The 239,836-nt window shown below is 33.6% G+C and overlaps 5 protein-coding genes across 12 annotated transcripts; 2 read left to right on the top strand and 3 right to left on the bottom strand.

Moving 5' to 3' along the window:
• Positions 1-7,308: 7,308 nt before the first annotated feature.
• Positions 7,309-24,400, top strand: LOC124359792. 4 transcript variants are annotated; one of them, XM_046812825.1, is made up of 5 exons: positions 7,309-7,838; positions 18,412-18,613; positions 19,172-19,265; positions 23,283-23,455; positions 24,228-24,400. In XM_046812825.1, the coding sequence occupies exons 2-5, from the start codon at positions 18,413-18,415 to the stop codon at positions 24,324-24,326; spliced, it is 567 nt and encodes a 188-aa protein (XP_046668781.1). In that variant the 5' UTR covers positions 7,309-7,838; position 18,412; the 3' UTR covers positions 24,327-24,400. The 4 variants fall into 4 exon arrangements, with proteins under 4 accessions (XP_046668781.1, XP_046668778.1, XP_046668779.1 ...); XM_046812822.1 differs by lacking the exon at positions 7,309-7,838 and adding an exon at positions 11,000-11,151; XM_046812823.1 differs by lacking the exon at positions 7,309-7,838 and adding an exon at positions 13,136-13,433.
• A 5,184-nt stretch (positions 24,401-29,584) lies between these two features.
• On the bottom strand, positions 29,585-59,013 carry LOC124359791 (60S ribosomal protein L24). The gene is made up of 6 exons (XM_046812821.1): positions 58,872-59,013; positions 48,665-48,740; positions 44,687-44,772; positions 40,396-40,557; positions 30,795-30,855; positions 29,585-29,690 (listed from the first exon to the last, which is right to left on the bottom strand). The coding sequence occupies exons 1-6, from the start codon at positions 58,874-58,876 to the stop codon at positions 29,616-29,618; spliced, it is 465 nt and encodes a 154-aa protein (XP_046668777.1). The 5' UTR covers positions 58,877-59,013; the 3' UTR covers positions 29,585-29,615.
• A 5,750-nt stretch (positions 59,014-64,763) lies between these two features.
• LOC124359789 (cadherin-87A) lies at positions 64,764-162,448 on the top strand. The gene is made up of 36 exons (XM_046812819.1): positions 64,764-65,284; positions 114,899-114,972; positions 116,584-116,792; positions 120,133-120,273; positions 124,382-124,507; positions 125,854-125,988; positions 126,569-126,761; positions 127,749-127,861; positions 128,687-128,884; positions 129,008-129,163; positions 130,601-130,839; positions 131,591-131,702; positions 132,967-133,122; positions 134,206-134,370; positions 134,512-134,635; positions 135,177-135,368; positions 136,466-136,563; positions 137,905-138,060; positions 138,174-138,306; positions 144,567-144,782; positions 146,014-146,171; positions 146,887-147,159; positions 150,393-150,573; positions 151,938-152,146; positions 152,927-153,121; positions 153,341-153,512; positions 154,922-155,124; positions 155,848-155,953; positions 156,048-156,337; positions 157,016-157,191; positions 157,280-157,415; positions 157,511-157,635; positions 158,056-158,157; positions 158,454-158,559; positions 158,640-158,774; positions 159,955-162,448. The coding sequence occupies exons 1-36, from the start codon at positions 65,280-65,282 to the stop codon at positions 160,084-160,086; spliced, it is 5,640 nt and encodes a 1,879-aa protein (XP_046668775.1). The 5' UTR covers positions 64,764-65,279; the 3' UTR covers positions 160,087-162,448.
• Positions 139,356-143,521, bottom strand: LOC124359790 (E3 ubiquitin-protein ligase DIS1-like). Its single transcript, XM_046812820.1, has 2 exons — positions 143,407-143,521; positions 139,356-140,494 (listed from the first exon to the last, which is right to left on the bottom strand). The coding sequence occupies exons 1-2, from the start codon at positions 143,407-143,409 to the stop codon at positions 139,712-139,714; spliced, it is 786 nt and encodes a 261-aa protein (XP_046668776.1). The 5' UTR covers positions 143,410-143,521; the 3' UTR covers positions 139,356-139,711.
• A 5,107-nt stretch (positions 162,449-167,555) lies between the features above and the next one.
• LOC124359788 lies at positions 167,556-239,490 on the bottom strand. Of its 5 annotated transcripts, XM_046812812.1 has the most exons (7): positions 239,382-239,490; positions 224,818-224,942; positions 192,961-193,055; positions 191,601-191,642; positions 182,562-182,702; positions 171,757-171,836; positions 167,556-168,717 (listed from the first exon to the last, which is right to left on the bottom strand). In XM_046812812.1, exons 2-7 carry the CDS (start codon positions 224,937-224,939, stop codon positions 168,304-168,306), a joined length of 894 nt encoding a protein of 297 aa, XP_046668768.1. In that variant the 5' UTR covers positions 224,940-224,942; positions 239,382-239,490; the 3' UTR covers positions 167,556-168,303. The 5 variants fall into 5 exon arrangements, with proteins under 5 accessions (XP_046668768.1, XP_046668769.1, XP_046668771.1 ...); XM_046812813.1 differs by lacking the exon at positions 191,601-191,642; XM_046812815.1 differs by lacking the exons at positions 224,818-224,942; positions 239,382-239,490 and adding an exon at positions 201,566-201,585.
• Between the last annotated feature and the right edge of the window lie 346 nt (positions 239,491-239,836).

The raw sequence follows: 239,836 nt of genomic DNA, 5'->3' as shown, positions 1-239,836 counted from the left end.
ATGGTTAAACAAATCTCATTACATGAGCAGCTATTACCCAATACAAAATAAAGGAATTAAAATTTTAACATTTTAATTTAAAATTCCACTTTTAACTTTTTACTACAAATGCATATTGCCAGAACTAGTTGACCCAAGATACCCTCGAGGGCTTCCTGTGAGAGACAGACTAGATGTTTTATAACTACAATTTTATGTTAGTACAATGCAATAGACGTGACAAGAGCAGCTGATATAGTAATTCATTTAATTCACATATATACCTATATTATCCCTTACAGTCATGGAGACTAGTGGTAGCCTACCTGTTAAAAAACAAACTACGCAATTAAATATGACAGATAGGTCCGTATGTGTTATTAGTTTCAATGCAACATTAATATTTTTGCGTAATAAGGGTAATAGAAATTGTATTTTTATAACTAAAATGAGTTGTTTCCAAAATTTGAAGAAAGATGTTAGAGACATTTAATACATTTTGCATTTAATCCAGTATACAGGGTGAGTGGCTCTTGGTGTGACAAAAATTTTTGGGTTATAATGCAATGTAAATGTGATACAATGGTGGTTATAAAAAAGTCTAACTCCAAAAATTAGGTCTGAAATGAATTATTTTCAGTTTTTCTAAAAAACCCGTGTTTTTGTACGTAAATCTGATATTTCTCAGCAAAATATGTGAGCAAACTACGTCATTTTTAGATTCTCCGTTAAATTTTCAATTTGAAAAAGTTATCGGTTCAAACGGTAAGAAAAGAAAATCAGGTCAGGTTTTTGCTTCAGGTCGATTCAAATGGCAAAGTTGCTAAGTTTAAGAAAAACTGAAATATCATTGAACCCCATCTTTTTACCACACCCCAAAAACTTTGCCATTTAATAGGCTTTAAAATGGTATGCCATATGACCATAGTTAAGTATTCTGTTATTTACTTTTATCGGTTTGAATATTAAAAACACGCAAGCTACAAAAAGATTAAAACAATTTAATAACAACTGTACTTATTTTTTTTTTTTATAAAATGCCTCATAAAACAAGGAATTGAAGATTACAATAAAGTAAAGCAGTTTAAAATAATTTTGTGGATGCTAGTTACAGATTAATGGTCACATCCTTTATCAATGTTTTAATTCCTTATCATATCACTTTCACCAGTATTGTACATTCATTCCTTATCTTGTGTTGTAAGAACAGTGTCCACATGAATTACTTATATCTCCAATAAACTATTTTTCTGCTCAATTTAGTCAAGTGTAGGCTGCCATGGAGTTCACTACTGATATACGCTGATATGCACTTTATTTACGGGTTTTGTGATGGAAATGCGCATTGAACTCCATGACAGATTTACGTAGAAAAACACGGTTTTTTTAGAAAAACTGAAAATAATTCATTTTAGACCTAATTTTTGGAGTTAAACTTTTTTACAACCACCATTGTATCACATTTACATTGCATTATAACCCAAAAAATTTTGTCACACCAAGAGCCTCTCACCCTCTATATATTCAGTGTAATATACTCAGGTCAATTTTTATCCTATACAATTTGCTAAGTAAAAACTGTAATTTCTCTCATGTTGGTCTTGTGATATTTTGCTTGATTGTAATTTTAATGTCTTGTTGTGACTTTATTTTTTGTTGCTGAATTTTGTTATGTTACTATTGTTCAATTCTGTAAAGTTTATTGTTGTTACAAAGTTATAATTACATTCTAATTTGGCAGACGCACAGAGAGAGTGACATGTAGCTGTGTGTATTAAGTCGTAAATATATGAACTGAGCTCATAAACTATGCAATTTTTTAATATACTGTTGCTGGTAGCGTGGTTAGTTAGTCTTAAAAATCTTATATGATCTGATATTTCTAAAAAAATGAAAGAATGATTATATTTACAAGAAAATATGTGGGTTTACATTATGTATCAAAGAATGAATAAAATTATGTTAGTTTTGTTGATAACATTAAAATTATTTAAATTTTCTATGGTTTTCATAACAATTCCTGCCTTGCCCAGTTTTCCACGTATTCCAGATCGGTAGACACTCTGGCCTGACAATCGCACTGGAATGATTACGTTTCTGTTCGTTTTCAAATATTTCAGTAGACCGAATTTAAATTAACAAAAATAAAATATATTTTACTAAAACGTTTTATTGCACAATAATAAAAGTATGTTGTACCAACGAGTAAGGTAGGAAAAGTACCGGTTACAGTTTCACACTGATTTAGCCGATCTCCACACTACGTGGCGCGAGTGCGTTGTTACGAGCCGTACGTCACCCAACACATTTTCTTTCGGCAAATAACTGAGATGCTCAGTAGTCCCGATACTGCGATCTCTGGCCTGTGGTACATCGCAGTCTTAACAAATCTAAAACATGTACTGTAATAAAAGTGAAAGTGTCATGTAATTTATTTACATGTAATATTTGAAGGAAGCCACTTCCAGTCTGAGTTTTTCTATAATATTTTACGTATCATGTTTTGCCTAAATTATACTACAATATTTTATATATGTTTAGCGATAGTTTTCATGTGTATCTTTGTGTCCATTTACTGTCAGTATATAGGGGCAGACTAATGTGAATAAAGCATAGTCTGCTTTATTCGCATGTGGCGTGGGTAAAGTGGCTGAAGAGTGAAAGGCCTACTAGCCCATCCCTGTTAAAAACGAAGCTGTGAGCTCCAGCGCATGTGTGAGTCGGACGTCTAACACCTGGCTCGGGTCCTCCGCTCGGCAAATGTCGGAGGCGCTCGGTACTCTAGGGAAGTTATAGCATGACCGGTGGGATGCGCGTGAGGAGTGGAGGAGTTGAGCGCGTGGGGGCACAATCTAAAGTAGGGGAGTGAATACGGTGCTACTAACCCTACTGAGAGTTTTCGGCTCCCGGCTCATAGTGGTGGCGGGAGCCGAATATTGTAGTGTTTGCCAACATTTCTAGACCCTTATGTTCTTACCACGGTGGTCTTTTATGATGAGCAATTTAGTATAGGAGACCTTGAGAATATTTGAACATTTCTAGACTCTTTTGAAGTTACGGCGACGGACTTTTATGATGGGGAATTCAATACAGGTAATCTTGGAAATATTGGGACCGGATGTACGTAATCTTAACAATGACTATGTTCTGCCGAAATTGTGTTCATAGCTCACCCTTCTTAATGAGTTCGCAGTAGAGATACCTGGTGGTAAGAAAGGGTTCTCATAAATTGGGAAAGGGTAGGAATTTATATTATTTTTGATCTCCAACGACGACAACAGTTCAGAATTGTAATTGTTACGCTTTGTTAGCCATTAAAATTCAATTTATCGTATACTAACCGTGTAAGCTTCAGGATTTACGATAGTAGATACAATTATACACTACAAAATTTTCAACTGACATAGCCTAGCTGCTAAATTAAAAATTAATATAAAACTGGTTAAACTAATTTGTCAATATACACAGTAGAATAAGAAAAAACTCAGTTTTATCTACCAACTTGTATCAAGTTAATTTAATGATGTATACTTAAAATAACAATAACGCCAACGATCCACACGCAATAGTTAACATAACAATAACCCCGTTGTCGATGAAAATTATTTATTTATCTTCGTACTACACCCAAATCAAAATTGTCCAGATTACTTTTAGTATGTTTGCGTTTTCTTACTTTGTTGGGCGTACTAAAAGAATTGCCAATTGGACTTATTTTTTCCTCCTTCAAAATTCGTCTCAGCGTACTTTCAGAAATTCCAGTTGCCTCTACGACACGCTGTTGAACTTTCTTCAAATTTATAAGTGTGTTGGTTTCTGCTTCCCGTTTCATAAAATGGGAAGCACTTCTCTTGCTTGGCCGTGTATAACCTTTCTACCTCCAATTTTACTTTTTACATTATGATCCATCTCAAACTCTTTACTTAAAACGTAATGAGCATAACGCAATTAATTCACAAATTGTATTACAACTCGTGAATTGGCACAAGCGAATGTTTTTTGGGCGGCACGTATAGAAGACTGGAGACCGAAGTTTACAAGGCTAAATACGGGAACAGACTGAGCCGCTCCACCCCCCACCACTTTAGTTCCGTCTTTGCCTACGGCGCATCTCGAAGTCACCGGTCATGCTATAAATTCTCTACTATAAGTTCCGATCCCTTCCACAGCAACTACTCATTGCCTTCCCTACAACCGATTTTGCCAGCGCTCCAAGCGGATGTTTGATACATCGTACTGCGATTTCTGGCCTGTGGTAGAGCGCACCCTTAAGTGTTTCAAAATAGTTTAGCATATTCTACCTTGTATTACAGATTTTACCACAGTGAGAGTGTGAAGAGAAAAATGATTTTACATAATAGTTTAAACCCCTATGACTTTTTAAACGTTCCTTTAAAAATAATTTTATTGTCAAGTATGTTACTAAACTAATAAATAAATGGCATTGCTTGTCCATCAAATCTGGTCAAACAATTCACCATCTTAATATGTTGTCTACAGTTGTAGAAGCTTTTATACATTTACTATTTTACTAGCATTTATCCGCTACTTTGCATGCAATTTATTAGGCATTGCTTGCGTTTGACCGCTGCTGGTACAATTATTTATTTATAAGGTTTACAGGAAAAAGCCATAACCATTTAAATTATTATTAAGAAAGAATTATCCAATCAATATTTTGATCTGAAACCATCATGCGATGCACAGTTCACAGGTATGGATGTTTTTAGTGCACTGAAAACAAGGACATAAATGTTGTATCCTGTCCTAAAAGGGAGCCAGTTCCATTAAGATGACAGTGATTGGTAGGAATTCTGACATTGAAACCAGTGGCATAACTAAAGGAGGGAATAAGGGTAATAGAACCTCTCCAAAAGTACTAAACACTTAAAAAAAATATTTATAAAGGCAATAAAAATTGTTAGAAATACTCAATGATAATCAGCTGAGGTGAGCTCTTCAACAGATTCATCCCTCAAGCAGAGTCTCAGTAACGCCACTGATTGATACTACCAAAGTAATTGACTCTATGCAACAATGATTGTATCTCTGTTGCCTCGAATGACAATAAGGCGTGTTTAATTTGACGATCACGCTATGAGGACTAAAAATATCAGGAACACATTGCTCTTGGACAGGAAAATCCCACATTATAGATTCATTGTTATCATCCTTTAGGATCAGGTATTCTTGGAGTAACCCTTGGGGAAAAAAGGGAACATATCCTGTCCCACTTGTGGTACTTTTTGAACCCTATTACTTTTGATTATTACTCTATAATTTTCTGTCATTGTCTTTTGTTTCTTTATTACTATTATTCTCGTTCATGTTTCATTAATAATAGCCTTAAGTAGAAGTTATTCAGTTTTTAATTTTATTACACGGCTAAAGAATAACAAAATAATCTTTCATAAATCACATGGTATTATACTTAGGTACTTTTCAACTTTTAACATTCAAATTTATATAATTGATTAAACTTTATTTTTGACGGCATCTTTAAAATTTGAGTTGCTAAATTTGTTATTATACAAAAAGGTGAGCATGTGGCACCTCTAAAGAATAACAGATCTAATGGTGAAGTCAATAATATTGGCTCTGAATATAAGACAGTTGTGAATTTCTAGTGTGGAGGGACAATTTTGATATAAGTGGTGATTAGAAATTGTTTTTTTCAAACCGGTTACTGTGTCAAAAATAATTTAAATCCTCTTACGAGATTTTTGTATCCACCATTAATCCAAATTGTAGGTCTACTGTAAAAATACTTCGAAAAAGATGAAAATTAAATAATCAAATAGCTATGTGAATGCACAGTAGCTCATTAACATTGCATTTCTTAAGAGTGGCTGTAATGAAATAATCTATTCCATAAGAGCAATGTTAACCTTAAACACCTTTATGTCCTTAATTTGGAATGTAGGATTACGGAGGTATCTAATTTTAAAGATGTAATTAATACACATCAAACACTGAAGTTTTTTTTTATTGTAGAGTATAATTTTTTTAATATTTAGTCAAGAAACACAAAAAAGTATGACATTTTTCTAAAGAACATACCTTGGATACTAAGAAACGTTTCGATATGTATTAAGTATATATCTTTAAAACGAGATACAAAAATAAAGATGTAAAACTATTTAAGGTTTAAAATTGTTCTTATGGGGCTAAAATCAAGATTCAGCCAGCTCTTAAAACTCATCTTTAATAAAGAGAACGGCCAGCCTGTGAGTCGGTGGTATTACTTTTTGCTTCAATAGTTTTTATACTATATTTTAATGTAATGTATTAGGTACAATAATTGATGTTTGTGTGTCAAATTGATGAGTTATTCAGTGCAAGGTATATAGAAAACAGTTTAGATATGTCTGGAACCCAGAAAGCATTTTAATTTATGATATATATTTTCAGTATAAGAAGGTTAAAATTGAGACATTAAAAATTACTTGGTGACCTATTACCATTGATAGTTTGTATTAATTATTCATCACATTCACTCCTCTTTGATAGGAAATAGTCTTCTTAGTATTTTGGAAGATGTCTATTTCTTGGTTCGTCTTTGTGATATCTGTGGTATATAGTGCAGGACTATATCGATTCTTACAGTGTATGTAATATGTTGGCAATGGATATCGTATGAATAAATCCTATTGGCCAAGGGATGACGCTCCCCCCTCCTTGACCTACCCCCACCTCTAAATACCTCAGTCGCTCAGTCATCAACCGTCACCTCGATGCTCCGGTCCAGCGTTACGCCCGCGGCCGTTATTGTATGCCAAAAAGTAGTTTCACTCACCCAGTTCCCGTTGAGTAGTACAAGATAGTACAAAGTGGCGACGAGACAATCGGAGTGTTTAGTGGTCAGTTCGGCAGTTATTGTACAATTGCGATCTGCACCGTGTAAGCGTCGGTCGGGTCAGCGACCGCATGCATCTCGAAGGCGTCAGTAAACAAAGTGAGTGTTTCAGCCTAGGAGGAAGGGAAGTGAATGTACGAATTCGATATTAGTTCGTTATTCAGTAACATTGCACCAAGAAAAATGACGGGAATTATTGGTAGCGTGGGTGAGTTCGACTCCAATGAAGAAACGTGGGACTCGTACATAGAGAGGTTTGAACTATTTTTAAGTTGTAATGATATCGATCATTCTAAGAAAGTGAGTACTTTGCTGACAGTGGTAGGAGTAAAAACGTTCAAGCTATTACGGGATTTGTGTACACCCGATAAGCCTTCTACAAAATCGTACGATGATTTAGTGAAGCTAATTAAGGACCATTTATATCCGACTCCATCTTTTATATGTGAAAGATATAAGTTCAGTTTACGTAACCAACATGACGGTGAAAGTGTAGCTTAGTACATTGCTCAATTAAAAAACTTATCTAAATACTGTGAGTTCGGTGCTAGTCTAAATGACTATTTGAAAGATCGTCTTATTTGTGGAATCCGTTCAGAATCTACTAAACAAAGACTTTTGTCAGAAGCTAATTTGACCTTCGACAAGGCTTTTCAACTGACATCGCAGATTGAGATGGCAGAGAAAAGCGCGGCAACGTTGGTGTCAGGCAGCCATGACACCAGCTCCGTTCGCAGTGTCCATCGGCTAAGCAACGTCTTCGGCTATAAGCGTCACTATAGCGGACGTGAGTCAGCGCCGAGCGGGAGAGACAACGCTTCGCGTCACCACGCCACGCCGAGTACCACACACGCACATCAGTCCAGCAGCACTAGTGTAGTGAAGTGTAACTGTTGTTGCGCCGAAGGTCACTTCAGTAAGCAGTGTAAATATTACGGTTGTGTTTGCCATAAATGCGGCAAAACAAATCATTTAAAGAAGGTATGCCGATCTCAGGCTAGGGGTAAGTCAGGCAACAATTATTCTCATTACAGCAATAAGGGTAATTTCAATAAGGGTAAACATCATTTTGTCGAAAGTGTACTAGGCAATAATGACGATGAAACAGATGTAGTAGAGTGTATTGGTAATTTGTTTGAATTAGCCAAAGTCTCTAGTAGGGTTGATCCCTTGAAAACTAAAGTAACTGTTGAAAATAAAGTAGTATCTTTTGAAATTGACACAGGTGCTTCTGTAAGCGTAGTCAGTGAATCCTTTTATCACGAGAATCTAAAGTTCCTTAACTTGTTACCTACTGATGTAAAGCTTAGTTCTTACACTAATGTACCCATACTTTCATTAGGTAGGTTAGAAGTAAATGTTAAGTATGAAAGTCAAAATAAAGTCCTGAGTTTATTTGTAATTAAAAATGGTGCACATCCATTCATGGGAAGAGATTGGATCAAGGAGTTAGGGGTTGTAATTTCTTTCAAGAATAAAGAAGAGTTATTTATAGCTAAAAATGACGATGATGTAAAATATAATAACTTAGTAAAGAAGTTAGTTTCAGAGTATCCAGAAGTGTTCTCTAAAGAGTTAGGTCAGTGTAATCGTGATCCTATCAGACTGGTGCTGAAGAAAAATAGTAAACCCAAGTATACTAGTCCTAGACCATTGCCTTTCACATTAAAAGCTAAGGTAGAGCAAGAGTTAGAGCGTCTAGTAAACGCTGATGTTTTGATGCCTGTAAGTAGTTCAGAGTATGGATCTCCTATAGTTCCAGTACCAAAGAAAGATGGCAGCATTAGAATTTGTGGCGACTTTCGTTATTTAAATTCTCAGCTAGAGATAGATCTTTATCCAATACCTAGAGTAGAGGATCTTTTCGCAGAAATGTAAAAGGGTGAATTGTTCAGCAAAATCGATTTGAGTCAAGCATATATGCATATATGCTAGATGAGTTTTCACAGAAATTATTTACAATTTCAACTCACAAGGGGTTGTTTGCCTATAAAAGACTTCCTTATGGAATAGCTAGTGCAGTAGGAATTTTTGAAAAAGTAATAGAGCAAACTTTACAAGGCTTACAAGGTGTGAAGTGTTTTTGGACGATATCATCATTTCCGGTCCAAATGATGAGACTCATTTTAGTAGACTAAGAGAAGTTTGTGAACGACTTCGAAGGGTCGGTTTTACAGTAAAACAAGACAAGTCTAAATTCTTTGCTTCTAAAATAGAGTTCCTCGGATTTACAATTGACAAAACCGGACTGCACACCTCGGAAGCCAAAATAAAAGCTATTGTAGAGGCTCCACAACCTAAGAATGTAACAGAAGTAAAATCCTTTGTAGGATTAGTCAACTACTATGGCAAGTTTGTACCAAATATATCAACAGTTCTAAGACCATTGTACAATCTGTTAAGAAAATATGTAGAGTTTTCCTTTGATAAAGAATGTGTAAAATCCTTTAAGCAAATCAAAGAGCTATTGTGTACAGCTCCAGTGTTAGCACACTATGATCCGCAAGCTCCAGTAATACTAACGACCGATGCTAGTGCATACGCTATAGGTGCTGTATTAAGTATTGTAGATAGCAATGGACAGGAAAGACCGGTAAGCTATGCTTCACGTACGTTAAATCAAGCAGAACGTAACTACTCTCAGATTGACAAAGAGGCATTGTCATGCGTCTTTGGTGTCAAACGTTTTCACCAGTATTTGTATGGACGACACTTTACGTTAAGGAGTGATCATAAACCATTAGTCAGTATTTTTGGACCTAAAAAGAGTTTGCCAGTGTTCGCAGCAAGTAGACTTCAACGTTACTCTTTGTACCTCAGTGGTTATAACTTTGACATAAAATATGTTAAATCAGATGACAACAGCGCAGATGCTTTGAGTAGATTACCATTGAAAGTGTCAAAATCAGAAGACAGTTCTGAATTACTATGGTTAGGGACCAATTTAAATTTTGTAAAAGAGAGTTCTTTGCCAGTATCATGTGAACAAGTAAAACTTGAAACCCAGAAAGACCCAATACTAAGAAAAGTGTTAGGCTATGCTATGTATGGATGGCCAAGCCATATTCCTAAAGACAATATAGAATTGTACCCGTTCTTTGTAAGGAGAGAGGAAATAGCTGTTGAGCAGGGTATCTTGATGTGGGGTTACAAAGTAATAATTCCAAATAGTTTACGTAACTATGTTTTAAACGAGCTCCATGCTTCTCATCTCGGTATAACAAAAATGAAAGCAGTAGCTAGAGCTTATCTGTGGTATCCAAATCTGGATAAAGATATTGAAAATCTTGCTAATAGCTGTTCGTCCTGTCTTCTTGAAAGACCGAATCCAAGTAAAAGTGAGTTACACCATTGGCACTATCCTAGTAAACCATTCGAGAGAATACACGCAGACCATTTCTATTATAAGAATAAATTGTATTTAATTGTCATAGATGCGTACACAAAATGGTTGGAAGTTTTTGAGACAAGTTCAACTTCCGCTAGTCAGACTATTAGTCATTTTCGTGAGTTGTTTTCAAGGTTCGGAATACCAGTCACTTTGCATAGTGACAACGGTCCACCGTACAGTTCAATTGAGTTTAACAATTTCCTCAAACACAATGGTATCACACATACAACTAGTGCCCCGTTTTACCCTAGAAGTAACGGCCAAGCAGAAAACTCAGTGGCTTATGCCAAGTCTAAACTGAAATGTGCTTTCAGAGAAAATGTAAATATTCAAGTAGCTTTAAGTAGGATATTATTTGACTATAGAAATTCAATTCATATGACTACAAATGAATCACCAGCAACGTTAATGTTTGGTAGACCACTTAGAACCCGATTAGACATTTTAAGACCTAATTTATCTAAGGTTGTTGAAGAAAAACAAGGTAAACAAAAGTTCTATGCTAGAAGTAGTAAAACACGTATTTTACCAATTAACCAAACTGTGTTAGTAAGAGATTACAGTAGATCTCAAGAGCGATGGGTAGAAGGATGTGTAGTAAAACAACTAGGTGCAACAATGTATTTAGTGAGATTAGCGTCTGGTATTGTTTACAAGCGTCATGCTGATAGCAGTCGACACTGCTCCAGTGACAGATCAAACAGCTGAGGTAATAACAGCTGAGAGCCAGCAGACAGCGCGCTCTGACTGTGCCGACGACAATCCAGTAGGCAGTAACCGCACAGCTGATGCGCCGCGGCATTCTATTTCTGTACGCCCCAGTACAGCTATGTCACCCCACGCTTCTGATACTCACACTACCTAGTACCTACACCAGTCCTATTACTCAACGTTCACCACTTGCTCGTTCCACTCCTGTTCACAGGTATCCTCAACGAGAGCGAAAGCCAATTACAAGGCTAGATTTGAAATAGTAGTTTAACAAGTGTATTACGGATAATGAATTTATAATGTGTTTTATTCCAATATTTTATTATTATAATTATTCCAATAATTATTATTTGTGGAACAAAGGGCTGCAATCCTATTTCGCCATTCAAGTATATAAAAGCCTAATAAGATCAAAATTAGATTATTGTTGTGCATTGTTTGGTCATGCATCAAAAAGTAATTTGGGTAAACTAGATTTAATTCAAAATCAGGCACTCAGACTTGCCTTAGGCTCCTTTTGCTCCACACCAGTTATAGCCCTACAAGCTGAAGCCGCTGTGATGCCATTGGGAATCAGAAGAAGTATTCTTACAGATAACTTAGTATATAAGATACTCTTAGAAAACAGTCATCCAGCATTTAAAAATATGTGTTACTTAAATATGTTAAGTCAAAATAATGATTATTGGCAAAAGAAAAAGTTACCCTTATTTATAGTCATTTAATAATGTAACTGAAATGATGCCTAACATCATGGAAACTGAAGGATTTAAAAATGACTGGGATTTTGAATTACCTTTATTTATGGAAGAAAATAGTATAAAAGGCGATACTAGATTAACAAATTTAGAAGTAAGTAAAAAGAATACGAGTAAAGAAACTCTAAAACAATTGTGGTTAGAAAAAATGTCACTATCATATTTAGGTTATGTTTATGTTTATACTGATGGATCCAAAACTGACGATGGTTGTGGCGCTGCCTTCCTGATTCCTCAGACCAATACCACTGCGTTGTATTCTCTTAGCAAATATATGTCTAGTTATAGTTCCGAATTAATAGCTATATATAAAGCAGTGCAATTTATCAATAAAACCCAATATGATAACGTAGTTATATGTACAGATTCTCAAGCTGCTTTTACAGCAATATCTAATTATAGCAAAGATAAGAGTAAAAACCAATTAATTACAAGCATAGTATATGAGTTGAAAGCCTTGAATAAAAATATAGTATTCGTATGGACTCCAGGACATGTCTCACTGGACTTTAATGAAAGAGTAGACAATTTAGCCAGGGATGCAATAATGACAGGTGTAAAAATTCCAGAAATTAATGTCCCTTTGGAGGACTTTAACGTAGCAAGAAAAAGAAAGGGGATGGAACGCTATCAGGTAATCTTTGAATTAACTCCAAAAGCTCACTGGTATAAAAATATTGTAAAAAAGGTAAGTTATGTTCCTTGGTTTAAAATAGTAAACTATTAAGAAAGGAAATCGTCACAATATCTTGTTTGAGACTGGGCCATGCCAGAGTTAACAGTAAGTTGTTTGCAATAAAAAAATACTTTACTCCATTATGCTTAAACTGTTCTTTAGGTGTAGAAGAAACAATAAACCATGTAGTACTATAATGTCCACATTATGAATATGCCAGAAAAGAATGTTTGAAACTAATATCAGGTAAGTTTAAACATGTAAACTATGACATAAAGGATGTTCTTAAAACCAATGATTTGAATATATATATATATATATATATATATATATATATATATATATATATATATATATATATATATATATATAAGGAACTAGCAACATTTTTTGTTAAAATTAAAAAAGACATTTAAACATAAAAACAATCATCTCTTCCATTCTGTCACATAATTGTTACAATACCTGGGAGTTTTAACAAAATAAAAAAACCGAGGTCCAAATCTTTTCGGATTAGGAAGCTGGCCTGATGGACCCCTGGCCATGAAGATTCCAAAAGAAGCCCTGTCCTTTAAATTCACTCCCTTAATTATCACATTCCTCTTTTAAAACTAACAAATACACAACATTAATGCAATTCCCACTCCATTAACATTGAATACTTAACATATATTATGGAACTACGAGGCTTGATGTTTTTTACGAAGCCTGCTCTTTTGAGCAAACCAGAAGAAAAAAAAATTAGAACTACAAAACAATTATTACAAAGTAGAGAATAAAGAAGATACATGATACAAAACTGAAGCCTGTTAATTGATTGCTGATAATACATCTAATTTATAACCTTCAAATTTGATTTTGTTGTTTTGGCTTATAAGTGATTATTGAGAACGCAATTGTCAGATTTGTAACTACATTTTAGTTGTTTTGTTCTTTAACCGTGCTGTATGAACTAATTTTAAAACAAACTAACCAAAACTTTGTTCAAAGGAAAATTATGGATGCATATCATATTGTCCTAAGGTTATGGTAAATTGGCCTGGCTGTTAGTGTAAAAGAAATGTAAGCACACACATATACATAATAATTATCTATTATTTAATATAGGTGAGTTATTCAATGTATTAAACTGTTAATAATTGATTTAATATCAACCAACCTTATAACTGCGATTTAAGTTTCCATAAAATACCCTATTTTTACTGGTAGACTTCCTGGGGGACTATTGCAACATTAAATTTATCATTCTAATGTTCGACACCTTATTCGGTTGTATTCATAATTAGCTGAAAATGAATGTTATTGAAATAAGGCTGCAGTATAATAAGCGCCCAACACTCCAATGATCTATAATATCAAATTATCGATATTCATGAGTAAAGATTTCGGTATCAATTTACAATATCGTGACCATGGAAAGGTATGTTCATTTTTTTTCCTGAAAACTACAATTTTTCCTGAAAACAATAGTGAAAAAAAATTCGTTGGCAACGAAAATCAAAGGAGTTACGATTTTTTGAAATTATCTTAAAACTCTGGGTACTTTGGGATTATACCGACCACACCCAGACATGAATCGTTATTTGACATTTTGCTTCTACTGATTACTAGACTAGCGTAGAACAATATTTCGTCAATATAAAACAAGAATTGTCTTATCGCAAACCCCTCCCCATCCTCAGACAGAGGTCAAAGTCGAGCGGTCTAGTAGATAACGTGATTGCAGAGTCTCGCTGCCCGTTCAGCTGGTTCGTCGCTTTGTTGTACTTCCGTGTTTTACCTCTACATTTCTCCAAACACAAAAATTCAACAAAAACAAACATTACCAATTAAAAACTAAACTCTTTATTGAAAAAACACTCAAAACTTGTTTTTATTCTTGATCACATTCCGCCACCCAAAATGCGAGTGCCTTCGGCCATCAGCGCGGGCTTCGGCAGCACCAAAGGTGCTGCTGAAGCCCGTGCTGATGTCAAGGAAAGAAAAACATCCCTCGAGATAGTACCTATCAGTAAAATATCAAATTCTAGAGGGGCTAATCAGAAATATAAATTGAATTGTAATAGAAAGGCAATTATGTACAGTGCAAATCATGTGATGCCGCGCGGCCTGCCGTAATCGGGATTCTCGAGAAAGATAAGATAACAGCGACAAAAATACCGATCACAATACCTGGAAATGCTTGTAAGTTTGTAATTTTGCAATTAAAGAGTTGTTTTTTTTCGTTCTATCATGTCTATTTCTATAAATTTATATTTTTGTGTTCTTCATACTGGTGTGGTCGGTATAATCCCAAAGTACCAAACTCTGTTTTTGACAGTACCTCTGGCAACACTATCCATATTTGACAGTTTGGTATTACTCTGCGGCTCTCTCAAATAAAGAAGGGACGCCATTTTGAACTATTTTGTTCCTCTGTGTCTATTCTTAACCTCCTAGTTCAGTAGTGGTAATGGCACACCTTTGTGTTGGATGTTCGTTATCTTACGTGGAAGCAATTCCCCACCTGAACATTAAGGTAAGTGATAAGTTACTGAAATGATAGCGACTAGTACGTTAATCCTGTCAACGATGCCTGCCCGCTGCTTGCTCTTTTAGAAAAAAAATTAACTCGAGCTTGCAAAAGTCGAATCCTAGATCACGTTATGCCCCTGCTCCTTAACGCAATAATGCCCGAAAGGCATCAATATAATACAATAATATTCTTTCCCCCCAGTTTATATGCACCTGTGATAATAATACTAGGCTATAAATGCCCAACCCATGAAAAAAAGTCCATTTTCCATGGTCACTGTATTGTAAATAAATACAAAGATTTCAATTTTTAAACCAGGTCAACATGTTACTGTCGGTGGTTGACCCAGGTCAACATGTTACTGTTCGTTGTTGACCCAGGTCAACAAAATAGTCTAACTCACTAGCCTAGTACCTTTGAGACTTAAGTGCATGACAATAGGTCACCCCATAGAAGAAGAAGTGAAATATAATCTTTACAAGGACTCACCTGATCTTAGCTTGAATGTTGTTACTATCTCGAGAAATGTTTTCTTTATTTCACCATAAGTATGGGGACCGAAGCCCGTACTAATGGTCAGGGGCATTTCTGATCGGTATTTTCCCGACCTTAAAACACGTTCTAGATCATACAACATGATCTGATGTCAGAGATGTTAAATCATATTTTTTCAGTGAGTGTATGAGTATGTCGTGTAATTATAAAAATGAGTCAAGATATTTTTATTTGATCGGATGTTACCAGTTAGTTAGTACTTGAGTTACAAAATTAGTAAGTTATAGTTACATTAGTTTTGCTTATTTGCTAAAACTTATGTTTATTTTTTACACTATTCAGTTTATTTGTTTGTAGAAAATTTGGTTAAATTTCCATTATTTTTGAAATTTTTTCACGCTAGTAACAAGATTCACGTTATTAACGTATTGCAATTGCCCTCCTGAACGAAACAATATAAGTATATTAAATAATAACATTTAAATGCTAACTAATTGTATTTTCTGCCATATAAAAAGACTCTTCGATAACAAAATTATTTTGTTGCTTCTAAGAGAAAACCAATTGGTGTGATCACATTTTGTTAATTGAGCTGATAGTGCCTAAATACTTTTATGTTCTTAGCTTCAATTTGGGATGTTATTTACAAGGCAATTTGAATGCTTTGTTTTATGCCCCACTAGAGTACTTATGCTGTTTACAAAGACAGTGAAGAGCTCAGGCAATTTATTCTTCTAATTTTATAAATACTGCTTAGGGATTTAGATGTGCAAAAGGTGTCTTAGATTTGGAAAAGGCAGCCCTTTCAGTAGCTTTCTTTACAGGAAACACTAAATTATTGTTATTGATTTCTTGTTACATTTTAGCAATAACAATGGCAATAAAATTATGTGCTTCACTAAGTATTGTTTTTTCCCTCTTGCAACTACTCGTATTGTCCATCGTTTATAAACTCAAATCGACAATATATAATGACTGTTACAATTTTGTTTTGAAAAGTTAATAGTTCATATTATTTTATGATAGTTTATAAAAGATTAATAAATAACTTAGGAGTTTATACCACATAAGTACACACACACACACACACAGGAATCCATACAAGTGAAGAAGAACATACACCCATGCAATTTTGATAACTTACAATAAACATCTATAAATCAATAGATTTTAAAATTAAGAAAAACTAGCAACCTATTTTAGAGTTAAAATTAATATAAAACAAATTATTATACATATAAGATAGAAATACATAAACTACTGTAAAATTGAATCATCAGATAAAAAAAAAATAATTTCTTTAGACCAAATACTACAGAATACATTAAATCTTAATATCAAGGAGATTGTTATGCAAAGTAAGTTTACAACACCTGGAGTTATAAAGTGAATTTAGATCAGCTGGTGACTTTACAATAATGGAATTTTATTCTTTTGAATGAGACTGAGAAGAAGCATTTCTCATCAAAAGTTAATAAACATTTGAGTTATTTGTATTTTTTTATTATTTGTATTAAATTGGTGAATCTCGATTTTTGAATCCAAGAACAGAAAAGACATTTACTAGATGATGAACACTTGAATATTGGATGACAACCAGAACTCTCAGATCTGCAAAGATTACTACTACCAGTATTAAATCTACACTAAGCCGACAAGGATGATTGGAAGATGAATAAGTGTCAATTGAACATACAAAGTAAAACTGGATTTGAACTCAAGTAAGATCTACCCAATTTATGATTCCAAATTCTTCAAAATTTAAACCTATTGTATAAATTCAAATTTAACATGTACCTCAATTTTTCCTATTTTGGATATAATTTTATTTATGTGCCCATGGCAGTATAATCCACGAAACCCTGTATGTGACAAATAAACTCAATAGCAATTATTGTAAATCAAATGTTTATTTATTTATATCAATAGCTAGTTAAGCAAGGGCAAAGTACGGGTTAAATAAATAAATAAAGCAAAAAGAAAAATTTAACATGACGTAAGCAAAATTATTTCAACGAACGAACTTCTTATGAAATTAAAATTCAAAACTCATGACTAATGATTTTAGAAAGATCACTAATGAAAGTGCGAGGAGGGAGAGAAGGAGAAGGATTGAGAGGGGGAAGAAGACAGCTGGACCCTGGAGGCCTCACATTGAAAACTTGTTAGTTTACACTATGAAATGTGAGGGTTACCAAACTTACTGACTTAGGTGGTCACACTTCCAAACTAAATTTCCCCTAGTAATGTATTTTTGTGATTTATGAGATAACACTAATTTGTGGATACTTCAATATGACTAAAAGTTGACTAACAAATTACCACTTTGAGATTGATGATATGTGGATGTAATCAATTGCTAGTCAGTGTACTTTTTCAAACGCACACTGTAATCTATCACGAAACCAAAAGGAAGTAATTTATAGCATTTTGTAGTATTAATTAAATACAAATTTAATTAATATATGTGTATGAGTAATTTCTAGGCTAGATTAAAAATGTTGACAAGTGGTTTCAAAGTATTAAACATGAAGATTATTTGGTTGATTAATTAATATGAATACTGTATAGTGATTACAGGGTAGAAAGGAGATGGTACATATCTTATAATAGTATCAGAAGAAAATTCAGTTTTCAAAAATTTTGCATGGGTTAAAGTGCAATAAATTTGTTTGAGTATGTAGTAATAACATAATAAATTAATAAAACATTGCTTAAGTTGGTACTACTTCTGGTTCCCTCAAGTTACGTAGGTACCATAAATAAAATCTTGATTTTTTTTGCAATTAAGTAAATGATAGATAGGTCAGCTAGTAAAATAAATATAACGTAGTATAAACAAGTTTATTAATGTATAATTTTGAAAGATTTCAGTCTGAGTGTCTGTTATAGTTCAAAGATAGTTTCTGCTAATAGGATCTTGATAGTCATCCATTCCCATTGACTAATGGAGGGCCACAACTATTGCGATATAGTAAATGATAGTGATCTTCAGTTTTATTCTAACACAATTTGTATGTTTTCTTTCAGAATGTTCCCATTTTACTACACAGGAAAACACACTGACTTTACGAGGAAAGAAGCTATTTTAACATTATTTTGTGCTCTATTTTGTCTTCTAAATCACATTCACATAAGTCCTGTCCATTTCACAGTCCAGTGCTCCTCAGTGTTTGACACAGACCATAAAAGCCTCTTTGAGTTTGTGAACCATGCTGCCACAGTAGAAAGAGTGAGTACTCATGCCTTAGTAGTACATTTTCTGCTAAATTTAGCAGGTACTTTTCCTCTTAATTTACATTAAAGATGTTTTGTTAAGGTGAGAGACCAGTCTTCTTTTAACTTCGTTCTGTCAGTAACTGCATACACTAGAATGTAAATATGTTATCAAACAATGAAGATGCAGATAGTAAAGTACTGCACAGATGATGACAAATTACCATGGCCAAGACAGGTTTTTGAACAAATAAACATGTAGTTTATATTCAAAGTGTTATGCCTAAAATTTTGTCATTCTAGTTCTCTAATCATGGATAAAGTCATCCAATAGTCAATAAATGGAAGATTTTAATTAAAAACAACTTTTTAATAGATAAAAATACATTATTACAATATACAGCTTTTCATGCATGTTTATTCTACAGTATTTAAACAAATAGCCTAATATTGTATTGAGAGTAATTTGAATGTGATGTTTATGTTGAGTGAGAATTTTAATTATGCCAATTATATCAGTGAAACTACTACAAGACACCTTATTGTGATTATTATACTAAAATTATTTTTTTAGTGGTTCCAGTGGGTGACACATTACCATACCATTGATAGACGACCTCCAGGAGTGGGGAAACAGTATCGAGCATATTTTTACATACCTTATCTTGGTAAGACTTAAATGGATGCCTTCCAATCAACTTACCCTTAACCCTACAACTGGATTTCTGCTAAGTAATGCTGATTTCAGATTTATTATATTGCATAAGTGTACACCTTCATACCCCTGAAATCAGTCACTATTTTAGTGGTGTATTTCATTTGGCTATATGTTAACAACGTAATGAAAATGGAATATTGTTAAACACAGACGCTACGAGTTAGCGTCTGTGTTTAACAGTTAGTTATATATTAGCTATCCAACTTCATTCGAAATTCCAGTTTAAAGGAATAATTACGTAAATTGTTTCTTCATTATTAGTGACTTCAACTTGTTTATTAGCACATCGTTTTTTATAACCAGTAAGTTCTGACAAATCCAGTCTAGTGTGGTGTCATGTTGGTTTTTGTTAGCAATAAAATCGGTTTTATGTCTTTGTTATGATTACTTATATTGTAAAAACTAAACAATAAAAAAAAAACAGAACTCGGAATTTAAAACACTTGTTACATATGATAACAGTTGTAGTCTTTTTTGTAGTCTACTATTTGAGATCATGAAATAATATTAACCTTTCCAGCGTTATTGACGCGGATCCGCGGAGGGCCACTACAAGCTCAAAACGTTATTGCCGTGGATCCGCGTTTTTGCATTCTTTATTTTCTTACTGCTATGTTAGTTGAATATTTTGCTGCTAGATGGTTCTAGTAGTCATGCGACATACAGAGGGTTGCCCCGCCTCGAATTCTATTACAATGGGAGTGGCAGAGGCTTCTAATTGGCCAAACACTGTCTAGTGGGCGTGGCCCGCGGCATCCACAAAGTCATTGACGGGAGCTCCCGTCAAGGCATCTAGCCAGTTAGTTAGCGAGAAGCGTCCGGTACTCGCACATGTACAGGATTTCGGTTATCGCTAATTTTCTGTTGTTTTCTTAATCTTTTTAAAGTAAATTATTAGTATTATATACAGCAGTGTCCAGTGTTTATTTAGTGTTTTTTACCATTATTCGTGTACAATGGTGAATCCAGACGATTCAGAATTTGAAGATTTTGTTACCAGTATTATGGACAAGACATTGGTAAGTGAATACGGAGACCGGATGGAAAGTGACAATGGAGACATTTTGCTTAATAATATAACTGATAGTGAACAAAGTGATGATGATGAACATCCATCAAGTGGTATGGAGGAGGCGGAGGATCTTGCTCTTAGTCCTATTCAGCTGCCCGAGCAAGAGTTGGCGCCTGAGCCAACCACATCTGCAATGCTCACACTCACTCCAACCACCCCCAGACCCACCCCCTTGCCGCCTTCACCGTCTACACTCACACACCCGGGACCCGCACTTTCGACACACACTCCACCCACACCTGTACCGATCACGCTGCCTAGATATGTACTAGCTAGACCTGCGCCTACCACATCCACACCATGTAAACGGCGTAGACATACCCAACCTATACAACCAAGACCTGGGCCTGCACCTAAACGCGCACGTCAATATAAGAAAAAAGGGAAGAAGAAACCAGAAGATGATGGCTACAAGGATGTCACTCACAACAACCCAGGTCCAAAGACATCTATACCGATTTTCAACTTGAATAAAGGTATAAATTTACCCGAATCTTTCAACTCTGATACATCTCCAATTGATTATTTTTCTTTGTTTGTTAAAGAAGAGATCAGGCAGTACATTTGCGACGAAACAAACCATTTTGCTACCAAGCGAATAAATGGACCTTTGTCTCGATGGAAACATTGGACCCCAATTACCGACACTGAACTAAAAGCATTTTTAGGTACAATCTTGAACATGGGCATTATTTCCCTTCCAAACATTGATTCCTATTTCTCCAAAAGCTGGGAGGCAAGGATTCCGTTCTTCGGTGATGTCTTTTCGCAACGTGAGTTTTTGAATATATTTTGGATGGTTCACTTCAACCACAGTCAAGAGCGAAATAGACCCAAAAGTTACCTTATACAACCAATAGTAAGTCATATGAAAGATGTCTGCAAGTTGTTTTACACGCCTGGGGATTTCGTCGCCGTGGATGAATCTACAATATCCTTCAAAGGTAAAATCAGTTTCAGGGTCTATAATGCCCAAAAACCTGTTAAGTTTGGCATCAAATTGTTTGTTTTGTCAGATTCAAATAATGGGTACATATATGATTTCATTCCATACTTTGGAAAAGAAGACTTGATTGCCAACAGTCCACTGCTCAAAACCACACAAATAGTAAAACTCCTAACTCAATCTGTTATTATGAAGGATCCAGCACAACCAATTACAGGCCTTCATGTATATACAGATCGTTATTACACCAGTCCTGAGATAGCAAAGGAGCTGTTAGCTATGAAGTGCTACACAACTGGAACGGTTATGACAAATCGTCTAGGACTACCAAACAACATGAAAGAAAAAGGAAAGCACCTAGAAAAAGGACAAATTTTATCGGAAAGGAAAGACAATTTACTTATCTTATCTTGGCGAGACAAAAAAAGTAGTGAACATGTTGAGCACTAAAGGAAAAGGAAGCGCAAATGAAATGACTGATGTGCCAAGCCAGTGGCCTAACAAACCCCCGACAAAGAAACCAGATGTAGTGTTAGACTACATAAAACATATGGGAGGGGTCGATCGAAGAGACCATTTTATTTCCTCGTACCAATTCATGAGGCGTACTAGGAAATGGTACAGAAAAGTATTCTTCTGGCTATTGGAGGTATCAGTTGTGAATTCGTATATAATGTACACAAAAGTTCAAAAAAAAGAAGACTTGAAGCCGATGTCACATGTGGAGTTTAGACGCAGCCTTGTGCGTGACCTTGTATCCGAGCAAATGGCTCACAGACCAAATAAAAGGCGGTCCGGGCGCCCTGCAAAAAGACCTGAAGAGGAACGGCTAACCGGGAGGCATTTTCTCAGACAAAGGGACAAGAAATGGAACAGGTGTGTTTGTTGTTTATAAGAAGAAGGGTCTTCGTCGAGAAACAACCTACGTCTGCAAGACCTGTCCTAATGAACCTGCTCACCACCCAGATGAGTGTTTTGAACATTATCATACTAAACAAAACTTTTATTAAAAATAAACACTCTTTGTCTAATTTGTATTTTTCTAATTTTATTAGTTTGTAATATAGGCTAGTATATGTTTATCTGTAAAACTGTGTTTCATTCCCCTACATCTTGAATACATGATAAAAAATTAGTGACAAATATACTGCTATTCTACGATATTCTCAAAAGTTAAAAATTAGCCTAGCAAAGCCAAAAAGGGCTAACAAAAATTTTATTTGCCGTTAAATAACTCTATTTTGACATACAAAAACAAAACAAAATTTAACTTTACACATTGGAAATAAAAAAAAAATGTAACGTAATCAAAGATCAGGTCCAATTTTTCATGACGCTTAAAGGGTTAACCTTTTAATGTATGATAAGTGCAATGTTATAACTTTTGTAATAATAGACAACATTTAGTATACTAGGGCTATCTTAAATTTTGAATAATGTTACATTATCATTCTTTGACATATGCAATCTCACCACTTGAAAAGTATATTTCGTCTGGGAAAATCTTTTTATAACATGCAAGGTTTAATTACACCATAATTATTTAAAGATTATCCTGAAAAAAGATGTACAATATATAGGTTTATTAGTACATTGTAATAATATTTTTTAAGTATGTATGCAATATTTTACACCCAAATATGGCTTGCCCTTGAAGTTTGAACTGCCAGTTGGAAGTGCACATTGCATTTTAATTGCAACATTCAGTTGATGTACAATAAATATTTTATTGGTAATTTCAACAATACAAAATGTTTAGCTTAGATACTTCTAGAGTTACTGGTTTTACATCCGTCCTCATTGCCACATGCCTGCATAATTTAATTTCTCCAACATTTCATGTCTAGCTGTGTTGAATGAAATAAAGAATAGAAACATTGGTTAACATTATCACCGGAATTTATATATTAAATTCATTGAATCGTTAGTTTGTTATCAGTTTTTTGCAGGTTACGAAAAAATGGATTTCAAGGTGGTTAAGTTCTCAGCAGACTCTCATCTTATATTACAATCAACTCATGTTCTACAGCCTGAAGTGGAAGTGACAGTATTAGCACTGGGCGCGGACAAGGCCTTGTTAACAATGAACATTACGTTCAAACAGGGCTCACTTCTCTACCAGGCAAGTCTTACAAGAAAACTGTATGTTTCTATTAAATGTAGAAAGATATTCTCATATCTAGTTTTTATTTGACTTCTTTAGTTCAGAGTTTTGTCAATTTTGCGAAACATGGTATATTTATGTTTATTAAGATATGTTTACCCAGTATTGAAATTTGATACATAGCTCAGGACTGGAATACAGTGCTACAATATTTCAGTTACTACTTAACATAGTAAACACTCATAAGAGACCCAAGTGAACTTAATTGTGTCAACTTGTGTTGAGATTTACAATGAAATGTATTGTAACTGTGCCCTTGAAACGTGTAATATATTTCAAATTAGCTACTGACTGTTAAATTTAATGGGCTAAACATTTATCAAAATTCCTCCCAACAGCTGGTCACTAAAGCGAAAGCAAATCTGTCTTTGTGTGAGTCTATTTGTATTTGTAAAAAAAACTTTTGAATACATTTACTTAGTGGGTTTAAATTGTTTTGAAACCATATCTATATTGATACATGAATATGAATGGTGGAATTGTTTGAATGGTGAACATCAATCTATTGGCAGTTACTCTTCAAGCCAGGATGTGTCCGCTATGGGGCAAACATCAATCCTCTCTTGCTGACCTGAACACTGGGGCGTTTGACCTTTTGTTATTTTATCCTGAGCACTATCACTGATTGAATTATTTGCAAGATAGTATTCTTCCCTTTAGCTTTATAAAAATAAAGTGTATGATATACTAAGCATAACTTATTAGAGTTCATAAATTATTTTTATTTCAGTTGACTATCGGAACATACCTGAGGTATATGGCAAAAAAGCATATGGAAGATGCATTAATGATATTGAGTTCTATTAAGCAAAATTTAAAGTTTACATAAGACTGACTTGAATCTTAAATCTCAAAATCTGTGATCTTTTTTAAGTGAATTAAACTATTTCATACGGGACTCGATCTGGTTGTATTTTTAATATCCTTTTCCCCTTTGTATTTTTCAGTTTCCAGTTAATTCATAGAAAAAGTTAATTAACTGGGGATACCACTTTCCTCAATGCCCACATCATCAAGTCAAATATTTAACCCTCTCCAGGTAATACACTTAAGAGGTGTGCGGTTCAATACCACTGCTAATAAATCTGTTCAAATTGACTTGATCTACTTTACCGAATTGAGGTAATAAGTTCTGGCCTCTAATAGTAATATCTTACAGACTGATTACTGTGGATATTCTGTTATTAGAATTTTGCACCAGCTTGTATACCATTTTAACGTTTACTTTTAGATTATGTAGTCTTTGTTGGCATTAAAACAGGATTGGATACAGTTGTTTGCTTCACAGTTGCGATGTTAACATAAACTAGTTGTGGTAAAAAGAGGTATCTAGGTTAATATTATACTAATTCATTCTTAGCTGTAAGCAAACACAATGGAAGGGAGTCTGACAACAATGAATGTGCAATACATGCTTGCATACTTACAGCTCTACAATTTTAAAATAAAATAAACAATCTTGAATTTATGAGATTGTGAGGCAGAAATGTTATATGCTACTGTGTCTTTATTATTTCCTAATCTATCTTACTTGAAGATTTGAATTTCAGCAATACATCAGTAGTTGAGACTAATAGTTGATCGAAAAACCGTTGGGATTTTCACCAGCAATGGTTCAGCCAATGCCACTATGAAGAGAAAACTGATGTGGGGTATTCGGCCAACAAGCTAGCTGTCTACAGACTGGCGACAAAATTAGTTTAGTGGAGGTTTGGATGTGACCATGGTAATAAACCCTAAACTCACATTCTTGTTTTAACATGTAATCTGAAGACCAATTGGGATGCGTGTGATGCTGTTGATCAATTCAGTTCAAATTAAACTTTGTTAAAATTTGTATATAACAAATATATATACAGGGTGTTTCCTAAAGGTGTTCCAATATTGTGATATTTTGTTCTAGACGTGAAAATGAGCAAAAAACTTCATATGGAGGTATGTCCTAAAACTGTTAGTTTTCCGTCTACCTGTCTGTATGTTATTTTTACCAAAAAAGTTATATCTTTTATACCAGTAAAGATAAAGTTATAAAACTTTGCAGTTGTGTTGACCTTTTGTATGCCCATTTGAGAAAAAAATATGAACTAATTAATTATCTTTACCCGTTTCAAAATGGCAGCCAATCATAAATTTTGATGTTAAATTCCGCAAAATCGATACCCTGTATGAAAATTTTACAAGAATATTAAAATGTTGTATACTTTATTCTAAATCTAACAGTGGTTGTTTCATTAAAATCGAATAAAAAACAACTGATTAGTACTACCAAACATAATACCATGTTTTACACATTACACACACAACAGGAAGTATAGTTTTCTAAACTGTTTTACTCTGAACAGCTGATTTAAAGTCAATGAGCTGATTAATGTGAACAGCTGTTTATTTAAGGGAGTCGCCCTCCTATTCTTCTCAATGTTAACTTAGGTACACTTTACACAAAACCCTGCAGAGATACAAGGCTGAAACTTTGTATACTTATTTTACGGTATTATATAGTATGTATATAGAAGGAAAACTTAACAGTTTTAGGACATACCTACATATGAAATTTTTTGCTCATTTTCATGTCTAGAACAACATACCACAATATTGGAACACATTTAGGAAACACCCTGTATATATACATACGAACATGAAATGGTGTCAGTAAACATAATAACCTAACTTAAATAGTTACAGTGACTTGTACTATTTAGCCATTGTCGAGTATTAAATTAAATATAGTTTAAAATAATACATTTTAAGTATTAAGGCTGTTGGAAAAATTCATCAAAAGAATACAACGACCTGGAAATTAACTACTGTTTAAGCTTCTTTTTAAAATTCATAAAGCTGTTTGTTGATAAAATATTTATAGGTAAGTTATTATTATAAAATCTAATAACCTGAAACTGTTGAATTCTAGTTTAATCTGTGGGGTTGCCAACTGATTCTGGTTTCTTGTTGAATAGTTGTAGAAATTGCCTAATTTAGTTAAAGTATCTTGCTAGCCTTACTGCTAAGACCCATTATATATAGCCCATAAATGATTTGAATACCTAAATCTGCAAAAAATATGTGTTTTACTGAGTCCTGTCTTAGTAAATTAGGCATAATTTATATAGCTTTCTTTTGCAATATTAATATACATTGCAAATTTATATCACTAGTTGCTCCATATAATACAACACCAAAAGAAATATGAAATAGCTTACATTGAAAGCTTACAAAATTTTGAAATAGATTTTAGTGCATACAAAGCAGAAGATATTTTCTTTTGAATGTGCACATCCCATGTTAAGCTTTCATCTAGTATTAACCCTAAAAATTTAGTTTGATTAACTTTTTGAATTTGAGTATTATGTACTTTAAGAATCATTGGCTGTTGTTTTTTAGTACAAAATGTCATAAAGTTAGTTTTATCAGGGTTAAGTAAAAGGTTTTTTCTGATAAAGTAATTATAAATTGAAAATAAATTTTGGTTTGATAGATTTTATATTTCATTTAAAGATTTATGAGATATGACAAGGTTGGAGTCATCAGCATATATACACATTTTACTGTTTAAATGTGTTACACTATTTGGAAATCCCCTAATATAGCAAAGAAATAATACAGGTCCAAGAGTGGAGCCTTGAGGTACTCTGTATTTTATTGTTAATTTAGCATAACTTAGTTGGCTAGTGATTATATGGGCTAGTTCTACATACTGTTTTCTATTTTTTTAGGTATGATTTAAACCAGTCCACAGTGAAATTCCTTCAGTCCCTAAAATTTTTAATTTTCTATTAAGGGTACTATGACAGACACAAACGTCTTACTGAGGTCCATAAAGATACCCACAGCATGGTCACCCTGGTGTATGGTATCTAAAATTGACTAAAAACCCAATTCCTGCAGTAATGACAGATTTCTGATCTAAACCCATGGTACTCATTAAATAAACTATTGGTTTCCAGAAATCAATCGTTCACAAACTAAACTAAGATGATTGGTCAGCTGAATTTGAATGCACTGCCCTTGCACTCTAATTTGGTGACTGTATTATGTCGATCTTCATTCAGTTCCACTGGACAAAGCTTCAGTACAGACGTTAAGAATCAACTTAAAGCTACATAAATTGAATAATTCATGGTGAGAAAGGGCGAATGTTTATTGTAAAATATAGTACCTTGTATCACAATTATCCCAACAAGAATGGGGAAAGAGTACACAATAAATCGAGCCTGTCTGGCACTGCAATCCCTTGTAGAAAGAAGGGCAGAACAAGAATCTAGAAGCTAAGACGCTGAATTCGTTATTTCAAAATTCGTTAAGTCCAACATCTACGGAAGCCGTACCAAGACCTCATTGAGACAAAACAACATAAACTAATAGTACCAAGGGAGAGAGCAAAAACAATTAATTATGGTAATTTAACCCCTTTTAGTGCCATAATTTAAAAAATTTCAAATTATCTGAATGCCACTAATTTTTTCGGGAATACTACACAGTATTGGAAAGACAGTCCTTCCATTGTGATACACCTACGTCTCTAGCAAGTTGTCTACTACTAACTTCTGGATGATTCCGGACTGAATTTAGAACTACTTCATCCAATCCTACATCATGAACAATGTGTCCTACTTCGTTAGGTCTTTTGTGAACTGTACCTCCCTCCACAAGACGTTGATGGAGTCTTGAGAACACAGAATGACTGGGAATTCTTGTGTACAGGGTGTGGTAAAAAGATGGGGTTCAATGATATTTCAGTCTGAAACTTAGCAACTTTGCCATTTGGATCGACCTGAAACTTAATTTTCTTTTCTTACTGTTTGAACCGATAACTTTCAAATTGAAAATTTAACAGAGAATCTAAAAATGATGTAGTTTGCTCACATATGTCTATACGTTGCTGAGAAATATCAGATTTACGTACAAAAAACACGGGTTTTTTAGAAAAACTGAAAATAATTTATTTCAAACCTAATTTTTGGAGTTTTATAACCGCCATTGTTATCACATTTACATTGCATTATAACCCAAAAGATTTTGTCACACCAAGAGCCATTCACCCTGTATATCTCAAACTAAGATTTTGCTACTTGTACAATAAACAGCTTTTTATATTAAATTGTAACTTAAAATACTAAACATCCATTAATCACGTCACATGAAATGTGAAATTTGGGTTTATCAAATCTTGATTCAGGAAGCTGTCAAATTACTTCTTGATTCAAATAAGTTCTTACAGAGAGACATTTGTTTTTGAGGATTTCCCAGTTATAAAAGGAGATTCCCGGCAGGGAGGCCACCCTTGGTAAAAGTAAAGATAATTTATTAAAAGTTCATATTTCAAGTAATAGGGAAGAAATAGTCTTATTTGATGAGTACACTAAAACTAAAGGTTTACATACACAAAAGATATGGCTGCCATTTTGAACACTTGAAATGAAATTATTCTGAAACTTTTTTGGAAACAAACAAACCTTAATATTAGACAAATAATTTTTGCAAAGTTTGGTTGTTATATATTATTTAGTTTAAAGATTTGTTATGCACGGATAGACAGAACAAGGTTTACTGTCTAAGTACATACTTTATGTAATATTTCTTACTTATTTTACCTGACAAATCTAATAGTGATTTGACAGTAATTTATGAACAATCTGCATATTACGAGTCAAAAATGCTTAGCATGTGCCATTATAAAAAAGGGTATGATAGTCCATGTAAGACTGACCAATGTACATTAATACCTTTTATTTAATTGGAAGAATTTCCCACAAATAAAAAATTGGTTGTAGCAAGTAGGACTAAGAGATCAAAATTGGATGGTAGCAAAACAGTTAAAAATACAAATAAACCTTTTCACTGATCATACTTTATATTTCTAACTTGCTAGATACAAAATCAAAAAGAAAAGACACTGTAAATGGTGTGAAGGTAACACACTAAATTACATCATACACATTATTGGACACTACAAGTATTGTGCACAAAGAATATTATGATTTTGTGATAATTCATAACTATACATTTACAATTTCCATTTTTGTGGAAGGGGATGGGTAATGAAGTCTTCATAGAATTAGTTTAGAAGGAAAGTAGTAAAATAACAATGAACTTATTTAATATTGTTTATTCATAAATAACATTAACGTTTTCCTCCAACACGAGGTGCAGCCTTTTGTGTAATCTTGGTTGCCTTCTGCTTGGGAGCAGTCTTGCCCTGGAACACGCACACATCTGGTTAGCTATACAAATATACTGTAAGGTAAGACCTTATAAACATATGTAAGAAGATACAACACTGTTCATACAAACAGATTTATAGTAAGAATTCACAAAGTAGGGATTTTGTAAAAAAAAGTTTGAGTAAAGTTGAACTACTCTTTTGCCAATCTAGAACTCTTTCATAAATGTGGGGGTTGTTAAATAAAGACAGCCTATCTGGAGTGGGTTAACAGATAAACTGACAGATTCCGGCAACCTTTGAACACTTGTTTATCACCAGACAATAAAAATTTCTACCTCAGTCAGTATCATTAGTCATTGAGTAATTTACTTAAAGAGTAGTTGCGTAAGGATCTATCATGGCAAGATTATACGAACAATGATATACAAATAAAAATTTTAGGTTTGGACTAAAAAACGGTTACTAAAAAACAAGATGATTTGATAATAACCCATGCTACACGCTTTCACTCTTCTAAGGACTTCAAAGAAGGTACAGAAGACCCAGATTACAGGGAGGAGATCTGCGACTGTTTCTGTCCTTACCGAGAAAATCATCAACACAGGAGCCGTTATGGTAGGAACTGATCCACATCTTACTATCCAGACTTTTCCAATATCTTGAGGTGTCAGTGGGAAGTACTCAAACTATTTTGAAAGATATACTTAACATATCTAGAGTTTGTGCTGGACACTCCTGCCTGATTACTTCTTAACAAAAACACTTGAGTCAACACCTGCCTTGAGTGGAAGCAAATTGTTACAGAGGATGAGTATCATTATTCAGATTTAGCCCTTAGAGTGTGTCGGTCATTTCCAAAGTCATATATACAAAGTGCCAGCCTGTCTTCTGTAAATATTTTAAAGTGTTTGCGAAAAAGAAAACAATAATCCAGCAGATTTTGTTGTTATTCATTAATAAAGTGAAGAATATAATACATAATCCACTATGTTGAAAAAAATAGTAAAATAATCATTTAAAACAGTTTTTTGGTGAAAACTGAATTACTTTTCTTAAAATATTATGTATTGCACATGATTATGACAAATAAATGTATGATTTTAACAATAACAGAATGTTTAGTAGTTTCACTCTTACCTTGGGTGCTGGTGGAGGTTTCTTGGCAGCTTTTGTAGCCTTCTTGGCTTCTTTGGCAGCCCTAAACATACAAAACTATTTGTTTCATCCAATAATACAAAAACATTTACAACAGAAGGTTTAAATGATATTCAACAACTGCTCCTTATCTATGGTACCTACTGTTATCAGATTCAGCATGCACTTTTGTACCCTCCTGCTTGCACCAAGGATAGCTCTCATACCTTTAATAAGGCAGTTGTCAGTTAGTGTTCAATACATGTAAAGGGTGCGGCAAAATAACCTCCCTATTTTCATTGCTTTATTGTGAGTAGAGGGAGGCACTCAGAATGGTGGGGATAACCGCAATCGACGCAGGAGAGGGGGAAATTTAAGTGACACTCCGCCCGTAGGCACCAGTCGTCAGTCGCCATCATGGTGTGGACGAGTGCACAGAGAGCGTTTGCGGTCGAAGCGTTCATTCGTAACAATGAATCAGTTATCATGGCTCAACGCGAATTCCGAATGCGGTTTCAAATTCCTCCTCGTGGTTTCAGTACCGGACCGCAAGTCTATTTTGCTGTGGGTGAAAAACTTCAAAGAAACTGGTTCTGTTGTGAAAAAACGAGGTGGAAGACCTCGTACACCAGAAAACATAATGCGGTTAGGCAATCAGTTTTGCAGTCTCCTCAACGATCAGCTCACAAACATGCAGCCGCCCTTCAAATGTCCGAATGTCCTTACAAGATGGTTGTTGTCCAAGAGCTGTCTCAATGTGATTGGCAGAGTCGTATGGAAGTGTGTCAAAAAATCTTGGATTGTCTCCCACTAGACGCTGTTGTTTTTTTCAGTGATGAAGCGCATTTCCATCTGTCTGGAAGTATGAATAAACAGAAATTTCGCTATTGGAGTGAAAACAACCCGAAGGAAATCCATGAGAGGCCTCTTCATAGGGAACGTGTAACTGTTTGGTGCGCGTTATCACGATGTGGAATCATTGGCCCTCATTTTTTTGAAGAGGATGGCAATGTTGTTACTGTGAACTCAAACAGGTATGCCAACATGCTAGCAGAACTTTTTGAACCTGCCCTGCAACAGAGGGCTTTCGAGAATGTGTGGTTCCAGCAGGACGGTGCCACAGCACATACTGCCCGAATAGCAATGAACATTTTGAGGCAAATGTTTCCTGGCCAGCTGATTTCTCGGGGAGGGGACATTGTGTGGCCAGCGCGATCACCCGATTTAACCCCATGTGACTTTTTTCTGTGGGCTTACTTAAAGGCCGAGGTGTTCAAACATCGCCCCAGAAACCTGCAAGATCTGAAGCAAGCTATACGGGAGGAAGTTCTGTGCATACCTCAAGCCATGCTCGAGAGAGTCCACGACAGTTTCAGAATTCGCTTGCAACAATGTATTGATAACCACGGCCACCACTTATCTGATATTCTGTTTAAAAGAAAGTAGAAAAAACTTCCCATGTCATAGAATAAGTTAAAATGAATAAATTTGTTTTTTGGAAAAAAACTGTGGTTTTTATTAGTATTTAAAAATAGGGAGGTTATTTTGCCGCACCCTGTATCTTAAGCCTTTGTAGGATTCCCCCTAAAAAAAAAAAAAAAAAAAAGCAACATCAAGATAAGTGAATTTCCATCAAGTTCAGTTCGAAATTCCAAGAAACGTGTGCGGAGACAACTGATCCAAGAAGTCTTTCAGGAGGAAGCCATTACTCCGAATTCCATGAATTTGTGGTTCAAAAAATTTAACTATGTTGAAATTCCCTGTACTGTACGACCTTCATCAACATGAACCCCTGAAAACATCAGGTATGTGCGGAAAGAGATCAAAGCAGATAGTTGCTTAACAGTGCCTGATTTGGATTTCAAACAAGATGTTACAAAATTTGTCCCAAATTGCTCTAAAGATCACGAGAAACAATGTTTTAAACCACTGACTCCAAATCATCACTGATCACTGTGATGAGACATGGATTTATAGCTACAATCACACAAAAAATCCAATCATCAGTATGGATCAAATCTTTAAAATAACACAAAAAAGTCTGCAATTTAGGAGCAAAATCAAAGATCATGATGATGGTGTTTTGTTAACACAAAGGTATAGTGCACCACAAATACATGTACCAGAGAGCCACACACCAAGGAGTACTATCTGAAAGTTTTGAGATGTTTAATGGATATTGTACAGCAAAAATGTCTTGAATTATAGGTCAACGGAGACCGGATGATTTACGTATGATAATACACCGGCTCATACCCCTAACATGATGCAACAACTTTTGGCCAAGTGCCATATCTTTCATGCAGTCCTAACTCCTGATAAGGCACCATGTGACTTCTGGCTGTTCCTGAAATTGAATATACCTCGCTCAAAGGAACCAAATTTCAAACATTTGAAGAAATCCAACAGAATGTGATGACAGATATAATGGTGATCCCAAAGGAGGAATTTGTGATTTGTTTGTCAAGATGGGAAAATCATTTTGAAGAACAGTATCATGTCTAATGGGGGGGGGGGGGGGTAATTTAAAGCAGACTAAGTTTGGTTGTTATCGGTAAATTAGTTTTTCAGTTATATTGGGTACTTTCCTAACAGCCCTTATCACTCTTTACACAAAGTCAATCCACAAAACACTTTTGTAATTTACAAAGACTGTATAAACATAGCTCATAGCATAATTTTGTTGCTGAAAAAGGTTTTTATCATGAGGCTTTATTGGTATAGCTGGGCTAAATAAAGAACTCAGGTCTTTAATATACAAGAAGAAAATCTTTTACAAATGTGGTAAGAATCAGACAGAAAGATATAGTCTGTTTGTAGAGACAAACAGTGAAATTTTTCACTGCATACTAGCTTTCAGGCTTCAGTAAACTCAGCCAGGGAGGTCAATAGTACAGAGAGCTATTATTTTCTCAGGATACTGAGCTGTAAATGAATGACCCTTCTCTAGTGCAATAGAACTACATCAACCCATTGCGGATCACTGTAGAAATATCTCGTCATACAGTAACTGGGCCTTGCAGTACGGTGACAAGCTCAGGTCACTTAATGTCTGGTAGACTGTGTAAGCATCATTAAATGTTTTTTCAACAACAGTTTTATTTAACTTTCTCAACACGTTTGTTATAGATTGTAGTTGTGTACAGAATGTGAAGAATCAGCTGAATTTACATTCCAGCTATGTTGTGCTACTGATCGATCTGTAATAACTAGTTTTGCATTTTACGGTATTGGTTGTGTGGATTCTTATATATGTGAAGTTAATAATAATATAAACACCGGGTAGTTACTTTTCTACTGCAAACGCACAAATTAATTTGTACCCACTGGGACGTGTGAACGCACTGGGTTAACAAGACATCCACATTCATTCCATACATCACTCTCTTATGCATTACTCCTCAAAAATATTGTTTCCAATTGGCTACATGATGGCATCATAAAAGGCTTTGGCCCTAATTTATTAGAACTGAAAATTCGTTTAACCCTTTGACCGCTGTGAGCCACTATAGTGGCTCGAGATGTACGGTACCTTGACCACCATGGGCCACTATAGTGGCTCGCCGTATGTGGTACCTTGAGCGCCACGGGCCACTATAGTGGCTCTGTGAACTTTACGCCTTTGTCCTTATAGTTTAAACATAATATATATAAAATACATATTGAATTACTCCAAAACAAACCCTTTTAAATGTCGTTTGTATATAATTATTGTAATATGCAATATTGAACATTATTAGTCTATGGAAATGTAGTGATTTGTAGGGCTGTGGAATCAGCTGTTTCTCATTGGTTCCAATATTACAGGTTATTAGTACAAACGTAATGTTTATACTGTGGTTGTTGTTACTAATGATTGTTTCTTTGGTGTATAATACAGTGTGTATTATTGTGAAATAGTATTTCGACTGACATTATTTGAAATGAAGAGATAATGTCCAAAATCACCAGTTAGTGAAAACACACTTGTCAATCTTGTTACTTGCAGCAGTGCAGTGGAGGTTATTGACAATGTAATTGATGAAAGTGATAGTTTTTTTGACAGTTCATCACAATCCGAGTTATTTGATTCTGACATTATTGATGACAGTGACAATGACCCGACATTTGATCCAAACCAGCCAAGCACATCTGCTACACAGAATCGGCATAGGCCTACTCTGCCACTTCCAAGGCATAGGCCTAATTTTATGAATGAAGATTTGTTATCCTCATCTGATGAGGAAGGTAATGATTCAGCCATCCCTACCCCACGTCCTACAATTTATAGACGTGGCTTAGGGGCTGGAAGAAGAGGAGCTATACGTAGTGGTCGTGCTTCAGCCAGGCCTAACCAAGATGACAGCAGTAGTTGGGATAAAGTTGAAGATGATAATGATCCTGGGTATGAACATAACTTCACACAGATCTTCATGGACCTAAACACTGCCCTCCTGTGAATTCTCATCCTATAAACTATTTTAATTTATTCTTCACTGTAAACATTTTGACTACGTTTGTCACAGAGACGAATCGTTATACAACACAATACATATCTTCTCTTGAAGAGAATATTTCTCCTCATAGCAGGCTGCAAGAATGGGCAAACACGACAGTGAATGAAATGAAGGCTTTTATAGCTATAGTTACAAATATGGGCCTCATTCGCAAGCCAAATATTGAGAGCTATTGGTCTACATCCTCATCGCAGACAACAGAATGGTTTAGGAAAATTATGAGCCGAAACAGGTTAGCGATGCTTTTAAAATTTTTCCACATTACTGATGTTTCAAAATTAAAAACGCGAGGTGAAGAGGGTTATGACCCGTGCGCTCGTTTACAGCCAATCATAGACCACGCAAATAGACTTTTCCGTCACTATTACTTTCCTGGACAAGGTCTATCCATAGATTTGGATTGTCTCTTGTGGGAACAAAAAAGAGAAAATCAACCTCACCCAATACATCCCTAAGAAGAAGCACCATCATTGGGGGATAAAGCTATGGGTGTTATGTGAGACAGCTACTCACTGTTGCCTTGCATTTTATTGTTATAAAGATGCTAAGTACAGAGACGATGCTGCAGAAGTAACACATATACAGTAGTTGACAGGCTGATGAAAATGAGAAACTACCTAAATAAAGGTTTTAATTTATATCTAGACAATTTTTTTACATTTAAAAATCTAACCAGGTAACTGTATGATCAACAAACTTTACTGACAGGCACAATAAGAAGCGACAGAGTAGGAATCCCAAAACAATTGAAGGGGAAATTTCCTGTTGAGAAAAAAGTATATGTTCGGAAAGGGCCCATCTTATTTATGGCCCCCATAGGGAAAAACCTACGAATAAAAATCAATTTCTTTTAATTTCCAGTGATTCCAAAGCTTGTAATGTTCAGTATACAAGGAAGAGGGGTAGGAGTATATTGATGAAAAGAAAACCCAAAATTGTACACCAATACAACATGAATATGGGTGGCATTGATTCGACAGACCAGATGTATACTTACCTCGACGAGAGGAAAACTATAAAACACTGGAAAAAAGTAATTTTTAATGTTTTTGGGCGCATGATTTTGAATTCATATATTTTATACACCCTGAATACTACTTAACACAAACTGAGTAGATATGATTTCATGATTTCTATTATTGAGGCTCTCGAAAAAGACTGGTTAGCTGAGAAAACCCTTCCAGCAAATTTGAGAGGCGGTGGAGACAACAGGCCTGCAAGAGGGGGTTTCGGACTTGAAAAGCTGTGTGGTGCAAAAATAAAGAATTGTGTTGTTTGTATGTAGTGGGAAAAACAACCCTGATGGAAAGAGGAGGAGATCAAAGACTGTGTGCATGAGATGCAAATTAGGTGTCCATGCCGAATGTTTCACCAAACATGTTTGTTAGAAGTATTGTGTATAAAAAAGTTGTGTATATAGTTAACTTTGTTTTAGTATAGCTGTGTTATATGTTTTTATTATTTTGTGCGAAAGTACTCACAACTCACCCAAATAATATGTTCTTTATCCCCACAAATATTAATGAAAGACTCCGTGCATGAGATGCAAGTTAAGCATCCATGCTAAATTTTCTGCAAATTATGTAATAAAAGCATTGTATACAAAAACTGTAAAAAGTAAAATTTGTTTTATTTTAAGTGTTATTAGTGTAAAATAATAACAGAAGAGGCTAAAATGTGCTTCTAATCTCCATAACAACATTTTCAGCCTACTATAAAGCTTCTGCAAAGTATGTAAATTTTATCCTAAATATATATATATATACAGTGTCGCTAGAAAGTTTAGGGACACCTGTCTGAAAGAGAAATGTTACAGTTGGCCCTAAACTAACTAATTTCTCAATGCTATTGATTGTTGGCTGTTTTAAGGACATCAATTCAAGTTTTTATTCAAAATTTCAATATTTTATCTCCAAAAATGTGGAAGAAGCATGCATTAATGTATTTTAAGGAACTGCCAAAAAAACCTTGTTTTTTAGATATTTTATTTTTATAACTTCTTAACGGCTTGCCATATTGTAATGAAACTTGCACAGTACTTTTATTATAATATGATGATCATTTAAAAAAATATGTCATGTTACAAATAAATTTTGTACTCAACTGGTCAGGGTACAAATAAAATTTTATTTTCGAACATTTTATAACAAAAAATGTGAGTTTTAATTTCGCTTCTACAAGTAGACGCCTTCATTTACAGACATGCGGTCTGCACGTCATTGTTCCTCTGGCGGTTGTTTTGTGAAACAAGCCTGCGCGCGCATTCCACACTGCCATTGTGACAGTTGTACTGCAATCTTCTTTGTGATTTGTTTATTTCGCTGTTTTGTGAAAGTTAAAGCTGTGATTATGGGCCGCTCATCTGTGTCCGAGGACATTAAATGGCAAGTTATCGGTATGTATAAAACCGGTAGTTCATACCGAACAATTGCATCCAAGTTACATGTGTCTAAAACATGTGTTGAAAATACAGTGCGACGTTTTAACCTAGCCGGTACCGTGATTGATGCCCCGCGGAGTGGTAGGCCACGTAAAACCACGCCTCGGCAGGATCGTAAGCTACTCGTGATGAGCAAAAAGGACCGAAATGCAAGTGCACCTGATTTACTAAGCAGCATGAAACAAGATGATGATCGTTACAATGTGAGTGTAGCAACTGTGAGTTCCAGACTTAGAGATGCAGGTATGAAATCATTTTACGCTATCCGCAAACCTTTGTTAAATGACAAGGCCAAAAAGACACGCCAAGTTTGGTGCAAGGCTCGATTAGGGTGGACAAAAGAAGCTTGGCGGCGTGTTTTGTTTTCTGATGAAAGCCGTTTTGAACTATTTCCAAGGCGCAGAGTTAGGGTACGACGTACCAATACTGAAAAATTTCTACCAGCATGTGTAGCGCCTGCAGTTCAGGCCGGTGGCGAAGCAGTAATGATATGGGGTTGCATTTCAAGTGAGGGTCCTGGGGAGCTTCAGTTCGTTGAAGGCACAATGAACAGTATTAAATATTGTCAAACTCTAGAAGAATTCATGTTACCATCTGCCAATAAATTGCTTGGTGAAAATTACATCTTTCAACAAGACAATGCACCGTGCCACAAATCAAGACACACACAAGAATGGTTCAGTAATCATGATGTTGAGGTTCTGAAGTGGCCACCACGAAGCCCGGATCTTAATCCGATAGAAAATTTATGGAATACCATGGCCAGTCGTCTAGCGAAGAACAAACCCAAGAACAAAGCTGAACTGAAGTTCATGTTGGCACAGATATGGCGGAGTATCAAGAAGGAAGACTGTCTGACACTCATTGATTCGATGCCAAAACGGATCAAAGAATGTTATAAAGCTAATGGAGGACCTATTGATTACTGATTTGTATGTATTCATGTCCATTTTACTATTTTGTATAATTTAAATATTTGTTTCCATTAAAAACAAACTTTTGTCAGAAATTTGTGTTTTTTTTAAGCCTGTCCCTAAACTTTTTAGCGACACTGTATATATATATATATATATATATATACAGGGTGATTCGGTTAGTGTTACCGGCACTTTCTGAGCTGATTGTACTATAAAAAATAAAGAAAAAAGTTCATATAAACATGGGTCCGGAAATGCTTCCTTACTGGGTTATGGCCAATTGAAGATTTCACCAAAAATTGTGTGCAGGAGGTCAAATGATGATTTGCCGCGTGTTTATGAAGAGATATTTATAGGCGAATGCAACTTTTTCTAACGGATTTTTAGATGAGAAATTGAATAAAGTTCATCTCATAGCTGTATCTCATTTAGTTTTTTTGTTATACTACAAAAAACAGAAATAAAATAATTTTGAAAACACTTTTTTAAGGTTTAACGGACAATTATTTTGTTAAATAGGCATTGAAGACCCACATTTTTACAAAGAAACTTGCAGAAAATTTAATTCTGAATAAAATTATGTGCCACACGGCTATTAACAGCGAAGTACTTAAGATTTTAAGTAACTTAAGATTTTTTTTTAATTACGACAGGTAAACATACTACTAAACAATGTAAAAAAAAAAAAAAACTGTTATTTATTACATCAACTGAAAGTACATCTCTTCCCCTAAAAAAAAAACCAAAACTAAAAGACTAGCTCAAAATTTACGAAAGTTATGTAATTTAATATGTGACCATGCAAAAACGGGTGATTTTGCCGTGGCGGTATTGGATCCGTGTGGTGCTCAAACGTTTGGCGGTCTAGCGAACGACGGCGCACGGGAGCGGCGGCGCACTAAGGGTTAACACGTTCACGACAACTGCTTTTCAATAATAATGGCAAAATAACTGTAATCAGGTTTTTTTACGTCAAATATTTAAGTATAACGAGAAAGTTATGCAGGCTTTGCTATTCTGCACAAAAACAATTATTTCATTATGTATTTTCAATTTTTCTCCATGTACCCCAAGGGGTACTTAGGAAAATTAATTTACCTTAAAAATTAAGTAATCGTGAGCCTGACTGAGGTAAACGATAGTCTGAAGTATTTATTTAAACACTGGATCAAATTTAACAAACAACCAAGACAGGCAACGTATACTCCATCAGGTGCACAACACACTTTATGAAAGCCAGGTGTGTACCTGATGAGGGACACGTCATCATGAACATGTTAACCAATTGGTTACTAACGGCGTATATTGCCCGTCATCAGTTAGAATTGACTAATCACACTGAGTGAAAGTGGTAATGAAGAAATAGCTGTTTAAACTTCAAACTTGGGAGTGTCCAATGCAAGCTAATAAACCACAAAATTTTATTTTTAGTGGTAGATCTGGCATAAATCTAATTGTAGCTAGTCAAATAAATGCTTTAAACATAATAAAATACAATCTGATCCTTTTTATAAGGCCAATTAATATTATTAATTGACTCTAAGCACCCACACAATGATTTTCATTCAAAAATAAAACCCATTGACTAGCAAAGTGTTGACATACAATTTAGACTCTATAATCAAATTCATGTTATAATCATATCTTAGTCAATTTTTCTTTTCATACTCGGTTCTTTATGTTTAGACAAGGACATATATACAATAGGTCAGTAATGGTAAGTATTACTATCTGTCTTGAAGCCTTCATACCTGATAGCCTGCTCTCTCTGAGCTTTCCTCACTTCAGGCTTCATGTTCCTCTTGGCCATGATATCTGTGAGGGAAGCACCCACGATTGCACGTTGAAATTTTTGTGTTCTCCTTGTGCGCTTCTTGGTCTGCTCCTCCTCTTGACCTTTCTTATGTTTACGCCTTGAACAAAAAACCATCTCGTTACTAAATAATACTAAAGCTTTTATATGCAACCTAATAGATTCACTATAATTTAGAAACTCTGAATAATTGTTGCATCTAGAAAAATGTTTTAAGAAAAGATTAAAAACATACTTATTATTCAAATGGTCCAAGATTTCCATTATACTTTTTACTTTAGGTGAACAAAGTCGTTAAAATATACATTTACCTACCAAGTATTTGAATGGCACTTAAATGAGATGTGAAAAAAGGCAAGTTGTAACGAATAATATTACAAATATTAGAGAATTTATCTATTTTTTTTTTTTTTTTTTTTTTTTTTTTTTTTTTTTTCCTTCTATAAATTGAGAAATTTAGACTTAGAAATCTCACCAACGGTCTCAACACCTTAATATTAAAAAAAAACATGTCTTACAAAAATGGGGTGGAGTCTATCTCCTTTGAAGTCTATTGAAACGTTATACTTAAATACAGCTGTTAAAAATATGTGCTGAGTATTTGAACATACTTACATAGATGAATAAGGGAAAACTAAGATTTAATTTATTGTGTTTGCTGCATGTGTTGAGGACAGACTTGCCTAGATCATTCATATATGACTATTTTCCGATACAACTTGGTGTTGAGTTAAATTAGTAAATGACTGATCAGATTGAACTTGTCTTAAGATCAGTTACTATTTTTGTCTTGTCAATTTAGACAGTAGACAAACGACTTTATTGACATATTCATAGAGAACAGTACATTGCATTAAATTTAAGAGTGAACAGATGACATTTTAGTTTAGTTTACATATTCATTTTCTGTGTTGAAGGGTTTATCTTGTAATCACTGAGTTAGTTTTTAAGTACTATGGTGGTTCCTTCTTGAGTCTCTCCGAATGTTCTAAAAGTAGAGTGCAACTTTATAGGTTAGCCTTTTCTTGAATAAGCTACAGTGATGAGGTGGGAGAGTGGACTTTCAGCATTCTGCATGTTGTAATAATGCATGCCTTGTCTTGGTGGAGTTGCAGTGACTGTATATAGAATTACCTCTTGAATGTTGATAGATGCCACCATGAGCATTTTTCTTTAAAGACACACCTGCAGCTTTCCTTGGAAACTAAGACCAGATAGGCATCTTATGGCTCTTTTTTGTTGTTTGAAGAGAGTTGTTGACTGAGAGCCCAGGTTAGTGTTGTTCTTCGCCATGCCACTACACCATATCTGAGATGAGACTCGAATAGGGTGAATTAGAGTATTAGCTGTTTTCCAGATCACTTATTGGCTTTATTTTTCTTATTAGAATACATGACACAAGCTTCTTGCATAGCTTTCTCTGTGTTAGTAGTCCACGCTAAGTTCCAACTATTATTCCAAGGTATCTAGTACTGGTTTTTGATATTGCCAAGGGCTGGCATGTTTAATGGTTTTGTACTTTTAAGTAATGAAATTTAGTTTAACCGTTTTCTTTTTATTTAAAACTAGTTCATTAGTTGCACAGTGCTGCTTAGTCGAGTTTAAGGTGTTGGTTAGTGCTATGGTTGATCTGTTCCCTAGTGTAATGACTATTATCGGTGTAAATTACTGTGTGACCCTTTCTCTGCAACAAGTTTTGCAAGGAAGTGAGAAGGTATAGAACAGCTCCCAGAACCGACCCTTGTGCAACTCCTCTTTGTACATTGACAAACTCTGATTTGGTTTTTTGCCTGGTGTAAATCTTGCTGTAATGTATTTCTACTAGTTGTTTTCTATAGTTTAGGTAGCTTTAAACCCAGATTGCTGCAGCGTTTGTCACAATTAGGGCTCTTAGCTTTACAAGTAATTCATTTAGGCAGTCAAAAGCCTTAAAAACTCTACAAATAAGCTGGTTACTATCTTGCTCTATTGTAGCCTTCTATTATAATATAGAAATCTTCTATTATAATAATATATAATATGAAACATATTATGTTCCACGAGTAAAATTAATGTAGTGGATGTTGATACCTTTGAAGAAGCATGCTGCTAGCTGTAAGGACATTGTTTTCCTCCTAATAGGAAATTAGTATGTCAACAACACCCTTTTTTATTATTTTTGAAAAAGTCACAATTAAGAAAATGGTCTCCAACTTCCTGTTCCCATCGTATTTCTATTTTTGTAACTAGCGTAAACTTTTGCAGTTTTCGACAGAGTTGGAAGAATCCCTTGGTGGAGGGACTTAAATGTAATGTCTGTAAAGGAAGAGGTCAATTATTCTTTCCAAAGATTAGTTCATTTAGCAGAAATTTCATATATGCCAGAGGATATTTTGGGTTTAAGAGTTTATGTGTCTTTTTATATCAGTATGAATTATTTAATAGAGTTCATAGTTTGATGTTGGTGGGTTGGCTGTATGTGAGGAATTTGAGTTAATGTTGCTGGCGTGGAGACTTCTTTCAGTTACTGTGGCACTAGTTATTGAAACTGTTTGCTACTTCTGATGGCTTTTTAACTCTCTTGTTTATTTGTAAATGCCACTCAACATCTATGGGTAGCTTGACTTTCTTTCATTATTGATAATCTTCCATAGTGTCCTGGGTTTATTATCGGCCTATTCAATGTGAGTAGCAGTTTGTCCTTGTTTGAGTTTCACTCTTAGGTTATATGACTTTTTCCTCACTGCAGTTTTCTTTATGTTCTCAGCTTTACCTGAGCATACATTTTTTTCCAGTACTTGGATGTATGCATCTTTTAACTATATGCACTTTTTTTTGTGAGATTCTCTCCTGGTTGTAGTGGGCAGATTTGGTCTAATGTTAATTTCAGGATCACGTGGAAGTTGCTATAACAGGGTTGCTATAGGAGTCCAATAATGAACTTCCCTGACTTTTCCCTGATTTCCAGACCAAATTTTTCATTTTTCCCTGACTTTTTTCGACGCAATCCCCAGGGATTTTGGCAATTAATGGGTGGAAAAAAGCGGTGTTGAGGCTAACAGGGTGGCAAATATAAAAAAGCAAAAAATAAAGTGAACACAGTTTAATAGCCGGCCGAGCCGCCTCGGCTGCCTGCTTCATGCGCCGCGCCGTCTGCAAGCTTGGACTCAGCGCGGCGGCAGTAAGTTTATTTGTGTAAAGGGATTTTATATTTTTCCCTGACCAACGTCGAAATTCCCTGACTTGAGACAGGATTCCCTGACTTTTCCGTGATTTCCAATCCTGTTTTTTTTTTTTCCCTGACTTCCCTGACCTGTAGCATCCCTGTATAAGCTTGGTTAACATCCACTGCAGAAATTACTGTGTTCCAGTTTTGGTTCTTCAAACTCGTTTTGAATAGACTTGTAGTTTTAAGACTCAAAATTCTTGTCCTCTCATTTATGTTTGTTAGTTTAATTTTCTGTAATTTTAGGGTAATAATCTGAAAGTCCTGATAGTTGTAAATGTGTATGAAAAAAACTGGGGGTTGATGTGTGCACAGTCTACTGATGTATCAGTGTCGACAGTGATTCGTTTAATTAGCCAGGATTCTCCTTCAATGTCAAAAGAAGAAAGGAGTTCTGTCAACTTGTTATCGTCACTACTAGCTCGAGATTGTCAATATTTATGTCACCCATGAAAAACATCTTCTTTGTTCACAATACATTTTAGTTAGTCTGATAAAATTTCAATTGCCTGGTTCATGTTTGCATTTGGTGTCTGTACACTCTCAGTACTTGCACTATTTCCTTCTTTAGTCTTATTTCATATAGTGCTGTTTCACATACTAGTTCAGATTCACTCTCACTTGTGCTTGCTAGTTTTGAGAGAATACTCTTCTACGAACATATTAATCTAGATTTTCTTTAGCAGGACCATGTTCTATTATATTATAAAATCTGGTGAGTGGCAGCTTAAATAATAATTATGTAAACAGCCAGTCTGTACGATTTGTTGGGTAGCCAATTTATATTTTGATGCGCTATGATAATTGCGATTGGTTGTGTTTATGGGTTGTTTGAGAGTTTCTTACTTTTTTGAGATATGAGTTAAGAAAGATTAGAGTAGAATTGTTTAACTTTATAATATGAAATGCCATAATTCTGTTATATACTAACTACAACAGTCCTAACTTAATCTAAAAATGTATTGGATTGTAACTAAACTAGAATACTGTGACTCTATAGCAATAAAATTAGAATATAAATTACCTGTATAACACGGTCCATGTCACTTTACGAGGGTTTCTCTTCATCAGATGAGAAGACTCGCACTTAGCATTCAGGAATGTGAATGTCTAAACAATTTCAAAATGATGTCAAACAAAACAGTTTATTGTTGATTCAAACACTAATATCAATTTAATTTAATTTATGAAAGACATAACAACAATTAAAAAGAATATCAGGAAAAGAATTGATCATTTAAGTTTCTCTCAGATAACTACAGTCCTTAAATATTGAATGTCATAGTTAAAAAGATAATAATAACATAATGGTTATATTGTTGAATAAAATGCAACACACACACACACGCACGCACGCACGCACACACACACACACACACACACACACACACACACAGAGCACAGCACAGCGTAGCATTATTGCAGATACAACTTATTTTAGATAAGGAAACGAATACCTTAACAACTTGATTATTATTAAAAATTTAACCCTCTAAAAGCGGTATGTATCGCTGATTGTTATTTTTCTATAATGCAGGATACCTCGCTGTACACACATTTTATTAATTTTAGTTTCTTGAAATTCCGTCAGAATGTGGTTATGTCCATATTGTGATACGTATGAAATCCGTCAGTGAAAGCAATAAACAATAATTCCATTTAATTTAGAATATTATATAGTTGTCTTCTCTGGTATGTTGGGTTTTCATGATTAAAAAAGTAACAAAGACCAGGTTTTCACAAAAGAGTTCCGATAGGATCTGAAAAGCAAGCTTACCTTTACTGGATTGCAGTCTTTAAAATAAAATGGGACTATACTTATACAACTAAAAATCTGATCAACCAAATAACTGTGTGGTAACATTACCTGCTCAGTTCAAAGGCCATACCTCCAATAGCCTACGCACCCACCACCAAAAAATACATAGAAAACAAAAACAAATAAACCTGTTTCTCAATACTATCACCTGCTACTCACAATATCACTACCTTAGAACTGAGAAGATGAAAGCTAGCATAACAACGGATAATCCAGAGAGCTACCCCACATAAATATAAGAACACATATGTTCAATGTCCTTCTTCCCTTGCAGGCTTACTGAGACTGGTAACATGAACTATACAGGCTGAGGATTTAGTATTGTGTAATATAGTATAGTGTAAAATAAAATCTATAAGAAGAGGAGAAACAACCTTCCAATTTGTAAAGGTAACACTACTCTTCCTGATCCTAATTACTTAACTGCACCATTGAATACGCCAAGAACTCATCATAACCTTATAATATACAATGTTTATAGTTTCCATATCTGCATAAAATATAATGTTTTCTTAATACACTACCTCAGTTAGATTGTTTGTCCATAGAAAAAGATACAGATCATCTGTAAATCTATTTGAGAAAAACTGCTAGTGACAGTAAAGTAGGTAAACTTAAACAAAGATGGTTTTTTTTACTTAGTGATGATTATCTCAAGAAACCCTAAAACGTACTAAACAGATTTTTGATGATAAAAACAAGTATGTGATTAGACTATGGCCATGACCAGTATGACGAATTCTAATAAACTTTTACAGTTAGACCTATGCTCCATTACATCCAATTCAAAAGGAATATGAAGGCGTGGATTTAAAATTTTACAAGTTCAGCTTTTTGGCTAGCTTACAGGATTCATACCCAACAAAGATTTTTTTCATTAAGAAGTTTAGGTAGATTACGAGCCCTAGTATTTTTTGGTGGTGGGTGCGTAGGCTATTGGAGGTATGGCCTTTGAACTGAGCAGGTAATGTTACCACACAGTTATTTGGTTGATCAGATTTTTAGTTGTATAAGTATAGTCCCATTTTATAGTCCAGAACGACTGATTACAAGCCCTATCTGGATAAAAAAAAACAAGGATTGTATATGTCATTAAGTAGAAGATGAAATGGAGCTGAACTAAACATTCGTACTGAATGAACTTTTTCCACTATTGCTACATTATGTGTAGAAAATGCAGCTGCATGATTTCGGAACATCGTAGTGCACTCAGTTGTGCACCTGGTGAGACAGTGAAAATACCTCATCTAGTTTACACTTGATTTGGTAGTCTAGATGTCTCGATGTCAAAACGATGATAAGAGTTTGATAAAGCTTCTTGGTTCTTCTCCGGCTGTTTTAAATCTATTGAGACAGACAAGGACTCCAGATCCAGGAGTTAAGTCTGTTACAATGGCAGGCTCAGTGAAAGGTGAAATGGAGCTGAACTAAATATTCACATATTGACATGTAGAAGAACAATTGCTACATTTACAAGAACATCAATTTTTAAGACTTCAGGGTTTTAACTCCAAAATGGTGTAAATTTGTAAACAATGCTCAGAAAAGCAATTATAAGTTTAAAAGTGGTTCTAATCTAAACTCCAGAAAATACTATAGAACTTTATCATATCAGGTTGATACACAGTGTATTTTCAGCTTTCTGTTTAAATAAAAAGCTTTATTCCACTCAGTACGATAAAACTTTTGACAATGATATAATACAGGGAGCGGCAAAATGATCTGACGGTTTTATAATGTAAACAACTCAAACGTTTAAAGTGGTACAAAGTGTTTTATTGCAGATTTCAGATTGGTATTTATGAACATTTATAAAAAAAACCAAAAAAGGGCGAGTTGATCCGTTTAAGATTTGAATATAACGTATTTCAAATGATGTCCGTCTTTGGCGATGCATTCTTCCAATCTTGCACTGAAATTGTCAAACACTTTCCCTAACATTTCAGGAGAGAGGTTGGCTATTTCTTAGCGTATGGTTTCCTTCAGTTCATCCAATGTACGGGGTTTGTTTGTGTATACTCTAGATTTCAGCAGTCCCCACAAGAAGAAGTCACAGATGCTGAGATCCGGAGAGCGAGGTGGTGGCAACGCAATGTCCTCGAAACGCGAGATGTCTCGGCCACGAAACTTGCTTCTTAAGAAGTTTATTACCACATTGGCTGTGTGGGCAGTTGCCCCATCCTGCTGGAACCAAATTCTGTGGCGGTTGAAGCGATTTATGCGTATTTCGGGGATCAGGAAGTTTTTCAACATAGTCACGTATCGTTGTGAATTGACGGTTACATTTAGACCGTTCTCTTCAAAAAAATATGGGCCTATAACACAATTTTTTGTTACGCCACACCACACAGTGACTTTGGGACTGTGAAGAGGACGTTCATGCAGTTCTTCTGGATTGTTTTCTGACCAATATCGGAAATTCTGTTTGTTAACATAACCATTCAAATGAAAATGAGCTTCGTCGCTCATAATGAGAATTTATTCATCTGTAAGCAAATCAATCATTTGCTCTGAAAATTCAATGCGTTTTGCATAATCACTGGGCTTCAACTGTTGCACGATAGCCATTTTGTACGGATGAAAGTGCAGGTCGTACCTTAATATTCTTCTTACCGAGCGGTCAGACATCTGCAGAGCTGCAGCTTGTTTACGTGCAGGCCGCCGAGGACTGGCTTCCACAGCTCCTCTCACTCTCTCCACGTTCTCTGGCGTCCGGGCTGACCTTGGATGGCCTGTTGATTTTCGTTTTAAAGCTGAACCGGTAGCTCTAAAGTTACCCACCCACAGCAAAATGGTGTTTCGAGTTGGCACTTTCCCTCTTGGAGCCACATTAAAACGTCTCTGCGGAACTGCCGTTGAACAGCATCAACACTATCGCCACTTTAAAAAAATGCTTCCACAACGAACGCACGGTGCTCAGCTGTCCACCGCTCCATGGCTAATAAAAATGTCCGCACGTAGGCTCTGCCACGCCCCTATCCCCACCACCCCCCACCAGTCACTCGCTTGACAGCGCGGCAGCGAAAACCGTCAGATCATTTTGCCGCTCCCTACGAGCATTGATATAAAATGTTAATATTGACATGATAATGAAATCTTGATATTAATTTATTAGTAGTTACAAAAACCTAAAAAAATATGAATATCAAGTAAAACAATATTTTAGAAAATGTTAAAACTTACTTTGCCATCAGCTTTCACCATGGTTTTTCCATGGCCTGGGTAAATTTTATACCCACTATAGGCACACAAGCCGATCCTGAAAGAAAAAACAAAAAATACAAATACAAGAATATTTTACATTTACCAAATATAAAATTTTTAAAAGACTGTTTTATAATTTAGAAGAAATCTCATATTTTACCAACAGAAATTATTTTGGAAATAGTAAACTTCCACATACTACCACAATAAACCTTGTATTCTTAAAGCTAATACACTATACACTGCTAACTTGCCAGTTAAAGTTAAAGATCACAGACTCATAAACTCACTGCTGCTTTAAATACCATATTTTCTACATATTAATTATCCGAATCTAACACAACATCCTTTGTTTGAAGTTTGCTTCTGACGATGGACACATTTTAAAAGATACAGGATTTTTCCGGACATTTGCCATTGTTCAGTGATGTATTAAGTTAGTTAATTTACCTAAGAAATACATCACATTGCAGATCTGGAAACGTTACTGATATTTTTTTATTACTGAATAACACAACATAAATATTAGAACTTGTTGATTATTTATCTTATAAATAAAAATGAATGGTGAAATGTGTTGGTAAGCGCTAATCTCGATAACGGCTGAACCAATTCGTTTAATTCTTTTTGTAAAATGTCCATTGAAATCCAAGGAAGGTTTTAATGAAGAAAAAGATAAGAAAAGTTATCAGGAATATTTTGGAATTCAGAAAAAATTGTAGTTTTTACGTTTAATAATTCAAATTAAACTGGCACTAAACAGCTGTTGACAGCTATAGTTCGACAAACTTTCTGAAACATCTGTTTACATTTAAATTTTATCAATAATAAGAAAACAGTGCTTGATCGGTAGTGTAATGCAGATAGTAAATAAAATATTAATATATAAATTTTACTCTAGATTGCGCCAGTGACGAATTAAAATCATCTAATGCATTAAATACTGTTACAAAACTAACCTTAATGAACAAAGTTATGAATGTTTTCACGTAAATTACTTTAAACTGGTGGGCTTCCTTGACATTATATTACATTTTAACAATGGCTTATGGAAAAACAGAGAAATGAATACTAACATGCCTCAACGATTCATTCTTTCCCTGGCTACAGTCCAAAAAACAAGTGTAAACTTTAATAACGATTATTTTGGAATGTTGCATAACCTTAATAAGGAATTTCCTCTTATACCTAAAGCAATTTTCATCTCTTTAAATCTTTCCTTTAAACTATTGGTAGTATGTACGCTAATAAATTTCAATACCGTATTATGTAAATACGGTTTTTTTGGCATATGTGTGTGTGTGTTGATGTTAAATGATAATTTATCACCAGATTCAATTCGTCCAAAATCTCCAGGGAAGCAACTCGAGCCTACGCACAGGCTTTCTGCCCATGTATGCTCATTTCCTAGGCCACTTTAAATTGATATGTATAATATTTTCAATCATGTATAATGTTTTAATGTAAACATTTAACTAGTAAAGTAACAAGATAATATAAATTTGATAGTAAATTTGCACCCATGTAAATATTTTTTGGAAATAAATTATGATTCAATTCAATACATTAGAAGTAGGTAGGACTTCCCCCTAGGTTTTAATAGGCTTTCAGTCCTACTTATGTGTGTATTTTCTTCATCAGGACAAGGAAAACACAACTACGTCAACACGTTTTTGACCAAATGGATTTCCGAGAACTAGATAATTGAACGTATATAGTATTTTGATCGAGGCAATATGGCAAGCTAAACTGTGACATAGTAGGTAAGTGAAATTAAACGGTCTTAAGTAGAAACCTTTTAACCGAAGTAGGCATCTCAATCCTACGTAAGTATATATATTTTTTCTTTGTCAAAACAACAAGGCAAACTCTACTATGGTACTGGAAATATCTTAGACCTGAAATATATGACAAGGACTGGTAATATACGCTTTTTAACGGAAATAAGTTTCTGAGACCTGTGTGATCCGAGATTTGTGTTTTCATGATCAGGGTGACAAGGCGTATTCAGCTGTGATGTTATGTATATAAACTCGCCTTCGGCTCGCTGGGGGCTACGCCCCCAGGCCCCCAAAGTAAACGCTTGCAAATTCGGGGATAAGCGGGGAATTCGGTGACTGGTTAAGTACCGGACATTAAGTAAATGACAAGGGATTTAAAAATTGACCTTTTTCATAGATTTTTTTCCGGATTCGTAAAAACTTTTGACTTTGAGGGCATTTTGCGGTTTTTAAACCGTTAGAGATACGACAAAAAGTGACTGGACCTTTCTTGTTGGAAATTTAATTTTGTCTTTCGATTGTGCCCTCAGATCTGATCTACGACCTATGGTTTAGCCAGAAAATGAGCTCGGGAGGAAAAGTCTGCACGGGTCAGCTATCTTGAATTGTTTAGTATAAACATAATAAAAAAAAAACCGACCTCAAGGCAGTATTTTAAGTCGAACTGGGGGTTTAATATCACCAGGAGACTATCTAGTCAAGGCGAGAAATTCCCTGGGTGGGTGATTAATGTTAAGGAGGTTAAGACAAGAGGGGGTTTTAATTTCGTCAGGATATTGTCTGGTCATATGAACAAATTCCCAGGGGGGGTTAACGTTACCGGGGGATAAGTCTCCAGGGGGTTATCTGGTCATACCAGGATCTTCCCAGGGGGGGGGGGGGGGGTTAAGAGATTTGGTGACTGGTAAATTCGGACATGAGGTCATGGCAGGAAATTCCCTGGGGGGGTTTAATGTTTACCAGGGGGGTTAACACATCAGGGGGTTGAATGTACAGGAGGTTATCAGGTCATACCAGGAAATCCCCGGGGGGAGGGGGTTAATATTACCGGGGGTTAATGACACACTTGGGCCTTTTTTAGAGGGTATTGTGTCTGTGAACATAATAAATATTCCTCTGTCCCTATTCTACTATTGGACGCTTAGCTAACGCTCAGCCAACTCCCGAAGTCACTGAACCTTTTCTGTAGATCACGTGATTTCCTAAATCCCGTTTAAAATTTGTTTTGAGTTACGACCAACCGTTTAGCCGCTATCAAGCCCGGAAATGTAAATTTTTAGGCGAAAAAATGTCCAATATTTTCACTTAATCGCGTTTTGCGGTCAAACTAAGGGAAATATAGTAAAAAGTCACTGGGACCTTTTTTGTAGGTCATCTTATTTCCTAAATAAAACGTTAGTCTTATTTTGACCTCCGACCAATGGTTTCGCCGCTATCGACCCCAAAAAAAACAAAAGTTTCGCGTTTAAAAGTTACAACAAAATTGTAAATAATCACGTTTTTCGGCCAAACCAATCGAGATAGGGCAAAAGATTACTGGACCTTTTCTGTAGATCGCGCAATTTGCTAATTTGATGGGTCAATCAGATTTGAGCTACGACCAACGGTTCGGCCGCTATCGGGCTTGAAACATTATTTTTATCGAAAAAATCTCTGGAATTTCAAATGTTCGAGCGTTTTTGTCGCTTAACCATGGAAGATAGAGCAAAAAGTCATTAGACCTTTTTTGTAGTTCACTTCATTCCTGACCATGAATTTTCCGTCAGATCCGAGCTAGCTCCAACGGTTCGCCCGCTATCGGGCTTACAAAAAATGCCTGCAGGGGTGAAGAATGCGCGATTTTTTGGGAATTTTTTGAGGGGTTGAAAATGAAAAATTCTCACTTTTCGGGATTTTCTGGTGGTTACACGTGGAAAGCTATCTGTTGTACCAAATTTCAAGTCTCTAAACTCATCTGGAAGTAGGTTAGAATTAGTATACGTGAGTGAGTGAGTCAGTCAGTTACACATGCGGTTGTATATATATTAGACTCGCCTTCGGCTCGCTGGGGGCTACGCCCCAGGCCCCCAAAGTAAACGCTTGCAAATTCGGGGATAAGCGGAATTCGGTGACTGGTTAAGTCCGGACATTAAGTAAATGACAAGGGATTTAAAAATTGACCTTTTTCATAGATTTTTTTCCGGATTCGTAAAAAACTTTTGACTTTGAGGGCATCATTTTGCGGTTAAACCGTTAGAGATACGACAAAAAGTGACTGGAACCTTTCTTGTTGGAAATTTAATTTTGTCTTTCGATTGTGCCCTCAGAGATCTGATCTACGACCTATGGTTTAGCCAGAAATGAGCTCGGGAGAAAGAAAGTCTGCACGGGTCAGCTATCTTGAATTGTTTAGTATAAACATAATAAAAACCGACCTCAAGGCAGTATTTTAAGTCGAACAGGGGGTTTAATATCACCAGGAGACTATCTAGTCAAGGCGGAGAAATTCCCTGGGTGGGTGATTAATGTTAAGGAGGTTAAGACAAGAGGGGGTTTAATTTCGTCAGGATATTGTCTGGTCATATGAACAAATTCCCAGGGGGGGGTTAACGTTACCGGGGGATAAGTCTCCAGGGGGTTAACTGGTCATACCAGGATCTTCCCAGGGGGGGGGGGGTTAAGAGATTTGGTGACTGGTAAAATTCGGACATGAGGTCATGGCAGGAAATTCCCTGGGGGGGTTTAATGTTACCAGGGGGGTTAACACATCAGGGGGTTGAATGTACAGGAGGTTATCAGGTCCATACCAGGAAATCCCGGGGGGGGGGGGGGGTTAATATTACCGGGGGTTAATGACACACTTGGGCCTTTTTTAGAGGGTATTGTGTCTGTGAACATAATAAATATTCCTCTGTCCCTATCTACTATTGACGCTTAGCTAACGCTCAGCCAACTCCCGAAGTCACTGAACCTTTTCTGTAGATCAAGTGATTTCCTTAAATCCCGTTTAAAATTTGTTTTGAGTTACGACCAACCGTTTAGCCGCTATCAAGCCCGGAATGTAAAATTTTTAGGCGGAAAATGTCCAATATTTTCACTTAATCGCGTTTTTTGCGGGTCAAACTAAGGGAAATTATAGTAAAAAGTCACTGGTCCTTTTTTGTAGGTCATCTTATTTCCTAAATAAAACGTTAGTCTTTTTTTTGACCTACTGCGACCAATGGTTTCGCCGCTAATCGACCCCAAAAACAAAAAGTTTCGCGTAAAAGTTACAACAAAATTGTACATAATCACGTTTTTCGGCCAAACCAATCGAGATAGGGCAAAAGATTACTGGACCTTTTCTGTAGATCGCGCAATTTGCTAAATTTGATGGGTCAATCAGATTTGAGCTACGACCAACGGTTCGGCCGCTATCGGGCTTGAAACATTATTTTTATCGAAAAAATCTCTGGAATTTCAAATGTTCGAGCGTTTTGTCGCTTAACCATGGAAGATAGAGCAAAAAAGTCATTAGACCTTTTTTGTAGTTCACTTCATTCCTGACCATGAATTTTCCGTCAGATCCGAGCTAGCTCCAACGGTTCGCCCGCTATCGGGCTTACAAAAAATGCCTGCAGGGGGTGAAGAATGCGCGATTTTTTGGGAATTTTTTTGAGAGGTTGAAAATGAAAAATTCTCACTTTTCGGGATTTTTCCTGGTGGTTACACGTGGAAAAGCTATCTGTGTACCAAATTTCAAGTCTCTAACTCATCTGGAAGTAGGTTAGAATTAGTATACGTGAGTGATGTGAGTGAGTCAGTCAGTCAGTCAGTTACACATGCGGTTGTGTATATATATTAGATAATTAGAATCAGAAATGCTCCTACATGTGCCAAACATGATATAATAATTAAGTTAAACTCTTATACTATTTACCATGAACTTAAATAATATCTACCTGATGTATGCCTACTTACGTCCCATCATATTACATCATAAATGCTTTTACTAAGTAATAAGGACTTTGGTTCTAAAGATTACGCGCGAAGCCACGGGTAACAGCTAGTATTTAAATGAAACTGATATATTATGGACATAGACACAAAATACATGCCTACAAATCACAATGAGTTTGATATGTATAATATTGAAAATGATATGGTACAAAATTATTTATAAGATGTATGGTGGATAAGTGCTAAATTTATCTATTCAGGCTTTTAATTGTGTTAGGCCTAAATGTACCTAAACTATTCAGTTCAAATTAACCTTAAGTGTTTTATTTAACAATTGCAGTTTATTTTATGCAAAATTGATTATAACACAATAAATTAATGATTTTTGATTGATTGTTTAAAAATTTGCTTAAAGTTGATCTAATTCTTTATTAAACTGATGATAGTTTTGGGAAAAAATCATTTAGTCCTACATAAATGTATTTTTATATATTTATAATTGAATGAAATATATGTCTAAACATAAATATTGTTTTGAACAGATCCTAAGAGTTTTAAGTAAGTTCATTTGGATAAAATATGGAGAACATAAATAATATATATATATATATATATATATATATATATATATATATATATATATATATAACAACTAAAGGGCATGAGTAGATAAGCAGTGTACAAGGATGACCAGAGCGCATGCACGGAACACTGATTGCAGCCCTAGGGAGGCAGTAGATTGAAATTGTACTTACTTTCTGAACATGCATCATATACCGTATATGTCAAATATTATTCTATTAAATTTGTGTTTAGGGCTAGTAAGTATAATTTTTTGCAGACTTCTAAATAGGTTAAATGATGTTTTCTTATATATTATTTAAAATTTACGTTAGTATTGTTGTTTAAAATGTACTTATCTATTATTATCAAACATAAATATAACTTACATATATTATAGTCAACTTCAAATTATGGCAATTATTAAATTTACAAGCTACCAATCTGATTCCACAAATTCTTATTTTTAGTGGCTGAAGGCACCAATTAATTTTATTTTGATGACAACATAGGCTAATATCTTGGTTATTACTTCCTTTGGTTTAAAATAACATAATATTGAAATTTTAAACATTGTTTAGAATAAACATTCTTCTATATAGCCATACAAAGTTTAAATTAGCATAAACATTAATTTAAAAACAGTAGAAAACATCAAATCAAAATAAAAGGCAAGAACTTGTTTAAGTACACATTTTTAAGTATGCATTTAGAATTATTTAAGATAATTAAATAGGGATAGTAAAAAATAAGGGTACTTTGGGATTATACCGACCACACCAGTATGAAGAACACAAAAATATAAATTTATAGAAACAAACATGATAGAACGAAAAAAAAACAACTCTTTAATTACAAAATTACAAACTTACAATGATTATCAATTGTTAATGGGGTCAGATTCCGTTATATGCCCCCAATGCTTAAACTTTTTTCAATGAACTTAGAACGTTGTTACTCAAACGATGTAGTTGAGTAACAAAACTAACATTCCATCAATCAACAAGCAATTCCAGGTACTGTGATCGGTATTGTTGTCGCTGTTATCTTATCTTTCTCGAGAATCCTGATTACGACAGGCCGTGAGGCATCACATGATTATTTAAGTTTTTTGCACGGTACATAATTGCCTTTCCATTACAATTCAATTTATATTTCTGATTAGCCCCTTCTAGAATTTGATATTTTACTGATAGGTACTATCTCAAGGGATGTTTTTCTTTTGTTGACATCAGCGCGGGACTGCCGAATCCTGCGTTGATGGCCGGAGGCACTCGCATATTGGGTGGCGGAGTGTGATCAAGAATAAAAACAAGTTTTGTGTGTTTTTAACAATAAAGAGTTTAGTTTTTGTTTGGTAATGTTTGTTTGTGTTGAATTTTTGTGTTTGGAGAAATGTAGGGGGTAAAACACAGAAGTAGACAAAGCGACGCACCAGCTGAACGGGCGGCGAGACTGCAATCACGTTATCTACTAGACCGCTTGACTTTTACCTCTGTCTGAGGATGGGAAGGGGTTTGCGATAAGACAATTCTTGTTTTATATTGACGAAATATTGTTCTACGCTAGTCTAGTAATCAGTAGAAGCAAAATGTCAAATAACGATTCATGTCTAAGTGTGGTCGGTATAATCCCAAAGTACCAAAATAAGATAAACAAATGGCTATAAGTGAATAACGTACAAGGTTATACAGTTAATTTTAAGTCAGTTGGTGTTTCACAAGAAATTGTTTTGTGAAATTTCCACGAATTAAAAAAAATGCGAAGGGTGCTTCCATGAATGGTACAATGAAGCCTTCCTCATCGCTACTCTTGATTATGAATCCTTTTTAAAAGACATATCATCCCTATAGGACGGGTGTTAACAGCCAGTGTGCGTGGTTTTACTTGGTTTGCATACCCGCCACCAGAGTCTCGTGTCTTATTTGTTTTGCACGCAGTCATGTTATCCTTCATAACAAATAGAGTTCGAAATTGTTATTGTTTTGTTATAATTATATTAAATTTTAACTTATAAATTATATTAATATTTATGTATTAATTTTTAAGACTGAAAACTAGCCAAACCATATTGTTCTTTAAAATATCTATTACTTTATTTGATCGGACATTTAAGTCCTTCGAATGTTCATGAATATTGATCATTCCATATCATTCTATAATTACCATCCGATTGTGTTGGTGACCGTTTATTTGGACTGCAGGTAAATATGCTAAATAACCCAAGTTACAGCCAAATCTGAAATGGTCAAGTTCAGAACTATTTTTCATTGGCTGATTTGACATGGAATTACCCAAATATTTGATTTTATTTCTTAATTATTTGTCCAGTAACCAACCGGGGTTGACTAAAGATCATAACAAGACCATGAAACATCTGTAAAACAATGAAACTACTCTGTGCAAGAAAAGCAATTATTGCACTTTGAATGGTCTATAACTTCATTGACATTTCCACCTATTGAAACCTTATATTGTTTTGTTCAGAAGGATGGAGCAATGGGTTAATAACTCGTATTTTGCCAGGTTGGCCTTTAACCCTCAAAGTGCTACTATCGTACTGTGCGATATGTTCGTACCACTTCAAAGTGCTACTATCGCACTGTGCGATATGTTCGTTTTTTTCATATCACAGACGAACGGTTCGCTCAATAACGACGTGGTTTATAAGGCTACATGTAGGAATAAATTCCCTATCAAGTAACGTAATTAGAACTATGTAATTCAGAAGTTTACGAGGAAGAGTAAGAAGAATAGTCAGCTGATTTCGATGCGTGTTTGTCTGTTACGGTCGTCTCGCGGCCGACGCTCTGTGACGTTATTGTTTTGCTTCGTTCTTTTGATTTGTAAGTGACTTATATTATTGTTTATTGAGTAATTATTTGTGCTATGAGTGAACTTAGTAATTCAAGTGCCATTAGGCGCTGTTTTGATGACGATTTGAGTGGAAATGATAGCGATGCAAGCAGCACCCCCACCAGAGAGTGACTCAGACTAATTTTTTTTAGTCTAATGTAAATATGTATATAAGCCATTTTTTTTTGTATTTTTAATACTTTATCTGTCATTTTTCTTACTTTTACTCATATCAGTAACTAAATATGTGTTTATTTTGAGGCCATAATCACTATTCAACTACTTACTGCCACTTGTTGATGTGGTAAATATTTTAGTAAAATTTTTGCGAAAAAACATTGTTTTGTTTTTTACCAATTAGTATTGTGATATGTTGTGCAAAAGGTTAAGAAGTGATATTTTTCTTATTCAGCATTATATTTGGAACATTTTGCATATTTTTAGAACTAGGACTACTACATTTTGTAAATACTATACGTCAAGGATTTTGAAAAATAAAAATATAAAAAACTACACAACCGGTTAGCAGTACCAGATTTTTTTATGATAAAAGATAACATTTTTATTTTTACTTGATCTTATAGAACATATGTTTGTGTAAAAAACCATATGTAATACATGCAATTTGAACATATGTTTGTATATAAAAAGTTGTTTAAAAAAGAAATGTCATATGCTCGAAAATGGCCCAGCACTTTGAAGTGGTTTAGTCATCACTTGGAGGGTTAACTTCACAATTACCTAAACCGAGGGCCCTATCTTTAACTTGACACAACTGTCCCAAGGTGACAATCATAGTTTTTAGAATAATTTTGTTTTTAGAAAGGTTTCTACCGCCTCAACTCATTCCCAGATGAATTAAAATATGTTAGAATAAAAATGAATTACTAAACACATTGTATTTCACAATAATTATGTTACATGTTTACATAACCTCAAAATAGATTTTGAAATACTAAAAAGATAAAAATGTATAATGCTAATTACAATTTGAGATTTAATAGTTATGGAAAACATGAGACCTGAATGATAAAATATAAAATATAGCGGATTACAATGGATAAACTTACTTCATTTTAACGTGTCACGAAGTTCTTCCAACAAGAAAACTACACCACTAAAAGTGAACAGGAAAAGGAAGTAAAGTTAGCAGCTAACCCTAAAACCACCTATGAGTACCATCGCCAATTGAAAAACTAAATCAGAGACAACTGAGTGGCGTGGTCTTCGTACACGGTCAAAGGTATAAGCAGGAGAAGTCGTCAGTATCCTTTGATTTTACAAAATAGTATCGGAGAGTAAGCTAAAATATGTAAAAGGTAATACAATTTCGTGTACCAGACTACATTATAAATACTAAATACCATCAAACTATTAGTTATCGAGGAAAATAAAATAAAATCCAAGTGACATCAGTGAATTGTAAATAACACATATGTGTATATTTTACACATCCATATCCAAGTCAAAATATTATATTGTCTTATTATATTGACTATATACATAGTATAGTAGTAACTCCTGATTACAGAGTTTTGATACTTGAGCTAAAAGTCTTTTAATACGAGTTTTGAGTTTTCAAATGAACACCCGGTGTAAAAAAGATATGACAGTTATGTTTTAGATATGATATCAGAGTATCACTATTGGACAGATAAATATAATAATCTCGGACATTTCAACATTCCGAACGGACTACAAATGCTCAGCTTCCCTCGTAAAAAAAAACTACATCCAAGCTGTGAAGAAAGGGCATTGAAATATTTAATTGCAGAGTAATATTAATGGTTTTTTTAAGGTAGAGTTGTGTTTTGGTATAACTAAAAATCTGAGATTATAAATTTGTATCTGTTTGTGTTAATAGGTTGAAATATGTTCTTATGTTTCATGTAAAAATATAGGGTGTTACGAATTTAGATACTTAGAAATATCAGAAGATTGCAAGTTGAAAATCCCCTCAAATCAGTAATCGCAAAATTTTTTTCATTTTTTTTTTGTTTTGTTCAGTACTCCAAATTCCAACTGCATAGAAAAAATACTGATATACACAACCAAAATATGATGTGAGGACATTCTAATCAGCAAACTATTCAAACCTCCTAAGCACAAAAATGCCACTGTTAACTTACCAGACACCTTATCGATATGTTTTAAGAAATCAAAGCGAGAACCAAGTCCAAGGAAATTATTGCAATGGCTTGAATCAATTTTGTCCTAGCCTACAAGTAATATGAAAGCATTTCCATCAGAATTCCTCAACCAAAACTCAATGAGTACAGTTTTATTTGAGTCCACTAAGAAAATACTTTCCGTCAATCATTGCGACAGGGGCCCAGCCTATAGGAGCAGATCAAACTCAAGATCATTATGAGAACGATTGCTAACACATAACGTTGTGTCGGCATGAATCATACACAGATCACCATCATCGGGTCCAAGGCCCGATCCTTGGGAAACTCGGATCACAATAATTTTCTGTGATTCCTGGCAAGAAATACAGCTCCTGTCATCTACATAAGAAATTTTGAACTGTCTGTAATCTATTTATAAGAAAATTTGAAATCCAACAAAAGGGGTTGCCTCTAATTCCAAAGTGGTTAAACAGTGGTTAAACAGAGTAGTCTATAGCTGACCATATCGGAGACCTTCTTAAATCCAAAAATATATCACAAATAAGTTTGTGATCATCCAGAGTCAAAATGAAATGAAACAGTATCCTCTGTTAAAGCGTCTTAACGAAAACCAAAGTGCTTAACAAAAAGATCACCATTTAACAATAAAAATGGTCAAAGGTGATCAAGGATGAGCTTTTCAAAAATGTTTCAAAGTGTTGACGTTATTGGAAATAGGATGATAATTATATTTATCGAGAGTACTGCCTTTTAATGCAAATGTTTTACAACAACTGATTTAAGATATTTATGAAACACTATATTCTAAAGATGCATCTACCAGATGTGATGAGAGACACACTACAAACTTACCAACACCCTTTAGCAATTTGGAGTAAATACTACATTGCGGCCAGAAGAGCTTTTAACCTTAAGATAACTTATAGTTTTCAATACTCTGACTTCACTGGTTGGATACAAAAATAAAGATGATTAGAGACTTCCTAAATCTTAAGTGTTATTCTGATCTGAACGATTTTCTAAACCAGATTTAAATAATACGTTTACAAAGAACTTATTTAACAAATCAGCTACCTGCTCAGGCACAAAGACTGTAAACCGTCATCTTTTTTCAACATTTAGTTTTTAATCTGCTGTGAGCTTATGTTCAGAATTGTTTCTTTAATTACACCCCAAACAGCTTTTTGAATCTTATTTGAGCCCTCAATGTGAGAGAGGACCTTCCTGGCATTGACTACTCTGATTGTTTTACGAAACTTCCTTTTTAAATCAAGATAAAGTATTCTAATAGAATTTGAGGAGCAAAGATCTTTTGTATCAAATTACATATTAATTAGATCCTCATGACGCTTCGGAAGGGAATGATTGAACTTAATCTGGGTGAAGTACTTTTTGGAAGTATTTAAAATTTCTCATATGTAAAGGTCATTTAAAAATAATGTTCAATATTAGAAAGGATAAAATTTATTATTGACACAATCAGCCAAGAAGACGTTCAACGATTGTTGATTTTTCGACAATATTTTTAGACATTAATAATTTTCTTGTAAAAAGACCTCTGGATTCTGAACTTACGCAGCTCTATAGATTAAATTCTCTTGTATAAGTTACAACAGTGCTCTGTAACCCCAATGGCGACATTAAATTAAACAATTTATTTGAATTAGTATCACAAACAGACATATCAATATTAAAGTCCCCAACGACAACAGTTTTCTGGTTTGGTTTCGCAAACGACTCCAGACATTCATTAAAATATTCAATAAATATATCCATACTATCAACAGAGTTACGTGGAGGTCTGTAGACGGCACGTAGAAAATATGCAATACCTTCCAAACGAGAACTAATAGCTGATTCTCACATACGCCCTCAGAAGTAAATGTTCCTACATCAATAGTTTGGAACTTCTAACCTATCTTTGATCATAGTACATACACATCCTTTAGATATATAAGTGCGACAAAACCACAAAAGCTGTTGTGAACAGGGAGAATAAACACTTTTCGGCTTCACTAAGGATTACGCTAGAATAAACAGACAATATCAGGTGAAAATAAATACTTGAAGAATACTAAACTTAGCGAAGACTTATTGAACATTTTGATGTGTAATCCCCAATGTATTGGATGTAGTGTCCCTGAAAGTGTAATTCATAATTCCTTGCGCCTCGTTTTGAAGCGTGTTCCTAAAAATACTGCAGACGTGTGTTTTAAGGTACAATGTGTTATTATATGCATGTTGAAGAGGTGTACCATTCTGTGGAAATGTAAACTGGAATATAGTGTAATAGGTCGGAATCAGACGTGGGGCCAAATGAGTCTAAGCATATATCAGCAGTCTGCCTGTTTCTATACATATTGTAGTTTAGACCAAGGCAAAGATATGTTTACATCACCCAACAAACTGATGAGAAATTGTGTCAGCCTACTGAGGTCAACGACGCTAAGTAAAATTTCACGGTTGGTCATTTGCCATCAGAGAACTCATTCTTGTCTATGTAGAAATAAAGTTTCATGCAAAACATTGTGTCTTTAGATGAAATCTTTCTCAAGATATCTTGCCACACGATAGATTGACAATTTTGTTCACCGAGTTAGGTTTGATAGTAGTGTTTAAACAATAAATGTTCTAGTGTAATATGAAGAGTAATACAACGCAAGAATGCACTGAGATCGAATCTGTCCATTGACTCTTAACATTGAATTTCCAAAATTTTTTTTTCCTCTATGAGTAAGCTATATATGTCAATACGTAAACTGTTAAAATATCATATGATTTTACACAGTTTGTATGTTTATTTTGCTATTTTATAGATATCATCATAGCTACTCATAAGATCAAGTAAAAATACTAACACTCAGCCAAATCCAATGGAGTTATATGCGCTAGAATTAAACTTACTGTTGCTTCTATAAAAATAAAATGTCAAGTTTATAAATCAGTTCGTTTACAATATATCATGTGGACACACAGGCAGACTAAAATTACAATTTTCAGCATCTCCAGTGATATGTTTCGTTAACGCTGAGCTAATAGCTACTATTTGAAAGAATTAAATTACCCTGATAAAATTACAAAAAATCAAATAGGCCAAAAATCCTAAACACAACAAATTCCCCCTTCCTCCAAAAGTAAGCCAAATATATTACTTTATTCTACCCTGGCTGTAATAGAAGCAACTCTTTAATGAAAACTGCAATTTAAATTCTGCAATCATCTGTAGAAACTAAGTCCAAAAAATCTGACGAACAACTGAATCTACCTATTTGTTAAAAAAATGCTTTAAAACAATTTAGCGATTATAAATGTGGATAAAGCCTTGTTGTTATGCAAACAAATATCAGCTGGTCGAAATTTTAGTGATAACGAAATTAGTATAACAACTAGAAAGAACTATAGTTGGAACAACGAACTATACTACTGGAACGCGCACTGCCCATAAGCCACATGTTGTGTTTTCCGGTCGCACACAGCTGTGCGTTACTGGTGTATCCATGGATTTGCAGGCGCTTAAAGTGGGCAAGAACTCACCGAGTTCTGTACTCCATGCCAATGATGCTGATCTTAGAACACATTAACTGTTTATTGATTTTAAATCTAAGGGTAAATTAAGTAGATCAAGTGATGATGTACGGCATTGAAAATTGTAAAATATTGTTATTTGCTCTAGTTATCTCAAACAAATGCGACCACTTCTAAATTGACGAATTTACTGGAAGCCACGAGTTATTTTTAATTAAAACTGGGACTAAACTATTTTTTTAAATAATATCTCGTTACATCGAAAAAACAGAAAACTTTTGACATTATAAAAAAATCCAACTTAGAAATAAGGCAAAAATTGGTCAAAATAATTTTATTTTCTAACACATAGATTAAGTATGTCATGCTTGTAAATTTTATGTAGTTTAATTTGAAATAAAATACTGTCAATAAAAAGTTGTTTTTTTCACCTGGGAAATATTTTAATGCCTGTAATCTTTGTTTCCGACTTTGAAAGAAAAATAAAAGTCAAAATCTCAGTTATTTTGATATTGTACAAAAATCAGTTTTTTTAACTAAAAATAAAAATCCACGGTAAAAAGCAGCTACTAACATTTGTAATAATAAATAAATTTTAGTATTTAACAATTGTATTAAGTCTAGAAGGCGTTTTAAAATGATGTAAGATCATTACTATAATGCCTGCCATATGGACGGAGTTAGTTCTTGCCCATTTCCAGCGCCTGCAGGCTCGGAACGCAGCCCAGGATTTCGGCTCAGTTTCTCCGGCCCAGAGCGCGTTCCATTATTATAATTCGTTGAGTTGGAACCAATAATCGAAATGTAGGCACCGTTTTTAATTATTCTATAATATTTTAATATATTATACTACTATTGTTTGATTATTGTTCAAGTTCTCCGGCAGAGATACATTATAGAGAACAATCAGGATAAAACTAATAAATTCCAAAAATGTATCACAAAAAATTAGTAAAAACGTTAATAGATGTAATCCAAAAAGTGAATATGCCCATCAACTTGTATTAAAACAAAATTTCCTTTCGGTTTGAATCTTCAATAATAAGCTGTAGTTAACTCTTAACTTATGTTGCTGTCAGTTCAATGCATTATTTAGATATAGGTATTGACATTTATTTAGAGCACCCCCTAAAGTTATGTCACAGTATATTTTGTTACGAGTTTCAACTACTATAATATCATAAAATGCAGCTGTAAATATGAAAATTTCTTTTGGGTTGTACTTTTTGTTGGCTACACTGAGCCCAAAGTGATGTAAAAAACATTCCTTACTCTCCTCCCCCGGCCCATACTTTTCTACCAACACCATTCACCAGCAGCATGAAGTCTGTCTGTCAGTTCAGTTGGTTAGTTTGCGAAGTTGTGGTGAGATTGTTGTGTCGTCTGTTGACTTTGGATGTAGTTGGTTGTTTGTTGTCAGAAGAAACTCTGTATCCGAGTTATGCCCTCTAAATATTATTTTTCTTGAAACTATGCTTTGATTTGTGCTTGAATTGTTTTCGTGATTATGTGTACTAAGTAATAACAAATTATTTTCGAAAAACTTTGTGACGGCACTTTTAGAAACTTTATTGTGTTACTAGATTATTTATGTAATAGGCCTACTGGATGAGAGATAAGATTTTTTTTAATCGAAGATTTTTAATAACGCTTTTAATTTAATCTCAACAAGCAATCTAAAATAAAAAATACAATTAAAAGTGGGTGTGGAAGTGTATTACTGTTGTGAAAACACCTTATAGCTTATTATATTTTAAAGTGTCAAGTTCTTTGTGATAATAATCTACTCAAAATCTTCATTGTGTATGCCAGCAATTATTCATGAGGTAAGTTCAATTTTAAAAGTTACTGTACAGGGGTAGGGTACGATAAGCGGACCTGGTTTTTTATATCGATACCAGTACCTAATATTTGGATCTCAAATCCTAGACTATCAATCGATACAAAAGTATCTAACTTATAGTCCTCAATAACAATCACATGTTTTAAATTAAAATATGAATGTAATATTTACAGTGATGAAATAAATTATTATAACCAAAATTAGGAAAACTGAAGACGACCATATTTGCTCCTCTCACAGTTACAGTTGTTTCTTTCCCACAAATTTCACAATCTCAGTTTTTCGGTACGAGTCCAACATGTTGAAGCCACGTAAAACACGTCTTATCATCTTTCAAAGCAATGTCGTGTAATTTTCTAAAATTGACTGCCATTTTTAGTAATCAAATGTTACTTATGTAAAATTGAAATATTACCTTACGCGTAGGGCCTATTATTTGAAAGTGTTTACAGCTGTTGATATAGATTATTTAAGTTAATTATTCAAAATAATTAATCAGTATCGATTGATTATATCGATGGTTATGATTGAGTAGTATCGTTTGCCAATTTCGATATAAAAACCGGGTCCGCTTATCGTACCCTACCCGTCAATTTGATTAATATTGTAAGTACTATCGATTAATAATTACTAAATGTAACACAACTAATACTGAAACTGTGTTGAGTAAAATAAGCGGACCCGGTTTTTTTTTATATAGATTAGTACAATCATCGATCCTTAATATTCATTTATCGAATACGTGTTTATATATCATATCAACATATCTATAGCCATAATCAGAATCATATTTTAAATTAAAGTGATAATCGTATAAATAATAAATGAGCTTTAACAATCAAACAAATGATTAGAACTGGAAATTGGAAAAACTTATAAATAATAATGAAATAATAACAATATTAAAAAACATTTATAACAGGAAATACGAAGTATGCGTAATTATTTATATGTTTTCTCTTGTATAGCAATAATTAACCATTTTCGAGAAGTTGTTGAAACATCTTCTCTGGAAAACCGTACTTCTCTTCTGCACAAATACTCATAGAGATGATCTGCAAGCAGGTCGGATGATATGCCACATTTTTGAAACTTTGTTTCACGGTCCTCCACAAGCTTTTGACTGTCTGTTATTATCTATAAAATAAAATATGTTTATTACATGAAAAAGTGTTTATAGTTAATACTAGTTAGTTATTGTCAGTATCGATTAGTGATATCGAAAGTTATAATTGAGTGGTGTTGTTTGTCAATATCAATGTAAAAAGCCGGGTCCGCTTATCGTAACCTACCCCTGAAACTCTTAATGACAAGACTAAATTGAGTGTGAGCTTCCAATGTAAGGGTTGTGACATGACTGGCCAAGGGTATCTAGGCGTATTGGTCACATTCCCACCACTCATCCATTAGTGGTTCACAATACCCATGATTATGTGTTTTAATAAATACCTTAAAATTATTGGTACTTTGGTATTATCTGGAGGCCACTATTTTTGGACGAGTTTGAGTTTTTCTTATCGAGTTTTTCTTATCAGAGTTAAAAATAAATTACAGTATTAAAAATATAGCTTATAATATTATAGCTTATAATTACAATCAATGTTGTATGTATATAAAATTTGAAGAGCTTACTCTTGAAAACTGCTGTGTTAAATTATACAATTATTTTCCTGAAGCTTGATGCTTCCAAATTTTATATTGTGGACATTGCCATTGATAGAATTAGAATACTTAATAGTATGAAAATATCATGAAAAATGGTGTTTCTCACTATCCTTTGCTCCTAAATGACAATATTACGAATCACTGTAGGAGTGTAAAATTAGCAAAGGTCCATGTTTTTATTAGACTAATTTGAATTGGACTATTAAGAATGACAACTAGTTGTAATCAATGTTGGCATATACAACTGTACTAAATCAATAACAGTATATAATCTACTCACAATATAGAGAGTGAGACACTGCCTACCTCTGCTGTAATGTTATGACAGGCTGGTTCATTTATGTAGTGAACAGTAGTTTCATCTCAACTGCTTTATTGTTAGTTAATAAACATTTCATTACTGTATGACTGGTGAATTGTATAAAATAAACCTCTGAATAAATGACAAACTCCTACACAATGCTAGGGATCACTCTTTTTTTTTTTTTTTAGAAAAACGAGCAATGCAAAAATTACTGGGTTTGAACTTAGCACGCCAAAATTCTGGGAAGCTGTACTGACCAAGTGGACTTTACCAGGTTTTTCTCTCCAGTTTACTACAACCCCATAAGGTCACCACACTGTAGTCATGGCTTCAATCTTAACAGTAGTTAAATATAGTGTAGATGGTAGCCTAATTATTTAAAATTACATTACATTTTTAGTTTTTAGGCTTAGCTAGCTTATTAAATTTTAAAAAGAACACACTTTGCTCTAATTAATCTAAGAAAATTAATCTTAAATCAGGTATTACCTGCTGCATTTTTAAAACAGTAACATAAATTATTTACTGACAATGATGTAGGCTATTTAAATTGTGATATGAGCTTTTTTATGTTAAAAAATAGCTTCATTTGACTGTGGAGATGAAACTTTTTTAGGTGAAAAGGAAGGTAACAATGGTTTTCATTTTTTGGTTCAAAATATTGGTTTTGACAATGGAAGGATTCTTAATGTATCAGCATTTTTTTCAGACGTTTCCCATTGTTAAGTGATATATTATTTCTTTGAAATTTGTCCTTATTAGTTTGATTAGGCTGCTATGATGAACATCTTTATGCAAATTACTGTAATCAGTTAAACATATTTAATGGATCACATCGTTCTTGCTGACTTTCATTTTGTATTTAAATACTTTTTACAATTCACCTGACTGGTATTTGTATGTGATATTGAAGAGTTGTTCTGTATTAATTTAAATGAAGCTTCATGCAAAACTTTAAAATCTTTAGATAAGTTCATTTTCAAGATATCGTGCAGACAGGCAGAAATGACATTTTCCAGTCTCTCAAGTTGTAGCCCTTTATTTTCTTTGGCTATGTCTTCAAGTAGACACAAAAAGGACTAATGACACCCTACACAAGTTTCATGTTACCACTTAGTACATCAATAATTTACTGTGTCTTGCAGTGCAATATACGAGGGTGGGTTGATAAGTTTGTTAAAAATAGAATAAAATATTGTTTTAAAGGCAAAAACTCACTTTATTTCTCGACATAGTCTTGCAAGGCTTATACACTTGGTCCAGCGAGTTTCCAATTTTTTCAACTCATTGGTAAAGTAGGCTTTGTCAAACTCTGCAGAATATTCTGTCGCAGCGGCAGACACTTCTTCATTCGATGAAAATTACTTTCCACCAAGCCAAATTTTTAAGTTTGGGGATAAAAAGAAGTCACTCTGAGCCTAGTCTGGTGAATAGGGTGGGTAAGGAATCAATTCGAATTCCAAGTCGAGCACTTTTGCCATTGCGATAGCCTGGCAACAGTAGTTTTTAATTGTACGCTATGTGGGCTGGAGCATTGTCCTGGTGAAACAGTACCTTGTTTTTCAATGAGTTCCTGTTTCAAACGATCCAGCAGAGCAGCATAACGGGATCGAGTTATGGATCTGCCTTTTTCGAAATAATCTTAGGATTATACCCTGGAAATCCCAAAAGATAGGGGCCATCACCTTTCCAGCTACATAACAGTCTTCGCCTTCTTTGGTGCACTCTACACACTCTTTGTCCATTGTTTGGACTGATGTTTGGTCCCTGGAGTGTAATGGTGGATCCAAGTTTCATCCACAGTTATGAATCTGCGCAAAAAGGCCCGTGGATTGTGCCTGATAAGTGTAAGATTCTGAGTATTAGAGTTGTTTTGTTTCTGTTTTTGGTGCAAAATGAGCAGTTGCGGCACCCATCGCTCATTCTTGTCCAGTTTCTCATGGAGGATGCAATGCACTTGTTCAGTTGAGATGCCTGCAATGTTATTATAGTGCGATATCTCGCGAAATTTTAATCTTCGATTACCATCATGCATGGTTTCCTGTGTGGTGACTTCAATGGCCGAACGGAGCGTGTTTCATCTTCCATGCTTCTCTGACCATGTTTAAACTCATGGATCCAAAAGTAAATGGTGAATGTTGGTGCAGAACCCACATGGACTTCATCCAACTGAGATTTAAGCTGTCCAACCCTTCAAATGAAAATATTTAATGACTGTACGAAATTTGTTTTTCTCCATCCTAAGGAACTAACTACGCAGTTATCACTCCAGCTGGCTGCCAACAATCAACCTATAACAGCTGCTATTCAGAAATTGTTGTAATATCTGTGCAAATACCAATAACAGTGCAGGTTCTGAAAATTTCCCTCTCTTTCATACAAATTTACCAGAATTATCAAACCGCTCTCGTATAGCATAAAAATGATATAAAATGGAATTTTAAATTATTTTAAATGTAATAAATAGAATTCATTTTATTGTTGTGTACACGTTTTAACATGTATGACAAGGTCAACTAAATGCGTATATTGCATGGAAAATTAATAGAATTTTGAGAGTTAAAATTAAACAATTTGCTATTAACAATATAAGGCCAATTTCTTAAATATAATTTACTAGCAGTTACCCGCTGCTTTGCACCCAATTTTTTAGGGTTTGCACATGTAAGAGCACTTCTGGTTTGAATGAATTGTATTTCTGATGCCAATGTTGAGTTTGCCTTCTTGCTACAATCAAGAAAATGCGTTAAAATGTTTATAATTATGGCCATTATAATTTACTTCGTTCTTATAATGTTTTGTTCCGTAGTTGATTTTGTTTTGTTTTCTGATCAAGAATATATCTATATATTCATACATATATCACATATCAGAAAAGCCTGCTTATGTCAAAAGAGAACTAAGGTTGGTTTTATATTAGTATTTACATTCACATTATATGTTTTTAAATATTTTAGAACATTTAGAGCTGGAATTGGTACATTAGTAAAAAAAGCCAGTCCAGTGAAATTTCATCTAGCATAGTTGTCGACTGTTTTAAAGGGAGTCTTCGAAGTCTAATTCTGAGCTTCTTATGTTTTACAACATTTTCTAAAATAGATTGGTACTTACCTAATTGCTAAAATCTAAAATGGTGTGAAGAATTATGTTTATTATTTGTAGTATAAATGTAAATAAATAGAAAATAATAAACAATGTTTACACAGAACAGTGGATTACATTTGACAGGCTCATTCATATTACACAATTTTAGAGATCAAGGTGGGATCTTTCGCTACTATTAAGATCAGTGGGTCATAGCCCAGAGGGATTTTTGAAAAAAAAGGTCTATATTCATTCCAAGAACTGTAAGAATGTCCATGTAAAATATCAGTACAATCGGTTGAATAGTTTTACATGTGAAAACAAAACAAACAAACAAAGGCAATTTCGCATTTATAATAATTAGGGTATGAAGAACTCTCTAACTTTGTAAATACACCCCTCTACAAAATGTATCCTTTACATCGCATTTAATATTGTTCCACTGAGTTTTAATAAAAATTGTTATCATAGTTTTGATATTGTTTTTGTAGGTTCACATGGGCTCATGTGCAGTATAGTGAGTGAGTGGTCACTGATGACAATGCTATTACACTTACCATAGATAATGGTCTCATATATCAGTGTAAAGTTAAGATATTTTACTTTTCTTGTATTATACATCTTTTGAGACCCCCTTTTATATGGGGAGTGTGACCAAACTTATTAATATATTTTAGTTTTACCTCCAGGTTTAGACATTTTCTAATTGCTATTATACTTTTTTGTCCTTAGGAATTAATTCAAGCTGGTTGGACAATGTAGGCCGAATTATATTTTGAAAACCACAAACTTTGTTTAAACTAAGATTAAGGTGAGATAAATCAAGTTCAGAAATTGATAGGGTTGAGACTAAACCATATTCCTGTTCATCTTTTGTTTTTAAACTATTTAAAAATAGAACAGTCATGATGCTGGCAACTTTTTATTATTAAAAGTTTAAGCTATAAAACTGTTTGTGTAGAATTTAAACAATATTGCCAGTAGCACTGATCTTTGAGGAATTTCCAAAAATAATGGTAAATGAGTAAAGTTGGTTAGTTACTAATATATTAATTTTAATGTGTAAAATAATATTTAAACCACTTCTGCATGGAATGACTAACTTATGGAGCAACAGAATAAGTGACGTAGTCCTAGGCCTCAGTCAGAGCCTAGTATCATATGATTATCTTCAGTTTCTAAGACAATTGCTTTTTGATTTTATTTTTAGTTTTGCGTTAGTTGTTTTGTTTTATTTATGACACGAGAAAAATAATGCAGCACAATAGAATTCAAGAAGCAATAATTATTCTCTAAACCTCTTTATTCTATACCACTTTAATTTCCAAAGCTATACGCACATTCACACCACGTTTTATTCCAATGAAAACTTAATCCCATATATACGTTTGTCACCGAATGGTTGTATTAAAATTATCATAACATTGTTATTAAAATCTTTGTAATGTAGTAGCCCATTACTGTAGTTGATGAACATAATCTTGGAACATCTCCACACAGATACTCTGTTTTCGACCTAATAACAGAAACTATTATGTGTAGCAAATCTTAGAATAAAAACTTGTGAGTTTATCTTTATCAGTTGTTTATCCCAAATGTTACATATATGTAAGTATATTCAAAAATTATTTTTATCTTACCGTCTGTGAATGATAAAAAGTTCTACTTTACACGCAATAGCAGAAAAGCCTACATGTAACATTTGTCTGTACGAGTTTTGCTATAAGTAGCATTTATCATATAACTTTCTATGAAACCACTGTTCATAAATGCAGCCTAATAATTGCTATAAAATTATGGACTTTTGATCATATTTAAATTTTCAAGGGCACCTAAGACTCAAATCACTAATGCGTTACGAATTGTTAAGGTAGTGCAATCAATTATTTGTTTTGAAAATATTTTTTATGATAAATTCACACCCCTTTAAGATAATTTCTCTGAATGAAAAAAAATTCATCACTCCAGTGATATTGTGTTTTAGTTATAAAAAAATGATTTAGCCACGAAAAAGTATACACAATATAATTAATTAAAAAATATAATTTCCTTCATAAATGTATTAAACATATGTCACTAGCCGAACGAAGCTCATGTACATAGCTGTAAGCATTTGCCATTTTTATCTTCAGCCGTTTTTATTTGGGCCTGATTATAAAGTGGCCCATAATTTCAGGAGAAGTGATAAAAAAATTTCTACTATTTCGTATTCAGAAAAGTTATTTTAAAGAGCTATTAATGTAACATAAGAAATAATTTTACAAATCCAAACTTGATCACCTTGTATTGATGAACATAGAAGAAAGATGATGACCATTATATTGAGAATGGATTAAAAATAAGAGTTTTTGAATGTTATATCTTCTCGTACAGTATTTAAGTTTGGCCCATGTTGTTTTTTCATAGTTTCTGTCATGACCAATACACCACCACTGGCCCTCTTAATGTTGTGGTTGACTAATTAGGATTACCAATCAAAAAGTTTTGACGTAAGCTTTATTTTAAATGAATCCGAGTGGTTTCTAGTCACACACCAGCTGGTCTAGATCTGTTAATAAATACTCATTAGCACCCAGAATAGACTATTCCTACTAGAGAAACACGTCCTATCGACTTCACATTAGTGGTCGCCGGTGTCAAGGCGGTAGTACAGTACAATGCGCACGTAGCAGCTCCCGCCGCCGTACGTGGATGGATGCTGCCCGCTACTTTCACTGGCCGCCGCGGCCGCGGAGAGAAGGAGGCACAGAACAATGGTGCCCGTGCATTGTTTGGTAATAGCGACTACTACTTGCTTAACTCCCCCTTATACTTAATTAGCACGCGAGACTGCCTGAGAAGCGTCGGATTACTTCTATTGAAGAAAGCTCAACCGGCGACACGCACACCGCACGCTACGCACGTCTTCGCGATCTGCCCGAGGGCCCGTCATTGACCTCTACATTTTCAATTTGTATTTTTTTCCGTAATGGCCTACTCATTACAGAAACATTCTGCGACACGTATACAGGATGTATCTAAATTGTATTGACAAATTAGGTGAACGTGTTTATAACAACGAAATTTGGCAAAAATATTCATTCGGCCGTAAGTTTTATATCGCTTTATTCAGGGATTGTCCGTACATTTTGTTCTGTTTAAAAATACGTAATTCGTAAGCTGTATGGTTACATATTCAATCAGCCTATTTCAATATACCTGAATACAATAAAGGCTACATTTGTAAAAGTTCTCTTTCACAATATGCATGTGTTGTAGTTAAGTTGCCAGTGAATGTAATATCGCTCTCGTATACATATGGTACAACATCCTTTTATGTTGGTGCGTAGGTTTGCCAGACTCACGACTGCGAGAAATATGGCAACGTTGCAGAGGCGTGAGGTCGGATTTTACCTCTGCCCCTCCCTCCGCCTCCGTGGTCAGCCTTTGGCAATTCTTTTTTGTTTCGCTGCCACTAAACTCCCGAACTTATTCGAATGCACAATTGCACAAGGAAATAATCGATTTCAGCCGCATAAACGTTTACGTCAACTTATTCACGGAATTATTTAATTTTTAACTCTACAGGCGCTTGTGAATAGTATTAATTCAAAGCTTCTGAGAGTATGGGTATATGACGTATATCAAGAGAGATTTATTTTATGTGATACGCTTCCTGTAATTTTATTGGTTAACGTTTAGTGGTTTATTGTGGTTTTGTTTCACCAGATCAGACTGACCGTCCTGCGCTTGAAAATATTCAAACTTATTATTAAATCTATAACTTCTACAAAATGACTTCATAAAATGTATTGCCAACTTACTGAAAATATAAACTAACAATTAATTTCATATAATTAAACATCCGTGCTGTGTACTTAGTTTAATATATTTTTGATTTCTGTGTATTCCCGTTTCTAACATGGTCCCCCATAAGTCCTATTGTAAAATGATCTGTACTAAATTCAAAGTACTGCAATGTATGAAGTACTTTAACCCCTCATTCTTGGTCTTAAATTACAGGTAAAGTCTTTTTTATGGAAGTCGGGATACATTTTGTCGTATTATGTTCTCGGTTTGCTTTTGTATTTAGTTTCATATTCAGACAAAGCCAAGTTGAAAACAATCTTAGACACACTCTTTGTAGAACATTTAAAAAGTCAATTTCCGAGATTAGTCTAAAACGGAGCACTTTATTTACCAGGTGCCTAGGTTTTTGAGCGGTAGTTGGCGACCCGATTGCGGGCGGGGTCGGTATCTCACGGTCCGTGGTCGCGGTACACCGATCGGCCTGTGGACCATCGCGGCTTTGTGTTGTTTGTGAAACTGTGACGTGAGAAGATTCCCGCCAACAAGGCTGTCTGGTGTCGATTAAACATTGTGATAACGATGTACACATTTCGTACAGCCTCGTCTTAAACAGTTATTACGGGTATTTACACCTGCTTCATCTTCATTGGCTGTCTCGGCCTTTTAATTATTGGCGCGTGTTTGGTGAACCCTGCAATTAAATTACTAATCTTCTCGCGTGATTTCCATATCAGTCGTTCAATACATCTTTTTCTCATATTATTTTCTTAATTTCGCGTTTTCCTTTCCTTAAATCCACTCCTAAAATCAGTGTATGCTTCATCGGTTTATACGAGTAGTTCTCTCTCTCAAAGTACTTGGCCAGTGCTTGTCCCATTTCTTTCATCAGTTTAGTTAATATACCTGTATTTTATTGTTAGTTCAATCGGTATTTTTAATTACTCTTTCAGTGCGTAGTTACTGTACTACTCGACCATATCTGCCAAAATTGCTTGTCAATGACGTTTTCTCAACCTTACTCGTCCATTGCGTGTTTGTTTTATTCGTTCAAGTCATGTATCTTCCTCACTTACATTGCTCGGTTAATCGTCCCATCTCTTACTCTTAAATTGATTCATTCAGTGTGTGTTTCTTTGTGGCATTTTCTTCCATTTCCTTTCTCCGGTTGGATTAATGGGTTTTCTTCCTTTTTAATGCTTGTTAAGTTTTCCTTTCTCTTCAGTTACTCTTTCAAGGCGTGGTTCTTGTTATACTTGATTATATCTCTCATTCTACAGGTTCAATTTGTATTTACCTCAAAGTGCATGATCAATGTGTACTTCTGTAGTGACGAATATTATGTTTGTTTATTGAGCCTGACTTGTTCATTGTGTAGTTCCCTCAATAATTACTCGTGCAGTGTAAGTTGCATACTTATAACGTGTTGTTGACAGTACAGTGGTTTAAGTTTATTTGTTGCCCCAGAGTTAACAGTGTATGGCAACTATTGAATTTCATCATTCGGTGAGTTTGATTTTTATTATGTAACTTTTTCATTCACGGAAAAAATGTTACTCTTGGAATATTTATGTCGTGTATACTGATTAGGTTATCTAAGCGTTGCTTCGGTAAACCCCCATGTTTACTTGGGCGCTTTATCACAAAAGACACCGCCAAAATAAGGCCGGGTTAGTCTCTTATCTGGTTTATGGCATGGTAAATCTAACCTGTCGGAATTCAGCTGTCAAGCGAAGAAAATTTCCACTTCCTCTTTCTTTGTAGTTTATAATATCACATAACAAAACAGATTTGTTGGTTAATTTAGTATTAAAATCCCCAACAGTAATTAACAAGAAAATTATTACTCTTTAATTTTAGTACCCGTATTATTTTCTTATACATGGAAGTGGACGTGCACTTTAATGTCAAGCAATCTTCCGGAGTTCTTTGTGACATTTATTCTTTCAGATATGGATTACAATCCAGACCAGAGTTAAGTACTAAGTTAGAGTGGAATACGTCCAGTGAAGTAATACTTTAACTAGTGTTATACCTGTTCAGTTCATTTATTGCGACTATTGTAACATGTTCCACAGACGTTGTAATCTACAGCAAACGGTTTTTCCAGCAGGGTGACGCAGCTGATGAGCGAACAACCGGTTTCTACTAGTACACGGATGTTTCCAACTCAGGATCTTGTTTGTTATTTGTGTTTGTAGAACTGACCCAGCCAGAATTTTATACCACTGTCTCATTTTATGTATACTATTTTCCGCGTATGTGCCATTAATAAGCTGCCAGAAGCGACTCTCCAATGAGCACTAAAGAGGGCTGTTAACAGAAGCTACTTACAGCATTATCACTTATCCTACTATAATCTAATCTAATCAGAAATGAAATGGCATATTTTACTTAATCTTGCCTTAAACTCAAAACTAGCTTAGCTATCCAATATAGGCTACTTCAAAAAATTTAGATAAACAACTTTATCTATCCTCACATATTTTTGGTTGTATACCGAATGTTTTATTTATTTTTTACTTAACCAGCAACCTAGAAGGTCAACATGAGAGGAAAGGAATGAAAGGAAGTAATGCTGATACTTATTTTGGACTCAAGCAATTCCGGTAAGTGGGAGATTGGACGGAGCACCCGATCATCTTGTCCCGGATAAACTAACCTCCTAGTAAAGTAATCAAAGCTGAGCTGCTTCATCTAAAATAATAAACGTAGCTGTATCTTTCATTCATGATAATAATCCTCCAACTAATAAATAATTAGTGATAATATTCCTCACTTCATTAATAAATACCAAAGGTGTACGTCTTTAATAACATTTAAACTCGTTAAACTTTTGAAGAAATAATTCTGACATTTGACAAAATGCCTATGAATGAGCAATGTAGTTGCCTATCATTTGTCTAAATGTCAGTAATTTAAAGAATCTCTAGGCTTTTTCCAATGAAAAGAGTAGTTCTACAGTTTGAGTGCTACATGCACGTTTGTTTCTAAGAGCTATGAAAGGTCAGAAAAGCGACGTTATTATAGTAGGATACTGCATGTAAGACTGAAAGTATTTGCGGAATGGGGTCTGGTAACCTACTGGGCCACGTAGACGAGGTGTGCTGGCATTATGCAGGCAGGCTCTTTCACCGTATGATATCAGCGTGGCCGGAGGCAAGGCCGGTTCAGAACGTGGTATCATCGCGGTCCGCCACAACCCGTTCCTCCAGTTGTCGAGTGTTGCTGCTTCCGCACTTCGACATCTCTTCCTCGCCCCACCCGCGCTAGGGCCTTCTTCCTACGTAATTACTAGTCTATTCATTAATCATAGGTCTGTGGACTATTGTTTTAATTAGTTTAGTTCGATTTCAGACAGCCAATACAATGAATAGCTCAGTTCAATGGCATTTGAGCTCAAATTATTCGAATCTGTTCTGAGTCAAAGTTTTTTGACCTAATGTCTGAACATTTTTATTACGTATAGTTAATACCGGAGCATTTGCAGTAGGTATGGATTAAGACCTAGTAGTTCTAATTCACAGAGAATATGAGTCCACGATCATACGTGTTGAAACGTTGTAACATGAAGAGTTAAGGCAGGACAGTCTAGCCCAGAACCCTCGAGCTAGCTGTGGTTCTGCAGTCGCACCCAAATTTCATTATCAATTTGATAACATTGACAGTTGAGGGGCGTCTCTATGAAGCCGGACTAGTTATTTGAAAGACCCTCCCCCAAGTGTTAGTTCCATCTTCAGACGCCTTGCTAGAAGATTTTCTAGGGGTTTCCCAAACAATATCCAAGAGGTACAACTGTCGTCACAAGTAAGGAGTGGCATTTAGCTTTCCTTCCAACTTCATTATTACTAATCTATCCATTTTCACAGTGCTTAAAAACTACCTTTCAGAAGATTCTGCTTATTACATCGAGAACATTTCCGGTTGTTGATTAATTGCGACACAAACTACTTCCGATGGAGTACAATCCCGTTTTTTTCGCAAACGCTCTCTTGCTTCCACCAGTTCATCCTCAGTATTGAATGATTGTCGCTATTCATTGCCGCTATTTTCAGGTGGGCAATCACTTGATAGACTTGCAATAGTTAATATGTACCTGAAATCTTTTCTTACCCTATCAATCGTGTAGCATTCACTTCAAACATATCCAATTGATCCAACAACTTGTCCATATATTTTACATACTGGAAACATGATTAGGAACACAATTGATAGACACTCATTAACCCTCAACAAATTACTCATATTCCAACGTCGAAATCAGTGCATCTTAGCTTGTCTCTTTGCACGCTAACACAACATCCAACCAATTTGGTTGGGCGCAGCCTTTCTGAGGTTTTTGTAGACCCTAATTTCTTTTAGAAGACAATTGGCCGTAGTTGCATTTTGATCTATTCCTGGTCTCGGGGAGGTTACCTTTATCTCCTGTCTAATGTCTGGATCTCGCGGTACCGACACCAGACCATTTATTAACTCTTGTGTACCCAAGTCTAATGTGAAGGACCATGACCGTTAAGAGAGCGTTTGTTGTTGATTCTTGTATTCGATGCCTTTCCCTCGCCTGTAAAAACTAAATTGCACTCTATCGGCGTCTCTGCATGGACGTGCTCCCAATTACTCCACTTCTCAGCTTCACGTTGATTTTCAATGCTTCGAGGACCTCGGCAAATGTATGAAAGAATGCATTCCATAACTGTAAGATTATCTTATAAAGGCAATTTTCTTCGTGTTTAGAGTCTGTTTTTGTTTTTTCCTTGTGTCTACCCTTCTTCTTTTTCGTGACAAGAGTGAACCCTTTCCATATTATCTTTTAACTTTTCGTCATATATTTTTTTTGGAATACCACTCCTTCCTTATTTTAACTATTTCCACAATGACGTCTTACTTCTTTTAATTCTAATGAACTTTATGGAGGTGCCATTATAGTGGTCGGTATCTTTTGTGTTAATGACGGTGTAACTCGCAGTCATATATCAGATTCTCTCTGTTGCACTACTAAAAATATTTAAAATGTTTCATTATGTTTTGGCTAAACGATGTCTTTCTCGCTTCCAAACTGATGCCACCGCCCGCCTAGAACCATGCATTAGTCACCTCTGTAACCGGCTCCCTTCGGAGTGGCCAAAAAAATGTCACTTCTGATAATGATTTCCACTGCGTGCCGCGTTGTTACCACTACTCCAACAGCTTTTTAACCTCAAGTTGTGTTTTGATGTAAACCTTGATATTTCAATTCTTCTGTGTTACATACTACCCGTTCTCATGTTATGTCGATATCCTTTGTTTGGTCTTACCACTTTACTCACAACTATGTCCTTCAGGTTTGATAGCAAAAACGTTTACTTGGACTGCAAGTGTTTTATTTTCGAGGGTTTTCCGAAGACAAATGCTTATGCCAGAAACCATGTCGTCAAATGGAGGCGGGTTGAGAGATAAGCGAATATTCGTTAACCAAGACTTGATTTTATTAATGTGAAACAACAACAAGTAAAGATTACTTAGTGTTTTGGTTTATTTGAACTAAGATTTCAAATACGAGTCAAGAATCAAAATATAAATGAATGTTTATATACCGTGGAGGATTGTGTTTTCGCGTTAGTAACGGATAAAGGATCTATCATAAGCGATAAATGCTAGCACCAAGGGCTGCCTATCCTAGCCACAGTCTCCAGAGCTACTCGGCGTTTCTCTCAGTACCGGTCTGTTGTACTGCAGATTCAGACACGGACACGAGAGACTGGACGTTGACCCGGCCGGCACTGAGCACCGCACGATGCGGCCGCGGCCCAGCATCTCTTTGTGCTCGTCACACCTATCTCCAGGCGAATTCTTCAACAGATGTCCATTCCTTTTGTTTCCGTGGAGCAACAGTTCCGAGCAATGTCCTATGAGTATAGAGTACTTTGCAGGAAAATTTAAAACTGCACTAAGTGTTGTGACTTATGTTTGTAGTTATATCCCACTAAATCGTGAAGGAATGTAAATTTTGTAGTCGAATTCAATACAATCTTCAAATGTGTTTTGTATAGGGTCTATATTGGCAGAATAATGAGGTCGTATCAGAAGACTTAAAGGATGAGAGACTTTAACGAAGGGAAAGTGAAGAGACGTAGCTTATGGACCTTTAAAATGATTACAAAATGATCAACTAATTTACCAAAGAAATGAATGAATTCGGCTTCAATGTTAATAAAACTCGGAGTTATGGTTTAAACGTTATTTTGAATTTTGAGAGGTTGTAACGAATTAGAAATATTTCCAAGAGGCAACGTCAAAAAATTAGTTGAAGGCCTATAATTTCTTGAAATGTTTTGGGAACAGGATTTACAACCAAATTTGTTCATGTGATGGATCAAATTTTGTTAGGCTACTTTCTGTTCCGAAAAGCAATATTCTACATCCATGGGGATATAAATGTAGGTAGTCAAGTTCGGGAATTTATGGTAATTTTCTAATTTATGCATTCCTTTCGAAATAATGAGATACCAAGATAATATAAATGTTATAACAACATTCACACATTTTACTGCGAGGTCTAGCAGTGTTAAAGATATTGTTAGGCATAGGAAATTAATTTTTGCACTTATTAAGAGCAATATCTTTAATTGCGTAAATGACAAAAAACATGCCAGGAGCTAACTAACAACTTTGTATCCAGATAAATGTTGTGATACTTTCTTTCATTATTTGTAATGGCAGCTAATGGTTTTCTTGTAACGAGGGAAACGTTACAAATTGTCTGTATCATGATTTTTAGCGCAACTGACTATTTAAAAAGTAAAACATTATTTTAAGCGGAACAGTAAATTTCGCTAGATAAGTTTTTGGTCTCGTAACTTGGTAAATAGCTACGTTTGATGTACATAAGACGTCCAAATCTTGTCATGATGAAACAGGACGACCTCAACTATATATATATATATATATATATATATATATATATATATATATATATATATATATATACTGTATGCAGTAAATAAATGCTCAGAGGCTTCTTTAAACAATAGAAGAAAAAGACTTCATATAAATCCTTTAATATTTCGACTTTTATGTCGTTTTCAAAAAGGTACAAAAAGTGTATATAATGTAAGAATTCTTACATTATATACACTTTTTGTACCTTTTTGAAAACGACATAAAAGTCGAAATATTAAAGGATTTATATGAAGTCTTTTTCTTCTCTCTCTCTCTCTCTCTCTCTCTCTCTCTCTATATATATATATATATATATATATATATATATATATATATATATATATATATATGCAAAATATACAAAGCAAAATAAGGCAATGGTAGGATCGTACCCTATGTTTTTTTTTAAGGAAGATCAAGCCCAACAGGATCAGTGACACTGTAAACCTCAACCCTGTATTGTGGCGAGATTACTGTCGGGATTGATCAGAGAGAAGGAGAGAGGAAGATGTTGACCTTCGTGGGTGACCTTTCCACTGAACCGCGAGACCCGTGACCGAGAAGTGGGAGCGGGAACGGCGAGAGTCGAGAACTGATGGGTACACCAACAATGGTGGGTACAAGCATCACGGTGAAAAATTACCGTGGACATTTAGGTGCAACCCTTTAAGGTATATACCTTTTCTGCAGATAGGAAAATGTAAATTTGTTTATAATTTCATGAGAAGATTTAGACATTTTTGTAGTATTTGGGAACATCTCATAATGAAGTCCAAAGAGAAAAAAATACTAGTAAATATTTTTTGTGTAGTATTTGATTGAAAAACATGTAATTTTCTTTAATTATATTAAGTTAAAGTGTTATTTTCGTAAAATACACGCTAATTCGTGAAACTACAAATCTTACAGTTACATATGTTAACGTTAATTATCTTTTATCTTCGGCAGTTTTTATTTGAGTTTGGTTACACAATTGCTCATACTTCTACTTTGAGTGCCCGTAAATCCGTCGTGGAAATATTAAAACAATATTTTTTTTACCTTTTTTTAGGAAATTCATTTTAGAGGGCTGTAACTTTGATGCTGCAACAGATATCGATACCAATAATCGATTGCACCACATTAGCATACTAGCACTGCTCTATTGAATGTCAACCCTTTGACCCCTGCCCTAGTTCGATGTGTTGCAATACATATTGTAAATGTGTTACCGTATGACACAATTAGTTTTGACTGTGTAGCAAAACGTGCGTATCACAACAAAATCTTAGTTAAAGTTTTCATTGGTCTATACATTTTCGTTCTTACATTGTTTACCTTTCACACCACCAAAGTATTCTAGAACAGAAGTGAAAGCTATATATACAGGGTGATTCATGAAGTTCTCCCCCCCACTTCTACAGCACATTGTAACTAGTAAAAATAATGAAAAAAATGTTATATAAAACATAGGTCCGAAAACGCTTCGTTAGCGAGTTACAGCTAGCGAAAGATTTCGCCTGAATTTCCAGGGTAAAGAGTAAAATAAAGCCATACTGAACTTTTGGAAAGGTTAATTAAGTAAGAAATATCGTGGATTCTTATGTATTTTTACCTGATAAAGCTAATAAAATAGGTTTCAGAACTGTACCTGTAGTAGTTTTTTGAGGGAATTCAGGGTTTAAATGCAAAAAATTGGGGCACGAAACAATGTTTTTTTAAGTTTTGATGTACAATAACTTTGTTAAATTGGTAATAAATACATAAAATCAACAAACATTAATTGTAGAAAGAAAATTTAATTCTGAGAAAATTGATATAATCAAAGTCTAAAATAAAACAGAAATAAGTACCAAAAAAAATCGATTTTATTCAGTATAATACATTACTAGCTGTAAAGAAATACTTACGGTATTTAGTTAAAATAAAACAAAAACAAAATGTTTGTTCCTTTAATGATGAGATAAAATTGAGAAAACAAGATTAACTGTTAAATAAATTTGTTTGTAAATAAAAATATCATGTTTTATTACGTTGTATTTTTTTTTTTTAATAAAAATTTACATCAAATGTTTGAACATAAATGAAGCAAACATTTTCCCATTATTGTTTACTAATCATCGAAATGCAGTTTTTTGTTTTATTAATTTCTAAGTTGGTAACGCACGAATAACAGCTGATCAACAGTGGTATTCTGTACTGTTACGTTAGAACTGTGTATTAGTGGTGTTTTGCAAGGTACTGCAGGAGATCGGGTTCTGTGAATCGTGTTATTAAATGCAATTTTTCTGTGAGTTATAATTCGATTGTTTATTCAGCGAAAAAATGCCTTACTTATTTACATCAGAGGAATAACGCTGATATGGTTTTTATTTTGGGTTACTGTAATGGTAATGCTAGAGCTGCTGTAGAAGAATATGAACTACGTTACCCTAATGGGAGGATTCCAGATACCAAAACAATTTTCAGGGAACTTTTTAGCACTCTTTGGGAAACAGGATCACTACCAAGTACTAGAACCAATTATGAACGAGCTGTCCAACTTGATGATGATATTGTTATTAATGCTGTTCACATCGCAGTCCAGGTGTAAGTACACGACGTATTTCTAGGCGGATAGGAGTTTTCGCAGTCAACGGTTGTGGAGGTCACTTAATCGAAACAAATTTTATCCGTTTCATAAACAAAAAGGTTCAACATCTACAGCTAGGGGATGGTCCGCTTTCGCTTGGAGTTTTGCAACTTTTTGAATATTAATAATCAACTCTACAAGCGTATTTTGTTTACGGATGAGGCACAATTCACTCGGGATGGTGTCAATAACTTGCACAATGAACACTCATGGGCAGAAGAAAATCCACATGAGGTAGTGGAACAGAACTTTCAACACCGATTTAGCGTCCAATGTCTGGTGTGGCCTTTTGCACAATCGGCTGATTGGACCTTTCATATAACCTGGACGCCTAAATGCTGAGTTCTATTTGCATTTCCTTCAAGAAGAGTTGCCGCAGCTGTTAGAGAATGTTCCTTTTACATCTCAGACAAAATTTGTACTTCCAGCATGACGGAGCACCTCCCCACTTTTTCACGTGCCCGTTTCTGCTTACTTAAATCATCAATTTCCTGGACAACTGGATTGGTCGTGGAGGGCCTCACCCTTGGCCACCAAGATCACCAGATCTATCTCCATTGGATTATTGCATCTGGGGATGGATGAAAGACATTGTATACAAGACAAAAAGTGAATTCTCCGTGATGAATTAATTGCCCGTATTATGGATTCGGCTGTGCAGATACAGGGAAGTCCTGAAAAATTAAGAAACGCAACAAAAGCAATACACAAACGTGCTGCAAAATGTATTGATAATGATGGCCTCATTTTCGAACATCTATTATAAAAAGGTGCGTACGGTTGGCCCAACCTGATTAATTTTGCTTAAAACTAGTAATGTATTATACTGAATAAAATCGATTTTTTGGTACTTATTTTCTGTTTTATTTTAGACTTTTGATTATATCAATTTTCTCAAGAATTAAATTCTCTACAATTAATGTTTGTTGATTTTATGTATTTATTACCAATTTTAACAAAGTTATTGTACATCAAACTTAAAAAAAACATTGTTTCGTGCCCCAATTTTTTGCATTTAACCCTGAATCCCTCAAAAACTACTACAGGTACAGTTCTGAAACACCTATTTTATTAGCTTTATCAGGTAAAAATACATAAGAATCCATGATATTTCTTACTTAATTAACCTTTCCAAAAGTTCAGTATGGCTTTATTTTTACTCTTTACCCTGGAATTCAGGCGAAATCTTTCGCTAGGTGTAACTCGCTAACGAAGCGTTTTCGGACCTATGTTTATATAACATTTTTTCATTATTTTTACTAGTACAATGTGCTGTAGAAGTGGGGGGAGAACTTCATGAATCACCCTGTATATATATATATATATAAAAAAAAACATGAAAACGCTTCGGCCCCTTTCTTTATCGCGTAAAATTTATAGCGTTTTATTAACTTACTAGTAATAAATTTAGTCAGTACTTTAATTTGAAGTGATTATTTTATTGAAATTGTGCAATTAAGTTCGTCTACTAAGTAATTAGTTTGCCAGCTGCAGTATTTGTCAGCCTTGGAAGGAGAAACAGGAAGGGTAAATGTGGTTGTCGGTCGTGGAAGCGGAACAATTATGCTTGTGGTCTTAGTTTAGTAAATTCCGTAATCACTCTTCTCCTCAGCAAGGAAGTCAATTAAATATTACGGGGGTTCGTTACGAAGGAATGGTTTAGTTTAAGCACCGGTACACTAAACATTTATCGTTCACATTCGAACTAAAGAGTTTTCTTTGCTACGATTAAGAATACTAAATATTGCCTAGGCAGTGGGAATGTTATATTAATACCTTATAACTTCGTATAGAAACTTTGTTCAGGAACCGTTGCAAAGTATGTTGAGGCAAATAACAGCTGAGTAAGTTAGAAAACTAGTCCAGGAGGTGGGGCTGTAATGGGCGACCTTGACATTTATTTGGACCAGGTCGTGGCAAGGCTGACGGAGGTGTCATCTCATCACCGGCTCGGGGCTCTGCCCTCCTTGCTCGACGGTCCACAAGAGAAACGGCCCTGCCGAAGCTGCGAGTGGTGCGGACACAACTAGTTCATACGCATTGGAGAAACTTCAGCCCAATATGGCAATAAATAATAAATGCGGCACATATGGTCAAAACTTCTATGACGCTAATTTAATACACAGAGTAGTAATTTTAATCTATTTGGTTTATATTTTATTAGCCGGTGTATATTCTTAAAACATCCGTTAAATAATGTTCAACTGTATTTTTGCTAACAAAATCTTACTATTTTTGTTAAACACAATATACTCGTATTTATTTATCTTTAGATACAAATTAATGTTTAAAAACACATAGTATGTTCTTAGCATAGCTGTCTTTAATCGTTCTATGTTGTTTCCTTAGTTCTTCAATGGTCCAAATTTCCAGATCGAACAACCCCGAGTCATTACATAATAAATAATTGTACTACAATGGGTATTTGTGGAGTAAAGGTTTCGATATACTCGGTTGAAATATTCTATATTCACCTTTGGAAGTAACTAGTGGCAAGATCAGTACATAAGATGAGCTTTACAAAAACAATGTTTAAGCGTGCACGATACGAATATGTAGTCCAGTATTTTTAACTGCACAATATCAACTTCGCGGCCTATCCTCTATATTCTGACCGACCGAGGAAGGCGGCTAGAGAGTTGACTTACGACTTGGACAGTACTATAATTTTATATTCACATTTGGAAGTAACTAGTAGCAAGATCAGTACATAAGATGAGCTTTACAAAAACAATGTTTAAGCGTGCACGATACGAATATGTAGTCCAGTATTTTTAACTGCACAATATCAACTTCGCGGCCTATCCTCTATATTCTGACCGACCGAGGAAGGCGGCTAGAAAGTTGACTTACGACTTGGACAGTACTATAATTTTATATTCACATTTGGAAGTAACTAGTAGCAAGATCAGTACATAAGATGAGCTTTACAAAAACAATGTTTAAGCGTGCACGATACGAATATGTAGTCCAGTATTTTTAACTGCACAATATCAACTTCGCGGCCTATCCTCTATATTCTGACCGACCGAGGAAGGCGGCTAGAGAGTTGACTTACGACTTGGACAGTACTATAATTTTTATATTCACATTTGGAAGTAACTAGTAGCAAGATCAGTACATAAGATGAGCTTTACAAAAACAATGTTTAAGCGTGCACGATACGAATATGTAGTCCAGTATTTTTAACTGCACAATATCAACTTCGCGGCCTATCCTCTATATTCTGACCGACCGAGGAAGGCGGCTAGAGAGTTGACTTACGACTTGGACAGTACTATAATTTTATATTCACATTTGGAAGTAACTAGTAGCAAGATCAGTACATAAGATGAGCTTTACAAAAACAATGTTTAAGCGTGCACGATACGAATATGTAGTCCAGTATTTTTAACTGCACAATATCAACTTCGCGGCCTATCCTCTATATTCTGACCGACCGAGGAAGGCGGCTAGAGAGTTGACTTACGACTTGGACAGTACTATAATTTTATATTCACATTTGGAAGTAACTAGTAGCAAGATCAGTACATAAGATGAGCTTTACAAAAACAATGTTTAAGCGTGCACGATACGAATATGTAGTCCAGTATTTTTAATTGCACAATATCAACTTCGCGGCCTATCCTCTATATTCTGACCGACCGAGGAAGGCGGCTAGAGAGTTGACTTACGACTTGGACAGTACTATAATGTTACAATATTAGTTATTGAGTCGGTGTGACTAGTAGCTGGTGTTGTAATATCAGGTGAAATGCAGCGTGTTTGTGAACTGTTTTGGTGATGTCGAGGCTTTCTTTATTTAGGTAACACAACATATAATAAAATGTTTACCACATGTTTTGTACTTGTGTTATGTTATATTTTTATTGTGTATTTGTTCTGCATATAGTTGTTTATTTAATGAAGATCTAAGCATGATCGTGAAAGTACACTCTGATTTCAAAATTGCGACTGTTGTGTAATTGTAAAGTTATAATTTCGGAAAACATACGAAGAGACATAAACGAAACAGTTGAAGAAAGCTAGATGTTTAGGTCACCTCGTTTGTTTCAGGGTACGCAAAAAAAAATTGGGAGTAGTAGGCCTACACTTCATCACTAAGTACCGAAAGTGGTCTTTTCCTGCGCGCAATCACAAGGTACGTGCGAGGCGGAGTAGAGTACGGAAAATCGATCGAGCGGCGGAAAACCACTTTCGGCACGATTTATCATCGATAACCGCACTATACCGTGCTACGGATTGATGCAGTACTATAGTAAATGTTATATTCCTAGTGATATATTCATTCCATTCATAGACTTGACATGTATTGTAAAATGTAAATGGCGTTTGTTATAGTGATTAAAAGCCACCAGATTATAAACCCGCCTGATTGATCCACCGTGATATTAAACCAAATTATGGGGAAATATCGCAGAGGACGAGGTTGCTATTGATACATCAATTATAAAAAAATGCGAGCAGCAAAAATTCATCCTATGTTAATCTACGTGGACTGGGCCATCATTTTGAGTAGTGGTATTAATTTGGTCATGAGAAGTATTTCTGGAAAACTACGATGCTTAAAAGAAAAATTAATGACTTTATTAAGGGATAATGATCATATAACATAGTTTTAAATACTAAGTCGGTAGATTATTAATGCATGTGGATTGTCTGTTACGTTTTTTATTTCTTGAGTTATGTTCATTAATGCCATTGAATTTATAGGGTTATATGTGTGGAAGCTTCGTGTACTTGATCTAAACCCTGGTAATGCTGTATTAAAATAATACATTGAATTCATCAGCAACATTTGACGAGTTTTTATGAGATTAACTATTTGTATTGAATTAAATTTGTTAAAAGTATTTTTCTATATTATATTGTTTATTATAGAAAGTGATGTATTTGAAAAAGATTGTTTATTTTTTATTGGCCTTAACTATTATGTACTCTTTATGAGCATTTATTACTTTCCTATAGTTTGTTTACAATAGTTAAAAAACGTTTTAAATATCGAACCATTATATTGTTTTCAATACATATAAAGATGCTTCCTTGATATTAAATCAAAGTGATCCAATTATTGGCATTTAAAAGCATAAGCGAAAAGTAGTTCGTAAACTCTTTAAATGGGCAACAAGCATTTATACGAGAGATAAGAGATTCTAAAAAATGGTCAAGTGCTTCTGAGCGACATTTAATTTTGTCTAATAAACCAATATTCGTTAATGATAATCCCGTATATTAACATTAGCTGTGATTAGCGGAAATGCTTTTTTCATAATGGTCGGAAATGGCGATGGATATCGCAGAGATTTACACAATAATGTTGATAAAGTGTTCAATATCAGTTTGATGTAGCTGTTACTCAAGTGTGTGTGGTGTATGGATCATTTTAAGTTGAAGTCTCGGAGGTTATTAAAATGCAAGGAAACATTAGTTTCTAATAATTGCCCATATAAACCGAATGATCTAGACCCAACCAAACCCTCTCGTTCTACCAATCGCCAAAAATAATCAGTTGCTTATAAGCACCTCTGAAATTTCTCGAACTTCTCCAATATTTCATGACAGTTTATTGTACAGCTAACAATATTGAACTATTTTAGGTCAGTGTGGAGAAACCCTATGGGAGACTAAAGCCGAAGTACTTAGGTTTTCAGTTAGCACAGTTATGGTGTAATAAATGATGGCGTTTTACTGTAGTTGATGTAAATTCCAATAAAAACAAACCCAGACAAAGAAAAGCTTCTGTGCGTAACACGACATTTGTAAGCTGTAACTGATTTAGACTGTTGAATAACAGCACGCATTTATTATCACCTTTTTAAATGTGTATAAATTATTATACTATTATTATTGACTTCGAAAGGTCATTAAAATCACGTTTACTATCTGCTAATTAAGATAAAAGGCGAGTTTTCAAGGCCAGTGGAGCATAGACGAGAGGGATTTTCGAAACAGGAATAGACCTATACGTTAACCAGGGACCTTAAGAATGTTCATGTAAAATTTCAGTACAATCGGTCCTATAGTTTTTACATGATATAACACACAAAAGTAAAATACACACAAAGAGACACCATTCAATTTTATATAATACTTGTGCTATAGATTTACGTAAATGCAACACAATTTTTATTTTACTGTGAAATCCCTTTATAATTTTCGTACGAATAGTGTGTTATTGTTTTTATTCTTTTGAACTAAATTCTGACTAAACAAAAATCGTCTCTGTCTAGTTTGTCAGAATAAACTAATTTTTATAGTTGTATTATACTAAATTGGGTATAAAATCAATAATTTCTATAATTTCCAATTAACTCTAAGTGACTTAGGTATTGCCCATACATTTCTTTGCCAAATTATGAAATCGTATTTTGATTAAGTTGAAACTGAATTATTTGAGTTGGATGTATTTATTACATTCTTCCACAATTAGTTGTGTAATTTAGAAGAATCGAGGATGGTAGAAACTAAGAGAGATTGTAGCATCCTGACATCTCTGGTCCTCGAGTCTGGCTCGTTTTTTCGAGCTTTTCGTAACTCCATAGAATAATCAATTGGATGCGGGTGCAGTGTAACCGAGGCTATCTGGAGGTCGTCTATTCAAGAGATGTGAGACTATGTCGTAAATGATTGAACTAAATGGGAAACCTGGTGAATATAATCAGGTTGGGGCGTGAACACCACACCGACGTGTTGGTATGATAATTATCAAATCAAATTATTTATTCATAAGCACCAAAGAATAAAATATACATAACACTTAATTCCAAATGAAAGTATTCCCATATAGACTATAGGTTTCTTTGGGGGAGAAGAGTCCATACATCAGTCTTTTTCTGAAATAAATTCGTATAGTACGGCTTTCAAATGTTCAAAAGGTGAGTTTAAGAGTGTACAAAATACATTACTGTGAAAATCATAAAAATACATACCCATATCTATTCATCTTATGCACCGCTTAACCACCATCATATGTTACTGATAAATGGATGAGAACTATCTAACAACATCAGCAAACCAATCCAATTAATTCTTATATAGATAATACTTTAGAATAATTTCCTGTAAGCAGCTTCTCCATCATTTATTAGTATCGCGAACGAATCAGCGTCTCTCCAGCAGTACTGGCCCACCCTACGCTTACACTGGGCAACACTTCCTCCCTCAGCCTCCGATATGTTCTCTGATACGTTTTTATAAAGCACATGAGATACGTAGAAAGAGTTTTTATATTGAGCAATTTGGTCTAGGTATCCTGATATCAAAACTGTATTCTATTTCTAGTAGTATAGTTGTGGTGGAGTTCTATAATAAATATATGCTTTGTGTTTTTCTATCTGCAGTAAAAGAGATTTTATAAATAGTTGCCTTACCCTTAAAACAGGAAACTCTTGAAGTACAAAATTAGAATGATATCTTCGGCTTCTCCTCAAAATGATCCTTATTGTACTTCTCTGTGTGACCGCAAGCTGTTCTAGTACAGCAGACGACACTCCTCCCCACGCGAAAATACCATACTGCAGAACCGACTGCACGTGGGCAAAATAAACTGACCTACAGCGATCCCCACTCAATATCCTGCAAAGCTCGTTGAAAAATAACAATTTTATAATTTTCTCTTGACGAACTGGACAAAAGGTTCCCAATTAATTTTACTATCGAAACTTATTCCCAGAGTTGTATTGATTCCCACGGTAATAGTTGGTAAATTAGTCACTTGGTCAATTATATTAGGCTAGCTTGGTCTCAGCTGTGATAGAATTTTACAATAAACTGTTTTATTGGTTTCCCAAAGGTCCATTTTTGAGCATTAGTTGACGGTAAAAGTAACAAGAATAAACGGGATATTTTGCCAGTTCTGTAAATATAATAATTGTCCTTATTGTGACGTACTTTTTAGGAAGAATGTTAAAAAGAGTATAATAGTGTCGGATCGAAATGACAGCTTGTTATTGCACTAAGTTAAAAAGTCTTCATGCTTATTAACAGCTTAGCTGTTAATGGTTTGCACAGAAATCATATTTATTCGTAAATAGATTTACATCTTCAAGTTTGTAGATCTTTTTAAGTGTTAACTCATGGATTCAGCAATTTTAAATTTGTATGCTATGCTCCTTTTGTATTTTAAGTTACTTTTTGAATTGTCCGATTTATTGTGGAATCAGGAATAAATCCTCAACAAGATCAATATAACAATCACAGACAGCAATATGGCTTATAACAATTATTTATAGTTATATTTTGGGAGGAAAGTACCTGTCATGTATATGTATGGCGTGAAAAATTAAACGTATTTAAAACTGTTTCTATTTAATTCAACACGTTAATGTTTATAATTACTTGGAAGTTATTTATAATAAAGTTAGTCTCTGAGAGGCGCGAACACAGCTGGACTGAAGGAATGCGCTGGCGGTCAGAGAAAGTTGTAACTGGGTTTTGTCTTAGTCATCTGTGGGCTGGCCAGCCTTGCAATATGCAACACTATCTGCCCTGCGAGTAACCGGGTTTGTGGCGGTCACTTCTTCAATTTTCCAGTGAAATTTCTCCCTCATTAGATTACTGGAATGCGGACTTTAAAACAGCGCGTCAAGTTTATTTTATTCCTAGCGATATGTGTTATGAGCAGTCAGTCATAATAGTCCGGTAAAATAAGGATGCAACCTCGGAATGAAAGATAATAAGCTAAAAATTTTCATGCGTCTTTATTTTGATGGTATAAAACTTACCTCAAAAGTCTCATATAATCACGTGTACGCGTCTTTAGATATTTAAGGTCAAAGTTCATGAAAAACAGTTTTTAGAAAATATCTCGTTTCCCTTACGCTAAATAACTTTGAAGGTGGTAAGAGAAATTGTAGAACGAAAAATTCTCTTCAACTTTTGTCTGAAGTAATTTTATGTACGCTCAACCCTTTTTGAGATAACAGCGCAAAGAGTAGGGGACCGCTTACCTGTATATACGATAATGCGAGGTCAGCCAGTAGAATACAATAAATAAATGAGTTATATTGTTAATTATTCACTTACTATTATTATTGTTAGCATTATTATCATTATTATTACATTTTTATTATTATCATTATTATTAAATTTTTATTATTATTTATTATTTAATATTCCATATTTATAGATATTAATTATAAATTATATATTCTCTAAATAATACTTATTTTATTTTTACCAAACATACAATATTAAAAGAAATATTTCAAATGAATTTTAATTATCTATTTATTTATTGATCCAATAATCAATTTATTAAAATTACAAATATAAAATATTTGTTTTTATTATTAATGATTAATATTTTTGATTTAATTTTCTTCTTCTTCCTCTGGCTGTTCAATATCGGATTCATTATCATCATTCTCGTTTACGAAAGTATCAGAATAGAAAGATTCAAGAATATCAGGTGCATATTCACTTCCTTCATTGAAACCATCTGAAGTTGATGAAGCGTTGAGGCATGATTGTCCACTACACTGCCCACAAATTAAAGTGCATCGCAATCCTGATTTCCTGCATCCGCAATTAGAACCACAACCTTTCTTGCGATTGCAAAATATTGTATTCAGCAGTTCTTCTGGTGCTGGTGGTAATAATGTTGTTATTGGTTCCATTTTGCAGTACCCAGCCGAATTCCTGGGGTTCTAAATCATTTCCTAACCAAATTTGGGTCTGATAATAGACACGAAGGATATTCTGACGAGCTGCTGTACTTGAAGGTGGAAGACTTGATAACTGCACTGGTTTGTTGCGTCTTGTTGATTTGATGAACTGGGTGTATCGAAAAGAGTCTATATCGTCTTCTGATTTCGGAGCATTATACGTTGCTAAGAAAATACTCCATTTTCAAATAATTCTTTTACAGAGCAGTTTTTTTGTTTAAATAGTTCAGCTGATTGATTTAAATCGTGATGTTTTTCGAACATTTTAATAAACGATATTTTACCTTTTTTATAAAGCGCAGAAGTCGTATCACATCCACTAAACGCGTGTAAAAATAATATGTGTTTCTTAGAATGAGGGTATTTATCAAAACTTTTCGATAAATACAGTTTTGTCTCCACATTACTCTTACCCATTTTTTTTGAAAAAATTTCTTGTTGATGTGATTGAGCACGTCCTATCAAGATAACTAGCAAATCAATATCTTCTCCTACAATGACAGAAGTAATTTTTTTAAAGTTCAGACTCTGCAATAGCTGTTTCTACAATGATAACATCACCATCATCTCTGGCTTGTTTTGTAGTGATATTAACAGTTTTTAATTTGTTGATAAGCATGTCTATAAATATTTTTTTATTAGATGAATTCGATAAAAAGTTAAAGCGGAGTTCGTAAGATTTTGAAACACCAGCAGTTCTTCTTAATTGTTCCATTGCTTTAATGTTCTTAGTGTAGTCTGAGTAACCATCAAATACAACAACGATACTTAACCCATAATGTGTTTGTAAATATTTGACGTATTTATTCAAAATATGAGAGATAGTATCATCTTTATCCCATACAACGCGATGCAAGAGAAATCAACCATCGATGATATAATATTCATATGGTATAATATTCATAGTAATATAGTAATAAGGAAGAAAAGTATTTCTTTTAATATTTTATGTTTGGTAAAAATATAATAATTATTATTTAGAGAATATATAATTTATAATTAATATCTATAAATATGGAATATTAAATAATAAATAATAATAAAAATTTAATAATAATGATAATAATAAAAATGTAATAATAATGATAATAATGCTAACAATAATAATAGTAAGTGAATAATTAACAATATAACTCATTTATTTATTGTATTCTACTGGCTGACCTCGATTTACGGAATTTGTAATAGGCCACTTAAACACAAAGAATAGACTAAGTATATTTAAAAAATTTTAAAATTCAAGGTCGATCAAACACAATTGATGGAAAATCGCGATCGTGTATTACAAACGTGGTATTATTAGTACCGATTGTGTTAGTAAAACTTTGTACATAGACACGATTTGTTTGGGCCGAAAAGTGGACTATTGTTGTTGTTGTGTATATACATTACAGAATATTGTAAAGTGTAATAAGCCGAGAAAAATCTTTTCAAGGTCGATCAAACACGATTGATGGAAAATCGTGATCATGTATTACATAGTTGGTATTATTAGTACCGATTGTGTTAGTAAAACTTTGTACATAGACACAATTTGTTTGGACCGAAAAGTGGACTATTGTTGTTGTTGTGTATATACATTACAGAATATTGTAAAGTGTAATAAGCCGAGAAGAATCTTTTAAAGGTCGATCAAACACGATTGATGGAAAATCTTGATCATGTATTACATACTTGGTATTATTAGTGCCGATTGTGTTAGTAAAGTCTTGGACATTATTTTGGATTGGGAAAGTAGACTAATATTGTAGAATCTAGGAGCATTGGAAAAAAGGGTTTATCGTACTATCACTAGTATAAACAAATTCAACATTTTCCAATATATAATTTTTATTCTGTGCAAGGGCCTTTCTGAATCAAAGATTCCATCATCAGGCACTTCACAAATTATCAAATGTTTACATTTTTAAATAATAATTAATTGTATAATAACATATGGTTAACAATTTGGATGTATGGTTAGCCAGTATAAAATATTTAATCAGAATTACATTTTTAATTTCTTTATAAATTGAGATGAGAGTTAAAACTGAATTTTTGGAATTGGTCCGTCTTCATTGTTGATAAGTTTTTCTTGATTTGTGTTAATGTAAAATGTTTCCCAAGCATTTAAGTGTATTGTGTTAGTAACTTCTTTTAATAATCGTAAATTTTTATTAGAGATGGTGTGTCCAGATTCAATACAGTGATTCGCCACAGCAGATTTTTCATTTCTTCCATATTTTATATGTGCAAAGTGTTCTTTAAATCGTGTCTTGATGTTCCTTTTAGTTTGGCAATGTACAATTTATCACAGTCGTTGCATTTAATTTCATAAATTCCTGATTTGTTTTGGAATGTGGTTTTGTCCTTGGGATTTCCTAATATTTGTGATAATTTGTTGTTTGTTTTATAAGTGATAGATTTGGTTGTATGCTTTTTAAAAATTTTTTGCAATTGATTTGAAATGTTACTGTATGTTGTACAGATGTATTCTTGTTTTCTTATCTTGAAGTGGTAGTAATGTTGTTCTAGATTTTCTTAATTTTCTTTTGATGGATTTTGTTAAGTATGTTGTCAATAAGTTGTGTGGTGTAACCGTTAAAAATAGCAATATGTTTTATGTAGTTTAACTCTTTGTTGTAGTTATCGATAGATAGTGGTGTATTCAAAAGTCTGTAAATCATTGAGTTGAAAACTAGCTCTTTTTTGTTGAGGTGGATGGTTAGATTCGTTGATAATAAATTCTATTTATATGCGTCGGTTTTCCTGTAAATGTTCAAATTCAAATTTCGATTGGTTTCTAATTACTAAGACATCTAAAAATGGTTAAAGTATTGTTTTGCTCAACTTCGTATGTAAATTTAATTGTAGGGTAAAACGAATTTAGGGTCGAGATAAAGTTTTGTAGATTTTCATTCTTATTAAATATTGCGAAGACATCGTCAACATATCTTATCCACTTTCTTGGAAAATATTTTCATTTTTGTTTTGGCCGTAGTTTCAAAATAACTCATAAAAATATATTTGCAATGAAGCATGAAAGAGGATTTCCCATCGCTGTACCATCAATTTGAGTGTAGTATGATTCTTTAAATTGAAAAGTATTATGATTCATACACAGGTTTATTAACATGGAATATTCATCAACTATTTCTTTTTGTAAATTTATGGAAGACAACCAATTCAATATTATTTCCATTGTATCTCTAATTGGAACATTAGGATACAGTGAAACTACGTCAAAGGATATCAGATATTCGTCTTCTTCTATAACAATGTCTTTAATTGATTGTATAAAATCATATCTATTCTTAACTGAAAATGAAGGAAGAGGTTTTAAATTTTGAAGTGTTTTTGATAACCATTGTGATAAGAAATAGGTTGGAGAGTTTATATTTGACACTATGGGACGCATTCCATTTCCAGGTTTGTGTATTTTTGGAAGACAATATAATTTTGGAATTGTAGGATTGGGAACTGTAAGTTTTCTGTATAATTGGTGGTCGATTAAATTTTTGCAGTTTTTTAAGGTTTCCGAAACAGATTTAGTAAACTTTAGTATAGGGTTTTTTAAAACATTTGTTGTATTGTCCATTACTTAAAATTGTTTCTACTCTTTCAAAATATTCGTCTTTGTCCATAATAACAATAGTATCACTTTTGTCAGCTTTCAAATAAAATACATCCTTTTGTTTTAAACTCAGAAATAAAAATTATATATTGGAAAAATGTTGAATTTGTTTATACTAGTGATAGTACGATAGACTAATATTGTTATTGAGTATATACATTACAGAATATTGTAAAGTGTAATAAGCCGAGAAGAATCTTTTCAAGGTCGATCAAACACGATTGATGGAAAATCGTGATCATGTATTACATACTTGGTATTATTAGTGCCGATTGTGTTAGTAAAATCTTGGACATTATTTTGGATTGAGAAAGTAGACTAATATTGTTATTGAGTATATACATTACAGAATATTGTAAAGTGTAATAAGCCGAGAAGAATATTCTCCACAGATGAGGAACTCGGTTACTAGAGAGAGTTCGCCAAACTATCAAGTAGTTTAGATTTCACTTAGGTGTTGATAAGTGAAATCAACCGACAGTTAGGAAAGAAAGGGACCGGAATGCGGCGGCGGGTGTTTACGCTAAGGACCTTTCAACGTCAGTGGGTCAACCTTTCTCTGGTCCAAGCAAATGTCTGTAAGAGCTTCGGCGCGGCGCATTTTCACACATTAGACTAATTCGCACGGTCCCTGTGTGGCCGCCGGGGAAATGAACGTGGAAAAGTGTGACTGATGCGGGAGTTACGTGTCTGTGTAACAGGTCGGCCACGCGAGGCAACGAGACGTATCACAACATGTTATAGCCTACTGGTTGTAAGTACACGAAGTTGTGTCCGTGTATACAATAAATATTAACTTTTCTCTGATCCCAGAAAATGTCTGTAAGAACTTGTCAGCGCGGTGTATTTTCACACATTAGACTAATCAATTCGCTCGGTCTCTGTGCGGCCATCGGGAAAATAAAAGTGGAAAAGTGTGGCTGATACGAGAGTTACGTGTCTGTTGTAACAGGTCGGCCACGCTAGGCAACGAGACGTGTGACAACATGTTGTGCGTGTGCGTTTGTTATGTTGTAGGTTGTAAGTGTATGTGGTTTAAGTCCTTATGCAGTGGTCAACTTAACTCTACGTAAATTTCAGTTGGCGCATTTTTGCTTGACTATATCATGTCAGATTCTTAAACTTTAAACTTAACCAAGTTTTTTTATTGGCATTTACATTCCCAGATATTTTCAAATACTGAGAGTCTTTTCAGTAATGGCAATTGCAATTAGGTCATGCTTATATAGAGTTCAAATATACGTTGAAAGTGACAATAACTTTACAAAGATGCTAAAAGTCAGGAAAAATAGATTGATATTCCAACAATAATTACATACGGTGGTTCAAAAAATAGCACCATTTTTTATACACAGTTTATCTTTTACAAAAAACACATAAATGTGTTCATATAGTGTTCCCATTTCAGTACGTAAGATGGTTACCTCTTTCCACTAGAAAAAATTTTATCCATGAAATTCACTATGAAGATGGGGCAGGACAAGATTGTTCAAAAGCCAGAGCGTTTTAGACAGAGTGTGGAAGAGTTGCAAGCACACAAGCTCCAGCAGCAGCAGCAGCAGCAGCGGCGGGGACAGGCGTGTCCTGTCAGTGTCTGCCCACAATACCCACGTACAACACAATGCGGGGTTGGGCGGCAGTTTGAGCTGGCGGCAGCACGCGCCATTTTGAACACCACTCAATCCGCTTCCTTCCATTGTTGGTTATTCATGTTAGTACAGTACACATTTCCATTCCGCAACCTGACGTTATTTCTTTTTGTGTTGCTGTATTTTGAAAATACATAGATATCTGGTAATCCTACAACAGTAACAAAACGTGTTATCTGTGTTCCACTTTTTTTTCCACCGCCATGAAGGTCTAAAACTGGTATTTCGCACTGTCAGCGAGAGGAGGTGGGGTCTGAACGAGGCTTCCGGATCCGGATATGATACTTTACTGTCTGGTGGCTTCTGTAACGTGAAACCGCCGAGGGCTAAGCACGAATGATCGTGAGGTAGCGGGACTGTATGAATGATATCGGTCGTAAATGGACATACCACACCGCTTGACCAACACTCCTTGTTAATCTCTTGGTATAGGTTACTATTATTATATGTAATATGCTTAGAAATTGTTTAAACTAAAGTCAACAGAATCAATCAAACTAATTAGACAAAATTATAATTGTACAAACTTTAGCTATTCTTAATTTAAACGGTGCAAGCACTAAAATATTGTACATTATTACGTTATCTTAGCATTGCTAAAATAAATTATATATTTATCTGTCTGCCGGTGGATGAGTTAAGTTGGATACAGTAAGAAAAAAGCTAATAAATGACAAAAATTGTACTGCCATTTTGCTGAAAACCCTAACTCAACAATCTTGACTAAGAAGTAGTTTATCTTTTACTCTTTAGTGTACATGCTAAGGAATACAAAACATGTTTTAGCAATACATTGAGTAATATACCTTAAAACAGAATTTAAAGTGTTATTTTGAAACTGTTATAGAATACTCTGATGTGGTGCTGTAGACCCTTCGCTGTTGTTTCGTATAAATTGAATGCGGATAACCAACATCACATGAGTACAAACAATGTATTGTTTCTAAATCATAAACAAACGTCTCGAGGTTGGCACTCTCAGCTCTATTGGAGAAGAAATTGTGGATACTGTCAACAATTAGTGTTTGTTTTAGTTATTACAATTCAGTCAAATTGTAATATAACTAGAACATTCAAATCTGGTGCACGTCTCAATTCTAAAAACAGATTACATTTTTAATTAACACCTAGTTGTTCAGGCCAGTGGTCCACGAGGAGGGGCAAAACTAGATTAAAAAAAGGGTATAGATCTCTCTCTCTCTCTCTCTCTCTCTCTCTCTCTCTCTCTCTCTCTCTCTCCCCCCCCCTCCCACTCCTAAATCAAGTTTTCTAAGATTTTCTAAGAATTTTAGAGCACGTGATAATGTATTTTTCAGGAAGTGAAACGCGTAAGGAAGAGAAGTAGAAGGAAGCCGGAAATACGGAGGTTGTCGTGGCAGCGGTGAAGTAAACGGAGTCACGAGGTGTTAGAGTAGAGAAGTTAAGGCACAAGTAGGCAACTGAGTCGTGACGTGCTGGTATTCCTGTGTATCAACCAACCACAACCACAACAGAGTGCATTATGTCTTGGTCCTTGTAGTCTTAACCACCTTGGTGATCTTTGACCTCTGTGAGGAAACCGGGTCACAATGGCAGCAGCTGATATTATGTCGCCATATATATCTACACTGTACTATATTACACTATAATACTATACTCGTTGTTAACCGTTACATCACAGTCAATGGAACCACTTCTGGACAAAAACAAATCCAAACGTAGAAGCCTCACTGTGGTTAGTAACAAGACCCGCTAGTAGAATTCGCTAGTGTTGGGTTAGGTCCCATAAGTACTCGTAATAGTTCGCACATATGACCGCGTTGAGTGTTCCATTGAAACTTCTATATTTCATATTTTCTGCGCTTTTGAGATTTTAACCGTATCCTAATTATTTAAAACTATTCCATTAAGTTTATTGGGCGAAAGACTACCTGGAATATTATTTATATGTGGAATAGCAAAAGTACCTCACCATTGAATAGTGATCGCTTTTCCATTTTCCAATGGAAAATGAGACCTGTATATTATCGTATGTTTGCGAAAATACCCTCAACCTACCACATCCGGGTTGCTAATTAGAAGTACATAAGCTAATTATGCCGGTGAACCCCCTGGGTTCGGGTCTCTGGTCCATGGCATCCCCGTTCTGGAATATGGTTTACCATTCAAAATGATTGGGGGAGGGAGAGTAAAAAAAACTTTTTCCCACCTAACATTCCCGTTTTTTTTACTATAGGTTGCCTGAAAATAACGTTTTCCTCATTTAAAATAAACAAATTACTGCAAAAATACATTTATTTTTCAACGAATGTGAATGTTTTTTGTGGATCAAGCCATTACTGTTTATTAATCATCATTATTATTAAAATGGACATAAATAGTCAAGATTAAAATCATTATCATTATAGTGGCTACTTTACTGGATAGACTTACTGGAAAAATAGCTAAAACTGTTTCCAGATATTAAGTCCTCTGATTCACGTTCAGAGGTGGTGGGGGGATGGTAGCGGATGAAACGTCTGTCTTAAATCCAAAACCATTGTAAACTTGTTTTAAGAAACTAGTGCAACTGGAGGTGTTTTCGTGCAGAACTCTAAGGCAAGACCCAAATATTGAAGGGTTATCATTTATGTTGTGCGTAATGAATGAATAAACATTTCTTCAAAACTGTTCTTGGAATCCTAACTTTCTCTTATAACTTTTTCAATAAGAAGTAAATCACTTGAATGGGGTATTTTGAGAATTTATTGACTTGGAAGGAAATTGACCAGATTTTTGAACCCTCTCTTACCATGACATAATTTTTCCTAAATAGTCGTTAACACTAATGATACACGAACATTGGCCAGTTTAATAAAATACCTTAAAAGCTTAACCACAGCATTTTCCTCTCGTGGTCAAGGTAATGTAGTAACTTTTATTGATTAGCAATACAGGTCTGTCTCAGGGATGGAGTCATTGATTTCTTTGGTAATACTAAAACGAAAGATTACTCCTGAGACACGTTAAATTATCGTCAAGCGTGTTGATATTGAATGTGATGGAATTTAAGTGAATAAGCTCTTTGCAAATGTCGACATTTTATGTTTACTTGCCAAGCAACAATTTTCAAAATAACGCAAACCACATTATTTATGCAATTTTGTAACGTGAAGAATCAGGAAATTAAAGACAGCATACAATACAGTATTGTAATGTGATAAAATTCAGTTAATTCTAAAAGTACGCTAAAAGCTCTAGGAGTAAAAGAGAATGGAAAATCTTTGAATACCGCGAGTTATTGAAATTTGGACGTATACGAAATATGTTTTGGACATTAAAAATTATAAGATATGAATTATTCTTCAGATATTGTATTCTAAGGTGAGTTTTGGTAATGATACATTGGTAATTAGTGAGTTAATTTATGCTCTCGAATAACTAATACATAATGAGAAGAGGTCTGGAAATATGAGTAGTGAGAAAAATAGGTATACAGTAACGTGTTATACATGTTCACAAATACGTTTTGATGTGGTGAGAATTAACGATTCTACAGACATTAAACGTTTTCTTACTTATTGCAAATTTGTACTTTCTTCAATACAAAGGAAATGAGGTTTGTCATAAAGCGTGTGTTTGGTAAACGCATTAGAAAGAACTGGGTTTCAAACAAACTATACGAATATTTCATTGAAGGACGAACTCTTCTTGGAAATACTATTGCAGTAAAATAAATACACAGTTAACTGCGTAATAGTTTTAAATAAACAAATACACACCTGACGATGCCATCATTGATGTTAAACGCCTTGTGCATGAAATTATAAAGTTATTTGATATTGAATTGTCTATTTGTTTTATTGCAGTAATAAATATGTTTCCATATTCGTTTAACAAGTAATAGTTTTGGAAATAGATTGTTCAATCACAATAAGAAAATTCGGCATCCTAAGATTACAAGTATACAAGCTTATTTTAGGCTTCTCCTCCACTGCTTTAGAAAGTAGATATGAGTGGGAGTGACTCACTTTTTACCCTTTTAAATGTATTAATCTTCAATGCCTCCAACGGGTCCTTTGAAAGACTCTTGAGTCAAAGATTGAGAGTTCACGGTGCTGACTGTCAGTCGTAGGTAAACTGGAGACTCGGCGGTTGATGTAACCGTAACGACTAGGGAAGGGAAAGTATTTACACTCCGGTGGCCATCGTCTGCTCACATCCTTCTCGGCCCGCAGTTGTCCTGGCGTGGCACAGTTACCACGTGTCATATTCCTCCTCCAGCCACATTTACCACTCCTACAGTGATTTTATTTTCAGGTATTGTAAATCCTAGCTCCTTTCCTTCTTTCCTACGCCAGTAGAATTTATTTGGTAACAATAAACGTTTTTAAGAGATCCAAACCCATTTCTAATTGTTTATACCTTGTTGGGAATCGACCGCGTGACCTTTCCGTTGGAAATATTCGCCGATTATTTATTCTAGAAAGTTAACGTGGTGTAGTCGGTTTTAAATTGGGTCAATTTTGTTCATTTCACAGTGGCAGCTCTTCAGTTAAATATATGCCTTGAATGCAAGAAATAATAATTCTACTAACTTTAATGTAACGTATGCCTATCAATGGTGGGAAGGTTGATTCAATGAGAATGTTGTATTTAGCTCCAGTTCACCTCGTAGTACAGCGTCTGAAATCTCTGATGTCAAAACATGTAGAGTTCATTTTTTTATCTCTTCAGATGAATATAGGTCCAGATTCCACGAGTTAAGTCTGTGACAGGATCAAATTCCAGACGCTGTACTATGAAGAAAGTGAACCGGAGCTAAACTCTACATTCTCATTAATCATATTTATTTGAAGCAATAATTGGAGCCATATACTTGTAGATATCTGGTTCATTGGGAAATTGGCCGAAAATAGACACGATGTTTTATGATATGTATTTAAAAGTATATTTGTCAAATATAATTGAAAGGAAGGATAGTACACGTTTACACAATAATATATGTCCTTATTCATATCCCTATCGTGAGCAGCTTTCTTTGAGACTTACATATTGGGTTACATAATAGAAAAATGTTTAAATATAACTTTAAATACCTAAAACTTGTTGTGGAGGGATACGATCTTAAGTTTTTCGTTTACCTTCAGGAAAGGTATCTTAATTGACTGTTATTACTAATTTTAAAACTGTTATTGCACTTTACGTGTCCAATTTTCATTAATTTCCCGATATTATCGTTGCTTCGGCACTCATTAGTGGATATTACGTAACAACGTTAATTGAGAAGCACTGGCAGAGCATGGAAGAACGTAAAGTACTGAAGGACGTTGCTCTCAATCAGTTATGGACTAAAATGCGGGAGTATTTCTTTTGAGGAAAGAAATATTAAACCGATGACTATTTTACACTAATCATTTTGTTGTACAACTCCTCAGTGTAGTGCCTTTTTGAAATTGAAATCCATAAATGGTATATTATAGTTGTTGACGTATTGGTTGTTTGCTCTGCATTGCATTATGTAGCATGTATGTTAGGGGTTTCAGTCACATCGGCAAGAACGGGGGACAGGTCCCACGCGTCTTCTTGGCACTAGAGCGGATATCTAAAGAACAGATAGACATCAGAGGAACGTTGTTGCTAAGTGACCCAACCCAAGATCTACTGGAAGGTTGGCAACGCTCCCCAGTGGGGTCTCGCTGCTGTCAACACGAAATATAACACAGTGATTGATTTGTTTGTTAGCTCTCACAGTCTCCATATCCGGTTGTAGTAAATCCACCAATAAATTAATGTGTAACTCGACCTGGAACTGTAAGAATCAAGCTCATTGTGGACAATTGCGAGCATTGAATAATTTTCATGTTTTATAAACAATGGCGAATATCCATAACTGTTATCCTTTCAGCGATTGAAACGTTCTCTCGTCCTAGTGGAACTTCCAGTAAATAACTAATCCTATTTAAAATCCTGTAGGAATCAGCAGAAATGAAATAAAATATAGTACATAAGTACTACTGAAATATTCCGGGTGTCTTAAAAGTCCCCCCTCCTCCCCTATTACCTTTAGGGGTTGTTTATATAATCAACTGAAGAGTTTTGTGACGTATGAAAATTGTTGATCCCCCCCCCCCAAATGGGGTATTTTGGGAGTACAGTAAGTCAATATTTTCAAATAGGAACCCCCTAGCAAGTGACACCTTATTTTAAAAGTATTATAAAAAGAAGAATAATGGCGCAAACTTGAGGTGTCTAATGTTAGTTTATAAAATTTGAAGTTTTTATAAAACCCTACAGTTTAAATTACATTTAAAGTTATTGTAAGGCAGATAAAGCACTCACTCACTAGTTATTTAGAGAACTTAAGACACGAAATCATAAAACAAGTTATTATAAGAATCAACAAACATGATTAACGTAGCATTTATTAGGTTTTTTGTCTGACCGAAACTCATTAGTAAGCTCTGGGAATACCAATAGCCGGTGTTATCTCTTATTGTTTACCCAGTTAGTATGTGAGACACATTAAGACCACTTTGACACAGTAACTGGACTAAATGTGGAAACGTGTAGTGAACAGGATCCCAAAATTGCATAGATAAAAAAATGGTTAACTCCTTATTGACGGTTATTTCAAAATACGACTTTTCATGTGAGATAGTGCCCTATGGTTTTTTTAGGTTTTCAAAGGTCAGTTTAACAAAGAGCGTTTATTGTAATCCAGTAGCGTCTCCATCTGAAGGTGCAGTTTTACTACTCTTGATTAGTTTGCAAAACGTTTTTATTATATTTGCTGTGTGTTTCCAATTGCATTGGGAGAAAATATAATTTTTCCTTCATACAGTAATTGGTATGATAGATTAAATCTTGTGGATCTCCTTTTCAAAATTCTAACTACCGGTTATGTATGTCATTCCTGTCAAAAGATAATATCTCATTTGTGTTACATCAGATAGTGAAAATCGCATCCTTTTCTTACAAAGATTAAATATAAGCCTCGTTTTAAAGGCGTTTACATGATGTTTCGTTTTTAGCGCCTTTACATGATGTTAACGGCCCGAAACTCAAGCGTTATTTGATTTATGAGCATCAGGTACGAGATATAAATATATACCGTAGTTTCAACACAGAACCGGGTACAATAACCGACCCCGAGTCACACTGAATTGGCCAATGACGATTTACCGTACTACTTGACAAAAGCTCGACAGCTAATTTATCTGCTAGTGTGCAGCCAGCCGTATCAGAGAAAGAAAGGGAGTCGGATTGATAGCGACTGCTCTGAGACAAGAGCTGCGGACGACCTTGAGGCGGCCTCCGCCCGCTAGTGAATGTCTACTAAAGAATGTCACTCAACAATCTCTGGATTGCACTACTGGGGAAACGTATTAGAATATTGGAGATGTAAGATAGGATAAATAATAAAACTGCCATCGAAGAAAGCGATTGTGCACCTCAAACTATCTAGTAACCACTGTAGTGCAGCTATACGTATAGTACCTATTTTAACTTTGTGGGTGCTGTAATTATGAAAAATTCTACCTTTGGATAAAAAGGTTTTGATACCCGAGTTTAAAAATTAACAGCCAATCAGTAGAGCTACAGTAACGGAAATTGCATTAAATTTTAGCTTGTTTTTATAACGTTGAGACATGCAAAGCAAATTATTAACAAACCGTAACATTCAGTTTTCATGCTGGTAACAACGAGGGAAGGTACTGGTTTTTGCGCTTTTCAACCAGACTGTAAATTTAGACATTCATAACTAAGAAACCTGTGGTCCGATTTACATACAAGATACAAGTGTACCGTTTATGAATATGGAAATTTTAAATTATATAAAATAAGTTATTAAATTTTCAACTTAACTTTTATTCTTGACCGGGCGGTTCAAAAAATTCGGCATTGGTCTAGTTATGTAACTCTTAAACGTTGTTATCTTGGTCATAAAATTGTATAAGCCACTTTTTAAAACGTTTAATTTTTAACATCTATTAATTTAGCATGTATCGCGGACGACGCCCACTCGCTTGAATGTGCAAACCGAAACGTCCAGACTGACCAGGGCGGCGTTGCCTCGATATTCGGCCTACTTTGTTACAGTTAAGATTTATTTCGATAAAATGTTGGCGTATACTTTTTCATTCTACAAGCAGTAAGCGAACCTAATAGTTTACCGTCATAATAGTTTCAACATTTCTGTTAGAGTGAGTTTTATCCTGTAGGTAAAAACTCTTGCCCCCAAGTTGTGGTGTTTGAATGATTCGGAGGTTGCATTGTCAGCCTGGTCGTTCCAAAGCACGTCGGCTTGTCAAATTATGGAGTGCCTTTACACTTTCATCGCCAACATCATATCAGTCCCTATACCAACACAACATTGAATTAATTTCCAAACATCTGGATCCTATATTTCTGTTCCTCTTGAAAATTCTCTAATATAAGTTCTCCTTTAATTCACTTGGTCAACTATTTAGCACTGAATTTTTATATAGAGAAAACATCATTCGTGTGTGTTTTCGTTAGTAGTGTTCGATTTTGCTTCATGATGTACTCAAACGAGTTAAAGATTTTTAGAATAAATTATGTGCACCTGAAGAAGTTGTAGTGTCATTACAAACCTTGTTAGTGCAAATAACCGCATAAAGAATATCCCTGATAAATTACACTTTTGTGGTTTCAATTAAATATGAATACACTGCATTTTATTTGATAAAGCCACAGAGAAACAAACCTATGTAATTATTTTTTGTTCTCATAGGACAAGAGGCTTAGGCAATTGCATCTAGTCCTATAAGGACCTTTGCGCTGCTTCCGGAGTGACAGGATATTTTGGATGGGCAAGGTTGAGGGAAGGGGACACCTCCTGTCGAGTTTCATGAGGTAACGTCCAGGACAAAATTCTCAAGTCATGTCCTCTCGGAAGAAGGAGAAGCCAGCTCTGAACCAGCCTCTTCAGTCAAAACAGGCAGGGAGTGGCACACCCTTATGTCTAAGCTAGCAACAACCCTTGACTCTTAGGGAACAAACCTCACGAACTCGAACAGTTATCTTCCGCAGTAAACTAGGCCAATAGACTTACCCTTGCGCCCCAGAATCTCGATATTTGCGGTTAGTGAAGTTGCCGCCCCTGCATCCATAAGGTCACCCAGATTTAAGTGACATCGATTTTTGCTGTACTCAATGTGGGTTATACTGGAGGGTATAAACCAGTCAGAAGTGAACCCTACTGGGGGTTATATAATAGTTTGTGATGAAACGTAATCGATCCCTGTTTGTGTGCAATCATACTATCATCGCGAGAGCGTTCGACATTTGAATTTTTACGAGAAAGTATGTTACTCTCTAGACTTCTCGTTATACTCAATTTTTTACAAGCGTGGTCGTATCAAACTTGGATGGTGATATCATGATGCTAGACTTCACTCCAACGTCGTAATATAACTTCTTAATTCGTCTTATTGATTAAAAAGTTTGCTCAAGTTTGCACATCTGTTCTGTAAACATCACGGAGACACATCAAACAAGCAACTCGCAGGGATGGTTGAGCAAATACGGAACGGTGAGCGGTGAGGTATGCGTACCCGCACATACCGTCACGACAGCTGACTATGATGATAAGGAGATACAGTACGTTGCGAGCGCGAGGAACTGTCACCGAACTAACGGGACGGTGCTGGGCCGGCACACTTCGTATACGTGGCCGTCAGGTACCGTTACATCTGGTCGAATTGACATTTTCGAGCTAGTTGCGACTCGTTAGATCGTTAGGTTTATTGTTTTCTGGTCACTGTCGTTGTCGATCACGTGGGGTGTTTCCATCGAGAGCAGAGGTTCTCCTGGATGACGGAGAAACCATTCAAGTAATTACATTTCAAAATTCGTTTGTCGTTAATTCTACGAGTATTAAAAGTTAACCCAGGTTTGAAAAAATTGCAACTCCGACGAGACACCGATATATGCAGGTACATACTCGTATGTTTGTATGAATAACGGATTAGTGAGATGGCTATAGTGTGTGGGTGAGGTGTAACCTTATTTTATCATTAATTGTTTGAAGGCTGTTATATGAGCTCTGCAATTTTACGGAGAACACAAACCACATAGATCTACTGATACGTTGATGAAATTTATATCAAATGTCAAATTGTCTTTCATTACCCAAAGGCTATCAAACTCGTCTACTTCAGGTAAGACGGGATGTTCAATTCAAATACAACCTAGCATTAAACTTTACTATGATTCTGATCTTCAAGGTTAACATTACCCACTATCAGGGACTGGTCAAGCAACGTTTTGGGCTCTATTCTGATCTGGATTATCATGATAGTATAATCATGTCACCCTAGTGTTAATAACGTTTCTATCCTAATATCCTACGGTGGTTTTACAGGTTTTAGATCCCCCTTCACATTGATAGGTTAACTTAAACTTCAAGAGTGCTCATTCGGACTCAGAAATCACGTCTGGATTAATTTGAATAAGTTCTTAAAATCTGATGGTATTGTTAAAAGATCACACTCTTGTGTGAAGTGGGTGATGTGTGTTCTCTTAGCGCTTATGAAGAGTGTTTACGTGAGGGTGTTGTTGTTACGCGTCTATAAAACATCAAGAACGATGCAATCCATTCTGGTTGTGTGTTGAATTGTCGGAGGTGGACTACAACAACAACAACGAGTGGGACGGCAAGGTTTGCACGACTTCACGCTCTCCGGGTCTGCTACGGACTGACGCAATCGGCACTTCTCCAGAGCCTTCGTGTGTACAACATCGACTTCGGCTGGCAATTTTTAAAGGATTTTCTAAACTGCGTTTTTCTGTCACTTGAAGCTATGTAAAAGAAACAAGTGATCAACGCTTAATGCTTATGTTTAGGATTTCCCGGACTCCTTCTGAGTTTTACCTCTAAGGTGTCGGTGATGCAAAACACCGACTCTGTCGGATACTGAATTTGAATATTGTAGTTCAAACACTCGAGAGATATGTGGATAGGCAAAAAAGAAGTGAATACTGTCCTGTACTAAACATTACGATAGAATTGAGTAATCTTTGTATCTTGTGGGGTGAAACAACATGTCATAGAGAAATATGTTGTATAAGAATTGACATGAATGTATTCAGAAAAGTCCAGGAACGGTTCATTATCTGTTATACCTTTAAACTTTTCGGCGGATCTGTGCTATACCATTTCAGTTGGGGTGGACCTATTGAAATCTGGTATATTGTGTCATTGTTTTCTTTTAATTAAGATCATTAAATTTGTTGTACACATCGAGCTGTGGTTACGTTTAAGATGTCCTATATACCGACTCCTCGCTACTCGGTAGATAGCGGGTGGCGAGAGGGTAAAAAGTGGGTATTCGCATAAAAAAGTAGATTTTATGTCCCATGCATATCAGTGTACCAAATATAGCAGGAAATGTTCTGCCTCACAATATAAAAATATTACACAGTATTTATTAATGAGTTGATATGCATCATAATGCTGGTTGAGCGTTGCCCACTGATTTAGTTACGTTTACAATACACAGTAGATAGCTCAGTGCATGGTCTGTTGTTAAGTGTGGCCAGGTGCAGCAACACAGTTTCCACAGTTCCGCGTGTGTGTGGATCAACTCAACACGAGCAATATACGTCACGGATAAACTAATTTTGGATTTCATCCAGTACGGGATAGGCGTCATTTCTCCTTTCTCTTGATGTGCGAACACATTTCGTACGTAATTGACGCTTTTATCGTCCAGTAATGAAATTATTTTTGTGACTACGATGACGTTACTGGGGTTTTATGTGGAAAGATGGTGGGGGTGGAGTCGATATATTTTGTGGCATTCTTCTGATGGCCTTTACAGAGATATACATATTATAAAATAAAAAATATATAATTGTTTTTGTAATAAATAGGTGCAAAAGTTAAAGCAAAAGTGAATACAAAGTTTTACTGCAATATTGTGTGCGAGTAGAGTGCTACTAGAATTAGTTATATGTGTTTTTGACGCTGGAAACTACACTTTAGTTACTGAGTTTAATCATTTCAATGCAGTAAAACATTTTCAAATTAAGTTAGTAAATAATAACTAGCGTTGCATATCTGGATAAAATTATTTAATAATCATACAAAATCTATTATAAATAAAAACGTTAGATACAAATAATTGTGATCAAGTAAATAAGAGCAGTGAGCAATGATGTTTCCAAGTAGTGTAGTAAATTGTAAATGTAATTGTAATTAGAAAGGCGCAGAATCTTGTAGAGAACTATCTAAAAGTTTCACTTGTTATTAATTTTATAAATCCGCATTAAGAAGTAAAATTAATCACTTGGAAGCATTATGGAATCACTTGGATTAAAAATCTCCGCAAAATAAATTGAAAGTTGAATAAAGGTATGGTTCAACGCTTAATTAATTGAAATGCCTTAAGGTGATTAAAACACTTTTCGAACGATTTCTATTTACGAGTAGATAGCAAAAGTGTAGTGTTCCGTTGATTTTTCAGATAATAAAACAAGCCTGGGCTTCTGTAGTCGTCAGTGAACATGTAATGCAATTACACCATTAGGCACGAATCTTATATTAAGGATGGTTTCTGAACACGGTTACAGTATAAATGTAAAATAATACTATTTTTGTCATTTCTGTTTGTCACGTTTTATTTATTTCGTGGGAACACGCATCGCTATGTTAAAGATTTCTGTTTTATACATTTCTCAGCATAAAATACATTTATTAAGTTGAATTGAATAACTTATTTTACATTAGCTTGTTCAACAATTTCAAACTGCAGTCTATTAAAGAATTACAACCATCTCAAATATTAAAGTAAAATGGGCACTAGCAATGAATATAAATATTAATTCTTAATCTGGATTTTTCCTGGAGGTGGTATTATCGTCCAACGCGATATGAGCCCAGGAAAGTACTGGTCGGAAATGCCCCCGGTCATTCTGGCGAAAAAGGAAAACATCTCTCGAGATTGTACCTAAAATTGATCACGTAGGAGCTCGTAGAGGTTAAATGTAAATTTTATATCTATAGTACGTACGTGCCTACATACATCACGTAATAACCTAGTAAGTAGGGACCGATGACTGCTGTATTAGCTCCATTCGATATTATAAACTATTGTTTTTTGTTATCCCGTCTTTCCAATACCTGTAATAGCCTAAAGACGTTTACTTTAGAATATATTTTAACATTAATGAAATTCATGTTGATACAGTAATTGTGGAGAATTACCTTTATGTTCTGAACAGAATGAATTGCCTGTAAATAGCTGACCTTACGCAACGGTAGCGGTGCCATAATACGCGAGGTTGAAATAAATTGGGGCACAGGCCCTACAACCGGCGCGGCGCGGCGCTTGCTAGCAGTGTAATGAACGTTATTGCTGTGTACATTCATTTTATATAAGGATCTAGTTTACGGAACACTTCAAGTGTAACGTGCCTGCAACTTGTGAAACGAAATATTATAAAAAATTTTATTTATGAGACAATGTACAGGTTACCTCAGTTGACAGTATTTGGGTAGATGTTTCTGTGTTGAAACTGCTTATAGCTTGTGCATTTTATTTAAAAATGCCTTTCATTTAGTTATTAAATTTTTATTTCCTTAAGTGACATTTAATTAAAATAACATTTTATTTCCGTAAACCCTGATTTGTTACATACCGTACTAAAAATATAGTCTTATCTCCAGCAGTTTCCCGTTAGCTGCCAAAACAACTACTTAACTGCCTACACAGTACTTCATCGTGGAGCGATCAAGAGGTTTTAAGCCACACATATTTTCGTCGCCAAATTCTTCTCTGCACGATGTTGGTAATACTGTATGCAAATATGTAAACATTACCACTTCTTGGAATCAGTCGTGTGTGGTAATCTCCAATGGCATCAATCCGTACTGACATTGGCCGTGCAATAAACACGCGGTTATGAGATGTGCAGCCAAGCCTTGTGGGCGCGCAGGAGCGCAATTGACAATTTCCTTTGAATTGACTGGGATGAATTGTCAATTCATTGGGGACACTGGAGGGAAATCTCATGCAAATTGGGTCGATTGGGTCTCCTCCCAGTCGGAATGCGGAAAGCTCACCGCAAGCAAGCGAAAGCCGTGAGGGTATCAGTTTGCTACCCAGTGACCCGCCACGATCGATTTTACACAATCGAGTTGTCATTTAAACGGTTGATGCACCAATGAGTGATTTCCCATTTGTCATGTTATCAATATGTGTTGAAATGAACAAGTATTTGTATAATGTTGGGGGGGGGGGGATAAGGGAGGTTCTGATCCATTATAACACAGGTAATGTCAGTACCGAAAGGATGTCTCTACATTTCATTATTTTATAGTAATGTGTATTGTTACAATGACACTATATACACATTAGCAAATAACGTTCCCCCATCTTTCCCCCTGGGAACGTTTCTGATATAACTGTGTTCAACCAAGGCACGACTGTTCCTGTAATATTGTTATTGTTGTTATCTATTGAAAGTTTATTGTTGTTGAATAGATTTTGTGTTTATTCCTGTAATATAATTGGTTACATTGACATGTTATCGTTATATTTTTGTTATAATTGTTAAAGTGATGTAAGACTTATTATTTTTCCGTTATAAGTGTAAAATATTTTATTTAGCTGTTCCTAATTCCGAAGCTTTATGATTAGAAATAACAGATTATTATATACTCTTATGATCTAATAATGTGAAAATGCAATTGGTTGAGGTTTAATATAGGAATATAGCCTATCTTTTAAAACACGCGTGCGCGTTTTTTGTAATTAATTCCCCCGCACATACTTTTATGTAAAAGTGTCTACTATATAGTATACGGGGATTTTAATATTTAAAAAATGTATTTTCGTTAATAAATATAGTTGAATGAAAAATAGTGCCAGCGACAAGCACACTTGGATATGCGCGGGCCCAAGGCATGCGGCAGCTAGGTGAGCTGTGACGTCACACAACGGTACTGGCCGCCTTGCGGTCAGGAGGCGTCGCTGAGTGCACCCGTACCGTTCCACTGCAGTGTCAGTAGTAAACAGTGGAAATTGTAATATAATTGTTTGACTAAGAAAAGCTTTGTTTTTTTTTGAAAATGGGAGAAGGTGGAGAATAAACAAATGTTTGTAATATATACAAATATACGAGGCCACCAAAGATGGCGGTTCTAACAAGGAAATTAGTGGCAACAGTAATCTTAGAAATGATTGAGTAATTTGTAAACCTGATATCAGGTACTCATTTATTGACCTAACCCCCTCCCAAACCAAGCTTCGTCCAAATCCGTTTTGTTAATTCCAGCAAACCCCATTTCCGATATTTAGCGTGTGCTATATTGAAATGGTGATATATATAGCGACTTCCGGTTTGTGCCAAAATATTTCTTTTTTATTCTTTTTCCAAAAATGTGTCTTGTGTGGCGGGTGGGTTGTCATTTGAAAACTGTAGTCAGTTTGAGTTTGAGTGCGCCCCCAACACATTTTACACGCCAAAAGTAGGACTAATTAATCTGCTAAGATCCCCAAATGTTTATTTCAATTGGTGGAACTGTCTAGACAAGACAGGGTGCCACTGACCTTTGACTCCGTATAATACGAACATCGATGTATCGATGAATACGAATAACTAAGTACGTCCTCTGCTTAAATAAATAATGTTAATCACCATTAAAGTGCATCGGGTTTATCTTACTTCCTACGTGATCTTAACAAAATAGTTGTTTACTGTAATGGACAGAAAATACTTCTCAGTCTAGACTAAAATTCTTTCCAAACCTCCAGTGATTTTAAACACTGCTGAATTATGAAATATGTTAGTACACGGCATTGCTTGAATAACATCGTGCTTTTTAATAACGCTTATCGAAACTAAATTTTATATTGTATTCTTGTATATGTAACAATAAACTTTATATCTGATGTTTTATTGAATCGAAATATATTTTGTATCAGTCAACGTGGCTGTTTGATGTCTGATTTAGTCTTTATGTGTCTTTTTTGATAATCTTTCCTGATAGTCTTTATTGATAATCTGGATTGGAAACCCAGAAAAGAAAGTTATTTTTTAACGATTCTCTACACTGGATGATAGTAACAATAAATAATTTAACGGAATTCCCATTTAGGACCAACATTGGGTGTTAATTAGCTCCTCGCAGTTAAGAGTTGGTAAACAAGTAACTTGAGCTAGTGTACTGCACCGATAAACGTGTTATTTTGTGTTGACCAGTCTTTTATTGCATTCATGAAACGGTAACGGAGATTTGTGTGAATGTCATGTGACCACTTAACTAACTCAGTATGTCCACTAACTAGGCCTAACTGTGTGTTCTTGTTGCAGGCGTGGAGCCGGGGCCAGGATGGCGGCCGTGAACACAGTCTCCACGATCATGTGCCTCACTCTGTACTGTTCAGGTAAGTCCCTCCCCTCCTCCCCACGTCATGGTGTATCGGGGATTAGAATATTACTTGCCATTGTATAGAGTACTTTTTATTGATAATAATGCATCAATAAAGCGAAAATGTTGAGAAAAAGTCACCATGAAATAAAATTTCAAAGTTTTTAAATTTATATATATATATATATATATATATATATATAATGTAAATAAAAGTCTTTTGACAGGTATTTGGTCTTCCGATCATATGTATGTGTATGTATGTGTATGTGTCATATGTATATATATATATATATATATATATATATATATATATATTAAATTTGTATAAATGGCAACAGCCTAATTTAATTTCAATAAACATTGAATAACAAAATGTACTTGATCCGCCGGGAGTCGAACCCGGATCTCTCACTTGCCGGGTGAGTGTGTTACCACTACAACACATAGCCCTTACTCAGTACGATTCAATTATTTTGTATTTGTCTGTTTATGTCACATATGCATTTAAATAACCAAACTAAAATTTGATGGGAAGACCAAATACCTGTAAAACGACTTTATTTAAATTCATGAAATTTATATAAATGGCAATAGCCTAATTTAATTTCAATAAATATACAATCACAAAAAGCATTTGCTCTGCCGGTACTCGAACTAGGGTATCTTACTTTCCGGGTGAGTGCGCTACCACTACACCATATGGCCTTTACTTTGTGTGTATATATAAACATATATATATATATATATATATATATATATATATATATATATATATATATATATATAATTCAAATCTATGAATATTTTCAATGTTAGAAGTGCTTTTACGATTTTAAAGAAAATCCAAAATGATACTTACATTACAAATATTTATATTAAAAATTTCACTTGATGTCTTTATCCAAAACTACATATGTCACACATTTTAGTACTTTTATGAACATGTGAGTAGAGCTATTGAAAAGTGAGTATTATATGTTAAAAGTTTAATGACAAACATACTCAGCTATCTTACCATTTTAAAGATTACATTTGCTACTTGTTTTTTTTTTTGGCATGCAAAATATGAAACTACTGTCTGACATTGGAACCTAGAACATAACATTATTTTCTGTTTATGGTTCACGGCATGAACACAATTAAACCTAAATTATTTATTATCAGATAAATAATGTAAGAGGTCATCTGAAGTCTTATACCTATTTGCAATAAAGCAATCAAATTAAAGAAAGAATGTGTTATGATCAGTTTGTTATGAGCAAGAAAGACATGGATTTTACTGAATAGTAAATGCTTTTAGTAAGTCTTTAAACATGCTTTTGGTAATCCTTAATTGCAAATATCACAAGGATATTAGAGAACCAGTCGCCAGTGTTCACAGATGACATGATTGGTTAATTTTTACCTCCTGGATGGAAACCATTATCCATCAGCTGTGTGGTAGTGGTCCAGATGTAATGCCTAATTGTGTATGTTTATTTCTCAGGGGTGTTAGGGAACCAGCTGCCAGTGTTCACAGAAGACATGATTTTTTAATTTTATCCGCCTGGATGGAAACCATTATCCATCAGCTGTGTGGTAGTGGTCCAGATGTAATGCCTAATTGTGTATGTTTATTTCACAGGGGTGTTAGGGAACCAGCCGCCAGTGTTCACAGATGACATGGACAACTTGGTCCTCCTGGAGGATACACCGGTGGGGACCATCATCCACCAGTTGAAGGGCAGTGATCCAGAAGGCTCTCCGGTACACTTCGGAATTGTGGGAACGGACCGCTTACAGGTGGACAGGGAGACTGGACAAGTGAAACTGGTACATCCACTTGACAGAGAGGTAACTCATTGTCTTCTATATCTACTTCTATATCTTAGTTTGGTTTTCAAAATTTCTCAAATTAATTTGTTAGAATCAACCATCCTCTGTAAAATATGTTATTAGTGCTTTTGTTTTGGTCAGTAAATCAGAATAACTTCGGGTACTCTGAGTTTATAAACTATTATAAATAAACCTGTCTTGTTAAAAATTCCATTACACAATATCAACATAATTAATTGCTCTTCTGAAACAGATTGTGGACTTTAAGGTGCTATGTTAAAATTTCCTTTGAGGCTAAAGTGTGTGTCAATGATTGAGTTTTTAGCTATTGAGCGAGCTGCAGCTCTCGGGCCTGCAGAACTGTGAAATATTGAACTAACCAAACTGAATATTTTACCCAAATTAAAATGTTCATTCCTTAATAATAAATATTGATATTTCTTAATAGTTAAGAATAAAATAGTGTAGTGATATTGTAGTAGATCAGTGTGTAACAAATTATACACAGTTATTATTAGTAGTATAATTGACCAATTATCCAATTATGTAAATTTAATTAGTTAATCCACTGAAAAGGACTATTTTCAAATACATTTTGTTATCCAATATTATGTTGTGCAAGAGCCTAAGCAGGGTCCTGAATAAAATTGAATGCATTGTTCTCTCTTGTCTGAATAAAATACAGGGCACAAGATACTAAAGTCAGTATTCTTGGATTTAAATAAAATGGATATTGGGTTTGAATAGAAAACAGTTACAATTTTATGAGACCTCTGACGATGTTTATGGTTTGGTGAGGTAAAGCCTATCTGTAATAGTCTATGCCATCAGTTGATCTCAGAGGGTCATTACAAATCTTGAACCACACAGTATATAACTATAGGATAAGTTCATAAATTACTTGGTTGTAACATTCATTTGGACTATTTAATTTGTATAATTATAAGCAAACTGAACGTAAAACTTTTATAATTAACACATTAAGACTCATATTTTCTTATACGCAATAATTTAACATTTCCTTACAGTTTTGTATCTCTAATATCATGTATTGTAATCAGTAGCGTAGCCAGAAATTTCGTTCGGGGGGGGTCCGAAACCGGGGAACCGGGGGACGTTTTGTGTGTTATTTGCCAATGAGTTCACTGGTAAATACCAAAAATATGGAGCTTTAGTAACTACGCCTTATAGAAAGTGGAAAGATGTAATAGGCAAATTCAACTCTCACAGCAACTCTAGTACCACAAATTTTCTTGTATAGCTACAGAAACTTTACGAAGTTTGATTCTGGCCGAGTAGAAGGCACCAATGTGATGTTGCATTCACTGGATAAGAAAGAAGAAGAACAAAAACAGAGCTTCACTCAAGCGTATAATTGACACAACTATATTCTGTGGAGAAAATTAAATAACCCTCGGGGACATTGGGCCACTGACGGCCGAAAACCCTTTAGAAAAGGAGGGCAATTTTCTAGCGTTGCTCGGGTACAGATCAAATTAACGGTCGGAAAATGCACCGGAAAAACTCTACTGATTAGAAGTTCGGCTGCTTTGGATTTCACTGATTGAGGTATTTATGAATGAGTTATAATGACGATTTTTTTGTATCATTACACTGTAGACGAGTACATAATTATCGGAACAAAATCAAAAAATCACTTTCGGTCGGAAATAAAATACACATGAAAAACTCTAATGACTAGAACTTCAATTACTTCGGACTTCAGTTATTGAGGTAAACGTGGTATTTTTGATTGAGTTAGGGCGACGATTTTTTGTTATCATTAAACTGTACTCGACTAACTATATAATTATCGAGAAAAAAATCACTTTCGGTCGAAGAAAAGCTCTCTACAGATTCAAGTTTTGACGATTTTGGATTTCACTGGTTGAGTGGTTGAGGTAAAAGTAGTACTTATAATTATTATGTTACGACATTGATTTTAGGTATTAATTCAACGCCGACCAATAAATACATAATTATCGAGAAAAAAAACAATAATAATCACTTCCGATCGGAATATACTAAGGAAAATGAAATCCAAAGTAGTCGGAACTTCTTATCAGTAGAGTTTTTCCGGTGTATTGTCCGATTGGAAGATATTTATATAGTTATTAGTCGGCGTTCAATTGATACCCAAAATCAATGTTCTAACATAATTCTAAGTACCACTTTTATCTCAACGACTCAACCAGTGAAATCCAAAATCGTAAAAACTTGAATCTCTAGAGAGCTTTTCTTCGGTATTTTCCGTCCGGAAGTGATTTTACTGTTTTGTTTCTCGATAATTATATATTTATTAGTCGGCGTTGAATTAATACCTAAAATCAACGTCCTAACATAATTCTAAGTACCACTTTTACCTCAACCACTCAACCAGTGGTTGAGGTAAAATGTTACCAGTGAAATCCAAAATCGTAAAAACTTGAATCTGTAGAGAGCTTTTCCTCGGTATTTTCCGACCGGAAATGATTTTATTGTTTTTTTTTCGATAATTGTATATTTATTAGTCGGCGTTGAATTAATACCTAAAATCAACGTCCTAACATAATATTCTAAGTACCACTTTTACCTCAACCAGTGGTTGAGGTAAAATGTACAAGTTAAATCCAAAATCGTCAAAACTTGAATCTGTAGAAAGCTTTTCTTCGGAAATTTACCGACCGGAAGTGATTTTTTCTCTCGATAATTATATAGGTACAGTGTACAGTTTAATTAAAACAAAGATCGTCGTCTTAACTCAACCGAAAACACCACGTTTACCTCAATCACTGAAGTCCAAATTAGTTGAAGTTCTAATCAGTAGGGTTTTTCAAGTGTTCCGAACAAAAGTGATTTTTAAAATTTTTTTCGATAATTATATACAAGTCTACAGTTTAATGGCACCTAAAATCAACGTCGTAACTTAATTCTAAGCGGTCTTTTACGTCTCCAAGACGAATTTGAACGAAGTGGTCGCTAATTTAAACTGTTCGCCGTGTTACGGTTCAGGTTACTTTGCGACGTCACGTGACCGCGCCCTATAGAAATACCGTGATTACACTACACTATCCGAAAGGCCGAGCCCAAAAGTATCGTTTGATAATTTATGATTCAAACGACAGGACAATTTTTAACAACGGTCACTTTAATCAATTAAATCAATCAATTTAATATTTGTAGACAAGAGTAATGATAACTCTCCTTTTTTTCTCCTGCTCCATGCTTCATTTTTTAATGTCTTAAAATTTCGGGGGGGGGTCCGGATCCCCTGGACCCCCCCCTTCGCTACGCCACTGATTGTAATTAACTATTGTGTCATTATTGTGTTGTATCATGTACTGTGAAGTTATAAATGTTCAATCTGTGCTGATTTTAGGTAAATGACACGCTGAGGATATTCGTCACTCTAGAGGATGAGGTGGACAACCATGACAACTCCATTGCCAACAATTTGGTCCAAGTTCCTATATCTATCATTGTCATTGACGAGAATGACAATGCACCTGTGTTCAAGAATGTAAGAATTATTTTCTCTTGATTTTTAATAGGCTTTTCAGTGTGCTGGGAATAAGAAACATTAAGCTTAATGTCATAGAAGTAGTAGCATTTTACTTCAATTATTATTGTTACTTATTGTATTTCTGAAATGGTAATATTTATCTGATTATGGAGCTACTAATAGTCCAGCTACCAGAATGTTTTTCCCTGCCCTAGAATTAGAACTTTGTAATAATTCTTGTCATAAGATTCACTCCCCTGGTAATTTTTTTCTGCATAACAGTTTCAACACGTGAAAACATATTCTTTTGACAGATTGCAGCTTCTTAGAAATGTGTGTGCTGAGTACTTATACCACTTAATCCTGCCTTAAATGTCCTTGAGTGTGATTCCTGTTGAAGTCATCCGTTGTGAGTCATTAGTGGATATGAGTATGATTGTACTTTAATACTAGCTCATACCTACCCTTCGCCCTCAATTTCTGTTCAACATTCTATGTATTTGATTGAATAGCTCCCACAATTTCAATAACACTTGAACTATTTTGGACTAATTTAGAGGAACTCCAAAGTTGAAGTTCATAGATTTCTTTGAAAGCACTTGTGATGTAATAAGTCAGGGTCATATGAAAAAAATCTGATTAGTCATATATCGTGCATCAGGTACCCATTTTTCAGTGTTAATGATTAAGAGGACCAGAGCAAATTTTTAAGCAAAATTGTGAATAATTATTGTTTCAGTGTTCACACTTCAAATTCCATATATTTCCAATGCAAAATTGGATTTTGATATAGAGAATTGAGAAACAATATAGACCTATATATATAGTATTGTAATACGGTTGGATTCAAAACAGTACAGTTTTCTAAATTATATGGCTACAGATATTGGTATTGAAAATTAAAAACTAAAATGAACATCAATAATACTTACATTATGACAGTTGTAATCCATATGTAAAGATGATACATGATATATGTATGATGGTACATGTTGTTGCTTCCTAATCCATATTCACTATTTCATACTATTTTCTTGATTCAGTTTAGGAACTATATCAGTATTTATATTCCTAAGCAGTACCATATACCTCATCAGTAAGAAATGGATGATCCCTTCAACAACTGTAATAAAAATTGCATTTAGTGTTTTGTCTATTCTTTTGTGGTTTCACTTGCTATAATCACATACTCTGTGCTCGCTTGTCTCCTCGAGTGACCGAAGTTCCAGACCTAATTGTTTGTTGAATCATGGTAATGTCCAGTCCCTCCGTTTTTTGTTCCTTCAGCTACTGTAAATATGCTGTCCCATAACGGCTAAGGAAACCAAATTTAATACCTTTCATGTACACATTCACAATTTAGTTAATTTAGTATAATTCAAAATAAATTAATTAGTTTGCCTTGTTGCCACTATATTGAAATAAGAAGTGTTGTTACTTTTGTTATGTTTTCACTCTATAAATGTAAAAAAATTGAAAAAAATGGTTAAATTAATGAAACATGTAGATGTGGTGTCATAATAAAATGTTTACACAGAACAGTTAGCTGGCTGATTATATTTAACAGGCTCTTTCAGTTTTTAAAACTTTAGAGACCAAGATGGGAACTGCTTTAGAGACCATTGGGGCATAGTCCAGAAAGATTTTTGAAATAAGAATAGGCCTATATTCACCCCAGGGGCTCTAAGAATGTCGAAGTAAAATATCAGTACAATACAATCGGTTGAATAATTTATGAGTGAAAGCAAAACAAACAAACAAAGACACACGCATTTATAATATTTGGGTTGTATGAACTGAGCTAGTTTTCAAGTGTATGAATAATACAAGTTTTTTTCTATGGTGCATTGTACCATATATTTTACAAAATGGTTATACTTTAAATAAACACAAACACATATTGACTCATTCGTTAACTCTGCTTTTTATATAAACATTCTAAACCATACACTGGCAACAATTTGGTGCACTTGTAGTGTTTGTCATGTAAAAATTATAAATATCATGAAAAGCTTTTTCATATTTATTTTTCAATCTCTAAAGAACTTTAATTGGTATATGCATTTTTCATTCCATGCATATGTTTGCTGTTTGAAAATGCTAAGATTTAGCATAATGGATCTGCAATTGTGGTTTAAAGGATTAAAATAAAATGGACTATGCATCTGAGTTTAGGTGATTTACACCTTTGTTCCCATGACTTTATGCTCTGTCTGTGATGGTTCATCTTTAAATAAAGCTAAAAATTGAAAAGTCAAGTATTTTTGAAATTTGTAAATTTTGTGATAAGTTACAAAGTATTGGGAAAATAAGTTTAACCATTGGAAGTTTCTAACTTTTGTCTACCCGAGATTCAATACTTTATAACCTCTAAAAGTTTATTTAGGTGGTATTGTATTTGAATCAAAATATTTTTTGAATGAATACAGTATTTTGTTGGTTTTATTTTGTTACTTACATTAAATTGTATAAATGGCAATAGCCTTATTTAATTTCAATAAACATTGAATCACAAAGATTTTCTTATATAAAACAATTTTGAAGAGCAAAACCTTGCAAATTCTGGTTAATATTCTTAAAATTCTATAATACATTAGATATTCTACAAATAAGTATTACTGACTATGTGCTCCAAAATAATGATTCTCACATAATAGACACCAAGGCAAAACTTGAACATGTATTTTCTTTCAATACATTTAGTTGTATTTAAATGTTCATTTAACCCTTTGATGCAGTTCTTATAGTGTATAAGTAGTATAGATGATTTTTTTAAACTTTTAAAAGCTATTATTCTGGACATGTTTTAATAAATAAATCTCTCGTACAGCATAACATAAACATAAATCAAGTGGGGGTTTTTTTTTTTAAATTGAAGACATCAAAATGCAAAATGGGTGTTTTGGATCTGGTACACCAATATAAGAAAATCATAGAGCCCGTCAACTTCCACCCAAGCCAACTACCGGCTTTACCCTTTAGACCAGTGACTTTCATTAGTGTACACCAGATCGCAAAAATCCCTAACGTCAGGGGGGGGGAATTTAACCCGTGAACTCCAAGGGTAACTCCCGCATCCGAGAGTAGTGCCTTAAACCACACAGCCATCCTGACTTTAGTCTTTCATGTGCAGATAGTTTAATCAGGACATCCACTGTTGCTGCACAATTCAACTAGATGGCATGGCTGGCGTTATATGAAAATTACGCCATCAGTTTACATTAATAAAGCAGTTTACATTTATTATGTCTTATTAGGTTTTATGGGTATGTACTTTGAGAGTTTTAACTTAAGCACTAAAACACATTGGACAACACTTAAAGGACATTGTGTTGTTCGCATCATGCTGCTAACTTGTTGCCTTATTTATCTAATTGCTACCATATTTTCTTTCTTTTACTATTTTTAATTGACACTCATTCGTTACTGGTTTAAACATTATGATTATTGTTGCTATATTCTTTTCTAAAAACCATTGATCACTTCCTAAGATTTGAGAGAAATTTAAATTCCTATATATCTATAACTCTTCTGTGAAAAACGACGAGGGTTTTTGTATGTAAATAAAATCATATGTAACTCATTGTTATTCAGGAGTTGTATTCTAATAAAAGGAGTTATATTTAACAAACATTCTGCTAACTTTTGTATTTCTACTAATATGCTTATTGAATTCATCCTGATTTGTACTTTATAAAGAATAGATTACATGTTATTTGATCCTTCTAAGGATTACCCCTGATAAGTGATAATACTGTACCTCTACCTTATTTTCTTTAGTTATTTCCTGCTTTTACTTCTGACTCCCTGTATTTTCCTAGCAAATGTATATATATTAAATTGTGGGATTGTCCCATTTTTGGCCTTATTCTGAATTCCATGTTCTCATAGGCCACTGGCCTGTAGGAGTATCTTATCAGACAGAATAAATGGGAGAGTCATTACAATATAAGTTGCTGTACAAAACTGTGAATAAAAATGTTGTCTGATGCGCTCAAAATTCTGGCACAATTGCTCTAAAGTTTCCACTCCTATTTCACTGACAACTTGTTGAATTTCCTCCTTCAAGTTTTCAAAATTCAGCTAAGATATCGGTCAGCTGATACAATGAGATGGTTTGTTTCAGGCTCCATACGAGGTGTCAGTGATGGAGGACACCCCAGTGGGCAGTACCGTGTTCTCTGACATTGTGGTGGAGGATGCTGACCTGTCAGGAGACACGCTGGAGGTCCTGTGTGTGGAGCACCCTCAGGTAACTGACAGCTCATTGTAGTTGACAGATCATTAATTTCTCTGAGTTGTATATTCTATTTTCATGTGCAAGTATTGTTTCTCAAATACTGTAATTGTTTTAGATAGTTACCTATCGCAATCTGTCTGAACTTAAAAAATTATAAAAATCTGCATCACATGTGAGCCTATGAACTTAAACCAAACCTTCAGTCAAAATTTGATACATAATAAAAGTTATTTCACATTTCTTCTGAAAACAATAACTTACAAAATAATTTACTTATTTCTGTAAAACCTAAAACACACATTTGTCATGAATCTAGATAGAAGTAAAATTTAAAGTGTAGGTAATTCAAAACATGTCAATCCTCACACATTTTCCAATTTCTGACAAGGGTTCAAAGTATCAGCCGTTCCAAGTTCCAAAACTGATCCCAGCTGTAAAATATCATGTAGAAATACGAAAGGGTTTTATAGGCTTTTTAACATATTAAAAACAATTTTAGTTTTTATGAGTTTTTTTAATGTCATATAAGGTTTGCACAATGCTGACTTCATTACAACTCAATGTGATATGATGGTATGTACATATGTCTCGGACAGATTTGCAATCCGATACTATATGACAAGCAATTTAAGAGGGTGCCTATTTATGTTTGTGTCATTTGGAATAGATTTTTATTATTCTGTGTGTTTTTATGGTTTTATAGTTTTTAAATGTAAAAATATTTGGTTAGTCTTTTTTTTATGACCTTCTGAACCCAAAATATAATTCTTAGTGCAAAAATATGCTTGTATGCAGTTTGTAGCATTTATAGACTATCCGAATGACTCCAAAAATGGCAGATTTGAATGAAACAGCATACATTTTTGGCTTGCCGATGTGTTAAAAAAATTCACAAGCCAAAATTGTACACTGAAAACTTTCTAGATAGAATTAACAGAACATCATTCACAAAATAATTGAAAATTACCATGAAGTTATAGATTTTAATGAAGATAATGCTTGGTAAGTTGAGCTTGCCAATAGAAACCTTTCATGAAACAGTTCACTGATTCAAGTGTTTATTCCATTACAGCTGGAAATTATATTCTTCTTATTGACTTTGCCGAAAGAACACTATTTCAGAAATTTAGAAAGTTAACGTAAAGAACATTTATTCTATGCTTAGTACATTAATTTTCTGTAATGTATTTCCTGATTTTACAATAAATTAAAGTCAGAAACTAATTGAATTAAAAAGAATATTGAATATATAATGAATAACATAGCACAGATCTTTGCTAATTTTAATGTAAATAACAATGTGTGGCGTAGAGACTGTGTGATCAGCCAATATGTATCACATTTGATGTGTTTTACAGTTCCCCAAGACCTGTTCTAAATTCTCTGTAGCCAGTTGGAACTCTAGCCAGTTCAGCTACTATGGCAGCATCGTCCTGCAAGAGGCTCTGGACTACAATGAGAGGCAGTTCTACCAACTGTTGCTGGTTGCCACAGTGAGTGCTTTTAAGATCGGTAATCTACACATAGCTGGTTATAAAAATTGATCCTCATTTGTTCAAGTAATGTCAAATCCATGGTAAAATGAGTGAATTGAATCAAATGTGATATAATATATGCTATGGATAACTGAAAGCTTGCTTATTCCTTGGTCACAATAATAGGTACATTTTTAGCACAAGTTTGAGCTCTAATCCCAGCACTAGGGTAATGTCAGGCGTACGCAAGAGTAAGTAATAAATACTAGTAAGGTATGTCTGTAAAACCAGTTTTTATTATTGTCAAATTTGTTATAATTACTTTATACCCTTTAGCTGAAGAGGTGTTGATATATTCATTTCTTTTCAATGCTACATTACAGAAGTACTGATTAAAATAAGTAAAAAAAAATCACTTTAAGATTAATTAGTCAACTAATAAACTGAATCACTAAATTAGTATATTTTATAGTTACATATTAAATGTTAGCCCTCCATAGGCAAACTACATAACATAAATTATTGGTCTCATATTTCCATTCAAATTTCTTTCTGAAATCATTTTTAAGTGCAAAATTTATGATTTTTCCCTATAAAGGATGGAGTGCACAACACAACGACAAGCCTGGAAGTGAAAGTTGGGGACATCCAGAACACTGGCCCCGTATTCTTGGGATCTCTGACAGGAGTGATACAGGAGGATGATCCTATCGGGACACTTGTCATGACAGTGCAGGCTCGTGATGGTGATCGGGGACAGCCCCGGAAGATATACTACGAACTGGTTACCAGTGAGTACCATGTCATGCTAAACTGATCATTTTTTAAAGTATTTCAGGTACTAAACAATTAAATGGTTAACATATTGACTGCGGCGGACACACATTACTAATATACTGCGTGTGCTAACATCGGTACACGACTCATTTCGTGGTGAAGGTATTAACCTGTTGTAATACATTATTATGAACTGTTGTAATACCTATACCAGTAGGATAATGTGGGTTAAGAAATTCATAAATGTAACAGCGAATAAAGTGAAATAAAACAAATTTTTGCAAAGTTCATATAGGAAGCCAAACTTTTGAACAGGATAATTTTTATCCTAAATTGTTTTATAAAGATTTATTTAAAATTTTTTTTCATATTTTAAAGGGAAATTTTTATGTTTGAATCTATTATTCATTGTCATATTGTTATTGCAGTTGTAGTACCTCTGATGAAAGGAAGAGTACTAAAAGCTAGGTATTCCTCTTGTTTCAAACTTGGGATATGTTGACAGATTTATATGTGGCTGTGTGCAACTGAGTGTTTGTATGAAGAATTGTAAAACCGTGTTAATATCCAGAGACCTTCTCTACTAAATGTTTTTAAATATTCCAACTTATTGATTTTACAAACTCCTTCTATTAGTCAAAGTATGATTTTTTTCTGTAACTGTCTAGTATAAGTCTACGTTTGACTTTTCAGTGCTTGAAGAAAGTTATCTTGGAATTATTCTTCACAACTGAGGCATTATTTTCAGTTTAAAACATTTTACAATTTATATTTTTTGAATAGTTTACATAGGGGATGAGCGTTTAGTTTACTCATCTTATATGCTACTCCTAATGATTGCTCAGTAAACTTGTTAATTTTTACTTAGATTTAATAATATTTATTCTAGATTAACCAGATAACCTTCTGAAATCTTCACTCTAAAAGATTTCAGTAATATTTGACTCAGTAAGTAGCCTGTTAAAATAAGTGATTCATAGTTTTTGTTGCCTTTGTTACAGATCCTCTGGACTACTTCTTGTTGGACAGTACAACAGGAGAGTTGAGGACAGCTAAACCTCTGGATAGGGAAGCTCTACTGAACTCCACTGGTGTCATTTCCCTTATTATCAAGGTAACATCTGAGATATTAAGGCATTGAGCCAATGTTACTCAAATGGCTAGAAAAGATTTAATATATTTATCAGAACTCCAAAAATGCCATCTTTTTCGTTTTTTGTGATCATCAGTCTTCAAATTTCCGAGAACTGTTTTCAGTTAACACTAAATGAGTTGCATACAAGGGTTATCTGATAATATTGTAATAGACTTAACAATAATTTTCATTCAATTAGGGATAATTTCTTTTGGATTATCCACAATTTAAAAATTACTGCTTCGTGAGGTGAGAGTAAGAGAATTCATTAAAGAAAGAGAATATGTAAGGAATGAAAATGTGATACCGAGAAGAGACGTGAACTAGTAACAATAATTATTATTACAAAATAAAGAGATATGAGGTTTTCTAGATATATTCACTTACCATAGGTTTGAGATCAGTGATTAAGTGAAGTTCATGCCACTTGGCTTGGAGCTTTGACATGATGGCTGGACTTGTTGGGGAGGAGTTGCATTTATTTAGGCACTGAGTACTTGACACTTTACTTAAATGAACATTAGTTGTGACAAGGAAAGAAATAAACACACTTATTATGGAGATTGGGTCATATAACACACAAATGGATATGGTGATGCTGAGTTGTTAGTAGTGACATGTAGTCACTATGGGGAATATGAAGCAACTGATATGAGTCTAAGGCACCGATCAGAGAGTGCCATTTTAGGAACATCTGATTGGTGGAGGGTTCTCAAATTTGCTTAGAGTAAGAAGTTCCTAAACAATTGCACAGAGTAAGTATCAAATACATACGTAAACATATACAAACACATTTTTCTGCAGGCGAGAGAAATGGTAGATGGAGTGTTGGGTAACGACTCCTTGACCTCCACCGCGGCTGTGGCGTCTGTCACAATCAAGGATGTCAACGATGAGCCACCCCAGTTTAACCAGCGAGAGTACAGTGTCAGCCTGCCCGAGAACATCCCTGACGGTACCACTTTGCCCAATCTGGAAATGATTGTCACCGACCCTGACGTTGTGAGTACAACTTTTTTTTAGTTTCAAAATTATAAAGGTGGATTTATTAAGATAATAACAGTTTAAGTAATAAGTGGAAAAATATATTTCTATATATTGATAGTAATGATGATACGTTTTCAGGGGAAGAACGCAGAGTTCTCACTGCGTCTGTCAGATGTCTCTGGGTCGTTTGCTGTAGAACCGACACACGCCAGTGGCTCCACAGCTGTTTCTATCCGAGTGGTCAACGGCAACCTGGATTATGAGAACCCCAACAATCGAAAGTTCATTGTTCTTGTAAGTCATTTAGTAACCACATTGCAGAAATTTAGGAAAATATTTAATTGACTTCAAATATAAAGATTGGAATATTATTAATTGTGAAAATGAGTCATGTTAGTGTAGGTTTAGTTTTTTAATAACACTGTCATACAAACTGATTGTTAAAAATTATGTAGGTAGCTTCAAACATGTACTACACAGACTATGACATTGGATTGGCATATGGTAAATGTTATCTGAATATATTCAAGAATCAAGAATTAAGAAGCTTTACTGTCATCAAATACACAAGTGTAAAATAGACATTGTCATCATAGTAAACATGTATTATAACATAACACATTTATAAATATTATTATAAATAAAACCTATATTACAACACAATTACTTTCCTTTAGGTGGTTGATGTATTTGTAATCTAGAGATAAACATTATTCTAAAGTTAAATTTAAAAAGTGATCAACTAAAATACACAAGTTATCAAATATAAATACACAAAAACAGGAAAAAAACAATTAAGTACCAACAGTAAGACAAAAGACCTTCAACACTAATTTTGACGAAAAACATTCAACACTAACGTTTAAAATTCAAACAATTAAAAGTACTGCTTAAACACATTTACAAATAAATAAAAAGTTAAAAACAGATACAATAATATTTTTTAATAACAAACTTATAATTTACATTAATGAACTTATATCACCGTTAGACAATAGACAACCTTTTATGCCAAAAACACCAATAAAAAAGTGTAAAAATGGTAAAAGAAAAATCAAATAAAATGTTGCTAAACTTCATCATGCTTAATTTAATAAGTCGTCTATATCTAAAAATTCTTCTACATTATAGATACAGTTCTTTATCAAAATTTATTTTATGTGTTTCTTGAACAAATTGACTGGCATAGTTTGAATGAAATTAGGTAGTACATTATACAATTAATCCCTTGGTATTGGAAACTTTTCTGAGTTAAACTAAAGATACACTTGCTATTAGCAGCCTATACATGTTTCTTGTGTCATGATTGTGAACTGCAGCTAATTCCTTAAATCTATCTAAATTGCTTCTAACAAACACTAAAATGGATAAAGTATACATGGACAGCAATGTTAGTACACCAAGTTTCTTTACAAAGACTTTATTTATATTGTAATAACTATTTCATTCTACATTATCCCATTCCTAGAGATGGGAGTAGATGAATAGAACTCCAACAGTTTTGAAATTGTACCAAAATGCTGTTACCTAATTTTATTATAATATTTAACAATAAGAAAAGGATTGTTGTTCTTCCTTAATCATTACCATCATTGGATTGAAATTACGGCAACTCAACGTCACCTAATTAAATAACATATGTCTTAAAGTGTACATTTGTTTACCGATAGTGTCATACTGTTTGATCTTCAACATGTAATGTAAGGTAAATAGCGAATGTGTGTTGTGCAGGTGATAGCGGAAGAGACTGAGACAGAACAGAAGCTATCATCAACGACGACAGTTACAGTTGAGATTACGGACAGCAACGATAACGCTCCACAGTTTGAGCAGGAGGCACTCACAGCCACTGTTAGTGAGACAGCTTCCCCCGGCACTGTCGTGGCTACCTTCACCGCTAACGATCGTGACAGTGGTTCATTCGGTCAGGACGGCATCGTCTATCAGCTAATCGGTGATGGTGCTGACAAGTATGTGAATTGATGCAGTTTTTTTATAATTAATTTTTTTAATGGCTCACTTAAGAAAAGTTTGTTTATCAGTATAAAATGGTATTGTTTGTATCAGTGGTAACTATTACAAATCAAGAAAGTAAGGAACTATAAGTCAAATTGTACATCACTTTTAAGATCCTAATGGAATGCATAAAGTATTAATTGCAGTCTCAATTCTATGTTTAATTTTGATTCTTTAATAAAAGTATTAGTGCAGCAAGGTTTAGAAGGTGGGCATGGCTCTGTAAAGATATATTGGAATGAGAACTCCCTAGTAAAAGGGTTCTTGATATGGAAGTGAATTGAAACACAGCAAATGGGTTACAATGTTGATATAGGTGATAGACATCCGACTGGATCTGATATTGACTGGTTATTTAGTAGAGATCATTTTTAAATCCTGGCAAAGTGGTAAAAAGTACTAGAATTCATGTATGTGTGGGTAGTTTTTGAGTTGATGCTTCTGAACACGTGATAGATTTTCGCTGATGCTAAGAAATTTAAAGATTAAGGACTGTCCTAAACTTCACATAACATAGCTGTGGTGGGAAGGTTTGATACAAAGCTAGTATTGATTTAAACTCAAGCATCTGATGAGATACAGAAAAAGTTTAATTACATGTTTAGTAAAAAACATTTAATTAAAGTATTAAGATTATTAGGTTTAATCTTTAAGTTCTCCAAGAGTCAAAGAACATAAGTAAGCATTTATAATTAATTGTTCTAGGTTTGAAGTAGAGAAGAAGACTGGGACAATAAAAGTAGCAGAGTGTGATCAGCCAGGAGCTCCTCACTGCTTGGACTTTGAAACTCGTCAGCTGTACTTCTTATCATTTAAGGTATTTACTATAATCAAAGTCATGAGAGATGTTTGTTGGATGCTCAACTGAATTATAGTAATGTTAATATAATTTGGTTTAAGGTTAATGTATCTGTTAATATTTAATGTTTGAAACCTTAAAACTTAAAACTTTAAAACCTAGGAAACATTTTGGAATACTTGTATTTATCTATTCTTACTACTTTAAAGATAAAGGAATAATTAGTTAACTAAAAGCGGTGTTGTGGTATTGAAAACAATTTCCTTATGTAAGGAAGCCTTAAATGTATTTTGTGTGTAATATTATAAAAGTGGTAACTTATGTAGAGTTTTATAGATATTAAAAAAATGTTATTTTCTGAAAAAAACACCCTCAGTAAATATTGAAATAAATTGAGAAGTTTGTTTTATTTATGTGTATTGAATTCTAATTAAATGTTCTTATTTTGTTTGGAGTATCATTGTTTGACATACTTCATTTTTATTAGTCGTATTAACACCTTCACTGCTAGTCTATATTTTGTGTAGCTAAGCAGTCTCATACTGCCACTGTATAATAAAACATCTATCACAGTCTGTTTGTAACTCTAGAACTGGCAAAATTTAAATTTGTAATGCATATAACTCCTTATAAACAGGCAGAATTGTAATACGTGGCTCATTGAATATTATTCACTAAATAAGTTGCAGTTTAAATAACGTGAAAATTGAATTGAGTTTAAAGTTTCATCAGCAGATCTCGTGCTTTCTTTTTGTATATTCATTTCCATTGAGTTTGTTTTTCTGTCTCTGGCCACTAGAGACCGAAGACTATGTGCACCTAATAGAAGCTTTAACATAACAAGCTTGAACAGTATTATTTCGCTTCCTAATCATGATAGATCTCATTTATTACAGTTTTGTGGCAACCATTGGCCATGTATTTAGTTTTACGTTAACTTAAATAAGTATTTTGCGATATGTGTTAACATTATATTATTTAATTTTTCTCGCAAATAGAATAGGTCCTTCTACATACCCAATGCAGTCTTTTTTACTCCTTTTCATTACTACGTAATAAAAAAAATCACTCTTGATAATACTATTTTGTGTTTCTATCTATTAACATTGGCCAACATTAGTGCCCTCTCAAGACAGTTTTAACTTTTGTGCTTACATGTTTGTATAACTAATTTGATTTAAAAATATAAATATAAGCTTCTTATAAACTTTTAAGTACATTTCAAGATTTTGTTTTAATCAGAGAAGCAAATTCAGTAATTTAACCAACACGAGTTGTGCAGGCAACAGACAACGAGGGTTTGGGCCAGAGTTCTGTGGTACCACTCAAGATCTCGTTACTGGACAGTAACGACAATCCACCGATGTTTACCAGTGACACGTACAGAGCTGTTATCGACGAAGGAGCCACCAAGTTTGAACCTCCTCTACAGGTCCAGGTCAGTTATTTATGTCCATATTTTTAAATTGCCAGTGATAAAAATGGAAATAATCGAAGAATGATATGAAAAGAAGTGACACTGTACGCACAATACTGATCCCTTATTAAATTTCAGATGTGATATTGGTAGAAGAACTACTTGACACTGTATGGCCCCAGCTCTAGGAGTCATCTTATTTTACCTAATTTAGCCATTTCTGATACAACTAACTTATTTCTGGGCAATCCAATATTATCCCTCCTTTTGTTGTTTGTATTTGTAATGTGAGTTAGATGATTCAAACGTGAAGAAACAGAACATAAATTGGTTTTAATTAAGAAGTGCCTTGGTGCAGGAAAAGCAAAAAGATTGTATTTGATATAGCATTTATTCCGTTGTTTGTATGTATGATTTGTATCTGAACAAGCGTGTTATTATCTTAGTAAAGCATAATATACACAAATTTACAAACTGCCTTTATAAAGTTATGTTTGCAAACTTTTTCTTTGTATACTTAAATGTTTTCTTTGAAAAGTACCTTTTTACATTATCATTATAAGTAAAACAGGAGGGAAATTCATGGTTTTGTGAAAATTGTTTTAATATTTTTATGTATATACTCTTACTGGGTAAACAGAATGGCATATCAAGTGTAGATATTGTATTCCAGTCAACTTTTATGTGGCTGAATATTTACAAACATGACAATTTAAAATGGATCATAATTGTTGAGATAACTGATAAAATGATATTTAGTATACCATGGTACTGATAGTGGTAGCTGATAAGGTCCTATTTCTGATGACAGATTGTGTTGTACATTAAGAGTGAAAGTTGTTTAATATGTAGAATACCAGTGAGTAGTTTACTTTTTACTCATCTGAGACCATTTAAGGAGCATGCTGAATTTCTTGAATTCTAAGATAATCGTATTATTGAATCCATTGATATTTTATATATAAATATAAAATATCATATATATATATATATATATATATATATATATTGTACTGAATATTGGAGAAACACTTAATTTATGTCAAAATGAATCTTGTAAATTTAACATGATCGCATGTAATCACAAACAATGTTATTTTGCAGGCTCGAGATGCTGACAAGACGTCACAGATAATGTACGCCATCGTGGGAGGCAATGATCACCAACTCTTTGCGATAGATAAACATTCAGGAGAGATCACAGTGGCAGATCCTAAAGGCTTGGACATGTCTGAAGTCAGTGCCGACTATGTTAATTTAATGATAGAGGTAAGTCAGTAACAGTCAAATCAAGTACAGCTAGGCCGAAAGTTATGATAAATCAGAGGGAAAAATAGAATATTTTCTTTTCCCAACTATGTACAACAAAAGATATATTATGGACCATACTGTACAATCTCAATTTTGCAGGCCAGTGATGGAATGTTCCACAGCAACTGTTCTGTCAACATTACGGTGTTGGATGTCAACAACAATGCTCCTGTTTTCCCTGAAGATAGTTACTCTGCAGTTGTCATGGAGGACACTCCAGTCGGTTAGTTGATCTGAGATTTACGTTTTGAAGTATACTTTGTGATATTTGTAAAAAGATCAATAGGTAGAGCTGATGACCACACAATCTGAAGGACTGGAATTTGGATCTAAATTAGAGATAGGGCAGTCTCAAATCCTGTATGTGACCATAGCTCTATTCATTAATACTGTTGAAATCCTACTGTACTGATTCTTCCCTTATTATGATGAGATAATTGCACATAAGGGCAAAATTAGACAAGCCCATGAGGATGGGCCAAATAAGATTATAAAGAAGACCAGCTTCTCTTCTAAATATACTTTGTCTTTTTAGGCTTTTATAAAAAAAAAATAACAAAAATATCTATCCCATATGATAAGGAGGAATGTCGTCTAGTTATATTTATTTTGTTAGTTGGTGTTTTAAAATTTTACTTGTACCTACTAAGTGTACACTCCTTTCTTGCTTTGTAATATATGGAAAAGTTGAAATAGTTCTTTTAGTAAATATCTAATTAACTACTGAGTGTGTAGTAGTATGACCAGTTGGTGTTGCATGACAGGAACAAGTGTGACGAAGGTGTCAGCAACAGACGCAGACATGGGAATCAACGCAGAGCTCATCTATCGGATAGAGAAGGGAGCCTTCGAGGACTTTGCCATCGACAACCAGACTGGAGAGCTGAGGGTAGCCAGTAAACTAGACTATGATTTACGCAACTTGTACAGTATTCATGTCATAGCAGTGGACGGAGGTTAGTGAAAACATACTGTACTTTCTCTATTTTATTTAACACATTAATAATTTATTTCTTCTTTATAATAAAAGTTGAGTTTCCAAATACAGAGGATGTTTAGAAGTATTAATTTCTTCCAGGCATTGTCAGGAAAAAGGTGAAATTTAAAAGAATAAAAGTAAAGAAATTTTTAGAAAAGTAAAAAAATTTGTATTTTACTTCTGACTTTATTATATTAAAAATATATATTGTACTAAAAGTTAACACCATAGCTCGTGTACCATCTGCCACAGTTAATGTTAATATATTATCGCCATTATCGTTTTCTAGATAGAGTTGATTTCCATAGAATAAAAGTAAACAACTAATTTAAAAACTTGTTGTTAATTTTTTTAATTTTAAAAGGTAAAATAGTATTTATCCTAATTAAATTTTGTATGTCTGAGGTGGTATTTTAATAATAAATGACAACATAAAACTTTGCTAGTAAATAGAAATTTACAATATAGTATATACAGTGCATTCAGAAAGGCGCTGTGCACTGCAATTGTGACTATGCATTTATGAAAATATATATAAAGAAATCACTAAGCATTTTGAAGAAAAAATTAATCTAATACCTTAATTACATTGTTAAACCCTACCTTAATACATAATTACATTGTTTATAAAAGGTGTTTAAAATGGCCTCCGTTGGCATCAATACAGCATTGCACTTGTTTCATTTTGTTTGCAAACACCTTACCCAAATAAAGAACAGTGATTTCTAGAATGTAGCAAGTCCGATATCATACTATTATGCTAACTTTGATTTTGTTGGACTTTGTGCCATAGAAAACACATTATTTTGTCCAGATCCTACCCTCTTTTCAGAAATATAACTCCTGCCCATTTTTAATTAAATATACGTGGAATCTATATAAACTGTATAACATTTATATTGTCTACGATTATCTAAATAGCTGAAAAGCTGGTAAAAAATAAATGTGTAGAGTATGATGCTGTATGTACATGATAACATTGATGACATAAATATAAACTCAGCTACATTGTCTCATAAGATAGTTATAGTAATGGTCCAGTGTTATGTAGTCTGAACACAATAATTTGTCCAGGAACCCCAGCACTCACCGGTACCACAACTGTACAAGTCACTGTACACAACAGCAATGACAAGATTCCATTCTTTGATCCTCCAACACAAAGGGCCGAGGTAGGTGGCTGAGGTCTCTAACATAACAATAGATTAAACATGTTTTTATGAATATTCAGCAGCTGTATAGTCCACACATAAACTAATTTCATAGAGCAGTATTGGTTTCAGTTTGTTGTTTTTTAACATTCTGTTTCAGACATGGGTTACAAAATAGAATAAAAAGTTTGATAAAAATATACTTTACTCTTGGGTAATTTTAAAGATCCCACCAAGATACACTAAAGGTTACTAAAAGAAATACTAGTTTAACGCTCTGGTGGTGCGGCTTGTGTAGATCAGAGTGGTTTTGGAAAACTGTCACTTGGTCAGATTCAGGCTCTTCTGATTATATCCATGCAAATATACATTGGAGAAGAATGATAGTGTTTGAGCTGGCTGGAAAGGTCTCTGATGACCATCACTTCAGTCTATTGTGATTGGATGTCAATACAAATGAGAAAATTGAAGCCTTAAAATGATTTTAGTGAAATGTTCCAATTTTGTGGAAGAGTGTCCTGTGGATGAAATGTAGCTTTCGGTGGTTCAGAATGGGTTTAGTCACAATAGTCACAGCTTAAAAAAGTGTTCTATGTTTTTTTTTTTTTTTGTGGATTATAAAAGAAAAGCCGAGCATGCCATTTCATTTTAGTCATGTATAGGCATGTTTCATGTAGTTCACTACTTATAGATCTAAGTTAGCTGGAATATAAACGCGATCTCTTTAAGACACATCTTATAGTATATTATAATTTAGTATTACAAAAATGTTCAAATAAAATCTTTTGTAAGTAACATCAATAACTTCTGGTTTGCACTCTTCTAAACACTGCTTCCACCATTATCTTCTTGGAATATTTCAGCCTTGCTGTGGAGAGGGCGAAGTATCTTTGGTCAGCAGATTTATTGGTAGTTTAACATCTGTTGTCTGAAGATGGATCTTCATAGTGAGGCCGAAATATTTCAAGAAAATAATTGTGTAAACAATGTTTTGACACGCTATGAACCACAATACATAATATTGATGTTAGTATGACACCGGCCGCATAAGCCTAAGATAATCTTCTTATGCTATTATTGTAACTTATACCTGATACATACATAATTTTACCATGTATATTGTAATGAATTAGATTAGAAATCATAATCCTGTCATTTGATGTATTTTTTTCAAAGAAACAAAAAGTAATAAAACAACCTATAATTTATTTCTAAGCAGTACTTCTATGTAATTTTTTCAAATTGACATAATTTTGAAGGTGAAGTGAAATAACAATAATTCATTGTATTCAATACAAAAGTATATTCATATAAGGAATTTGTGGGAAATATTGTGGATGTAGCATGTGTTGGTGGTTGCAGGTTGCTGAGGATGCTCCGGTAGGAACTGTCATCCACCGATTACTGGCCAGGGACTTGGATGTCAACTCTTCAGAAGCTCTTAACTTCGCAGCAACCGATCCTATCACAGCCACTGACAAGAACGGCAAGGAGGTGAAGAGTGATGTCACATTCAAGGTAAACTGAAATTTGTAAACTCTTTTTGTATAAAAAAATAACATATCTGAGCTGAATTAGACAAAGACATTGTACCGTCACTAAATTTTTCAGAAAATTGAATTTGATTGCAGGAGTTCTTCACAGTGAACCGAGCGACTGGTGAGGTGAGTGTTGCTCGGACGCTGTTGCGTGATGTAGCTGCTGTTGTCAGCATCACTGTTCTAGTCACCGACATCACTGCTCCTACAGTACAACAGGGCACAGGTATGTTGTATTACACTACTACCATACTTATTCTGATATTTTAAGATTTTGTTTATACTAATCAATAAATAATCTTAACTCACTATATCATTACCTTGCTATACTATATATTTCATTTTAAATCTTAATACCCAACTGTACTGGCAGCTTAAAACGAGCCTCATACAAACAATGCACTTTTAGAATATGATTTTTAGTCGTAAATTTTGGAATTTTTTAAATTTGATAAATAAAACTTTTTTTACATAAAATAGTATAAAAGGCCATATTGGTCCTTTTATTTTATTTGAAATTTATTTCTTTACATAGAAATACTGTTGTAATTTATAATAATTTGTCAGAACAATGTTTTCCAAAACACTGGAAATTTCTTGTGTATTGATTTTTTTCTTTTAGTACACTATCATTTTTATAGTACTTTATTATTAATTATTTAAATTTAAATTAACTGTGGAATTAAATTTTTCCTCATGTGTTACAACAATATTAGTCTAATTTATACTTAAGCGTTAATGCATTCATTACTTATATGTTGTAAGTGCAGTTTTACGAGTATGTCTCCACCCAGTTGTTCATAAAGTATTCTTTATACTATATTGTTTACTGCATAATATTGTGAATGAAAAAAAGAAAGAAAAAGAAAAAAGCACTTAAGAAATATATGCACTACATGCACTTCTCTGGAATTTGGCCTTATAGTATGTTTTATGCTATATTCTTGTACAAAGCCTCCTTGATGCTGGGCCTGACTCTCTGGTCAATTACAATGTGTCCTAGGGGCAACATGTGGTGAGGATAAATATAATCAGTGATGTAACTAATAGGGTTGGAATTTTGGGGATATAACCCTCCCCAAAGGCGTATGATATTTAAAAAAATACTGTATAATAGCAATTAAACTTGTTTAAAACACAGAAGTTTAATGTTTTGAGTTAAATTAGACCTATTTAAATTCCATACCCATCTTCAATCAGGTTCATCTCCAAACAAAGCCAAGTACTAGTTACACCACTGAATAAGACTATGGAATTAAAAGAAATTTATATAAATTTTAGAACGTTCTATAAAAAATATGTATTTGACAAAATTTTTAAATGTATTTATCACATTATAAATTAAAATTTTACCATAAAATGGCATAAGTTAAATGTTTTAAAAATCAGCTCTTGCAGATACTAAATGGTACAAACACTAGCTGTCTCCTTTAAGGAACCATTACAAGTAATCAAATTCTGATAATAAACTGTATCAAATCCAAGCATGCTAATTATAAAAAAAAGCATTAAAAAGTTAGAAAATATTAAAATTTTACTTTAAGTAATAAACAGTCACTAACACAAGCTAGAAATAGCTAAAGTCATTAAAAACTAAACAACAACAACAAGAATGTGAAGAGAAGTAGCCTCTATTTTGCTGAGGGAATACTGGTTTTTGCACACTGAATGTTCATGATAACAGTCCCAAACTCGTTAGTGAGTTGTTGCAGGTTTGCGACAGGCACCCATAGACTATACAGGCTATTGTCTTGGATCTCTCTGTCATCCTGGCTGGCAGCCCTTATTGGAAATTTGTATATTATCTCTTCGTTCTTTCTGAAGCTCAAGATGAAGTGATAGGTGTAGGTCGGTTTCTGCAGAGGTATGTGTCTGATGTACTGGATGAGTTCTCCAGAGCACCTCTTCGTGTGGAGTACAAAAACATTGCTTTCAAAAGTGAAACGGAAATTTTTCGAGTTCCAGGACAAGTCAGAGAGAGAGTGTGGGATTTCTAGTGTCTGGTCTTTTATTTGGAGATTAAGGAAGAAATGTTTGTCATCTCCGTGGATGAGCCAGTCCTTGACGGTGCCCTTCCAGTCGCAGAGGTTGTTCTGTCCCAGCGTGCAACGCATCTCCCGGTACTTGCAGAACTGTTCATGGCGACTGAACCGAGATATGGCCGTGCAACCTCTGCTGGCAAACTTGCACATCCCTGGCAGAACTTCTAGCAACTGCTCTAACACGTGTGGACGAGTTGTCAGGAACTCCTGCATACATAGCGGGCACTCTGTGACCAGGATGTCTCGGCACTTAGTGCATATCGCGTGCCCGTTGACACATGCTGTCATGGGTGGCTGGGCGCGCAGCAGGCATATCGGGCACTTGGTGATGTCATCAATTGATTTGATCAGGTTAAGGAGTTCCGTGTCGTTCTAGAACATAATATATAACAAATTTTGGGGTTTTTTATTAGTAAATTAGAAACACCCTAAAAAAGTATTCCAATCTTGACAACGTTTTATATAAATATTTATAAGTTTATAAAATCTATAATATTTTTAGCAGGTTCTTTTGTATAAACATTAAAAAATTAAAATTAAAATTATTGAAATTGAAATTCTATATATTATATTCCCATAAATATTACTGTCAGGGTGATAATAATATAAACTAGATAGAAATGAAACACCTCAAGACTGCAAAATATGCTTACTAATATTTGATTTAGAAGCAATACAATATTTATATTATTTTTTATTTCTGAACATAACACAGACAGGAGATTTTTGCCAGAATCTATGTGACTCGCTCCATGTAAGGAAAAACGAATTTGTACATCTAGCCTCTTGGATGGACTATTATTGTGCAGTAATGGTCTCTTGCAAATGCATTCTGAATTAATGAATAACGTTTTTAGTTATGTTTTAAAAATAATTTTATTTCAAAATATAATGGTGCTATAACTAACTTGATCAGAATTTGTATGTCCTTATTTGTTAAAATAAGAAGAAATCAATGAAATTGCTTGAAAACCCAATTAAATTAGAATAATCATATAATATTTGTAAAGTTGTAATTTAAATATGAAAGTAAAAATATTTTATGAACTTTCTAAAAATGAGCAAGCGTGGGGGACAGTAACTATTAATTAATTAATATAAAGATCTGTTTTCCTCCACATTCAGTAATAACACTGTGTGCCACGTGATTAAACTAAAGTATGCAGTGTGATCAGAAGTTGCGCAGTTAAAATAAAATTCTGCACAAAAGTGCAAATCGACTATTGTATCGCATGATGAGGCGATTCGCACAGTAGCACTCCACTGTACAATTGAGACAAAAGTGTCTTGCTATTATGTAGTTGGTTGAAGAATAGGATATGGATGAATAATAAGCTCAACTGTTCAAAAGTGATGTAGTGAATTGTTTCAATATAGGAGTCAGGTGCATGCTTTTAGTATTATTATTAATAGGCATCTGATGGATAATGAAGTAAAATTCAAGGAGTACTCTTGATTAGCGAAAATCAGTTTTCCTCTCTTTTTGACTTGGTGCATGATGATTCAGACACAGTACACAACTTAGTGCTCTCGATGCAATGGCTCCCAAACATGATACATATTACATGCTCTAGGGTTTGCAATTAATCATGCACCGCACTGCTAGAAAAATGGTCTCATTTGTTTTGGAAGGACCAGTGGTTTCACCAACTGTGGAGCATGAAGCATGCAGTGTATTAAGCCCAAACCTGTCACTAGAAAAATACCCCTTTAAATCACCTAGTAATTTGTAGAAAGCAGAGTAATTTCATTCTATTGCTTATTATTTAAATTTTAATATCAGCGATTATGTTTTAAATAATTGTTATTGTTTTTTGTTTACATGTTTTTTGTAAAATTTGTGTTCATAGTCAGTGTCGTAACTTAAATCTAAGTTTTACGGTTCATACCAGGTCTAAAATAAAAATTATTTGTATAACCTACAAATTATCAATATTTTACACAATGAACGTATTATAAAAATCATGCATTATAAAAATCTAACAATAATATATAGTAACCTAAAAGCTAATTAGATAGTTGGGTTAAATATGCTAAGCTTATGCTGTTATGATGGAAGTTAAGTTAATGATCAGTGTTTCCCAAATATCTTACTAAACTTATTATTATTAAAATATTATTATAATAAGAATGTATATTACAATAGTATTAAAACATCTCAAATAAAATTTAGGAAGTATATAATAATTATTCAAGTATTTTTTGAACATCATCCAACAAAGTATGATAAAGAATTAATTATCAATTGAGTAGTAGCAGATATCCGTAGTAACTTTTAATAATCAATAGTACAAATACAATTTTAGTGTAAGTTTTATTTGCTCTTTTTAAATACAACCTCTTCAGTGCCTATCTGCATCACAACTATTATTTAAAAGTATTAACACAATATTTATACATTGTAAACTGTTATAAAAACAATTTAATCGTTTTTAATATGCCAACACACCAAAGATTATGTAGTAAAAGTTACTGTTAACAAGACATTTTTTTAAATCGTAACTAACTCAGTTTTGAATAAAACACTGAATTTGATATTTATATGAGATGTGATAATGAAATGTAAACAAAGCATTGCCTATTGCGTGAATATAATTAATTAATTATTAAATATAATATAATGGGAGGGCAGAAGGATGTGTCCTCTCCTTCCCACAAATCACTTCCATAAATAACGGGAGTTACTTTAAAATTTATGTAGTTTATTTCTGTGTTTAGAAAAATAAAGTAAATATAAATAACTTCCAGTTTTTATATCTGTTGATAGAACAAAAAATACTTTTGGTGCTTTTCATCCAAACCTGGTCTTAATTGGATCACAAATTTATGAATGTTATGTGATGAATTTTCAAAATTGCAGTTCGGTTGAAAATCACCAAAAACTGGTACCTGTTTTCTTACCTTAACTAATTTCAAAGCGATTATTTGGTAATAATTATTATTGATCCAACTAAATCTGCTCTATTTCTTTGGTATGGATAAATGATGACATAGAAGTCTTTGACATAATACTGATCATCTGTTTTCATGATAAATAAATTATGTACTATTTAGTTACATTGTATTCTAGTTTTGAGGGATGAAAAAGGAGAACAAAATTACAATAAAATTGATTTAAAAGTAATGCATAGATAAAGGTAGTATGTTGTACCCTACAAATTTATGCTAATTTTAAATTACAACCCAATTTTTTGTAGGTAAAAAAATATATAAAAATATAAAACTATAATGCAGTTATATTATTTAAATAGAATAATATTATAAAACTAATAGGACAATCTTACCATTATAAAAGTAGTTGATAGAAGAGGTCAAGTGAATGTCAAGAGTGTCAACTACAGGCTGGAGCTGGCTGGTCAGCACACATGTTCTGTCATGTCCGTCAGCTGTTCTCAAGCTATCTCTCTCACTGTCCTTATCTCTAGATCTGTGTCATTGCCCAAAAGTTCCTAATGGTCTAGAAAAACAAGTAACTATTATGTAAATGATGTATATGCTTATTAATATAATTCACTGTCAACTATATCACAATTCCCTGTAAATTATTTAGTTAAATATATAAACCAATGTATTTTTCCTATAGAAAAACAGTTATGTTTTGACAGAATTTTTACATTTCAATTCACAAGCAGTATTATGCTGAAGTTAAAATTAAATAAATCGTCCATTGATTTATATAATCTTGCCAAATATTGAATAAAAATAGAATAAATTAATAAAAGTTACCATTAGAAATATGTTTATTAAATTTAAATTAGTATATAAAAAGTATTATTGTTGTAGAAAAATTGTAACATCATTGTTTTTTTATGTTACAATTTAACAAATTGGATAAGATATTTAAAATATAAAACGTGTAAATATATACAATATAAATTACTACAATTATTTGTGTAGACAAATTTTAGTTTCTTTATTTTTTAAAATTACATACAAGAACCTTTATGAAATTGAATTACTTCAATTTAAACAAGTGTACTACTCACTCAACATTACAATTAATTTAATTATACAATTAAAAACATTACATGTAATCAAATACTAATTTGAATACATAGTGGTTAAAAAAATGCATTATCACATTTTTGATTCCTTTAAACATATATTGCATCATAAAAAAAATTAAACTAAAAAAATTTTATGTTGTCATCTTTTTAAAAAAAGTATGTACATTTTATATTGTACTGATGTTAATAAATCAGTAAATTTTGCAATATTTTTAGTTTATAGCCAGTTTTTATTAATAAGTAATTTCTGTTAAGTTGAGTTTAAAATATTTTCTTTAGTTCTGATGACGTTTTAACACAAATTTTTAAATTGTGTTGGTTGTTTTGAATTTAAATATTTGTATACTGCTTTACTGAACATTTTTGAGTTTAATTACCATTTTAAACACAAAGTCAACATTAATATGGAAGTAACCATATAATAATATAACTTTCAGGGACTCTGATTGTGACGATCATTGATGTGAATGACTATGCCCCTGAGTTCCCCCCACCATGGAGCCGTGATAACCCTGCCTACATATTGGAGTTGGTAGAAGGGCAACCGGCAGGGGCACATCTCGGAACTTTCACCGCCACTGATCGGGACTCCAACATTGCCCGCTACGAGATCAGCCCTCCCAGTCCCTACTTTGAAATCAACAATGCTACAGGTTTGAGAATTTATAAATGCTAGATAAATATTAATGTTTTAATACAATCTTTACATTTTTCAAAAAATACCTGATGTATATAATTTTCATAGCATATGTGTTACCTATTATTTAACATGTGAAAAATATATTACATAAAAGTATCCATATCGTTATTAAATATTAGATGTTTCAAAAAATAAAAAATAACCAAATTGTACGAAATTTACTAGTAAACACAAAAACATGTAGTGTTATGGGGCTAAGAAATTAAAATGGTAATGATTTTTATGTTTACAGAGAAAATCACAAAGTGAAGAAATTCCCCCATTTTCTTCAATTGGAACTTATACAATTTTAGTACTTACAAGTAAAATTGTGTTTACTAATCTTTAGTATTTGTTCATCTATTTTATAAATTGGATATGCAAAAATATCAAAGTTGTTTCTTTGTAAAAAGTAATTATCTAAAATATTACTACCTTATTATTTTTCAAATATCAAGCCACCTTTTGTGTTTCTCCAAAACAACTTTATGCTTGGAGAAAAATTTGAAAGATTGTTAGTTCAAAATAATTTTAATAAAAAAATTTACATTATGGCTTGTGAATGGGGTTATAAAAGTTTGTAGTGTCTAACTAAAGCTGTTTATCTAACTCTATTTATGTCTTAGCCAAGATGAAATTGTAAGTTTGTATTCCGTAGCAAAATAAATTATCTTGGCTTAGTGTATGCAGTGTGCATACACTTACAGAACTATGTATATTATTAAAAAAAAAATAAAAACTGAAACTTATCATTTGCGTTCTTTAAAGCATGTTGGGCGGGTTCTCTTTTAGCATATTTTATAACAATACCTTATTCCCATGAAATAAAAAAAAATGTAAACACTAAAATAATGACAAAAGCAACTTAATATTAAGTGAGTAAAAACAGTAAACAAACACAGACCATTTGCCAGTGTGAATGACTGTCCCTTTTACATTATGTGATATCACAAAATGCCAAAATATGAAAACAATATTCTACAAACTATACATCAATCTTTGCAATATTATCAGTTTATGTCGACCTAACATTGGAATAACAGAGTTTGGTATAATAATGTTGCCAGTACATCTATTGAAAGTCAGCTTCCACACCATAAGGATGTTGATAGAAGTCTTGAGTTTAGAGCTGTCCATACAGTACGAATGTTGATGTTAAGAGTTTATACTGACAATTACTGTGTGTAATAATATGGGTTACACAGGAATGGTGACAACAGCGCAGAAAATGGACTACGAGGAAACACCTCAGGCCAACTTCACCGTCATCGCATACGACAGTGGCGCACCTCAGTTTTCGGCTCAGGCACACGTCACAGTCAACATCATCAACATCAATGATATGGATCCTGTGTTCAATCAGGTATTTTTCAGCCAATGAACTTGTTCAATTATCTGCCTTAAACCTTCATCCTTGTCAAATGGCTCCAAGTTGTGAAACAGATTTGTAATATCTGACCTGATGTAGATTTAGCCAATAGCCATTTGTAATTTTATAACAATTGAATCTTTTGTGGTTTTATCTTTTTTAAGTATGATCTTATTTGTGCTGTTTACAACAGGTTCTTTACAATATCTTCAATTGTGTCCATTTATATTTGACAATTATGTAGTAGTATCATCTTGCAACAAATCTGGAAAGCTACTTGAAATTGCAGTGAAATTGGTTGAACAGTGTTTGCAATTCTAATGATCTAACTGCAGTGATACATACTAGACTTGGAATAATTTTAAAGTCTGGCTGTATCATTATTTATTGTTCAAGTAATGGTCAGTTAATTTCATACTCTTATCTTTGTTCCCTTAAAAAATCAAGATCAAGAATTTAAATCTAAAGAGAAAAAAAGATGGGACAATGTACGTCTTGTGATAGGTCTATGAAAATTATTGAAAAACATGCAATATGTTTGAAGCAAAATAATTATTTTAATAATTTCCTGGTATTATTGTATATATAATTTACATAATATTTTTTGTATATTAAAACACATTTGTATGATTTTGGTTCTTGCAGCCTGATTTATAAATTAAATTTGAAACAAATTTAACAATCTTTTAAATGAAACAATATGTTGCAGACTGAGTATGTTGCAAGTATACCAGAAAATTCACCGGTGGGGACTTTCGTGGCGATGGTTCACGCTGAGGACAAGGATGCAGGGGACTATGGAACTGTCAGGTACAGCTTGACGGGGGCACACAGCAGTGGCTTCACAGTGGACCCTGTGTCGGGAGCGGTCACTGTAGTGGATCCCAGCTTACTGGATCGTGAAGCTCGCCAGGAGCTCACTGTGCAAGTGGTGGCAACTGATGGTGGACCGGGAGAGTCTGTCAGAACTGCAACAGTACCGGTAAATTGCTTGTATTTTTAAATATAAGTTGTAAAAATATGATTGTTTAAAGTGTTGTTCAGTGCAGTGGCCTTTTATGTTCATAATTGATGTCAATAAAAACTTTAAATGGCTAATAGTCTGTAGATTGATATGAAAACAAAAATTGGTATAAAAGTTATTTCTTAATCTTTTAGCCACCACGTATGAGGTATATCGTGCAGAACTAGTTTTGTGAATGCCCCATGGCCGAGATTACTTGTTATTAAGTTATCAGTTCTGTTGTTTACACAGTAAAAACTGTTATATTGTGTTAATTAGTGTTATATTGAATTTAAAATATATAAGATATTTCTTTCTAAGTAGTACTGATATTTTGCAGATTTTATTAAACCCACTTGAATACCATGTGCTTTGAGTCGTTCAAGAGTTCAGGGACGTTACTTCTGCTAAAAGTTTTACTGGAACAATACTCAACGCTGGGTAGTATTACGAAAATACACTCGGCACTTCGTTGAGGCTGCGCGCCTGGGATCGCAGCAGTTTAAGCGTTGAAGTAGATTGACAAGTATATATTGAATTGTGGATGTGTAGTATACAGGGTGTACATAAAGTCCTGCACTGGTATAATATTTTCTAAACGATAACAGATAAATGAACAAGATTTGGTACATCAATACTACACCTAAAAATCTACTTTTTGAAGGAACTATAAGTTTTCTGTAATATCATGGGGACGTCCCGCAAGGAGTCAGAAGGAAATCTTAAATAGGAGCATAGGTCAATATGCACATCATTTTAAAGGGCTTATCTAGCAGAGTTTAATGCCGCAAAACCGCACTCAAAAAGATTGATCCAGTACAAAATGGCGGCTGTTCAAAGTTTTTTACTTGGTTACATTTCATTAGTAGCCATAACCCCGGTAAAGCAAAACTGCAACCAAACGAATTACTGCAGATAAATACTACAATTTGATTGTCAGTTGTACAGAAGTGAATTACGATGTAGGTTATCCTCAAGGGGTACAAATTTGGTCCTAATATATTGATAACGGGGAAAACCTGATAAACTGTAACAATTAGAAAGCTCTTATCTATGGGTCACAAGTTTGGACTTTCCAATTAGCCAGTCTATTCATAGTAGGCTATTCTAGTTTTCTTGTTTTAGTAGTGCTGTCCAACCTTTCTATCAGTGCACTTTAGTACAAAAGAGTTTGTCGTATTGCTTGTAGTTCTTCAACTACACTAATGTCGCTTGACGAACGTGAACGTATAACACTTCTTATGATGGTTGGTTGGGGAAACAACAGACGATCACCACGAGGAAGCATGCCATTTATTTCATGACTACTTTCACGAGAGGCAGCCAAATTTCTAGAAAAACTGTAGGGGAGAACTGTTCAACGCTTTATGGAAACAAGAAGTGTTTCCGATCGTCATAGGACAGGAAGGCCCCGTACTACGGACAACTGAAGGCAACTCTTTAGATGTATTGCAGTCATTTATTGAGAATCCGCAAGAGTCCCTACGCTCAGCAACACAAACTCATGACATCTCTGTTACGTCTGTTAAAAAGATTCTGAAAGGGTCTAATTTTAAGCCTTATAAAGTTGATTTGGTGCACGAATCAACGATGATTTTGATCGACGTATAGAATTTTGTGAAACTATGATGGCCAAAATAGATTGCAACGAAATTGATGCAAACAATATTGTGTTTTCAGACAGACGAGTGTTCATTTATGCTGAATGGAAGCGTAAACAGGCACAATTGCCGTTACTGGAGTAGCGAAAATCCTCACTGGAAGCGGGAGGCACATACGCAGTATCCACTAAAGGTGAATGTCTGGCTTGGTGTGATAGGTACCCTACCCAGTTGGTAGGTCCTTTCTTTATTGAAGGAAATTTAAGTGCAATATCATACCAACGTTTGCTAGAAAATGAAATTTACACCAGCACTTCGAAACATGTTTGGAGAACATTACCAGAATATCTGGTTTCAACAGGACGGAGCACCCCCACACTACGGCATTGAGTAAGAGCCTATTTAAAACACCGTTACCAATATATTAGGACCAAATTTGTAACCCTTGAGGATAACCTACGTCATAATTCACTTCTGTACAACTGACAATCACAATGTAGTATTTATCTGCAGTATTCGTTTTGGTTGCAGTTTTGCTTTACCGGGGTTATGGCTACTAATGAAATGTAACCAAGTAAAAACTTTGAACAGTCGCCATTTTGTACTGGATCAATCTTTTTGAGTGCGGTTTGCGGCATTAAACTCTGCTAGATAAGCCCTTTAAAATGATGTGCATATTGACCTATGCTCCTATTTAAGATTTCCTTCTGACTCCTTGCGGGACGTCCCCATGATATTACAGAAAGCTTATAGTTCCTTCAAAAAGTTGATTTTTAGGTGTAGTAGTATTGATGTACCAAATCTTGTTCATTTATCTGTTATCGTTTAGAAAATATTATACCAGTGCAGGACTTTATGTACACCCTGTATGTATACTTATATTTTTAGTTTACATCCTTTTTATAAAGTATGTATGTATCGCTTTGTCAAAATGTTTCTAGTTTTCATGTTGTATAATGTTTTGGTAGTTTATAAATCTCAACATTACAGCCCACTCAAATCGTCTCAAAATGTTTTTCTTTGTCTTACATTTGAGGATTCCAATGTGATTACTATGAGAGCAAACTAAGTGGTTCTTGTCGAAATATATGTCGGTATATAGTCAAAATTATAATATAATATGAAACTCAGGAAGTAAACCAATGATGGAATCAGTTCACAGTTGAAGGTGAAGCTAACTGATGTGAACGACAATCCACCTGTGTTCACTGCCCATTTGTAAATAATTGATGGAATCTTGTGGTGTTCACAGTTGAAGGTGAAGCTAACTGATGTGAACGACAATCCACCTGTGTTCACTGCCCATTTGTAAACAATTGATGGAATCTTGTGGTGTTCACAGTTGAAGGTGAAGCTAACTGATGTGAACGACAATCCACCTGTGTTCACTGCCCATTTGTAAATAATTGATGGAATCTTGTGGTGTTCACAGTTGAAGGTGAAGCTAACTGATGTGAACGACAATCCACCTGTGTTCACTGCCCATTTGTAAACAATTGATGGAATCTTGTGGTGTTCACAGTTGAAGGTGAAGCTAACTGATGTGAACGACAATCCACTGTGTTCACTGCCCATTTGTAAATAATTGATGGAATCTTGTGGTGTTCACAGTTGAAGGTGAAGCTAACTGATGTGAACGACAATCCACCTGTGTTCACTGCCCACTTCTACACAGCTTCTATTGAGGAGACAGTGTCCTTGTCACCTCCGGGCCCTATTGTACAGTTCCGGGCCCAGGACCTCGACCTGACCTCACAACTCCGGTATTCTATCCTGTCAGGCAATGTGGGAGGTAATGTATATCTTGATCTTATTATTGACTTACTTTGAAGACAAACAACTTATCTTGTGTTAATTTTCATGAATAAATTTATTTAGCTTTTGGTATAGTTTTTATAATGGTAATTTTTATATGCTTCACTTTTGAACTGCTCTATGTTTGTGGTGGATTCAGCTAAACATTTTAACATTTTGTAGTTTTCCATATTAAATGTCTTTGTCCGTTCTTAATCTTTCCTAATATTTTAAAAATAGAAACGTAGGAAAAATTGTGTATTGTAAAAATATTTTAAAAACTACAGTACTGCTAATTTTAATATTTGCCTTAACTCAGTTTTAAATGTTGATTGTTCAATGTATTACATATGCGTTTACAATAAAGGCGGGATAAACTGATCATTACCCTTAGTAGTAAAGTATATTGATAAACATCATTTATGAAATGGCCAAATAAACCGAGGATATAGAACATTGCAATTCATTTAGTCACTTTAATAATCTAGTATATTCAAATATTGTTCACAAAACTGTGAAATAGGATTTAACAATTAGTTGACAAGAGTTCAAGCCCATTGCGAAAGTTACATCCATTGTGAGGGGAACAAAATAATGAGCGGCTACTTGTCCAATGTCTTCTTAGAGCTCCTGATGTTTTAGTACACATTTAGTAAAGACGTTAGTACATACACCATGTTTGTCTGCTGATAACACCATAATATAGATATTTCTGTTGCTAGCTGTCACATTATCTTTTGTTTAAACAATCTTACATTTTTTAAATGCAGTATCTGTGTTATATTTGTGTTATTGTTGTAATACTTCCATTAAAAAAATAATTTCTTGCATGTATTAATTGGCTTACTGTACTATAACCTTTTAAAAAAATACAATATATTTAATAACTTCTTGGTGCTTTATAGTAAAGGTTCTAAATGATTAAAAATGTAAACTATTTAAAAACATATTTCTTGTTACAGCATTTTGTAATTAATATAAAAGTTTTGACTTTTTGAAAGTATTGTTTTTTTATTTTTAAATTCTCTTAAAACATTACTCACTTCTAAAAAATGTTTTACATATGTGAGTTTTTTCCTAAAGTGTAGCTGTGTGTTAAAAATGTACATATTTTAACATGAATTGCTACAGCTTAATATGAGAGTAGAAGTAAAGTATTAACTAAATTTAAGTATGTTTTAATCAACATGTTGCTATTTAAGCATTTTTATTTTTAACTTATTCTAAAAATTTGTGTATTCTTATAACAGTACTAGCATTTTTAAATGGTAGGTCATTTTTAGTAAGAAAGGTATAATTATACTGTTATATTCAATTACAAAACTGGACACTTCAAGAACTAGACAGTTTGTAATGTTACAGATGTGTTCAGCTTGGACCCGGTAACTGGTATACTGTATCCCCAAGTGTCTCTGATGGGCCAGCCACACCAGTACACTCTGATTGTGGGGGTGAGTGACGGAGAGCACACGGACCAGGCCAAGGTAGATATCACCATCCTTGACGTCAACCAGAACCAGCCGAAATTCATTGACCCTCCCTCCCAGAACGCTACTGTCTACATCCCTGAGGTAACTAACATGTGTGGCTGCTAGTGTTGTGACTGCTTCTAGGAAGTTTTTGCCTACAGTGAGAAACAAGTTTGTGATTAAAGATTTCATTCTGAATTCCATCTGGATTTGCTGAACACTCTACTTTTATTGTTGCTGACACATACAAGTTTTTGTACCTACTCTAATTTTTATTAAAATCCCCTTTGTTTGTCTTTCACATTAAAAAGTATCTAGCATTGGATATCTATATTTGATTTTTAAATTTTTACACTGTACTCTAAAATCCAGTATGTTTGGAATTTTTTTAGTTTTCTTCTTAAAACTTTGTAATAATTATTTTTGGATGAGGTTTTCATTGTTAAATGTTGTAGTATTTTTTGTATATACAATTCAGAACTACTGTAAAATAACTCTGTTAAATAAACTCCTAAGAATTTATTGTTCTTTCATGATAACATACTTAAATTATGCTTTACATGAAATAAGACCATTATTGTTGAAAAATTTGCTTTATAACTAACTTAAATAGCTTAAATTCGTTAAATCATAAAAAGTAATTCAACCCACTATTCACCTCCACTTTAACAACAGAAGTTCAAATCAATACAAATAATGAATAACCTAGGCTATTTTATTCCTTTGTGTCTATACATTTTAGTTTGTATAGACCAAAATGTTTGAATAAAGTGTACAAAAATAATATTCAAAATCATTACTTTGATGTTACTAATAGCTAGTAACAGTACTAGCAATTAATAAAGAGTGGTATGCGTCTACAGGCTTTTTGTTGTTTTGTAGACTGATGTGGCAGACACTTTGATAATGACAGTAAAAGCAGAGGATGGAGATCCGGGTGAAAACGGCCGCATAACATACCACTTCAAGGTCAACGACTCCAATGTCCAGGAGACTGATGAGTTCTCTATCAATGAAGAAACTGGAGAGTTGCGTTCAAAAATCATCCTGGACAGAGAGACCAGGAAACAGTATCAGGTAATTTATTTTCTAGATGGAAATAATTTATTTGTGAGTAAGATAATTCATTTTGATTAAAATAATTAAACTTATTAATTTCCAAGAATCATTTATGGCATATAATAAAAACTAAATCTTTCAATAAAAGGGAAGAAATGAAATTTAAATTAATTTATGACTAGACAACATGTATACATACATCTCTGTTGAAACTATTATACCTGATGAATGTTGCAGCTAGTGTTGGTTGCCAGAGACCATGCCTCACCCAAGTGGTACGAGGCCCTCAGGTTCCTCACTATCATCCTGCAAGACGTTGATGACAACTTGCCGCAATTTCCTCACCTCAACGACTCCCAGCCTTTCATCTTCCAAGTTATGGAGAATCTGCCTCCTAGATCTCGAATTGGTTAGTATTGTGTAATTGTTTGGTTTCTCAAATATGGGAAGAGTTAGAATAAAAATATTTTCTTACTTTCTTTATAAAATTATTCTTTTCTGTATTTTAAACTAGTTATGGGGCGGTAATGACTTGATTTTGGCCTTAAACCACAATTAACATTTTGTTTGTTAATGTCTACTTTTGAACTTAGCTTTGTGATAATATTGGAAGGTTATCAATATATGATACTTAATAGCTTTAATACACGTTTAGGTTATAAAAAGGTCGTCCTGTCATTGAAGTATTTTTATCTCAACAAACTCTTTAGCGAGAATTGAAAATCTAATACAGATTAAAAAAACTACATTTTACTTCTGTCTTATTGTAATATTCAAAGTATTGGTTGTTTGAAAACTGAGTTGTTTAAGTGATAATGATTTCAGAAATGTTTAAGTTAAATCTCTCATTTGAGTTACAGAAAATTGTTTGTTTAAATAATAGATTTGTCAAGAGGAAAATAAAAGAGTGTCCAAAAGTATTATTGAGGTCTCTATAGATAACTTTAAAAATCAGTTGAGACATTATTAACAATTATGACCTCTTGAGCCTAATACCAATGTACCTAATACCACTTGACTACCATGTCCTTCACGTTTCCATAATTTGTCTGCTTAAGCAATGACTATTTCGTAAACTATTACGTCTACTAGTGCTTCTTTGAATTACATAAACTATACAGGTGTGCTGATTGATTGATGCTATACTCTAGGAGCTATCTAAGAAAATTACTAAAGCATTTGTTGAGTAACATGTTTTGCACCGAGTACCACATACTCAAAAACCATTGAAAGGAATATAAGTTGCAGTAAATAGTGTATACAGTATATGTTTAGTATTTACGAAACTTCCATTAAATTGTTAGAACATACTTTAAATTACAAGGGGGAGTAGAACATATTATTGATTTCTTTTACATCATCTCCTTTCACCTTTTATAGTGCTTACTCCAACCCTTCCTCCAACCACCTAACTTATCGATTTCCAATTTTTCAAATGTTTTTATTACTGTATTACTTGTACATTAATCAGAACAGTACTAGTAATTATTTTGCATAATTCTTGATGAAAATCTATAGAGGGCTGTTACATCACTACTGGACACCTAGCAGTTAAAGAGTTGATAGTTCTTAAGGTTATTGCCAAAGAGTCTGTCATGTGACTGGACATTTCTACTTAGTCTTAAATATTTTAAAATTTGGTAATTTTAGGGAGCAACTCAAGGAAATGTCAAGTCTTTTGTAGTTTTTAGGCATTCCATCCTTCAAATTTAAGTAATTTATTTAATAATGGTAATATTCAATGATACCAGTTGGTAGTATAACAGTTCTGTAGTAGATGAAAATGTGTGCTGGAATGACTTACAAAGTTCTGTACAGGTAAGGTGACGGCAGTGGATAAGGATGAGGGGGACAATGCCAGGGTGTACTACTACGTGGTAGATGGTAACTATGACCGAAGCTTCATAGTAGACAGGCTGGACGGCACTATCTACAGCAACACTACTCTGGACCGTGAGCTCAAGGACAACTATGATATCTACATCAAGGCAACCAATGACCCAGACTATTATACAGCTAAGGTTTGTAATATTACGAATGAATCCTGCTTTGAAGAATGTATACTTACTTAGCAGACTAAAGAGATAAATTTATTGAGTCTGTCTTATTATTTTAATGTCAAGCTAGAATGATTGTTTCTTCTTTGCACTTAAAATTTTGGCACGTAATCTTGTCATCTCAAAATAAATAGTTCTTGTTTGTGAGTGCTCTTTTGCTTTGCAGTATTTAATAAAATTAATAACCAAAATTTACTTTGGTGGTTGTATGGTTTTAGAACAGACTGTACTAATTCAATCTGTGTTTTCTTGTGAGAATATTAAAGTGTACACTATTTTTTAACAGTGCTTTATTATATTTATAATTTTATATTTATATAGTAGTTTGTTGACACAATATTCTCAAACTGGTTATAAATCTGCGTATTTGCCAATCAATATGGACTACTAGAGAAGACCAGGTTGGCTAGGGGATGTCAATCAGTCAATACTTAAATTAGTTTAAGTTAAACTGTAGGTTCCTAAGTTTCTTTGGTTATTAATCAATAACCCGTTTTAAAAACCAGTCAACCGTAAATGGTTACACTATGCAGGGCACCTCATTATATTCATCATTTATATCTTCATCCGTGACGTATTATCATGCATGATAAAAGAATAAAGCTCTGGATTTTTCAAAGGCATACAAAATTATTTTACAACATTCACTGCATCAGTTTAAAACACATTGATGATTTTGTTTTGCAGGACAGCAGTCCGACTAACAATGCCAGCAGCATCGCACATGTTCGTATCATTGTGCTTGATGAGAATGACAATGCACCAGTCTTCCAACGACCTGAGTACTACGCAGGTGAGCAAATAAAAACAACTTTATTTAACATTCTTTCGTTTCTTCATAATAAATTAACTGGTAGTAATCGGTCCGGCATTTTGCTGTTGAACAGGTGTGAATGTGATAGCAGACACAGGCGAGTCTCTATGTCAGCTCTTGGCTACGGACACAGATGCAGGTGACAATGCCAGCCTTACATATCAGGTGGTGGCCTCGCACCTGTATCGTGCAGGTGCCAATGTATCGTCTGGCTCTGTGGTTCCTTCACCCTTCAGTATCTCTCCCAGTGGTAGACTGTTCACTGTCACACTTGTTGCCGAGTACAACCAGGACCGCTTCCGGCTCGAAGTGGTTGCCAGAGAGAACGCCCACCCCTTCCGAGAAGCCAAGGCCATCGTTCATGTGAGTCAGGTCACTTTTGTAAAAAAGAACAAAGAAATAAGTTTTATCACTCAAAAAACTTAAAATATAAGAGAATTGTATGGGAAAACAGTTTCTGCTTTGAGACCAAAACTGAATTTAAGCGATTTTGAAGTACAAAAATAATCAGTACCCTAATCAGTATTCGTTTTATGAATAGGAGCCACACTGTTTAATAGAAGTGTCTTTTACATAGATTAAGTTTAAACAAATTTGATTCAGGTACACATGACCAGTACTTGTTACTTAGTGCTGTTATCCACTTCTGTATGCCTATTTGGATGTTTTAAGTCAATGAGATTTAGCTCTGATATTCCCACTTTGGCTAAAAATCTAATGCCTTTACCAAACATGGACAGAAATAGAAGTCCTGTGTATCCAGGAGGCAGTATTCAAAACTCGTGTGAATTATTTGAATTGAGGTTAAATTGTTCAGTATAATTTTTATATTTTGGACATATATATTTTCTTGGAACTGCCTTTGATAAGATTTTTCATTTTGAAGGCCTGAGTTGTATTGGGAAATATGTTATTGTTATTACTTTCACTAACCATACTTTGTTAATCATTACATTTTCCTACACACTTTCAATTACAGTTTACATTATACAGTATATTTAAAACAACATTGTTCTTGTAATATGTTAATAATATTTTAAGGTTTGGGTGTACGAGCAACAACAACTGATTCGGGTAATTCTCTCCCGGCCACCAGAGGAAGTGAATCGTCAACGGGAGAGTATAGTGATGGAGCTGTCCAATGCCACTCAGAGTCTGGTAGTTGTAGATGACATACGCTACCATGTTGATCCTTTAGGACACAAGCAGACTGACTGGTTAGTGCAATAATTGTAATCGAGCATTCATTACTATGATTTACCCAAAAACTATTGAAACAAGTTTGAAATGTTAAAATAATTTCAGGTGTGACATGTACCTGCATGTGGTCAACCCGAAGACCCAGACTATAGCTACGATACCAGACGTTCTCAAAGTGATAGACGCAAAATATGACTTCCTTAAGGACTGCTATGCCGGCTTTGCAATTGAAAATGTTATTGTGAGTATCGTAGAAATTTTTAGTGTTGTACCAGAACAGCCTTGGTTGAATAATTGAGTCTCTTAATTTAAGTAACTTGTTCTGACCTGTTTTAGCCTGCCTATGTGGGAGTGCGGGAAGATACGTTTGAACCTGCCCTGGCTGCCCTCATCGCTTTACTCATTGTGCTGTTTGTGGGCTGTGTCTCCGTCATTGTTGTCTGTTGCTGCTTCAGGCATTGGTAAATTATTTGAATTAACATTAAAATTAATTATATACTTTGTAATACTATTCAGTGAATGAGGGCTTTCCAGAAAGTAAAGTATGTTTTGATATAAAAAAAAGCAAATAAAAGAAAACAACTGTTTTATAAACATTTGAAAGTGACACTAAAATACTATTTTGCAACATAGTCACCATACATTTATCATAGTGGTGAACTAGTTTTGAAATTCCAGTGTTATAAAATTCTGCCGTTTGAGACTTCAACCAGGCAGTTATGCCCATTTTTGGTATCCATCTTGCACAAAATTTATGGTATCCTAACTTCTGCGTAACAATTTCTTGTAACAAGCTTCTTTACATTTTTTACCAAGTATTATTATGTATAATTTATACTTGCAGTTTATCCAATGCCTAAAATTGTTTGTCTATGTCTTAGGGTAATAGCAGAACCGTTGGACATGAAGTCTTCTGATATTCTAATAAAGAAGGCAATACTTGATGATTTGAACACAACAGAAAATCCATTGTGGATTGAACAGTAAGTGCTACTTTCACTTCCATATTAAATTATCTGCTTCATTTTACAATTTTTCATGAGTACAAAAAACATTTACAAAGTAATTTTTTAGAGCTTCATTGTTATTGTGGAAATCTGTCCTTATTGGTATATAATTTTCAATAATTAGATATTTATTTGGAACACAATTGTAATCTTCGGACATGTTTTAATCAATTTATGAAACTGGGTTTTGGTATTTGCTTAATTATATGATTTTGTAGCTAAACTAACCGAAATGTAAAGTATGATGCTATACTAAAGTTATGTGGTTGTAGAAAACTGAAACTTTACGAGGAGCAGGAGTTGACAATGCAGGTATTCTGTGAGCCTGAAGTAACACAACCTGGCCACGAGAGGCGGGACTCTGCGGACATGTCTATGGTGAGTGCACTAGCTGTCTTGCTGAGTTGTGAATGTAGTTGGTATAGAGCAGTACTGTAACAGGTGTGATATTTTGACAGATGGACAACACATACGCTACGATACAGCAGCCGAGCCGGAGAGGTTCCCTCAATACAATGCTGTCGTTGGGTGACTACGCCACTCTTGGTGGTTCCGTGCTGCCTCTCGATAACGTTAGCTCACACAGTCAGCAGGTTAGTAGACTTCAATAGTTACAATTTCCCTGCACTAGGAGTTTTGTACTTCTGATGCACCACTAAAAGTCCATCCATCCATATATGGTAAACCCAGTAGGAGGATCCATATTAACCTTTTTCAACTTCATTAATTCAATTACAGTATGCACTGTCAGATCCATTTAATATATAATTATTTTGTTATTGTTTAAATGTAAGTATGTATTGTATAAGGATATAAATATATACAAATAAATATATATTTAAATTACCTCATACGATAGCTGTTAGTAGTTTTGTATACCAATCTGTTCATAATAATGCGGTGAAAACATATTAAACCTGCTGTAATTTGTTTATACTTCTTTTTGTCTTAAAACTCAAATAAAAAATTGTTATGGCTTGAAAAACAGTTTTTTCAATTTGTCATAGGTAACAAATTAAATATTATTTAATTAATATAAATTTGTTTTATCCTTTTCAGAACATGTATTTTTTATTTAATATTGTATAACATTACAAAGCATATTTTAGTCACTGTTTAGTTGATGCCATATTGCTATTTTTACACAATATTTAATACAAATACATACTATATATATAACTCTGTCAGTGGAAATACAAAACTGATAATGAACGTTGTACTCAGTTCCCATTTGAAGTGCAAAAGGTTAAATTACACGTGGGTAAGTTGAGTGATGCTTGATGGAAACTGTTAAGTGTTCTTTTCATGTTACTTCAAGTTTCCTGTCTTTTTGTGCATCATCCTGTCTAAATGATCATTATAAAAGAAGTTTTTAATCAAAACAATATAACTGATTGAAACATTTTATTTTTTGATAAGAAACCCATGTTTAGGTAAAATATATGTATGCCTATATTGTTTCTTCAATAATTTGGCAGACATACCATAAACATGCATATGATGTACCAACTGCAAAGATCACATGTCAATTAATAAAAATTTCAGAAATTGGTAAAAGCGAATTTGACTCTAATAGTGCAATATTTATAGAGGATATGAAATGCTAAACATTTTGGTTGAAACTACCTTAACTTTGTTTGGGCAATAAAATGAAACAAAACTGCTGAGTTCAAAAGATTTTATTTATTACTTTCTCTACTTTACACGAATGACAACATAAGAAAAGCAATGTAGGGGGTTTAATGTTTACTAAATGATACGAATTGATTACAGATGTTTGAGGCAGCCCTTGGTTTCCAGGGGTCAACTTTCCAGGTGCCTGAGAACACGGAATTGTTCCGAGGAAGATCAGAGCTCAGAGTCAATAAAGATGGACAGCCGGAGTTTGTTTCAGAACTCATTTGATTGTTGTAGTATGCTTATTTTTTTAAAGTGCAACGATTTTCACGAAGACACATCGATCAGAAGACTGCACGGACTTTGAAAAGTTAATGTTTTTATAGTTGGTGACAGACATCAATGACAATATTTTTCAATTTGAAGCAATACGTCGCTTCACAGTGTAAGATAGTTCAAACACAAGAATACAAGACTGTATGTACAATTTGTAAAATCATGGTAGCAGAAGATGTTTAACATCCAGTGCTAACACGAAATGTTGGGAAAAGAATGAATGTTTGGGTAACAGTACCAGGTAACGGTAAATCTGTATTGGGATTGGTGAGTGGTAACAATCTTTTCTTACCATTTCCAAAATTATGCTCTCAGTTTCTTCATAAAAAGAGAAATCATGTTGATTCTTGCATTTGTGAACAAATTAGTTTCATTAATTTTTGCCAATAATATTTTGTAACTCTATTTCATTATTGAATCATATACTTTTCATGCTTTGTTTCTTTACTTAAAATGACACTGAATATGCAAGTTCAGTCTTTTCTAGCTTTAAAGAGACTTAATTATCCTTTAAAGTTTTAATGAAATCTATAATGGATTTCTGTATAGCATACTCATGAAATTGATATGTTAAGTATTTTAAGTATTTATAATTTAAGTAATTTAAAAAAAGTAAAAACAATGGGTTTTATTTATACGTTTATACAAAATAGTAATACATTAATAACACTAATAAGTGATAAATAATTGGTTGTTCTATACAGGTATTCAAAATATGAAAAAACGTAAACAAAAAAATCTTGAATGTAATTTCTGTGAAATTAATACTGGCTCAAATGACAATACTTGTAACCAGGTGATACTCAAAATGTTTTTTTGTAAAGTGTGTGTTTTTTTTTTGTAAATAATGAAAATAGTTCCATTATTCTGGTAGATTGATATGAAGGTTTTTAACAGCCATATTGAACTTAAATTATTAATGGTTGTAGTCTTGCTTCATAAAAGATGTTATTTTGTATTTATAGGCGTGATTAAAAGAGCCAATTAATAATAATGCATTCAATAATAATATTTTATAGTCATATCGTATAATGTTTAGAAAAACTCTCTTGATACTTTTATATCTTTATATTATAAAATAAGTTTTAAATATTTTTTATAAACTTTTACCTGTAAGAGAATCTCAGATTTACAAGAAATATGTTTGTTAGTTAGGCTTTAAAAGTCAATGGATTTTAAAAATTCATCAACTTCATGCTCAATTTTACAATTTTTCATCAATTTATAAACTTCATGTTTGCTAGTTGTTTTATTTGTGTTAGTATTGAATCAGTCATCGAATTATAAATACTGTTGGATAACTCGGAGCATGAGTCTTGAATCATTGTGTTTTCAGTTGAAAATCTGAGTCATTTAGACGAGTTTATCTAGGTGTTCACTAAAACCTCACTTGCTCAAGAATATTCCATGAATAATTGTAAAAATGTGAAAAAATGCATTCAGTATAAGGAGAACTGTACTTTGTGACAGTAAGACATTGTATAGAAATCATTATTTTAGAGATTATTCCATTTAACTCCTAAATAGTATTGCAAATAATTTAAATCAAGGAAATAAACATAAAAAGTAGTGTAATTAGAGTTGTAAATAGAAATTAAAATCTTAGCAATTTTCCAACATTTACAATGCAAAAATTTTAAAGTGTTGTAGAAACTAAATAAAATATACTCTTCTATTTAAATGGACAAAAATAAGCTACATAATTCATTTTAGTTAAAGTTTAAGAACTTTAAATTTACAGTAATTGTCGCACAGATAAATTTCTCATAAAATTAATGTAATGTGTACTAATATGTCCCAAATGTAAAAATATATAAGCAGCTAAATAATGTGATATGATTCCTAAACTATTTGTGAAAGTGTTTCTGAAAACGAGGAATGCCTCTTATATTACTATTAGTTAATTTATTGTCCTGTCTTATTCATCAAGTTTTAAAACAAATCATTACTTAGATGTATCCATATTAAAATATGTAGCAGTATTAAAATTTAGTTATATTCATACATTTTTTAAAATATAGTATTAAATAGGCTGTTTTTAATACACTTTGAAAAAATGTTGTTTGACTCATGAATCAGTGTTTTGGTTGTCAATTCAACATTTTTATTTTCTGTTAAAAATCGTTCAAAATTATATTTGAATGAAACATATTCTATTACAATATTTTTGGTTCAAGAGCAAACGAATCTCTTATTCTTTGCAGTAATACAGTAAAACACTCTCTGCAGTTCCACACAGATGATTCAGATTCTGCATAGAGCCGAGAAATCCAGTATTTTATATGAGTCGATGGTGTTTGTACAATAATTTGTCTACTTTACAAGACATTATGTATTTTTATATCTGTATGTGTGAATATTACCATAATATTTTGTTTGCAGTAGTCTATTATTTAATTAAACAATTTATTGTTGTAAATATGTTAATAGTATTTGTATATTATGTACTGGTATTGATTAATTTTACTATAGATAAGTCTTTCGGTGCCAAATTTATAACGTTTTGCATAATTTGAGGACCAGTATTACTTTAAAACTGTAAAACTGATCAGTATGTCACTGAACAGTATTAAAATTTGATATTATACTTGATTTAATTATACAATCCGAAGAATAATTTTTAATGTAAATAAACATAATTTTAAATGAAACTGTCCTTTATTCACTTGATCCACTAGTAGTTGTAAGAAAATAAAAAATTCAAGTGTAAAAAATAAAAATTGTATTATAATCTAAAACATTAACTTTTTCCTCTCATAAGTTTTAGGCAGAATGAATGTGTATTTGTGATTATATAGAAAAAAATGCTGGACTCCTTTTCAAATGATAATAATGAAGAACTGTTTAACATGTTCGCTGCTAAAAATCCCAATATAGAGTCCCTATATGATGAAAGTTTCTAAGTATATTTTTACTTATTTTTGGATGAAATATGATAGAAATATATGAAAATTACTCATAAATAACAAAAGTTATCACTCTCTACCATTTTGGGAATGCGGTAACTGTGGTTACCGGTTACCGCTAGGTCCTGAAGACCTCCCTTTGCCAGCTCTCGCACTGGGAACGCCCTTTTTTGGCAGTGGAAATATTCAAAATGATTACATTGTAGCTAAGTAAATTGTATTTTATTCGTTTTAGACACATATAAGTAATATTTGTATGTACATTTGAAAAGCAAAATGAATGTGAAAGTTTATTAAAAATGTGAAAAAGTTTATATAAATCTCCACTAACTCACTCAAATTCAGTTATTATTTACAAATATGTGGTAAGTAATTATAACAAAATTATTTAAATGTTTACTTTAAATGATACAAAAAATATTTTAGTACATAAGTTTATAATAATGTATTCCAATCCAGTTGTGAGCACTCCATTGACGTGGGTTGGTCTCGTAATCAGGATCCTCAACTTCCGAGTCCGTCTGGTACTCCACATCGTCCATGTTGTCATCCTCGTCGTTTGAACTCAGTACTGGGCTCTGTTGTACGCTTTGAACTTGGTTATTGTACACCACTTGGAAGATGCATTGTGTTGCACAACCACTTACTACTATAAAAGCTTTAAAAATAATGAAAAAGTCTAATGTGAAAATGAAGTGCATAAAAATGCGGGAAAAGTACCTCCCGAGGAGTGAGAAATACTTCGTTGTGATAGCTCGAGTGCTGGCCGCACACTGTCACAGAAAAAAGGCTCTGTGGTAATCACAGTTACCACTCGCTTCTACTGCAGCGCAGCAGTGGTAACCAGAGTTACCGCCCGCAGCGAACGTGTTAAGATGTTTTGAATACCGTAAAACTGATGTTGTACTTAAAGCCCTAATGATAAATTAGTCTGAATACAGTTAATGTAGATTTAGAGATGTACAAAAATATTTTCATTGTTGCCAAAGTTCAATTTATTTTATTTCTCTTGCAACATAAAATAATGAACAAAAAATATTTGTTGAATAAAAACTTAGCTGTGTCTGTCAGTTGTTAGCTGTAGAGTCCTGTACACCTATATCTGCATGTCATGCCACGCATCATCAGAAGAATAGGCCATGGAGAAGAACACAGGTTATTGGTGTATTGTCGGAAAATACAAATTTCAGTTATAGATCAATATCTTTTCACATTCCTGTACTTTCACTGCACTTTTGTGAATTGTAATATACACAGTAAGCTAAAATCTCACTGTGGTCAACCTATACATCCTAGAAGCTGTGACCTACGTACACCTGAAATCACCCGATGAAGTGATGACTGGAGCACAGCAACATGACTACAACACTCGGCATGCTGCAAACTACCATCTTCCAGCTCACTGCCTAGCGCCCACGGAGAAGAAGCCAACGTATGTCGGAGCAAAGCTGTGGAACGCCCTCCCACTAGAACTGAAGAGGAGAGACCGGCTGCAGTTTGGACACAAACTAAAACTCTGGCTTCAAGACCATCCATTTTACACGATAAATGAATTTTTAAATTGTACTGTTCTCTAAGAATATGTTCAATTCAATAAAGAATTTGTTCAGTGATATAAAAAATCAGTAACACTATGTTTTGAGATCTGCAATCTGATCTCTTCTTCAGGTAAGTAACTAACCTAACACATAATTACAAATTAGGTTAAAATAAACAAATCATATCAGAGCGTGGTGACACGCTAAGTCAGGAATCCCAACCACCATGTTGTGTGTCAACTTCATTAACTAAAACATGCACTTAATATAAACACAACACTAATTATTAAAACTGAACTACAGAATACATATCACAATAGATCTGCATTTTCCAACCAACCACCAACCTGACTTACATGTGTCACAACGCTCTGGTATAATTTGTTTATTTTAACCTAATTTGTAATTATGTTAGGTTTCCTTCACAATCCGTCTATCGTCAAAATCAAACTTCATATGTTAATATTTGTTATAAGTGTATTTAAAAAATTTACCTTGTTTGTATTTAACTATTGTAAATGCCTTGTATATAATATAAGGTTCAGTGAAAGCTCTTTATCACTGGATGTAAATCCATATCTGAAATAAAGGAATTTGTCATTTGATATCTGTATCCTTTACTGTAAGGGTTAATTTATGCTGGCTTTGATGTTTTACTACTTTATTGCAACGTGGATTAGACACCAGTTAATAATTGGTTGAATTTCTAACGATATTTATTAACATATAAAGTAATTTTATTAAAAAGTTTATTTAATATTGTTTTGATTTAATGTTAAAAACTACATCAAAATTAGTATATTTTATCAAAAAATGAATTGCAAAATGTGTTGAGAACGACTAGACCAATTCAGCCAATTCTTTTTGTAAAATATTCATTGAAATTCAAGGAAGGTTTATACGAAGAAAAATATCAATATACCTGAGTTACCTGGAATATTTTGGAATTCAGAAAAATAGTAGTACAGTACTCTTTCTGGTTCGGCCACCTCGGGATCGGACTCTCAACCGGATTAATAAACAGACGAACTATCAGTGATATTAAAAAAACTAATTTATATTATCAAATCAGAACCAAATATGAAGTCTAAGATGGTTTTAATAATTAAATACAGCATACTCACCCAAATATTAATGCCGTTTTACTGTTATGTTGTTCCAGTCACATAAAATATTGATACATCAGACAGCAGGAATAAATATTCAATAAATAAAATGTGTGCTGCTGTTTCCATTTTGCCCAGGATTTCAGAAAGAAGCTTCCTGCGGTACTTTTTCTTAAAACATTCGATGATGCCTTTGTCTATTGGATGAGAGATACTAGTGACATTAGGTGGCCTTATACAATAGTTTCACGTCACTGTAATTATCACATTTAAGATCTTACACAGAATGAATAAGCACATTATCAAGCACAAGAAGTGCTTTAATTGGTAATTTCAAGGATGTCAAGTGTTCTTTAGCTCTTGGAACGATTTCAGTCATGAAAAAACTCTTTGAATTTGGATTTTTACAGTCAAGGAATAATGAATTAAAGCCGAGTGAGGCAGTGGTGCATTGATTTTAGGAATGGATAAACCAGTGTTGACGATGAGCATTGCAGTGGTCGGCCTAGTCTTGTAAGTGATGAATTGGTAGCGAAAATCAACGAAACGATCTGTGAAAATAATCATTTCATGATTAAGGAATCTCAGAACATTCTCCAAAATTTCATGGAGTTTACTGTAAGAAATTGTGGTTGGTAAACTTGGTTATCACAAATATTGTGCCATGTGGGTTCTGAAAATCCTAATGGAAGACCACAAAAAACAAGAGACTTTACTGCAGCATTTTTGAAAGACTATGAGAAAAGTGGAATTTAAGTGTTGGGGAAAACTCAGCAAAAAAGTTTTGTTTCTCCACGACAATGCTTGTCCACACATGGCCAATCGTACCCAAGAGCTCTTGGATAGTTTTTGATGTGAAAAAAAAACTATCATCCACCATACAGCCTGGATATGCCCCTGACCGACTACCAACTGTTCCCAGCGATGAAGACGTGGTTCGCTACGCAACGATTTGACACTGACGCTGAACTGCATGCCGGAATAACATGGTGGAACTTGCAGGTAGCAGATTTCTACAGAGAGGGTATTGAACAGCTTGTACCATGTTATGATAATGCCTTAATTTGAATGGCGATAGTGTAGAAAAATAGCCGAAGAGTTTACCTTTAAAATGTAAATAGTAAAAATTGTTATTTTCACTATGTTAAATTTTTATTTAAAAACATCTGTAACTTTATGTATAGCCTTTGTATAAAGTTAATATCTAAATTTTATTCCTGATTGTGCCAGTGACAAATTTAAAACATCTAATGCATTGTAAATACTATTCATATTAATTCCCAATCTATTAAAGATAGAATTGGAGGAAGAAAAGAAAACTGGAATTGCCTCTCATGCCTTGTAACGTATATTGTAGTGTTGTGGTTATATTATCAATCCAGTACCAGCACCAGCTCAGAATCCATTGCAACGGTCACGCTATTGCGACAGCTCCAGTGCATTTTCTACATTTTTGTTGCAATGGCAGGCATTCATTACAACGGTTGCACTTTCACTGCAGAGAACCTTTTTTCATTGTCGTGATTCTATAACCATTCCTGTTATAGAGTATCGCAGCGACGCAGTTCCAGTTGCAATGACCCATCTCTCGCTCACACCGATGGCGTTGCTCTTTGTTTGTCTAATATTCATTAGCAGTAGGATGTTCTGTTTCTACAGTTCATTATCACTAGCATAAAGACATCTATTACACATATTATTCTTAAAATGTCAGGCATTGCATTAGATTCTTAAAATCTAACAACTCAAAAAATGAACAAAATATTTGAAAATAATTTGATTTGCTTATTTTAAAATTATACTTTTGTAGATAGTGAAGTAAATGCTTTAAAACAAAAGGAAAAATAGGTTTGTAAATAATTAATATTTGAAATTATTAATATGTTTATTAAACAATAGTATTATAAATAGCTTACAGAAGTAACAGTGAGAACACCATAGGGGTTTGAAACATCCACAACCTAATAAAGAAAGCTTAACTTACAACGGTTGAGGACTTTATTAGGGAATATGAAAAAATAAACATAACATCATTATATAATGCTGACTGAGCAAAGCTGCAAAGGACTTTGTAAGTAGTAGAGTATGGAGATTTTGTAGTATTTCTAAATTCTATGATACAAAAAATAAGTACAAAAATATCACTTTAAAATGTACAAGTCTAATATTATTTGTGTGTCTAACACGGAAACTTGTAAAGGACTTAAGTTTTCTTTAACAGCAGCACAATCTAGCTTTTATTATTAAATATTTAATGAATGTCTTTAATATGCCTTTTGAAATTGAAATTTTACTCTTATCAAGTTTTAGTGATGCTATAACATTTTTTTGCACAAAATGTATATTTTTTGAAAAGCTAAAGTCCTATGTGTAAGCATGCTGCAGGTATGTATTATATAAAGCAATTGCAAAAAATCATCTTGGATGCGTGCAAACCTAAGAAATACTAATTATTTCATATCTAGTGCAGTAATTGTTAATTTCGCTTCGGCTTTCCAAAGGTTCTCGGTAATCACATTAATCCTATCGTATATTCTAAATTTTGAAAAAAATTCCTTCCACGTCATTGTTACAAGTTTGATGTATTTACAAAACGATACGGGAAAATTCGAAGTCTCGTTAAAGATTGGACGTACCCTCCTCGATGTAGTGTTGTGTGCCGGGAGGAGCCTTATAGCCTGGGTATGTACTGTTAAGGGCATGCTGTGCGAAGAACGAAGAATAGTCTTTCTGTACCCTACGAGGTCTGAAAGCCGGACCCTTAGCGAGGGCTATCCTGGCTTGGTTCTCTACCTCTGCCTGCTGCTTGACTGTCTCCGGGGGCCATTTCTGGTCACCCCGGCTGCGAGCTCCGCCCTTGACGGTCGCCGTGATGGGCTGGCTGGCGTACACGGGGATAGAAGCTTGGCTAACAGGTGGCGACGCACGGAGTGTGATGGTCGACGGAGGAGGAGTGAATGACACTGGCGATGAACTCGGACGCTGGAAACTCTGAATTGGCTGAGCTGGAGTTGCCTGTTGGGCTACCGGTGCCTGTAACATCAACATTGTTCATCTTATTCATATTGTCTAAAATTCTACTATGTGATTCAAATCTTTTTTGTTCAAATCTTCAACTTGGATTGTCTAAGACAGTATTACACTATCTATTAATCTTATTCCTTCATTTCAATCAAAAATATCTCTCAACAAATCTTGTATGATTGACTGAGTAGATCATGATCCAACCTAATTAGTAATTTATACTATAACCTAAAAGCTTTAAAGTATAACATTATTTTAAAAATGTTTTATAATGTAAAATTTTTTATCACTTATTTCTATTTCTTTATATTGGAACTATTTTAGTTATTCTTTGTTTGAAATTCATTGCTGATGGTTGAAATAAATTGCTGACATAGACTACTGTATTTAAAAAAATTTTTTGTTTAATTTTTGTTTTTAAATTCTAAAACATATGCTAAAAAATCAAGAAAAATGGTGTTGAACGAGCCAAAATTAAATTTATGACAGAAAATTTGAGTGTCAAATATTCTATTTAAATCCATCCCACTTAAATAAAAGAAAAACCTGAAACACTCATAAAATTGAATTTTGACCAAAAGTAATCAAACATTACACAAAGTAACAATACTTGTTGTTTACCAAGGAACTGTGAACTGTTAGATTAATGTATTTAATACAATTGTTTTGAATTCGAGGGAGTAGGAATGGTAGGAATGGTGATTGGGTCTCTTTCGCTGCCCATTTTTATCATTATGTCATAGAAGAATTTAAGAAAAGTCCTGGCTTCAACTCCTCGATCTGAGGATGTAGTGGCGATACATGGATGATAGTTAAGTTTATTTTTTCTACAGAAACACTAGTTTAAAGTACTCTTCAACCACATGAACAATACTTCTGACTTTTTCTATACAGAGAAAACTTTTTCCATAGAAAACTCCCACATAGGTTTAAATTTTAACATCCACAGGAAATCTTTCATACTTGTTTGACAGAGAGGAGACCTTGAATTCAGTGAAAGATGTCTAAAGAGCATTCAGGCTGTCAAATAGATGCAACATGAATAAAAGATCATATCTTGAATGAAAATTATAACTGGGAAGATTGTGAGGGTTATCAGAAAAATATTATAAGGGCAGACAGACACTATAATATTAGAACCCTATATATAACACAAAGCATTCAAGGACAAGAAACATGTAAAACATTAATAAGCACAGTGACCAAAATACTGTTTACAGAGTAAATTATATTTGTGACAGAAAATAAATACCGATACAAATAAGTCACAAGATTCATTAGCAAAAGAATACAAAAATAAACACGAAAATCACTAGTAGATATGTCCAAAACATTTCAACATTGCTGGTTTCAAAATCATCACTTCAAGTAAGATAAATCCCTTGTAATATATTGTAATGAAAAATTTGTCAAACATAAATTATAGACTCTTATGCATAACAATGACAAACCACTTGCTAAACTAACCTATATAAGATTGTTTATGGGTTTTGTATTTGCCTTTGTTACTATTAAAATGTATTGGTAGTTTGATTGTGATTTTCTCAACAGTTGTTATCATTGATATGCACTTCTAGTGTCACTCTGTATTGTGTTTATAGCTACTTCCATTACAATGATTTTTGTTAAGGCAGATACTTCACATATTAACAATGTACTGATTGTATTAAATAATAATTCTGGGGTAACTGGATTACCGGTGGAAGGAGTAGGCCCAGATGAATGATAAGGGCTGGACTGTACAAAAGAGGCTGCTATCGGCGAGGCGCGCATCGCAGATGGCAGTGTTCGATAACGAAATTGTGAGGTGGGGTGAAGTAGACGTGCAGTACCTCCGTCTCAGTTAATCGGAAGTGATTGTAACGAGTAGATTAAATAGTGCTTAGAGTAAATCTTTTTTGCTAATCGTCATCGAACCTGCGGGTAAGTGAACTTTTTAACTGGAGTCCAGTCAATATTCATTTAAAGTTATTTTGAATAATTTTGGGAAAGAAATATTGTAAAAATTAAATTTAATGGGAATTTAGGAACTTGTCCTTTTGATCTGTGCAATATAAAACTTGGTGCAGTGAGCACATGTATATAAAATTTTATGTAAAAATACTAAAAGAGTTTTGTGGTTGTTACAGATGCTTTCAGCAATTTTTTGATTTATTAAATCTCTAACACTGAAGAATTTATTTGATTTTTAAATCTCTAACACTGAAGAATAATTTTAAAGTAAAGTAAAGAAAATTAGTAACAAATATAATTGAATTTTGAAGATAAATTAAAGTGAAGAATTGCCAGATCAGATTAGAGTGTGAATGTTTGAATTTTGAAAATTAAATAAATGACAAGCTGTAAGAACTTTGTACATTTTTGGGAGTGAAGAATATATTACAGGTTTGAAGTTAAAAGTCATCAAGAAGTTTTTATTTTAATTTTAATTCCAGTTATTATTTTTAAGAAGAAGTTTTATTTTAGTTTCAACTTTATTTATTTCAGAAGATTTACTTTTATTTTTAAACCTTCACAAAACTTTATTTTAAATTTCAAAGCTAACCCCTCATGTGCCAGTAAAACGGTACAACAACAGTATTAATTATGAAAGATTAGGCAATCCTGTGTTAGTTACTTGTTTGAATAGTAGCACTCCAATCCAGATAGCAGAGAAGTTGTCAATACCATTGTTAGAGGGTTTATAATCTTGAAGTTTGTAATTAGAGAATATTTTAAAGTGCCTGTTTGCGCACATTGGTTTTAACTGCCTTCATTCAACGTTTGCTTGAATTTCCACTTTCAGTCCCAACATGTTGCTATAGATTTGTTTTACCTCTCATATGCAACATTTTGATGAAGTAGTTAGTAATTACATATACATTTGTGTTTGAAATATTACGTATGATTTTACAGAGGTTTGATTATTGTTCTCATTTTGATGAAAACAATCTCCTCAAAGCTATTTAGCTTGGGGAAGATTTTTGTTGGAAGATGAATGTAGGAGGCTTGAAAAATGTAATGATAGCTAGCAAACTGTAGCTAGCAACTATTCCTAGATAAACTAACCTGGGCGTAAACCGGTTGGGGCTCGTCTACCAGAAACTCAGTCTCTTCAGGTGGAGGTGGCCACGTTACCCTCTTTAGTCCTGAAAACATTAAAACAAAAGATTACATTTATATAATTTAAATGTTCCTGTCTTGTATATATTATGAATTTAATTCACTGTTATTCAATTGGAATTGGGATTTGATGATTGAAAGAGAGCTAGGTATGTATCAACCCATTCTATTTATCATTTGTTGATACTAATATTCCATCTTATTTTTCCTCAAACTTCTCATTCACTGTTACATAAGTAAACAATAAAGGACAAGAGCGTAAGAAATGAAACTACTAACTAATAGCTGAAGAAAGATAAAGCTTATCACGTTGTTAAAGTAATTCTTAATAATTTTAAATGGAGAAGAAGTAGGCCAAATCAATATGTACTCTTGGAAAAATACCATATGGACAAGAAATAATTGTGTTCAGTAACTAACCTTGATATTTTACATAAATAAACATCTAGATATTGCACGTTTAAGTTCTACATGTTTAGTCCATTGACTGCTTAAAAAACATGTAGAGAGCCTGTTCGACAGTTTTAAATACCGATAGTGAAGTTTATGTGCATACAATTGAATAAATTTATAGGATATTGTGAAATATAATGCTTTGGAGGATAAGAGCTCTGCACTTCATGGTTTTCCAGGAAGCACACGATTTTCTTAAAGTAAGTGGTACAACTTCTAAATTAAGCTGTATGAAATTGTTTACAATTTGTGTGTATGAACACTTATTTATTGTAATTGAGAAAACTAATTTACACAGTACTCTATTCCTTGTTCTGAATCATAACAGTCCTTAAAAATATTTAAAATTGAAAGGAAAAATACAGCTCAACATGTATTAAAATTAAAAACAAATTGTGCTGAGTTTTTATGTTGATTCCAACACGATTGAATCCATACATTTACCATTAATGCACAAATTAATTGTTTTTATGGATTTGTTTCAGTGTTTGATATTGTAGATTTGAAAATGAATATCTTCAATGTAGATCAATTTTGTAGCAGTTTGACAATTTGACACACACTATCTTTTATGTTGGAAGTTATTCGCATTCTTGATTATTTGTTTGTGAGGTTTCTGTTACGATCCTTAGATAACATTATAGAATTTTGCAAGTACTCATGTTTTTTTTTTTAATTCTGTAGAATGTTTGGTTTTGTAGCTGTGTTCTGCTGTGACCAATATTTTAAAAAGATAGCAGGCTGATAAATATTTTGTAATAAAAAAGTCATATTGATTGCTATATGACCACCCACTTCAACTCACACGTATAGGTGAATAAATATCATTGGCAGTTTCAGTTTAGTATCTCGTTGATTAAAAATGGACAGCGGTGCTGAAATATTTCAAGAATTTAATTGTGTTAACAATCTTTCGACACAGTGTGAACCGGAAAACTTAGATGTTAAGTCAAATTATGAGATATTTTTGAATTATAAATTTTCAGGGATAGTTCACTATGATGACAGCTATAATAAACAACTTGAGCATATTAAAGTTAAACCTTGGCGGAAAGCCAACTTGGGGTGTTATTTTTGATATGCTGAACCTCTGACAAGAATAAGTTATGATTCTGATTTTAAAGAGCATAATGCCAAGTTTTAATTAACGACAAAGTCACAAGTAATTAATTATAAACCAACGAATTTTATTTGTTTTCATACCAACTTAATTGCACTAGTTTAAACAGCTTACAAAGAATGTACAGCTAATAATTAAGGATCTGCAGTTATAGTTATATCCTGAAGTAAGCTGAAATTTACTGCTGATAAATGTATCTTTTAACTTTTTTGCACAAGTTTTATTATTTTTGATCAGAGCATTTCCTTCTGATTTTGGGGATAAAGTCACATTAATGTCCTTGAATTACGAGATCAGAGAAGATCCAAATACCTGCATCTCTAGTAGACCAGTTACTGTGAGATGTGGGTTAGGCTAATCAGGTAGATTGTGATAGGCCGATTTTAGGTACTCTATTTGAAAAAGATGCCAATAGTTTTTTAGCCTTATCCTATCTGCCCTTATGGCCAATGGCTTGTGGGAGGATTTTATCAAATAGAATAAGGAGGAGAATTGGTACTGTAAAACTGTGTCGGTTACAGACAGGATTTGAAACTGCACTATCCCTTACTCGAAGGTCTTGGACTTCTCAGCTACTGGTTCTCCCAATTTATACCACTTTTTCTTTAATCCAGAGCATAAAATCATTGCCTGAAATATGTGCAAGTGCAAGATTAAGATTTACAGCTTAAAGAAATTGTTCCTAAATGATAATGCCCTAAACTCAAGGTGGAGTTTTGTTCTAATACAGGCCATTCTTTGTCTTAACTTTACCCTGGTCTGAAATCAGTATACTCTGCCAAGAATAAATTGCTGAAACTGAGCTAGAAAAGTAATTGGCGAGACAAACAAATGATCTGTCACAGAATTCCCAATTTAACTAATTGTACAGGGATTCTAGGGAACAAGGGAACGACGACAATGACGTGGCAGCTTAGTGTGGTGTGCTGATTGTATTTAGACTGGACCATACCTGCTGGCCACTTGCCAGGCTACTGTCTGTGAATCACGGGAATGTTGCACATACCAAGCTTAGCCAGTCTCCATACCTCTCTTGGTATTTCTGTCTATGTAGTTTATTGTTCACTACTTCAATAATACTTCCAAACTCCTACTGTTTGTTTTTATAACTTCAATTAGTAGTATCTCAGATTTAATATTTGTGGCATATTCTTATATCTGAACCTATGCGAAGAACTTTTAAATGCGTTCTACATGTGAAAATAAGACTTTTTTTGTTCTGTAAAATCCAAATTTTCTCATATCAGTGGTTTTCAATGTTTTATCAACTATCAAATTGTGTAATTTAACAAAAATTTAATAAGTAGAATGAAATGTTATACATTTTAAGAGGTGATTTATTTCTAGAGAAGGATTACTGTAATCATATATTTGGGGAACTACAGTATACAAATAAATTTTCTAGTCTTTACTAATTGATTATTTACAGAATCTTATTTTTCATCTTATATTTCATATGTGAGTTCACTGATTCCCACTGTGTTTTTACTTGTTATGTGCTAATAAAATGTGACAAATAAGTAAAAACCCAAAAATATTAGAACACAAGTGACAACGATAAATACAAAATCTAATTAACAAAATAGATAATCCTTGGCTGTAATTGGTAAAACCAATACTAGTTAATATGATAAAAAGTTGTAGTGTTAGTAGTTACAAAAACAATTACAAAATATATTTAAAAAATGCCAAATGAGTATAACTTAATAAAAAAATAGTCATTGCACAAGTTGAATTAGATAAACTCGATGAAATGGACTAGATGTTATAGAGTGCATGATTAATTTGGGTCTGTTGTAATGTGAAGAATAACTACAATGCATTTATTATGCTGTGTTTTAGATTTTGGTAATAGACATCCTCTTAATTATATCTTATGGCAATGTTTTTGGTAGATGTCAACATTTATAATATAATTAATAAACAACAACACACACTTTTTAAATATATTTATTAATTGAATTGTTTTCAATTAAGTTCCATTAAACTTTGTATTACATTTACAATAGCAGACTTGAGATGACAATATAGTCAAGTAGACATTTTTATACAAATATGAAGACGAAGAAGAAAGTATACTTGTTTTATGTGAGGTTTGAACCAAGAGATCCTTATCTTGGATATATTGTTGAAATTCTGAAATCCAGCTTCTGATTTCAAATTTCACCCAAGAGTGCCATGGATATCTCTACAATGCTCTATGTATCAAAGGAATTGGTGCGGGTATCAAATTATACAAAAAAACGAATTCCATACATCTCAGCTTCAAACCACCCTGAAAATTTGACCTCCGAAGTTGCTGGTTTATAAAACTATGCCATTGGTTCCTATTAGACAAATAATATACAAGAAATTCTTGTACCAATAACTACACAAAATTTATTCACATCTTCATCAATCATATCTCTACTCAACATCCGCTATTTGAAAATGTGTACTCATATTGATCAGTTAATTGGTTATAAAAGTGACCTTGAGACTATGATGAATACGTTAATTAATTCTGTAAATAATTTTTAGTATTTTGATTTATCTCTTCATGTCATAAATTAGTGTTGAGACACTGTGAGGGATGTCTAAGATAACGCCTGTATGCTGATTAAATTTGAGAGCATATCTTATTTTACTGAATATATAATATGTCAACATTATACATGTTTAAATAATAAAAGAGTATAACAATCTCATCTCTGGTATTGAATTTAATAAACAAGTGGTTTATTTAATACCTCGTTTGGTTTCAAAGTTGTGAAAAAGAAACCATGATAGTCAATGAGCAAAAGTGAGTACTAAAATTTTGTTGATTCTTTGTTATTGAGCAACAGTTTTTTCTAATAATTTCAATAATTTGAAGATAAACATGTGCCCTTGTAAGGTTTTTCCATCATAACCAATTCAAATCTAATTAACGGAGTCTGAAAGAAACTAGTTATATGGTTACATATAGGTAAATATTCAGAATCATTACACAACAAATGTGAAAGTATATTTGGCTTGGGAACTTGGATTTAATATATTAGAAAAGGGAACTAACTTAGAGTGAAATCTTTTTGCTGCTGTTATTATCAGTTTCATTTTAAAATCATCTTTATTTGCTACTTTTTTGAGAAGTGTGATTGATTGCATGGTAGTATAATGATATTAACATGTGATTTTCAGCTGTGTTTGGTTTTATCATGTACATATGCAGGATGGCCTGCTGTGCTCAACAGTAATAACTGAACAGTACACATTGTTGTTAAGGACATGTAAATAAAGAGAAATTTATGAATCCATTAAAAATTTGTAGCAAAATTAAAACGCATTGTGGGATTTTATTACCAACAACTTTACAACTGTACAGAAAGCAAGTTTTAAATAAAACTACTAAAAACTGCCAGATACCATCCTTCCACTTGTTTAGAAGTATCTATGCAGCTATTAAACAAAGAAATTTATGGGTAAAAGACACAATTGAGCTGTATCTAGTCATTCGTATAGTTTTCATCTTGAATTGAAACAAATAAATTGAAGCTACATGAAGATCATAAATTCCACAGCACATATACAAAAATAACTAGACCATCCATAAGAATAAAATAACAAAAATAGCGTCTAATTATATAGTTAATGCAATATCATCACCAGTTGGAAAAAGAGCTCATACCTAAAAGGCAAGATAGTAATCCACAGACAGAGAGCGGTGAGCGAAACGACAAACACTCGGCTACTGGCTCTAACTCCACTCACAATATTTGCAACAACAAATTTCTTTGAGAACAGTCCAAAAGAGTAATAAATTCGGTGATTGCGAAGTAGGGGGAGATCTGTGCTATTCTCAGCCGATCCCCTCCCCCTCCCCTAGCCTGCCTGGAGGTGACATGCTGAAACCGTTGACGTCACACGTTCAAGGTACACTCAGGAGTTTCACAGTGATTTATCCCGCTTATTCACTCTTTCTATTTCGAGAGGGACATATCGTTCCCACAGGGTATCCAGTCTACATCCACGAGAATTAGTCTCCTCGGTTTTCCTCGGTTGACTTATCACCTCTCATCTGTGACTGAGTGGCGTATGGCTCACTTCGGCCCAATTAGTTCTGGCAACCTTTGTGGACTCAGTTCTGACGACTTGCGACCTTCTTTATAACACATTTCAGATAACGGTGTTATGGAATGTCACTTTACAATCTGGGGTAGTTGCGAACAAAAGACATTGAAGTCAATCTAAAGCCTATAATAAGTTATGCAAAACTATATTTATATAAGTTAAAAGTGGGGAACTATAGAAAACCCTTACAGGTATTGTTAGAGGCAACTGATAATTAGACTCCACACATATTGGTACAATGTCGTCAATAGTACTCAGATCAAATGAAATCTAACCTTCAACTAGATTTAATTTAGACACTAATACCACATTGCTTATTTGTCCTTAGTATATTGTAGTACCTTCTACAGCAGAGAGAAGTATAACATGTGTTTAATTAGAGTTCATAGAAAGATTCATGGCTTTGAAGACATGAGTATGATTGTTATTTTCATCAGCTGGTAAGAGGTCATACTAAAAAATTTTTTTTAGCGACTTTAAAATTGTCTTCAAAGTGCAGAAAATGTTTATTAATAATGTTGTCATTGTTCATACTTTTAATCCAAACCTTATTTTAATTTTTTAGATGCTTAGAGAACATATAAATTAAGCAAAGATCTACATAAGTAACCATAAAACTTTCCATTTCTTTTGGAATCAGATTACAGTTGGATTGCAGAAACTTATTCTCCAATGTCAGTAGGTTGAATATACCACTAGGAATGGTACTGCATGGACAGGTAACTAGTGATTTTTTTATTTTGACATTTTCGATAAGGAGTGTTTTCTTTTCAGTTTTCCACTTATCCCTATCTTATATAATTCACCATATCTGTTGCCATTTTGTATTGTTAATGTAAAATAAGGATATTTGTGTATTTTTCAGTTTTTACACAATTTTTTATAACAAAGTTACACTTTGTGTTAATAAAAAACCTTTTTAAGAGCAATTGCTGCATGACTAGACTAGAATCTTCATTCACATGAATGACACACAACAACAACACAACAGAACATATGTAACATGAATTTATTCTTTTAATTAAAATTGTTTATGGCTTGATATTATTGCAGAAGAAAGGGTGTGATATTTTATTTAAACAAAACATGTTTAAAAATAATATGATCAGATTTTATTAGAAAATAACTTTCTCTTATGAGAGGAAAAGGTGATCTGAGTTGAAAGCCACAAAATAATCTGTGGTATGAGCTAAATTTTATATAGCTTTAAAGATTTAGAGAGTTGTAGTAGCAAAAGACTTAGATATATGTATAGCATAAAATATAAAAACATGCAAAAAGTTAAATTTGAATTCCTACAGCATAAAGGGTGTTGTTTTACATAGGTGTACATTTTTACACAATGTTCAACCAGCTATAAGAACAAACATCTAAGTCTTATCCACCATCCATAATTCAATAATGTTAAATTGTTTCAGTGCAAAGGTGGTCAGTAAAATCTTCTAAAAATTGTTTAATTCAGCCCTTCTCTTTTTATCAATCAAGCCTTTTTAAGGATAACAAGCTTGTATTTAAAACTTTCACCAACTCAAACTTGGAAAACCTTATAGGATTATCTCCATCATTCTTCTTGTTTCATTATTTTTAGAAGAAAATTAGTGAATTACATTTTATAAATTAAATTAAAATAATACGTAAGTTCATTGCTCATGACTCAAGCTGTAGATCTGTATATTTTCAATATTGAATTTCTAGATTGCAACAGTATGGGGCACGCCATCTTGTTACATATATACTTCACATGTCATTTCCCAACTATTTTTTTGAGGAAAAGGGCAACAATATCATTTTATATATCCACACCTTAATTAAATATGTAAACGTTACAACTGTTAATAATTTTTATTAATTGCACTTTAGGAATTACAAAAGTAATGTAATTGGTTACACGGTTTTTCAATGGACAGATTCTTTTCTTATGTAAATGTGTGTTCATCAAGATTCCTTCAGTTTATGACTTAATTTAATATACAGTTTGTAAACCTATATTTTTCTTCACCTTACAAAGACACAGTAGGTTACAAGAAAAAAAAGTTTATTTACATTACATTTACTGTTGCTATGAAATCGAACTAAACTACGAACTCTATTACATACAATGAAAAACATTTTACATAGTTAATTACACAAAAAATGAAGTACATCAATAGTATACAGATGTTTCACACAACTTTAAAGTATTATATACCTCATTTGAATAAAAAGTTTTAGAAAAGTCTGAGAGAACTGTACTAGCTATGGCCACAGAATAAACAAGGATAATATATACAGGGTAAGTATAAAGTAGGGATACTCCATATTAACTTTTTAATGATTGCACCTACAAAAACCAAACTCAGTATAACTCTCTACGGTACAAAACTGCAGTTTTTGGTTAGTACCACAAGATTGCCCCTGACCTCAAAATATCAAATTTTGGACCCAACTTAAACATTTTAAATGTAAACCCTATAAAGTTAAAAGTTGTTTTAACAGTCTTTATGAAAGAAAATTAATAATAAAACTTAATGATCACTATCTCAAGCCAATACGAAGTGGCAGCAAACTCAAATTTTAAATTGGAAAAGTAATGAATAACAATATTTATTGTTTAACAATAAACAAAACCCACAATGAAATTCCTAGCAAGCTTTGACCTGTCTCAACAAACGAGGGTCTTTAGTAGATAACTGAAAGAACTTCTTAACTCTGTGAATATGAACAATAAACTACTGCAGTTCCCTTACGTTAAACAATAGCTGAAGACTGTAAGTTAATATGGGAGTATCCATATTTTTTATTCACCTTGTACACTCTAAACAAATGCCATTAGTATAAATAATAATAAATAACTTACCACAGTAAATATATGCAGTGTGTTATAGCTATACACTATTTCAGGCTCATTCATATGCATGTTTTAATCATTCTTACAATACAGTATGAGTTACAACAAAAATCATTTTCACTTTTTAGTGAATCAATTAAACAGTATCAAAATGTTCAAATTATTTGTAGACACGTTAAAAATAATTAAGTAATGTGTACTAATGTTTCATGATTCAATAAAAAAATCTTAACTGAATTATGCAGTTTTATAGATAATTGCATAAAGCTTGTACTACAAGACGTATTGTGTGAAACACATGAATAATGTAATATTTTTGTATTCTGTATATTTTTAAAGTGATGTTATTTAAATATATATTTCTTTTACAAGACTTTTTATAAATATTTTTAATGTATCATGGTTTAAAATTTTGTTAAGCGAATAGTACTACATTATTGAATACAATTTTTCAAATATTCTTAAAAGGTTTAAATAGTTTTAAAATATATGGTTAATAATATATATATATATATATATATATATATATATATATATATATATATATATATATATATAATTATATATAATTAATTATTATTAATTTTTAAAACAATTTTGCAAATAAAGTATTTTTTTTATTGGACATTGTAAGAGTATGATGTAGTGACTTCATTATGTTTTTATATATTAAATATGAAAATTTGTTTCACAATAAGTTGAGCACAAAAACATTTATAAAAACATTACTAGATGTAAAATTATAGTAGTAAAATTTCCGTAATCAAGTGGAAATTTCCAGTTATTTCCTGACATAGAGTTTTAGTAACAATTATGAGAACCAGAAACAAAGTTGTGCCAAGGGATGTCTGTTGTGATCGACCAAGCTATCACACTGTACAAGTGGTATGATTAGGCCCTATGCCAACCAAATCAGTTAACACCTAGTGTTGACAGATCCTACAGTGGAATAACCGTAAATGCGGGTTATTTATAAAAAGACATCTTGTTCAGCCTTGTGTGTATATTTAACCCACAGTTTACGCCAATGTATTACACATGCTCCTTTCAAAACTGTAGAATATGCTTTTAGTTTTTACATGTGTATATAGTATTTGAAGGTTCTGATTTGATTTGATTGAATTGTACTTGTTTAGTGTATTGTATTCCATGCTTTTAAAAAAACTGTTTAATGTATACATTTTTTATCAGATTATTTTTATAATTTTTTAATTCTGATTTATGACTAGGAATATCACTATCAAGTAAAGACAAAACACTGTTTTATGAAGCGTTATGAAACAACTGTTCACAATACAAACGAAAAGTATGTCCAGTACTTCCTAGTACTTATATTGATGGTACTTAATGCAACACTAACAAGTAGCGAGTTCTTTTGACTAGTCCTAGTTAATTAACAGTCTTGAGACCTTTGTAGATTGTTTTTTGTTTAAAGAATTACAAATTGACTGATTGAAAGATTACTGAAAATTTAATAAAAAATTAGAAATAAGTTCCAACGCGTAATAATTATTTTTGGGTATTTAGTTTTTATTTGTACTCTCTATTTTTCAATAATACAAAAATATATAAATTTAGTGTGTTTAAAATTCTTTACGGAACATCTTATGTGCAAAAGTGGGGAAAGTGTTTGTTTGTGTAATCACTTCTTGGTTTTGGCTATTTGAAGTTGATATCCATATTAAAATATGACAATTCATATTTATTAGACTTTTTTGCCACAGATTTAAAATCATCAATGTATATATTTTTAAGTGAAGCTGTGGTTATTTTTTCTCCATATGATCTCAAACTTCTTGTAGACCTTACATTACAATACATCTAATGACTAAAATCTATTTGACAAATGACATTTCAATACAGAACAACCCAAGTCAAAAGTAAAACTCATTCATTCAGTGCTTAGTAATAATTAAAATTTCATAAAATCTCATATCAACCTAATATAGTGCATTATTTAAGTCTGAATTCTCAATACTGAAAATACTATAAATGTAGTAGGAATTTACAATCATGGAAATTAATTTAGAATGTAACATTAACAAAAGGTGTCTAAGGAGGTTAAATGATAAGATATTAGGATTTCGGACATTTTCCATCCGATACCGAAATTCTATTACCTTTCAAATCCTCCATTGCCAATAACAAACTTTAAACAAAGAATAAAGAATAAGATATTACTTATGTCTTGAGAACACAATGACTGACTGAGCTAATACATTGCACAATGCAGGACAGAGATGCAGCAGATGTTCTAGTCACCTGGTTGTACCTTGACCAGTCCAGGAGCTAGCACCCATTTGACAGGCTGAGGTATCCCACTTGGTGGTGGCCAGTCTGGAGGCTCCTTCAACGGTTTCTTGCCCAATTCCTTAATTTCCTTTTCGATTTGATCCTGTAAGCCTTTAATATCATCATTATGCTAACACTGAGCATTTATCACATAGAGGCTTCACACTGATTTTCCACAGCCAAAAAAAATCTGAATGTCACTAAACATTGAAAAGGCTGCGGGTCATTATAAGCAACAAAAACCTCTTTCATACTGTTCTTTTCTTCAATTGGAAAATTTAAAACATTGGTTTAAGACTAATATAAATATCAAACAATCACTAATCCAGAGGTAAAATGAATAGAAGTTTTAATTTTAGTATCAACTTTTAGCATAGAAAATCGGTGATACCAAAGTCAGGAATTACAAGAAAGAAATATTATTAAATATCTCACTTGAACCAAGTATGAAGATTAAATTAGATGTAAAATGCCAACTAAGATGTAACAGGTTTGTCTTAGCCACATTGGTTACAACATTTAATGTTATTAGAAGCTGTTGGTTGCCTTGGATGAAGTGTGAATGAACTGTGTTTCAATGAAACACCATCGCACGAATCCATTGAGTAGCAAGAAACCCGTATGTAATAACCATCTATTACTTGAGATGCAATCAAAATTTGGCATAATAAAATGTATCAATATATTCAGCTTTTCATTTGTTTTATATTTTAGACAATAATCACAATAAAAAATATTTGTTTGATTCTCAAGATTTTAAGGTGCATGTATCATACACTCGACTTTTAAATATATCTGTATTGAAGAATAGTATTAGTTTTGAATATTAGTGGATATAGAACAATATATAATTTATTATGTAGGAATTGTGCTCTTCTTGTCCCCAAAATGGAATTGTGTATACGCCACTGTAAAATGTCTGTGTCTAACTTTCCAGGACTTTATATTAATGAGGAAGCTAATAACTATAATGACTGAGATATAAAGGAAGAAACTTTGTTATATTATGACACCATTTATTATGGCTAGTTATGTTATTATGAGGTTGGTGCTTCCAATAAGTATATCATGAGAGGTTTCGGTTGATGCATACAGTTCTTGGTTGTTGCCTTTTGTCAGAATTTGGTCTTTGATCTAATCTTAGTGGTTTCATACAGTAGCATATATACGATTTTTGTCTTGGGGGAGGGGATGGGATAGTATATGACATATTAAGTTCTATGAAGATGTTTGGGTGTACTATTTAGACGTCTCTATGGTTATTAATTGCAGTAAATATTTAAATTATTAGCTTATTGCCAAGCGAAACTGAAAGAGCTAAAATGACATTCTCTGGGCGGTTTTATATCTCCCTGTTTGCCCACATTGTATATACACCACTGGTTTTCAGTAATGCATAGCTTTTTTGTGATATTTCATTATGTTTAACAGTCTTTTAATTTTCTACATGGTTAAACTCAAGTTTTAAGATTTCCATTAGAAGAAAAGAGCAGAAGAGTAGTTACAATGTACACATAACACAACGTTTACAAAAATTCACATGATAATCTTTTCAAATCCTCCATTTTAAACAATGAATGATTTAAGCTAAGAATTTAATTGGTTTTTATGAAGCGATAAAGATTGTGAAGAATAAATATGGTACCATAACAGAAAGCATATAAGTTATGATTACCTTTCAAACATTTCAATAAAAGTAAAATAGATCAAATTACTAAATAAATATTTCATCAAATTAATAAATCAATTCAACCATACAAATAATGAATTTATATTTGGATTTCTTTCTTTAAGAGGACTTCTACTGCATGTGAACTTTGTAATATACAAGATGTACTATAATAAACACAAACTAAACTATGAACTAGTACTAATTTACATCCACACATACATTGCATAATGCAAATTTCAAATTGATGTTAATACATACACATTATTCAGAATGAAAAGCACAAGTTTTATGTTTCTGAAAATTCCAATTGCATTTTATCTGTTTAAAATTTATGTTCAATTGTTTAAATCCAATTTTTCTTACACAAAAGACAAGACACATAAACGACATGCTACTGTATTTTAAATGTTGTATTGACATCAGTATGTATAATGTAATCTTGATGAATCAATGACAAAGTTTCCTCATAATTAAATTATACTTCAGAAGGTTTTATAACTTTGAGACTGATTAGAACAAATGAGCTGCTATATTTAGGTAATACACTTTAGGAATGCAAGCTAAATACTTTTTAGATTTAATGTCAGTTTGGATTCATTTTAAATGATAAAAAAATACCTTCCTACTTTTAAATAAAAAGAAAACTAGATTTTTTCCTATAATCATACTTATATGACACCGTAACAGAACAATTTTATTAGGCCTATATTCCAAAAGTTATTGAACTTCTTGTGATATAATTTTGAATAAATTTTACTATTGGAAAAACATACCAGTTGACATTATCTAGATTTATATTTTGATAAGACAATTTAAAAAGTAATATGGTTTCAGCTTACTGTTTTTGATAAATTATCTGTAAGCTATACTGAAATAAACTAATTCTAAAAAAACATTGGTTAAACTTTAAAAATTGTCTGGTACCATAGTGCTGATTGGTTAACATACGCCTACTCACTATTACAATTTGGGTTCAAATGTTCAGTTAGCTGCATAGAAAATAATGTATCTATAAAAAGGTGTATAATTAAATCAGATCTAATTAACTCACTTGAACATGGAATATTAGCTTGAACTTACAGCTAAACTCACTATTACTTGTATAGTGTTAGGCTTACATACTGTTGAATAAGAATATAAATATTTATTGACTAAATCAGCCTTGTGGCAATTAAATATTACCAGGATTGTTGTAACTACGAGTAATTGCTACACAAATAATCCAAGCGATAATAAAACATGTTAATTTAGAAAATAAATTACCAAATAAAACAAATTCTATGATCTATGAGAAAATCTATTGAAATAAATTAATATAAAAAACACTGGGTGATAATTTTGTGTCAGAATAATCACATTTACCAGACAAGAAGATTCTCAAGAATAAATCAAATATAATGCAAAATAATCCTAACAATGGTGCAGTAAATAACCAAAGCAGTAAACTTTAATACCTAATCATTAAAAATAATAGGTCTAAAAGCAGAGAGAAAATGTACAGTAATGTACTAAATTTAAGGGATCTTTCATTTATATTTTACACTACATGCATACACATTAATATAACAATATCATGGTTAATAATACAATTAATATAGCAATTATTGTATTACCAATCGGTCAAAACATGATTTTATAAAAAATATTAAATAAGATCAACGCTTACAGCTAAGTTCTATGTTAATTATAAAAATCATTGTGATGTTTAAGTACACAGAATTAAAAAAAATACAGTCATCACAGTCCTATATATTATCATGTTACATAATCGTGAATACATAATTTTATAAAATATTATATTTGTTTAAATAATTAAAAAAACATTAAAGCAAAGGTAAATGCCACAGCCTACAGCACGGAAAACGCAATGATATTCTATTTTGTATAAGTAAACACTATCTGCTTTCTTCTTGCCAAAAATTTAGAATTAATTTCTAAATAATAATGTATTTAATTTACAGATAAAAAATAATTTTCATAAAGTGACGAGGCTACTACATACGTTATCCACAGGCGTCATAGTTTGAGGTATAAGTGAACCGTGACAGACAGAAATATTCTAGGAGGCGGTGGTGGCGCTCTAATTGTGACCACTGCTACCTTGATAAGCGCCGGCCAACTAACTAGTCTATTCCAGTCAACCAGGTCACACCTGTCTTCCCACACACCCCCTCATTGTTAGCCCAGCCTCATTTATTTATTCTATTTATAAGCAATACTCATCCTCGTTACATAATTAATTTTATTTTAATTGTCTTACAAAGTGCTTATTCCATGGTGATAGTAATCTGCGACTCCATCGGCCTTTTTAGGCCTAGGAGCAGCACTCATTTATTCACAATTGCAATATTTAATTATTCGTGTAGCCTAAAATTTACAACTGGCCTAAAATTAAACCATTAAAACATCAGGGCATGCAATCTGAGGCTTCATCAGAAGAGGGGAATGTTCAGAAGTGGTATAATTTAAATGAGGCATTAATATATATATATATATATATATATATATATATATATATATATATATATATATATATATATATACTACTAATTGTATTTACTCTTTTCATAGCTATTACTTAATGCTAAATTAGTGATGTAAAATTAAAAAGCAATTACGTTAATGTATTTTAGCGACCCAGAAATGTCGATAAACAGGCTTTGATTTTTTTGTGGCAAAGTAAAATTCATCGGGATGCAAGAGGTGAATGCTTTAAAATGAAGTTCAGTGTTGTCTTGCTTAGGAATTTGTGAATAAGTGACAAGAGCAGCATATAGTAAGTTTAGTTTAACATATAATCTTAGTTACTGAACTATAGATATTTATTGCCCTAATTCAAACTATTATAACACTGAACTCTAAGTGAAAACTCACATCACGGAACAAAAACATTTAATACCAACTTAATGTGATTGAATTTATTAGGCCCAAACAATGTATTTTTTAACAAACTTTAAATGGATATAACAACATACAATGGATTTTTATGAGATACTGAAAATATATGTTAATATTGAAAACCAAGTATTGATTTAAAAGTAATATGTTTATTCACGACATCAACTTTGAGTTACAATTTAATGCCGTATGTACACTTTGAAGATACATTACATCTCATTTATATTTCAAAACTCGAATTTCAAATTTATTGGTTTAACAAAATGTGTTATTACCTAAATGCAAAATTTTGAGAACAGTGTCTTTTGAGAAAGACCAATCTTTCATGAATAATTTCCCCTGAAAACATTGTTGAATTTCAGAAAATGCAACCCTGAAGGGTGTCGTGCCATTCAAAGCCATATGGGGGATCCATCATAGTACGGAAGAGAAGCCATGCCCAGGCATTATGTGTATGCCTATATATTCAAGAATATATCCTAAACATCGGATAACTGACTAATATTATGCATAGTTTATATAACTCATTTCTAACAGGCAAATTAAAATCCTAAATGTATCGGATGGAAAAGACAAGTGTTATTTATCGACATTTTCAACAACTGAACTCAAACATGGAAATGAACACAGAGAGTTATTCAAGAGTAGTCTACGTTTCTGGTTGCTGTAGACAGGGTAGTGCCGCCACTGCCAGGGTATTCCAAGTTCACATAGCGTGCGGACCGATTCGGTCAGTGACCACCTGAGTTTATTTTCAAGCCCAAGGTTTGTTTGGAAACGCCATTAGAACGAGCGACTGGCCGTAAAGAGACTTTGATCTGTGGCGAGTCCGAGTCGTCAGGTTTACTCACCGCTGTCAAGATTTCCTCTCAGCTCCGTTACTTGCACTCGTAATAAACGCCCAAACGGTGCCAGAAACTCATCAATGTAACATTTTCTATTTCCAAGTCAATTAGCAGTTCGTGTTTCCTCTGAGTACACGGTGTTTACACCTCAAAAATTCACCTGTAATGCCGGTAATTTGTTCACTCTGCACAGTAACAGGATTACTATGTAGGCTGTAGCCTATAATGAGTACGCAAGTTAATTGCATAATATATTTCATTGTAAGTTCCAAACCAAACGGTTGTCCAATACCTATTTTATGAAAATAGAAATACAGTAAATAAAGGTGCCACTTTGGTGCCATTTGAAAAGGTAATTTTCAGCACTCTTCAATACATTTTTCTTCGTATACTTTGACGTTTTTAATCCAAGATTATACCCAAGCATCAAAAATCTGGTTTAAAAACTTCAGAATATGTATTACATCGATTAATGTTAAAGTTTCGTTGCGATAAGAATATCTGAGCATAAGAAATCAACAGCCAACCATAGAATTCAGGTCTGGACCGAAATCTATTTTCGAAACATAAATAGAATAAGTTACTACAAACAATATTTATTACTTTATATGCTAGATTATAATTATTTGTTCTTCTTCTTTTAAAGAGTGGCATTAAAATTACTCATGGTTTTTAATTATATCTGACAAGGCATTTTTGAAGACAGATCAATTACGAGTGTCAGTGACAAAAATGATTTAAAATGAATTTCCGATAGTTAACCACTGAACTAAAAAAATGTGCAGATGTAATTGAAAGGACGCATTGTAAATAGTTAATCCTCCCAGGCAAATTACTAATAACTAAACATTACATTGGTCTCAATAACAAACCAACACAGCAGAATATCGACGAAGCTGTCAGAACATAACAAAGTAGGTGGTACACAAACTGTCGGACTGCCCTTTTACTTGTTGATTCTGAAATCAATAGAGGTTTTCCTTAGACCAAAAGGAATCTATGTACCAAGTTCAAGTCCTAAGGACATTTCTATCGAGAGCTATCGCACAAACGGACGGATAACGATACGATTTTATAAAGGACTTGGCGTATGCCGGATCCTAGATCCTTAATGACAAAGAGATTGCTGTTTTAGACTAACTAAATTCCGGTCCAAATCAGTTGTTATACGCTGAAATACACTAAAACTATTAAAATAACAATGGAGACCTAAAAAAATTGTCTTTATGATTTAATGGACAAGGATAGAATTTCGAGTTTTCAAACTGTTGTCGTATCGAATGATGATAACTGTTGGTAACGATGAAATTGATGCCTCCAGTCATCAGTGCGGGACAACGTGTGATTACGAATAAATAAAAGGTTAGCAATGCAGGCCTCTTACTTACAACAACAGTAATTAGCTGTATTTTAAATTTGTATTATATTGACAAAATGTTCTCTATTTTAGCACTATAATTATTCAGAGTTCTGAAATAACTTAAAGTTGGATTATTTATCCAACTGAGGAAGATAGCAGACTGAAAATCGCGAAGCTTCGTGTAGATATGAGAGAGCAGCCTATCGAAACGTTGTAAAACAAACAACTTATGTATAATTGTATATATTAAAGTTCCATTAAAAAAGTACTGACTGCATGCCAGCACTTCAGTAGTATCGACCGTTAGAGACGCAGTTATAATGGCGCAAGTGGTCGTGGTTCCACAAAAGAGACTTTTCTTAGTCAACCCACTTGGCAGGCAGAAGTGTTTTTGCGAGACAATCCTAATCACCATCTATAAAGGTTGCAAGATGAGATCACTGTCGGTATTAGTGCAGATCAAAGAACGCCATTTGGCACAATACACTGTACTCGTGTGGCTATACTACTCACTTTTTGTATATACAAATAAATAAGTATTTTACTACGTAACGGTCGTATAAGAAACTATTAGGAAACCCACCAACGTTCAAATAAGTTAATATAGGTATTTAGATGATAAAAATGTAACGATAAGACCTTTGCCGAAACACAACTCCGTAAATAGGACATTTTCGAATGAAGTGCTGTTTAATACTGCTTTGTTCTAAGCTAAACAACTGTATGTTTTATAAACATACTAACTCTGGATGGCTTTACATTCTATATTTGTTTATAAAGCATCTTCTGTAATGTTCTACTATTTGGGAATACCAAACGCAACAGGTAGGTACATATAACGTAGAATTGTAAAAATACTTTGAAAATATTATTATGTGGGTTTTGTGAAGTACGTTATAGGTTACATAGAAAATGTCCCGTACTCAGGTCGGTTTTTCGGACAATTTTACCAGGGTCCGCCACACTTATATTTGAAGGGACTGTGGTAACGGACGAGATAGCTCAATCTAATAAATGTAACTTACTACTGAATCTTAAAAAATAAGATCATCTAAAAAATAAGATTTTGTCAATGGGATTACAGAGGGGGAGGGGAGGTGAAGCGGTGTGACGGAACATGACGGGGCCCGCCAATACTGAGTACGGCCCTGATTGTACCTTGTTCGAAGAGCTTGGTTGGAATGAAAACAATTTAACTCATCTGGACAAGTAGGATATTTTTGGATAAAAATAAAGCGAAAGGTGGCCACTTCGACTTCACAGCCACTCCTGTAAGTCAAGTATAATACTATAAATTGAAGTACAGTATAAGAATGAAAGGTAGCATGCAAAAGCACGCACCTCATAATTTAACTGTCATAATTCATGCTAAGAAATTAAATGGCTGTAACAGTTGAAATAATAAATCAAAATTCTATTAAAATTGTTAATACGCTCCATAATGTATAATTGATATACATAGAGCGATATTCGAAGAATGACAAAGATTTGTTGTCAATGCATGTAATTTAATATACTTAGAGAATTTAAGAATTGAAAAAAGTAGTTTTTTTGCATAAATGCATAATTTACCATATTTTTGTGACCCAATGAAAGAAGTAAAAGACTAAATCCAATGCTATTTACAAAAACTCGCATTTTTACCCTATACATTACAGTGATTGCTAGAAAAGTGGTTTTGTGCAACTAGTATAATTAAATGTGGGGTGAGTTGCAAATTGAAAATGTTATCCGACTCTCCAATTATGATAAAAGCGTAGGTAAACATACAGCAAACAAACTTAAATAAGTGTATACAAATTCAATAACGCCTTTGATATAATTTTCAAGAGTTAAAACATAATAGTTACTTTACTTCTACATAGATGCAGAGGGATGTCGGTTAACCTATACTGATACCACGCCTTTCAATTATTTATCTTGACAGTAAATTTGAATAACAATTCCTAATAATTTAAAGGAGTTCTAAAACAGTATGGTTGGCAACATATACCATAATCTTTGTCAAATGAAATGGCGATTTAACCTATCATCTTGTCCTGGATGTTGAGGTTTACAATGATGGATACATTATGTAGAAATGGATCTAACAAATAATACGTGCTATTTTAGTGAGTTAAAGAATTCATTACACTTTTAAGTACCATTTTCATCGTATTAAAATTAGCATGCGATTTGCAAATGCATATTTCAGGCATTCTAAGGTTTCTATTAAATTAGTATTATTCACGTACCTTCTAATTCAAATGGCGAAGAGTAGAAAGATTTATTTATACCTAAGTAACATTAATAAACAAAAAATAAATTTAAATGCCATACGAAGGCTACATAACATTGTAATATACGTATAAGAGTTTATAAAATGTATACAAAACATAGTTACATACCGGTATAATAAATAATTGACACTATAATACAAGTTGAAGAATAAGTTACATATAATAATTTAGCGACAGTGAGAAGGGTTGCCTCAATACGAATCAGTATTCATCAACATTTACTCAATAGTTCACCAACTTTCGACGCTGCACTAAGCGGAAGGTGAAATGGAGCTGGACTCTACATACGCATATAATATTTATTATAAATTAAGATATTGCTCATTTAATATTTTTTCTATACTTTCTGGTGTTCTCTATGGATCCTTGATTTCAGCCATATTGATATACAACTATACTACCTTATCTTTTTTAATAATCAATGAAGTCATCTAACAAAAAATATTGAAACCGTCTTTGAACAAATCTTCCGTTGTCATTGGTAGATTCTATAACGTCGAGATCTGACCATGTCGAGCCGAGTCGAACAAGATAGTGAGAGGAGAATCGAATACGGTGTATTCGAAAACACACTTGAATTCTAATATGTATTCGAACACATGTAAAAAAATACTTCAGATAAATATCTTTGTTTACCAGCTGTTTTGGTTCCGCCTGAATGACACTTTTCTACTACAGGTATTAACACCATTTATCTTTGAAATAGATTGAAGTCAAAACCCCAATCGTATTTTGTTTTTACACAGTAACATAAAATAAACATTATTTTGTATCTTCATTATTTATAAATGTATCCATTAATAGAATAGTTGTAAAATTATACATTTTGTTAAGTTTGTAATTATTTATTCCCAGTTATGAATCTCCAGTTAATCATCCTTTTCAGATGACAAATACGAGATGATATGAATACGAATTTATTTTACGAATACTCTTGAATGTTTTATCTGAATACTATTACTTCAAATGAACAAAATACTGCAAGTTTGAATTTAATTCTTCCAGGGAAATTGTATTCATTTCAAAAGTATTCTAATTCATTTTGAAGTATTCAAATATGTGAATATCCGGGTTGTATTCGAATACTATTCGATACTCCTATCACTAAGTTGAACCGTCAACAGTGCAGTAATACAATTAATTGTATAGTGCTAAGATCTTTTCTATCAAATACTTTATGATCAGAGTCGTAAAAGGTAATTTTAGAGATTTAATGACTAGATTACAAAATTGTAAAGTTTTACTAACCTATAACAAAGTTATCAAATATTTTGTTGTTTAGAAATAAACATAACCTAAATGTGAATTTACTCACCTTGTCCTCTGCCGCGCGCCTCTTCCTCCTCGAGCATGCGCAATACGGCAGAGTTGGACAGGTTGGCGGGCTTCGCCAGCTGGTGGAAATCGATTCTGAAACATCCAATCGGTTGTACATTAGTTTTTCTCCACATGTAAATTACATGTAGATTGCATCTTATTAGTTAGGGTATATATGCAAAGTAGATCTGATAGCCTTTCTGTTCTCGCCAATAAATAACAGTATAGGGGGCACCAGCCTTTTATTGCATAGTCCAACACAGCAAAAGACTAGTTAATCATCGATGTAAGTTATTGCTGCTTGTGGTTTCAGTACCTGTAATGAATGTTAAGTAATTTGATGTAAACGACTCATTTCCTTGGCCTAGTGATTCAATTACAGTGTAGGTATGCGTAAACACGTAAAATGTTTTTGTCTAGATTTTTACCGAATTCCTGAGATTCCATACAGTTAATACACGGCTTAAATCTGATAAAATACACAGCACAACTTTAAATGTTGGGAATCCAAAGGGTTTATAATTATAAAATTGTTGTCAAATATTTTAGCAGATTATATCTGCTAAAACTATATCAAGCAGAACTATATCAAGAAAAGGAAAACTCGTAGTTTGATAGAAATGCCAAAGACGAGTAAATAAAGACTTCTAATTAACACAAAATAAAATGGTTTATCATTAATTTCATTTAGTAAATAAACATATATATATATATATATATATATATATATATATATATCGTGTATATCATAGGCGGAGATCTCCCTAAATAGTAAAATCGTTTATACTTTTATATTAATATAAACTGTGCAATTAATGAACTTTCAGTGTCCACACTTAGATAAAATCAGATCAAAAATAATTAAGAAGTAATAGATGTACATTCGTTACTTTATACCCAACCCTACGATCGGGACTACAATCTCCGATATAGTAGCAATCGGTATAATTGTATAATAGTACACGATACTTTTTTATCAAACCCATTTAACTATTTCTGATCCAATCTTATTCAATTAAACTAACCAACTTAACAGAAGTATGTAATTAATTGTAATCATAAACACTCTGCAATGTAATTGTAGCTAAGCTGAAAGTGAAGTAGATTGGTTAAAGCTGTAAGAAATGACTTATGTGACTCGATTTTATTTTTGTTCCTTTTAAACAGTGGGATATAACTTTAACTTTGGGAGATCTCAAATAACGAAAGTGAATATGAGAAATATGGAATACTAGACAGAATAGAGATGCGAGGAGAGCTTCTTCAAAAATTGTATTACAATAACATCTTAAAAAGCTGTACCCATATAAGATGAAAGCTACAGTAGAAACAGTAGATGAAAGCTAATTTACATTGTAAAGTTACACGCCATAGTGTTTTATAGAATTTTTGAAAGTATTTCCCCTGAGACAGAAGTCGATCGTAAGCAGCACTAGCTTTAATGGGGATAAAAATGGAATAGCATCAAATGAGTTAAGGAGATTTATTTAAAACAATAATATCCGATGCAACTTTTATTATTCTTCTTGACGGTTGATTAATAATGCCAGGTTATAGAAATAAGATTTAAAAATCAAATACATCGTTTGACATTTTTAATCCTTTCGATACCCTCTCTCCCATTTTAGAGCCCCTCGAAATTTGAGGAATTAAAGGTTGAATTATTTTTTAGAGGAAATTTCCTTATACATTCCACGAAAAACTAGTTTGCGTGGTGATACAATAGCCTACAAATTAACACTTCCCTCCTGGATTGAAATGTTTGCTTAGTATTACAGTTATTATTTCATTTGAAAAGTTAACACGTATTGTTTGATATTAAAACTTATTAGAGCATTTTATTGCATTATGCAATCCTCCTGTAGAATTAAGTTCTAAAAAAAAGTTAAAATTAAAGCGTCTGAAACTGAATTATTATACAAATATTTATATTAACGTCAATTGTGTTACAAGTCATTCATATTAATCCTAATATAATTGTTTCAAAAGCGGTCTAAGTTCTATTTTATAATTATTTGGCAGTATGAAAACCCACCAGTTATATAATTAGTTAAACATACTTTTTGAAATACAACCATACTCTAAAGCGAGAGATCAGACCTTGCCTATTTTTGAATTCGGAGGATATTAACGTCATCACCATAGAATCCGATTAGTAGATTTTACAGATAAATAAAATGTGATTAACGAATTAGATTAATACTGATAAGTATCAGCAATCATCAATTAATTATCCGCCTGATAGTGCGAGGCAATTAACTTCAAGCATGACAACGTATTTTATTTTATTGACTAATTGTATGATAATAAAAAAGCTCAAATTTATCTCGAACAAAAACTAGACCCCATAAATGGAACAGTACTAAATGAGTACTCAGTAACTTTCTACTCTGGCACTTTCAAATTTCCACTGATTTCACCAGCAATAAATCAAATGTGAAGGAGATGTTATTAGTGAAGAATGTACGATGTAAGCAAACAAACGGCCATGTGAACGAAGAAGCTCTCACATGTAATGGAGTTCTCATCAGACACGTTATCTGGCGGAGGAGAAAAGAAATCGCAAAGCCCTCCAATTTGATGTGCACTAGATTCAACCAGCTGTCCCATTTCAAGGATGCCGTAGTGCTGATTAATCGCTTACAGGGAACTTTAAGTCCATATATTTTAATGCAAACAGGCGACAAATTTGACTGCGATTTATTTTTCTGCGTAATATATGATTCATAGTTTACCCACAATTATAACTCGTTGCTAAAACCTGAGTTTTGAAATCAGACTTTATTTTTAGAATATAAACAAAATGTTATAGATATTAAAAAATGAGTTTATATTTGATGGCATTATTAAATAATATATTTACAGTTGTAGATATCGTACATTTTAAGTAAATATGTAAATTATTTATTCATCTGATAAGAGTAAAAGGTTGTGTTCACGAATTATAGTTTTAGTAAGTGCTACTGGAAATACAACTATTCTTACAAATCTCATTAATAATCTGACAGGAGTTTATTTGGATCAAAAAGTAAAGGAAGATCCTTTATCTAATGACATAAAACCTTAAAGTAAAATTATTTAATTCTTGGTAAGCCCAACATTTAATGTAGCTCAAGAAATGACTATTGATAATTTTCACATATTTTGGTCACATTGCAATGACTCTTATAAGACTGATTTAGTAATATCAGTGTAGTTATTAATTGTGTACAATCAGAATGCAGAAAACTTGATTGCAGCTCGCAAATAAACTAATAATAAGTAAAATTCCAGATAACACTAGAACTCTACAAATTCACCGTACTAAAACAATGACAATTTTGTTGGAAAACGCCTAAAAAGGTTCGTTCAGAACAGGAAGCTGAATCAAATCTAAGGAAGGCTCATAAAACCAACATGTGTGTTAAAATTTTAAAATTTCCTTCAAATGATAAGGAATAATTTCAAATTAATTATCATTAAATCTGTAAGCAAATCGTAGGCAACAAAATTATGTTAACTAGCATTGAAAACTAATCCTTCTTCAACATAGTCTCATAATGTTATATCTTAGTTGAATAATGTCGTTTTTCAATAATATAAGTAATATAATAATTTTTAAATATTCTTCAAGGTTCTACAAATAATTTAATAAATATAATATATCAGAGATCCGGAATATTTTTTCAGGCCTTCTACAATTAAAACAGATACAATGTAAGACCAATTTTGATAGATTAACATTTAAGACTTTGAGTACCCCTAACTTTTATAATTATTTTCAATGGGGTTTATAATTCATTTTGGAGTCGAAATACTTCGCCAATACTAAAGACTGTTTCGCGTAACAAGCTTCGCTGAGTTTGCATGTGTAATTAGAAGACTAGCTAATATCATTCTGATAATTACGCTACATATATTACTATGTCACATGTTAAAATGCCATACTGTACTCAGTTTGCTTATAAATCTGTTTGTTCTGACATTTTCTTGTTGCCATCATGGTTACCCATAAGACCAATATAAAAATGTTTGCTACCGCTCAGCCAAATCCCTTGGAGTGACATGCAGCATCATCGAACCCAATGTTGCTTATGTACAAATTAACCTCCATGCAAAATATCAAGTCAGTTTGTTCTTGAGATATCGTGTGGACAGATAGGCAGACTAACCTCCCTTGAGTAATAGCCTTCGTGAACGCTCAGCCAATACAGAATTCCATTGTGTGTGTGTGTGTGTGTGTGTGTGTCTGTTCAAAATAGGCAAATTATTTGAATTAACTAACTTTTGAAAAGTATAAGGGAAGAACTGTAAAACACATACTTTAGTGGAGAGATTAATATCAACATTATTATCTATAGATTTTAATATTAACGAAGAGTTTTTGTAACAATGCCACTTTGATATTAAAACTTTACACCATTGAAACTTGCTGTTATATCTGTTAACACCTCTACATTTGCAAAAATGTTATCACTATTTTATTGATCTTCGAAAACCGGTCCTTAGTATTAATATAGAAATGCACTCCGTACGTCTACAGAAAAAAAACTAATCAAAGATATCGTTTCCATCCTTGACGGACACCTTACTTCTTCACTAAATTAAGTCTTTATGGTCTAGAACCCAGAAGATGCAGTGCATATTCGTACATGTAAAAAATTATTTATGTAAAATTTAATATTGGCGACTAAATCAGTTAATTTCACGTTCTCTTCTAAAAATTCCTTGACAGCTCCAAAAAATGTTGTTATATCCGCATTTAATTTGTTATATCCTGTTTCTTGGGTTTTAGGTTAACTATTTAAAAATAAACCACAAAAAATTAAGTAGAACGTATAAAACACCTACCGTATTCTAAAATACCATTCCTAGAATTCGTTAATATTTTCTTGTAGGGAATTTACCACCCATAAAAATGTCACAACAAATATATCAATCAAAAATGAAGAAATTCGCCATGACTGCTGACATAGTCTACCAAAGGTCTGCAACAGCGCCTTAGCAGTGGATACTACAGACATGGACATGGTCCTGCAGATGGTTGTTCTACATTCATGTCCGCGGTGTATGGAACTATCCTAATAGTAAAGAAATATATTTCAACGAAAAAAAATTATAGTCTCGTAAGTATTTGACTATAAGAAGAACTGTTATTGAATAATGAATAAAATCAACACAGAGAAAAAATCAACATGATGTATCGACATGATTTAAAGATTCAATTAATTGTTGATAAAATAAACACGTGAGTGTTTCAAAGTTAATTCTCACATTGTCTATATGTTCCAATTCTGTAACAAGGTAATAAATATATTAAAACAAATGATTAAGAAGCAAATTACCGGATATTAAATAAATATTATATATATTCACTTAACAGTAATTGGAAAAACTTTTAAAACGATAAGCCTAATAGAAAATGCCATTAATACAACTGCTTGAAGCGAATGATTTATTCACCCAGTATAAGCAAAATTACATATTATAGGTTAAAAAATAAATATATAAACAAAATTAATAATATACCTCTTTCACATTGCAATTTAATCAATAATATTCTTACAACAAGTCGTATTGGCTATTTTTTTTTGCAAAAGTGTAACTAAAAATTATAAGAAAACTTTATAGAAAGTTTAACTTGACATAAAGAGAAAAGTAAACAAACGGTTCAGTAAACAAATAAACCAGCAATTAACATTTTCTCATTTACTATTCCCATGTTGACAGCAAAATAACTCTTGAATTCCATACTACACATGTTGTAAATGTTTTCATGAACAAGGTTAGATACTCACGGTCTGCGGTCGAACTGCATGGCGTGTGTGTGCTGTGCTGTGGACGGCCAGTTTCTGCCCACAAAGGGCACAATGTAGTCCGGTGTTTTGCCGTGGGATCGCTTCACGTCGCGCCGCGCTCGCTATTTATATTCTGGTTACTCACGCTTGCGATATGTATACATTACCTTCATAATATTGTGTTTAGGCACCTACAGCCAATCGTCACACTTGGAACCTCTCTGATATGAAGCACCGATCACTCTCTTTTAGAACTATTTCTTTTGTTATTGTTCATTGTTAAAACACTACAAAATCTTCTGAAACAAGCAAAAGAACAATTTGCGATCTCTTCTTTCCGCTGGATGCCTAAGGCTGCGAAGGTTTCTCGTAAAACTGTTGGATCTAAAGACAATGGGTCCAAAGTAGCAAATACAAATTTGCGAACCATAGTGTTGGAGGTATATCATTCTGCAATATCAGTATATCTCACTTTTGGGTTTCTAAACCAAAAGCCCTCAAGGCATTCAGACGTTGTTAAAGCCCTGACGTAATTGACCAGTAACTTGTAATGTCAACACTCATAAAACGTCATAGTTTTGTTGAAAACCTTGGTGTAATATCCCAAAGATCTCCACCTTGACGATATTACTCACCTAAGGGGAACACTTGAGGTCCTCTTAGTCGACCTTAAAGTATTGTCATAGGGGTGTATTTTGAGGAATTTTGGTAAATTTCTCAACTCAATAACAAATTTCCGAAAAAGACACAATAAGTTTTTTTATTACGTCGAAGTGGAAAATGTTGTGAGTAGATATTAAGGATATTTCTGGTAACCTGCTGCGTACCCCACAGAATTCATGTAGATAAATAAATTTACTTACTTTGTATAAGCTATGGCAGGTATGAGGCAGAATTGGTAGGGAGATATTTTGAAACCAAGTTGCATTGCTTGTCTCGACAGAATACATTGAATTTTAACTTATGTAAAAGATTTTGCTTTGTTGGTATCTAATGTAAAAACATTATATGTATATATAGTGCTTGATTTTAAAGTGTAGGCTCATCTTATCTAAATTCATTGGAAATATATCTAATTCTATTTTGTATGTTACATAAATGGTAAAAGGATAACGCTTAATTATTTCAACCCGAGGAGTTAAGGCAATAGCTATTATCTTTGGACCTACTCATATCTGCTAAAGCTTTGGCGAAAAGTGATCCACATGAACGGTGGGTGGTAAGAACGACAAGATTAAGATCCTTAGAAGAAATAAGAGAAATGATACCTACACTTTAAAACATTGAAGCAAGAAAACTTAAATTTAAAAATGGGTTTTTAGAAATATCGAAAGAAGTTACAAACAGTGATGAACTTCACTATTCTGTAACAGAACGACCATGGTCTACGGAAAAATACGATTAGATAGTTTCATCTTTGTCAGGTACTAGCACCGGCACTGTTGCTCTCTTCGAGATGATTGTCATTTGACCAATCTCAATAGTCTTCTACATCCTAGATAACGTAATCGTTATAAATCTGACAGGAAGTTCGATGTCAACTGCAGTAGGGAGAGTGGTGTCTCCTCGCGTCACCATGAATGAATTTTCTTTCAAGTCTGAAGAACGTATTCTGTGAAAGCGTCTGGATTGAGGTTTATGTTTCTGGAAGCGAGGACTTTTTGCAGTGACTTCTTTCCTTAATTCACCCTAATGCTCTCAAAACGCTGTTGAGGATGATTTACTCTAAGAATGTGACTAATGATCCATGTTTTAGGAATGAGTCTTCACACCTCGGTGTAATTTTTATTCCGGCTTAAGATTTAAGAATGTTTTAAATGACTAATGTCTATTTCTTAGATTGCATGATTTTTGAAGCAAACGATTAGATACTCTCATCAAGTACTCATTTGTTCTTGTAGCTGTGACCTAATGTTTCGGAACAAGACAGGTTAGTTGCATTATATAGTTGTAGTGCTATTTTTACATATAGACAGATAGGTCACAAGTTGTACAATAACAGCTGGCATTGTCCTGGGGATATTTATTGTTCACTCACAATCTCAAACATTCCTCTTAAGAAAGTCAAGTAAAAATTGAAATTGTAAACATTTCCCCAGCAAAATTCATATTCTATAGTTACTTGATATACCGTCCTGTGGTCTCTATTACGTTTTGTTGGATTACATTTGTATTCAAAATTGTTATTATTTTATTTCCTTATTATAGAAATGCTATGGATGTACTGTTTGAAAATGTCTCAAAGTGTGTTCTATTCATAAGGAAATATTTTGAAAAATTCGTCAAAGTCTAAGATAAAATTAGATTTACAGTAAAAAAATATATTTTTGAGCCAAAAATAAATTTAAAATAAGGGTTTTTAAAGTTTTTTAATTACATTTTTTAGATTATTAACATATATAAATGCGTGACATATTTGAGTAATGTACATTCAATTTTACAGTCAGAATATCTATAACATTTTATCTGTTTGTTAAATGCACAAATATTTCTGTGCGTATATACACTCTAAAGGAATAAACTTTTGTTTTCAATACGGTCCCAGTTACCTAATAATACATTAAAAAAAACATTTGACAAAAAACTACACTTTATACTTCAGGGTGATAATAAAAACATGGGTAAATGTGTGTCCAGAATTGAGGTCTTCCTTATAAAAATTAACTTATTTCTTTGTATTAATACAACAATACACGTGTACAAAAACATTAAGCTATTAGACCAATACTGCTAATATAAAAAATGGAACATAATTAACATATTTATTAACAGCAAGTGTATATGTACCAATATAGAGATAGTACATATATAGATTTTGAACCTTACCTCATTTAATTCTGTTAATCAAAATGCAAGTGACTGAAAACTGTTGTAATCAACTTTTGGGATCAATGGACGTAATGAATGATGTTATGTTTACTACACAAAGCACAGCAAGAGTGGCACTGCATTACCTACGTGACTGTCTCTGTTATCATACAAGGTCATCCATTGTTGAACACGTGACTAGTGACAACTCTGTTCACTAAGCTATAGTGGGTCATGTGATAACATAAACATAATTCCCACATCGGGAAACCTTTCAAGGATTTCCTGTCTTCCTTATCAGAATACGTCAACGTATTTAACCATAACTATAATTATTTATCTTGTCTTTGGAAGGTCGTATGTTATTATAGTATTTCACGTCGAATCGTAGTTTAGTCTAATACTTTCGTGAGTTTCTTTTGATATATTTAGATTTCCATTTTAAGGTTTTCACGGTTTTGATGAAATCATACGTTGATAATGAAACACAATCTTTGAAAATTCAAAAATTAGAATTAATATGGGAGTTTTAAGTGTTTACTGCACCCATAAGTTATAGTCTAGGAACCAAAAATCGTTGGATTAATGACCTCTACTAGTAAGAAAGCAATTGATCGTCAACTGTTACTTTTTTTTTGGGGGGGGGGGGGAGAGGGGTTTTAGGATTTATTGAAAATGAAATTGGGATACCGTAAATCTAGAATTACATCTGCTCAAACTTTAATTATAACATACACGTACAAAAAATTTATCAACTTTGATCAACAATGTTGTCAGCCAACACATGATCGTTGGTTTGATCAAGAAGTATGAAACTAATCAGGTTTTATAAAATGAATAATAGTTTACCAATCTGAAAACGTCTCATATAGTACTACTCACATATTTCGGATGAAAATTACTTTTGTTGTTCTTAATTCTTCGTTTTCTTGAATGTTTCACATACAATTTTAGTATTTGGCACCTCAAGAAGAGGGCATATATCAGTTTCTGAAAGTTTCACACATAACGACCGTAAATGTCCGTAATCTTGTTTATCTTTCAAACTTGATCTCTTTTGTTAAAATTAGAATAATAATTGTGTTCATTATGTTGGTCTTGTATTAAAACTGTTTTCCAGCTATCGTTTGTAAAAGTTATTTCCATTACAAAATTCACAAACATTTTCGTATTCCTCAACACTTTAGTATCACAAACTTATTGTATATCTAAACTATAATGGTTCAACAATTAAAAAGTTCGGTTGATGATTTTTTTAAGTTGTAACTCTTGAAAAGTGGTACCAACTCCTTATACCGATATTACGGTTATAACTCATAAAAAGCATCCGATTGTTGCACACCAGACACCATGTCGTATAACAGACATCGTTGAAGTTATATGCAAACTTTCAAGTCTAGACATATAAGCTATGCGCTATGTTATATAGCTCATTTCATTCTGGAGATGTTCTCTGACCAGACAGATGTACCGACAATCATACAGAAAGTAAATTTTTACAGTCCCCAGGTAGGCAGAAGAGAAATACAGCGTACAGAATATTAGGCTTCAATGACGCTTAGCTAAATTCTATGGATAGTCATACACCATCGTCAAACTCATTATTGCCTTTGAAGAAATGAAGTTTCATGCAAAATTTAAAGTATACAGATCAAGTCTTTTTCTGGATATCATATAGATAGTTAGACTACGTGTTACTGTATCAAATGTTGAAATTTCATAGGATTATAGGTGGTACTCAGTGTGTTTACAGATCTGTTTATTCTACGATTTATTCGTAGGCATGAAGGTTATACACAAGACAAATGTAAAAGTATTCTCTAACGCTGAGCAAAAACCCGTGGTGTGACTTGAGCCATCATAAAACTCGATGTTGCTTATATAGAAATGAAGCTTAAAGTATACAGGCAAGTTCGTTAGGGATATATCGTGCGGAGAGAGACAAAAATGAAAAATTTGTATCTCATCCAGTAATAGGCTTCGGTATGGCTCAGCCAATTAATTAAACAAGATACCCCAAGTATGTCATGAAATACAAATTCTTCGCTATCGGAACGCCCAAACAAGAGTTAGTGTTTGTGACAGAGAGTACGTGTTTAGAGTTTACAATTTACTGTATTGTTAGGCAGGTTGCCAAAGTGGATTGTACGCTCTTAGCCAGAGCTGCTTTACGTGTTCTGGCTGTAATAGTCTTGTGTGTGGTACCCAAATAGAGACATTCCGATATATATCAGGCTATTCCCTGATCCTACTGTGTTCCGCCAATGTGATCAACTAGATTAGCGTTACAATCTGGACAGTTAAAATTTCCTGAATGTCTATTGAAACATGAAGGTATATCTTCCTTTGGATAAACGTGAAGCCTCTTCATCAGATTTATCGGCTTTAACTTGTTATCCAGGGCCCTGTAGACTGTTTTCTGCATCACCATAGTAGGATCATTTTCGTGCAGTTCCCAGGCCAAGGACCAAGTCTACCTACTGGATAACTTGTATGATCTTTTGATCATAATTAGATTTTCATAATTTAGATTTATGCATAATTTCAATGCTACCAGTTATGTGAGACAAAGCATTTTTAAACCTTACAGTATGCATTACAATACAGATTTCTTAAAATTACCTTATTAAATTTCTTAAATTAGTAGTTTGCGGAACTGTTCAATACGCAAACAGAATAAATTGGAATTTATGTAAAATCTTCTATGGCTCTAGTAGGATAAATGTTTAACATTGCACACCACAAGATACTAGGAACGATAGAATATTACGAATCACTTACTAATTAAACTACTAAATTACATATCCTAGAATAACCGTGTAGTAAATAATAAGAATGTTCATTACAGATTTAAAAACTCTTACAGACCAACAAATTGTGGGGCATCGTGAAGTATTATAATATCCATGTTTCTATTATATTATAATACTCATTGCTAATTAATATTTAACTTTCATTGTTAGGCCGTAGGCCCATGTTGAACATGAAATTCAAAATTGTGGGATCGATGAAAACCCGTGGCCAAAGTGTTTGCATTAGATATGTAATGTATATACAAAGCTGACCTTAAGGCGAACGCTTAAAGGTTCGGAAATAGTAGCATCACATTAAAACTTCTTCCGATTCCCCGTAATGCCATGGCATGTGAACTGCTGTTAGTTAGATTCACTTTTATGTTGAGTGTTATCTATAGTGTCACTGACTCACTGTTGCCTCTATTCGTTCAGGTGCACTGGCGTTGGCAGTACTGCCCCTTGACTTTCTATTTATGTGTTATGTTATGTTATAGGTTAATTTTGTTATAAAAAGTTACATAATTTTCTGTTATAGCGATAATTTATTATATGTCAGTTAATATAGTTTACTAATAATATAATAAATCAACGCAGTGAAATATTTCCAATTATTTCACGACATTAATTTTTTATACCATTCTAAAAATTTGGTTTGAAACCAGCTATAATGTTTAAAGAGAATAGTCTAACATTAATTCATTCAAACTTATGCCTCATAGAAAATAATAGCTTGAAATCCATATTCATCCATACTCCGTATTCTCATAGCTTGGCCAGCAAGACACACTCAATCGGAAGCTCAAAAGTCAATGTTTATACGACAAGCTTGCATTCTCATTCTGAAGGATAGTAATACACTTTTCGTCCAATACAAGCTGAACATCTGAGTGAGATAGGTTTGAGTGACAAAACAAAATCGTGTTCGATCCTACAGTACGTTACTATTTAGAACGCATCTAGTTCGTAAGGGCTGGCATTTGCTGAACCTGTTCTCTGCCGGTGTGGGTCTATATAAATCTTGAAAGGTTAAGTGAAGATGAGTTAAAGGCGAGATTTGTGATTGTAGTGCAGAGTCCCAGACAATGGGACAGATTTTGCGCTCTCATCCCAGTCGGTCCTTTTCAGGAGGTATGGAGAAACTCCATAAGGCCAGAGATGTAGATTTTTTGGTTTAGAAAAGCTACTTTTTGCTGTAGCTTTCTTTTATTTATTATTAATTTAGTTTTAGTAAGCTGGTATTCCAAGTATGCAGCGCAAACGTATGTATGTTGAAGTTAGATTCGATGTAAATCTTCCATAACTATCAAATTAGTCTCAGTTTGGCTTCTCACGCAGCATGTCTATAAGCACCCTTCAGTCAGTGACGGTCAATGTGAGCAGTCTTCATATCTACACTCTGCCCTGTTTTGCTTCGTTAGACCATGAAGAAACTAAAGTGAAGTAAAGATGTCTTATTTTACCACGCGAAGTTAGGGCTAAGAAGCTCTATCTAACACTCAACCTGGCGACCTACGGCTTAAAGGTGACTTTCGAACCACCACCAATGGCCGGGCAGGCGGGCTGCTTGCAAGGACAGGACCGCTCAGAAGTCACCCATCCAAGCAGCAGCCACGCTAGCATTCCAACCGGAAACTCGAGACTCCAACAGGAACTCTCACTTAAAACTATGTCTAACGGTGACGGTGATTTTAGCGTGAAGGCGTGTTCTTGATGGACACAGGCGCCAAGCAGTGAAATATTAATATTACTATTGCTATTTCATAGATAGTAACGTACAAATACCATAAGCCTTTGTGTCATTCATGTCATTCTATTTATGCAATGATTACTAAGATGTACGATAGAGTCCTGGAATTTAAGAACAAGCTGTTTCCTAATTGGGCGCTTAATATATAACACAAAGTTACGAACAAACATTAAAAGTGTTTGATTAAGTACTTTCTGAAATTATACCTATCAAGAAAAGTTTTTCACTGATTTTCATGATTGTAGTGAGGACTCTTGCAAATTTATTTATTAGGAAGTATTTCTATACGAAGCATGATCGAAGTTCAAAATGCTCAACTGCTATTAATAGAAGATAATTTTAAATTGATGAAAACGTTACGGTTCTTCACGGATATAAGTTGTTGGTTTGCCAAATTTATCGACTTCTTAGAAAGCACGTAAGAGAAAAGACAACCTGTGTGCATTGAAATTTCGTCAAAATCCATTGGGTGGTTTTAGATGTTTCGCAAGTAATTCAAATGAGTGGTATGTGGGTTTTGTGGATATGTATTGTCCTACCGTACCGAAGTGCTGGGTGACAACCACTGCCGAACTGATTCACTGCCGCCAGCTGTGTCCTGACGTCATCAGAGCTCGCGCCAACCCGCCAAATACTGTTTGTTACACAGCTATTAAAATTAGGTTAGGTGCTGCTGACTCATTCTTCTCGGAACAGCAGCATACTGGACCACGTCTCATATTGCTCACTACGACAGCTCTTTTTCTCGGCACAAACCCGATTAAATCTCTCAAAATACAAGTAATATTTGACTGAACATTTGATCTTCATGAAGAAGATTGGCACCTGAAATTGCGTCTGACTTGTTATAAAAACTTGAATGAACGCCAGAGAAGGGTCAAGTAACTAGACGTTCAATTTAGAGCGGACTTTTGATGTTTTTCTCCTTCCTGTTTGTTTCTCTTCTTGTGGGTGATCTATTATATGCACCGTTTCTTATAAGACATTCATAAATAACTATCTATGACTAACAATATAATTATTTTCTAACAAAATGAGAAACCAAATATGGTTAAACTCTTTATTCGTATTTATACGAGTTTACTTCATGTATATACTAATAACGTTTATATAATATTAACATATAAAAGTACATATGCCAACAAAAAAGTACATATGTGATTGAAAACATTTATAGTAAACAAATGCTTTATCAAGGGTAAAAAATAATAGATATATAATAAATTAATATCAAATATTTAGGCAAAAGTATAAATTTATGGGCAATTTAACTTTTTTAAAGTTTTTTCGTTAATGTGTATTGTCCAAACTTGTAATTTATAACATATTTCAATTTTGTCTTGATTGTCTTCTCTGGAATGTATTACAAACCCATTCACCCCTGATGATGTTCAGTATTGTTCATCTCCAAGAACAATACTAAACCGAACACCTGTTATTTTAATCCCAATGGAGTTATAGATTTGCCCTATTTATTGCTTACTGCATGACACAATTTAATTGGCATTTTACGTTTCTTGAGTTTGAAATAAATAGTTCCTTTAATCGAATACGTTTTATTCAGCTACTTTACTATCACAAGTTTGACTGGTTCACATGATGTTGCATTAAATTGTTTTCTACGATTTGAAGTTTTCAACAAGGTGGTTTAGGCTAGCAAGATCTCAAAATTTTTGGTCTAAGCGGTTAAAAAAAATATTTATGTTCTGATTGTTGAGAGTGAAAAGTATTTTGATTATAATCGTCCCTTATAAAGCCAAAGCAAAACTCGGTTAATAAATTTAGGGTCGTTGAGAGGAAAAGGTTTAATATTATCAGGATTTAAAGGTCTAAAACTTTTAATTGTTCTACCAGTTTTAGGGTGATTTAAATGTTTTAATTAATTTATAGACATAATTCGTCAAATCTGAGCTTTACTACACAGATTTGACTTGAAATGCTAAACATATTGGACTATTCTTTCCAATAATGTAAGTAGTGTGACAGCTAATATTCCAGGTATTGCATTATGTTAGTATCTTTAACAAGAATTTTATGTTTTAGGATTCCTTTCCCTAAAAATGAACATCTAACAAAGCAAATAGTTTAATGTGGAACATTTGGGAATCTATAAAATCTTTTGGAAGGTCTTCGTCGTGTTGCCATAATAATAAATTATCGTCAGTGTAGGAAAACCGAATCAATGTATTTTGTCTTGGAAGTTTGGGTTAATTTGCTCAAATACTGACATAACAGATTTACATAAGAGGGAGCTATTCTTTTCCCCCCAGCTGTAATTAAAATTTGTGTGTTAACATAAATCCTACCACACTTAAATATTTCTTATTTTTTATAAACCAATAAATAAATTAATAACTAAAATAATTTATATATATATGCTTCATTAATATTAAGAAACTAGCAGATTTCTTAACAATTATGAAATACCTATACATTCACCCGGCAAGTGAGAGATCCGGGTTCGACTCCCGGCGGAGCAAGTAATTTTTGCGATTCAATGTCTATTGAAATTAAATAAGGCTATTGCCATTTATACAATTTAATGTAAATAAAAGTCGTTTGACAGGTATTTGTCTTCCGATCATATGTTAGTTTGCTTATTTAAACGCATATGTGACAGATACGGCCAAATACAAAATAATTGAATCGGAAAAAGTAAGCGCTCTGTGGTGTAATGGTAGCACATTCACCCGGCAACTGAGAGATCCGGGTTCGACTCCCGGCGGAGCAAGTAATTTTTGCGATTCAATGTCTATTGAAATTAAATAAGGCTATTGCCATTTATACAATTTAATGTAAATAAAAGTCGTTTGACAGGTATTTGTCTTCCGATCATATGTTAGTTTGCTTATTTAAACGCATATGTGACAGATACGGCCAAATACAAAATAATTGAATCGGAAAAAGTAAGCGCTCTGTGGTGTAATGGTAGCACATTCACCCGGCAACTGAGAGATCCGGGTTCGACTCCCGGCGGAGCAAGTAATTTTTGCGATTCAATGTCTATTGAAATTAAATAAGGCTATTGCCATTTATACAATTTAATGTAAATAAAAGTCGTTTGACAGGTATTTGTCTTCCGATCATATGTTAGTTTGCTTATTTAAACGCATATGTGACAGATACGGCCAAATACAAAATAATTGAATCGGAAAAAGTAAGCGCTCTGTGGTGTAATGGTAGCACATTCACCCGGCAAGAGAGAGAGGTTCGACTCCCGGCGGAGCAAGTAATTTTTGCGATTCAATGTCTATTGAAATTAAATAAGGCTATTGCCATTTATACAATTTAATGTAAATAAAAGTCGTTTGACAGGTATTTGTCTTCCGATCATATGTTAGTTTGCTTATTTAAACGCATATGTGACAGATACGGCCAAATACAAAATAATTGAATCGGAAAAAGTAAGCGCTCTGTGGTGTAATGGTAGCACATTCACCCGGCAAGTGAGAGATCCGGGTTCGACTCCCGGCGGAGCAAGTAATTTTTGCGATTCAATGTCTATTGAAATTATATATATATATATATATATATATATATATATATATATATATATATATATATACAGGGTGGCGCAGAGAAACGGGAAATTTTGAAGTTGTTGTTGGTACACCTGCATGTCTCACAGGAGTTGGGGATGGAAGTCATGATGTCAAGTAGTAACGGTCATTTAGTTGAGATGGAACAGAGGTGTGGTGAGAGCGTATTACAAAAATGGCGATAGTGTAACAGCTGCACAACGAGTGTTTCGAGACCATTATGATATTCCTCCCCGCAGTTGAGTTTCTTATTCACATGCCATATCATCATGGGTTCGGAATTTTGAAGAGACTGGTTCGGCCTTAAAGAAAAAACCTCCTGGGCGTATAGTGACTGTTCGAATCCCAGAAAATGTTGATGCAGTGCGAGTCACAGTAGAAAAATCGCCTCATCATTGCGACTTGAGCATCGGAGTGCGCAAAGAATATTGCACGGTTTGCAGTTTCATCCTTACAAGCTCCAGATTGTTCAATCTCTAAAACCAAATGACTGTGAATTACGCTTACAATTTTGTGAACAGCTACTGACTAAAATCAATGAGGACACAAATTTCCTTGAAAATCTTTGGATTACAGATGAGGCCCACTTTCATTGAAATGGGCATGTCAATAAGCAGAACATGCGTTACTACGCTAGCAGAAATCCCGGTGAACTTCATCAACGTCCATTACACAGCCTTAAAGTTACTGTATGGTGTGCAGTGTCTTGTCGAGGGATAATTACTTCTTTGAGGATGGTAATGGTTCCACTGTAACTGTCACATCTGAACGTTACATTCATATGCTGAAGATATTTTTTGTTTCACGGCTTCATGCTTTTCCAAATATTGACATTCAGCAAACCTGGTTTCAACAGGATGGAGCCACCTCACACATTGCCAATCTGTCAATGGCAGCACTGAGGCGTTTGTTTGGGGAGCGCATAATTTCAAGGAACGCTAACGTCACTTGGCCTCCACGGTCTCCAGACCTCTCAGTATGCGACTTCTGTCTATGGGGACGTTTAAAGAGCGTTGTGTACCAGACTAGGCAAAGAAATCTTCTTGAGCTCAAGACTCAGATTGAAGAACACGTCGCCAACATCCCAGAGAACACAATGCTTCGCACAATGATAAGTTTCCGAAATCGATTGAATGAATGTGTTGAGCGCAATGGACAGCACTTTAGATTTATTGTTATTTCCAACATTTCTCATGTAATTTCCACTCTTGCCTAACACATTTTAAGCAATTAAAAGCTGTTTGTACAATTCACTGGTTTATTATGATTATTTCAAAATTTCCCGTTTCTCTGCGCCACCCTGTATATATATATATATATATATATATATATATATATATATATATATAATAAAGTCGTGTTAGTTACACACACCACTTACAACTCGAGAACGGCAAGACCGATTTTTAGGATTTTTGTGTTTTTGGATTTGGCTTTGTCGGTAATAGGATAATAAATATTAATAATATGATATTTTATTGACAAAAATAATAAAAAGGGCAAAACATCTGTGATAATAGTGATGTGTTAGACAAAACGGAAATGACAGTTCACGTAATGTGTTGTCTATGATCTGTTTTGAACTAATGCTAAATTCACAGCAAATGTGTTTGTTTTGTGCAAGAATTATTCTTATTGATAATACCACCTCCAAGAAAATATAAACTTTCCCGACAAAGCCGTAATGCAGTTAGGATTCGAAACATCGCAAATGAAACAATTGAAGAAGAACAAGATTGCACGAGAAGGGCGCTGCGTTAGTACGGACCAGACTGTGTGCGTCTCAATCACGAGAGCAAAGAGAGCCAACCCGTGAAACGGCTCGATTGGCAATGCGAAATCGTCGAGCTAACCTCAGAGATCAACAACTAGATTCTTTTTCGTCTTGGAAGAAGAGATTATTCAAGTATTTATTTTAATCGATCAGCGTTTCAATACTATTGCAACATCGACTACAGCTCGCAAACTTCTGTTCGATAAATAAATCACAAGGCGTAATTTTTTTTATGTTTTTAAATGTTTTTCACATGGTAAATTGCACGTGGCATGTTCACGAGTCGGAAAACCATCCGTATTGTTTGTTATTGCGCCTGATAACAAAACTAAAAATGTATATAATAGGATGCTTCAATGAAGAGTACGCTCTTCCTCCCAATTCCCATGAATTTTATTTTACTGATTTAATAAAACATTGAACTGAATAATTTTGTATTAATTTTAAAATCCTAAATCTGCCCATTATTTACTGTTAGGCGGAACAAAGGCCGCTGGATCCGCTAGTATTAAGGGGGGTCGGCCCCAAATTGGGTTAAAAAATTAATTTTTTTAAATTTTTTTTTAATACCAAATTTTGTTAGCTTTAAGAACATACTTCACTTGTTAATTTCTGTCAATTATCAAAAACGCGTTATGAATATTTTTCAAAATGCATGTCATCGCATTTTTTTCGTCCCAGGAGAGCATGAGGCGTTCATTTATTTGTTATAGTACTGTTATGCTGATAATCTATGACCATAAGGCCCATACTCACCTACCAGTGTCTGTTATGGATGAAATAAAACCCATTTTCAGAGACTTGTCTAATGAAGAACTCCTTAGGAAATGCCTTCATGGTGGGACACAGAATTCTAGCGAATCGCTAAATAGTGTGATATGGTCGAGAGTACCAAAAACAACTTTTGTAATGAAAAGCACCTTGGAACTAGGTGTGCATGAGGCTGTGGCAACTTTTAACAGGGGCAACATAGTGAAGTGCCAAGTGTTGGAAAAGTTTGGTATTAATCCTGGCTCTAGATGTGTGTAAGAGATTAAACAGCAAGATCTACGCCGAATTCAAAAAGCTGAAAAAGCGCAACAAGAAATAGAGAAAAGGTGCAGAAAACAACTTTCTATTGCAAAGAAAAGGCTAGAGGACAGATATGAAGAGTTAGAGGACCCAGACAACCCCACTTATGGAGCAGGAATGCGCTAGAGGTAGGCCTAATTTTAATTATCATATATTTTTTGCTTTAAACACGTTTTTCCGAAAATCTAGTTTTTTTAACACAAAGGTACATTTATCAACAAAAACTATTGAAGATATCTGAACAATTTTTTTTATATTTTGTTTATTAGGTCTTCCTTTACATGTTGTATGAAGCAAATTCCTTATTTTTAAATCCTATATTTAAAAAAATATATATTTTATACAAAAAATTCCTGGAAAAAAGTATTTTGGAAAAAAAATTTAATATCCAAAATATATATATTTTTTGAAGTTATCCATACAAACTATGCAAAAATGTCCAAAGTTTCTAGTAACACAAAAATTATGTACCTATCTTTTATACTTTTTGAGAAAAATGTACACTAAGTAGAGGAATTTAACATGGGCTAGATAGGCCTGGCCGACCCCCCTTAAGTCAATTATCATTAAAGTTTAAGTGCAAAACTGTTATTACTACTTTACATATTTTAAATATATTTTACAAATATATTGGTACATACTTAAAACAAGTAGGCTACGCCATAAAATATGCCACCTAACAGGCTTCGCTGTGAACGACAGGCAACCGTACGGAAAATTAATGTTTACATCCCCCGGCAGACAAAAGAAAATTTTTATCAGCCTACTGAGTCAACTCTACACACACCAAGTCATTATATCAGCCTACTGAGTCAACTCTACACACCAAGTCATTATATCAGCCTACTGAGTCAACTCTACACACCAAGTAATTATATCAGCCTACTGAGTCAACTCTACACACCAAGTCATTATATCAGCCTACTGAGTCAACTCTACACACCAAGTCATTATAAAATTATATTATGGTGTATGTGTTGGGATAATTAGATTACTTGTATTATAGTGCCACATGTTAGAATCACTTATAAGTGTACTGGGTTTGTTTAAATACTTATTTATTCTGCTATTTTCTCGTTATTGTCATGATTACCCATAAAACAAATTTAAATATATTTGCTAACGCTCAGCAAAATCTCATGGAGTAAATGCACAATCATCAAAATTAGTCTGAAAAAGAATTAAAGCTTCATCCACAATTTCAGGTCTATAGGTCAATTAGTTTTCGATATATCGTGCGGACAGACAGGCATATAGATATACAGACATACATAATGATAGGCTTCGGTGACGCTCAGCCATTAAAAATAACCTTATGAACTGAAATACAATGAATTTAACGTATTTGTAAGCATTAGGAAAACCGTATTTGGAAGCTAAATCTTTGTAGTATTCAGTTCATTGTCTTGCGCGTAGACTTGACTCAGAGGTGTATTAATAGACTACTTTATCATGTCAATAACAGGATTGCCAGCATGTCGGCATAAAAAAATATGTTAAACAGAATATTAAAGGAAAATCAGCATATTTTGAGATGTGCGTGTTGGAGAATTCCTATTTTTATAGATGTTTCAAATTCCAGCATTCCACTGAGAAGCAGAGGGTAACGACAAGCGGAACATTGGTGACAGGAAGACGTCGCAAATCTAACAGACCTCTGGCAGACTGAGGCCGTGGTTTAGGTGTTCCGATGGAGTAAAAATAACAGCTGGGTAGTAAAGAGATTGTGGATGTCAGTTGAGGAGTAGAGGCGCTTAAACAAATGGCCGCAAGCCAAATTCTTTTGCAAATAGTGTACGCACCTGAGACGTGATCAGGTTTGTGGAAGGCATGTACAGCCAGCAATCGTTATCGCGACTGATTTAAGATAATGTTATTTTTAACGATGTGTTGAATCATTTACCAGACTGTGAATTGAGGAAGTGTTAGGAATACAGTAAATTGCCAGAAATTCTATTCTCGACTTCCCTTCGCCCTGGCAGTAGTCAACGTTTGATTTGCATTTGGCTCATGTTACCTTATGGTATATTTTTAACCCTCAAAGAATACCTATAACTTTAACATAAAGAATGTTTTTATTTTTTATTATTATCAATAATTTCTCGTTAACTCAGCTTTTATCTCCCAGTACCAGGGCTAATCCTATGTTTTCTGTTTTAATGTCAACCTACGTCTATTGGAACATCTCTGATCTCCATATCTGATTTGTTGAATATGTTCTATCAATGGTAGGAAAACCTATCACAAATCATGAACGTCTTGATATTGCAGGATTTGAAAACAAAGATACACGATTTGTTGAACAGCTACTTCTTTAATAATGCTGCTGGTTCTCAGCACTTTGTACAATTCAGTAGTCTAATAACTAAGAAAGTATTTTTGATTGATTGAGTTGAACCACATTAATATGGTCTTGGCTGTTTCTTTGCTATTAAAATCTGTTTTTCGATGCAAATTCCATTCCTTCAACATCCAAGATGGAGGTCGTTACAAATCTACATGTCAACCAAGGGGTTAGTGGGAGGTCAGAGGTGACAAGGGAAGGGCGTTGTCAGCTTCTTCAACCACTTTCAAAACCAAACATCCAAGGAGCCAAAAAAGAGGACACATCACCATTTCTACGAATATGCTTTAGGGTGTTATTTTTGGCAGTTTTATGGTTTTTAATCACCAATATTCCATTATATGTTGCAATATATAGTAATGCCCAGAGCATTTGGTCAGATAGCGAATAATTAGTATGCAATTTATCCTTTGTATGGATTGTCCAATCAACATCCAGATTTATATGCCTGCTATTACAAGCTGCAACACAAACATTCTTTGTTAATGGTTGCATTTTCTGTACACTGCCAAGAATAACAAAATTAATGAATGGGCTTTTCAACTTGTTCATTTGCTATTTTTACAGTTACAATGAATATGTTCAGTGTCCGGTGTGAGACTGCGATTGTTTATTGTGTTCAGCCGTCGTTGATTCACCACTCGGTGGTCTGTGGCCAAGATCGTGACCTGGCCAACTTTAATACATCCGTCACCTGTTAGACGTCTATTTTGAGAGCGATCCGTGCACATTAGTCATTTCAGTTGTGCAAACAATTTCGATTTAGAGAGAGTGAATCAACAAAGGTTCGTGCCAAATAATTTAAGGCTCCTCGCCGGCATCAACACGAAATCGTTCTAAATTGATCTTTATTAGGAGAATATCATTTATTCATATAGTAAAGTCGATGAAAATAGCGCAGGAATCTTCATAGAATTGTTTAGACAAACTGTTTTAGAAAGATATACAATGCATGAATGTTTCTAGTTAAAAGTTCCTGCATATTTTACAAGGCTAAAAGAAAACACACATGAATTATGTACGTTGGTTCTTTTCGTCTTCACGACTATATAGTCCAGTCGTATTACCTGATTGAAAAAATAAATGTTTCCTTACAGCAAAACTAATGGCACAATTTTGTCAAAATACATCATAAATAAATAAAAAAAACCATTCCGAACCAAAATCGTCTATTAGGGGGTATAGGAGGGGTGGTTTTTAGGGGTGAAAACGGTTTTTTGCAATTTTTGAGTAAACAATGCATGCATCCTATTGAAAAAAGTTCAAATTTAAAAGTTGTTAGAAATAAAAACATTCTACAACTTATGTAGTAATCATTTTTTGCCCTAACCTCAAAAATTTCCCCAAAAAATTCAAAAAAACCGTTTTTTTGGTTTTTAATTTTTTTCTTTTACAAAAATGGTTCGATTGAGCTGAAAGTTTGATCAAATATACTTTGTTCTATTCTAAAAATACTGTATTTTTTTCATTAAGAAATATTCAGCCGTTATAATAAAATTTCACTTTAAAAAAATATTTTGATAATTTTCAATCACCATTTTGAAACATTTTTTTAATAAAAAAAGGTTCTCTGACGGCTCATTATTTTCGTTTTTTTGTCTATTTTGAAGAAATGAAATAAAAAAAATATGTAGTTTAATTGAAAAAAACTGCAGAAAAATTGAAAATAAACAAAATATTGACATTTTTTCATTATACATTGTATTATTTTACGTGGAAAAATTTTTATTACTTTATTTATTTAAATTATAATTTTTTTTATTACCAGTGCTATTTGTAAGCATTAAGCAAAATAATAATGAATTCATGCATATTTAACAATTACGTGGAAATCTTTAAATAAATCAAAAAACAGAATTCAAGTCTTAGTAAATTTTTTTTAATTTGTATTTTTCATCATATATTTTTTATTTCTTTACAATATTTTTTTACAATTCTTATTGAAATTGAATCAAGAAACCATTATTTCTTTCCAAAAGATTTTTTTATATTTTATGTTTTTTTTTCAGTGAACTTAAAAATATAAATATCTTTTTTTTTATATTCTACGTCATCTGATCGTGATTCATACCATATTCTACTTAATTTTTTCCCTGCTTTTTTAAATGTAATGATTGTATCTCCTTTCATTGAAGTAAACACAAGATCGTTATCAAAACTATAACTCAATTTTTAAAAAATGTATTTAATGTTGGGATTATCACCATCAAAATCTTCTTTAATTTCGTTAAGGGAAAATTGGCACTTGGATGAATTTTTTTTTAGTTAATACACGCAGTAATTTATGAAATCTTTAGAATCTACACTCGATGTATGTCTACAAGATGTTGAGCTTGTCCCATCATAAAAAGATGACATGCACCTATTATAATAATAAGCTTGAACTTCATCTGATTCTTTGAGAAAAATTCAGTCTAACTAACAGACTTTTATTAAATGATTCTGTAACATCTCTTCCCTTTAAAGTTGATAAATTTTTTTTTAGTCTCAACCTACTGCATGCCGCGAAATGTGCTCTATTTTGGTTACAAGGTTCTTCACAAAAAACACAATGATGCTCAAAATCAAAATCACATGCTTCTTTCATAATCTTCTTCCGATAGATTTTTTTTCTTGTTTGTTCTTTGGAAGCTGTAACAATTGATCGAGGTCTATTGTATGCCGATTGACAACCATCATGAATGTGTGCTTCAGTCAATTTCTGAAATGTTTTGTACCGCTGATCATTCCTTTGTTTACTTGACGAAATAAGAGTATCTATCCCTCGACTTTTTATTTTCACCAAATCTCCATCGCGGCAATTTACAAATGATACAAGAAGGTACGTTTCCACCATTTACATGAATCTATAAAATGCAAAAAGCACGATAAAATTAGTATACTGAAAATACGTAAAAATTACTAGATAAATAGCATGCGTAAAATTGTATGTACAAAAGACAAAGATTTATGATCTGTATTATTTTTAAATAATTTTTATTGAATAATTTGTATAAAAATTTTGTTTCGCAAAATTTTAAAGTTTTACTTACGATTTGTATTTTATATGGACAAAAATCTTGTAAAGTGCTAATCACGAGGCTTATTTCACGACACTACTCCAATATAACTTGACTGACGACAAAGCAGCTGATTATTGAATGCTTAGAAACATACTGAGACCCGTATAATAGAAGAATAGGATTGACCCCGCCCTTTTGCTTCAAGGACACTATTATATACCTGTACTATATATACCTGTAATCCAACTTACACATTCAACAATGTTTCTAAACTTTTCAAAATATTCGAAAATTCTTCAACATAAAAAAATTATAATTTAAATAAATAATAACAATTTTTTCCACGTAAATAATACAATGTATAATGAAAAATGTTCAATATTTTGTTTATTTTCAATTTTTCTGCAGTTTTTTTCAATTAAACTACATATTTTTTATTTCATTTCTTCAAAATAGACAAAAAAAACGAAAATAATGAGCCGTCAGAGAACCTTTTTTTATTAAAAAAAATGTTTCAAAATGGTGATTGAAAATTATCAAAATATTTTTTTTAAAGTGAAATTTTATTATAACGGCTGAATATTTCTTAATGAAAAAAATACAGTATTTTTAGAATAGAATAAAGTATATTTGATCAAACTTTCAGCTCAATCGAACCATTTTTGTAAAAGAAAAAAATTAAAATTAAAAACCAAAAAACGGTTTTTTGAATTTTTTGGGTAAATTTTTGAGGTTAGGGCAAAAATGATTACTACATAAGTTGTAGATTTTTTTTATTTCCAACAACTTTTAAATTTGACTTTTTTCAATAGGATGCATTGTTTACTCAAAAATTGCAAAAAAAACCGTTTTCACCCTAAAAACCACCCTCCTATACCCCCTAATAGACGATTTTGGTTCGGAATGGTTTTTTTTATTTATTTATGATGTATTTGACAAAATTGTGCCATTAGTTTGCTGTAAGAAAACATTTATTTATTTGACCATTTTTAACTTCTATTTCTCCTGGACTAATATTACTGTTTCTTGCGAAACATGGGTCTTCAAGTGATAATACTCTTGAATTGACAGAGTATGCCTGCGGAGCTTGATAAAATGGGTATTGTAATTGGAGATATAAACTATTAATAACAACATACAATTTATAAACCTTCAGCGCCATGGATAGTATACTTTATTTAGTGTCATAATGTTGGATTTAATATCAATAAATAACACTGTAACCTTGTAGGATATATCCAATGAAAGTATAGTCAAAGGCTGTAACTTTGGAGTTCTAAGAATACGATAGCTACGTATGTCGCTTTCAGTATTTCTGATTAGTAGATTTGTAACTCCACGCTCTGTATATACGTCACAAATACGACAATAACACAATAAAAGAACTATTGCTCACAAGAAAAAGTTAAATAAGCGTGATTAGCTTATCATTCCAGGGAACCGTAGTCGAATCCTTATTAGGGTATACAGTTTTTGCGCGTTACACTATACAAACTGAGCTTACCCTGAAGTATTGTGGCTCGTGAAGTAGTGGAGTTACACATCTGAAAATCCATGCCAGAGCTACAGTTCATAAAAAATTGTATGATACATTTTATATCAACAATACATTGTGCAACGCAGTACAAAACTGTTTAAATAAATTTTTACTAAATAATTATTTATAAAGGGTGCTTTAAAAGTAAGGATACACTCTGTTTAGTTTTCGATGGATAAAGATGGGAGGAATGAAACTCGGGACACCTTTCTAGGAAATAGAAGTGAAATTTTTAGTCACTGTTAGGGATAACTATTTCCATTTTCCCAAAATGGGATCTTGGGGGGACGGCTCAAATATTTTAAATGTAAAATCCAGTAAGTGACACCTCATTTAAAAATATTTGATAAAGCAAGAAAGACAGTGTAAAATAGAGCTTTCTATCTCAAACGCAGTACAAAATGGCAGCTCATTGAAATTCGTTAAAATTAACTGAGGCAAAACATGAACATCGACATTCAGAAAACAAATAATTTCAATAGACAACCAATTTCCTTACAAACTCAAACCTGTTTTACAGTTATTACCTACATGACAATGGTTATACAGCGTACAAAATTCGTTTAGTTCATGAGCTAAATGAGGACGATTTTGATCGTCGAGTAGAATAATGATGCGGAATTTTGAGCAATAATGATGCGGAACATTGATAATAACACAATTAGATTAAACAGCATTGCCTTTCTCAGATGAAACAACTTTCTTGTTAAACGGTAACGTTAACAGACAAGACGCTCGTTACAATAACGCTCGTTATTGGGCTGATGTTAACCGTCATTGGATGAGAGAACAATATACCCAGCACACTCAAAAATTAGACGTTTGGCTTGGAACTGTGAGGGATCAGTTTGTTGAATCCTTTTTTATAGACAGAAATCTTAATGCTGAGGTATACCAGGAAATTTTACAAAATCAGGTTTATGTAGCTAAACCAACAACTGTAATGAAGTTTGGTTCCAGCAGGATGGAGCACATCCACACTACCATGGCTTGCATGTCCACGAGTGTTTAAACAATATTTTTCCAAATCGCTGGATGGGCAGAAGAGGAAGTATCGAGTGACCACCAAGATCGCCAGATCTATCTCCACTTGACTACTTTGTGTGGGGTCACATTAAAAACAACATCTATGAAGCGATCCCCCAGTGTATTAATGACCTTAAGGACAGAATTTAAGCGGAAATTCAAAAAATCCCGCGTGAATCTATAAAGCGTGCCATTTCAAGTTTCTACAAAAGCTTGGGCATTGTCAAACTGTCCTGGGACAGCAGTTTGAACATCTGATATAAAAATAAAGGTTAGTAAGTATTAACCGTTGTATTGCTTAATGTAATTTTAGTTATTAGTGCTACTGTATCTTTACAATTACAATTTTGGGGAAATGGTTCGCTTTTTTGGTAGAAGTGTGCCCTGAGTTTCATTTTTCTATAATTTTCTATTGAAGGTTGAGCAAGATCCATTCAAGCTTTTAACTTAATAAAATTCAATGAGCTGTCATTTTGTATTGGGTTGAGATATAAAACTGTAGTGTCCACTGTTCTTCTTTGATCAAAACATTTCAAATAAGGTGTCACTTAATGGGTCTTTACATTAAAAATTTCAAGCCGTCTCCCCAAAATCCCATTTTGGGGTAATGGGAACAGTTGTAACAGTGACTAAACGTTTCACTTATATTTCTTAGAAAGGTGTCCCGAGTTCCATCCCTCCATCTTTATCCGTCGAAAACTAAACGGAGTGTATCCATACTTTTAATCTACACTGTATTTTGTTTACTTATAAAATAGTATGGATAACCCTACATTTTTATAAGCAGATTTTATCGCTATTATCTAACGCAACTCATGTGTATTTCATTTTAGAAAGCTAGTGTCCAATATTGATTTTAGGTCAGTCATGTGACTGTGGACTTAACTTTCAAACCACAGAGTATAAAATATACTTCTAGTTATACCACCCGATACATATAAACCATAGAATTAAACAATAAACAGACAAGGGAGGATCGTCGATGTGAAACGTTTACTTGTGTGAAAATAAAATATATAATATATAGAATACGAACTAACAATATGTAAGTAGTAAGTATTTGATGTGACATACTATTCTTCAACTCACCCTACTGCACCGTTAGCAAGGATCTGGGACTGCTTGCACGAATATAAAATATATAATATATAGAATACGAACTAACAATATGTAAGTAGTAAGTATTTGGTGTGACATACTGTTCTTCAACTCACCCTACTGCACCGTTAGCAAGGATCTGGGACTGCTTGCACGAATATAAAATACATAATATATAGAATACGAACTAACAATATGTAAGTAGTAAGTATTTGATGTGACATACTATTCTTCAACTCACCCTACTGCACCGTTAGCAAGGATCTGGGACTGCTTGCACGAATATAAAATATATAATATATATATAATACGAACTAACAATATGTAAGTAGTAAGTATTTGGTGTGACATACTGTTCTTCAACTCACCCTACTGCACCGTTAGCAAGGATCTGGGACTGCTTGCACGAATATAAAATATATAATATATATAATACGAACTAACAATATGTAAGTAGTAAGTATTTGATGTGACAAACTATTCTTCAACTCACCCTACTGCACTGTTAGCAAGAATCTGGGACTGATTGCACGAATATAAAATATATAATATATAGAATACGAACTTACAATATGTAAGTAGTAAGTATTTGGTGTGACAAACTATTCTTCAACTCACCCTACTGCACTGTTAGCAAGGATCTGGGACTGCTTGCACGAATATAAAATATATAATATATATAATACGAACTAACAATATGTAAGTAGTAAGTATTTGGTGTGACAAACTATTCTTCAACTCACCTTACTGCACTGTTAGCTAGGATCTGGGACTGCTTGCACGAATATAAAATATATAATATACATATATATAATACGAACTAACAATATGTAAGTAGTAAGTATTTGGTGTGACAAACTATTCTTCAACTCACCCTACTGCACTGTTAGCAAGGATCTGGGACTGATTGCACGAATATAAAATATATAATATACATATATATAATACGAACTAACAATATGTAAGTAGTAAGTATTTGGTGTGACAAACTATTCTTCAACTCACCCTACTGCACTGTTAGCAAGGATCTGGGACTGATTGCACGAATATAAAATATATAATATATAGAATACGAACTAACAATATGTAAGTAGTAAGTATTTGGTGTGACAAACTATTCTTCAACTCACCCTACTGCACTGTTAGCAAGGATCTGGGACTGATTGCACGAATATAAAATATATAATATATAGAATACGAACTAACAATATGTAAGTAGTAAGTATTTGGTGTGACAAACTCCTCTCCAACTCACCCTACTGCGCCGTTAGCAAGGATCTGGGACTGATTGCACGAATATAAAAATATATAATATATAGAATACGAACTAACAATATGTAAGTAGTAGCCTAAGTATTTGGTGTGACAAACTCCTCTCCAACTCACCCTACTGCGCCGTTAGCAAGGATCTGGGACTGATTGCACGAATATAAAATACATAATATATAGAATACGAACTAACAATATGTAAGTAGTAAGTATTTGGTGTGACAAACTCCTCTCCAACTCACCCTACTGCGCCGTTAGCAAGGATCTGGGACTGATTGCACGAATATAAAATATATAATATATAGAATACGAACTAACAATATGTAAGTAGTAAGTATTTGGTGTGACAAACTCCTCTCCAACTCACCCTACTGCGCCGTTAGCAAGGATCTGGGACTGATTGCACGAATATAAAATACATAATATATAGAATACGAACTAACAATATGTAAGTAGTAAGTATTTGGTGTGACAAACTCTTCTCCAACTCACCCTACTGCGCCGTTAGCAAGGATCTGGGACTGATTGCACGAATATAAAATACATAATATATAGAATACGAACTAACAATATGTAAGTAGTAAGTATTTGGTGTGACAAACTCCTCTCCAACTCACCCTACTGCGCCGTTAGCAAGGATCTGGGACTGATTGCACGAATATAAAATATATAATATATAGAATACGAACTAACAATATGTAAGTAGTATAAGTATTTGGTGTGACAAACTCTTCTCCAACTCACCCTACTGCGCCGTTAGCAAGGATCTGGGACTGATTGCACGAATATAAAATACATAATATATAGAATACGAACTAACAATATGTAAGTAGTAAGTATTTGGTGTGACAAACTCCTCTCCAACTCACCCTACTGCGCCGTTAGCAAGGATCTGGGACTGATTGCACGAATATAAAATATATAATATATAGAATACGAACTAACAATATGTAAGTAGTAAGTATTTGGTGTGACAAACTCCTCTCCAACTCACCCTACTGCGCCGTTAGCAAGGATCTGGGACTGATTGCACGAATATAAAATATATAATATATAGAATACGAACTAACAATATGTAAGTAGTAAGTATTTGGTGTGACAAACTCCTCTCCAACTCACCCTACTGCGCCGTTAGCAAGGATCTGGGACTGATTGCACGAATATAAAATATATATAATATATAGAATACGAACTAACAATATGTAAGTAGTAAGTATTTGGTGTGACAAACTCTTCTCCAACTCACCCTACTGCGCCGTTAGCAAGGATCTGGGACTGATTGCACGAATATAAAATATATAATATATAGAATACGAACTAACAATATGTAAGTAGTAAGTATTTGGTGTGACAAACTCTTCTCCAACTCACCCTACTGCGCCGTTAGCAAGGATCTGGGACTGATTGCACGAATATAAAATATATAATATATAGAATACGAACTAACAATATGTAAGTAGTAAGTATTTGGTGTGACAAACTCTTCTCCAACTCACCCTACTGCGCCGTTAGCAAGGATCTGGGACTGATTGCACGAATATAAAATATACAATATATAGAATACGAACTAACAATATGTAAGTAGTAAGTATTTGGTGTGACTGTTAGCAAGGATCTGGGACTGATTGCACGAATATAAAATATATAATATATAGAATACGAACTAACAATATGTAAGTAGTAAGTATTTGGTGTGACTGTTAGCAAGGATCTGGGACTGATTGCACGAATATAAAATACATAATATATAGAATACGAACTAACAATATGTAAGTAGTAAGTACAGTATTTGGTGTGACAAACTCCTCTCCAACTCACCCTACTGCGCTGTTAGCAAGGATCTGGGACTGATTGCACGAATATAAAATATATAATATATAGAATACGAACTAACAATATGTAAGTAGTAAGTATTTGGTGTGACAAACTCCTCTCCAACTCACCCTACTGCGCCGTTAGCAAGGATCTGGGACTGATTGCACGAATATAAAATACATAATATATAGAATACGAACTAACAATATGTAAGTAGTAAGTATTTGGTGTGACAAACTATCCTCCAACTCACCCTACTGCGCCGTTAGCAAGGATCTGGGACTGCTTGTTGAGCGTGTCTTGCACGTTCTGTGGTGAATACAGTCTGATGGGGGAGTTGAACTGTTTGTTCACCAAACCAGGTCTCACCGCCATTTCCTGCAACAAATAAAACGCAAAATAATTCGATCACAGCTTAAAATTATTTATGTGAAAATTGCCAATTCTGAGTAATAAAAACTACTAAGCAAAATTGTAATCGCATATTTTGTTGCAATATGACAAAGGAACCACTCACTGTTTGCGGTTTATTACAGCTAGAGTAGTAAGTCATTCGAGAGTTATAAACGCTGTTAGTTCCATAAAGTAGAAGTTGCCATTGTTGAGACCCCATGTAGTTAGATATTGGATAATAGTATACAGTAACAATAATCCACTGGTTTTGGTTTTAGTTGACTAAGAAATGTTGAAGTATTGTCATAACATGCAATTAATGGCCAAAAGTATTGCAAGAACATGGAATGAGAAGTCCTTCTTAACCCATAAAGATAACACTTGAGCATATTAATAATTTACAAACCAGCTATGTTGTAAAGACCATGACTTAACCCTGTAAGAGCAATGTTATACCTTATTGGTAGATGCCTTTAATTTTTGGTTAAAAGAATTGTGGTTGAAGACACATTTCAAACATATACTTAGCTCACGTTTAATAGCATTTTAGTTTTCTTGCAAAGTGTATGATTTTTGAACGATATTCATTCACATTGAATATTTTAGAACTGAACATGAGAACCGACTGTAATAGTGGCCATCTTGATGTTAGCCCCGCAAGAACAATGTTAATCTTAAAACACTTCTATGAGACGTATCTTTATAAATATATTAATTCGAATCCAAACGCCTTTTAGACTTTTTAATATTGAGTTTCAAAAATTTCCAAACTCTTTTATGTTTTATTAATGTTAAATAATGTACTGTACAAGAGAAATTAAACCATCGCATGGAAATTCACGTAACCAATCAATGGAAAATCACGTGAATCCCTAAGTAGAACAAACATTTAATAGCTTTACACAACATATCTTGTGTAACACAAGATACTTAAAACGAGTCGAGAATATCTACTACTAATTTAATTAATTTATTAAGTATATGTAAGTAATAATTAATCAAGGAATATTCCCTTAGAACGAAAAAGATCGTACATACCTGCGCAAAACGGAACTTTAACTTTTTGGCACGAGGTACGAGGATAATAGGTACAAACTATCGTCCCTTTCGCCATAATAATTGTGTTTCTAATTCGTAGATGTGCAACCACATAATAATAAAAAAATATTTCCTAACATTTCAAAAATTCCTGAAGATTCCTGCAGGAAGAAAATGTCAAACATGTAGTAGGTCTTTGAAATGTAAAGTGTACACAAACTCGAGTTTCATTAGGATCAGGATAACTGTGTGATAAACAATAAAAATATCCCTTAACATGTTGCCCCCTAACCATGCCTACAAATCTATCTATAGGACAAGAATGTGAAACTGTGGAGCGTGTAGTCTATGAAAGCTAAAGCACAGCACTCAGTTCCACATTCAATTTCAATCCCTTAACCCAAACTTATGTATACTACTATAAAATTACTCCTAAAAGTAAAAACCCTCCAGTAAAAAAATTAAAATTTTTAAAAATTTCTATGAAAATTAGAGATGAACTTAAATTTAGAAACATATTTCATTCAGTTTACATCTGATTCGGTTTAATGCATATGCGAGTAATACATAATCCCAATAGTTTTCTAAATCCATAAAGGGTCTACGGACCCATTTACAACGAATAATTAAAAAATGTTGAACACTTTACTTTATGAGAAGGAGGAGACCTAAACAACAAATTGAACGTTATCGCCTAAGCATAATCGTGCCATAAATAATTCAAAGTGACAACAAAAATGGCTCATGGAGCCCTAAAGAAGCCTAAATATTGAAACTTTCTACGTACATCTTGTAAGATATAAATATTGAAAACTGGGTTCAAATAGGAACTTGTTGGCATGCAAGTTGAAAGACATACACAGGTTCACCTACAATGCATACCATTAGATGAATATGATAGTGCCTTAATCAATGAAACGTTCTTAGATGGAGGCCATTACTATTCATGCAAAACTATTACTTGACTATATTTCAATGGAGACCCAAAATTAAAAATGTTTAAAAAATATAAAATAATTTTAAACCACTGTTATTTTTGTACTATTTTGGCTGTCTTAGTTTCAAGATTACGACCAGCATACTGTTGAAGAAGCAATGGTTATATCTTATTTATTATGCATCGTGGAGAGTAAAAAAGGGCTTTTTAGAATTATCAGTTCAGTTAATTCAAATCAAAATGTTATGTTATGTTTGTTCTTTCGGGGTTTTTTATGCCACGCAATGATTTCAGATAGCTGTCATACGAAGTTTTAAATAGCGTACTGTCTCATTAAGGAAATAAGAGTAACTACTATGGCTAATAATTATGGTTATTGTCATTATTGCTGTGATTTCAAACAGATTCAAACTAAACTTGGTACAAGTTTTAGTACTGTACACAATGCTGGAATAAGTTCGTTAGCTACTCTTAATCAATGAAAGGTTTCAAAATGGCCATTCGCATTTGTGCAAAGTTTTGTCTCAAGTATTTCACATATTAACATAATACATCAAATTTAAATTGTGTTGTAAATTTTACTATGATTATCATGCGATTTCAAGCAACATTTATTCTTACTAATTTTTCGATAACTGTAAGGTTTAGAGATGACGGCCGTTCAAAAGTTTTAGAATTATACAATAACACGGAATCGTTATAAGTACGAGTATATAATATTACAAACATAATAATACCGGATTCATTATAACTAAATCAAGTATACATTTTTACAAACAATTTTATATGCTTGTAATGACTTTTGTCTTGCAAGGTTTCCAAATATTTGAAAGTTTTACGAGTGTATTTACATGCCAACCTTGAGTATCATCGTACCATCAATGTTTCACAAATCTAACCTTTAAACTAATAATGCATAATCCGTTTGATATTTTGAAATGACAGCCGACGAACCCGGAGGGGATATCTAATCTTTTAAAATACCCCAAGTATTACAATTTCGAATTTTCTGCCCTATTCTGTTTTCTACGAATCTTTGGATCATCAGAAGTCTTATGTTTTGTTATATTAACGCGGTTATGTTTAATTTAGTAGAATACAAATAAAGCTTTCACCAACCGGTAGCCTTCTACTCTCTGACTTGCAAACACCTCATACCGCAGAATTACAAGTTATTATTATCATAGACACGTTTCTAGAATTTTCTAAATTTCGAAACAAGTTTTTCAAATACTTACTATATGGTAATGCTAAACTAAATTATCTCTCATTTACTTCCTACACGAGTCCGTATGCTGTACAAATAATTATTAGGTGGTATGTTTGAATTATGTATTATTCGCTCAACACATAATGCTTATCATAACGAAAATAGAACTTATAGCGGCATTACATCTTATGTTCATTGTACCACGTTCCACAAATTTATACTTTTTTGTTCTACGTAGGTTTTTACAGTGGTGCGGATATTCTTTTGATTGTGAATGTAATATGGCTATGCGAGGATTATTAGAAATTGAGTCTGTAGTAATACATTTTCTTCCTTAGCCTCGAGTATCTGGTGGCATACAACGGTTCTATGTACCATCATAAAGTGCCTTTTTCATGAACACATCGTTTGCATTATTTAGTTTCAAGATTACAAATTGCTTTGTCTATGAAACCTAAATTATTGGAAATGTATTCTATTCTCAGACTATTAAATACTTCGAATCTCAACTTAATATTAGTACATTTTACCAATGAATTTGTTGTATTTTTAATATCTCAATAAATCATACACCACGGCTACATGCATAAAGTAGCTAGTTTATTTATTTAAAAATACTTTCTTATTTAAGTGAAAATATGAAACTACCTCACCATGGAACATACGATTCACTTTTAATAGTTTAGAATTCAATTTCAATTTTATCAATTATTATTTAAGCTACAAACAGCTTAACATTTAAGCTTAACATTCTAAATTTGTTCTCTCTGATTGATAATATAACTCTCTTATAAACATAACACTCTCGCTGATAATTCTAAAATTATCATTTATGTGTTTAGTAAAACGAGCATAGCCCAAAACAATTTAATTTTTGTAAAGTTATCAAGTAAATTGCTTTTCCGTAATAGGCTTTTGCCGACCGAAGAAATCATCCGAGAATCCGAAAATAGTTCAAAATGCCACTCGAAGAACGCCCCCACTCATTCTGGTAATCTAGATCCACGTTTACCAACCTGAGACACAATAAACTGTTAAAGTATGAGAAACGTATTATTACTGCTATTATTTATTGTGTATTATCACTTAAAAGCAAAGCTCTGAAAGAAAGCATAGGCATTTCAAGATTGCATTTATGACCAAGGTCAGCAAGGATGATTATTTTATTTCCGTTCCACAAATTAATAAAATTAATTTAGGAGGGGAAAAATAAAAATACAGCTGTAAAAATATTTTCTAAAAGTCCTTTGGAAATTTGCTGCTTTAAAGAAATATTTTTATTCAAAACAAAATAAGTTTTGGTGCATCAATTTTGATGGATATTTACAGAAAACAGTGCACAATGAAATATTGCAAAACGTACGGAAACGTGAGACGCGTGCACTTACTTGCGAGGGGAGACGGGAGGAAATGGTTTTAAGTGCGGAGAATGTTTTGAATTGTAAAATGTGCGGGTGAAATGTTCCAACTGTGGCCGGATCGGATGCCAACATTCTCGTGACTCAGCGACCTGGAAGCGTTTGTTGCGCAATACTACTAGCATTGTTTGACTATGATCTACGATAGCTTACCGGTATCGGCGGGGATAGGAATCTCCCAGTGTAAATATTGTGGCGATTGTTGTGTTCACTAGACAGATATATACACGTGAATCTGCTGCCAAGAAATACATTGCATTCAGGTGATATGTTTGTGATCTGAGTGAGATTCAAACTCTTATAGTTCAGGAATTTGTATTGCACAAGCATAGGCTACAACATGGCTTTTCTCGAAACCGATAGAGAATTTTCTCTTAAGAAAGAAATCGATCGTCAGCCGCTAGTTTTAGTTGGGGTCGAAATAGAATGGTATCAAAAGGGTTAAAATATGAAATGACAACTAATTGTTTTCTCTGATCATGTTTTTCTTTGACTTGACACACTTCAAACTAACCATCAGACACGCAAATAATTGTTAAATCAGTGTCAGTTAACGTTATACATGTTCTTAAGTTGCGACTTCCTACTCTTTATTTAGTGGCCTGACGGTGTAATAACTATTATTTGTGTGTTTGATGTTCGGTCCCGTTGTAAACTGTATCAAGCTAGGAAAAATATAGTCGGAGAAAAACGTCTTGTTCTACTGGCGAAAGCTGTAGAAATATGAAATAGTGGAATTATTGACATTTTCAATACTATTTCAAGTAAATATTCCAATGCCGATATTACGTGATTTTTAATCACGTAATATCGGTTTTTCACTTTCAAATTGGAACAATGTGATATCGTCCCTATATATCAATTACAGTAATAACTTAAAAGGCAACAAACAATTATACTCCAAAACAATTCCAGGTTTCGCAAAATTGCAAGATGACAAATAACTAACAAAATTACGAGGACAACTCACAGTTTAGAAGAGTATTACACGTAATTAGTAGAGTTGGCAACACTGTGGCGATGCACTTGGATTCGGTCCATCGCTGTGGCAGAATGCAGTTAAAACTGGCGGTCCTTGACACATTCATTGCATACTCGACATAGTTGCGAACCTTTGGACCCAAGGTTTGGCTGCATCCATAACTATAGCGGAGCCCTACGTCTTAGCCTATATCTGAGATGCGAAACTGCAACTATTAGCAAATAGTAAGAGAGACAAGTACATCAAACGAAAATGGTATTTATGACTTATATCCGATCCCGTTTTCTGCACAATACGTCTAGAACTATTGTAATAAAGTTTACAATCCGTTGTATGATACTAGTTTTCTAAAACATTCTATTACAATAAAGGAACAGTTTTATTTTCGTTTCGTTACGCTGTTGGTTCCTGAGGGGAGAGGTTTACATGAGCTTGAGCATCCTGAATCGGATGAAACATTTTTGTATGTATAGGGATACATACAATATAGGGATGAAGGATTGGATTTTTGTTGTTGCGGCTCTAATGTTCTTCCGTGATACGTTTAGAACGGCTTATGTGACTTATTAGCCTTTTATTAACCATCACTAGGCTTCTAGAAGATTACTTTTATAGGGTACACCTAGTCCAAGATAACAAAGTAGGGGTAGGCCTCCTTATATTACGTAACATGCTTCGCTGAGGTTGCATGCAACATTTCAAGTCTATAGCTACATTTGTTATTATGTTACAAACCTATTTCAATGTCATATGATAGTACTCAGTTTGTTTACAAAAGTATGTTTTAGCGATTTTTTTGTTGCCAACATAGTTCCTGAAAAGAACAACAAAAATGTTCACTAACACTTGATGTTCCCGTGGAGTGACTCTATCACCGAACTCTAGATTCGAAATACCTGTATAGACATGAATCTTCATGCAAAATTCCAAATCTGTAGTTCAGATAGACAGACGAACCGGAATGAATTTTCTATGGTCTCGAGTGGAATAAAATGCAAATGTTAAAATGCAATAAGATCTGTAATTTATATAATCTTACATTAAATTTATTATTTACTCCAACCAGAGACTAGAAGTCTTGTTTCTGTCCCAAATTTTTCTTCCAATAAACCGATTCAACGGGGTATCGAAGGATTCGATAGGACGGACTGCCATTCTCCCACTGATTCCAAAATCAATAGATCTCTTCCTTGTATGAAAAGGACCCTATGAACCAAGTTTCAACTCTAGGATTTTTCTATCGAGTACACATATGGACAGATATACAGTCGGACGGAATGCTCCCCCGACTGCACCCCCCCCCCCCACTTAACACCTTTTGACCCTAACATTAATGGAGTTCTTCCTTGGACTAAGAGGAACCTATGAACCGACTTTTAAGTTTCTAGGACCTTTCTATCAAGCGCTATCGAGCAGATGGACAGACGAATGGAGAATGACATAATTTTAAGGAGGTTACTTAATAATAGCAAGAAGGCAAACGCATTATTATGAAATATACAACAATAACAAGGAATATTGAACTCAAGATTTGTGGAACAGTTACTGGGAATGTATTTAGTTTTCCAAGCAGTAATGGCAAAGTATATTTTAATATATATTACAGTGAAAGAAACATCATCTTTCCGGACATTTCCCATCGTTTAGTGATACAAAAAATCAGTAACACTGCGTTTCTATATCGGCAATCTGATCTCCTCATCAGGTGGAAAGCTAACCTAACACATAACTACGATCTATATTAAAGCAAGGTGTAGTTATGAGTTAAGTCAATTTTCTACCTGATGAAGAGTTCAGATTGAAGATTTCGAAATGTAGTGTTACTGATTTCTTGTATCACTGAATGGTGGGAAATGTTCGAATAAATCCTGTTGTCTCCATAATCCTTCCATCGTAGAAAACAAACTTTAAACAAAACAATTATGTGTGTGTGTGTGTGTGTGTGTGTGTGTGTGTGTGTGTGTGTGTGTGTGTGTGTGTGTGTGTGTGTGTGTGTGTGCGTGCGCGCGTGCGTGCGTGTTTATCTTGACAGAAGAAACGGTTGAAAGAAATTAGTTGATGATTTGCGTGAAGAAGCAATGGAACTATCGTTAAAAATGTATATGTTATTTAAAAATGTTGTAAATGTTATTAAAATAGCGTTATGAAGACTGGTTCCTGTTCGTCTATATAAGATACGCATCTTTTTGGCGACTTCATCAAAATACAGAGGGGCTAAACAGTAATAGCAGAAGTTAGTCATCTCCTTTAAGGCTTTGCGTATGAATAATGCAGACGTATATAGCTTACATCATTTTTAAGACGATTTGTGACTTCTGTTTGTCAAGTCTATGGTTCATAACTGTCTTAACTCAGTCCAGCTTGGAATCACGAATAAAAATCAAATACTCACTTTATAATCATATTGATGAATAAATAAATACATTTAGTTATTGTGATTTTCTCTTGTTAAATCCTTCACTTCGTACACATTATTTGTCTTGAAACTCGTATATAAAATGTTGTTATCTTTTAATTAAATAGATACATATTAATAGATTTCTGTAAATTAATACATTCAGGCGATTCTATACGTAACCCGTAACAGCCTGGTGTAGCCACACGGACACAATAGTATGTTCAGTATTTGTAACAGCCCGGTGTAGCCACACGGACACAATAGTATGTTCAGTATCTGTAACAGCCCGGTGTAGCCACACGGACACTATAGTATGTTCAGTATTTGTAACAGCCCGGTGTAGCCACACGGACACAATAGTATGTTCAGTATTTGTAACAGCCCGGTGTAGCCACACGGACACAATAGTATGTTCAGTATCTGTAACAGCCCGGTGTAGCCACACGGACACTATAGTATGTTCAGTATTTGTAACAGCCCGGTGTAGCCACACGGACACAATAGTATGTTCAGTATCTGTAACAGCCTGGTGTAGCCACACGGACACAATAGTATGTTCAGTATTTGTAACAGCCCGGTGTAGCCACACGGACACAATAGTATGTTCAGTATTTGTAACAGCCCGGTGTAGCCACACGGACACTATAGTATGTTCAGTATTTGTAACAGCCCGGTGTAGCCACACGGACACAATAGTATGTTCAGTATTTGTAACAGCCCGGTGTAGCCACACGGACACAATAGTATGTTCAGTATCTGTAACAGCCCGGTGTAGCCACATGGACACTATAGTATGTTCAGTATTTGTAACAGCCCGGTGTAGCCACACGGACACAATAGTATGTTCAGTATCTGTAACAGCCCGGTGTAGCCACACGGACACTATAGTATGTTCAGTATTTGTAACAGCCCGGTGTAGCCACACGGACACAATAGTATGTTCAGTATTTGTAACCGAATTGTGCTCTCACTTTAAAATTTGGTCTATTAAGGATAGTAATGTGTCTTTGAAAAAGAGTTAATTATTATTTAGGGTTATATACATGTAAAATTATTATTTAAATGTAATAAAATATGACTATAGTCCTCTCTCTTCTGCTAATTCTTAAGAAGAGATTATTTTAATCTAGAGATGAATTATTCTTACAGAAAATGTTCCTATGTAAACAACATTTTCCATGTAGTTTTAGGCGTGTTAATTTTTTAAGTATTACATTTTTAAATATTAAAAAATGTTGCTACATTCTGCTTACTTCTCCTAATTAATAGCATTAAAATTAAATTCCAAACCACGTCCTATTAAAAATAATAGTTATAATAATTAATAATAATAAATGATTTTTAACGCTTTTGATACTTATATTAAAATTTAAAACTCTTTACAATAAATTAGCATAAGCGTGAAGTATTATTTTATTCAACGTGCAATTTTCAGTGTTTTTTAATCTCTCTCAAGCATAGAATGATGCCTATTTATGATTGGGGGTTTCAAAAAATAACGAGAAAACATATGTATCACAAAAAGTGTTTGAATTAAATTAATTAAATATTTATTTAATGTGCACAAATTTGGATATAATAGATTTTTCAGTATGCATGTTATTCCTGTGATCAGTCGGATAGAGACGGATTTAGTGACTAATAAAACCCCATAATAAGCCGTCTACCGAAATGTAACGACTATTACAAAAACATATCCCCAGACTCTCCTACACTACTAACCGATCCTCCAAATCCTTCCATTCTCTTCCGTTAGAAGTGTAAGAGATATGAAATTATTAGAAAATAAAAATTCACGACTAAAGAGAACCTTACAGAAGAAATCCCGATTATGTAGTATTTATTTAATATTTTTAATGTCTTATTGATTTATCTTCGTGTTTGTTTACTACAATCTTTGTTTCTTACATAAAGAATTATTTCCAAACTGAAAGTGAAGCCTGTTTTCTTTGATAATTGGTTCCCTAAAGTAAAGAGCAAAACCGCCGACCAACGCCTGAGATGGCTTGTTGGCTAGGAACAAATTGTCTGTGAGATCCATGTTTGTGGGAATTTCGGGTCTGCTAAGATAGTTGCTCCGGAAGATTTCCCTTTTGTATACGTAAACTTCCGGCCCTCGTGAGCTCCCAGCTCTTTCCGGCGTCTCGGTTATTCGGAGCTCACAGCCTCTGGAAGGATCTGGCCTGTGGAACTTGTAGTATACAGAAACGTTATTGTGAGCGATCCTGGGTTTTTAGCTTGCATCCTATCGGGGCCCTTAACATCAGGAGAACTCACCATCTATAAGCACGTAGCATGATAAAGTTCTTGCTTTGTTAGGATCTTCTTGACATGTACTTTGAAGTGCCTGGATTATAAGGACATGTAGACTGCGTTATTTGTTATGGCTATAAAATACATTTTTGGAATCTCCAACTTGTCGATCAGGGAACTCCCGGTCCCTCAAGACACATATTGTTATATTACTTAGTCGATTCTAGCTACCGAAACAGAATGGGCTCTGTGAAACCCACAGTCTGGGGCCATTAGGAATGAAGGAAGGTTCGCAAGAGATTCTTCTGTCTGAACCCATCAGATTCAGAGGTACTCAATTCTTGTACTTGTGTAACTTATTTATAGATTTTTCACACTATCTCAACTTATGAATGTTATAATGAATTATCTTTGCCACAACTTTAAGCCGTCCAACGATATGTAATGATAATTGCGTATGCCTCGACACCGCACTATAAAAACGCTAAAAATATTCTCAGTTAACAATTGCTTAAAACGCCATAACAATTTAGGTTGACATCCGTGTAAAATAAAGCTTCCAGGATAGTTGTGCAGAAATATTTTTTCTATTATATATAGTTGGTTTAAACTACCAACTCGATCATATAAAAGATTTCTAGACGATTTTCAAGTTTCTGTCTTGGTTCAGGGTAATTTACAGTGATAGTGTTCTCTACAAGTGAGTAACTTTCCAGGCAGTATGTTTTAAGGCAAGACATGAACTTTTTATTTATATTATTTTGACGTCACTGTTTAAACACCGGAAGAAAGTTGTTTTGTTTTATTAAAAACGTTCGCTATTGCCAAGATATATAATATAGGTTAGAGATGTATCAGCAAAAATATTAAATAGATACAACATTTTAATATTTAAGACTATGTAAGTACTAATTATTACGAGTATATTAGGGAACTTTTAAATTATACAGAATGAAAACAAACATCAATTTCGAGTAGCGCACCCACTAATGTTGGTTATATTTTAACAATATACATAGATTTCCCGTCAAAACACGAGATTCTCAAAGATAACGAGTTAGGTGATGGATCAATTAGGTAAAAACAACTTTAAGGTTCAATGGAGGGTTCTGTTATTTTCCATCTGTTAATAATATACATACAAACGGATTTTACTTTTTAAGGACATTTTAATACAAATTAATAAAATTGTCACTCTTTTCGAGCGCCATGTGCGCTCAGTCTCAGGTCTGTTATTTCAAGTTTGTAGAACAGCAGAGACGAACCGAAAATAAACGGAGTAATTTAGGACTTTTGCACCAACCTTAAAACTACAAGCTTGTATGAAAGCTATTATGTAATATACGAGCGTTTAAATGATTTATTTGGTCAGTAAACCATACATTGATGCGTATGCCAGGTTAGCGGTGCCATTACCGTGCTGCGAGTATGATCTACGCGTCAGGGTGGTGTGAGTCAACGGGTGTGAGTCAAACAGCAATGCTCACGCTTTTTCGTACAAAGTTACGTAACAAATAAGTTTTGAGGTAAAAGTTGGGATAACTATATATTTTTGGAATTGGCACAAAATTTTGAATAAGTTATACATTTACAGTTTTGATTTAAAAGGTTTTGTTAAGGAGTTACACAATGGAATATGTGCAAAAATAATGTCAAAAAATAGTTTTTAAACAATTTTGTGAAAAAAAATTATTTCTTGAAAACTAACAAAAAGTTATTGCTATTATAATATATATAAAGCGCTTACTTTTTCCGATTCAATTATTTTGTATTTGGCCGTATCTGTCACATATGCGTTTAAATAAGCAAACTAACATATGATCGGAAGACCAAATACCTGTCAAACGACTTTTATTTACATTAAACTGTATAAATGGCAATAGCCTTATTTAATTTCAATAAACATTGAATCGCAAAAAGTATGCTCCCGGCGGAGCAAGTACTTTTTGCGATTCAATGTTTATTGAAATTAAATAAGGCTATTGCCATTTATACAGTTTAATGTATATATATATATATATATATATATATATATATATATATATATATATATATATATAACGTTGCAGTGAGTACCACAGATACACTGCTGTACAGTGTGAAATCCAAGAGAATATTATTGAGCTACAATACTTTTCAAAAGAGAAAGATATCACCGCGAGAGTTTGACCGCACGAGCCATGCCGAGGGCAGCAATTCCCTGGACAGTTTTCCGAGTATCCGTTTTCCCATTTTTAGTACTTTTAAACAAACATCACATTTATGTATATATTTAGAAACAGTTTCCATTCTAAATTTAATTTAATTCTGCAATAATTTAAAAAATTATAATTTATTTCTACAAATGGTTTAAAAAAAAACAACAGTTTCAGTTTACTCCCTAAAGAGACAAGGTTATGTTATATCCCTAAAGGTAAAACTAAACATTTACTACTTGTTTGCATAGAGTTAATAGTCACTTCGAATAGTAAGTTGAAGAAAAAAGAATAGGAATAGGTCACAAAATCGGTTGACGGTTTTTATTTAATCGTGGAGGAGAAAAAACGCTCTGATGCAAGTAATTTTTGTTTAGCTTTTAGTGACTGGATGATTTGACATAGTTATGTTGTAGAAACAAAGAATAAACGTTTCAAAAACTAAAAGTTCCTGAATAAACCTTACAAAAAAGATAAGCATGCAAACTGTTAAAATAATACAAAACATGGCGACGGAGTATTTTGTAGAAAACATCAAAATTTATCGTACAACCAATATCCAAACTACATGTTATCTATTGCTTACTTGTCTGTATTCTCAACCTTGTATTTTGGGGTGTGATACCTGAAAAAGAGAGTAAAAACTAAATATCGAAACGTTGTGTTCTGTTGTAACGCATTACGTAGGAAAATGTTATGATTATTAAGTGTGATAATAAATGTACAAAATTAATGTAAGATCATGTCCATTATTCACATAGTTCTAATTAAAAAGTCTGTATTGTAATGTAGATTTTGGCAGCGTTACTGTTTACTACCGCTATTTGTTATAGGAACCGCAAACAAACAACGCAAATACCACAGGAATGTTCTCGGTAGTTTAGTACGAATTCGTTGTAAACATTCTCCATTCATTACAAGTATAGCAACATAAAACATTAAATAATATGAGATTATTTGTGATGAGCAGATAAAACGAGTTCGTATTTTTTAGAAAGATGGAGTTAGAAGGGGAGAGTGATTTAACATTGAGACGAAAACACCGATCAATTCTATGTAAATGTTCAAATAAAAATCTTCTGTATCTTAGTGACTTAAAATGTGAAAAAAACCAGAATTCGTCATGCACTTATTTAAAAAAGACTTACAATTTTGTTTTAAGAATTAATTGTACTTTTCTGTCAAAATTGTTTTAATTTGTATTACAATAACAATTGTCTTCGGTGTTTTGGACAACACCGACACACCAAACTTTCGCTATACATGTATAAAAACAGTTTTGTACTAGAATAAAACAAATAGCGAAAACATAAATGTATTAAGTAAAGTTATAATGATTATAACAAAGAATCTGTACCACTTTCATAATATCCTTCGAATAATGGGTCATATACACTGTCTCATTTGACATTTGCTATTAAATAATTATTAAAATAAAGGCAGTATTCAAAATGCTCCCACTTCTCAAGGTCACGTACTAAATGACAGAAAATTATTAAAATGATGTAAAAACAATTATATACGAGTATTAAAAATAATTTGTTATCGAATGCTTAAAACGTCCTGATTAAAATTAAAAATGATTTGGTGGAGTCATTGATATGAATTAGATCTTTCTTGTTAATCATAATGAATTTTTTTTCTAGACCACACAAAAATGTTTTGTTGGATAGAACATGGCTGTACAAAGTCTAACGTGTTGTTCTGTTAAACAGCGAGTAAGCGATTAACAATAAAGTAACCAAATTCATCTGACGTTGGCATGTGTTCAGAACGCCCTCTACAGTGTTTTGTGATAATTATAACCTGGTAACCTTCAGTTGGGTGACATCGTGATATATATACCACGGTCACTGCTAGATCAGTGGTCACGCTGTCGCCGTATACGGTCCAAATAGTGCTAATGACCGTATTATTGTTTACTGGCTCTCTACATTAGACCAATTAGTCAACAATAGGAAGAAGAACAATAATAAGTAGCGGCCACTGTTACCTGAATATCGTCTTCCACACGCTCTCCCGGCAAAACTGAGATATTCCCGCGTCTGTCCCTGCGACCGTCCAAACTCAGCGACAGCTATTTCTGACCGTCTTGAATTTCGTTGAAATTATATTTCTACTATTTATAACATCTGGCTTATTTACCTTTGTACATTCTGCATTGGCTATGGTGCAATTTTCATTTTATTGTTTTATGCCAAAATTAACGATACCCACCCACGGCTACTCATTATTACCACATGGTTTCATTGCGTAATTAGATTTCATATATACAACGAGTGATATGTATATATTACGAGTATTAAAATAATCAGAAAAAAATATTTGTGCCTCAATTATCGAAAAACGTTAGCTTTACTATATAAATTTAATACAAATTATAACCATAACAACTATGGGAATGACAATTTTGAATGAGGGTTTTGGATTTGAATTCTGTCTCACTCT

This window comes from Homalodisca vitripennis, chromosome 4 (genome assembly GCF_021130785.1).
Source record: "Homalodisca vitripennis isolate AUS2020 chromosome 4, UT_GWSS_2.1, whole genome shotgun sequence".
Taxonomy (NCBI): Eukaryota; Metazoa; Arthropoda; class Insecta; order Hemiptera; family Cicadellidae; genus Homalodisca; species Homalodisca vitripennis.
This window is presented reverse-complemented; position numbering and strand designations above follow the sequence as displayed.

What these genes read in the sequence shown, in the direction of transcription:
- LOC124359792 (XM_046812822.1), top strand. Translation starts at nt 11,015, where the DNA reads ATGCGCCGCGGCATTCTATTTCTGTACGCCCCAGTACAGCTATGTCAC. An exon ending in CGTTCCACTCCTGTTCACAG is followed by an intron (nt 11,152 to 18,411) that starts GTATCCTCAACG and finishes GTTTTCTTTCAG; the next exon opens with AATGTTCCCATTTTACTACA. An exon ending in AGGGCTCACTTCTCTACCAG is followed by an intron (nt 23,456 to 24,227) that starts GCAAGTCTTACA and finishes TTTTTATTTCAG; the next exon opens with TTGACTATCGGAACATACCT.
- LOC124359791 (XM_046812821.1), bottom strand. An exon ending in TGGTGAAAGCTGATGGCAAA is followed by an intron (nt 44,773 to 48,664) that starts GTAAGTTTTAAC and finishes GAAATTGTTTAG; the next exon opens with ACATTCACATTCCTGAATGC. An exon ending in AACCTCCACCAGCACCCAAG is followed by an intron (nt 29,691 to 30,794) that starts GTAAGAGTGAAA and finishes TGCGTGTTCCAG; the next exon opens with GGCAAGACTGCTCCCAAGCA.
- LOC124359789 (XM_046812819.1), top strand. An exon ending in AGACCAGGAAACAGTATCAG is followed by an intron (nt 153,122 to 153,340) that starts GTAATTTATTTT and finishes TGAATGTTGCAG; the next exon opens with CTAGTGTTGGTTGCCAGAGA. An exon ending in TTAGCTCACACAGTCAGCAG is followed by an intron (nt 158,775 to 159,954) that starts GTTAGTAGACTT and finishes AATTGATTACAG; the next exon opens with ATGTTTGAGGCAGCCCTTGG.
- LOC124359788 (XM_046812812.1), bottom strand. Translation starts at nt 224,939, where the DNA reads ATGGCGGTGAGACCTGGTTTGGTGAACAAACAGTTCAACTCCCCCATC. An exon ending in CTTGCTAACGGCGCAGTAGG is followed by an intron (nt 193,056 to 224,817) that starts GTGAGTTGGAGG and finishes TGGATGTTTCAG; the next exon opens with AATCGATTTCCACCAGCTGG. An exon ending in TTCGCCATTTGAATTAGAAG is followed by an intron (nt 182,703 to 191,600) that starts GTACGTGAATAA and finishes ATGATATTAAAG; the next exon opens with GCTTACAGGATCAAATCGAA.